At 42.5% G+C, this 288,358-nt stretch overlaps 1 protein-coding gene and 1 long non-coding RNA gene across 5 annotated transcripts; both read left to right on the top strand.

Annotated features, from left to right (window-relative positions):
• The first annotated feature begins 63,468 nt into the window (after window positions 1-63,468).
• On the top strand, window positions 63,469-190,520 carry kcnc2 (potassium voltage-gated channel subfamily C member 2). Of its 4 annotated transcripts, none has more exons than XM_033038185.1 (4): window positions 63,472-64,716; window positions 183,998-184,928; window positions 187,855-188,019; window positions 188,793-190,519. In XM_033038185.1, the coding sequence occupies exons 1-4, from the start codon at window positions 64,174-64,176 to the stop codon at window positions 188,927-188,929; spliced, it is 1,776 nt and encodes a 591-aa protein (XP_032894076.1). In that variant the 5' UTR covers window positions 63,472-64,173; the 3' UTR covers window positions 188,930-190,519. The 4 variants fall into 4 exon arrangements, with proteins under 4 accessions (XP_032894078.1, XP_032894079.1, XP_032894076.1 ...); XM_033038186.1 differs by having other exon boundaries at window positions 189,544-190,517; XM_033038187.1 differs by lacking the exon at window positions 187,855-188,019 and having other exon boundaries at window positions 63,469-64,716; window positions 188,793-190,520.
• A 79,239-nt stretch (window positions 190,521-269,759) lies between these two features.
• Window positions 269,760-281,481, top strand: LOC116984226. Its single transcript, XR_004414932.1, has 3 exons — window positions 269,760-269,772; window positions 277,906-277,911; window positions 281,370-281,481. It is a non-coding gene; the product is annotated as an uncharacterized LOC116984226 (long non-coding RNA).
• The last annotated feature ends 6,877 nt before the right edge of the window (window positions 281,482-288,358 follow it).

Raw genomic sequence — 288,358 nt, 5'->3', positions numbered from 1 at the left:
CGTTTCGGCCTCGTTTCTATTCAGTTCTTTGGCTTCGGCTTCTTTGCTTCGGCTTCTTGTCTGTCGACGCCGCGTCCGCACACGGAAACCCCCATGGTCACAGGGAGAATATGTAAACTCTGCACAAACAGCACCAGAAGGCAGGATTGAACCTGGATCACATGAGCTGTGAGGCAGTATCCCAGTTAACTCTGCCAATGTATTCTTAAAGGCATGTTGCCACTCCTGAATAGTGAATATCTCATTGAATATCATTGATCTACTGGATGGGTAAGGAAGGCAATGTTCATTGGGAATTCATGAAAACGCAGTCCATTCTACCCATTCTAGCTCATGGCTCATATAATTGCTGCCACAGCTGCCACACCCCAGAATAAATGTATCCTTCCTACAGCATGACATCATAGCCCAATCTGAGCCATGCCTGGGGAAATTTGTATTATAATATATTATAAATGCATTATAAACACACATTAGCAACCCCCATAAAATAATTCTGAAAGCTAATTATTCCTTGTGGCCACAAAAGAAATATAAATTATTAAATTAGTCTGGATTGAATACTCCTGCTGTTGATATTTGGTGAACATTAGAAGCCTGATGAGGCATAGACTTAGATAAATCTAATCAGGCAAAACCTTTGAAGAGACTTAAAATATATTAGAGGCTTCATTTGTTTATTTTTTTCAGGGTTACAGCTGCATGGTTTGTAACCAGTTATCACTAGTGCATCTATGGGTCTATATCACCAAGGGAGTTTCATAGCCAAAATGTCGGAGCTTAAAGTTTGTTGAATCAAAAATTGCTTGGTTTAAAAAAGAATGTGTAATGTCAAAAAAAATTCCCACGAACTGTCTTCTCAACTGACAATGTTCTTGGGAATTCATACATGCTGTGAATTTAAAGGAGTCGGCTCTCTAATTTAAAACCACATTTGCAAATCATTGAAACATGAATGTTAAGAAGCGTTAAGATGATCTGTTTGTGACAACAGGGATTAGACTACCACTGCTTGCAATAACAATGATCTTCACTACTCTCCAATTTTAAATTGAAGATTTGTAAATTTTTCTCACAGCTCCCCACTACCTCTTGATATATTGATCTATTATTTAAAACTTGCATTAGGAGATGCAGAGAATCCTTTTTTTAAATTGTGATTTTTATTTTCATGGAAATGTATTTTAACAATGAAAATTTTCAATGTTATAATAATTAGTTAATATCATGCAATCACACACCTTTGAGGAACAAGTGCAAAGGCTACTAATTCAACTACAGAATTGGCTGGCTGCATTCTATCAGTACAGCACTGCTAAGAAGATAAGGTTCAAGAACCTGACTGATGCCTAAGGTAGCTTACATATCAAAGTGCCTTAACATCTACTGATGAGAATATTAACCATTGAAGAGAGGGGCGGACATCACAATTTATCACAGTCTCTGCAATTGACAATTGTGGATAGGTTTTGAGAAAATGTTCTTGTTAAGCTTACCTCAACCCACCCCTATACGTTATTGAAAGGTACAGTGGCTTGCAAAAGTATTCATACCCCTTGAACTTTTCCACATTTTGTCACGTTACAACCACAAACGTAAATGTATTTTATTGGGATTTTATGTGATAGACCAACACAAAGTGGTGCATAATTGTGAAGGAAAATGATACATGGTTTTCAAATTTTTTTACAAGTAAAAAACTGAAAAGTGTGGCGTGCAAAAGTATTCAGCCCCCTTTACTCTGATACCCCTAAATAAAATCCAGTGTAACCAATTTCCTTCAGAAGTCACCTAATTAGTAAATAGAGTCCACTTGTGTGTAATCTAATCTCAGTATAAATACAGCTGTTCTGTGAAGGCCTCAGAGGTTTGTTAGAGAACATTAGTGAACAAACAGCATCATGAAGCCCAAGGAACACACCAGACAGGTCAGGGATAAAGTTGTGGAGAAGTTTAAAGCAGGGTTAGGTTATAAAAAAATATCTCAAGCTTTGAACATCTCACGGAGCACTGTTCAATCCATCATCCGAAAATGGAAAGAGTATGGCACAACTGCAAATCTACCAAGACATGGCCGTCCACCTAAACTGACAGGCCGGGCAAGGAGAGCATTGATCAGAGAAGCAGCCAAGAGGCCCATGGTAACTCTGGAGGAGCTGCAGAGATCCACAGCTCAGGTGGGAGAATCTGTCCACAGGACAACTATTAGTCGTGCACTCCACAAATCGGGCCTTTATGGAAGAGTGGCAAGAAGAAAGCCATTGTTTAAAAAAAGCCATAAGAAGTCCCGTTTGCAGTTTGCCATAAGCCATGTGGGGGACACAGCAAACATGTGGAGGAAGGTGCTCTGATCAGATGAGACCAAAATTGAAGTTTTTGGCCTAAATGCAAAACGCTATGTGTGGCGGAAAACTAACACTGCACATCACCCTGAACACACCATCCCCACTGTGAAACATGGTGGTGGCAGCATCATGCTGTGGGGATGCTTTTCTTCAGCAGGGACAGGGAAGCTGGTCAGAGTTGATGGGAAGATGGATGGAGCCAAATACAGGGCAATCTTGGAAGAAAACCTGTTAGAGTCTGCAAAAGACTTGAGACTGGGGCGGAGGTTCACCTTCCAGCAGGACAACGACCCTAAACATACAGCCAGAGCTACAATGGAATGGTTTAGATCAAAGGATATTCATGTGTTAGAATGGCCCAGACAAAGTCCAGACCTAAATCCAATTGAGAATCTCTGGCAAGAATTGAAAATTGCTGTTCACAGACGCTCTCCATCCAATCTGACTGAGCTTGAGCTATTTGGGCAAAATTTTCAGTCTCTAGATGTACAAATTAAACAGCTGTACGTCTTTTAACTGGCACACGTAAACATGAGCACATTTCGCACATTTTAGCCTCACTCCACTGGTTGCCTATTCAGTTTAGGATCCATTTTAAAATTCTTTTATTTGCTTTTAAATCCATAAATGGTCTTGCCCCGCCCTACCTATCTGAGCTTCTACACCCTTATACACCCGCCCGCTCTCTCAGGTCAGATAATCAGCTGCTCCTGAGTGGGCCTAAAACTAAGCGGAAGCTCAGAGGGGACCGTGCCTTTGCTGTGTCGGCACCCAAATTATGGAACGATCTGCCTCTCCACATTAAACAGGCCTCTTCTCTGTCTGTTTTTAAATCTCTTCTTAAAACCCATCTCTTCTCCGTGGCCTTTGATACCCAGTAAGATGTCGACTTTATTTGCTTGATTGGTTTCTTATTTTGATTGCTTATTGCATGGCTATTATTTTTACTCATGTTTTATGTCTTTTGATTTATTGTTGTATTTCATATGTGATTTATGCGCCTTATGTGAGCTGTTATGTTATGTTCTGTTATGTTGTCTGTTTATGATGTCTTGTTTTTTCTTCTGTACAGCACTTTAGTCAACATTGTAGCAATGTTACAAAATTTTGAGATTTTAAAAATCAAGTCTGTAATTTATCCCATCAGATAAAGCATAAAAATAAGTTTAATTTGACACCTAATTCACTTTCATATCTCAAGTATTTAAAAAGTTATGACCATTTTCATACTCGGAAATGAGCATCTTGTTCCCTATTGATTTTCTATGGACATAACAAAAAAGTTGTGATCGTGAACAGTCAAAAGCCCATAACTTTCTTAAAAATTAAGAGAACTGAATGAAATTTTCAGTTATCATAGATTGAAGCATTCTGAAACAAATATAAAATAATCTTACTTGGATGACCTGAAATTAAAGCATATAATTAGTTAGTTACCTAATTGTAGCTAATTTCAGACTTCAATACTAGATCTAAACATCTATCCATTTCTTAATAAATTATTAACATTTTTAAATAGCCTAAATGTCCAAATAATATTCACAAATAATTCACAATAAAACATGATTTTAAAATCTCATTTACATTAATTTATAGACCAAATGGAAGGAATTCAGTGTTCAATTGCTGTAAATAAATGCCCATTTAAATCAGCTTTCTAGTGGGTCCCTGTGGAACGCGCTGGTTTAGAACGTTCACATTGCGGTAGATTTGTGCCCCAAATGCCCAGAAAAATACTGCGCGATATAATTTGCCCAAAATGAGCTACTCGCAATATTAAACTTTGTATAACGGGATCTTTAGAAGCCCTTTTTAATGTAAAAATATACAACTTACCTTCTGCTATTTGCTTTATGAGACCCTGCAGTTGCTGGCGGTCGCGGGTTTAGAGATTGATTTTTAAACTACTATAACTATTATACGAGGCCTTTAAACCTAATAATAGCTTTTGTGACGGGGTCTTCCAGCGATTTTTCGTTAATAATTAACTAGGCTGAACATCTTCGATTTGAACAGCCTAGAGAAAATCGCGTTTTAAACCCGCCCCCTCTAAACGGCGCCAAAATCGCGCACACCCGCAACGGCAGATTTTCAAAGACGCTTCAGGTAGGCTTTGCAACATACCTAAACATTGGTTGTCTTAAAGTGCTTAACAAATAAAGTTGGATTGGATTGGATTTTGCACGCCACACTTTTCAGTTTTTTATTTGTAAAAAAATTTGAAAACCATGTATCATTTTCCTTCCACTTCACAATTATGCACCACTTTGTGTTGGTCTATCACATAAAATCCCAATAAAATACATTTACGTTTGTGGTTGTAACGTGACAAAATGTGGAAAAGTTCAAGGGGTATGAATACTTTTGCAAGCCACTGTATGGCTGACACTGTAGCAACCCGTTTGCTTCCTCAACAAATTGTCTTTTGAACAGAACTGTTATCAGTGGGTGCCAGTATTAATTAAATGCCTGGAGACCCCTCTCTTGCACAGGCAAGAGATGGTCCATGGTATAGAGAGACACAGGTCATCTTGATGATGGGTGGAATATGGCATTTGATGCTCAGTGCATGAGAGATGAATGTGATTATGTTTAAGAAATGGTGAAGAGCAAAATAAATGGCTTCAGCCTATCCAATGTGCTACTGGGTGAATTATCACCCAATATTCGATGCCAGTCTTGCAAGATGAGAATTCAGGGGGAACTGAGAAAGGAAATTAGAAAGATGCCAATGAGCTGGAGTTGGCATGCCTTTAACATACAGGTAACACAAACTCGCATTTTCAGATGATGTCACTGAGAACATGGAATAGTGGTTAATGGAGCCATGCCAAGATCTTTAGAGTGCAGAATGGAAAGAGGGGCCAATGGTGACAACCTTCCAGCTTTGCGTCTATCTTCAGGATTTGAATTTATCTTCTGGAAAGAATCAAATGGAGTCATGCAAAGATGGACATATTTGGCTGGAAAGTGGGGGAGAGATTGTAGGAAGATGGTGTCGTTGACTACATCGATGTTTGTCAATCAGCTGAGAAGAATGAGCAGAGCTAGCTTGCTATGGTGGCTGCCTCATCAATTGTTATTTACATTCTGGGCCTTTTTGATCTCCAGCAAGCTATGAAACCTGGGTGACGGGTTTCAAACATAGGTTGCTGGCAAACAAAGATGTGCCAATATTAGGGACACTTCAATGCATACAGGTGTGTCAGTATCAAAAGGGTAATAGGATGGGGATTGGATTTTTGACAGGAGTTCAAGAATGAAGATGGCGGATTGAAAGAAAACACTTGAGAGGAGGTCAATGCTAACAAACACAGTTAACATGAGGCCTGAGAGTTGAAGACAAGATAAGGGGATAATGATGGAGGGAACAAGGAATGAGTCCCATAGGCAAGCAGAGATCAGCTAGGGTTGAGGGGAGATTGGAGAGATATTACAAAGAGAGGTGCGTTCTGAGTATCAGCAGATGATGGTGGTGGTGGAAGCACTGTAATGGAGACGATGAGATCAAGAAACCAAAGGGAGATGTTGGAGATAGACTATCGACTGACATCTATTATAAAACCAGACTCCTACAGCTATCTAGACTACATTTCTTCTCACCCTGTCTCCTGCAGAGACTCTATTCCCTACTCCCAATTCCTCTGTCGCAATCTCCTGGTTGCTAAACATGTTAACCCCCTCCCATTGCCATACTGACCTTTCCGCACTGGGCCTCCCCTGCTGTCAGAGTGAGCTCCAACGCAAATTGGAGGAACAGCACCTCATATTTCACCCGGGCAGTACAACCCAGCAATATGAATATTGATTTCTCTTACTTCAAGTAACCCTTACTTTCCCTCTCTATCTCTGTCCCTCCCCCTCTCTCTCTGTCCCTCCACCTCTCTCTCTGTCCCTCCCCCTCTCTCTCTGTCCCTCCCCCTCTATCTCTGTCCCTCCCCCTCTCTATCTCTGTCCCTCCCCCTCTCTCTCTCTGTCCCTCCCCCTCTCTCTCTGTCCCTCCCCCTCTCTCTCTGTCCCTCCCCCTCTCTCTCTGTCCCTCCCCCTCTCTCTCTGTCCCTCCCCCTCTCTCTCTCTGTCCCTCCCCCTCTCTCTCTCTGTCCCTCCAACTAGTTTCACTGTCCTCCTGATTAATTTTACTGATTGGTCATTGTCACCTTCCCCTCAGATAACACTGAACCATTCTATATTTTTCCCTGGTCATCGTCTCCATTGCTCTGTCGTTTTCCTTACCCTTACCTACACCCTTCCATATCTCTAGCATCCCTCTCCCCTGGCTCTCAATCTGAAGAAGGGTCTCGACCCTAAACCTCACCCATTCCTTCTTTCCAGAGGTGTCCCTCTGAGTTTCTCCAGCATTTTGTGTCTATCTTCAGTGTAAACAAGCATCTGCATTTCCTTCCCACACATTGTTTTTGTTTATGTTGCCTCTACCCCAATATTTATAGTCACGAGAACATGTATTTCCTTGATGTACCATAAACAGATTAAACAGTTTAATGAACAGACTAGTTGATACACTAGGCACTTTGTTAGAGCTGACATCTCTTTAAAAGCAAAATGATTTGACAAAGCTCCTCAGACCTTCAAATCTGCTCATCACACAAGATGTAAATCCTTTGGATAACAGCAGTCAATTGGGACCCTTCAGAATGGCAGCATTAGTCAGAGTGCTCTTAAGGTCTGTCTAAGTGGACCAACCCATTTGTTTTTGTCAAGATGAAACTTTCAAGCTTAAAATCAGATTGGGAAGAAACTGAAAGGAATCATTAACTTGCTTCCACGGAAGGCTTCACAGAACTGAATTGCAAATTAACAGAGGGGAGCTTTAACAGTTAGTATGCTGACATCTGTGTGCATGATAGATGGGAACATTGTGAATGGAAGAATACCACCACCGTAAGTGCTGTTTTCAGTTGGCAAGTAAAAAATATATACCTGAACCTATTCAGAATTTAAAAATAAGATTAATTGATGCCAAATATTTCCGAGCAATGAATTTTCAAGCCTGAATCTAACGATTCATGGCACAATTCAAGCAGCACATAATTACTATGGTCAACATAACTTCATTAGTCAGTATTACCCAAGAGTCCAAAGCTTGCCTGCACTTAATTGCTTTTAAATTTTCTTGTCACACTGGTGCTATAGTTAAGCTACCCATTTAGATTGTTAATAATGGATTGAGAAAAGTAATTAAAATATATCTCCAATACTTCCATCAGCAGAAACATGCTAGTCTAAAGAATTTATCTCAAACACGATGGCTACTAATAATTAAAGATATATCCTCTCTGAGATACTGTACCTTTGAAAAACAGCGCTCAGAATATATATTCCCTTTGTCCCGATTGTCTTTGGTGGTGAAGGTGGCTTGCATGAATGACTGTAAATGTGCTAATTGATTTCTCGCTCAAAAAACGATTAACAAGGGCATTATCATATCTGTCAGAAACAGGAAACTACAAGCTTGATGCATGAGAAAAATCTAGCAGAGCTGATAAAATCTAGCATTCATTTTTTTTTGCTGTTAAATGTGAATAATTAGTTGTGAAATGGATGAGCTGTACAATTATTTACGTATCTTTGGTGTGTGATTTTATTTTTCATTAGAATAGGTAAACTGCTGAAATATACTTTTTTTTTACATGCCTTAAATTACCCAATGTCAAACATTTTTCTGTGTTATCTCTGACATTGTAAAATGCAAGTAAAACAGTTCAATCATCAACCCCCTCATTAAATAATTAATAGGAAATCAGGATTATTTATGTGCAAGTACTTTTGTGCGTTCATACATTCTAAATATCAGGTAACAGTAAAATGATAGCATCTTGCTTGAAACATTCTTTCCTCAATGATAAAATAGGCTGAAGTCAGCATGGTTTTGTGAAGGGGAGATCTTGCCCGACAAAGCCGTTGGAATTCTTTGAGGAAGTAAATAGCAGGATGGACAAAGGATAGTTGGTAGATGTTTTTTACCTAGATTTTCAGACAGCCACACATGAGGCTGCTAAAGAAAATGAGACCCCTTGGTATCAGAGAGAAGATACTCGCATGGACAACAGGTTGGCTGGATATCAGAAGGCGGAGAGTGGCAATAAAGGGGACTTTTTCTGGTTGGTCATAAGTTCATGTGATAGGAGTAGAATTAGGCTATTCGGCCCATCAAGTCTACTCTGCCATTCAATCATGGCTGATCTATCTCTCCCTCCTAACCCCATTCTCCTGCCTTCTCCCCATAACCTCTTTGCACCTGTACAAATCAAAAATCTATCTACCTGCCTTAAAAATATCCACTGACTTGGCCTCTACAGCCTTCTGTGGCAAAGAATTCCACAGATTCACCACACTCTGACTAATTGCATATTGGCTGCCAGTGACTGGTGGTGTTCCACAGGGGTCGATGCTGGGGCCGCTACTCTTCACATTGTATATCAACGATTTGGAAGTGCAGAGAGTCATAGATACATAGAATGAAACAGGCCCTTTGCCCCTACTTGCCCACACCAGCCAAAATGTCCCAGCTACACCAGTCCCACCTGCTGGCATATGGTCCATATCCCCTCAAATCAGTCCTATACATGCTTCTTTAATGTTGGGATAGTCACTGCCTCAACTACCTCCTCTGGCAGCTTGTTCCATACATCTACTGCCCTTTGTGTGATAAAGTTACCCATCTGATTCCTATTAAATCTTTTCCCCTTCACCTTATACCTATGTCCTTTGGTCCTCGATTCATCTATTCCTCTCATGATCATATACACCTCTATAAGTTCACCCCTCATCCTCCTGCTCTCCAAGGAGTAGTCCCAGCCTGCTCAACCTCTGCCTATAGCTCAGACATTGTCCTTTGCAATATCCTCGTAAAAGGGAATGGAAGCAAGAATTTATTTCTTGCTACAATTGCTGCAACTTTTACAGGCACTTTAATACAATGCAACAAGTGTACAATATGCAATAAAACAATAAATGATCAGCTTTTTCCCTAAATGATGTGAAAGCAAAAACAGTGTAAGACTTCACTGAAATCTTCCTATTTTTCCATGATATATAGGAGATAGCCAGTGACAGGAAAATAACAAATATGACAGCCTAGTTCAAGCAAGGGTGTGAGGACCTTTGTGGTTAGTTTAGCGTTGGCTATGGGTAAAGTATAGAAACAATACTCAGCAAAAATATGAAGCACTCAGAGAAGTTTGAGTAAAGCAAGGATTTGTAAAGGCAGCATAGTTTAGTTTAGTTTAGTTGAGATACAGACCCTTCAGCCCACCGTGTCCACACCGACCAGCGATCCCTGCACATTAACACTATACTACACACACTAGGGGCAATTTGCAATTACACCAAGTTAATTAACCTACAAACCTGTACGTCTTTGGAATGTGTGAAGAAACCAGAGATCTCGGAGAATGCCCATGTGGTCACGGGGAGAACGTGTAAACTATTTACAGAAAGCACCCGTAGTCAGGATTGAACCCAGATCTCTGGCGCTGCAAGTGCTGTAAGGCAGCAACTCTACCGCTGCGCCTGATTAATGAACCAAAATTGAATCTTTATGCTGCCATGACAGAGGAGAGTTTACTGAAGGGGATGCAGTGCACCAATACTATGAAAAAAAGGCTGCTTAAAAGAGGCTCAAGGAACAGAAAGGTCAGTGTCAACTTGGATAAAAATTTGGCTTAAGGGCAAATAAACAGTGAGTCATTGTTGTTGTTTTTCGGACAGGAGGGGGAAATATTTTCCATCCTCCAGTATTTTGAGCTTTCGTGTGATATACAGCAGTGGGAATGTTTGAGCCCCTGCACAATAACACTGTACAAAAAACAAAAAAAATCAATTACTCTATAATTATCATATTGATCCTGCAGTGTTTTTAGTCTTAACGCTCTCAGGTGTAGATTATTGTCCACGCTGTTTAGGAAATTATATTGTGGATGCATCATTAGCCTTTCGCGCATCACACTTGACTGCTGAGCATTATGGAATACAAGTAAAATAGGTTCCACTGTGGATTCACGATCAGCTCTGCCATATTTTTGTGCAGGTGGTGAAAATTAAATTTTAGCTGGGTAATTCCCACTCCCATGAATAGGAGCACAAAGTAACAATCCATAAAAAAATATTTTCACTAAAATCGAAGCAGCAAAAGAAAAATTAGAAAGAAAGATCTAAAAATGGAGAAATAGTAAAGTCATTCATTTATTTAAAAAGTAATTAAGGATGCAATTACTTTTTATATGCAGTTTAATCAGTGAACAAGACAGATATTCTACAGCATCTAGCTGGTATTCCAAAATAAAATGTACCTCAAAGGAAGCCCTTTGATCCTTCACCAGCTATTAATCATCCTATGCAATTAACTAACAACATGCTGTATATACAGATACAGCTTTGCATGGACATCTTAGAGCCTGCTGTAAGCCACAGTTTCCTATAGATGCAGATGGCAGAATCTGTGATGCACAAAATTATAATCATTAATGTTATTACAGGAAGAATACGGTAAGTACCAGATTTTGTACCATCATTACTGCACACTCCCACTTCCTGGGGAGTGGAAATCTGACCATGGTCCTTAGTTAACTAGTGCTAGAGTACTGGGTACGCAGAGAGTTCTTCTTTGCATTGGATTTCAGGAGTACAACAATCACGGTTTAATTGGTTTCCTTTAAGATTTTTCTAGCCTTGTATTTGAATGCAATTTGAATGCATACCTTTAGAAATATGAAGATTAATTTATGTAGTCAGAGGATGGGGAATCTGTGGAATTTATTGCCACAGAAGGCTATGGAAGCCAAGCCAGTGGATATTTTTCAGGTGGAGATTGATAGATTGATAGGGGTTATGGGGAGAAGGCAGGAGAATGGGGCTGAGAGGGAAAGATAGATCAGCCATGATTGAATGATGCAGTAGACGCGATGGGCCAAATGGCCTAATTCTGGTCCTATAACATATGAACTTATTAATTTTATCTTTAGTTATTGCTTTAAAAATTTAAATCATTTGTAGACAAATGTAAAGGTCTTACTCAGAGCAGAATATGTGCTTGTGCACTAAATAATTTCTGTCTCAGTCACTTTGATTCTGTACGGGTCCAGTGAATTCATTGACAGAATCTCAGCCCTATAGAATCATGTTGTATCTAAATCAATGTCACAGTCATTATCGCTGAAAAGCAGGTGAACTGACTATTCATTTTATTTCTTCTTCTAAGATCTTGCTGTGAAGAAATTGCTTACTGTATTTGTCCACATCATGATGGAGATAACATTTCACATGTAATTTAGCTGTGATGTATTTTGGTTATTAACACTCTATGTATTAGAAGTTTAATTCTTTTTTTTACTTCTGTGCAGTGAACACAATAACCAAATAAATGCAATTTATATGGCTGTTAAACAATATATGAAAATATTTTGAGAATAAATTATTTAAACAGGGCGGCATGGTGTAACGGCGGCACGGTGGTGCAGCTGTAGAGTAGCTGCATTACAGTGCCAGAAACCTGGTTCGATCCCGACTACGGGTGCTATCTGTACGGAGTTTGTATGTTATCCCCGTGACCACGTGGGTTTGCTCCAAGATCTTCAGTTTCCTCCCACTCTCCAAAGACGTACAGGTTTGTAGGTTAATTGATTTGGTATAAATGTAAAGTGTCCCAGGTGTGTACACGATAATGTTAATGTACGGGGATCACTGGTCGATGCGGACACGCAGGGCCAGCCTTAGGAGGTGCTGGGCCCAATTGGGATTTCCCCCCGTAAAATATATATAAATAAATTATTATGATTGAGTCACGTGTCGTGAGTAACATGACAATTCGGCGGAGAGTTCCTTTCACAGCGTGTGGGGAGTCTAGCCAGGGGTAAAGTTGCGGGGAAGGAAGGAGCATTGAGAAGGAGGGGGTCGGGTTCAAGCCAGTAACACTCACTCACCGCTGCCGCGGCGCTCCGGGCGCGGAGCCACCGCATTGTGGCAGGGGAGGGAAGCAGCCTCCATCGCCGGACAGCGGAACCGACTGCCATCTCAGCGGCTTCTGCCGGCCCGCTCACCTCTGGCAGTGCTCTCTGTCTGAACAGTGAGGGGACCAGCTCAAGAGCAAAGATCATAGAGCGGAGTGGGTCAGCGGGTGATGGATAACATCACAGCGGGCGGTGGAGCTTACTCCTGTGTCAGCGCGAACAAGGCATCAATTGAGGTTACGCGCAGCGACTCTGGAGAAAAGACCCTTCTTTAGACTGAACTGAACTCTCGTCGGTGAGAGTATTTGTGATTGTCTGAAGAAGGGTCTCGACCAGAACCGCAACCCTCTCCCCAGAGCCCCTGCCCGTCCCGCTGAGCCACCACAGACAGGGAGTTGAAGGTAGACACAGGGGGGTCAACCTTCAACTTCAGAGCCAAACAAAAAACACAGAGTGCTGGAGGAACTCAGCGGGTAAGGCAGCACCCGCGGAGGGAACATATCACTTATCAGGAGCCGCCACGGGCCAGGACTCTTCCCCCCCAACAGAAAGGAACTGCAGATGCAGCCATCACAGCAAAACGTCTAAGAATTAACTGTAGATGCTGGGAAATCGAAGGTAGACAAAAATGCTGGAGAAACTCAGCGGGAGCGGGTGTGAGGCAGCATCTATGGAGCCAAGGAAATAGCCAACGTTTCGAGCCGGGTCTAAAGAAGGGTTTCGACCCGAAACGTTGCATATTTCCTTCGTTCCATAGAGGAGGGGGGGGGGGGGGGATGCAGGGAGTCAGATAGACTGCGCAATGACAGGGGGGGGGGGGAATCCCAGTGTGAGAGTGAGTCACCACCTGCGTACAGCGTTCCCACATCCCTCTTCTCCACCAAGCAAGGCACACTCCTCTCTCCCCTCCGCCCTCTCCCCCCTTCCTCACCCCCCCTCTCTAAAGAAGGAGGCAAGGGGAGGGGGAGGGAGGTAGTGAGAGGTAGGGAGAGGGAGATCTAAAGGGTAACTGGTTTTGGTCTCCAATCACCTCACAAAGGGCAGCCAACAGTGGTGGTGAGGCAGAAGGGAGAACTCTCTCTCCCGCCTCCTTCTCTGCACCACCCCCCCCCCCCCTCTCTCTCCAACTCTCCCTCCTTCCTCTCTTTTCTCTCTAATATCCTCCTCTCTCTCCCCCCTATCTCTCTCTCTCTCCCCCCTTCCTCTCTCTTCTCTCTCCAATTCTCTCTCTCTCCACCCCCCCACTCCTCTCCCCCCAGCCACGTTTATAACGACAGTTCACTCCACGAGTGTGTGTGTGTGAGAGCCGAGCAGTGTTTCTCATTCTGACTGCTCCGTGAGCTGCTCGTATTGACAGTAATCGTATCCACCTCTTAACTGAAAACGAGTGGTTTTCAAACTGAAAATCCCCTCTGTCTCTCCACGCCCCCCACCCCCCTACACACAGAGAAACACACGCAGACACACACGCAGATAGAGAGAGAGACACACACAGAGACACAGAAACACAGACACACACAGCCACAGAGACACACACACACAGAAACACAGAGACATACACAGACACAGTCACACACATACACACACAGACAGCAATGTTAACACATACTCAAACCTCCAACCAGGTCTGCTGTTGTACGGCACCGAATGAGTTAACACAACCCACACCCACCCGCACTCACACACGGCCCGCCTGCCCGCTCCCGGCGTTTAGCGTTGAATACTCACGGCTGAGTTCGCTGCGGTGCTGGGGCTTGCTGTCCTGTAGACTCCCACCCCCCCGGGTCTGCTCCGGCGGCAGCGAGTTACACAATATAACGCATTTACTGAGGACTGCATTGTTTAACTACTTGCTAACTACTGCCTGTTTACAAGTGTTACAGCAGCAGTTAACACATCGTTTATTATCCGTGTTCGTTTTGTAAAAAAATCCGTATGCAAATGTTTTTTTCAAAAATCTTTATTTAACATAGCAAATTTGTATTTCCATATGAAATACGGAAAATTAACGCGGGGCCCCCATTGGGCGCGGGGCCCAATTTGGAAAAATCGGTCCAATCGGCCTAGGGCCGGCCCTGCGGACACGGTAAGTTGAAGGGCTTGTTTCTGCACTGCATCTCTAACCTAAATTAAACTAAACTAAACAGGGCGCATATAGGGAGTTGGAATAAAAATAAAAATAGAACATGCTCGAGATATTCAGAAGTAAGAAACAGACAAAAGGTCTACAATCTTAATATTTACAGGTAACTCTCATTTGATTCAGTACATTTGGAATCATGTGTACAGTGCTGGTCGCCACAATATAGGAAGGAGGGGTGCAGAAAAGGTTTACCAACATGCAGCTTGGATAAGAGGGTATTAGCAATGCAGAGGGGTTGGATAAACTTGGATTGTTTTCTTTGGAGCGTCGGAAACAGAGGCGAGACTTGATAGAAGTTCATAAAATTGTGAATTGTGATAGGGTGGACAGTTTGTATCATTTTCCCCAATGGAAACCATTTTGGTGGAAATGCCAAACACTAGAGGGCATAGTGTTAAGGTGAGAGGGGGAAAGTTTAAAGGAAGATGTTTGGGGCAGGTTTTATTTACACAGAGCATGGGAGGTGCCGGGAATAAGTTGCCAGTGTGGTGGTGGGGACATATATGATTGTGACATTTATGAGGCTTTTAGATAGACACATGGATATACAGGAAATGGAGGCATATGGATTGTGTATGCAGAAGAGATTCATTTAATTTGACTTCTGGTTTGGCACGGACATCATGGGCCCTGTTGCTGAGCTGTATAGTTCTATACAGGGACGACAGATGGCACAATGGGCTAAGTGTTCGGCTGGCAACCGGAAGGTAGCCGGTTCGAATCCCGCTTGGAGTGCATACTGTCGTTGTGTCCTTGGGCAAGACACTTCACCCACCTTTGCCTGTGTGTGAATGTGTGTGAATGTGTGTGAGTGATTGGTGGTGGTCGGAGGGGCCGTAGGCGCAGATTGGCAGCCACGCTTCCGTCAGTCTGCCCCAGGGCAGCTGTGGCTACAGAAGTAGCTTACCACCACCGAGTGTGACTGAGGAGTGAATGAATAATGCGATGTAAAGCGCCTTGAGTATTAGAAAGGCGCTATATAAATCCCATCCATTATTATTATGTAACCAAATTTCTCTCTCTTAGAATCACAGTCATAGAGTGATACCGTGTGGAAAGGGTCCTTCAGCCCAACTTGCTCACACCAGCCAACATGTCCCAACTACACTAGTCAAACTAGTTCAACCCTTCAGTTGAAACATTTCAATCACAATAACACTTTATTAGCCAAGTTTGTTTTGCAACATGTGAGGAATTTAATTTGCCAAGTTAGTCATACAAATAAAAAGCAACAGAACACACAAAATACATTTTAACATTAACATTGACCACAGTGACACCTCCACATTCCTCACTGTGATAGAAGGCGAAAAAAAGTTTAAATCCCTTCACTTTGCTCTCCCGCGGTCGGGAGCCTCGAGCCCTCCGTTGTCAGGACGATCTTGACTCCCGTCGCCAGCGCCGTTTGGGCCCTCCGTATCGGGGGCGAGCAGCTCCTGCATTGGGGGGGTGTCAGCTTCCCCCACACCGGCGATCGGACTCCGGGTCGGGGCTGGTCAAGCCTCTGCGTCATTGGAGCTTGCCGACTCGGCCTCTCCGAAGACTGCATGCGCTTGATGGTAAGTCCGTAGGCCGTGGTTGGAGCCATCCCAGGCAAGGGATCAGCTCCGATGTTAAGTCCACGCCTCGCGGTGGGGCTCAAGTCAGTCCGAGGAAGCCTCTAGCTCCATTGATGGTAGGCTGCAGAGATGCGACCCAGAAAAAAATCGCATCTCCGGCAAGGTAAGAAACTGAAAAAAAATTCCCCCAACCCCCCTCCCCCTCTCCCATATAAAACAGACCAGAGAACATTTACACAAATCTTTAACACACACTAAATTGTTTCTTTAAAGACGAAAATACAGGCAGACTTGGAGGGGCTACCAATCATGAGGTGCCCCTGATGAATAAATATTCAGCATTTTATGATATTTATTTCAGACTTCCAACATCTGGGGATTTTTGCTTTTCTAAAGATTGATTATACTTCTAATTAATAATACTTCTAATATCTCAGTTAACAAATATTTTACTGAGTTAGTCATCTCAGGAAGATGCAACCTATGTCACTAGGCTGCTGACTATGATGTCAAATGGGAACTAAAGAGCAATAATTATCCTCAGTGTTCCTGGGCTAGGAAGTGGAAATGGGAAAGTCATGATTATATTCTTGTTGGTGATTTTCCTTCTCCTGTAAACTGCGTTGAAATACGCATGATTGTGTCTCTCATGTGAGAACGGTAACAAGCTTGAAATTGAATTGAATTGGGAGATATAGCTTGTGAACAGGTTGTTCGGCCCACACAGGCCACACCGACTATTAGTCACCCGTTCATACTAGTTCTATGTTATCCCACTTTTGCATCCACTCCCTACTTACTAGGGGACATTTACAGAGGTCAATTAACCTACAAACCCACACGTCTTCTAGATGTAAAAGGAAACCGGAGCACCTGGAGGAAACCCATTGGGTCACAGGGAGAAAATGACTACTCCACACAGCCAGCACCTGAGGTCAGTTTCGATCCCGGGCCTCTGGCACTGTGAGGCAGCAGCTCTACTAGCTCACAGTTCATGAATTACCTACTTACACTCATTGTCACTCAGTCATAGGAAGAATAGCTACATGTGAGTCAAGAGTATTATTGCCATGTGTCCAGAAAAGAAGAAAAAAAAACATTCTTACGTGCAGTAGCACAACATGTATGCAAACATAATATACTCTGTAAACACCATAATTAATGCAAGAAAGGAGTTAAGTATATAAAAAAAACAATAATAGAGCAATGACAAAAACAATGCTCCCAAGTCTATGTAGTTCAGGACTTAATTGGAAGTTGCAATGTTGCAACCTGATGGTTGTTGGGAAGAAGCTGTTCCTGAACCTGGATGTTACAGTTTTCAGACTCCTGTACCTTCTTCCACAAGGCAGGAGTGAAATGAGAGTGTGGCCAGGGTGGTGTGGGTCCCTGATGATGCTGGCTGCCTTTTCACAGTGACTCCTGTAGATCCCTTCGACGGTGGGGAAGAGAACCACTTGTATGTGGACGCGTGTACATATATGTGAGTGTGTGTCCACAGAGTATTGCAATTGAAAGAAGCACATTTGAGCATTTGAGACAGAGGTCATATGAGACGGCTTGTCAAGTCAAAGTACATTTTGCAGCATTCTTTCTTATTCCTGGGGAGGCATCTTCATTGACAACTCTACTATTACCTCTTCATAGATCAATGAATTACAGAAAATTTACAACACACAATAAAGGCCAAACACCCCAAACACCCCCCTAGTGTCCGTACCGGTAAGAAAAATATTCCCTGTGAAATCTCATCTTCCAGTACCTTGCCCAGAGATCTGCAGGTTACATTTTTGCAAGTCCGCCTCCAGGTACAACACGTCTGCCCCTAAAGCTCTTTCAAATGGTGAATTCCAGATCCCAGCCCACTTTTGGGTTTTCTCATCCTCCCTTTAATCCTTCTACCAATTAATTCAAATCTCTGCCCTCTGGCATCTGAACACTCTGTTGAAAGAAATAGCCATTCCTATTTACTCTTTCTAGGCCCTCATAATTATATAAGTCTTTGCCCAGCCTCCTCTCTTCCAAGGAACACAACACCCCAGCTTTTCCAATCTTTCCTCATAATTGCAATTCTCCAGCTCTGCTCACCTTAAAGGCCTTGGGTATATCCTGGTGAACAGCATATCCTTCCTAGTTTAGTCTTCCATCTGAATCTCCAGACCACAGTGGACCTGCTCCCATCCTTCTCCTGTATATATAGACAATAGCATTTAAATAATCCATTTACATTTGTATGCAGGAGATGCTCATAAAATGGCAAAGATGAATTAAAATAGGTTTGGATTTAATAATTCTGAATTCAGTCTGTATTTAATGCGTGAGATGACTTTATAGTCTCTGCTGCCATCTCGAGGACAAAGATGTTGTAAACTTCTCTGCAAACCTTTCTCTGCAAGTCTTTCAAAGCCTCCAAGTTTTTCAATGAGCATTGTAAAATATTGAGTTGAGTTTAATTTATTGTCACATGTACCGAGGTTCAGTGAAAAGCTTTTGTTGTGTGCTAGCCAGTCAGGGGAAAGGCAATATATGATTACAGTTGAGCCTTCCACAGTAGACAGATACATGATAAAGGGAATAACGAGAGTAACATTTAATGCAAGATAAAGTCCTGTAAAGTCTGGAGTAAAGATAGTCCAAGGGTCCCAATGTAAATTCTAAGTAACTGGTTTTAGAACTGAAGTTCGAAGAAAAGAAATTGTTACTGTCATTAGCAGACCTCAAGCATGTTGCTAAAGCAAAATACTACTGATCCTTATAATCTGAAATAAAACAGCAACAGTGTGGAATGGGGAACAGAGTTAACATTCTTCACCGGGAAAACAGTATGTAATAATTATGTTTAAAAATAATTGCAGATGCTGGTTTAAACCAAAGATAGACACAAAAAGCTGGAGTAACTTGGCGGGACAGGCAGCATCTTGGGGAGAAGAAATGGGTAATGTTTCGAGTCGAGACCCCTCTTCAGACTTGAGTCTGAAACGTCACCCATTCCTGCTCTCCAGAGATGCTGTCTGAGTCGCTGAGTTACTCCAGCTTTTTGTGTCTATCTTCAGTTTAAATCAATATCTGCAGTTCCTTCCTCCACATCTGCAGGAATCTAGAGCAAAAAACAGAATAATTGAATTACTCAGCATGCAATTAGTATCAGGTCAAAACCCCACATCAGAACTGAGAGGGAACAGTATGTATACAGGGAACGGAGGGGGCTGGGATAGCAACTGGTAGATGGTAGGGTAGGAATGAAGGACAGATGGAATCAGGTAGGGGGAGCGTTGGGAAGGGTGAACATAGGAAGTAGGAGACGAGGCAGACTGTGAGTGTGTGTGGGTAGATGTGGATTATGTTGTGAACGTTGACATTTCCAGTTTCACGTAACCTATACTCCCAATGATCTCTCACACATTCACCTGCCATCTAGTTTTCCTCTCACTTTGTTCATCCCTCCCTCCCCTCTCCATGCCTTGCCCCATCTACCCATTATTGCCTCCCCCTCTCGTTCCATCTACCGTCCTCCATCTCCCCACTCCCACACGCCCCCAACCCCCTGCCCGCCCCCAAACTCCCGCAATGCTACACACTGACGATGTTTCCTGTTCTCTTTCAGTCCTGATACAGGGTCTTTACCCAAAACCGATACAAAATGCTGAAGTAACTTAGCATGTTTAAGAAGGAACTGCAGATGCTGGAACAATCGAAGGTAGACCAAAATGCTGGAGAAACTCAGCGGGTGAGGCAGCATCTATGCAGCGAAGGAATGGGTGATGTTTTGGGTCAAGACCCTTCTTCAAGAGTAACTCAGCAGGTCAGGCAGCATCACTTGTGGAAAGGAATAGGTGATGTTTTGGGTCGAGACCCGTCTTCAGATTGAGAGGCAGGGGAGAGGGAAACTGGAGATATGATGAGGTACAAAGAACAATTGAATGAAAGGTATGCAAAGGACAAATCAAAGCCTGCAATGATGATCAAGGAAATGTGGAGCCCACAATGGTCCATTGTTGGCTGTGGAAAAGGTGATAACGAGTGAAACTAATTAGTGAAGCTAAGCAGGACAGTAAGATGACTAGGGTGGGGAAGATGACGGACAGAGAGGGAATGCAAGGGTTACTTGAAGTTAGAAAAATCAATACTCATATTGCTGAGTTGTTAGCTGCCCAAGCAAAATACGAGGTGCTGTTTCTCCAAAGCGTATGGGAGATCGTGTAGGCCAAGGTGTACTGAGCGAAGGTGTTCAGCAAAACGATTGCCCAGCCTGTGCATGGTCTCGCTGATACATAGGAGTCCACACCTAAAACAGTGGATACAATAGATGAGGTTGGAGGAGGTGCAGTCCTTTCCTACACACTATTTACCCAAAACATCAGCTCATATCTTTGCCTTCCACAGGTGCTAATTGACTCGCTGAATTCTTCCAGCATTCTACTGATGAAAATTTAACGGTATTTCACTATTCAGACATGCTGCTGAGCCCAACGAGCATTTCACACATGTTCTTTTTGCCACTTATGGCATTAGTAATACTATCCTGTCCCATAAAGAAGTTAATGCTAGAAATGTTGATGGGGAGTGCAGGTCCTGTAAGACTAAATCGAGGATGTGAGAACATTATGACCTTGAAATAAATGTACCCTTCCAGGGAACCTTAACTACCGGATGATGAAAATGAACAAATTGTTCATAGTACAAAATGTTTCTTATGGTACAATTAAGCTGTCATATGAAAATATCAATTGTCTTTGAATGACAGGTTTAAAATACTGAATATTGAATATTAAAAACATGCACATTTCAGCTAGATCTAGGCATATCATCATTTATGTTCACATTTTCATTGTTAAGCACAAGAGAACAAAATGAGGCATTTGGTATCTAAATCTGTTTCATTATCAATTCAGTAGAAATCAGAAGATAAGGAATGATGTGTAATATTTTTAAATGTTGATGAAAATTGTTTCAGGAAATGTAGGATACGCATACACAATGAATGGTTTTCTCAAAAGTTGAAAAGATTGTAACACGTTATTACTGAGCATTGCCATATGCAATATAAGCTTGTTACTAATCGCACCGCAGCACAATGGTGCAGTGATGAAGTTGTTGCTTTACAGCACCAAACACCCGGGTTTGCTCCTGACCATGGGTGCTGTCTGTACAGAGTTTGTACATTCTCCCAGTGACCGCGTGGGTTTTCTCCAGATGCTCCAGTTTCCTTTCACATTCCAAAGACGTGCAGGTTTTTTAGGTTAATTTTCTTTTGTAAATTGTCCCTCGTGTGTCGTGACCCTGGTGTCCCTTGGTGTGGGCAAGTTGGGCCAAAGGAACTGTTGCCACGCCGTATGGCTCCATAAGATAGAACCAGTGTACGGGTGATCGTTGGTCGGCACGAACTCGGTGGGCCGAAGGGCTTGGTTCCACGTTATATGTCTAAACCAAACCAAACTTATTGAATCTATCGTGGTATAAAGCATAGGTGCATGACTGGCCTCCAGTCATGGATTATTCTGTGATTCTAAGTCTCAGTAGGTCCTTGGTGCAGTTGTTACGTGTATCGGAAGAGTTCACTCATAAAGTTAATACATGAATTAATTACCACCCATTAACTGGCTACTCTTAAGCAAGAAGGGAAAAAAATGGATATTAACTACTTTGATAACTTTGCTCATATCATTAGGGACTATTCTCTGCCAAGGAATTAATACTTGGCCAAAACCTTTTTTAAATATACTTCATCACTATTCCTTTGTAATTGGAATGTGATTTCTTTTCCAGTTTAGAAAATGATTCCTTCAATTATATGCAGCTAATTTTGATGAAGTATTACTATAAGAGAAATAAAACAAAATCCTTGAATTCATCTATATTATTGGGAATTAAATAATTGCATTAATCATGCAATATTCCAACAATTCCATCCAATAGATAATAAATCACTGAATATTAATATGAGGTGGTTCCTAATTTGGACCATGTAATATAATTTTGTTGAAATAACTAAATAATTCTGTCTAAATGTAGGTGCATAATGTATATCAGATGTTTAATTTCGTATTTTTTAGTTTCGAGATGCAGTGTGGAAACAGTCTCTTCGGCCCACCGACCACGATCCCCACACATTAACACTATCCTACACACACTAGGGACAATTTACACTTATACCAAGCCAATTAACCTACAAACCCGTACGTCTTTGTAGTGTGGGAGGAAACCGAAGATCTCGGAGAAAGCTACATGGTCACAAGGAGAAAATACAAACTCCCTACAGACAGCACCCGTAGTCGGGATCAAACCCGGGTCTCTGGCACGGCAAGCAATGTAAGGCAGCAACTCTACCGCTGCACCATGTTATGTTAGCTTGGTACCATAGTACATTTCCATAATTAACAATTTATTTTTTCTGTAAATTTTGAAGCATGATTATATAACATTGTACATTTTGGGGTCATTGTGGATATAAAGGAGCAGAGGTACAGTAACTTAGAAAATTTTGCTAATCTTGGTCTTCGTTCCCCAAATGATAAAGATACTGGTCTAGATTCCAGTAGATCAATTCCACTGCCTGAAATTGCTGGCCAACAACACCCTTCATATGAGCCTCATTCAGATACAAAAGCTGGACTGAGCTGACTCTCAGTATCCTCTTCTCCTCCCTTAATGGAACGCAAGGCCCTAGCTTCAGCTTTTTCAAAGGAGCAACGATCACATCAATTGTTTATTTCTGTGATATTTAAATGCTTTCTTAGGTTCTGTCATTCAGTTAATTATAAAGATTGGAACAGTGGTTAGTCAAGACACCAGGAACTGCAGATGTTGGAATCTTGAACAAAACACAAAGTCCTGGAGGACAACATCTTTAGACTTTAGGGGCACAGTGCGGAAACAGGCTCTTCGGCAAACCCGCGTCACACCTTTACATTAGGGACAATTTACAAAAGTCAATTAACCTACAAACCTGTACGTCTTTGGAGTGTGGGAGGAAACCAGAGCACCTGGAGAAAACCCACGTGGTCACAGGGAGTACGTACAAACTCCGTACAGGCAGCACCCTTAGTCAGGATCGATCCCGGGTCTCTGGCGCTGTATGGAAGCAACTCTACCGCTGTGCCACCGTGCAGCCCAGGAACCTTAGTACCGTTTTATTTTAACGGAAAATCAAATGACATGTTTAATTAAATAATAAAAATAGATTACCATAATATTTAGATAGTAAGTAGAAAAAGAAACATTTAAATCTTTGTACAAAAACAAAGCAAAGCTTTGCTGATGCTGAACAAATGATAGAAAAATATTAACTTGATGTGGAAGCAGTGAATGTTTCTGATCAATGAGCTTTTGTTGGGACTATAAAAGGTGCAGAGCTCCAGGCTGGTTCATGAGTGAAGCAGAAGTTCACTCCATATTGTTTAATGTATGATTTGACCATGCTTGTAGATTTAGGCTGCCATCAAGATGTAACTACAGTGTTCGCCTGAAGCAAGACTGCTTCAGACAGTGGTAGGGTTAGATTGTCAGGGGATTGATCTGTAGAGAACACCCATTAACTGCCTGATAGTCCTGACAGGCGGACAGTCGGTTTTGTCATCTGCACTTCCACAACATGGGACCAGTTCTGCAGTGTCATTCCTATTCATGGCAGGAAACCACAAAGCACTTCACAGCCACTGAAATACTTTATGACACACAGCCAAACAATCCCTTCAGCCAAGGTGCACACATAATAATCCCACCGACAATTGGTAACAACAAACACTCTGGAACTCTACACCATCAGCTTCCCCCAGGTGTCCTGCAGGCTGGGAGAAGTTGGATGCAAGGTGGGATCCACTGTTGGGGGTATCAAGTGCAACAAAAGCCCAGATGGGTTTGTTAGAGCAGAAAGGTGGCTTCTTCTTCAATTCCACCTTAAACAAACAAATTAAAACTTGCCTGCTGAGCTCCTCCAAACTGAACCAGCAACTAATATTGGGACCATTAACTACCCAAGTCAATGTAAATGTTAACCTTAGTGATGACTGTAATTTGTAGGATTTAGGACAGTATCAATCACTGAGCATTTTTCTATTTCTTTTCTACCTAGTTCCATTCCATTAATTGGTGCCATAAAATTGCATAGGATTCTTATCGTCATAGTCGAATGGAGATCTATCTGTTTCTACATCTGAAGCAAACCACAAATTAGGTCTCAGTGATACGGTAGTGACATGGGCAATATTTTCAACATGCTTGGCAGGCTAACATTTATCGCCAGTTTCTACTGACCCTGAGGAGTAGTGGCAGCCTCGACACCAGTCTGATTGTCATTTCACCCTTTTTGTTATTTTTAGTCTGTTTAAAATTTGTTTATGGAGGTGGGGGTGGGGGTGGGGGTGGGGGTGGGGGTGGGGAGGGGAAAGCCGTTTCTTAGTCACTTTCTGGTCGTGGGTACGTCTATTCTCTGAGTCGCATCTTGGCACCCCCCCCCCCCCCCCCGAGGCCTACCATCTGGATTGGCGCAGCCTTTCCTGCTGGAGACCGGCCAGAGCTTCCACAGCGGCGCAGCACTGATTTACCATCGCGGAGATGAGAGTGTTCTTACGTTCCGATGTCGGAGCTCCGATCATCCCGGCGAGAGGGCCTGAACATCGAGCCACCATAGCGGCGACTGCGGAGAGCTCAAAGGCCCCGACCACGGGTGAACAATTGAAGATGACTGAACTCTATTGCCTTCCGTCACAGTGGGAAACATTGATTCCGCTGTGTGGGGATGCTCATGTTAAATTCTATCGTGTGTTGTGTTCTTTCTATTTGTATGGCTGTATGGTCATTCAAATCTCGCTGTACCAATTGGTGCATGTGACAATAAATGTAACTTGAACTTGAACTAGTAACGAGACTTTTCCTTGAATCATTCCTCTCTTTACAGTAAAGAAGCTGCAGGCTAGGAAGCTCCAGGATTTAGAGCTAGCAATATTCTCCATTTGAGGTGAAGTAACGCTGAGGGGAACGGAGGCAATGGTGATCTAATAAACCTGTTCGACAACTGGGCCACCTACCTTGCTCTCCTATTTATTGACTATAGCACTGCCTTCAACACTATAATCCCATCCAAACTCATCTCCAAACTTTTGGACCTAAAAATCAGCTTTCCCCTCTACCACTGATCCTGAGCTTTCGGACGTACACACCATATTCAGTGAGGATGGGTGCAATACAAATGCCCAGCAATGATGCATTCTCAGTCCTCTACCGTACTCCCGGAAGCATGGTGGAGTACTTGCCTCAATAATCATCAACCGTGTGCAAGTGGATATGGTTGAGACATTCAAGTTCCCTGGCTTTAATATTACCAATGATCTGCTGCGGACCAACCACTTTCATGCGACTGCCAAGAAGGCACACCAACGCCTCTGCTTCCTGAGACCACTGAGGAAATTTGGAATGTCTTCAGTGACTCTTACAAACTTCTACAGATGCACCATAGAAAACATACCGTTAGGTTGCATCACAGCTTGGTTTGGGAACAGCTCTGCCCAAGACTGCAAGAAATTCTACAGAGTTGTAGATGTAGCCCAATCTATCACAAAGACCAAACTTCCCACCATTGACTCCATCTACACTTCACGCTGCCTCGGAAAAACAATCAATATAATCAAAGGTTTATTCCACCCCGGTCATTCCTTCTCCTTGCTCCTATCTGGCGGAAGGGACAGAAGCTTGGAACCTTCACCAGGCTCGGGAACAGCTCCTTCCCCTCTGTAATCAAATTTCTGAATGGTCCTTGCATAAGCTAGGGTACTATTCAATTCACTGGCACCCAATTGTTAACATGTGGACACACTATAGTACAGATGCGCTATAATGCTGATGACTATATACCGCATCATAATGAAGGGTCGGGCCCTTCTTCAGAATGGGTTTGAATAAGGATCCCGACCCAAAACATCACCTATCCATGTTTTCCAGAGATGCTGCCTGACCTGCTGAGTTACTCAAGCACTTTGTATATACTCGGTATATAGCAGCATCTGCAGTTCCTTTCTACACATCTTGATCATGAAGTCTGAGCAACCTTTAATCTAGAGCTTCTTACCAACGTGTAGAGAGAGCCATCTACTGCTCCGATATTGCATTGCAGATATTTGGCAGCCTACATTAAAACCTAGTTTGGCTGGGTCTTGTTCATGAGTATGCGTGGAGAATAAAAATAATAATAAAATGTCTGAAGAAGGGCCTCGACCCGAAACATCACTCATTCCTTCTCTCCAGAGATGTTGCCTGTCCTGCTGAGTTGCTACAGCTTTTTATGGCTATCTTCAGTTGAACCAGCATCTGCAGTTCCTTAGTGCACATTGCTCATCCTTGCCTTTCTCTTGTGTTCGCCCCCTGCATGGATTTCCATCATAGCAACCTTCCGCAATCTGGGAATCTGATGTGATCAAGCCACAGACTTAGCTACCACACCCTTCCTTCAAGACAGAACAGTCCGCAGACAAAGACAAGGTCCTATGTGATAGATCGTGAGTTCCTGCTCACGGATCATAGAGAATCACAGTCATGGTCAGACACAGCACCAGGTCCACCAAGACCATGCTGATCATCTACCACCCATTTACTAACTCCACACTAACCACACTTTATATTCTCCATGCATTCTCAACAACTGTGGAATTCTCTGCCTCAGAGGGCGGTGGAGGCAGGTTCTCTGGATGCTTTCAAGAGAGAGCTAGATAGGGCTCTTAAAAATAGCAGTGTCAGTGGATATGGGGAGAAGGCAGGAACGGGGTACTGATTGGGGATGATCAGCCATGATCACATTGAATGGCGGTGCTGGTTCGAAGGGCCGAATGGCCTACTCCTGCACCTATTGTCGATTGTCTATTAACTTCACCCAAATTCTAACACCCAACCTGCAGATCCACTAGTAGATTACAGTGATCAATTAACCTACCAATCTGCACATCATTAGGGTGTAGGAGGAAACTAGAGTGCCCAACGGAATATATTTAATAGATGATTTCTCTATCTGAATTAATTAAAGCATTGTGTAGGAAGGAACAGCAGATGCTGGTTTACAACAAAGGTAGACATGAAATTCTGGAATAACTTAGTGAGACAGATAGCACCTCTGGAGAGAACGAATGGGTGATGTTTCGGGTTGAGACCCTTCATTGGTCCGAAGAAGGGCCTTGACCCGAAATGTCACCCATTCCTACTCTCCAGAGATACTGTCTGTCCCGCTAAGTTACCCCAGCATTTTGTGTCTATCTAATTAAAACATTAATATTAGTTTACATTAAGGCATAAGAACAAACTATTTACCCACCCCTACTTTTCGATGCAGCAGTATTGCTACATTCCGTTACATTCAGTGATAGAGTGGGAGTCAGACATAGTCGCATCTGACCGTGAGCATATTCTGTACTATCAGATCTGGATGTAGAAGTGAGGAATGCTCTTACTCCTGGAGAAAGTATAGATAGGATAGACAGTCAGAACCTTTTCCCCAAGGTGGAAATATCAGACACGAGGCCATAGCTTTAAACTAAGAAGGACAAAGTTTAAAGGAGATGTGCAGGCAAGGTTTTTATACTGAGATTGGTGGGTGCCTGGAACATGCTGCCAGGGGTGGTGGTGGAGGCAGATGTGATAGTGCTGTTTAAGATACTTTTGGATAGGTACATGAATATGCAGTGAATGGAGGGATATGGACCATTTATTCTGCTGATACAGGTTATTTCATATTTCTTCTATAGTTTTCTTCCTTTTCTAACGTATTCATTGCCTTCAGCAGATTTTCACTTCCACTATTCCTTTGTTCACTTATGCCCCTGTCCCACTTAGGAAACCTTAACGGAAACCTCTGGAGGCTTTGCGCCCCACCCAAGGTTTCCATGCAGTTCCCGGAGGTTTTTGTCAGTCTCCCTAATGGTCGAAAGTGGTTTCCGCTTCTTCTATGTTCCGGCGATTATTTCAAAAAATTCAAAACCGGCCGCAACTAAAAATAGGTTGCCGTTTTAAAAATCGGTAATTTTTTAGTCGATGCCGGTTGCGATGCTAGTTGAAGGTGGTTGCCCGAGGTTGCAGGCGGTTGCCGGAGGTTGCAGGTAGTGGAAAGTAAGACCTTTGGGGCGCAAAGTCTCCAGACGTTTCCGTTCAGGTTTCCTAAGTGGGACAGGGGCATTACTGTCTGTTCCCCCAGCTTTTCACACTTTGCCAATTATACCTCCAGAGGGATATTAGCACATTGCCACTGAGTTAAGCAACAGTCTGCTTCTGTTCTTTGTTCCAATGCAAAAACCATCTGTCCAACCTATTTTCCTAAGTTTACAACGACTAACAAGTTCTTCAATGCGATTCATAAAATTCAAGTAAATTTGGCAATGATTGTGACTGGTAAAATAAACGTTATATCCTCCGGTCTCATGAACACCCTTTGGTAAATGCTTAATTTCACAGAGTGACTATTACTTCAGAGTGTGCCAAAGTGCTGCACACCCAATGAAGCATATTTGCAGTGATGTTCCTATTCCAATGTTTGGACTGCAAGTTCCCACAACCGGCCATGAGATAATAGTCAGAAAATATTTTTTGGTAATGATGATTGTATGATAAAGAGTGTCATAGAGCCATGAAGCCGTAGAGTCATATACAATACAATACAATACAATACAATACAATACAATACCATTTATTTGTGTCATTTGAACCTCATTGAGGTTCAAACGAAATTTGGTTTCTGCAGTCATACACACAAGAAAAAAAAAGACACAACACAATTTACACAAACATCCATCACAGTGAATCTCCTCCTCGCTGTGATGGAAGACAAAGTCTTATCTCTCCCCTGCTCTCCTCATTCTCCTCCCGATGTCAGAGTCAAAGCCGCCGCCGGCGGGCGATGGTAAGTGTCCCGTGGCCATTAAAGCCGCGCCGGGCGATGCAAGGCCACGCTCCGGGTCTTGGAGTTGGAGCCCCCGGCGGGCGCTAACAAGTCCCGCGGCCATTTAAAGCCGCGCTGGGCGATGATGTAAGGCCCCGCTCCAGGTAATTTTCAACCCCGCAACCCGAAGCCCCGAAAAGCGGTCTCCCACCAGGGACCCGCGGGCTCCCGGTGTCACCGTCCACCGGACCTGCAGCTGGAGCTTCCGAATCTCCAGGGTCGGGTCGCAGCCGCGCGCCACCACCGCTCCTCCCGCTCCGAACTCGGCCAGCTCCACGATGGTGAGTAGGTCTGCAGGCTCCACGACTGGAGCCCCAGGTCGTTCCGGTTGGAGGCCGCTCCACGGTGCTAGGCCCCAACGACAACGGAGACCCGACAGGGAAAAGGTCGGGTTCTCCGTGCAGGGAAAAGATTTTAAAAGTTTCCCCCACCCCCCGACCCCCACACACATACCCAGTTAAAAAAAAAGCACTTTAAACTACATTAAAACATTCAAACGCGACAAAAAAAAAAAAAAACGACAGCGGACTGCAGAGGCCGCTGCAACGCGAGTCGCGCCGCCCACCCATCACGTGGAAATAGGCCCTATGGCTCAACTTGTCCATGCCGACCAACATGCCCCACCTACACTAGTCCCACATGCCTGCATTTAGCCCACATCCCTCTCCTATCCATGTGCAAGGTGGTGAGGATGCTGGGAATAATTCATTTGCTCTTCCTTAAAATTGTGCTGTGTGTGGGGGATGTGGTTTGGAGGGCATGTGGCAGATAGCCCAAGGGAAGGATTAGTTGGGAATGACAATGTAATTGCTTGCTCTCGGTGGTAGGAAGAACCTGGTCATCAACTGCAAGGTGTTCTCAGTGTACCTGCATGTGATGCAGGTGTGGCCCATATTCCACTCTGACACAGTTGCAGTCGCCTAAGCCATCTTCATCTAGAGTCCCAAAATGGATTGCATCCATCAGGTTGTGATGATCAGGAGTACGCGATAAAAGGGGAAGGGGGGGGGGGGGGGGGGGAGAAACATATCCCTATTGTTCTCTTCATTATGTCCAACTTTGTGTACAGCTGCATCAAGCTGTGGTGAAAGTCTGAATGTGCCAAGTGTCACTGCTTGCTGAGGTTCTTCGACTCCTTAATGTTGCAACCAAGATTCCTGACCTGAATAGGCCATGAAACATTCCGTTCAACTAGACCTTGCCACGCCATCGGTGCTTCATGCTGCAAAACCTTTTTTGATCCCGTGTCCATCCGACAGTTTTCAGCATGGAATGAGTAGGAAGGAACTGCTGATGTTGGTTTAAACCGAAGATAGACACAAAAAGCTGGAGTAACTCTGCGGGACAGGCAGCATCCTCTGGGAAGAAGGAATGGGTGACGTTTCGGATCGAGACGTCTGAAGAAGGGTCTCGACCGGAAACGTCTCCCATTCCTCTCCAAAGATGCTGCCTGTCCCACTGAGTTACTCCAGCTTTTTGTGTCCATCTTCAGTTTTCAGCATGGAATGTACTAAAGACTCTGAGGAAGATATAGAATGTGGATCCTGTCGGCTGACTCTGACAAAGTCGTTTAGCAGAATACCTCATCACCAATACTCACAAATAAGCACTAAGACCTCACTTGACTGGTGGTGAGAGGGGGGGGGGGGGTCTCCCTGTTAGATCTTTCATGATAATTTCGGGCCTCATTCTTAGTGTCCATTTCCTTCTAGGTGGCTGTGGCACAATGTCTCTTCGTAGTGTGTGCATTTGCCAAGTACATCTGGAAAAGATGCCATGTTTCTTTGTTGAAGTTCATCCTGTGCAGCTGTGTAATAAAGGACATTGTGCTCTGAAGGCTGTTCCCTGGAACCTACACTGAGACCATCGTCAACTACTGCTGGAAGATCTGAAACTTATTGAAAGATGACCTTTGGTTTTCCTGAGTCAAGTGCAGGAGTTCATGCTGAGGGACACACCAAAGCTCTGTGCAGCCGCCCATAAAGCTCTACGGGGAAGGAGCAGAGTCGAAGGGCATGGCACCATTGAATAATGAGGGGCTGGGCCCTTTCGTGAAGCCTTCTACGTGCTTCCTGTGTGAATTGTTTAGGTGGCCAAGTGGAGCAGCAGTAATGTGGCTGCTTACAGCGCCAGCGACTTGGGTTCGATCCTGACTATGGGTACTGTCTGTACAGAGTTTGTACATTTTCCCTGTGACCACGTGGGTTTTCTCCAGATGCTCCAGTTTTCTCCCACATTCCAAAGACGTACAGGTTTGTAGGTTAATTTGCTTCGGTAAAATTATAAAATTGCCCCTAGTGTGAAGGATAGTGCTAGTGTATGGGGGTTGATACTTGGCATGGACTCAGTGGACTGAAGGGCCTGTTTCCGTGCTGTATCTCTAAGGACTAAAATCTAAAGAGGAAACATGAGTGATGATGACACATTGTAAGGGAATGTACTGAATTAACAGTATAATGAAATAGAGAAAGATGCGTCCCTTTACTATGTACTGTACAGATTATAAATAAAGTATATTTTTGGAAAAAATAAAGTATTTCTGTTCCATCTAACAATGCAGAGAAGACATTGACAATACTTCATCCAAAAATAACTTGTGGACCGAGTGCCAACCGTTCAGATTGTAACACTTTAATAATGGAGGGCTTTGTTGAAATAATTATGTACATTCTGTTCAGACAAGATAAGTACTCATCAGAACTGTGAAGATGATTTTTCATGTGATTCTGGCAAGTTGCTGTCAGGTGAGAAAATTTCTACGTAAGAAAACCAATTAAGCGCTTAAATAAATCAAGAATCTCCCGGAGGATCACGTACAAATGGGAAGAACAAAAATATCAATTAAAGACATAGCTTTAGTGAGAGGATTTCTTCTCCAAAAATAACCAAGATCGTTGTGTAGGAAAGAACTGCAGACGCTGGTTTAAACCGAAGATTGACACAAGATGCCGGAGTAACTCAGCGGGTCAGACAGCATCTCTGGAGAAAAGCAACTGGTGACGTTCAGACTGAAGAAGGGTCTCGACCCAAAACATCACCGCCCCCTTTTCTCCAGGGATGCTGTCTGACCCGCTGAGTTACTCCAGCTTTTTTGTGTCTATAACCTGTATCTTTGTTCTTCCACCAGCAAGTCTACTATATTTTGTACTTTATTTCAAATGCAGTGAAATAATATCTCGTGCACTGAGAATGTGTTTTTAACTTTGAATTCATTGTCATGACATTTGCTGCTGTGTTGTAAAGTAGAAGATGAAAAACTGCCAGAGTAAACACAAATTCCTGAGCAAGCATTGTTTGTCGCCAAGCCTTGCTAGCAGTGCAGACAGGTATATTAAAACATGCAAACCCATTTGCTGCACAGACAGCTGTTTTAGATCGCCAAAGTGAATGATAGTTATTATGACTTAGAAAGGTCAAATTCAATCATAAACTGCTAATGGCAGACTGAATATCAGCAGGCATGATCCATTTCAGTGCCCTTTCTCAAAACCTCCTGATCCTGAGTTTGATTCATTTGAAAAAGTTGCTGCCAATTTTAAATTTCTTTTCTTAAATTTGGAAATACTTTTTTGACATCATTAAAAAAAAGTTTCACTATTTTGTCATTTATTGACCAATTTTTTTCCCCATTTCCCATAATAGTAGAAATATTTTGAAATACCAAGAAATCCGTGAATAGATGTCATTATTAACTGCAATTTTAAAATGGCCTTTGTGTACAATGTACGTGAGCAAAAAAACCTCTTAAGGTCAGGCTATTCAATGTGAGACAACGAACAGCATGGGACATGGAAACAGGCCCTTCAGCCTAACTTGCCCACACTGACCAACATGTCCAATCTGCTCTAATACCACCTGCCTACTTTGGCCCATATCCTTCTAAACGTGTCCAATCTATATACCTGTTTAAATGTTTCTAAATCATAACGATATCACCTGCCTCAACTACCTCCTCGGGCAGCTCGTTTAATACACCTACCACTCATTGAGTGAAAAAGTTACCCCTCAGGTTCTTTTTAACTCGTTCACCCCTCACCTTGAACCTATGTATTCCTTGTTGACTTGTTGACATAAAACCCAAGCCCAATTTAATAGGGTGCAGTGACAGCATAGGCCATAAGGCCATAAGACATGGGAGCAGAATTAGGCCATTTAGCCCATTGAGTCTACTCTGCCATTCATTCTTGGCAGATCTATTTTTCCCGCTCAACCCCATTCTCCTGCCTTCTCCCCACAACCTTTGACACCCTTACTAATCAAGAATGTATCCATCTGCTTTAAAAATACCCAATGACTCCACATCCACAGCCATCTGTGACGATGAATTCCACCCTCAGACTAAAGAAGATCCTCCTTATCTTCATTTTGAAGGTATGTCCTTTTATTCTGAGGCTGTGCCCTCTACTTGTAGACTCTTCCATTACTGGAAATATCCTTTCCACTTCCACTCTATCCTTTCATTGTCTGGTTGGTTTCAATGAGATCCTCCCTCATCCTTCTAAACCCCAGTGAGTACAGACCCAGAGGCATCAAATTATCCTTGTATGTTAACCTAATCATCCCTGGGATCATTCTCGTAAACCGCCTTTGGACCCTCTATAAAGACAGCACATCCTATCTCAGATATGGGGCCTAAAACTGCATACAATAGTCCAAATGTGGCCTCACAGGCACCTGATAAAGTCCCAGCATTACATCCCTGATAAAGCTTCAACATTACAAACTAGCAGTGAAGTAATTGGCCCAACGATTCATATACTTGAATTCAAATCCCATCTTGGCCACTGGGGAATTTAACTTTAATTAATAATCTGGTAAAATAAATTAAAAAATAATAGTCTTTGTAAAGATGACTACTGAATGATCACTTAGGCATTAAAATGATTCCTCATTCAACACATATATGGTTATTAATATATTGCTGCAATTGGGAATTTGGTGTGAGCAGATTGGTTACTATATTCCAAAAATGATAACAATTTTTTTTTTCTTATCTAGGCAAACTATAAGTCAGCCTTGAACAGGGGAAGTACCATTTGACACCGTTTTAGCTCCCTGCACCTCTCAGAAAAATTGTTCGCTTTTAACAATGTTTGTAAGCTAGACAAACAAAATGTTTGAATTTGCGATACATAAGGTTAATTTGCCATTCATTTTCAGAACAGGTCACAGCCACTAGAGGGAGCGCTCTGTCAACTTGAGTTGCTCCTATTCCAGCAATTGATTTGATCTGCCTTCTGGAAGATCATTGCCCTCTCACAGTATTTGACCGTTCCAACTAATAGGACTTTGGCCAGGCCACATTTAGAGCACTGTACACAGTTCTGCTCACCGCATTACAGGAATGATGTGGAGCGTTTTGGGGAGGGTGCATGGACAAGGACGCACTACAATTTGCCAACTACCACCATAGGTCAATTTGGGATATGATCATGCTGGCCCTTCAAACTACACTGGATCACTTGGACAATAGGAACATATACGGCAGGCTGTGGTTCATCAATTACAGCTCAATGTTCAACACCATCAGCCACTCCAAATTTATCATCAAATTCAAAGCATTGGGTTTCTGCTCGTCCCTATATAATTGGGTCCTCGATGTCCTCATCAGTAGACGTCAGTCAGAAGGAATTGGCAACAACACTTCCTACTCAAAAACGATCAACACGGAGGCAATGCAAGGCTGTGTGCTCTGTCCCTTCCTTTATGCCCCTGTCCCACTTAGGAAACCTGAACGGAAACCTCTGGAGACTTTGCGCCCCACCCAAGGTTTCCGTGCGGTTCCCGGAGGTTTTTGTCAGTCTCCCTACCTGCTTCCACTACCTGCAACCTCCGGCAACCACCTGCAACCTCCGGGAACCGCACGGAAACCTTGGGTGGGGTGCAAAGTCTCCAGAGGTTTCCGTTCAGGTTTCCTAAGTGGGACAGAGGCTTTACTCTCTCTCTCTACCCTTGTCTGTGGAGCCAGACATACATCTGCAATACTATCTTTAACTTCACCAATGATACCATCGCTGTTAGATTATTGCTGAGGTGATCAGTTGTCTTGACAAACACATTTCATTGTACCGTTGACCCTGTGTTAACCTACATATGACAAATAAAACTGAAAACTTGAAACATGAAACTTGGGAAGAATAACGGGTAATGAAGTGTTGGGGTACTGCAAGAATGATAATCTGATTGAATGGTGCCAGAATATTAATCTTGCTCTCAACGTTAGCAAGACCAAGGAGCTGATGGTTGACTTCAGGAGGGGAAAGTCAGGGATCCAAGAGCCTTCATCGATAGGGTGGCGGTGGAGAGACTCAACAGCTTCAAGTTCCTGGGCATGCATATTGCTGAAGATCTGTCCTGGGCCCAACACATTGATGCAATCACAAAGGAAATGAATCTAACCCTCTTTGAAAAGTGAGGAGATTCGGTATGTCACCGAATACGCTACAAATTATTCTAATTTTTCAGATATCTATACAACATAAAGGGCCTGTCCCACTTTCACAACCTAATTCACGGCCTTTTTTACTCGTGGATATTTTTCATCAGGCTAGAAAAACGGCCCGACCTTCTTGATGCCACAAGTATCTACGACTAGCATCACGACCTACCTACGACCTACCTACGACCTCCTACGACTTTGTGAAGACCATGCTGCGAGTATGAGTCAAGGGCAAACTCGGCAGAGGTCGTGAATTAGGTCGTGAAAGTGGGACAGGCCCTTAACCGCAAGCCGTTCAGCCCATTGAGTCTAGGTCAGCTCACAGATGATTCCCATGAATTCCATTTTATATATTTATTTCCCCATAATCTATTCTCACTTCCATACCTGGGCATGTATGGGTAGTGTCAAAAAGGCAGCTAGTGTCACCAAAGATCCACATCACCTGGTTCACGCTCTCATCTCACTGCTACCATTGAGAAGAAGATACAGCAGCCTGAGAACCACAACCTTCAAATTTAAGAACAACTTTTTCCCGGCAACCATCAAGCTTTTGAACTGCCTATGAACCTTGACTTTATTGCAAAATGCACTTTAGTTTTCACCATCAAGATCAACTTACCTCGCATTACTGATTATTGATGTATTGTGCTATTGATTAGTCAATATTTATGTGTTTTGTTATTGCATTAATAGACCTTTTAAAGAACTAAAAATGTCATTATTCTGTTCCCAATGTATACGACAATTAAACACTCTTGACTCTTAACATTGAAATGAATGGACATCTTGGTTTGCTTCAGTGAGCAGATTCCCTGTAGGAATCCTATCCAATTTCCCCAAGTTCGTGCTCCACTGCAATCCAGGATCAGCTCCTGAATGACATCACTGGAAAAAAGCAAGCAACAATTTCATTTACAATTCCCACTTGGAGTTGTAACCCAGACTCTTGAACCACTCTATTTCCTCGCAGTTCCCAGGCAATGATTGGATAATATTGCAGCAGCATCAGTTTTTTTTAAGCTTTTCTCTCGACCTCAAGAAAAATGTGTGTAGTATCCCCTATTGCATGATGTTATCTTCTTGATGTAGTTTGAAGTCCTTTTGTAAAATATTAATCGGTAAAAATCATTCTGATGGAAATAACATATCGTGGTTGTTCTGGAACAGTATCAGTATTAAATGCAGATGATGTAGTGCCTCCTAGTGGACATGTTGGGTAATACACCTAATTTGTAACCTTGTGACCTTGGCATATGACCTTTGGCGGGATCGCAGTGCAGAGTCTTTTGACAGCATCATCGGTATGTGTTGCAATGTTTAACGTTTACTTATGTTTGGGATTCGTTATTTTAGATAGAATGTTTATTTACAGTGTTATTATGGTATGTTTGCAATAAGTGTATTTCTCATTTCTACGCCTTTTTGTATGTGTAGTTTCACACTTTCCCGATTCAATAACCTGTGGACAAAAGAGTTTGCATCTTCAGAGTCTTGATAAACGAAGGTGTTTAAGTCTCACTCAAGATATACACGGTCGTATTTTGAGGACAGCACAGTGGGAAACACTGACCAATATGTCTTCTGTAGTTTAGTTTAGTTTAGTATAGAGATACAGTGCGGAAACAGGCCCTTCAGCCCACCAGGTCCGCGCCGACCAGCGATCCCCGCACATTAACACTATCCTACACATACTAGGGACAATTTACTCATACACCAAGCCAATTAACCTACATACCTGTACGTCTTTGGAGTGTGGGAGGAAACCGAAGATCTCGGTGAAAACCCACACGGTCATGGGAAGAACGTACAAACTCCCTACAGACAGCACCAGTAGTCGGGATCAAATCCGGGTCTCCGGTGGTGGAAACGTAGTAAGGCAGCAACTCCACTGCTGTGCCACCATGCCGTCCAATTCTTTATACATTCTTTGAAAGAATGGTCTTGAAAGACTGGAATTAAAACCATCTAGTTATAAGCCTAGAAACTGCAACATTTTGTTTGGATTTAATACCACAGAGCCCTGAGGTTAGGATATCAAGCCTTTAACTGAGCCATTACACAAACCCCTTCTGCTTGTTTGAGATGGATATTTATTTATAACATTATATTGGCAAAAAAACTACTCTTTCAATTATTTGATTGTTCTATATGAGATGATGTTGTTTGGGAATGGATGCTGCAAAGAAAATAAGAATTGGAAATGGATTTCTACAAAAAAGTCATGGAATTTAATAATTTTGGAGAGCAATTACTTTTGCTTTGGGGATAAGGAAGTCTATTAACCTATAACACAAGACTACATTTCATCATTCAATGCATTCACACCAATGACCCATAATAAAAATAAATATCCATATACCCATCAAATAACACCAAGGATTATTTTAAGTTCATTGGGGACGGCTGATATTGTCTCACTACACATGACTAGTGTAGCTGGGACATATTGGCCTGTTTCCATGCTGTATCACTCTAAGACTCTAAGGCCTCAACAACTTCATATATGCATCAGCAAATCCAATTATCAATCAAGATTAAGTGCTCAGATTTTGGACTGGACCTAAATTGTTTCGGCAAACATTGCCAATTATGTGATTTGGCTCCACATAAACATTTTAAAAGTCTAGCATCAGCCATGTATTTTCTGTCAACCGAGAGCCATTCATTTGAAAGAGTTTCCTTGTCTTTTTTTAAAATAATTCAAAACATCGAGGAGACTGAATATTCAATTTCTCTTTATTTCAGTTGAGTAATGAATTTACTTAACTAAAATGTTACGTGATTCATTGAGACATCACAGCAAACAAAGGCAGAACCAGCTAAGTCCTTAGAAGTGACAATAGCGGGGAAATGAATGCAGATGATGAGAAAGAAAAGCAGATCATTTGCAGGGAATGGTTCTTCCATTACTCATTGTTTCTAGTGTTGATATTAAATTGAGCTTTAACAATTTGTTCATTGTGAAAAATTATAAAGTTTCAGGAACTTTGGCCTGGTTGATTAAGCACAAGAGATCATGCTTAAACTCTGGTGAAAATTGTTCTGAGAGCCTTTCTGGCATGGGTCAGTAATGAATGGCGGGTAACAGTTTAGATTGAGCGGGTAGTTTTCTACACAGTTTGAAGGCTGACAAAATGCAGGCACCCAAGTGACTATTAAATGAATGGTAATAGCTTGATGTTCAAAAGTTCTAATGAAAATCTGCAGTCCAATTCCCTGGCCCGATTTCCCATGAGGGTTTAATCTCTAGGCCCCAATACTACCAAATCATAGTAACAGCTATTATTTCAAATTTCCAACGAGTTTTGTTGATTGACTTCAGCAGATTTTATTTTCATAACTGCCCAGTAATTAGGATCCCTTTCCCCATAAAGGCTCCTCCTTTACAATGGAAATGTACAGATCCCTGTGTGCCAAAGATGCGGAGATATCCTTCTACACCGAAAAACCATGTCAACATTCATAACCCTTGAGTCTCCCAATCTATTATCTCAGATCCCAAAGGCATTCCCAACATCACTAAACACCAACAAAGGGCCTCTGACTCTGAAAGGCAGTAGCTCTACCAGTACGCCACCGTGCCGTCCGAAGGTGCAGATACATATTTGGTGAAGATACATCCCTTTCAGAAGAAGATAGAATCCCAGGACTTAATCCTGTAGATGAAGGATTCTATACTTCCAAGTAAAAATGGTGGGGGGAACATCCATGTAGTAATGTCCTTTATGGTCCTTATCCTACTTGATGGTAGAGGTCATTAGTTTGGGAGGTGTTTTTGACGGAACCTTGCTAGTAATGACAAAGTATTTTGTTGATACTATATTCTGTGTCTCACTGATGGAGGAATGTGTGACTAGAATGGGAAGTGGGTTACAAATCAAGTGGCCAGCTGGATTTGAATAAATTTTATGTTACAATTTGTTGTGCCCAATTTCAACAAATTAATTCACTTGAAATAGTTGTGCGAAAAGTTATTTAATGTGCCCAAGTTTTGGTTTATTTTAATTTTTTTAAATTCTGATGCAAAGTTATTAATCTAAGGTTCAACAGTTTGTAAAACTGTTATTTATTTTACAGTTGCGGAGGGCGGAGAACTGTGAGATTTCATTTTTGTTGATTTATCAGCAGTGTTGATGCATTATTGTTCATCTCAGGCATATTCTGCATCAGATCATTTATGAATACCATTTATTATCTTTAGTTCATAAGAAGTAAGACTTTATTTAAATAGCCCTTCTTGCTGTCTGCCAGAAAAGAGAATATGGAGGTCACAAACATTAGCAATGGCTAATCTCCATCCATCTCAATCTCAGTCTCAGTCTGACTCAAACAGATTTTCATCTATCTTGAATTTCATGAACCTCTCGGGCTCACTACCCCTCTCTCATCTCCCATACATTACGTGACCAGATTAGTAGACACCCTTAATCTTGAGATATTTTATGATGTTAAGTAAATTCAAGATATTATTCCCACATCGCTCTTCCCTTTTCAAAAAGCCTGTAATCATTTGATACAGTACTGGTTTGAAATGTCTTGGAAATTGTGACTAGAGCATAGAACATAGAACAGTACAGGTAGACAAAAATGCTGGAGAAACTCAGCGGGTGCGGCAGCATCTATGGAGCGAAGGAAATAGGCAAAGTTTCGGGCCGAATAGGAACCATTTCAGGAAATAGGCAACGTTTCGGGCCGAAACCCGGAAGGGTTTCGGCCCGAAACGTTGCCTATTTCCTTCGCTCCATAGATGCTGCCGCACCCGCTGAGTTTCCCCAGCATTTTTGTCTACCATTGATTTTCCAGCATCTGCAGTTCCTTCTTGAACATAGAACAGTACAGCACAGGAACAGGTCAGTCAGCCCACAATGTTTGTGCTGAACATGATGCCTAGTTGAACAGATCTCATCTGCCAGTACATGATCCATATCCCTCTATTCCCTGCATTCCCATGTGCCTATCCAAAAGCCTCTTACTGTAAATACTACTATCATATCTGCCTCTACCATCACTCCAGGAAATGTGTTCCAGGCCCCCAGGCCTGTTTAAAAAAAACTTGCCCCGCACATCTCCATTAAACTTTCCCCCTCACACCTGATAACCATGCCTTCTGGTGTTGGACATTTCCACCCTGGGAAAGAGGTTCTGACTCGTAACTTCAATTACCATTTGTAATTTGAATTTCAATTGGTTCCTTGAATGACTCAATGCCTGAATGGTACTTTCAATATAGATATGGTATCACCCAATGTTGCAGCATAAATATTTGAAATAAGAAGTAGGACCAGAGATAAAAGTGGAAGGTGCCATTAGCATCTTAATTCATATTGGGTGAAAAATATTGAAGTGTGCACAGATGAGTTCAGTTGCTGCTGCTCATATTAAATTAACTGAAGGATGGCATATGGCTTATCCAGTATCAAGTCTCTCAAATAAATCCCATGACCATTTCCCTCCTTATTTCCTGCAAACTGCTCTCTCTCTCATTTGTACATCAACTACATCTGCTTCACCTATCACCTACCTACAGCCGAGAGGTGATTTAATGTAGCCAATGAACCTCCAACCAGCTTATGTTTGGGACGTGGAAGGAATTAGCAGTACCCAGGGAAAACGCATGTCCTCGGCGTGAGGCTTCGTACACACTGCACTAGAGGTCAGGATCGAGCCAGGTTCACTGAAGCTGGGAAGCAGCAAACCAATCTGCTGCCTCACAATGCTGCTCCGTCTTATGTGCCTTTTGATTCAGAAAAAATGTCCTGGTTTCCTTATCGAATATTTAATTGATGAAAAAATATTGAGCTTCACAACATAGGTGGAATAGAATTAATGACTTGACCATTATATGACATGACCAATTTTGAATTTGTTAAAATCAAAGCAGTGAACATTATATTACAAAGGCAAGCAATCAATTCCAGGTAGTTATGTCAGTTCTCTCCTCGCTCCCCACACCCCCCTGGAATGCTGGTAGTTTTGGTAGTTGGTGGTGAATCTGTGGAATTCATTTGCCGCAGATGGTCGCAGGGGCCAAGTCAATGGATATTTTTAAGGCGGAGATTGACAGATTCTTGATTTGTACAGGTGTCAAGCCGGTAGTTTTGATCACATGACATTGAGGAACGGACAGGTTTTCAACCAGTGATTTTCACAACCACAACATTGTTGAAGTCTTCACAGCCAATGTTAGAAATCTTTGTGAGGTGTAGTTATTTGTGTGAAGAATGATCATGCAATAAGATATTGAGATAAATGGCCAATCCTTTTGATTTAATCTATGTTGCAAATTTCCTTCTAATTACGAATAGCATTAAATGGTTGAAACTAGATATCTACATAGACTTCTTGGTTTTATTGTACTTTTATTATTTATGTAGTTATTGGTGACAGAATTATTTTCTCCGATGTTTCTAATATCAACTGTCTACCCAAACAGTTATTAAGAAGTCTTCCGATGGCTCAGTAAAGGTATTGAGTGAAAGAAAAATCATAACAAAAAAGATCCCCTGCAAAATGTCAGTGTCAAAGAATGGTAAGTAGGACAATGGACGTTGCAATCCAGAAAGGAGATGAAAGGAAAGAGAAAAATGACAAAGACGATGGATGGAACTGTTGTTTGTCCTCCAGTTAACATAAAGCATGAGTTCCATTATATCCAGCAGTGAGTGAAAATCACCTTATTTGTTCCTGCTCTTTACAGTATTTAGCTGCTGCCATTATTAGCATTCTGCACTCAATGAACCTTTGTCCATCTGCTGTTAGTGCTTGGTCTCTATGCATTCCAATTGCAAGTACATAAAACACTCAGTTACTTCCCAGATGCTCCTCTATTATTATGAATGATCATGGGCCCATGAGTAGGCAGGGATGATACCATTTTTCAAGGAAATGTTTAGGGTTTACGCGAAGCAATTTGCTCTGGCGTTCAATAAATTACTGGCTGTGGCTAATGGAAATTACTTGCTAGGAATGCAGAGCTTGCTTCTCGAATATGTAGACAATGTGGCCCACATACTAGAACTGATTGAGCATGATCAATGGTGTTGGAAATGTCAACAGGGATAAGAGGTTGACATTGATTCATCTGTCTTGCCTATGGATTTGATGAAATGGGTGATAGCACCATTGGTGGTACATCTCCAGTATTTTAAGGTGCCTACAGTAATCTATCCTTGTCTCTAATGTATAGAGGATCATGAGTTCTTAAGCTTAGTGGTGAATAGTGAAAAAACAGGATAGAGTGAATTTGGAGAGCATATTTCAACTAGTGGGAGAGTCTAGGACCAGAGGTCATATCCTCAGAACAAAAATACGTACCTTTAGAATGGAGACGAGGAGGAATTTCTTTAATCAGAGGGTGGTGAATCTGTGGAATTCATATGCCACAGATGGTCGCAGAGGCCAAGTCAATGGATATTTTTAAGGCGGCGATTGACAGATTCTTGATTCGTCCAGTTGTCAAGTGTTATGGGGAGAAGGCAGAAGTGTGGGGTTGAGAGGGAAAGATAGATCAGGCAAGATTGAATGGTGGAGTAGACATGATGGGCCAAATGGCTAAATTCTGCTCCAACATATCAATGGTAGTTAATGCCAGTTGTGATGTTTTGGTTCAAACATTATCTTCATTTGTCCTAGGACTGTGAAAGTGCAGTTGATTTTGTCAACAATATTTGCCTTTATGGGATGATGGCTCTTGAGATATGGGACGAAACCCAGCAACATGGGTTCAATTCTGACCTCTGGTACCATCTAGGTGCAGTTTTCATGTTTTTCCTGTGACGGTGATGGGTTTTCTTGGGGTAGTTGGGTTTCTTCCCACATCCCAAAGATGTGTTGGTTAGTAGGTTAATTGGCCACTGTCATTTCCTAAGTGTATAAACTAGTGGGCCAATTTGGGTAGAGTTGATGAGATTGCCTGAGAATAAAAGGGAATTCATGCAGGACTAGTGTAAAGGAGTGCATGATGGGTCAGTGTGTATTTAATAAGTTCTTGCCTGTAAAAACCTATGACTTTACGACCCCAAATATCTTCCAAATATCTAGCCTAAGATCCAATTTCTTGCATGCTTCAGTGAAGAAAAAAGACAATGATTTGGAGCTCTGCCTCAAACTAAATGTATGGGCAATGCACCTTTGTCTATGGTACCTTGACAAATGAAGTTAGTGAGCTCTGTATTTGTGGAGTGGAGGCAATGAACATTGAGCACGTCCCTGCTTAGCCCGAGATTAAAACCACTACAACAGGGCGATTGATAGAAATAAGATAAAGAACTGAGATAACAGTTTGTTTAATGACATATCTTACTTGATCTTTAACTGCACTGTGGTTTATATTGTGACAGATCAGTTAATGAGGATTATGGTATGTTACCATGGAACAGAGATGGTGACCAATCTTTGGTGAAAACCAGGTTTGAAAAGAATCCTCCAAAATCCTCTAGCTAATGGTCTTAAAGACTTGGTGAGGTGAAAGAAGGCCTTATGCAGTGGTCAATGCTGTTCATTGTTGGTTCCTTAGATTTATTGGATGGTAACAATCATAGAAACATAGAAAATAGGTGCAGGAGTAGGCCATTTGGCCCTTCGAGCCTGCACCGCCATTCAATATGATCATGGCTGATCATCCAACTCAGTATCCTGTACCTGCCTTCTCTCCATACCCCCTGATCCCTTTAGCCACAAGGGCCACATCTAACTCCCTCTTAAATATAGCCAATGAACTGGCCTCAACTACCTTCTGCGGGAGAGAATTCCACAGATTCACCACTCTCTGTGTGAAAAAGGTTTTCCTCATCTCGGTCCTAAAAGATTTCCCCTTTATCCTTAAACTGTGACCCCTTGTTCTGGACTTCCCCAACATCGGGAACAATCTTCCTGCATCTAGCCTGTCCAACCCCTTAAGAATTTTGTACGTTTCTATAAGATCCCCCCTCAATCTTCTAAATTCTAGCGAGTACAAACCGAGTCTATCTAGTCTTTCTTCATATGAAAGTCCTGACATCCCAGGAATCAGTCTGGTGAACCTTCTCTGTACTCCCTCTATGGCAAGAATGCCTTTCCTCAGATTAGGAGACCAAAACTGTACGCAATACTCCAGGTGTGGTCTCACCAAGACCCTGTACAACTGCTGTAGAACCTCCCTGCTCCTATACTCAAATCCTTTTGCTATGAATGCTAACATACCATTCGCCTTCTTCACTGCCTGCTGCACCTGCATGCCTACTTTTAATGACTGGTGTACCATGACACCCAGGTCTCGTTACATCTCCCCCTTTCCTAATCGGCCACCATTCAGATAATAATCTACTTTCCTGTTTTTGCCACCAAAGTGGATAACCTCACATTTATCCACATTATACTGCATCTGCCATGCATTTGCCCACTCACCCAGCCTATCCAAGTCACCTTGCAGTCTCCTAGCATCCTCCTCACAGCTAACACTGCCCCCCAGCTTCGTGTCATCTGCAAACTTGGAGATGTTGCATTCAATTCCCTCGTCCAAATCATTAATATATATCGTAAATAGCTGGGGTCCCAGAACTGAGCCTTGTGGTACCCCACTAGTCACTGCCTGCCATTGTGAAAAGGACCCGTTTACTCTACTCTTTGCTTCCTGTCTGCCAGCCAGTTCTCTATCCACATCAATACTGAACCCCCAATACCGTATGCTTTAAGTTTGTATACTAATCTCTTATGTGGGACCTTGTCGAAAGCCTTCTGAAAGTCCAGATATAACACATCCACTGGTTCTCCCTTACCACTCTACTAGTTACATCCTCGAAAAATTCTATAAGATTCGTCAGACATGATTTACCCTTCATAAATCCATGCTGACTTTGTCCAATGATTTCAACACTTTCCAAATGTGCTGCTATCCCAACTTTAATAACTGATTCTAGCAGTTTCCCCACTACCGACGTTAGACTAACTGGTCTATAATTCCCCGTTTTCTCTCTCCCTCCCTTTTTAAAAAGTGGTGTTACATTAGCTACCCTCCAATCCTCAGAAACTACTCCCGAATCTAAAGAGTTTTGAAAAATTATCACTAATGCATCCACTATTTCTGGGGCTACTTCCTTAAGTACTCTAGGATGCAGCCTATCTGGCCCTGGTGATTTATCGGCCTTTAATCCATTCAATTTACCTAACACCATTCCCGGCTAACCTGGATTTCACTCAGTTCCTCCATCTCATTTGACCCCCGGTCCCCTGCTATTTCCGGCAGATTATTTATGTCTTCCTTAGTGAAGACAGAACCAAAGTAGTTAGTCAATTGGTCTGCCATGTCCTTGTTCCCCATGATCAATTCACCCGTTTCTGACTGCAAGGGACCTACATTTGTTTTAACTAATCTTTTTCTCTTCACATATCTATAAAAGCTTTTGCAGTCAGTTTTTATGTTCCCTCCCAGTTTTCTTTCATAATCTATTTTCCCTTTCCTAATTAAGCCCTTTGTCCTCCTCTGCTGGTCTCTGAATTTCTCCCAGTCCTCTGGTAGGCTGCTTTTTCTGACTAATTTGTACGCTTCATCTTTTGTTTTGATACTATCCCTGATTTCCCTTGTTATCCACGGATGCACTACCTTCCCTGATTTATTTTTTTGCCAAACTGGGATGAACAATTGTTGTAGTTCATCCATGCAGTCTTTAAATGCCTTCCATTGCATATCCACCGTCAACCCATTAAGAATCAATCGCCAGTCTATCTTGGCCAATTCACATCTCATACCCTCAAAGTGACCTTTCTTTAAGTTCGGGACCCTTGTTTCTGAATTAACGATGTCACTCTCCATCCTAATGAAGAACTCAACCATATTATGGTCACTCTTGCCCAAGGGGCCACGCACAACAAGACTGCTAACTAACCCTTCCTCATTACTCAATACGCTGTCTAGAATAGCCTGCTCTCTCGTTGGTTCCTCTACATGTTGGTTTAGAAAACTATCCCGCATACATTCCAAGAAATCCTCTTCCTCAGCACCCTTGCCAATTTGATTCACCCAATCTATATGTAGATTGAAGTCACCCATTATAACTGTTTTACCTTTGTTGCACGCATTTCTAATTTCCTGTTTGATGCCATCCCCAACTCCAATACTACTGTTAGGTGGTCTGTACACAACTCCCACTAGCGTTTTCTGCCCCTTAGTGTTTCGCAGCTCTACCCATATCGATTCCACATCCTCAAAGCTAATGTCCTTCCTTTCTATTGCGTTAATCTGCTCTCTAACCAGCAACGCTACCCCACCTCCTTTCCCTTTCTGTCTATCCCTCCTGAATATTGAATATCCCTGAATGTTGAGCTCCCAGCCTTGGTCACCCTGGAGCCATGTCTCCGTGATCCCAACTATATCATAGTCGTTAATAGCTATCTGCACATTCAACTCATCCACCTTATTACGAATGCTCCTTGCATTGAGACACAAAGCCTTCAGGCTTGTTTTTACAACACTCTTACCCCTTATACTATTATGCTGAAAAGTGGCCCTTTTTGATTTTTGCCCTGGATTTGCCAGCCTGCCACTTTTACTTTTCACCTTGCTACCTATTGCTTCTACCCTCATTTTACACCCCTCTGTCTCTACGCTCACACATTTAAGAAACCCTTTCCCTTTAACTCCATCCTCCACTATCCCATTCGACACCCCAATCCCCTTATTCAGTTTAAAACCACCCGTGTAGCAGTGGCAAACCTGCCTGCCAGAATGCTGGTCCCACACCTGTTAAGATGCAATCCGTCCCTTTTGTACAGTTCCCCCTTACCCTAAAACAGATCCCAGTGATCTAAGAATCTAAATCCCTGCCCCGTGCACCAGTTCCTCAGCCACACGTTCATGTCCACTATGTCTCTGGATGACCATAGATTGTGTTGTAGATGTGGGAAGAGTTCTTCATCTACAAGGTTGAAGTATTTTCTTGATGATCTTCCCCATGGCAGAGAGCAAGAATTCATCTCTGTAATTCTCATGACTGAATTTGACTCCTTGAAGTTAATCACAACTGCAGCATCTCTGTGAATCCCTTAACGCTCTTCACTTTCCAGATTAGGGAGATGAGGATCATTATGTACTTCTCCACCTTGTTGCAGTATTTGAGTAGGGATCTTGTGTAACTCAAGAGGCCAAAATATGTTCTCTTCAATCTCTTGCCAAGCTATAGTAATGCCAAGTTGATTCATATAATGTACTGTGAAAAGCCATTTGCACAAGACAGCCAAGGAAGCCACTGTTAGTTGCTGGTCGTCCTGCACTGTCTCTACCCACCGTCCACGGTTAAGGCCCCATACTATTGGCACACAGTTATTCAATATAATCATAGCTGGTATCCACAGGCCTCAATTCCTCTTCTGTGCAACCTCTGCATTGTCTTCAATTCCTCGATCTTTCAAAAATGTATCTACTTCCTCCTTTAAAGCCCCCAATAATCAGCCTCCACAAATCTCCAGACCAGTTCAATCCAGAGATTCACTGCGAGAAATAATTCCTTGGCAGCTCTATTTTCATACAACTACAGTCCCTCATTTGAGATTCTCCCACGAGTAGAAACTAGTGTATCCTATGTCTAGAAACTAGTGTATCCTATATCCAGTGGTCTATCATTGATCTTCCTTTGATCTTCCTCTTTAGTGTCAGTATTCCGCATCTGAGGAACTAATAATAGCTCCTCTCGGATTCCAATAATACTGGACTTCAGAGTTGAACAGGCACTGTGTGGAGACTTTGCAGTTTCTAGTGGTTTAGTTTCATCAGGTTGATTGCGGTGTTGACTGGGGTCAGTTTTCCATGAAGAATCTTCAACTAAGTCACTCTTGTCACAACACTTTTATTGCCACTGCCTCTTATGGGCCAGGTTGATGGAGATAACAATGGATTAGGCAGTAGTTGGCCCAGAAGTCATAGGCTCTCGTCATAGTGTGATCTATACGGACAACTTCTTTTCTCTCACTCATATGATAATATAGTCTACCAGGTGTTAATCCCTGGATTGGGGTGTTGCCTTAAAGCCACGTACTTGCCTCTCTGACAAGTCAATGCATTGATTATGACAGATAACACTATTACCCTCGCTATACTGATAATGCAGAGAAAAACTACCACAATGAAAACTTTAAGATGTCCTGCTCCAGTAAATGTGACAACTACGTCAAAGAATCAAGTCAAATTTCAGCAGAATAATTTGGAAGTGTATACATGGTGTTGATATGATTTAGGTAGGTTGACATATTAAATTAAAATGTATCAGTGAAATGAAATACACAAGGCTTCAAAGGTTCAACTACAAATAGAATAATTGATTGACCAAGGAAGTGAAAACGGATGTGAGCAAAACAGAAATTCTTCAGGTTGTTAGTTATATTTCCCTTACACTCATTTCAACCTTGATGTTTGTTGGACTTTGGCTCATTATCCTGAATTTCAAGAACAATCTTGAATTAAAATATATGGGTAAATTTCTATCAAGTAGAAGACAAAATTTCACTTAGAGATGAAAGATCAAATCTTTAGTTACAACTGGAATTTAATTTGAGGAATTGGTTCATTTTTTTGAAAAGTGCACCTGAGTTATTTTAGAGTATATTCTCCACATGCACGTCACGAATAGCCACGTCCTCCATTCATCGATATAACATTACATTCTGCTGGATGAGTGCTTAGTGAGCCAAGTACATCTAAGGAGGGAGTCACAGTCAAGAAAGAGACTTTTCTAATTGCTTTACTTTCAGACTTTAGAGATACGGAGTGGAAACAGGGCCTTCAGTCCACTGGGTCCGCATCGACCAACGAGCACCTCATACACTAACACTATCCTACACACTATGGTCAATTTTTACAATGTACCGAAGCTAATTAACCTACAAATTTGTAAGTCTTTGAAGTGTGGGAGGAAACCAGAGCACCCAGAGAAAACCAACGAGGTCAAGGGTAGAATGTACAAACTTCATACTGACAGCATCCATAGTCAGGATCGAACTCAGGTCTCTGGCGCTGTAAGGCAGAACTCTATCACTGCGCCACGGAGCCGCCTCTGGACAAATACAGTCTGAATTCTTATTTTAACCAATAATAACTGAAATAAACACTTCCTCAAATAATTCATCATTTTACACCAATGAAACCCCATTCTGGAAGTATTTTATCAATCCTGCATTTTGCATTAATGATATGGTTAATTAAAATGGGATATTAGGCTGTCAACTGTGCAGTTCTTGGCAGGTAAATAATACTTTAATCTTGTTGATGATGATGCTGGAGTAACTCAAGGCAAGCAGACCAATATTCATTAAAAATATGGTGATTTAGAATGTGCAGGGATTATTACTGCCTTTATTAATTGAGTTTTAATTTATCATGTATCCAAAAGTTGATACATTTTTATAGTTATTTTAAAATAACCAAAAAATGTTGAATAATAGTCACCGGAAACAAAACCCCACTCTGAACTGAACAAAAGGTAAAATGTGAAAGGTATCAGTCCTCCAACAAGTGCAGGTCCAGAACCTTCAAGAACTTCTCATATGTTAACCCAATCATCCGCGGAATCCCTCTCGTAAACTTCCTCTGGACCGTCTCCAAAGCCAACACGCCCTTCCTCAGATATGGTGCCCAAGACTGCTCACAATATTCCAAATGCGACCTCACCAGTGACCAGTGCCAGATAAAGCTTCAGAACTTGCAAACTCCACACTCCAAGGACTGAAACTAGGTCGCTAGAGGTATAACCAAATCCACCTAATGTGCAATGGTGGCATGCAGACTAAATATGCATGCAGTATAACAAAAAGGAAAATGTACCATTATGCTTCCAATTCCATTTACTTATTTAACTTAGATGTAATTCCCTCTATTTAAAGGTTATATTAAAACATTACCAGCTCTTGTTTGGGCACTGAAAGGATTATAGCTAGGTTCATATTCACAAGTTATTACATTTGATAAACCAACGCATTTGGGAAGAATGCCGATGACAATATTCTATGATATAGACATTGTTTACAGGGAAAAGCTGTGAAGCACTTATCTATTTACTGCCATTCCCGATGAAGGGTTTTACCATTTGCTGTCTCACATGATCCAATCCATATGAGTTTCATATCTTAAGACTGATCCAATTTCTGTGAACTTGTGCACAATTAACTAGAGAATTGCAAAAGGTTTCTGAATACCATGAGGTAAAAAGCTGCAAATGGAATACCAATACCACTGTGATAATACATCCCTATTGATTCAGGTGGTGCACCAATTCTATTATGCTGTTTGTTCTTTACTGTGCAGTGGACTGATGCTCACTGGGAATTAGATTTAAACTGACAAATTAATTTCATTCAATGCCTTCACAGCTGACAAGAAAAGGAAACTCATTCTATCAGTTAGGCCAAACTCAACATGTCTCAGAAGCAAAAAAACAGCTTCAACCAACTACATTATAAGGCAATTTAAAAAATAAAACGGAGTAACTAGTGTGGATCCATACCTACACGGGCTAAAAAAGATGCTCAATGTCACACATTTTATCCAAATGATTATTTGAACATGTGGTAAACTCTGCAGGCATAAAAATATAATGGATCATACCATATCTTCTGTTGTGTTTGAAATACCTGGCATTTTTACCCAACATTGAATGGATGTTTATCCAAACACTGGGAAGATAACAGAAATGCCACGTCATCCGCAACAATTTAAAATATATAGAATGGATTCAGAAATAGCTTGGAGATCAGTCAAACTGGATTTTCATTTTTTTTTTTAAACTGAAGGAACAGGACATGATTATGAGGTGTTGAATCACGATATTAGCAAACGATATAAAGAAACATGGAAAAATAAAATGTAGAAATAACCTATTAGATTTAGAAGAAAGAAAATAAAGATTCAAAGTAAAAGTTTAAATAATATTAAACGTGGCAGGTAGTTGTAATAGAATGACAGAGTCATTCACCTTGAGACAATGCATTTAATTTTATCAATGACTATCTATTTTTACATGCAAAACCATTTTCCTTTTGCGGTACCGAATAATCAGTGGAATGCACCACAGATCTGAACCAAGAGATTCCTGGCCATCTTGGCAAAACCGCGATTAATATTATGGGCAAACTTTCTTCAAGTCAAGTCAAGAGTTAAGAGAGTTTATTGTCATGTGTCCCAGATAGGACAATGAAATTCCCAATGTTATAAATTCAGTTATATAAAGAGTAAGAAAGAGGCAAGGGTGGATGTTGGACTGCTGGAAAATGATACAGGAGAAGTGATAATGGGGCATAAAGAAATGGCAGAGGAGTTGAATAACTTTTTTGCATCAGTTTTCACAGTGAGGACATCAGTAATGTGCCTGAAATTCAAGAGAGTCAAGGGGTGGAAGTTATCAGAGTGGCTATTACTAGGGAGAAGGTGCTTGTGAAACTGAAAGGGCTCAAGATGGATGTCACCTGGACAGGATGGACTGCATGCTAGGGTTCTGAAAGAGGTGGCTTTCGAGATTGTGGAGGCATTAATAGTGATATTTCAAGAATCACTAATCAGGAGTGGTTCCAGATGATTGGAAAATTACCAATATTACCCCGCTGTACAGGAATGGAGCAAAGCAAAATAGTGGGAACTATAGGCCAGTTAGTCTGACTTCAGTGGTTGGTAAAATTTTAGAGTCCATTATAAAGGATGAGGTTACGGAGTAATTAGTAGTTCGTGATAAAATAGGCTGAAGTCAAAATGGTTTTATGAAGGGGAGATTTTCCCTGATGAACCTGCTGGAATTCTTTGCAGAAGTAAATATTAGGACAGACAAACTAGAGTCAGTGGACCTTGTTTATCGAGATATTCAGAAAGCCTTTGATGTGGCTTGAGGCTGTGAAGCTGCTGAGGAGGATGAGAGTCCATGGGCAGATACTGGCATAGATCACTAGTCACTGGCAGGTTCGCTGGATGGCAGAAGGCAAAGAGTGGCAATAAAAATGGATTTTTCTGGTTGGCTGCCAGTGACTAGTGGAGTTCCGCAGGGGTCGGTGTTGGGGCCACTACTCTGGGGCAGCCATGGTTGCGCAGCAGTAGAGTTGCTGCCTTACAGCAAAAATGCAGCGCCAGAGACCCGGGTTCGATCTCGACTACAGGCGCTGTCTGCACGGAGTTTGTATATTCTCCCCATGACCTGCGAGGGTGTTCTCTGAGATCTTCGGTTTCCTCCCACATTCCAAAGATGTACAGGTTTGTAGGTTAATTGGCTTGGTGAATGTAAAAATTGTTCAGTATACATTTTTTCCAACTTCCAGCATAGCCCCTGGTGGAATCTTCGGAAGGTACAAGGTACAAGGTATTCTTCAAGTTGTATATTAATGATTTGGATGAGGGGATTGAAGGCTTTGTAGCCAAGTGTTTGGATTATATGAAAATAGGCGGAGGGGCAGGTAGTGCAGAGAAACCAGGCACTCTGCATTGCCTTATTTGGACAGGTTGGGAGAGTGGGCAGAGAAGTGGCAGATGGAATAGTGTAGAAAAGTGTGGAGTCATGCATTTTGGTAGTAGGAATAAAGACATAGACTATTTTCTAAATGGGGAGAGAATCCAGAAATCAGAGGTGCAAAGGAACTCGGGAGTGTTGGTGCAGGATTCCTACAAAGTTAATCTGCAAGTCAAATCGGTAATAAAGAAGGCAAATGCAATGCTAACAATTATTTCAAGAGGGCTAGAATACAAAAACTGGAATGAAATGCTGAGGCTCTATAAGGCACTGGTCAGGCCGCATTTGGAGTATTGTGAACAATTTGTGCACCATATCTGAGGAAGAATGTGCTGGCTCTGGAGAGGGTCAAGGGGAAGTTTACAAGAATGATCCCTGGAATGAGTGGTTTAGCATGATGAGCGTTTGACAGCACTGGAGTTGACAGTACTCGCTGGAGTTTAGAAAAATGAGGAGGGACATCATTGAAACATACAGAATAGTGAAAGGCCTCGATAGTGGATGTGGAGAGGATGTTTCCACTAGTGGGAGAGTCCAGGACTAGAGGTCGTAGCATCAGAATTAAAGGATGTTCTTTTAGGAAGGGGATGAGGAGCAATGTATTTGGTCAGAGGGTGCCGAATCTGTGGAATTCTTCACCACAGAAGGTTGTGGAGGCCAAGTCAATAGATATTTTTAAAGCAGAGATGGATAGATTCTTGATTAGTACGGGTGTCCGAGGTTATGGGGAGAAGACAGGAGAATGGAGTTAGGAGGAGGAGATAGATCAGCCATGATTGAATGGCAGAGAAAACTTAGGCCTAATGGCCTAATTCTGCTCCTCTCACTTATGACCTTATGACAATATTTTTGGTTGGAAAATGGAAAGGTCACCTCTTATCAATATTCCTATCCCAGGACTGATTGCCACAAAATTCTCTCCAGGAGAAGTCTAATTTTGAAAAGCATTAAATGTGCATGTGTGTGTCTATCAGTGGTCAATTTTATTCACCATGACTCTCTCAATTCTACTGGGTTAGACAAACCAGAATGTGCAGAATAGACTACAACCTGCATCCCATTCTATCACTTGCAGTTAGCTCTGCTCAGATCAAATTTCTCTCCATTCAATACCTTTTGCATTTCAACATCAAGTCCTTCCGAATCTAATTTATATTTATTATCTAATGGACTGGGCAGTGCAACGAAGCGTTTCAAACATACTAAAATTAAAACATACTTCAGTCAAGGTCAGATGAAAATGATGTAACGTGCCTAGATTCAGCTGAGATGGATGGCTATGAGGAGTTTGTGAGCTTGAAGAGTGATGAGAATTTCAGCAACAATTTCTGAAGCTGGAAGTGGCATTTTGAAGCTTTCTTTTTGGCACTTTGCCTGGCCTCATTGATACCACACTGTCACTGGCAAATGGTCATTTTACCCCAATCCCCCCCGAGAACTTATCAGGAGAAGATGTGTCATTCTCCATGGGAGAATGTTTCTAGCACTGCAGAGTAAGAATGAAATGAAGCATTAGGGCGACCCTCCCCACAAAAACCTGAAGGCCTCAATGAGGTGAGGTCCTTCAGAAGAGCACGCTTGATGAAAGATGCATTAAGGCACGTCTATTATTGTCACAGTCTGCCCTCTCCTCATTCTCATCCACTTCACCTCCCAGTACTTTTCCACCGGTCCCTCCTTCTCCTCACCTGCCTGCCTGCCACTCCCCTCTCATCAGCCCAACTCTCCTCACCTGTTGCACTCAGTTGCCTCTGATCACCAATTAACCCGGTATATAGACTCTCCTCACCGTTCACAAAGTGCCAGATTGTTCTCAGCATTCATGCAAGACTCTCCAGCGATTTCCCGACTTCCTGCCTGGCTTCGACTCTCCTTTCGTCTGTCCCTCGCTGGTTTGTTTGCATCGTGTGTTGGATCTCCTGGTGACCGGACCTTCCGCTACCCCGACTACGTCTCCTGCCTGCCCCTCTTCGGAACCCTCGCTCAATCCTGAGCCTCTGTGTGAGTACGGTGTACCCATTCCTGTGTTACTACTCTGTGTTACAGTATCGTAATAAAGTTCGTTACCAACTATATCGGCCTGATTCTGTGCTGCTATTGGGTCCAAGCTGTACCCGTTACAGTACAATTTGGCCAACAATGGACTCAGCGCACACAACGTCTCCGTCAAAGTCCGGACGCTGCGGGAGGTCTGCTGGGGTTGAGCCAGGGGAACCAGAGCGTCGCTGACTTCGCCATCAACTTTCGCACCAGGGCCCGTCAGAGTGATTGGAACGCCCCGGCCCAGTGTGACGCTTTCTTGCTGGTCTTGAATGACTATATCAAGGATGAGTTGGTGTCCCACGACCTTCCTTCTTCTCTGGATGGGCTTATCGAGCTAACGACCCGTCTGGACCGACGCATCCTGGCGAGACGTCGGGAGAGGCGACAGGGACAGGCGGACCGCCAGCTATCCACCCAAGCTCATTTTCCTCCGGAGACTGGACTACCCTCGTCGGGGCAACCGTCGAGGGAACCCGAACCCATGCAGGTGGGTCGCACCAGTCTCACCCCCGAGGAACGGGAACGTCGGCGTCGGGGGAACCTCTGTCTCTACTGTGGCCTGGCGGGTCATTACATCTCCAAGTGTCCAGTAAAAGGCCAGACTCACCAGTAGCGGAGGAATTACTGGTGAGTCGAACCTCTGAACTTTCCTCTGCCTGACGCCCTCTTTGTCATGCCCGTCTGCTGTTGTCTGATGGTTCTCACACCCTCGCCACCTTCATAGACTCTGGTTGTGACATTAATCTTATGGACAAGGAACTAGCCCGCCAGCTAGGCATCAGTTGTGTTCCCCTGCCTGAACCTGTTCCCGCCAACGCCCTCGACGGCCATCTCCTGGGGACTGTTTCTCACCAGACGGTCCCAGTGCGCAGGCTCCTGTCTGGTAATCACCATGAGACCATCCAGTTCCACATCCTGCAGTCTCCCCGTCTTCCCCTCATCCTGGGTTACCCCTGGCTTCGGCGACACAACCCCAACATCGACTGGAGGACGGGGGTCATCTTGGGTTGGAGCCCTTCCTGCCACCAAGTGTGCCTGAAGCAAGCCTCAGCTCCTCAACCGGCCACCTGCTCCAGTTCTGCTCCAGATCTGACGGGGGTCCCAGCCGAGTACCATGACTTTGGGGAGGTTTTTAGCAAGTCTAGGGCCACCTCCCTTCCTCCTCATCGGCCCTATGACTGCGCCATAGACCTCCTGCCTGGTTCCGCTCCTCCTAGGGGTCGCCTTTACTCCCTGTCCGCCCCTGAGAGAGGCGCCATGGAGAAATACATAAACGACTCCTTGGCTGCTGGTCTCATCCGTCCCTCCTCGTCTCCTGCTGGGGCTGGGTTCTTCTTCGTGGAGAAGAAGGACAAATCTCTGCATCCCTGCATAGATTACCGGGGGCTCAACGACATCACGGTGAAGAATCGCTACCCTCTCCCACTCATCTCCTCTTCTTTTGAGCTCCTGGAGGGGGCCACCATCTTTTCGAAGTTGGATCTACGCAACGCATCAAAGAGGGAGATGAGTGGAAGACCGCCTTCAACACTCCCACGGGACATTATGAATACCTGGTGATGCCCTTTGGCCTCACCAACGCCCCGGCCACCTTCCAGGCTTTGGTCAATGACGTTCTCAGAGACATGTTGAACAAGTACGTGTTTGTCTATATTGATGACATCCTCATCTTTTCACGGACCAAGGAGGAACACGTACACCACGTCCAGGCAGTTCTACATCGGCTCCTGGAGAACTCGCTCTTCGTTAAAGCTGAGAAGTGCGAGTTTCACTCCCCGTCAGTCTCCTTCCTAGGATATATCGTTGGCCAAGGGAACATCAAGATGGACCCCGCCAAGGTCTCTGCTGTCACCACCTGGCCTGTTCCTGACTCCCGCAAGCAGCTCCAAAGGTTCCTGGGGTTCGCCAATTTTTACCGACAGTTCATCCGTGGCTACAGTACTGTGGCCGCACCCCTCACGGCACTCACCTCCTCCAAGGTTCCGTTCCGGTGGTCTGCCGTGGCCGACGAAGCTTTTCAGACACTCAAGACACGGTTTACATCGGCCCCCATCCTCCAAGTTCCGGACTCAGAGAGACAGTTCGTGGTGGAGGTGGACGCCTCCGACGTGCGGGTGGGAGCTGTTCTGTCCCAGCGGGCTGCCGGGGACCAGAAGCTCCATCCATGCGCCTTCTTCTCCCGACGCCTGACCCCTGCTGAGAGGAATTATGACTTTGGCAACCGAGAACTGTTGGCGGTTAAGTTGGTGTTGGAGGAATGGCGTCACTGGCTGGAGGGAACCGAGCAGCCTTTCTTAGTTTGGACTGACCACAAGAACCTTGAATACCTCCAGTTAGCCAAGAGGCTCAACTCTCGTCAGGCCCGCTGGTCTCTCTTCCTCACCCGCTTCAACTTCTCCCTCTCCTACCGACCTGGGTCCTGCTACGTGAAGCCCGATGCCCTCTCTCGACAGTTCTTGGCGAAGGAGGAGCCTGCCTCTGGCCCCAACACCATCCTCCCGTCCTCGCACAGGGTTGCCTCCCTCACCTGCGAAGTGGAGGAGAAGGTCAAGGCAGCCTTGGAGAACCAGCCGGGACCCAGTGCATGCCCTCCTGATCGCCTGTTTGTGGTTTCTGCCCTGAGGTCCGACGTCCTTCAATGGGCCCACAGCTCTCGACTCACCTGTCATCCCGGCATTTAGCGGACCAAGGAGATGGTGCTACGGAGGTTCTGGTGGGCATCGCTGGAGGTGGACACTCGGGAGTTTGTCAACGCCTGTCCCGTTTGCAACCAGCACAAGGTCTCACACCAAGCTCCTGCGGGTCATCTGCTTCCACTGCCTGTACCCCATCGACCATGGTCCCACATCTCCCTGGACTTCGTTACCGGCCTGCCCCCATCCAGTGGTCACACCACCATTCTGACCGTGGTCGATAGATTTAGCAAGATGGCTCACTTCGTGCCCCTGCCCAAGCTTCCGTCAGCCAAGGAGACTGCCGAGCTCATTTTACTCCATGTCTTCAGGCTCCATGGTCTCCCTGTCGATGTGGTCTCCGACCAGGGACCCCAGTTTGCCTCTGTGTTCTGGAGGGAGTTCTGCACGCTTGTGGGGGCCACCGTGAGTCTGACGTCCGGATTTCATCCCCAGTCCAACGGCCAAACTGAAAGGAGGAATCAGGAGATGGAGACGGCGCTGCGGTGTATGGTGTCCAAGCATCCCTCCTCCTGGTCCCAGCAGTTGTTGTGGGTGGAGTATGCCCACAACACCCTGACAAGCTCAGCCACTGGGCTCTCCCCTTTCCAGTGTGCCTACGGGTTCCAGCCTCCACTGTTCCCGGCGCTGGAGAAAGGGGTTTCCTGCCTGTCCGTCCAGGCCTTCATTCGTCGCTGCCGCAGGACGTGGACCCAAGCCAGGGCGGCTCTTCTCCGCTCCGTGGACCGTTACGCCACGGCTGCCAACCGTCACCGCACCCAGGCCCCCACCTACCTCGCGGGCCAGAAGGTGTGGCTGTCGACCCGGGACCTTCCCTTGAGGGTGGAGTCCAAGAAGTTGGCACCCAAGTTCATCGGTCCCTTTGAGATCCAGAAGGTCATCAACCCAGCGGCTGTGAGGCTCAAATTGCCTCGTTCCATGCGGGTCCATCCTACGTTCCACGTGTCCAGAGTAAATCCAGTCCGGGAGAGCTCCCTGTTCCCCGCAGTCCCTCCTCCTCCACCTCCTCGTCTCATCGACGGAGGCCCCGCCTTTACGGTGCACCGCCTCCTGCGCTCCCGCCATCGTGGGAGGGGTCTCCAATACCTGGTCGATTGGGAGGGTTACGGTCCAGAGGAGAGGTCCTGGGTTCCTGCTCGACACATCCTGGACGCCTCCCTCATCAGGGAGTTTCACCGGCGTCATCCCGACCAGCCGTCCAAGTCCACCACTCCTAGAGGGGTCGCCGCCCCTGAGACTCTGTCCCCTCTTTCGTCTGAGGCGCCCAGTGACGACGAGACGGAGCTTTCCTCTGATGCTATGGAGGAGGATGCGGACATGGATGTCTCGGACGAATATTAGCCCTCCTCCGGTCCCCCTCCTCCCACCCAACCCTGCGTGGGATTGGGTTTATTTTCTTTATTGTTTTTTTTTTGTTTTGGGACATCAGGAGCCGTCCCTTGAGGGGGGGGTTCTGTCACAGTCTGCCCTCTCCTCATTCTCATCCACTTCACCTCCCAGTACTTTTTCACCGGTCCCTCCTTCTCCTCGCCTGCCTGCCTGCCACTCCCCTCTCATCAGCCCAACTCTCCTCACCTGTTGCACTCAGTTGCCTCTGATCACCAATTAACCCGGTATATAGACTCTCCTCACCGTTCACACAGTGCCAGATTGTTCTCAGCATTCATGCAAGACTCTCCAGCGATTTCCCGACTTCCTGCCTGGCTTCGACTCTCCTTTCGTCTGTCCCTCGCTGGTTTGTTTGCATCGTGTGTTGGATCTCCTGGTTACCGGACCTTCCGCTACCCCGACTACGTCTCCTGCCTGCCCCTCTTCGGAACCCTCGCTCAATCCTGAGCCTCTGTGTGAGTACGGTGTATCCATTCCTGTGTTACTACTCTGTGTTACAGTATCGTAATAAAGTTCGTTACCAACTATACCTGCCTGATTCTGTGCTGCTATTGGGTCCAAGCTATACCTGTTACAATTATCCATCTTGTGAAAACTTGCAGTGAGTATATTCTTCATATAATAAGGGATAGATACGAGTGGAACCAACAGCAGATAACCCCATTTTGTTGAACAATATTCCCCAGTCCTTCAACATTTCATTTAACAGTCATTGAGGATTATGCACTTAAATCTATTGTACGGGGTGAACTTCTGAGCTGAAATTATATCACTGAAACATAGAAAATAGGTGCAGGAGTAAGCCATTCAGCCCTTCGAGCCAGCACCACCATTTAATATGATCATGGCTGATCATCCAAAATCAGTACCCCATTCCTGCTTTCTCCCCATATACCTTGATTCCATTAGCCCTAAGAGTTATATTTAACTCTCTCTTGAAAACATCCAGTGAATTGGCCTTCACTACCTTCTGTGGCAGAGGATTCAACTGAGCAAAGGAATACACTCAATTGAATCACCAGTTTATTTAGTTTTATTATTGTCACATGTACTGTGGTACAGTGAAAAACTTTGTTTCGTATGGTAAGCAATCAGATCAGATAATACTATTTATAAACACAATCAAAGTCAAACTCAAGTACAATAGATAGAGCAAGGGGAAGATATAGAGAGCAGAATACAGTTACCAGCATTGTAGCTCATCTGTTCTATATACACGTAGAATGCAGTGAATTAATCGGGGAGAGACCCATTGTTGCCAGTGATTTGTTATCACTAAGTTAATACACTCTTTTCTGTTTAGCTTAAACCTCCACACATGCCAAAAATAGCAGGCAGGTGTTTTTCTTATATTGGGCTGTAATCATGTCCAAGGTGATTGCAAGTCAGCTTACCTATACAGCCAAGGTCACAACCTTTTCACAACCCTTTTGTGTCTTCTATGTATTATACAAGGGCTATCCTAAACATAAATCTTTCACAACTCATGTTCCATAGAAACATCATGCTACTGAGAAGTCTTCTGCTGACATAGTCTTGACTGCATCTTTGGACCTTGGAAAGGACCAGTATTTTGTTCTTTAGCTTCAGCCGTGCCTCAGTTAATTGCTGTTCTCGAGTTTGGGTCAGTAAACTGAGGATTCAAATCCCATTCCAGATATTTAAATTCAGATATCTGGAGAACAATTCAATGCTCAACGGAGGGGGAGCTGCACTGTCAGAGGTGCCTCCTTTTAGGGTTGTTCATGCTTAGAATTGTTCCAAAGGAAATGAGTGTCAGATGCATGATATTCAAAGTTCCCACCAACAAAAGATCAGTATGTGTTTCAATTTATAGGTTATTTTAGTGTATTTTAGTATATAAATCCAAGCCCTTTTCTTATCCCTGCTTTCTGTTGGATTGATGGTGTGTTGGTGCTGAAAAATAGGACAGATTGGAATGTGTCACTTTGCCTGCCCTGGTCCTATTGTGGCATTTTGCCTGCAGTCCAGGGGCTGGCGGTGGCAGTGCCATCTCTCTCCATGCCACTTGACCATTATACGCATCTCACTGCCACCCTCTGTTATGCAACAGTGAATGGCATGTCTTAGTTGACTTCCATCTGTAAAAGATAGTAGCTGTATTGTGTGGGGAACACGTCAAACATGATCGTTCTTTGTGCAGATATCTCCTGCGGATTTACTATTACAAGTGGCGATGAAACACATAACCTGAAAAAGTTTGTAAGGTTTCAAAATTCTCCTCTTTTCTTTCCCAAACCTTCCACCCATCACATCTATATACTTGCCAGTTCAAATACCTTAGGTTCTCTGCATTGTTCTAAACATGGCCTCTTATGCAATACCAAATTTAATTATACGCTGCAGGTGGGTGGATTGCATTGTCGTGCAGTGGATGCAATGAGGTAGAAGATGGTTGATTTCTGGATATATAGCATAAAATATGTTGGAGCTTGACCTCTCCATCTGCATATACATAAGCAACATCTGCCGGTTGTACACTGATAACATGGGTCACCATGACCATGAATCTGGAGTGCACATGATGGCCGGACATTTTTTAGGTTGTGTTGGAGTCATGACAGTGTTTCCAATCCAAAGCACCTTGGTTAATAAGTAATTCAAATCTGAATCTCCTCAAACATTCTGGTTAAGCCAGTCCTCGTGTCTTCGAGTGGCGAAGCCAAGAATCTCTGGACAGGTATTATTATCACAACAGGAACCAAGCAGTGCATAGACATTTTGCAGCTTGGTGAATGGGACTAATCCAGCTGTCAGTGAGAGATAAACTGAGTAGAGCTTTCTTTCTTGGGTCTTGAGTGCTTCAACATCATGAAAAATGGCACAAAAACATGGTGACTCTTGGATACTATCCTATGCACTTGTATTTAACTAAGATTGTGCCTTGGTATAGTAATACTTTTACTGAACTGTATGCAAAAAAAGGAATTTCACTGCTCCCCGATACATGTGACAATAAAATGCCGTTGAACCATTGATTTCTCTGCACCAAAATGAACAGTATGTCCACAAAGTTATTCAGGGTGAAAACTGGGAAGGGGGTGCAGGGACGGGTGTGGATGAGAGGGTTGTTACTGAAATAGTAAGTGTCCCAGCCTGATATTAATTGTGATTTTTTTTTTAAGTTGATCAGGTTATTGATCTTGACTTAAAATCTGATACCCAAAAAAATTGATGCATCACCCAACAGTAACAGGAGAAAACACTCAAAGCTGGAAATCAAAAATAAAAACAGAAAATGCTGAGAACATTGGCAGGGTAGATGGTATCTGGTAAAGGGAAACAGAGTAATAATTTCAGGTCAAAGCCCCTTCATCAGATTGCTGCCATTGCAGAAGCTGACTGGCCTGCTGAATATTTTCAGCTTTTTTATTCATGCATTTGTTCCTGCCTGGTGCATTTTACCATTGTATTTTGATTATGACATTCTGATTATCAGGTCGGACAGACAAAATAAAGGAATAAAGATAATCATCTACAATACATGAGCAATCCAAAGTTCGTCCCTGACTTTTTAGTGTTAGCATTATAGTAATGAGACTTTGTGACTTCACAACAGATTAGTAAATTCTACCTAGTCCTCATGCAGCAGACAGATTCTTCAAAGAAATCTCCAACATTATATGCTTGTGAAGTATGTTGGTGCTTTAAAATCGCACAAATTAACAATATCGTTAAGGCGAAAAAGAAACAGGGTGTCATCTCTGTCGCCAATAGTGGGAAATAGCTGCACAACTGCTAAAGCCATTGACCTAGATCCATGTGCACCAGTGTTGATTTTATTTTCTGCAAACGGGATTTTAGTGGGACTTAACCTGACGCCTAAAATTCTCACATCCCACTAGCTTGCACATTCTGCATTCATATTTAGAAACAACGCGCAAGGTTTCCTGTCTCCGTCCATCGTATGTTGGCAAGACTTAAGGATGGTTCTTAAGCTGCATTTAGTTTTTTTCCCCCCCAGTAGAACAGTGAAATGTGTTGTGAGAGGTGCTATTATTAAAAGCTGGCGGTACATAGTGTGAATTTCAATCATATTTTTTGTAACTGATGCTCCGTTGAACGAGCGGGCCCCTTCCGAAATTGCAGCCACCATCTGAAGTCTGGGATAATGAAATGCATTGTGCTAGGCGACGTCTGCACTGTAATACCAGCGCAGGCTGCTCCGAGTTGGCAACTGTACTCACCTGTAGCTAGAGGCCGCCTTGCCTCCATCTGTTGAACAGGCAGCTGAAGCTTGGAAACTATCGATGAATATGGGAGCGCAAAGTTTAACACAGACATTATTTTTAATGTACTAATATGCGCTAAGCTTATCCCCGGCATATATAGTTATTTGAATTCATGTTTTAGTAGAAACCTCCATTGAAGGATTGTATGTGTGAATTGGACGAGCTATATTCAATGATTGCAAATGCTAAATACACAGGACCTCACACAAACAACACACGCACCTCTGTCGGCAATCGAGAGATTTGGGGGGAGCGGGTGTCTCTCATCAATAGACAGCGATCTAAAAGGTGAGGGGAAGATTCAGGCGAATGTGTCGGAGGGGATAGAGGGGAAAAATCGTGCGGAACGGTCTCACTTCAACAAGTGGCCGGGTGTGAGTTCAGCTTTCACAATAGCCCGGATACCACCGGGACTTGAGCGTCTCTGCGCAGCCAATACCAGACCTGCAAAAAAAATGTCTGGTCTTCAATCTCTACCCGTGCTCTCATTCCCAGCGACCTTCAGAGACAACTTGTAAATAACAGGAAGGAGGAATGCTGGAAAATAACACCGAGGCATTACGTGATCGTCGGGTGCAGGGTGTTGCCTTTGTCGTCTATCCCTGCGAGGAAAACACGGTCACGTACTTTCAGAAAATAAGGCGATCACTTTCCTCCCTCTTTCACTCACAGAGGTCGATTGCATCCCCCGAGGAAGGAGGAAAGGAAACTGGTCAACACTGAACAGTGGTGTCGTTCCGTTTGACTTCACCTGCCCGCCTCGCTGGCTGCATGCGGCGAACGGGGACGGTACAGAAGGCGGCTCGGCGTTCAGCTTTGCCACCGCTTTGGCTCTGCTTTGCAACGGAAACACATTAACAGGGGAAAGCGACGGCAAGAACAACAACAACAACAAAAATCCCATCCACCTCCCCAGGAAAAAAAGACACAATTTACAGCTGCGGGTCTCTTTATCCGAGTCATGTCTGAACCGGAGAGATGGGCAAGATCGAAGGGAACGAGCGAATAGTTCTCAACGTAGGGGGAACTCGGCACGAAACTTACAGGAACACGTTGAAAACCCTCCCCGGGACCCGGCTAGCGCTGCTCGCCGACTCCGATGGGCAAAGCAACTCCGAATATGACCCCAAAGTGAACCAGTATTTTTTCGACAGGCACCCGGGGGTCTTCGCTTATGTTCTCAATTACTACCGCACGGGCAGGCTGCACTGCCCCGCCGATGTGTGCGGACCACTTTTCGAAGAGGAGCTGGCTTTCTGGGGCATCGACGAGACCGACGTGGAGCCTTGCTGCTGGATGACTTACAGGCAACACCGCGACGCCGAGGAAGCCCTTGACATCTTCGAAGCGCCCGATCTGCTGAGCGGGGAGATCCAAGAAGGCGAGGATGAATCGGAATTCAACAAGAGACTGGGGATTGAAGAGTCCGGCGGCGGCGGCGGTAAAGCCAACCGCTGGAAGAGATTGCGACCGAGGATATGGGCACTCTTTGAGGATCCATACTCCTCGAGAGCTGCGAGGGTAAGAAATCGCAGGGAGGAGGGGGGAAACAAGACTAAGCAAAATATCCAAGTTTGGGGAAGAGGGGGGGGGGGGGGGGGGGGGGGGGGGTGGGGAGATGTTTCCCCCCCCGTGCCATTCATTAATTTACTTATTATTTTTAATCTCGATGCTTTAAGAAATTACCCAAACCAGTTTAAGGGGTGTCTACATCCGAACGGGGCCACGCATTAACAGGGGGATTATCCATTTTCTTCAATGGAAAGTGTTACAGGTTGCACAGCTACCCGCGTCTCTAGTAATGTATTCATGTACAACACCAACGCTGGGAGTTTACACTTGCTCGTGGTATTGCGCCCCCCGCCTCAGTCGCGCAGTTTGATGGTATTCAGTCTGTTCCGTGATTTCATTTATATTTGTGCACGGGTTTTTGCTATTTCTGATTGGCCTTTGAGAAGGTGGTGCTTTTCTGCAGTCTGTGTTGTGAAGATATCTCCACCCTGCTGTCGGGTAGGGAATTCCAGGACTAAAGATCCAAGCGCCGTTGGGCGGTTGTAAAAGATTGCCAGGTCCCGATGGTGTGCGGGTTGCTGTGCCCATGCACTCGCGAATATACATTGGGGAAGTGGGGCTCGCCGAGTTGCTGCAGAAGGGGTGGTGAACATATAGGTTGTATAGACCTGCCCGGTATTAAATGTGTCATTTTTTCAATTGCCAGCTTCTGCAGTTCCCTCTTTCTATTCAGTGTTATACTTGTTAAGTGTTGTTGGAATTGTATACATCCAAGCACCATGAAAGATTCCCATCACACTCCTGACTTGTGCCTTGGTGAGGATGTAAAAAACTTTGTTGTGGTAGGACAGGAGCCTGCCGCTGATGGATAGCTAGCCTTTGACTAGCTTCTATAGCCGCAGGAGTTCTGTAGTTGGTCCAGTTACGTTAAAACAAAAATCAGCAATGACTTCGGTGGCTTTGGATGTCCAATGGGGAGAGAATGGGAGGGGGAGGCGCGGTGTCCTTAAACTTACACTAAATTGCGGCAGTCACAACCAGCTATTTTTGGAGACCTTTGCCGTGTATAACTGTTATAATCAGCATGCGCTGATATTTATTTGTCATAATAAGCACATATCAGTTATTTTTGATACCGATTATAGCTAACACACATTTATTTCGACGTCTTCTGCAAAGAAGATGGGCGGGTTCTACTCAATTCTTATGATGTATGGAAATGTTATGGCTAAAAAGCTAAAACACTGGCAATATAAATTTGGCGTGTTTTATTACCGAATGACAATGACCGCAAATATTCACATGAGATTCAGTGGCAGGCAAGTAACAGCGACAGGTGTGCCCACTCTTTTGATATTAAGCAAATCTTCGACTAAACGCCCCTTGTAAGTATTTCAATACCATCTTAACAAGTTATATTTCAAACTGAGCGCCAGTTGCAACTTGTTGCAATAGAACTTTTCAGAATAACTTTTTTTTTTAAAAGAGAGGCTGTGAGTTTATTTAAAATAGCAGACTTCTGTAATCCGCGCTTTCTACAAGATTGCATTAAAATACCACCGGTGGTCACGGATTCATTGGAAAAAAAATCATTTCAACCCGGACAGTACGCGTGCTATGTAATCTAGCAGCAACTTTAAACACTGGATATACATTCTAACAGCTCGAAAGTTTAGGAACTTCTAAAAGAATATAACATAAAATAAAGTTCGTACCCACAATACAATTAAAATTACATTGAATATGCAATATACGAAATAAATCACGAACTTCAAGTAACCCCGGCATTCCCTCTCTCTCCATCTCTCCCCCACCCAAGTCGCACCAGCTTCTCAATATCACCAAGCAAACAGCTAGCAATGGGCTGTTTCATTTATCATCGTTACTTGTTGACTTATCTTACATTAATTTGTTCTATATCTCTCTACATCACCGCCTGTCTACATCTCTCGTTTCCCTCACCCCTGATTCCAATCTGAAGAAGGATCTCGGCCCAAGACGTCACCTATCCCTTTTCTCCAGAGATGCTACCTGATCCGCTGAGTTACTCCAGCATTTTGTGTCTACCTTCAAAAATATTATCAAGATCATTCTCCTGGTTGCATGTTCTCAGACAGTTGATTGCACTTGTGTCCAAGAAGGAACTGCAGATGCTGGAAGATCGAAGGTACACAAAAATGCTGGAGAAACTCAGCGGGTGCAGCAGCATCTATGGAGCAAATGAAAAGGCAACCAGTTGATTGCACTTTCCGGGAAAGTCCCTTGTTTCTTGTGAAACACCTTGTTTTTGGTCACAATGATAAATGGATGATTAATGATGAATTCGTCGCTGGTAATCGTCAATACCGGATGAAATCGAATCGTGATTTTGTTTTTGCATCGTGTGGATGAAAGGCGACCCCGAAGGATATGATTGGAATGTTCCTTTAAGACGAATTTGTAAAAGGAAACTTTAGCATAGATTCTCCAGATATGCTGCATGTCCCGTCGAGTTACTCCAGCATTTGGTGTCTACCTAACATAGATAATGTTTACAAAACTGAAGAAAGGAGAATGAAAGCAACATGCGTGAAATGTAGCAGAATTGACATGGGGAGGCGAGTCAAGCAGTAAGGATCAATAGCTGCTGATTATAGGGGTTGGGAGGAGGACTGGTATTTTTGTTGGGAGTTATTGTGCGTGCTGTTCTAGTCAGTTCTGGCAGTAAACACATGCCCATGTCATGCAACAACATTTTCAACGAGTGGGTGGTAGAGGAGCTCCAGGGTGTATTTTAGCGGCCCCCGTTTCTCTGCACCTCCCGTGCGCTGTAAATGAGCCCCCGTTTACTGGGTTGAAGCCAACCTTGATGGCGCGAACGCGCTGTCATTTCAAGGGGTGCCCGTGCACGCGCGGCCACGCGCCTCATCTCGTGCACGCGCCTCTCCCTCGTGCACGTGCCCCTCTCGTGCACACGCACCGCTACTTGCGCACCTACAATCTTCCCCTCGTGCACGCGCAGCACACCCCCCGTCGTGCACACGCCGTCTTCCCCCTCGTGCACGCGCCTCGCTCGGCTGCACAGCTCCTGCTCAGGTTGTCATAGCGACCGCCATCGCCTTTGCACTGGAATCTGCTCACTTGGCTGGCTGGTCTTACCGGGCGAGTCAAAAACAATCTAAACGGGAGAAAACAAAACAAAAATATGACATGCATTGCTCAGATCCATTTTAGGAACTGTTTTCCAACTGTTTATTGCAAGCAAATCAAAGGGTTCCTTTCTTGCCACGAATGCTCTGGTTTATATCATGGTCCTCGCTCTGCTCCAGTGGTGGCGCACGATTTAATTTCAAAGTGTAAACTCCACTCCCATCTTATCATGTCTTCCGTCCTACGGTCCTGGCAAATGTAATCAACGAGTTGTACAGAGCATTTGAGCCCTTCCCATTCACTCACATGTCTTTAACCCACAGCTAAACAGATAATTGAAAACTATGCTGATTGAAACTAAAACTGATGATTTTAATCTTTCAGAGCAATCTGATTTTTCACTACCGCTATTATTGCATTGGATGTGGGTGTTTGCTGGTAGGAATTTATTGATCATACTCCAGACTAAAATGAATAGCTTGCTGATCCATTTCATAGACCAGTTAAGAGTATTAACTGGCAACTAGACTGGGTAAAGATAGCAGATTTTCTGCCCTGAAGGACGTTAGTGAAACTGCTAAGATTTTATGGCAATCCAGTTGTTTCATGGTCACTGATGCTTTATCCAATGCAGATTTGTTTATTTGGTTTAAATTCCCAAGCTGCTGGGTGGAATTCAAGTCCATATCACGACTCACAATGACCCATGCCCAGCTGAGCAGCAATAATCTATTTGAGGTAAATCTGTTAAGAGATAGATAGATGAAGTAACAGGGATTCAGTTAGAGTGATCAGTATGGACCACCCGCAACATGCTTAATCTCATTTAAGTAAATGAAACCCTGAAGCTGAAACAGACCAAACCTTTAATAGGATTTATGTAAGGGTAACGCACATACAATAAATGTAGTAGTGATTAATAAACTGGTCTCTATGTAAATACACAGGATTCTGTTTTGTATAATCTTCATTTATAATCACACATGTTTGGTCCATTTCTAATTTAGGTTGACCAGTTAGAAGGCCATTTCACGGTTTAACCTAGAGCTCACTCACATACCCATGCAATTTGCCAGATCAGAAGAAAATCAATTTTAATACAAGGATGTGGTTATTAACAAGAAAGTATCAACATTCATGAGGATTGGTTCCAATTTTAAAGACTGAAGCTTCATTTTATTGACATGTAATTTGTAAGTAAATAAATACTAAAGAATGTTTGGGTCAGGCAGCATCACTGGAGAACATGGATAGGTGATGTTTCGGGTCGGGACCCTTGTTCAATCCCGACCCAAAACTTCACCTATCCATGTTCTCCACAGAGATGCTGCCTGACCTGCTCAGTTCCTCCAGCACTTTGTCCATTTGTGTAAACCAGCACCCTCAGTTCCTGGTTTCTACCAACGTATGTTTGTTCTGTGAACGTGAATTAATTCAGACTTTTCTAGATTAGTTGTGACAAATGATTGTCAATGGAGTTTTAAATAATCCTAAATTTTAACTAATCTCTGATAACCATATCATCTATATTTTTTTTAAAAGCCATAGAAACCAACTGAAAGAAACAAGTGAGGTTGAATCATTTTAATATAGAGAGTCTGGTTCAAGCTACTGTATCAGTGTTGAATCCCAGTATTCAGTAATCCACGAGACCATCTGTGGGAATGCAAAACGCTAATTACATTTTCACATCTATTTGACGTAGGTGAGGTAAAGGTCATTTGGAGAAACGCATACTTTACGAGTCCACATTTACACTTTAAATTACGATGATATTCCAATATTATTGTTTTTCAAATGACAATATATTATCTGGTGTTATCAGTTTGGAAAGAACAGATGGTATTGTGAATAAAAACCTTTGTAGTAATGCTATTAAATCACTATAATCAATATTGTTCCCAGTTAAAATTAAAACATCTAATTCTTGCCAACTTATTTCTTTGTTCAACATGCATATGTGATGATAATGCCAATAAATATGACTGGCTTTGTAATCGAGACCCAGGCAATGATTTATGGCTCATCTACAGTTTTATTACCGGTAAAACAATTTATTGAGTGGAAAACAGTGCCCCTTGTTTCTCATCATATAGTGTCAATAATATGCTAGTACTGTTTTATCCGCTGTGTATGGATTGGTGGATGCTGGATAAGACTTGAGGTGAATTGTGCCAAAGTAGGTGGAAAATACAGAAAATTCAACAACAAAAGATTGGTATTCCACCTGGGGCCAAACTAGACCTCGTCCTGCAGGGGGCCCAGGATGTACCTGGCCAGCAATGATCTGTTTCACTGAAGTAAACTACATTAAATGTGGCAGTGCACACAAACAGAAGCCACTGCTCAGCAAAACGTGACTGCTGGAATGAAAGTTTCCTCTATTTGTTGGCTGAAAGAATCCCATATGAACTTAAATTGGCAAAATAACCCGGATTTGGAAAAACTAAGAAGCTCAGGTGGTATTTGTGGAAAGACAAACATTTCAGAACAGAGAAACACTGGAATTATTTTAAGCTGGGGAGGAGCAACAAACCGGAGCTTGTGAGAGAATGGAAACAGGAAGTAGGAGTAGGTTATTTGGCTATTTCAATCCAGAATAATCATCTAAATTCAGTATTCTGTTCCTGCTTTTTCCCCATATATCTTGAATCTTTTTGTCATTGGTACTATATTCAACTACTTCTTCAATATAATTAATAATTTGCCCGCAATACATTCTGTTGCTGTGAATTAGGTGATTCAATTTCCCCTTGCAACCATTCTAAATGGCCTACCTCATGTCCCTGTGATTCCTGGTTCTGGACATCCCGACTATTGAAAGTATTCTTCCTGAATCAGTCCTGTCAGGAATTCATGAAGTTCATTCTTCTGAACACTGAAGTGAAGATAAGCCCAAATGTCCAAACGTCTTCATAACACCAATGCTGTTGTCCCTATATTCAGTATGATGAACCTTTACTGCACCCCGTCCATAACAAGAACATTCTTCCTTGGGTAAAGAGACGAAATGAATGCAATACATAGGTGGAGTGTCAGGAGAGGCTAAATAACATAAAGTTCTTTTTTTTTTTCCTCATTTTGCAACTTAACACGCAGATTATTTTAAAACGCAAATACTCCAAACAACATGATGCAGTTGCTCTTTAGAAACATAGAAACATAGAAATTAGGTGCAGGAGTAGGCCATTCGGCCCTTCGAGCCTGCACCGCCATTCAATATGGCTGATCATCCAACTCAGTATCCCGTACCTGCCTTCTCTCCATACCCTCTGATCCCCTTAGCCACAAGGGCCACATCTAACTCCCTCTTAAATATAGCCAATGAACTGGCCTCGACTACCCTCTGTGGCAGAGAATTCCAGAGATTCACCACTCTGTGTGTGAAAAAGGTTCTTCTCATCTCGGTTTTAAAGGATTTCCCCCTTATCCTTAAGCTGTGACCCCTTGTCCTGGACTTCCCCAACATCGGGAGCAATCTTCCTGCATCTAGCCTGTCCAACCCCTTAAGAATTTTGTAAGTTTCTATAAGATCCCCTCTCAATCTCCTAAATTCTAGAGAGTATAAACCAAGTCTATCCAGTCTTTCTTCATAAGACAGTCCTGACATCCCAGGAATCAGTCTGGTGAACCTTCTCTGCACTCCAGGAGACCAAAACTGTACGCAATACTCCAGGTGTGGTCTCACCAAGACCCTGTACAACTGCAGTAGAACCTCCCTGCTCCTATACTCAAATCCTTTTGCTATGAAAGCTAACATACCATTCGCTTTCTTCACTGCCTGCTGCACCTGCATGCCCACTTTCAATGACTGGTGTACCATGACACCCAGGTCTCGCTGCATCTCCCCTTTTCCTAGTCGGCCACCATTTAGATAATAGTCTACTTTCCTGTTTTTGCCACCAAAATGGATAACCTCACATTTATCCACATTATACTGCATCTGCCAAACATTTGCCCACTCACCCAGCCTATCCAAGTCACCTTGCAGTCTCCTAGCATCCTCCTCACAGCTAACACTGCCCCCCAGCTTAGTGTCATCCGCAAACTTGGAGATATTGCCTTCAATTCCCTCATCCAGATCATTAATATATATTGTAAATAGCTGGGGTCCCAGCACTGAGCCTTGCGGTACCCCACTAGTCACTGCCTGCCATTGTGAAAAGGACCCGTTTACTCCTACTCTTTGCTTCCTGTTTGCCAGCCAGTTCTCTATCCACATCAATACTGAACCCCCAATGCCGTGTGCTTTAAGTTTGTATACTAATCTCTTATGTGGGACCTTGTCGAAAGCCTTCTGGAAGTCCAGATACACCACATCCACTGGTTCTCCCCTATCCACGCTACTAGTTACATCCTCGAAAAATTCTATAAGATTCGTCAGACATGATTTACCTTTTGTAAATCCATGCTGACTTTGTCCAATGATTTCACCACTTTCCAAATGTGCTGCTATCCCATCTTTAATAACTGACTCTAGCAGTTTCCCCACTACCGATGTTAGACTAACTGGTCTGTAATTCCCCGTTTTCTCTCTCCCTCCCTTCTTAAAAGTGGGGTTACGTTTGCTACCCGCCAATCCTCAGGAACTACTCCAGAATCTAAAGAGTTTTGAAAGATTATTACTAATGCATCCACTATTTCTGGAGCTACTTCCTTAAGTACTCTGGGATGCAGCCTATCTGGCCCTGGGGATTTATCGGCCTTTAATCCATTCAATTTACCCAACACCACTTCCCGGCTAACCTGGATTTCACTCAATTCCTCCAACTCCTTTGACCCGCGGTCCCCTGCTATTTCCGGCAGATTATTTATGTCTTCCTTAGTGAAGACGGAACCAAAGTAGTTATTCAATTGGTCCGCCATATCCTTGTTCCCCATGATCAACTCACCTGTTTCTGACTGCAAGGGACCTACATTTGTTTTAACTAATCTCTTTCTTTTCACATATCTATAAAAACTTTTGCAGTCAGTTTTTATGTTCCCTGCCAGTTTTCTTTCATAATCTATTTTTCCTTTCCTTTCCCTTTGTCCTCCTCTGCTGGTCTCTGAATTTCTCCCAGTCCTCCGGTATGCTGCTTTTTCTGGCTAATTTGTACGCATCATCCTTCGCTTTGATACTATCCCTGATTTCCCTTGTTATCCACGGATGCACTTTACCGAAGATCGACTGTATAAAACAGATCAGATGACATATGATGCAGGCCTTAACACTTAATGCTTAAGAAAGTAGGCCTTTTGGCCCATCAAGTCCACACCAACCATCACTCATTCACACTAGTGATATGTTATCCCACTTTTGCATCCACTCCCTACACATTTGGGGCAATTTTATAATGATCAATTAATCTTCAAACCTTGAGGAACTTGCTGAGACAAGCACCGCAACTACAAAACAACTCATCACTGAGAACCAACGCCTATCAAAGTTATTGTATCAAATAACTGAAAAATGTACAGACTTGGAGGGACGACAGAGGCGTCAGAATTTAAGAATCGTGGGCATCCAGGAAGGCAGAGAGGGGACTCGTGACCCCCGTGAATTTGCTGCAGAAGTACTGAAAACAATTTTGAACCTGGATCAGGCGCCATTACTTGCCCGAGCGCACAGAGTGGGTCGCCCAAAGGTGGGCGACCGACCAAGAATAATGATAGTAAAGGTCCAATATGACCATGTATTGGATGACATGATGAGGAAAATTGGTAAAAGCAGAAATCTTGTATATGAAGGAGACAAGATTAGCGTATTCAGAGATTACCCCGTGGAAGTTGCTAAGAAAAGAGCGTTGTTCACAGAAACAAGAAGAATACTGAAGAACATAAAGAATCTGAGATATGGACTGTTATACCCCGCAACACTGAGAGTCAGTTACGAGAAGAAGGAATACTTCTTCATCAAGCACACGGAAGCATTTGAATTTGCCAAGAACGTCGAGGACAAGATCGAAGATTGAAAAATATTCAACTCTTAACACCTACCCGGACACTGCTATCTCGCAGAGAAGATATGGAACTCTAAACTTTAAACTATTATATTTAAGAGTTGCCTAAAATTCGCAATAAGAATTGGGTATATTTCCTACAACGGATATATATAAAACTAACATCCTAGTACTAACCTCTAACCTCTAACAACTATTAATAATCAAGAATATTAACTAACACTAACTAATGATAACAAGATTATTTAGATTATTTAAGAATTAATTAAAAGTATGAAATATAAGTAAAGTATGATTCAGGTATTTTATAATGAGAAATGTCTGATGGCCCTTGCCCTGATGTTTTCGTTTTTGATTATTCTTTGATAAATGTTTAGATTATACAAAACTAATATCTCAATTTGAGACTACTAATTATACCATTAATGGAATATAATCAATATTTCTTTCCCCCCCACAAATTGTATGCATCGAATTGGAAACTTTCCTTTTAAGGAAAGCACGGAGCTAGTATTTTTATAAACCAAAAGCTACGGAAGTCCATAGATGCTTAGCCACATTAGGGTGGCTATCACTAACTGCACTAATTGTAGTTGTAGTTGCTTTTCTTTTTTACTTTCCACACTTTACTAACCCTATTAGCTATCACCTTTTTTTATCTTATATCACATTATATTTTGTATATGGAATGGAATTGCATATTTTATTTAAGGAGATGCGTTCGGATGGAAAACAGACGTGACCTAAAATTCATCTACCTGAAGTTCAAGTATAAGGTAGGGTTGAGTGTGCTGAATCATCTGCTCTACTACTTAATCACAAGATGCAAGACATGAATATAAAAATTGGGGGTGAGGGAATTAAATTCTGTAGTTGGAATGTTAAGGGAATTAATGAACCTATCAAGAGAGGCAAAGTGTTAGCACATTTAAAATCATTGAAAACAGATATAATATTTCTCCAGGAGACACATCTTAAAAAGGAAGCACAACATAGACTGAAAGCAAAATGGATTGCTAAAGCGTACCATTCTTCATTCTCACATAAATCAAGAGGTGTTGCAATATTAATTCGTAAAGGTATACCCTTTAAACATATATCAACGATAGAAGACATTGAAGGCAGATATATTATAATAATAGGGGAGTTATACTTAAAAAAGGTGACTCTCCTCAATGTGTATGGACCAAATTTTGATAGCCCTCTGTTTTTTAAGAGAATTCTTAACAATATCCCGGAAGGTACACAACAAAACTTAATAATTGGTGGAGATTTAAATTGTACATTGGATGCTTGTTTGGACAGATCATCAACTCAAAGAAAACTAAAATCTCGATCAAGTGAATTTTTAAATTCATACATTAATACCACTAATATTAAGGACGTTTGGAGAATTGAAAATCCATCGGGCCGAGAATATTCATTTTACTCACCAGTACATAAAACTTACTCAAGGATAGACTATTTTTTGGTAGATTCAAAACTTATCCCATTCACCTATAACTCACAATATCACAACATCATAATCTCAGACCATGCCCCATTAACATTTATGATCAAAGTAAACGGAATGGCAGAGACACAGTCACAATGGAGATTTAATCCCCAAATCTTAAAAGATAAGTCATGTAATGAATATCTAGTCAAACAGATTAAAATGTTTTTTGAGGCTAACGATAGCCCTGAAATCTCTGCCTCGCTTCTTTGGGAAACATTTAAAGCATTTGTACGAGGAGCATTAATTTCTTCCCAATCATTTTTTAATAAAGAGAATAGGGCCAAACAAAAGAAACTGGAAATGGAAATAAAGCAATTAGACACAGAAAATGCAGCAGCACCATCCACGATAAAACACAATAAAATTGCAGTATTGAAATATAAATTAAACAAGATTTATTCAGACCAAGTTATAAAACTTTATCAACATACAAAACAATTAAATTTTGAATTTGGTGACAAACCACAAAAACTATTAGCGCGTCAACTTCGCAAATTGGACGGGGAAAAAACAATATACAAAATTAGAACAGATAAGGGAGAAACATTAACATTGCCTAAAGATATTAATGATAGATTTCTACAATACTATCAAAAATTGTATTCATCTAAAATAACAGAACAATCAACGGGAATGGAAACATTTTTACAGAATTGTAAGTTTGCGGGTCTAGATCAGAAAGAGAGAGAATTGCTAGGGGCTGAAATTACGATAAAAGACATTGAAGAATCAATAAAGTCCTTAAAAAATGGAAAGTCGGCAGGACCCGATGGACTAAATTCGGAATTTTATAAAAAAATTTATGACTTGCTTTCCCCACGCCTACAGACAATGTACAAATATGCTTACACTCAACAGAAACTCCCAGAAACTCTAAATGAATCAACAATCATACTTATACCAAAAACGGACAAGGATCTTGAAGACCCGGGTTCATACAGAGCTATAGCCCTCTTAAATACTGATCAGAAAATATTAACTAAGATTCTATCTAATAGATTGAGCTTAGTGATCAGTAAATTAATACATCCTGACCAAACAGGGTTTATCCCCAAACGGTATTCATTTTTTAATCTGAGAAGATTATTTAATATTATATACTCCAATAGAATCCCCAACGCAGAGCTAGCAATTATCTCGTTAGATGCTGAAAAAGCATTTGACCAGGTAGAATGGCCATATTTATTTTCGGTGATGGAAAAATTTCAACTAGGAGAGAAGTACTGTACATGGGTTAAATTGTTATATTCTAACCCAACAGCTAGAATATTAACAAACAAAATGTTATCAACTAAATTTAATCTCTCTAGAGGCTGTAGACAAGGATGTTCACTATCCCCACTATTATTTGCTCTTGCAATTGAACCCCTAGCAGAAAGCGTTAGAAACCACCCAGGAATATTTGGATACAATACTAGAGACACAAGGAATAAAATCTCCTTATATGCAGATGATATACTAATATATATTACAAAATTAGAAACTAGTATTCCAAACCTATTAAATCTAATAACTCAATTTGGTCAGTTTTCGGGGTATAGAATCAATTGGAATAAAAGCGAAATCATGCCAATAACAAAATTTAATTTACATACAATACAACAATCCCCTTTTAAAATAGTTAAAGATAAATTTAAATACTTAGGAATCTGGGTAACTAAGACATATACCTCTTTATTTAAACTAAATTTCCCACCCTTACTGAATAAACTACATAAGAATATTCAATACTGGAAAACACTCCCCATTTCAATGCTTGGGAGAATTAATGCTATAAAAATGATTTTTTTACCGCAACTACTGTACCTACTTCAATTAATTCCGATATATATCCCAAAAACTTTTTTCAAAAAAGTCGACTCCATTGTTACAAGTTTTGTCTGGGATTATAAGAATCATAGAATAAGTAAAAAACACTTATGTAAATCAAAGATAAATGGAGGTCTGGCTTTGCCAAATTTCTTATTTTATTTTTGGGCAGTCCATATTAAAAACATGAATTTTTGGCTGGAAGAAATGGACCAACAACCAGATTGGCTAATGATGGAAAAGGAAGACTGTTTACCTTTTGAAATTGGACCGATCATATTTGCCCCCACAAAACAGCACAAAAAAACCTATAAAGAAAACCCCATAATACATAGTGGAATACGAATTTGGAAACAAATAAAAAAAGACTTAAAATTGAATAATATACCACTCTGCCTTCCCATTGTAAATAATCCTTTGTTCAAATCATCCTTTATGGACAAAGGTTTCACACAATGGAAAAATCATGGAATCAAAAATATAGGACATCTTTATGGGAAAGGTACTTTTCTTTCATTTCAAGAGTTACAACTGAATTATGGACTGCACTCAAATAATTTTTTCAGATACCTACAAATTAGAGATTATGTTAAATCTAATACACAAGTTTACAAGAATAGGGAATCAGAAATTCTTGATGAGTGTCTGAACAAGCATCCTAATACTGAAAAACTAATAGCTTATATTTATAACACCCTACTAAATAACGAGGTACCACCGACCGAACTACATAGATACAAATGGGAAATTGAAATAGGTCATCCTATCACGAAAGATATGTGGGACGAAAGTTTACAACAAATACATCAATGTTCATTAAATGCCAGACATATTTTAATACAATTCAAGGTCTTACATAGACTACACTTCTCTAAAATAAAACTAAATAGAATTTTCCCACAAATCTCTCCTATTTGTGATAAATGTCTACACTTAGAGGCTAATTTAACATACTTTTGCAAACTGTATAAAACTTAAACATTTCTGGACAGATATTTTTGAAATAACTTCAAAAGTTATTAATACAAAACTGGACCCAGACACAAAATTAATAATACTTGGAATATCAGAACAAAGCTTAACACTCACAACAAACCAAAGAAACTTCCTCAATTACAGTATAATAACCGGAAAAAAATTAATATTAAAATTTTGGAAAGGCCCTACAACCCCCACAATCAAAATGTGGATTACGGAAATGTCGGAGACCCTATACTTAGAGAGAATTAGACTTGTCTTAATGGACAAACAAGATCTTTTCCATAAAATTTGGGCTCCATTCATTAACTATCTGAAGGGATAGACTGGCACAGCACGAGGACCCAGCTGAAACTTGAACTCAGGAACAGATGAAAAACTATACTCTATACTTTATAACCTACGAACCTATCTCCATTGATGTATCACAGGTAACCCATTCCACCTCCCTTGTTTTTCTGTTGTGTTTTTTTTTTTGTTGCTTTCTTTTTTATTTGTAACTTTCTACCCTCTTTTTCTCGCTTTCTATAAAAAATAAAAATACTAGAAGCAGAAGTAATTGATAATGGAAAATTTTAATAATGTATGACTGATGTATATGAAAAGTATTTTTTCTACTATAATATGTAATTACATTGTATAATATGTCTACTTCTAATAAATAAATAAATAAATAAATAATCTTCAAACCTGCACATCTTTGGGATGAGCGAGGAAATCCACGTGGTCAGAGGGAGAACGTGCAAACTCCACACAGGCAGCATTTAAGGTCAGGATTGAACCTGAGTCTCAAGTACTGTGAGATAGCAACTTTACCAGCTGCACCACTAATATGTTTGATCAAAGGTCAATGACCTGAAATGTTAACTCTTTTTACCTTAACATATAAAGCCTGTACTGACAGCACCTGCAGCCAGGATCAAACCCGGGTCTCTGGCGCTGTAAGGCAGCAACTCTACCGCTGTGCCACCAAATGTGGCGTCATTTGATTAGGCAAAATGGTTTAAATAAGCAGCTTTGATTATATTTCTACAGTAGCTGAGGCAGGTAAAATGTATTTGTGCCAATTTAGATTCAGCAGTACCAAGATTAAAGGCAAAAGTTGTTTTTGAATAAGAGAGAAATTTAATGAGGAAATACAAGTTTGATGATGGAAGTGATTGCAAGTTTTAGTTAGCAGATAATGCATGAGATAAAATAAGCATGAAGTGAAGGCAAAACCATCAGCATTTTTAAAAACGTTTAAATTATACTTGACCAAGTGCAGACCAGCTGTTCCCTACCCGCAGCCCCCACGGGAGACGTGGTCCTCCAACTCAATCCGTTCCCGAACATAAGATTCCAGCACTCAGCAGTGCGCGCTGTTTTTAAGGGGGGGGGGGGGGGGGGGGGGAGGAGAAGGATTTTATTAAAAATGTGTACATAAACACGACGAAATTTAATCAGGAGTGGATACTTGGAATGAAAAGTGAAATCTCTACCGAAATCTGGACGTTTGTGGGTCTGGTGTTGGCATAGCAACGAATCAAAGGCTGGCACCCACAAGTCAGGCAGAAACAAACACACACACACAGTTTTAATATTATATAGATAGATTTCATTTCAGCTTCATCACTTTAAAATCAAACTGCGGTCTATTCCAATGATCTCATTGTAACTTTGAATTATACTTTTTTTTCTGAGATTAGTTTAAATAAAGCTAAATAGTTGTGTAAGATTCTGCAATGTAATTACTTTCCAAAGATTTCTATCAGTTGCTATTTATAAATTAGTTTTGATAATATAATATAATATAATTTTACATTACAATCATGGACAGTATTAATAATAACATATGCCACCAGTTTAAATCTATATTAATAAAAGTCTGATCTTGACCACTTCCTGTTGTTCTGTATATTGATTTTAGAAAATACGCTGCCACTTACGGCTGCGTTTTTTGGCCATCTTACTCAGAGTCCCCCTCCGCTGCGCAGGACAAGAGGATTTTTCCCATCGATGAAAAATAAAAAAGTTATCAGTGTTTAAAAAAAGTTGAAATTCTCTCTCTTGAAGGCCACGCCCCTTCCCGAGGGACTATAAAACCCGGAAGTGTTGAGTGCCTCAGTCAATCTCTGCAAGATGGGGGAGCAAGAGGGTCACATCTCTCAGTCTTAGCTGTGAATAACACTGAACACATGTCTGCTAAACTGTGAGTGGTTTTAGTGACCTGTCAGTGCCCTTAATGTGGTTTTAAATTGCTAAAGCTGTGTTGCCTTTGGTTTGGAAATGCTAAAGCTGTGTTGCCTTTGGTTTGGAAATGCTAAAGCTGTGTTGCCATTGGTTTGGAAATGCTAAAGCTGTGTTGCCTAATTAAAGTTGCCTTGCCTTCTATATAATTAAAAGTCTAATCTTGACCACTTCCTGTTTGTACTCTATATTGATTTTAGAAAAAACACTACCACGTACAGCTGTGATTTTTGGCCATCTTACTCAGATTCTCCCTGCGCTCATCAGGTGCCGATGATTTTTTCCCGTCGATGAAAAATAAAAGGGTTATTAGTGTTTAAAACATGTTGAGATTCTCTCTCCTGTCAATCATGCAATGAAGGCCACGCCCCTTCTGGTGGGAGGGGGAGGGGCTATAAACCCAGAAGACTCAGTCTCTGCAAGATGAAGGAGGGAGAGGTCATGACTGGTTGACATGGTATGAAACTGCACTTGAATTTGGTGGCCTTGCACCCTGCTTAAAGTGGTAAGAAACTGCACTTGAATTTGGTTGCCTTGCACCGTGCTTGAAATGGAATAGCCGTGAGTCAACTGCCAGCCCACCAGCCGTGAGTTAGTGAGCTGCCAGCACAACAGGCTTGAGTGACTGAGCCGCCAGCCCAAGAATCCATTTGACTCACAATGTCCATACTCCCCTCTGGAAACCAGTCCCTTCTACCCACAACACCCATACTAGCACTCCAGATCCCCATACACTAACGCTATCCTACACACTGGGGACAATTTACCAAAGCCAATTAACCTACAAACTTGTCTTCGCCATGTGGGAGAAAACCAGAGCACCCGAAGAAAATCCACTTGGTTACAGGGAGAAAAACAAACTCCTTACGGACAGCACCAGTAGTCAGGATTGAATCCCAGTCTCTGATGCTATAAGGCAGCAACTCTACCGCTGCGCCACCGTGCCATTCCGACATATAAGAGTTACACACTTATTCTTGCAGTTCTGAGGGTGGCATTAAGTTCCTCGGTTCCAGTGGCATAATTCGGTGCCAAATCCTCTGCAGGGAAAAGGGGACGAGTTGACAAGAAGCAATAAAGCTGATTAGGCACGTTGCCAGTTAGACCATTAGAGCCCATCAAACAATGTCAGTAGGTTGATATCTGATTATCACTACTTCCACTCCGGCTTGCTCAGTCGGTAAATTGAATCTTGCTATAAGGTACCAGGCTGAAGAACATAGACCAAATTTAAAAAAAAAGACTCAATCAAAAGTAAAAAGGAAAACTGCATTTCCACATTGCGAAACCCCTCCATGGTCCATTGATTACTTTGGAACTGTTGTCACAGTTTTGTATGCTGGTGAACCTGACAATTTGTACAGAGCAAGGTGTTGAACAACAGATTAATATTTTGATGAGGATGTGGGGTTGAATGTTGACCAGGATACCATATCAGTAGAGAACATGTCATTTAATCCTTTGAACAGTTACAATGGGATTCGGTTTAACATCCCATTCTAGTGCAGCACTTTAGTGCTGGAATGAATTGTCAAATTCAATCATGTCCTCTAGTTCTGGAATGCAACTTAAACTGACAATTTAAATAATCGAAAAACAGTGCTGGATAAGGTTGGACACAATGTTTTTCTCTTTAAAATGAGAGCTTTATTCTGTACTAGAATAAGTGGGTCCCAGGTTCGCACGGAAGGGCTGGTCCCCCGATGCAATATTCCACTTCTCCACCAATTCCAACATTGGTGGCCAGTGGGGTGGGGTGGGGTGGGGGGGGGGGGGGCAATCCAGTGGAAACAATCATTTTCAATCCATTTCATGTCAAGTCAATCCATTTCAAGGCAAGTCAAGTCAAGCACAGGGCAGGCAGGGCCAGCCAACAATACAACCCATTTGCTTTTGACATTGACATGACATGAAACTGTCATGAGCTGTTGACATTGTGTACTATTTGGATAGGTTTCAAAGCAGAACATCCCAAATCCATTTTAGGAAAATAAATGCAGAGGAGCATCAGTCTCCAAGTCAAATAATGTCGACACTTGAGGGAAGATATTAGTCTAGATCTGAGTAATATCCAGAACACGTGTCAGATATTTGCCAAATCTAACAAGAGCATAATCATTTTCCCCAGATATTCTCTGTGTCCCCACCAAGTGAAGGTTTTTATTGAACAGGAACACGGCAGACCTGCTAATTTAACATTAGAACTAAATCAGTGCTTCACCACAAGTATTATCTGTGTTGCATCACTGCTGACCACAATGCACAATTCAGAACCATGAAGGATTATTCTGAGTGAGTATAGTCCCAAATGCTTGACCCAGTACATTATGAAGTGATTTTCCTGAAAAGTACCGAAGGCAGTGGTTGCAATGCTTTTCAATAAAAACCTTCACTTGGTGGGGACACAGAGAATATCTGGGGGAAATGATTATGCTCTTGTTAGATTTGGCCAATATCTGACACGTGTTCTGGATATTATTCAGATCTAGACAGGTCTTCCTGTTGATTTTGCATTGTACTAATAGACTTACAAAGGTCAGCATGTGACGATCTCAGCTTGGTTGAGCGACATGAAAGTATGGATCTGAAGATGTTGAGCAGATTCCACTATTTTAACAGTGCTGCACCATTGCAATCTGGTCTTTGTGTAATCAGGAAAATTTTCACCAAAGAGCAAACAACACAGTGGTTTAGTTTGATTTAAGTTTTGGTGTTAGCAAAGATACTGCTAGTCCTGGAAGAGATCTTGAAACATTCTTGTCACAATGTTCACTGCTTCTGCCTTGGTCTGCCTTGGTCACATGGACCTTGCCCCTTTTTCTCATTTGCTCTGTTGACTGCTAAAGTATCCAATGGCATCTGAAAAGATAGTCAGAAAGTATTACTACTCAAATGTCACGTGGACTAGAATAGATCTTGAAAATAGCGTACATTCTTTGCTTCATTACTTTTAAATGGAATGGGTTGCTGGAGACATGACTAGAAAGGACATGAGTGCCTGTGACCTGACAACAGGATGCATTTGCTGAAATGGCTTCACTAACTGAATGTGAAAGCACTTCTAGGACAGATTAGAATTAAAGTTAAAGTATTTTCATAATTGTCTTTTTAACAGCAAAATTCCATTTTTACCAGGACTGAGTTTGTCCAATAAAATGATCCCATGAGCATAATCATTTTATAACCTCGTTTTAAAATTGACATTAAGTCATGGTCAGCTCCTTATTAACATTGTACTTATCAAAAGTAATCTCTGTCATATTAACTTCAGCAACTTAGATCTTTCTAAAAACTGTTCATAACATCAGTCCGAAGAAGGGTCTCGATCCGAAACGTCATAGAAACATAGAAACATAGAAATTAGGTGCAGGAGTAGGCCATTCGGCCCTTCGAGCCATTCCACTATTCCGCCATTCAATATGATCATGGCTGATCATCCAACTCAGTATCCCGTACCTGCCTTCTCTCCATACCCTCTGATCCCCTTAGCCACAAGGGCCACATCTAACTCCCTCTTAAATATAGCCAATGAATTGGCCTCGACTACCCTCTGTGGCAGAGAGTTCCAGAAATTCACCACTCTTAAGCTGTGACCCCTTGTCCTGGACTTCCCCAACATCGGGAGCAATCTTCCTGCATCTAGCCTGTCCAACCCCTTAAGAATTTTATAAGTTTGTATAAGATCACCTCTCAATCTCCTAAATTCTAGAGAGTATAAACCAAGTCTATCCAGTCTTTCTTCATAAGACAGTCCTGACATCCCAGGAATCAGTCTGGTGAACCTTCTCTGCACTCCCTCTATGGCAATAATGTCCTTCCTCATCTATTCCTTCCCTCCAGAGTGTTGCCTGAGTTACTCCAGCATTTTGTGTCTATTCACAATAATAGTTGTCTTTGCAAAATGAAATGATTGGCAAACTATTTTTCTCCTTTTTAACGTGTGCTGTGCAGATAACTGAATCTTATCAATTGCATTGGCACCACTTGTTCATGCCATTATCATGGCAACAGTTACCTACAAATTTTCTGAAAGTCATTCTTGATGAAACAATGAGAATAACCTTGGTGGAGATTCTCATCTGGTTTGTGCTTTGAATAATGTTCCAACGTCATTTTCTGATGATGAATGAAAATCGCCTCGTGTTATCCTCAGTGAATCATCTTACACTGCCAATAGTTTTCATCACCTAAATATGAATGACAAAATGTTAAAAAATAATAAAAGAAAGTAGGTAATTTGTGTTGAGATTAAAGCATCAATGAATTCATCTTTGGTGAATTTACATTAAAAGTTTACAGATGGTTCAATAAAAATATAATAAGCACTGGTCATAACTAGGAGATGCTGATATTAAACATGATATAACAACGGGTTAAGTTAAATATTGTAAAACATCTGTGGTTAATGAATGGCACAGTTCAGTTAATTGTATCATTATTTTTAATGCGCAGGTTGACAGATTCTTGATTAGTACGGGTGTCGGGAGTTATGGGGAGGAGGCAGGAGAATGGGGTTGAGAGGGAAAGATAGATCCTCCATGAATGAATAGCGGAGTAGACTTGACGTGTCAAATGGCCTAATTCTGCTCATACAACTTATGATTAATCAAGCATTGTCACAAATTGATCAGCGAGGTTTGGGCACGTCAATTTCAGGTCAAGCAGGAGTGGGAATCTCAAAAAGCAAGTCCATCGACAGGTTTAGGCAAGTCATTTTCAGGTCAGAGCAGAAGTGGCAGCTTTGACCAGCAAGCCTATTAACCGGTTTGAGAATCCAAATTGGCTAATTGAGTAGCTAATAAAAATAAGGCAAGTTGTACTGGATCAGCTTATTGGGAGAGGCTGTGCTGAGGGCAAGTGTGAGTCTTTGGCTCAGCAGTCTTCAGCTATGAGACTATCACAGAGGTGGATGGGAGGACAAGGTGTAGTCTTCTCTTGTGGGTGATGCTTGTGATTTTTTTTCCCTAGCTTAGTTGCAGTGGTGATGGTAGGTACAATGCTCCCCCCTGCAGGGTGTGGGAAGTTGGGGAAACTGCTAGACGGGGAGTGGAGGTGACCCCTGTGGCCATAACCCTTCAAAACAGGTACACCCTTTAGGATGCTGTCAGGGGGAGATGACATTGTGTTGAGCAACAGTACCAGCCAGGGCCGTGGCACCCAGCTTATCTCTGATGCACAGCAGGGAAGGGTAATGTCACGCAGAACCATAGTGATAGGTAACATTTTGGTTAAAGGTGCAGATGGAAGATTCTGCGGCAGCAGTTGAGACTCCTGGATGGTGTGTTGCCTCCTTGGTGCCAGCTCGGAGCAGCTGCATGACATTCTCAAGGGGGAGAGGGAGCAGCCGGAAGTTGTTGTGCATGTTGGCACCAACAACATAGGTATGAAAAAAAAGAGGTACTGCAAAATTGGGGTGGCACAGTGGCACCACAGTAAAGTGCTGCCTTACAGTGTCAGAGACCCAGGTTCGATTCTGACAATGGCTGCTGTTTGTATGTTCTCCCTGTGACTGTATGGGGCTTTCTGCAGATGCTCCAGTTTCCTCCCACACTCCAAAGACGTGCAGGTTTGTAGGTGAATTGGCTTCTGTAAAATAGTTTCTAGTGTATAGGTGATAGCTGGTTGGCGTGGACATGGGGCCCTGTTTCCACGCATTATCTAAATACTAAAATCAGTATGGAGAGTTGTGCAAAAGGATTTGAAGCAGGACCTCCAGTTTAATGATCTCTGGATTAATTCCAGTGCCAAGTGCTAGTGAGGGTAAGAACAGTATGACAGGTCAGATGAATGTGTGGCTGAGGAGTTAGTGCAGTGGGCAGGGGTTCAGGTTGCTGGACCATTGGGATCTCTTCTGGGGCAGTGATGACCTGTACAATAGGGATGGTGTGCACCTGAACTGGAGCAGAACCAATATCCTGGCAGGCAGGTTTGCCAGGACTGCACGGGTGGGTTTAAATTAGATTGGCAAGTGGGTGGGTGGAAATTATGGCCGATAAGCCAGGTAACTATAAACCTGTGAATCTAACATCAATCAGTGAAAGGGAATTACTGGATACAATCCTGAAGGATAAGATTAATCAACATTTGAGAAAGCAGGGATTAAATAAAAAAGCCAGCATGGGTTTGTTAATGGGTGATTTTGTCTTGTCCAATTTGATTGAATATTTTTGAAGTAATAAAATGTGTTGATGAGACTCCTCAATCCGATGCATTTATGTAGTTTACATGGATTCCCCTAAAACCATTGGCAAGCTGCCACAAGCTGGTCTGGAAGAATAGTCCATAGTATCCAAGACGTAAGAGAACTGGATACAGTAAACTGCAGATACTGGAATCTTGAGACAATCGCTCAGTGCTGGAGAAACTCAGCAGGCCCTTCTTCAGACTGATGAGATGCAAAATTGACTTGATGAAACAAGGTACAAGCTGATGGTGGATGTGTTTATGATTGGGCTACTCCTTCTATTCCTTAGCTTCTTACTGATATTTCTGAATCAAAAGATTGTTTGTACTATAATTGTAAAAAATATAGATTTTATAACATGTAGTTTATATCCACAATTATGTCATTTTCTGCAGAGTGAGGCCATCAGATATTTCTGCAAAGGGCTTTGAAGTATTTCTGAAAATTGCTATGTTATGCCATTGCAAATTCATGGTACTGCAAAAGGGTGGATCTATATAATGGATGTTTGCTGTCTATGAAAGAATAGGGTTATATTTTACCCATTATCTACTTTGGCCTAGATCACACTCAACCCAGTCCATGGGTCACAATTGCCATCAGCATTGATCAGGTGGTCACAGAAACAGCTCCTTAAGTACTGTTTGCATTGTTGCTTCCAAGCTCTGTCAATTAGATAGAGCAATGAGCAGTGCCTTGTCCAAAGGCAGCAGAAATAAGGCCCCATTTTTGTCCTCTACTGATGCTTGAACTCTTCAAAGGCTTTTTCAACTATCAAAAAAGTTTGGTGTGAGCTGGAACATGTTCAAATAATTAAAAACTTTCTTAAACTATTTATTTAAAACACTTTAAGCTGCTGTTAATTAATTCAACACATGGATACAGTGGAAAGTTGAAAAACACCAACATCTAAGCTAAACTAGCTGTTTATATGAAAATTGGACATGCATTCAAAGAAACGGAAAAAGACACAAAGTGCTGCAGTAATTCAACGGGTCTGGCAGCATCTCTGGCAAACATGCATAGGTGATAATTTGGATCAGGGCCCTTCTTTAGACTCTGAAGAAGGGCCCTGACCTGAAACATCACCAATCCATGTTTTTCAGAGATGCTCCCTGACCCGCTGAGTTAGTCCAGCACTTTGAATCTTTTTCTTTGCAAACCAACATCTGCAGTTCCTTATTTTCAAAGATACTGCATCTTCATAAGATCATGTGATAGGAGTAGAATTAGGCCATTCGGCATATTAAGTCCACTCTGCCATTCAATCATGGCTGATCTATCTCTCCCTCCTAACACCATTCTCCTGCCTTCTCCCTATAACCTCTGACAGCCGTTACAACCAAGAATGCAGCCAATCTTATTGCATTATCAGTCATAGCAGTGTTAAGCTGAAGGTCCAGATACAACATCTACTTGACCTTTCATCTCATTAGAACAGTAGAAAATAGAACAGGAACAGACCATTCAGCCCAACTGCAATGCCATTGTAAATTTCACATCTGCCTGTACATGATAGGTATCCCTCAATTCCCTGCCTGTACATGTTTATCTAAATGCCTCTTAAGCATTGCTATCATATCTATTTCCACCACCACTCCTGGGGCTCGCCATGTAAAAAGAAAATTGCCTCGGAAATCTCCTTCAAACCTTCGCCTCTCACTTTAAACCTGTGCCCTCTAGTATTTGACATTTCTCTCAGATCACCCCACAACCTCTGACACTGCAGAGAAAAGAATCCAATTTTATACAATCTCTCCTTAGAACTAATATTCTCCAATCCATGTAACATTCTGGTGAAACTCTTTTGTAGCCTCTTCAAAGCCTCCACATAATTCCTGTAATGAAGCAACCAGAACTGCACACAATACTCCAAATGTGGCCTCATCAAAGTTTTATAGAACTGCAGTATGGCTTGCCAACTTTTATACTTGGTGTCCTGAGCAATGAAGGCAGATATACTGTGCGCCTTCTTTCTACTTGTGTTGTTCGTATTCAGGGTGTTGCATCCCAAGATTTCTCTGAGCATCAATGCTCCTAAGGGTTCTGCCATTTAACACACACTTTCTCCTTCATTTGACCTCCTAAAGTGCAAAGCCTCGCACTTGTCCTGATTAAATCATCTACAATTTCTCTGCTCGCCTTTCCAACTGGCATATAATAATCACAACTGATAGGAGCAGAATTAGTCCATTCGGCTCATCATCTCTACTCCGCCATTCAATCATGGCTGATCTATCTCTCCCTCTTAACCCCATTCTCCTGCCTTCTCCCCATAACCTCTGACACCTGCTCATTAAGAATCTATCTATCTCTGCCTTCCACTGACTCGGCCACCACAGCCTTCTGTGGCAAAGAATTCCACAGATTCACCACCGTGTATAAGCATGCAGGTACACAGCAGGCAGTGAAGAAAGCTAATGGCATGTTGGGATCATTGCGAGAGGGTTTGAGTTTAGGAGCAAGTTCCTACTGCAGTTGTGCAGGGCCCTGGTTAGACCACACCTGGAGTATTGTGTGTAATTTCGGTCTCCTATTTTGAGGAAGGACATTATTGCTATTGAGGGAGTGCAGCATAGGTTCACCAGATTAATTTCCGGGATAGCAGGACTGACATATGATGAATGAATGGGTCGGCTGGGCTTGTATTCACTGGAATTTAGAAGGATGAGAGGATATCTTATAGAAACATTAAATTCTTAAAGGATTGGACATCAGGGTAGATGCAGGAAAATTGTTCCCGATGTTGGGGGAGTCCAGAACCAGGGGTCACAGTCTAACAATAAGGGGGGTAGGCCATTTAGGACTGAGATGAGGAAGAACTTCTTTACCCAGAGAGTTGTGAATCTTTGGAATTCGCTGCCACAGAAGGCAGTGGAGCCAAATTCACTGGATGTTTTCAAGAGAGAGTAAGATTTAACTCTTCGGGCGAAAGGAATCAAGGGATATGGAGAAAATCAGGAACGGGATAATACTGATTTTAGATGATCAGCCATGATCATATTGAATGGTGGTGCTGGCTCAAAGGGCCAAAAGGCCTACTCCTGCACCTATTTTTCTATGTTTCTATGTATCCTTTGGCAACCTTCCCCATTAACAACTCCACCAATTTTCATGTCATTTGTAAACATACTAAACAGACCACCTATTTTTTCATCCGCAATTAATATATAATCAGAAACAAGAGTGGCAGAACATCACTGGTCAGAGGCACCCAGTCAGAAAAATACTCTTCCACCACCACTCTCTGTCTGTTATGGCCAAGCCAATTCTGAATCCAACCGAGCAAGTCTCGATTGATAACACATGCCTTAATCTTCTGAATCAGCCTACCACTGGGAACATTTTTAAATGCTTTACTAAAGTTCTTGTAACCAACCATCAGCATTTACTGCCCTATTCTCACTGGTCATCTTTGTCATCTCCTTAAAAAAATGTAATCACATTTGCACGACATGACCTCTCCCACACAAAGCCATACTGACAATCCCTAGATAGTTCATTACAGAATGTGCCCAGTCTCAAGCAGCAGTCAAGGGACTGAGCCAGGCATGAGAGTCTGACTGCTAACATCTCTGTGACTAGTGCAGCAGGCTCTCTGTAGCTGGCTGGTGTTTCCCTCTGGGCCTTCCACAACTGTCAGCATGACATGCCCCAAAAAAAAGCTATTCCAGGTTACACTGCAGGCAAGGCCACTGGCCTTCTGTGCCATGAAATTCCATTATGCCTTCCTATGTCTTGCCTTTATATCAACATCTCCATTCTGATATAAATTGTCAGGCATTGCACACTGACTTGAATGGACTGCTTGAACTGCTGCTGATTAACACTATGCATGCTTAAACCAACACGAGCTACTAACAGGAAAACGGTTGCATCTGGAGAATAACATTGTGCTTTGTGAGATACAGGAGCTGACTTAAAAGTTATGATTGGCATGGAATATTTTGGTATTCAATTCCTGTCATCCTCTTTTTCCCTGAATTCTAAAATGGACTTTCATGAATTAGAAGTTTGTGCTATTGATATTCTCCATTAGATCATGAATATCTGACAAAAGCCAGTTTTAACCATTCTCAGCTTTTTTTAACCTGTTCACTGCCATGATTTTTTTAAACTATTGACCACCCTGTGTTGGGTTTTTTCTACGTCAAGGACGACTTGACTAAACCAAAACTAGGCCAAAACGAGTATACTTGGGGGTGGCACTGAGATGTAAGCACCCAAATACTCAGGGGTTGCCACTGAACAGGCTACATTTTACAAGGAATGCATTCTGAAGAAGGCATTTTAGAAGGCATTTTAATCATATGTAGATCGTTTACATCTGTGTTGTTTTAAGAACTATGCTTCCAATAATTTGCTTTATCTTCCTGGATCATTGCAATTTTTAATTGGTGAATAAATCTAAATGTAATAATTTTAGTTTGAGTGCTGTGTACAGACAATCTGATAACCTAAATCATGAAAATCTAGCTGACATCAATAACGATGGCATTCAAGATATCAAGGATTCTCTTTGGCTCTATTTGCTTACATCATTAAATTAATCGTCCAGTTGTCCAGTGAAGAGGAAGATCCATTAAACAATGGATTATAGCTGTATCAAAGCCAAATGATAGCTGTTATTTTTATGCTTTAACAAAATGAACTATCCAATAAATTGCAATAAAGTGGACAATGGAGGACAATAAAATTAAAGCCTTGACATTAATGGATTATCAGATAACTTTAGTCAGATTTTTGTCTGGAGTTTCGGCTGTGCTTCTGATGTATGGACAAATCAGAAATGTTATCATTACATTCTGGATGTTATTGTTATGATTAGGTAGTCTTGCAAAATAGAATGAATGTGAAAGGGCAAAATGTGACATCTGCCACTTAGGTTAACAGCTTCCTCTGTGCATAGTCTACTGCTATTGACACAGCCTCAACATGTCTATGGATCTAAATGGATGCAGGTCACTGAGTAGCTGTAAGCCAAGCCTGATGACAGTCTTCATATAATCCTTTTAACAAGAGTGTTTACATTAGATTGGAGGTTGAACCTTATATAGTAGTAATCTCAGCATTCTTGAGATAGAGTATAACTGGACAGTATGTCTATTATTGTGGGCTGGACTGATTACATACTGAGAGTTGATACTTGTGTTGTAATGGACTGCGGTGCTGAGAAATGGCTATGCTCGTCAGCTCTGATAATAGTTATCGACTTCTGCACTGTCACTGATAGATCTAACAGAGGATTTACACATTTTCTATATGGGCCAGAAATTAGATGTATCCTAGAGTGTCCTCCTTTGCAGCACAGCACAGCAGCAAGCTGGTAGTCCAGAAGTCAACTTCCATTGTATCATCTAATACCATCAGTTCCACCTGTTTTCTCACTCTCCGTGCATCATTCAGAGCAATCGATTTCAATTTCCTGAGATCATTGTAGTGATGTCCTTTTACTGAGAAAGGAGTAAGTGACACCCGATGCTGACTTCCTGGATAGGATTGGTATTTTCAGCCAATTCATTTGGGTAGGATGGGATGGAAAAGCAAAGTACATTAGAAAGAGGTTGTAAGCCAACACATTAAACAAAGCTGGAGACAAAAGAAGCTGCAGAGGCTGGAATCAAGAACAAAAAATAAACAGCTGGAAGAACTTGGTGGATGAAGCAGAAATGGTCAAGGTTTTGGGTCGAGACTCTGTACCACACTCTTGAACTCTGAGAAGTTTTGAAAAGTTTCATCCAATGGGTCCTCTACCAATGTAGGTAGCCCTTTAAAACCCTTGAGTTCAGGCCAATCGGTGCTTTCAATTTGTCAATAACCCTGTCGGTTGCCCAAATAATTTACTCTTCATGATTGGGATTTTTACACGTTCCTCCATGTTATTTGATATTGGGCCATCTGTTGTCCTGGGGATATTTCCAAGATAAAGACTGATGCAAAAAAAAAAATGATGTAACATGTGTCACTTATTTGTTTCCTGTTATTAATCAACAGCCTGTTTTTCAGAGATCATACTTGTACTCAAATGCCTTTGTCCTAATTATATATCCACAGAAACCTTAGTTTTGATGTGGCTTGCAAGTTTTCTCTTAAAATCAGTTTTCTTCGTTCTTATGTGCTTTTTAATAATTTACAGTTGGATCTTAAAATCTTCCCAATCCTTTGGCCATCAACCAGTCCTTGCCACTTGGTATTCCTTCCTCTGCATTTAACATTATCCTTGGCCTCCTCTGTTAACCACACAGTCTCTTTCTCATTTAGTACCCCTCCTTAAGTGCTCTAAGTGATTCTGCTTCTACCACTTGGGCAGTGTATTCCACGTACTCGTTGCTTTCTGGGTGAAAACTCAAATCCACTCTAACTGAAGCACTCCATCCAAGCCACATCCTGGTGAATCTGCATCCTCTCTAAAGCTAACATATCTTTCCTATAACGCGGTGACCAGAAATCACGCAATATTCCAACTGAAGGGATAATGTCTCATTGGTGTAAATGGATGGTTCAGGTCAGCACAGAGTTGCTGGATGAAGGGGCTGTTTACGTGGTGTACCTCTCTGTGACTGGCATTGTGTTATGTATAATTTGCCTACTAATGGGGTTGGTTTCCCCAAGTTTTAAAATCGGCATCCTGTGTCACAGCTGCCACTTTGACTTTCATGTTCATCGGATGTCGGACAACCCATGTTTCTTTTTATCATATTTTGAGGGTATAACATGGACTTTAGGGGGGCATAAGACAGGTAGTGCAGTTCAAACCTACAGCTATTTAGTCTGGGTTCAATTAGATTTCTGGAACTGTCTGTTTGGAGTTTGCTTGTTCTCCACATGACTGTGGGTTTTGCTGGGAATACTCCAGTTCCTCTTCCATAGATGTGTTGTATGACGGGTTAATTGGCCACTGCAAATTTCCCTAAAGAATAAGTAACTGATGGGAACATTCTGGATGGATGAAAGAAGATAAAGAGATATAAATGAGGGAATAGGATTTCTCTGAGAGCTGGCATAAACCTGATGTGCTAAATGCCTCCCATGTCATAAGGAAATATGTGAACCACTCACTGCAAGCAGTCTCTGATCTCTGGAAGCCATGGCATTTGAGTGGTTGGTACAATATGAGTTTGGTGGTGACTCCCAAGATATTGATAATATTGCTGTACAACGTCAGAAGAAATGGTTTTGTGACACGGTAGTTGAGGAATGTCATTACCTGACTATCATGTGGTCACATTTGATTTGCCACAATGAAGCCATAGAAAGGTGAATTTATGAACTCCTAGGACATCCTGGTTTTACAATATGATGGAAGTAATCCAGTGGCATTATAATGAGGTCTGTGAAACAGATTGATTTTTGTAGAGACAGATAGGTTTCACTCCTATTTCACCAGATCATAAACTCAAAATCCTAAATTCTTCAGTCTGAAGAAGGGTCTCAACCCGAAACGTCCCCATTCCTTCTCTCCAGCGATGCTGCCTGTCTTGCTGAGTTACTCCAGCATTTTGTGTCTATCTTTGGTTTAAACCAGCATCTGCAGTTCCTTCCTACACAGCTGGTGCTGTAAGATGTCTCGAGTACAGATCCTGCCACAAAGTTTGATTGACCTCTATTCATAGCAACACCATATAAATAAAAATTAACAGTATATGCTGTTTGTTACAGTGAGAAAGAGACTAAACTATTATTCATAATAGTTGGCCCATGACAGAGTACCCTTGTATAAAAACCATGGATATCTAAAATTTGACACAGGTGGTCTCCTTTAATAGAAGTCCTTTCTAATGGTTGCTTTTTTAAATTGCATTTACAAAATCTGTAATGAGACATATCATTGGAAAGGGGATATGTGGAAACCTCGTACATGACTAAACAGTGATGCCAAGCGTTTGTTGATTTGGCCTCTGAAAATAGTTAAAATGTAAAGGAATTGGGTATTTTAACCAACTAGGTATTATTTCCAGATGTCATTTAGTTCTACATCACAATCAATAATTTGCAGCATTATATAAAATATTTGATCTAGCAATGCAGTGCTTTTCCTTCTCAGACAGGAGAGAAATGTACAGAGAATACATTGTTATTTGTGGTTTAACTGACTTGGTTAGCACAGGTTAGTAGATAGTTGGCATGTTGCACAGTGGAGCTTTGGCTGATAAAAGACTGAATGCCAATGAAAGAGGGGTTTTTTGCAATGAACATTTGGAGGTGAGCTGAATTATAACGGGCACATTTGGAGATATTTCTCTGACTGGTTGTGGAGTCGGGTTGTTCTGCCAGCCTGTCTATTCTAGCACGTGTTCTGGAACACAAGGAGCAATCTTGCTCCAAAAGTGTGTGCTGCTTTCATATCCCCTTACTTCTCCTTATCCTCTTCTTCAGCCACTTTCCCAATGTCAACATGTGTCTACATCAATAAGTAATATCAGAGCCCCACAAAGCTCCTTTGCATAGAATTTCCTCTTGTAACCTGAGATAACCTTTTTAGGTTTAGTCTTGCTGTCTTCCTCCTACCATACGCATTAGCTGCACAATCCAATCATCATTTAAAATATGTCCACCAAATTATTTTGTGCTGTTGGCTGTTCTAATAAGCCAGGTCATATTTAAATTGACAGAATCAAGCAGATAATTTTATATTTGTGATCTATCCAATTCACCAGCGGCATTTGGTCCAAAAACACTCCCATTGCCTGGCCACTGAAAAGAAGTATTATTTTATAATAGTTTATAATGAATGTAAGATTTTTTTTAAAGAATTTAAAATAATTAATATTAATAGAGAGAATGTACCATATGAATCAATAGGGCAAAGTCAAGAAGCCCCTTGGCCCTGATACTCCAAATCCTTGTATTTTATGAGGTGGCTGTAAAAATAGTAAATGACTTGTGAACTTGCAGAGTTCCCTTGATTCTAGACAGTCTTCATAGATTGGAAAGTAGCCTGTTATTTGAAAAGTGAGCGAAAACAGGGTCTGTGGCCAGTTTGACTGAGATCATGAATAGGGAGAGTGCTTGTGGTTACTATTAGGCAAGTGGTAGCCGAATGCATGGAAAATGATGATATAATGAAGCAAAGTCAACACAGTTTAATGAGAAGAAAATCATTTTGTGAAATAAGTAAGCTTTTGTACATATAATGTGCAGAGATTTTTATTTGTTACATAGATTGGCAGATTTCTGGCCATTAAATTTGTTATCCATGGCTTGTGATCCCTAGCAAAGCAGTTCGGAGTTAAAAAATAATGATGGGACTGGAGTCTTGTACAACCTATGTAAGGTTAGAAGATGTTCTTTCCTGCGAGGCATTAGTAAGGATATTTACAATGAAATGATGGTTCAATAGTTACCATTACTGACACCATTTTTTGTTTTTGTTTGAGTTCTGTGTTTATTTAATTATTTATATTTAAATTAACCCGTTTCCTTGATGGTATTTAAATTTGTGTCTCTGGAACAATGATCTAGGTTGCTAGGCTAACAACTTAATTACAAAGTTGTTATATCCCTAATTCAGGGTTTTGGCAGAAGATGTAGTATATTTGGATTTTCAAAAAAGGATGTAACACGTTGCTGCCCACAAAGTTGTTGAATACCATTCCAGAGATTGGAAGTAAATATTTATAATACTGGGGCATTGTATTAAAGGTTAGTTAGCTGGTAAAATAGAATATAAATAAATGGGTCACTTTTGGGTTAACGAGTTATAACCAGTGAATGTCACAATGATTAGTATTTATAACTGCAGCTATTTACAGACTATATCAATGACTTGCATCACACAATTAAGTATGTATCTAAATGACTATGATACAACAATGTAAAGGAAATAATACTATGAGGAGACTATCAAGAGGGTATAAAAGGACACAATTGGTTAAGTGACTCACAAAGGAGAAAATGGAGTACCATATGGGGGAACATAGAATAGGAACAGGCCCTTTAGCCCACAATGTCTATGCCGAACATGATGCCAAGACCCACTCTTATCTGCCTGCCTCCATTCCCTGCATATCCATGTGGCTATCCAAAGCTCTCTTCAATACCCTTAACGTATCTGCCTTCAACATCCTCGGTTTCACATTCCAGGCACACATTATCTTCGGTGTGTATATGAAGTAAAAAATAAACAAAAATACCTGTCTCGCAATCTCCCTTAAACTTTTCCCCTTTGAGATGGGGAAAACATTCAGAATGTTTTCGATCTTTAGAAATTCTCCATTCTGTGAAGCTGAATATAACTAACCTTCATTTTTTAAGTACCTAATTTTGAAATTTTTTTGTAAGTATCCCTGCCCTATTTCTTCACTTAATCTGAGTTTTTTTTTCCCCATTTTAATGAGGCCTTTCTAAATCTTTTGTTGCATCAGCAATTTTTCTGGTCTCTATATTGCTCAAGTAAATTTGGCCATATTACAGTAACAAAAAATGAATGTCCCAAAGTATATGTCAATGTATGTTATGTAAGTGAGATTGCAGCTCAATGAAAGGGGTTTTGCTTATTTTACACAAAGCATTTGCCCTGCACTTGTGACATGTCACACCAATGATATCCCTGAATTAGCAGTAGCATCATAGCTCTGTCGATAATCCTTTATTCAATACATAATGATGATATAAATTAGAATTGAACACAGCAATCAATTAATCATTGTTTTTTTTTATTATGAGTCACTTCTTAGCATGGTATGATGCATACCCACCATGATGCTGATGTCATCCAACAATGACTCAAGTACAGACAAGGCTCAAGTGAACAAATTTGGCATGGAAACAAATTGCTCATAAATCATTTTTTTTTAAAGAATTTGAAGTAGGTCTGGGAAATGAACAATACAGCCTTACAACTTGCTGACATCCATGGCTGACTTTTTTTAAATTTCAATTTCAGATTCCTGTTTTACCCTCACAGCCCCTTTACAGTTTTTAGAGTTTAGAGATACAGTGGAAAAGGGTCCTTTGGCCCACCGAGTCCACCCCAAACCTGTACATTAGCACTCTCCTACACACCTAGAGATACTTTTATTGCAGAAGCCAATTACCCTGCAGACCTGTAGGTGGGAGGAAACCGGAGCACCTGGAGAAAACCCACGCGGTCACAGGGAGAATGTGTAAACTCCGTGCAGACAGACCCATAGTAGGGATTGAACCCGGGTCTCTGGCACTGTAATGCAGCAATTCTGGCACTGTGTCATTTTGCCACCCCTGATTCCCTTATTTAGTAACAATTAAAACTCTGATCTTGTATGTGGATGTGTTGTGTGTATTTATTTGTTTGTGTGTTGTCACATCTTCTCGAAAAGACGGCGCTAATGGTAACATTTTTACATATTCTGGTAGAGATTTACCCCCTGGAGTCTGAAATCGGCCGACCTGAAAATGTTGTGCTTTATTTCTTGAGTTATTAATGAAAATGTTCACAAATCTGATAAAACTGAAATCAAAACGCCTGTTTTTCGCTGATGACATCACAATGGATCTCCCCCCTTAGTCAAAAGTTGGCCCATTGACTGAAGACCAAAGATCATAGCTGAAGACTGCGGCGGCACAAGGCGCGGTCCTTTGGTCGACGCTCGCTCACCCGCTCGCACCAAGGCTCGGCTCAGGTCCTGTCATCAACTTGCAGAAGGAGATGATTCAATCCTGCCACATTATTCAATATAATCATGTCTGATTTGTCCCAGACCTCATCTTCTGTGCCTAAATATTCCCAATGATTTCACCTCCTCACCTTTCCAAGATAGAGAATTCCAGATATGTTCCATCCTCAGAGAAGAAGTTCTTATACATCTTACTTTTAAATTACCATCCTCTAATCTTGTCACTATGTCCTCTTGTTTGGAATTCTCCTACGAGTGGAAGCACATGTACAACCACCCTGTTGGGCACTTCGGGATCTTTTATGTTTCTTGCTCTTCTAAATTCTAAATAATTTATTTAGCCGCTCATGAAAGAACATTCTTTTCCTTCCAAGAATTAGCCTGGAGCTGTTCCAAGCCACCATATCATTTTTTTAAATAAGTGCACCAAAACAATGCACATTATTCCAGGTATAGCCTTACCAGCAAACTCACTCGTAACAATACCTATCTATTTCTATGGTACAATCCTCTTGCAATAAAGACCAATATGCTATTTTGATCACCTGACCACCAGCTTGCCATCAATTTGCAATTTCTATATAAGAACACCGGGATCCCTCAGTTCGCTCATCTGCAAGCATTCTCCATTTAAATAATAGTCTGCTTTAAGATTCCTCTTACCGAAATTCATGGCGTCATACTTGTAAACGCCATTGCCACGTTTTGCTATCTCTTCATCCTATCTATAATCTCATTGCAGAGCCCAAATATCCTCGTTGAAACCTGTCTACCCGCCTATTTTATTGTTATTAACATTCTTCGGCCTTTTAAAATGTTTTATTTATTTATATTTCAAAGTAGTTAACTTAATGTTGTTTTTACATTATAGCCAATCAGCTGTGTTCTTCTCCTGTCCCTGTCATTTTGTGGCCTTTTTATGTCCTTCTCAGAGTTTATTTGTTCAATTGGTCAGCAATACTTGGATACATGACACGCAGTCACTCATCTAAGTCATTGATTTAGTTTGTAAATAGCTGAGGTCCAAGCATTGATCCCAGTAGTCCCTGATTCATTACAGTCTGCCAACACAAAAGTGACTCTTCATTCCGACTGTCAGTTAACTAATCTTCAATTCATGCCAAGATCTTTGTCAGTTCAGCTTTGGACAGTAAGTCTTTAAGTATAAATTCATCAAAGCTTTTTGACAATCCAGGTTTAAATAATCTACTGTAAGTAAGTAAGTTTTATTTATATAGCACGTATTAAGTCAACTCGCATTGACACCAAACTGCTTTACATAAAATAGATAATATATCTTTCCATACAAATCATAGAAAAAGGTTAAAAAAATAAAGAAAATGGACACAACACATTATAGAGATTCAACACAAATGTGATATTGGTTTATCTAAATAGCAGAAGTTCTTAAGGATGTGCCAAGAATTTTCACCCAGGCATTCATTGAAAAAAAAAGTTTTTGTTTCAGCTTAATGGAATAGAAAAATGATTTATCTTTCACAGTGAAACCCACTTGACAATTGTTTTGGTGTTCTGCATTGCTCAAGAAATCTGACCATCTACTCTTTTGCCCTAATTAAAGTTAGGGTCAGCTTTTTTCACAATGAACAATTGAACACATAACTGTGGACGTATCGATTGTAATCATTTATTTTCTTTCCGCTAACTGGTTAGCACACAGACAAAGTTTTTCACTGTACTTCGGTGCGTGACAATAAACTAAACTCAAACCATGTTCCCAGCGCCCACACTAAATGATCATGTTAGCAACTCTACTTCTCCTAGGTACTACCATTTTCTTCAGATCTGCTTTTGTCATGTGGTATTGAAAACAAAGTTGTTAAACCCTCACAAGCTGCCTCCCTCAAATCCAAACTACTTTTCCTCTCCAATAAACTTAAATGCATTGCAGTCCAATGTAATCTCTCAAAACTGTTCTTGTTGTTCTTCCTGAGAACATTGAAAAAGACTGGCCTGCCCCAACAGCTGCTGACAACCTTCTACCGCTGCACCACAGAGAACATACTAACGTATGGCATCTCTGTGTGGTATCTCAGCTGCACGGAGGCGGAGAGGAGAGCTCTTTAGCGCGTCGTCCACAGAGCGCAGAAGATTATTGGGACACAGCTACCAGCCTTGGAGGGCATCTACCACACACGGTGCCTCAGGAAGGCTGTCAGCATCCATAAAGACTCCTCACACCCTTGTAATAGTCTGTTCGATCTCCTACCTTCTGGCAGATGTTACAAGGCCGTCTCCGCCCGCACCTCCAGACTCAGGAACAGCTTCATCCCCAGAGCTATAGCTGCTCTGAACCGGCCTTGCTGAGTGCCCCCCACCCCCATGGACTGTCTCCCTCAAATGGTCACGTCGCACATCGACCCGGCACAGACCTATTTGCACTTTAGACTGTTTTACTGTTCTTTTTTACAAATCATGTTTCCCGGGGTATCTAAATTTTATCTAAATTTTATTAGTTGTTTAAGTTATGACATCGGATGGAAGCTGCATACCAAATCTCGTTGCACCTATATGCAATGACAATAAAATATATTATTATTATTATTATTATTATTTAAACAACAGGCATCTTAATCAGAATTTCCATCCCCACCACAGGACCAAATATGGGTCTGAACAAAGTCACTAAGTGACATCCTTCGAGGTCATGATAATTTTAATCCATCTATCTGTTCTTCTCAACCCATCTGCAATCTTCATTGACCTCAACATCCTCCAAAGCTTCTAGAATGTTGTGCAGCATATTGGGATTGCATGCACTTGGCTCCATTCTTATCCATCCTATTGTGCACAGAACCTGCAATGGCTTATTTTTCCACTATTTTCCGCTACCCCATCGCCCTGCCATTCAATGATCTACCTTTGACCCCCACCTACTTCTTAATTACATGCTGCTCAGGCAATATCATGCAAAACAAAACAAAGTTACTCCTGCATTTTGTTTCTACCTGCGATTTAAACCAGCATCTACAGTTCTTTCTTACACAAAAACTGATATCAGTGTACATGTGCTAGCACACAACTTTCCATCACAACCCGGGACCATTTCATTACCTATAACTTATCAACTGCTTGCACTGAATGGGTAGGAATTTCCTCCAAGAACGTGACTTAATTCTATATCAGTTCAAAATGTTCAACTATGATACCTCCATGTTCTTGTTCCTTGATATCTTTGTGATCCCAGCTAGCCCTTTCTAAGTACTGTGCTTCTTGGATTCTAGTCTCTTGGTTAAACCAAATGTAATTACTCAACCACTGTGCCATGTTTTCAAACGCTATGGTCCCAAACTGTAGAACTACTTCCCAAAATCTTTCTACCTCCACATCTCTTTTCCCTTACGGCTATCCTTAAAGATAGCTTTTGATCAAGCTTTTGGGCATCTGTCCAATGTGGTTTGGCGTCATTAGCTTTTTGATATTGCGGATGTGAATTGTGATGATAAAGGTGTCAATCAAATGGAAATTGTTGTAATTTACAAGCTAGATGCAGCGTACAGAATAGCATATGTTTCAAGGGTTGTGCTACACACCCTTAAACTACTGCTTTCCATCCTGTAGAGGAATTGCAGCCAAAATTACCTTAACATGAATTAACTTACTTAATTACGTTTCTCCCATAACCTATCAATGCACCTGGTCATATTATTTTTACACCAACTTTCCACTACAGTTTATTTTTCAAGGCTGGTGTGAAGATTGTGAGTAGTTAAGTATAGTACAGGTGCACAACCTTTTATCCGAAGATCCAAATAACGAAAACCTCCGAATAGCAGCCATTTTTTTCGGTCCTTGAAGAAAGGTCCTTGAAAACGTTCACCGAGGGCGGCCCGCAGAGGTGACAGCGGAACCTCCGGTCGGTCCTCGAAGAAAGGGGAACTAAATCCCCATTCATAAAAGAGAAGGTGAGGGTATATTGCGCGGGAGGGTTAATAATTGACAATGTGCTGCTGCCTGCCCGCTGAGTTAAAAAGTTCCCACGGTAGACTCACGATACACAGTGTTTCGTGAGTCTTGCGTGGGAACTTTTTAACTCAGCGGGGCAGGCAGCAGCAGATTGTCGCTCCCTTCAGTATCACCCCACCTACACCCCTCTGCTTCCCGGCCATGTGTGTGACCCCTTCCCTCCCCTCTCCAGCTCCCCGCTCATTGCACCGGCGCGGGGGCTTTGCACTGTCTTCAAGTCGGCGATGCCAGCAGGACCAAAGATCTTATAACTCCGCTATAGGATCTTTGAGCAGAACCGTGCCAGTCACCGGAGACGTCAGGACCAACGGGACACCGACCCCCAGGCCCACCGCAAGCACAGAGATCCCAGAGACCCACAGCCAACAGCAGCCCAGCCCCGTTCCAACTCCAGAGGAAAACTGCAAACTGGCCGGAGACGTCAGGACCACCAGAAGCCGTTCCCCGAGCTGCGCCCCCTCATTGGGACACCGACCCCCAGGCCCACTGCAAGCACGGAGATCCCAGAGACCCACAGCCAACAGCAGCCCAGCCCAGCCCCGCTCCAACTACAGAGGAACCTGGGTTGCGGATGACGGGGCGCAGCTCGGGGCGTCGTAGGGGCCCATCGGGGAGCGGGTTCCTGTTGGTCCTGACGTCTCCGGCCACCTGCCATCCTCCGGGAACTGTACCGCCCTTGCAGGAGAGTGGGGTTGTTTGCAGTTGCAGAGGGAGGGGGCAAGGGCGGTACAGTTCACAGTCTCAGCTCCAGTCCAGGGGGGTGGCCGGAGACGTCAGGACCAACGGGACACCGACCCCCAGGCCCACTGCAAGCACGGAGATCCCAGAGACCCACAGCCAGCAGCAACTCCAGCCCCGCTCCAACTCCAGAGGAACACGTAGGGGCAGAAGCTGATGGTGTGCAAGGTACGTCTTGTTCTTGGGGTGGCGGATGAGGGGGCGCAGCTCGGGCAAACTGCCACTTGTCGCCGTAGCGGCCCATCGGGGAGCGGATTCCTCTAGAGTTGGAGGGGGAGGGGGGTATTGTGCTGTTTGATCGCCCCCCTGCTATCCCAGGGACAGGGAGACACAGCGGCTTTTTAGACTGGTGGGCAATCACTTCCAAAGTTCTGCCCACACAGTCAGTACACCTCTCCTACACTGCATTTCATACAGACATTTATCCTGCTAGAAAAAACTACATTGAAGACGCAAACTCGCGACCGAGTAACTGCCGGGATCAAGGCGCAAACTCGCGACCTTGCGGATATGAGCCGAGCACTCTACCACTGAGCCAGCCATTAAAATCTACGCTAAAAAATTTCCATTCCGAAGACCGACAAATTCTGAATTACGAAAAGTGTCTGGTCCCAAGGCTTTCGGATAAAAGGTTGTGCACCTGTAGTTGATGAATTGGTGAATTTTCTTTCAGTGGTTGATGAATTGGTGAAGTTGAAAATAGACCTGTGAAATTAAAGCATGTTGGTGGGAAGAGGTATTTGGAAAAAATGTCAATTGATGCAAACACAGTAAGATTAGAGGTATCTGAAATTTCAAGTTAGTATGGTTGCTTTAAAGTTACAAAGTAAATGATTAGCTGTGGAATATTTAAAAAAAAGTATAATTTTGCAATTTTCCACAGATTTTAATTATTTTAAATTTCTTTAAGATGATCCATTAGCATTCATACCTTCAGCAGTTTATTTAACTTGTAAAAGAAGCCGAGCATAAGTGCTTTTTAATCAGGCCACTATTTGGGAAAAGTCATCATAATAAATATAAAGTCTAGACTTTGCTTCTTCCCATTATCTATTGGGCAGCAAGCCAAATCCAGCATTCAGCATAAATATCTTTTCGCTCTTGCTTTGGGCACTTCTCAAATTAATAAAAAGCAATCTTGGTATTAAAAGATAAAATTCGGTCTCAGAACATGTTTGGGAAGTTGCAAGAACATTTGCTACTACATTATTCCATCTGTAGAGCCACAAATGGGGTTGAACTTGGACCTCATGGATTCAAGTTGTAAGTACGGAAACATAATGAGTCTTTTTGTTGGAAATATAGTCTGCAGCACTTTGGTTAAGATATCGCAGAAATGTTCCCGGTATCAATCTAAAACGGATGTTAGGCCATTAAAGTGTTTGTTTTTGTAAGTTTTGGAAAGTCATCTATTCTTTTAGCCTCACAGAGACTTTTGATGTTTGCCATAAATGGGAAACATTCTCCTGCGAAGCACTGCCAACCTCTGCTCATGCAATTGACTCTCTCATTCCTCATACTAAACACATTGTTCTTTTCAACATCCAACATTTAAATTCATGTTTAGATACAAATTTCAGATTTTGCTCCGAATATTTAATGTTTGCACCACTTTCTTTTAGTAACCTAATTTAGTTTAGAGAAACAGGCTCCACAGCCAACTGCGTCCACTCCGACCTGCGATCATCCGCTCATTAACTGCTTTACACATACTAGGGACAATTTACATTGATCCCAAGCCAATTAACCATCTAACCTGTTCACCTTTGGCGTGTAGGAGGAAATCGAAGATTTCTGAGAAAACCCACGCTGCCACGGGGAGAATATCCATTCTATTTATCTCACTTATGTCTGCTCTGGACCAATCTTTTGTTCATTTAATTGTCCCATCAGCATACATTTTTGCCTTGTAATATAAGTGACAAACAATATTGAAGAAGAATCTCAATGAGGAGTTGAATTGCCAAGGCAATTGACCAAGTGATGGGAATAGAACTAGTATAGAGGGGTCCTTGATGGTAGCCTAGACAGATTATGGCCTGAAAGGCTTAGTTTCTGTGCTGTATGATGTCTTAATGCCCCATTATTTAATCTCTTCAAGTCACCCTACTGCTGATCATTCCATTTGTCCACTCCCTCCCTTTAACCATTTTTTTGCTACTTAAAACATGTTTTATGGTAATGTTTCCTAGTTCTGTTGGTCTGCGATTCTAAAACATTACTGGCTTTTCTCTCTCCATAGCCTGCTGAGCATCCGTAGCATCAATTATTTTCATGTTAGTTTCCACAACAGCATTGCTTTCTATCACATTTCCTCTTTTGTTCTTCATCACAATTGTTTGTGCCACTACTAAGTATGAATCTCCAGTCTTTGGTATTATCCCCTCCTTGTCTATTAACGTTTGGGATTCTCTGTAATTTGAAAACAGGTGGAAAGATTTGGCACAATGTCACAGCTAGTAGTGCTGCTGTTTCACAGTGAACTGAGTTCAATCTTTCCCTTTGCAAATGCCAAGGTGGAGTTCACACATTTACCCTGTGACCATGTGGGTTTCCCCTGGGTTCTCCAGTTTCCTCACACATCCCAAAGATGTGGGTTGGTAGGTTAACTGTGAATTATCCCTAGTGCTGAACTACTATCTTCCTCATTGGTGACACCCCGGACTACCCCTGATCGGACTTCGCTGGTTTTACCTTGCACTAAATGCTATTCCCTTATCATGTACCTGTACACTGTCAATGGATCGATTGTAAGCATGTATTGTCTTTCCGCTGACTTGGTAGCATGTAACAAAATCTTTTCACCATACCTTGGTACACGTGACAATATACAAAATTGAACTGAACTGTGTTTTGGGGAATTGGATTTGATCAGATTGTGGGGGGGGACGGGAAATATCATCCTTCTATGTTGTAATATGAGTTAAAAGTTCACTGTGATATGTTGTATTTTGCCAGTTGAAGATCTAGTCTTTGTCACCCTTTGACCTTTGATCAAACTCCCGCTGAGTTACTCCAGCTTTTTGTGTCTATCTTTGTCCTCAACCAATACTTTGTTTCTTGTGTCAAGTCCTTTATGCAGTTGGTTTAAATGCCAAGCATTTCAGATTTTGCATTCGCACAGTCTGTTTAGCAATTTCCTTCCAAAGTAATAGAATGATAGCCAATTATTGCCTGTCTTTACAAATCCACACTGATTGCCCCTAATTAGCCCCTTAGTCGTTTCACTGTTACGATTGCCAGCTTGAATTATTTCAAGATAATAGCAGACTAGTGTCCAGAAGATGTAAATGTTAATTCCACACTCAGACTCTCCCAGTAGGCAAGGTGGGCTGATTTATAATCGGCATGGGTTTAGAAAGGGCATTTGATAAGTTTTGACATGGTATTTTTAAACTACATTTGGAAAAAACAATGACAAATCAGCTGGAAATAAAAAGGCTTGACTATGTGAATAGAAAGAAGGGTACTTGAGAATAATTGTCACATACTGGGTAAATCAAGGCCGAGTTCACTCTGTTCACTCCCTTTTCTCCCCTCTCCCATAAGACAAGGGGTACAGAAGTCAGGCAACTGAACCATCCTATCACCAACTAGATTATTGGAGACCTTCGGACTATCTTTAATCGGACTTTATTGAACATCTCTAAGTTTGTGGATGACCCAAAGCTGGGTGGCAGTGTGAGCTGCGAGGAGGATGCTATGAGGCTGCAGGGTGACTTGGATAGGTTGGGTAAGTGGGCAGATGCATGGCAAATGCAGTATAATGTAGATAAATGTGAGGTTATCCACTTTGGTGGTAAAAAAGGCAGATTATTATCTGAATGGTGTCAGATTAGGAAAAGGGGTGGTGCAACGAGACCTAGATGTCCTTGTACATCAGTCACTGAAAGTAAGCATGCAGGCACGTTAGGCAGGGAAGAAAGCTAATGGCATGTTGTCCTTCATAGCGAGAGGATTTGAGTATAGGAGTAAGGAAGTCCTACTGCAGTTGTTCAGGGCCCTGGTGAGACCACGCCTGGAGTATTGTGTGCAGTTTTGATCTCCTAATTTGAGGAAGGACATTCTTGCTATTGAGGGAGTGCAGTAGGTTAATTCGCTGGATGGCGGACTGACATATGATGAAAGAATGGATTGACTGGGCTTATATTTACTGGAATTTAGCAGGATGAGAGGGAATTTTATAGAAACATATAAAATTCTTAAGGGATTGGACAGAGTAGATGCAGGAAAAATGTTCCCCATGTAGGGGAAGTCCAGAACCAGGGGATACAGTTTAGGAATAAGGGTAGGCTATTTAGGACTGGGATGAGGACTGAGATCAGCCTAGATCATATTGAATGGTGGTGCTGGCTCGAAGGGCTGAATGGCCCACTCCTGCACCACATGTCTATGTTTCTATCTTTATCTTGCACTAAGCATTGTCCCCTTTGTCCTGTATCTGTATTTTGTCTTCTGGTTGATTGTAATCATTGTCTTTATGCTGACTGGATGGCGCACAACAGAAAAGCTTTTCACTGTACCTCGTTACACATGGCAATAATAAGAAACTAAACTAAATTGTGGCCTTGAGAGCTGAAGTTTCTCTTTTAAGGTTTTGACCCAATTCCTGGTGGTGTTATTTTGTTGAGTGAGGCGCTCAACTGAAACAATGTCATTACAATGGCCCTGTTTGAGGAGCTGACACATAAAGCAACATTTGAATGACATATAGCACCAGCAGAGAAAAATAACTCTTTAATAGTTGGTTTGTAGGTATTGCTCAGCATAAAGTGACTGTGGATTGTTTGCATAATCAGAATTAAATGCATTTCCAATTCATTCTCTATGAACAAGAAGCAAAGTGCTGGTGGAACTCAGCAGGCCAGGTAGCATCTAGTGAGAAAAATGAACATAACGCCATTTCAGTCGTGACCCTTCTTTAGTCTTCAGTCCATTCCCCACCACAGGAGCTGCCCAGCCTGCTGAGTTCCTCCAGCTTTTTGTTTTTTTGCACCAGATTCCAGCATCTGCATTCTCTTGTGAAGGCACTGAATTTACGAGTTGGTTTTTGAATATTTCTGGAGGAATTTTTCACTTAGCAATTGGATCATCCTGTTTTTCATTCTTAAACCTGTTCTCTCGGCCAGTAGATTTACTCGCAATATATAATGAAATAGTACACTTAAAATAGTGCTGTGATGGATGGCACACACAATCATGCATTAAAACGAGACTCCAGTAGTTCTCACTGACAGCTACATTAATACTTTACAAGTATTTTTGGCTACGATTATCATTGGAAAAAGCATCAGATCTTAATGTATCCCATGGCCCGGTGGCAACTACAGTACAATTAAGCCACATAAAAGGTTATTGTGAAGGAGAGGATGTGTATTGTCATTGTTATATGGTCTGATTGATTCCAAGACTAAGTCAGGCCCCGCACCACTGCAAGATATGGGAAGCTCAATGAGGAAGTGATTACGATTTATAGGCCTCATGTGAACTGTATCAAGAATTGGTAGTAAGTGTTGCAGCAACCACTGTTAAAGTTTCCATTATCTGAGCATTGAAAACATCAGTGCGCCATGTAGACATCAGTGTCAAAGTGGAAATAACTATTAACAGGTTCAGCAATCATGTGCTCCTCGGTTTTTTTTTCATGTGCATCCTGTAAAAGTTAACAGATTGGACCCAGAAGCTCCAGTGCATGCTTCCCATGCAGTGTGCAACTCCTGATGTCCTTGGGTGCATGGGTGCACACTGGAAAGCAACAGTCCTACCAGTGGAGAAATGGCTAGACCAAATTTCCCATTGAGTGTGGCATTGTGTGCTAGTGTGATCTAACACAATTTTTATTTTATTTTTTTTAAATTTATTTTTTATTAGTACAGTAAAATACAGTAATACGCATCACATATATCTTATTACATTTTGTTGTACCACTTCGTTTTTCGAGCTTTAAAAAAGGTAGAAATAAAAGAAGTAAGGAAAGTGAGCAAGAATCGTGAAGGTGCAGGAAAGTGTTGGGAGAAGAAAGCCCCTTAGGGAAGATGTTAGAGAAGGAAGTAAAGAAAGGAAATAAGACCCTAGGAAGAAAATCAAAAAAAAAGGAACAACAATCGCTCTATTGTAACACAAAACTCCGCAAAAAAGGATATACCAACCGTGTTTTTAAAAAAAATTTATTTTATCTAACACAATTTAAAATGTTTTTGTGTACTAATGCATAAATAACTGTGCTAATGGATCCAATTTCTACATAATCTCCCCTCAGGGACAGGAACAATTTGGAACGTACCCCACAAGTGGAATTGATACAGTACAGATTTTTTTTCCGAAAATCCAGCTGAAAAAAATCTGTTTAAGAATTTTGTTGAAAGTCAAGAATGTAAATGTATGTAAAACAGAGGGCGATTAACAATTGCATATTGTACAATATCAGACCTCTACTGCATTGGGCCTGATTATCTGACCCACTCCTGCTTCCAACGTTCTAGCCTCCATTTTGGTCACTCCTGGAATACCTGCCCTCCCTCTGGGCCACGCCTAAGCTTGCTTTTGGGCCTCTAAATCCCACACACTAGACCTGTGAACAAAGACAATCACATCACCTAACTGGAACACAGCAGCAAGGAACGCAAAATCAATTTAAACACAAACCACCAAGGTAAAATGGTTCTCAGACAATAGTGTAATGGCATGATTTAAATTGATTACAAATATATTACAAACATTTGTATCACCTTCGCTGTTTCCTCTTACCCGCCCAGGGTATACCTGCTAAACTTTGCTAATCTGATCAGTAAAAATAAATATTTGTTTTCTGTAACTTCCTCCATCTTACCTGTAACTTGGCTGAAGTCTTGAAGTTGTGCTTTGTTGATAAAACATTCTATGGAAAGCATGCTGTGATGCTAGTGTTTTTGATGAATTTGTTAAGTAGGAAGAGTAGGGACATTAGGAAGGGAAATATACTTTAAATATTAGCATTATTAACTCTGAGTAATACAGAGAATAAATAGATGCTCTAGAATCCATATTAAGGTCTAAGGTGCCTGGTGTTTGAAAAGGGGATGGGATCAGTATTTTGAATCGACTTTTATTGTAATGGCTTCTGTTTTCACAGAGATGTAATTAATGTAGAACCCAACCATGCTCTGATATCTGAGGCTGCAGAGGAGGAGAGTAATAGTAATGTGTAATCTAAACCATGGTGGTATCAATAGATTCTCACAGTCCAGCATGACATCTATTAATATCATTGCTCAAAATCTTGCACTTGCACATGATCGGTTTGCTGCAATTTAAATCCTATAATTTGTTTAAGATAAACTAATTGCTGCTTTGAGTATCCAATTAGCTCTGGAGATTTTAAAGTGCATTTTATTTTATTTCTGATTATATATTAAACAACACAATTAAAATTAAATTGATTACATTTTTCTTTAAAGTTTTGTTAATTTATGAATCCAACTGATTTGATCTCTATTTGTTATGCCGTAGGTCTTGTATTCAAAAAGCTGCAATGTATTTATGGAATTTCCCTGCTAATGCCATTATACTTTAATTTTATAATCGAGTTATTCTTATTGTCATAGTAACAGCCTGTCCATTCCCTCTGAGCGTCAAATTCCAGATAACAGACCACTGCATAATACTCATATTGTAATCTATCCACATTATATTCTATTTGGCTGTAATTCAGAAGAAACTTGTCAAATCAGAGCCTGTCCCATATATTGTGGGAGAAATGTAGTCCAGCTCTTGATGTGGCAGTACATGACAACCAAGGCATCACAGCACAATCCTTTTTTTGTTTTCCATTGTATAGTAACTGGTAGAAATGCATCTTGTCAGTTCGAAAGCCATGCATGTTATTTCTGCTGTTTGCTGCAATCTTTCACTGGTAATAGCCTATGAGTGGGGATGAATGGGCTCGTGTATAAACAGCTGACTTGAAGATGCATGGTCTCCTGATAAATCCTGTCATTACATTTGCCAAGATCGCATTGTTACTTTGCTTCATTTCTTGCCTGGGAGTCAACACATTGCCGGGCTGCATTGTGCTATGGGGGGGGGGGGGGGGGGGGGGGAGGGGGAGGTCGATGATGAAGAGAATGGAAATTGGCAGAAGACTCTTGGAGATTATTGGAGACAAAAGGTAAGGGATTGCTAGCTGGATTGGATCGCTGAACAGATACCTATCAGAACATGGGAGCATGCAAGTTCACTGATTGTGCCAGAGGTTAGAGAGAGGTTCGACAGTAGGATATTTTAGGTGCGATATTTTCCTATTTGCACCATGCTCTAGATGTGACCAGGAATAATCAATTTAGGGTAGGCTGTTTATCTCTTATACTTTTACACTGCAGGAGAAGGGCTCTGATATTAGAGAGGGGACCTCATTGAAACTTGCCGAATAGAGAAAAGCCTGGATAGAGTGGATGTGAAGAGGATTTTTCCACTAGTGGGAAGAAACTACCAGTCATAGCCTAAGAATTAAAGGACGTCCTTTTAGGAAGGAGATGAGGACGAATTTCTTTAGTCAGAAGGTGTTGAATCTGGAATTTGTTGCCACAGAGGCTGTAGAGGCTAAGTCAATTAATATTTTTTTAAGGCAGAGATAGATAGATTCTTGATTAGTACAGGTGTCAGGGGTTATAATAATAATAATAATCTTTATTGTCATTGTACAAGACAACGACATTTTGTTGGAGCAGTCCTCCAGCTGCACAGGAATATGAGTATAAAAATACGTTTAAAAAAGAACTATTAAAAAAATTAGACTATAAACATATAGGAGTATGGGCGGGTGTGTGAGAGAGAGGGGGGGAATCAGTGTGGGAGGGGGATAGAGTTCAGTAGTGTCACAGCTCTATGGTAGAAGCTGTTTTTTAGTCTTGTCGTGCGGGCGCTCAGTGTCCTGTATTGTCTTCCTGAGGGCAGGGGGGTGAAGAGGCAGTGTCCAGGGTGTGTGCTGTCTCTAATGATGCCCTTGACCCTCCGGATGCAGCGGGTCCGGTTATGGGGAGAATGGGGTTAGGAGAGAAAGATAGATCAGCCATGATTGAATGGCGAAGTAGACTTGATTTTCAATTTAAAAAAAAAAATGTATGTTATATTTTATTTTTTGTTTTCTGTTAACTTCACTTGCAATCCATCCAAGAACCTGTTTATGCATCTTCATCATCATCATCATCAGCAGCAGTGGTAGGGGCATCCCCTCCCTTGGTGTTTCACGTGTTTGCACAACAGCTTGATCATCCCCATTTGAAAGGAGCTCTTGAAGGGAAGTCCTGGTCAGAGAACCTCTGATCTTTAGTCTTTCAGAGACGACCGCAGGTGTGATTAGTTTGTAGTTGGGTACCTCTTTCAAGAGTTTATCATATGTGGCTTTGCCGAACAGGATCAGGTTGTTCAGCTTGTCTCTTACTTTTCCTTTTGGCCACTTCTTCTTCTTAGCCTTGCCTCCAGTCTTGTTCATTGGAGCTTTGTTCTTTTTGCATCCTTTACTCCCATCTTTCTTCTTGTCATCTTTAGGAGGCATGCTGCCGCTTCAAGATGTCAGAGCTAAAAAACTTGATGGGCTGATTGGCCTAATTCTGCTCCAGTCACTTATAAATGTACGCACATTACAGGTTTTTAAAAATCTAGCCCAAATACAATATTTCTATAAAAACTCTTTTCAACCATCAACCTGATTGAATCTACTTAGCATATCAGTTCTCTATTCAAAGTGTTGATTTAAATTTGTGTAGTCTATGAGTAGTCTTATATGTCATTCATTTTGAAGTTCTTGCACTCTCTTAGATTTCTTGGATAGGTTGTGTAATGACACTCAATGAGTAATCATCAGCAGCACTCAGGGATTCCGATCAACAACAGAATATCAATACCCGTCCTTCATTTAAGGGCTATTCAAAAGAGCATTTCACATTAAAAGCTCAATGCGCAAACCTAGCACAATCGACTAAGAGGTATAATTTAAAACGCATGTATGCAAAGCCAATAGAGGTTCAACGAAGTACAATTTTGACATGTGTTATGTCCCATTACAAATTTCCACTTGTATATTAATTTGAAGGTTTATATACCAGGCTTTTATCTATATTACTAAATCTCTGATCTTGACCGCTTTTGGCCCACTGTGCTGCGATTTCCGACAGAACGCCGCCACCTACGGCCGTCATTTTTGGCCACCTCGCTCAGAGCCCCTCTCCGCCTTATGGGTGCAGAGGATTTTTCCCATCGAATTAAAAATCAGAGAGATAATAATGTTTTTTAAAAATTCACCATTCCCTCTGCTGCCCCTGCGATTTCCGACAGAACGCCGCCACCTACGGCCGTCATTTTTGGCCTCCTCGCTCAGAGCCACTCTCCGCCTTATGGGTGCGGAGGATTTTTCCCATCGATTAAAAATCAGAGAGATAATAATGTTTTTTTTAATTCACCATTCCCCTCTGCTGGAGGGAGGGGGAGGGACTATAAAACCAGGAAGTGGTGTGCCTCACTTAGTCTCTGCAAGATGGATGAAGCCAAGGGTCATGTCTTTCTGAGCTCTGAATAACATTGAACAAATGTCTACACAACTGTGAGTACCCTTAATGTGGTTTGAAAATGAAAATATGGTTTGTTTGAAGTAAAAAGGCACTGCCTGCAAATAGTTGTTTGGGTGCTTTGGCTTGAAGTTGAAAGGCACTACTTACTGCAAATGGTGGCGGATGATTTGCTTGAAGTTGAAAGGCACTACTTACAGCACATGGTGGCTTGGGTTCTTTGGCTTGAAGTTGAAAGGCACCACTTACTGCAAATGGTGGCTTGGGTGCTTTGGCTTGAAGTTAAAAGGCACTACTTACTGCAAATGGTGGCTTGGGTGCTTTGGCTTGAAGTTGAAAGTCACTACTTACTGCAAATGGCGGCTTGGGTGCTTTGGCTTGAAGTTAAAAGGCACTACTGCAAATGCACTTACTTCCTATTTGCACTTAATATTGATTTAAGATAAAATGCTACCACTTACGGCTGTGATTTTTGGCCATCTTACTCAGTCCCCCCCTCCGCTGAGCAGGTGCAGAGAATTCTTCCCATCAATGAAAAATAAAAGTGTTATTAGTGTTTAACAAATGTTGAGAATCTCTCTCCTGTCAATCACACCCTGAAAGTCACACAAGTTGAAAGGCACTACTTACTGCAAATGGTGGCTTGGGTGCTCTGGCTTGAAGTTAAAAGTCACTACTTACTGCAAATGGTGGCTTGGGTGCTTTGCTTGAAGTTGAAAGGGACTACTTACTGCAAATGGTGGCTTGGGTGCTTTGGCTTGAGGTTGAAAGGCACTACTTACTGCAAATGGTGGCTTGGGAGCTTTGGTTGAAGTTGAAAGGCACTACTTACTGCAAATGGTGGCTTGGGAGCTTTGGCTTGAAGTTTAAAAAAATCACCATTCTATCTGCTGCACCTGCTGGAGGGAGGGGGAGGGACTATAAAACCAGGAATTGGTGTGCCTCAGTCTCTGCAAGATGGATGAAGCCAAGGGTCACGTCTCTATGAGCTCTGAATAACACTGAACAAATGTCTACACAACTGTGAGTACCCTTAATGTGGTTTGAAAATGAAAATATGGTTTGTTTGAAGTAAAAAGGCACTGCCTGAAAATGGTTGTTTGGGTGCTTGGCTTGAAGTTGAAAGGCACTATTTACTGTAACTGGTGGCTTGGGTGCTTTGACTTGAAGTTGAAAGGCACTTCTTACTGCAAATGGTGGCTTGGGTGCTTTGGTTGAAGTTGAAAGGCACTACTTACTGCAAATGGTGGCATGAAGTTGAAAGGCACTACTTACTGCAAATGGTGCCTTGGGTGCTTTAGCTTGAAGTTGAGAGGCACTACTTACTGCAAATGGTGGCTTGGGTGCTTTGTTTGAAATTGAAAGGCACTACTTACTGCAAATGGTGGCTTGGGTGCTTTGGCTTGAAGTTGGAATGCACTACTTACTGCAAATAGCGGCTTGGGTGTTTTGTTTTAAAGTTAAAAGGCACTACTGCAAATGCACTTACTTCCTGTTTGCACTGTATATTGATTTAAGATAAAATGCTACCACTTACGGCTGTGATTTTTGGCCATCTTACTCAGTCCCCCCTCCGCTGAGCAGGTGCAGAGAATTCTTCCCATCAATGAAAAATAAAAGTGTTATTAGTGTTTAAAAAATGTTGAGAATCTCTCTCCTGTCAATTACTCCCTGAAAGCCACACCTTTTCTGGTGGGAGGGGGAGGGGTTTTAAAACCCGGAAGTGTGGGTGTGGCTCAGTCTCTACATGATGGGGGAGGGAGAGGTCATGACTCTGTCTGAGCTGTGAATCAACTGAACACACTGAAAGTCTACTGAACTGTGAGTCTAGTGTTTTGTGTGGTTTTATGGTGGTTTCACCCTGCATGAAATGGTATGAAGCTGCATTTGAATTTGGTGGCCTTCGACCCCGCTTGAAGTGGAATGAAACTGCACTTGAATTTGGCGGCCTTGCATCCTGCTTGAAGTGGTATGAAATTGCACTGAATTTGGTGGCCTTGCAACCTGCTGAAAGTGGTTTGAAACTGCACTTGAATTTGGTGGCCATGGATCCAGCTTGAAGTGGTATGAAACTGCACTTGAATTCGGTGGCCTTGTACCCTTCTTGAAGTGGTTGGAAACTGCACTTGAATTCGGTGGCCTTGCACCATTCTCATAGTGGTAAGAAACTGCACTTGAATTTGGTGGCCTTGCACCCTGCTTGCAATGGTAGGAACATGGATTTGAATTTGGTGGCCTTGCACCCTGCTTGAAATGGAATTTCAAAGAATAGTCATGAGTCAACTGCCAGCCCACCAGCTGTGAGTTAGCTGCCAGCAGATCAGGCTTGAGGGACTGAGCTGCCACCCCAAGAACCCATACCAGCACTCCAGAAAGCCCCCCCCCCCACTGGCCACCAATATTGGAATTGGTGGAGAGGTGGAATATTGCGTTGCGGGTCCAGCCCTCCTGTGTGAACATGGGACCCAACGGGTCCCACTTAGTCTAGTGTATAATAAAGATAGCTTTAGAACTTCATAATTTAATTCATGCACATTGTAAATGCTAACAGGTAGTAAATCATGGATAGGCTACATGTAATATCCCAGTATTCACTGCACATTGAGCACACGTATAGTGGAAAACACTTCTAATATTTTTGCTCAGAGCTTGTCTACCATTTGTCTCATGACTACCTTTTTGATGCTTGCGTTTAGGCTTTGCTAGCTCTTTAGTTGGAATTAGTGCTTGCAGGTAATTTCCCTGAGGGTTAGCATGTTGACGCTAAATGAAGAAACTGAGGAGTAAGCCATTATAAAACATCTGACATGAACTTGTACATGCAAAAAGCATCATAGAAAAAAATATGTACATCTCCAACATGGCACACTGGGTGATATCACAAAGTCTTTCGCAAATAATGATTAGACCAGGAATAGAGACATTGGAAGGCAAATCTCCTAAATCTCCACAACTTGCTGGTACAGTCTTACCATTTCATGTAAATCTTTTGATACATTTATGGTATGTTTTAACCTGCAAGTGATGTGTATTATTCTTCTCCTTTATTTGGTTTGGCTAAGATTAGTAATAAACTCCAAATGAATTGCTCTCATCATTTGCAACTAAGTAAGCAAAATATTTTATGGATCATGTTTGCGATAAAGACTGTGTTCCCCCAATTATTGCAAGCAGAGACAAGAACTTGGAACAAAGAATTAGTAGAAGAGATGACATTGGAAATAAAGGCTGTACTATCCAAGTCCCAGTAAAACTGCTGTTGCTTTTAACAAAGTATAATGAATATTGCTTGCATAACACATGAGATGTGTTTTTTAATGAAATAAATGTTCATCATATTTGTAGACTCAAAGGACTGAAGATGCCGGTATACAAAAATGACACAGTGCTGGAGTAACTCAGCAGGACAGGCAGCATCTCTGGATAACATGGATAGGTGACATTTTGAGTTGGGCGATGTTTCTTCAGATTGAATGCAGCAGTGGCTAGCAAGCAAAAGACAGGTAGGGGCAGGACAAAGCCTGGCAAGAAATAGGTGGATACAGATGAAAGGGGTAATGATTGGTAGTTGGTTGAACAATGGCCAGAGATGAAAAGACAAAAGGTAATGAGATAAGATGACAAGGAGAAACGAGTCATGAAAAGTGAAGCCAGAGGAAATAATATAGTTGGAAGGGGAGGGGGGGAAAGTCATGTGATAACAGTAGAATTAGGCCTTTCTACTCTACTCTAATCATGGCTGATCTATCTCTCCTTCCTAACCCCATTCTCCTGCCTTCTCCCCATAACCTCTGACACCCATACTGATCAAAAATCTATCTATCTCTAAGTGAGCAATGGGAGCTCGTCCAGGTTGGGGCACCGGGAAGAGAGGGATAAAGAAAGGCATGGAGTTGCTTGAAGATTAGTTACCTAAAATTGTAGAATTCAATGTTCATACTGTTGGGTTATAAGCTACCCATATGAGATACTGTTGCTCCAGTTTGTGTGTTGTCTTAATTTGGCAATGGGGGAGATCCTGCCTCTAAAACAATGAAGATATGGTGATCTATATTAATTTAACTGGTACCAGAACTTGTATGTGGGAATGTTCTTTCTACCTTTGTTCTGCTCAGTGTCATGTACATTGGCTTAGGAAATATTGCCAAAACTACTGTGGCGTATAAATGTAGTACACCTTATAGAAAGGACGTGATACACTCGTGGTCTATCAACAATGCATTGGTTTCCACATAAAGTAAACTGGTCAGTAGCTTTACCTGCTAACATACTCTGGGAGTAAATTTTATGAGTCCTTTAATAGTCATTTTGATGGAGGATAATGGTTGGTGCAGACAGTGAGCAGTGTAATGAAGGGATTAATTGTCTGGCTTAGTTGAAATGCTGTATCTGGTTTTGCATTCAATTTTTATATTGGAGCTTGCAGATATAGGAGTGTCTTATTTTAGTCCATTTGTTTGAACAGTAGTAAATGCCACCTTCTTGAGTAGACCATGTCCAGTCCTTGTATGGGAGGCTGCAAGGATTAGCTTTTCTACAGCCATATTTACAATTGCAGGATCATTGCATTGTATGATGATAATGAAGCCCTTTTTTCATTATGCATTCTTCAAGGCATTGGTGAACATAGATTATGCCCATTATAATCCAGCAGTTCATGTGTTGGTCTTTTCCAAAGGATCCTCAATTTATTTGTGTTCTTGTTAATAAACCTCTTGTATTTCTACCAAGCAGTCTTCAGGAAAATCTATCTTGGAAATAGATCAGATGGTGTCGTCTGAAAACTTATCTTATCAATGTTGATAAATAATATTTTGTGTAGTTGATGGAAATTTCTTATAAACATTTTACTTGACTCATTATTCCACTTTGTTTTCCCTGGCCGTTTTGAATCCCAGAGTTTAAAGGAATGTGACTTCTTCAGGACATATATATTCAAGATTGCTTAGAGATAAAGAATATCTCCTTGCTAGAGTATTTATGATTGAGGTCAACTGTTTGGCTGTGGTTAGTCAAGACTGTAAATGATAAACGGTGACAATGATTACCGGTATATCATGAATTTGGACAGACTATCATTCTGCTACAACCAGAGAAATGTTACGTGCGTGTCAGATCACCTCTGTTGAAACGAGTAAAGTGAGGAGTCCTGTGGCAACAAAGGTAGGATCATGAGCCTCCTCATTTGTTGCTGTACCATGGGTGTTTCTTACAAAAAGCCTGGTTTGTGGGTTGACACATCACAATGCTGATTGCTTGAGTTGAATTGCTCTCAACATTGAGCTGGAGAACAGCCAAGTTTTAGTATCATAAGAAAAGAGATTTGTCCTGGATCATCCCGTGATAAGTATTTCAGTGCCTTGCCTTGCTCTACACTAATAGTGGGAGACGATATAAGAGGATTATCATAATTGGCCTGAGATATAAAATTAGTGCTTTGCAACTGCCTTCAAGAATGCAATCTGCCGAGACTATAGGCTTTCAGTCATCCTTAGATAAATGATGCTGATTGAAGAGAGGACCATGAATATTGCATGTGTTTCAAAATGAGGAGAAGGATAAAGGCATGTACATGGAAATATAGGAACTTGAGAATTCACAGGTGTTGGTGATTGCACCCTTGGGCCTGCTCTGATTATCCCCTTTAGCATCTTGTTCATAACTTCTCTCTGTATCTATTGATCCTTTTAGTATTAGCAAATATTTCTGTCTCTTTCTTGGCGATATTTAATGATTCAAAATGCACTTCCTTCTGTGGCAGAGAATTATCCTGGTCCACAGACTTGAAGGAGAACCAACATGACACGTTGTTCATTTAACAAAAAGAAAGCTTTTGTGAGGCATACAATTTTAAATCTTGATTCCTCAATTTTAAGTTGCCTGTTTAATGGCACCAAGCAGACCTCAGCAGATATCATGTGAGATCCAAAATTATGGAGGTGGTGTCCAGAGAGGCAATGACTGTTTGGGCATCATTGCCAATGTCTTTGCTGCTCCATGCATTGGTGCGTCAGATGCATTAAGGGCTGCGAGGAGAATAGAAATCTTTGTGGAACGAGCAGTAAAGCCACAATTTTCCTTTGCAGTCAATTTCACATTGATATTTCTAAAAACTGTTCATAACATCAGTCTGAAGAAGGGTCTCGACCCGAAACGTCACCCATTCCTTGTCTCCAGAGATGCCGCTTGTCCAGCTAAGTTACTCCAGCATTTTGTCTATTGCATTCTTATTTTTCCTTATATTAAAAGAAAATTTACTAACCAACCAACCATGTGTGCCTTCCAAGTTATTTATGTATAATGTAAAAGGTTGAGGCCCTAGTACTGATCCCAGTAGCACATCATTTATTGCATTTTGTCAAACTTCAACAGGCCAATTTATACCTGTTTCGTGATAGCCAGCTAATTTTCTGCCCACAACGATATGGCTGAATGAATGAAAACTTTATTGTCACATGTTACAAGTCACAGTGAAATTCTTTGCAGTGAAATAGTTGCCCAGGAAGGATGCTTACAAAGTAACAAATTCCCCGCACCGCGCACGTTCCCCCTTTGTGCTCCCCCCCCCCCCCCCCCCCCCCCTTCACAGAGGTTCCCCCCACACCGGATTCCCGGTGTCCATTGTTCTACCCTCCACCCCCCACCCCATGGCAGTCCCTCCACACCGGGTCCCTGTTGTTCTTCCCCCGCCCTCGCAGCGGTCCACCCCGCCGAGTCCTCCTTCATTCCCTTCCTCGGCAGCGACGTCCTTACTTCACATGTCCGTCTGTCGGTCGGTGCCATCATCAGCCGCCGCACCGACCTTTCCACAACGCTGCCGGGTCCTTTCTGGCGGTGGTGCTGACCCGGGCCCCAGCCGCGGGCCCCGTCGACCGCTCTGCCGACCCGCGAATCGAGGCTCCCCCGACCCGCGAGGCCCCGGCTGGGCTCCAACCTGGGCCATCCGGGAGGCATCAAGACCACGGCGCCTCGATAAAGGCCTCCGGCCACATTCCCAATCCACAGCCGAGGCCCGGTGGGAACCAATATGTCACCTCCTATATGCCTCTGGAAGTCTAAGTATAATAAATCCACATTATCTATAGCAAATGCTGCTACTTCATAGAACTTCAGTAAGTACTTTGCCCTCCCCCCCCCCCCCCCCCCCCCCCATCAGTCTGAAGAAGGGTCTCGACCGGAAATGCCGCCTATTCCTTCGCTCCATAGATGCTGCCTCACCAGCTGAGTTTGTCCAGCATTTTTGTTTACCTTCGATTTTTCCAACATCTGCATTTCTTTCTTAAACATAGAATGCATTAAGTTTATCAGGGAGGGTAACACTATCACAGCAATGTTGCCTGATTGTTTTGCAGCCAGTTATAATATTCAGGCCTTGCCACAGTCTGCAGACTGAATGATGTCTGAATGATTGTACAGGGATTTGAGTTTGTGCTGGTATTGTCTCTTGACATTCTTGATGGTTTTGCACAGATCATAGCGAGCTTTATTGTACTACTCAAGATTGTTTGACTTGTATGCAGCGGTCTTGGCCTTCACCTGGGAATGTAGCTCACGGTTCATCCATGATTTCTGTCTGCGGAGCAACCAAAAGGCCATCCAACTCCTTCTAAATGATACAACTTTTGAAAATTAATTAAACAAACAATGGGGTAATTAAAATAAGCAGGGCTGGGGTGCGTAATGGGCCTGTCCCACTTAGGCGACTTCATGGTCGCGAGGAGTTCCCGCATTCTGGGAACTAGTCACGGCCTCATTATGGTCGTCGCAAATTTTTCAACATGTTGAAAAAGTAGCGGCGACTAGAATGAAGCCGCCATGGAGAGTAGCGAGAATTCTCGTGCCGTAGGTGGGTCGTCAGGAGGTCAAAGGTTATCGTAGGTTGTAGCCGGTGCTGACTGGTGAATTTCATTGGCTCATTGGGGAAAAAAAGGTAAGCAGTAGTTTTCAGAACCAAGGATAAGAGACCGGTAATGTCAAATGTCCGCCGAGCTTCACAGCCGTGTATCTCTGGCTTATTAAACGTTGTCTCCACTACTTCTCTCCCCCCTTTTCCCCCCTCTTTTAAAGGACTTACCGTACACGGTGCTAGCCATCTTAATTACAGCTCAACCTTCCTGTTCATCGCGGTGTGTGTCTGTATCACCTTGTCTTTGCACCCTGTGCATTTTTTAGATAGCGCTCCCCCCGCTTGCCCTGTCCCAGCCTGCATAACGGGCTGGTGAAGGAAGCGATGTGTTTTTGTGTGTGTGCGTGTGTTCCACTCTGGCAGTCGCCATTCCAGTTGCCGTTATTTCAGGCGACTGTCGGCAACTTGACCGTCGCCAGCAGTCCGCTGAACAAAGCACCCAAGTGGGACAGACCCATGAAGTGAACCATAAATGACATCTACTTTACTGGTGAAGTCCGGTGACTCTTCATATTGATGGGGTCATATTAGATGCACCATCTCTGGCGAGGCCAGATATGAAGTGTATCTGGTACATCAACTCAATGTGTTATGGACTTGGTGGTGGGTCTGGGGTGAGAGGGAGGTCAGATGTGCCTCCAGCTCACCTCCCACTCATTCTACTCATTCATTCAGCAGCAAGCAGGTTGAGGTCCACAACCTTGTGTGCTGCTGCTCATTGGTGACTTTTGGCAAAACTACATCCAGTTGAGAAGCAAACTCAAGCCCGTTGTGTTTAGATTCACAAAAGATGTTGACGGCACACTGCATAATTGACATGTGTGCAGTATTAAAACTCATGGGACTAAAGGGACCATGGCAACAAAGATATAAAATTAGCTAAATAACAGAAGGAGAGAGCATTGGAGAATACTTGTTTATCAGACAGTAGCACTAAGATATGTTTCCCAGAAAGCAGTTTTGGGTGTGTTGGTCTTTTTGATCAAAATTATGCTCATGGCTAAGTCAATAATTTTAAAGTTTGCAGAAGCATGACTGTAATAAATCAGGGGCAAATAGTAGCAGGACGCAGACAGACTGGTGAAAAGGGCAGATATATATCGTCAGGTGAGGGGTGCAGATGTGGACAATCGGGTGAAGGGTGCAGATGGTGATGGTCTGAAAGTGTTCAGACTAGCGGCAGAGTTGCTGCCTTACAGCGCCAGAGACCCAGGTTTGATCCTGACTGTAGGTGCTTATCTGTACAGAATTTGTACATTCTCCCTGTGACCGGCATGGGTTTTCTCCCACACTCCAACGATGTACAGGTTTGTAGGTTAATTGGCTTGTTAAAATCGTAACTTGTCCCCAGTGTGTGTAGGATAGTGTTAATGTGCGGGGATCACTGGTCGGCATTGACTTGCTTGGCCGAAGGGCTTGTTTCCGCACTGTATCTCTAAACTAAACTTTTTAAAAGTGAAATGAGCATAATACAGAGGAGTTAAAATAATATATTTCTTTAGGAAGCTAATCATATAAAATCACACAGAATAAAGATGCTGCAAGAATAGAAACAGGTGGGGGTGTATGTTCATGGATCTTTCAAAGTGGCAGGAGAAGTAGACAAGGTTATTTAAAAGTGTAAATAAGGTCTTTAAACTAATAATAGAGCCTCAGAATACAAAGCCATTAACTTATCCCAAAGCTGTAAGCTCTGAGGTATTGTATGCACCTCGAATCATCACAATGTTAAAAAGATGTCAGGGTCTTATTGCGGAAGAGTTTGTTGTGAATGATGCCAGAATTAAGGGACCTCAGTTGTTCGAGGATAAAGGAGGAGTGATCTGTTCCTTGAATGGGAAATAAAATCAAGGTTTTCTTTGATGAAGATATTTAATATTATGAAGAGCCACAGATATGAATGGTCAAATGACCTGTGGCTCTTTCTGAATTGTATTATCACATATCATTCTATTTCACCTAAAAACTGTGAAAGATTTTGTTCAGCTTTTAAGTGAAGCTATTCAATTATTTCACGTTCCAATGATCAGATTAGACATAAATCATTGGAAAATTGGGGGATTTCTTCCGTTTTTCACACACCATTTTTTAAGAAATCATTTGTGGTGTTGAAGCAGGCAACTACAAATTAATTCATATAATGTCATGTAAGTAATATCATACTCTGATATTACTTTCCCTCCCCCACCCAAAACATTAAGAGAATATTGCAGAGACTTACTTTAATCTTTAATTTTAGATATTGAATCAACTTGCTATTCTCTAAGAAAGAGGGTCACCATTGAAATACAGATGGCATGTTGTCAACTCACTAGCTCTATAGCAAGCGTTGGTGCTATTCAGGAGGGTTTAAAATAATTTGACACGGGAGTGCATCCAAGTGCCTATAAAGAGGCAGATGGGAAGTTGTGGCAACTTATGTTGTCAAAGAGAGAAAGCTTTGTCGACAGAAACAGGCAAAGAGGGAGGGAAGACCGGTGGTTTAAACTGCATTGATTTCAGTGCAAGAAACTTAACTGGCAAGGCGGTCGATCTCAGGGTGTGGATTGTCCCAGGGGACAGGGATATTATAGCCATAACAGAAACATGACTGAGAGAAGGGCAGGAGTGGCAGCTCATTGTTCCCGGGTATAGATGCTGCAGATAGACACAAAATGCTGCAGTAACTCAGCGGGCCAGGCAGCATCTCTGGAGAGAAGGAATGGGTGATGTTTCGGTTGAAGACCCTTCTTCAGACTGATGACTGAAGAAGGGTCTCGAACCGAAACGTCACCCATTCCTTCTCTCCAGAGATGTTGCCTATCCCGCTGAGTTACTCCAGCACTTTGTGTCTATTTTCGGTTTAAACCAGCATCTGCAATTGCTTCCTATAGATGATGCAGGCATGATGCAGCAAGAGGAAGGGGATGTATTTGTATTTAGGTTAAACAGAATAAACATGGGGAATCATCCAGTGAGGTTAGGACTTGGGACCTAAAAGGGGGAGATTACTTTGGGGCTTTGTTAGAAGCCCCTTAATAGCCAGCAAGAATTGGATGAACAGATGAGCAGAGGGATTACAGATAGCTGTAAGAGTAATAGTGCGGCATTAGTGGGAGATTTTAACCTCTAGTATTCAGCATGTGTCGGTCAAATGGCTGAAGTGTCAGTGGGGGAGCACTTTCGATTGGTGACCATAATTCTTAAAGTTTTAAAATAGTAATGGAGGCTGTCCCACAAGTTAAGGTCCTAAAGGTGTAAGGCCAATCCAGGAAGCATTTGGCAGGGACTTGCAGAAGTCGGTTGGGTGACACTCTGGGCAGGTAAAGGGATGACCAGCATGGGGGAAGCTTTTAAAAGTGCAATAGTAAGAGTAGCATGTATCTGATAGGGTGAAGGGTTTAGAGAATCTTAGTTGACGATAGTTATTGAGGCTGCAGTCGTGAAAAAGAAGGGGGTAATATATCAGATTTAGGCAGGCAGGATCAAGTGAATTCCTTGATGAATATAAGAAGTTTAAGAAGATACCTATGAGGAAAATCAGGAGGACAAAATGAGGAAATGAGATGGACTTGGCAGGCAAGGTAAAGGAAATTCCCAAGATATTTACAAGATATATTAAGGGTAACCAGGGAGGCAATAACCCCCCTTAAAGATCAGCCTGATCATGTATGTATGGAACCACAGGGCATGGGTGTGATTTTTAATGAATATTTCTTCTCAGTTTTTACTGTGGGGAAAGATTATGGAAGCTAACAAATTGTGTCAAATAAGTTGTGATGTCTTGGCCATATACAAATTACCAATGAGGAGGTATTGGCACTCTTAAAGGATGTTAAGGTGGATAACTCCTCAGGGCCTAACCTGATGCATCCTGTGGGAAGAAACCACAGAAGCCCCTTTGCAGAGATATTTGCTTCATCTTTAGCCACAGGTTAAGTTCTGGAAGACTGGAGGGTGGCTAATGTTGCTGTCCTTCTTAATTATTATTTAAGAAAGGTATCAAGGAGAAGCCAGTAAGCCTGACATCAGTGGTGGGTGAGCTACTGGAGGGCAATTTGCGCGATAGGTTCTACCAGCATTTGGATAGACAAGGACTGATTAGGGATAGTCCACGTGACTTTGTGCATGTTTCTTTCAAATCTAATAGAGTTGTTTGAAGAGGTAATCAATACGTTTGATTATGGCAGGTTTGCGCACACTGCTTATATGGACCTGTACGGCATTTGCCTAGGTCCTGCATGGTAGACTTGTGTGGAAGGTTCAATCACGTGGGATTCAGGGAGAGCTAGCTAATTGGATACATAATTTGATTGATGTAAGGAAGTGGAGTTTGATGGTGGAAAGTTTGTTTTTCAGACTAGAGCCCTGTGCCTAGGGTGCGCCACAGAGATTGGTGCTGGGCCCATTGTTTGTCCTTTATTTAAATGAATTGGATGAAAATGTACATGGCATGGTTAGTAAGTTTGCAGATGATATAATAATAGCAGGAATGTAGATATTGAAGAAGATTGTCAAAAAGTTACAGCAGTATCTCAATCAGCTAGGTAAGTGGGCTGAGGAATGGAAATTCAGATAAGTGTGAGGTGTTGCATTTTGGAAAATCAGGAGTGAATGGTAGGACTTTCAGAAGTGAATGGTAGGACTCTGGAAAGTGTTGTAGAACAGAGGGACCTTGGAACACAAGTCCATACTTCCCTGTAAGTGGCAACGCAGTTTGACAGGATGGCGAGGAAGGCATTTGGCATGCTGACCTTCAAAGTTCAGAGTATTGAGTATAGAAGTTGGTTCATTATGATGCTATTATAAAATACACTGGTGAGATCACATTTGGAGTATTGTCTGCAGTTTTGGTCACCTGGCTGTAGAGTAAGACCTCATTAAGCTGGAAAGACTGCAAAGAAGTTTACAAGAATGTTGCCAGTACTCGAGAACTTGAGTTGTAGGGAAAGGTTCAGCAGGCGAGGACTTTATTCCTTGGAACATAGGAGGCTGAAGAATGACCTGATAGAGCTATAAAAAATGATGAGAGGCATAAATTAAGTGAATTAGCAGTCTTTTTTCCCAGGGAAGATGAATGAAAAAACTAGAGAGTATAGATTTAAGGTGAGTGGGCAGTGATTCGGCAATTTCTTCACACACAGAGTGGAATGAGCTGCCAGTGAAAATGGTTGAGGTAGGAATAATACAACATTAAAAAGACATTGGGTGCAATACATGGATTGGAAAGGTTTAGAGAGATATGGGCCGATGTGGGAAGATGGTAGACTTGGATAGGCATCCTGGTTGATATAGGCGAATCGGGCCAGAGTCCCCACATTCATGTTATACTACTCTGTGACTATTACTCTGCGACTCTATCCATGGTACGTGTTTCTTGGCCACTGCAAGTATCATTTCACTTTAGAAGTAGTGTTCAATGCACAAGGTATTGCTTTATTTGATGTGCTTTGGCGCTCTGCAGCTAATGCGCACACAGAGTAGACAGGTAATATTGCCCATTGGCATGTTTTGATTTAATGCCACAGTTTCCCTTTTGAAGCTTGGAGCTTGCAAATTATAATTGACCTTTTATAATTGATCATTGCTAGATAAGTGTTCAGTAGCAGAAAGGGCCCCTTTTAAACGCTGGTTCTATATTCAGCCACCATTAACTGAAATGGAGACTTTTTCTGTAGGAAAGAACTGCAGATGCTGGTTTAAATCGAAGGTAGACACAAAATGCTGGAGTAACTCAGCGGGTCAGGCAGCATCTTTTGAGAGAAGGAATGGGTGATGTTTCGGGTCGAGACCCTTCTTCAGTCTGAAGACCCCAGTCTGAAGAAGGGTCTCGACCCGAAACTTCACCCATTCCTTCTCTCCAGAGATGCTGCCTGACCCGCTGAGTTACTGCAGCATTTTTGTGTCTACCCTGGAGACTTTTTCTTTCAACTAATTCCCCTCGACTCCATCAGACTGAAGATAGGCCCTGACCTGAAACGTTGTCTGCCCGTTTCTCTTCACAGATGTTGCCTGATCTGATGAGTTCCTCAAGAGGTTTTTTTGTTGATCATTAAATTCTGGTCAATTACTGACTTATTTTCAGTAACTGTAGCTACAATTCAAAATACCAGACATAAAAGTGCTGATGTTTACCAGGGGGGTTCTACAGATAATGCTACATTAACCAATTATTGCCAAACATGGACCATTAGGCATGTAGCCTTATATGCCCTTGGAATATAGCACAGAATAGAGATTGCACAGGGAAAAGTTAATGGAAAGATGAGGGGAAAGAGGAAGGGGAGGATGCAAGATCAGAACATGGCGTTTTGCAGCAAATAGCCGTGTGGGAGATGTCTGCAGTTCAGATAGGAGACAGACTTTCTGCAATCTGCCAAGTTGTTCCATTCACAATTCATCTTCTCTTTATGAGATGCTGGCTGTCTTTAAATAGTGCAGAATACTAGGTCCATTGCAGCACTCACCATCATAGTCAGCTTTGGTTGCATTTTGTAATAATGCTAATCAGCAGTATAGTATAATTCTCACGTTGATAACATTCCATAGCATGTTCCCCATGCCGCTTTAAAGGGCCTACTGAATTTGGCTCATCCAAGTTGAGTTTAGTTTAGAGATACAGCATGGAAACAGGCCCTTCGGCCCACCGAGTCAGCACTGACCAGCGATTCCCCGCACACTAACACTATCACACACACTAGGGACAATTTACAATTATACCAAGCCAATTAACATACAAACCTGTACGTCCTTGGAGTGTGGGCGGAAACCGGAGATAACAAAGAAAACCTATGCAGGTCACAGGGAGAAGAGACAAACTCTGTACAGACAAACACCTATAGTCAGGATTGGACCTGGATCTCTAGCGCTGTAGTCTTTATCCCATAAATCCTTCAATGATGAGGGAATATAATTTTAACCTTCAGTGCACATGCAAGACATCCTCCTCTGTCTACTTCAGTTAACAATAGCATATTTTCTGTGCAGCCAAATATAATGGTTGGAGTGTCATGAAGTCTGAGTTTGTATGCAGAAACATTCACAAGAAATTATGGTCCAAAGTACCCACAATTTTGACTTGATAACAGAAGAACCAAGAAATGGATAGTGGTTTTATTGACACATTTTGTGAGAGTTAAAATGGAGACAAAGTATGATGTGTGGGAATACAAAGCTATAAAATAACTACCATTAAAGGTGATAAATAACTTTGATCTCAAACAGCATTTTGCACAATCACAAGTGGAGAACAAGTTCTGTTCCCACAGGTTGCTCATCAGGGTTCTCTCTCATGGGCTATTTTTAGTCTCATCTTGGTTTCTTAACTCATTTTAACCCAATAACCCAAAGTTATTGATGAGTACCATGGAGTTTTCATTACTTTGCAGTTATTCTTTATTTTTTAATTTTTCATGCAACACCTTAGATAGTGAATGACATCAGACTGTTGAAAGTATTGTCACATGAACAGTCCCTCTGAGTCCAAGTCAATGATCAAGCACTCATTTGCACTAATCCCCCACTAAATCCATTTTATTCCAACTCTGACCGTCACAATTTATCGTGGACAATTAACCCTCTGACCCTTATGTCTTTGTGATGTAAGTGAACAAGGTTGTCATTGGGTTGTAAGTGGAGAAGGGCAGAGGAAGATCGTTTAAGGTTACAACAGTATCAAAATTAATTGATAATTTGGGCAAAGAAATGGCAGATGGATTGAACTCAGACAACTGGGTTTTGGGAAATTAAATTTGGGGCATCTTGATTGACATGGACAAGGTGGACCAAGGGGTCTATTTCCATGTTGTATTACTCTGACTCTGTGACCTGGTCTACCTGCTGAGTACTGACGCTGAAAATATTTTGCATTAATTGTTTTAATTTCTTTTTAGGATTCTTGGTAAAATATATGGATTGTTTGACACACCAATTTAAAAAAAGCTTATGTTAGACACATCATTTCCCTTGATCAAATTACTTAGAGGTGTTTAATTGGTCTCGACCTTCCCTTTTCCAATTAATAACTAAAATTAACTAAAATCCTATTCTCGTGTCGTGTCTGTAGATGCAACTAAATCACAAATAGTGATAGACTCATGGGCTAATGTGAGGTCTTTATGCATTGATTCTTCAGGCAATCTGGTAAAGTTGATCCATGATTAGAAACCTACTTACTCTGTAGAGAATTATGTATATGACCCAAGCTGTTTACTTGATAAAGATTGACTTTATCTCTGCTTCTTTGAAGGAAGTAGTGGATGTTGTTATTCATGCCTTTTTTAATCAAAAATGCCCAGGATTTGAAGTCACAATGTTTGATTGGTTTTCACTTCCAGAGACAGTTACTGTAACTGCTTTGTTGAATACTAAATTCACAAAACTTCTATGGGTGATACAACTTCCACAGTGAAATACTGTACACAGAACAACTTTGACATCCCAATGTAGAAGTGTGCACCACTATTTTTTCACCTTTAGTCTTTTTGCACTGTCCTCATGCCACTGACTGATATATCTCCCAAACAAATGGGATTTGCCAGAGTTCTATGAGTGGGGAAAACCAATCTTTCTAGGAAGGTCTTTTAAGACATTCATTTCAGATTTATCAGTTAAAACAAACAACAACAAAAAATCCAAAATACATTTATATTTTGAAGGCATAATGGTACATGTGCATATTCAAGTCCTTCAAGTAATATTATCCACCTGCATTATTAGTGGAGTGCTAAGGTTAATGCTATTTTGATATTTAGCCAAATCCTGCTGTTGCTTCAAGGTCAACATCTATGTTGGCCCTGTCGCTGCGTTATATTCTTGCATTTGTGCAGCTCTTAATCCAACGCCAATATTGCCGCTTCAATTCTTCCACAAGGTGCTGCAAAAATGAAGCCCCCTGTGCACCGACTGTCTGAATTGTCTTGTGCTAGTTCACTGTATCTAAACATCGCTGTTAAGGCACCTTGATTACGGATTCCAATCACTGTAGTATGGGATAACGCTGTAGCTAATCTCCATAAGCTCCCAGAAGCAGCGTGTAGCTACCACAGTGATGTAGTACACACATTTGAACCCTCAAGAAATATTAAATGCTCACATTATGTCCAAATACTGTGCAGTTGATTCACAAAGGAACCCACCTACATTGCTTTTATTCCGACTAAAACCCCATTAGAAGTAACCTTTTAATATGGCAAGTAACAATTATAAAGGGGTACAACTATGTTTAAAATGTTAATTACCTAATTTGTTTATTTAAGTACAGCATTGATATTATTCATCACAATGAGTTTGTTTTGCCGGCAATTGGATTTGGGCCAAGTTAGTATTTTACATTAATTATTTGTGCAATGCAAATGTAGTCACTAAAAGGATCCATTACGGAGAGCTAGGTGTTAAAAGCAATATTATTATTAATTTCAACAGACACTGATTATGCCTAAATACAAGGATTATATGGAGATTTTATTTTTAAATATACTGGATATTAATTAAGTATAGAGATCAGGTAACTGTTATTTATCAGTTTCTGAAAGTAAAAGAACAAATGAACATCAGTGACAGTTTTGCATTGTGACCTTACAAAGCATAATTTATATCATATACTAGACCAAGTGGGACCCGTTGGGTCCCAGGTTCACACGGGAGGGCTGGCCCCGTAGTGCAGTATTCCACCTCTCCACTAATTCCAATATTGCTGGCCAGTAGGGGGGGGGAGGGGGGTGGTTCTGGAGTGCTAGTATGGGTGTTGTGGGCCGGACTGGTTTCCAGAGTGCTAGTATGGACATTGTGGGCCGAATGGATTATTGGGCTGGCAGCTCAGTCACTCAGGCCTGGTAGGCTGGCAGCTCAGTCACTCAGGCCTGGTGGTCTGGCAGCTCAGTCACTCAGGGCTGGTGGGATGGCAGCTCAGTCACTCAGGGCTAGTGGACTGGCAGCTTAGTCACTCAGGGCTGGTGGGCTGGCAGCTCAGTCACTCAGGGCTGGTGGGCTGGCAGCTTAATCAATCTGGGCTGGTGGGCTGGCAGCTCAGTTACTCAGGGCTGGTGGGCTGGCAGATTAGAAACTGCCAGAAATTCTGCCCAAAACAGGCGAGAGACTCTGTGTGAGAGAGAGAAGGGGGAGAGGGTGGAGAATAAATTTTAGACATTTTTCATATTTTTCTACAGATTACAGCAATGAAGGAGAAAAGTCTATCCTGGCCTGGATCTCACAGGAAGTCAATGAAGGGAGAGAGAAAAATAATGGGGTGAGGTTTAATATTTACAGGGGGAATACATACTGATGGGCCGAAGAGACTTAAAAAAACCGAAGTGAAATCTCAGTGAAAGGCACTTTTTGTGGACTTTTCCTGGGTCGGCACGGGCCTTTTGGGCCAAAATGCTCCTCCTGGGCTAAAACGGGCATTTTGGGAAAAAGGGACTCGTTTCTGGGCTAATAGGGGCCTTGTGTGCTGAATCAAGTGGTTTCAGGTAGGCCAAAGGTGGGCTGACAGTTCACTCACTCACGGCTGGTGGGCTGGCAGTTCACTCACGGCTGGTGGGCTGGCAGTTCACTCACGGCTGGTGGGCTGGCAGTTCACTCACGGCTGTTGGGCTGGCAGTTGATTGACTCACGGCTGGTGGGCTGGCAGTTGATTGACTCATGGCTGGTGGGCTGGCAGTTCACTCATGGCTATTCTTTGAAATTCCATTTCAAGCAGAGTGCAGGCCACCAAATTCATTTCATACCATTTCAAGTAGAGAGCAGGCCACCAAATTCATTTCATACCACTTCAAACAGAGTGCACGCCACCAAATTCAAATGCAATTTCATACCATTTCAAGCTGAGTGCAGGCCACCAAATTCAAATGCAATTTCATACCCTTTCAAGCAGAGTGCAGGCCACCAAATTCAAATGCAATTTCATACCATTTCAAGCAGAGTGCAGGCCACCAAATTCAAATGCAATTTCGTACCATTTGGGCTTTATACTCCTGATCCCCCGGAAGGGGCGTTACCTTCATGTTGATTGACAGGCGAGAGGACCAATCAGCTGATCTCAAGATTTTTTAAACATTCATAACTTTTTTATTTTTCTTCAATCGGAAAAATTCTCGGGGCTGCCTCAGCAGAGGAGGACTGTGAGTAAGATGGCCAAAAATTATAGCGACATACAGTAGTGTTTTTTCTAACATCAATATACAACGCAGACAGGAAGTGGTCAAGATAAGACTTTTAGTTATATAGATGATATAGAGGAAAACCGAGATAATCTATTATCTAACTAATTGGAAACACAGTCTGAAGAAGGGTCTCAACCCGAAATGTCACCCCTTCCTTCTCTCCAGAGATGCTGCCTGTACCGCTGAGTTACTCCAGCATTTTGTGTCTATCTTCGGTGTAAATCAGTATCTGCAGTGCCTTCCTACACAGATGATTTGGCCTCTGCCCTACCAGCTGATGGTTTCACAAGTTCCCTGCAAACTCACTGCGACCCAATTCCTGGGCTTCCATCTGACTCATCAGGTGCCTTGGTTCGCATGCTCCTTTCCTACCCACTGGATTCCTGGATTCCTTTCTCATTCACTGAGGCCTTGGTGGGCACATTTTCTCCAAACTGACCAGGGACCTATTTCCTGCACACTTTTAAACAGTTTGATCAGTTTCATCGGAAATGTATTTTAATAATTCACAACACCGCCACTGGGTGGCACGGTGGCGCAAAGGTAGAGTTACTGCCTTACAGCGCCAGAGACCCGGGTTTGATCCTGACTGAGTGCTTGTCTACACGGAGTTTGTACATTCTCCACGTGACCTGCAAGGGCTTTCTCTGATATCTGCAGTTTCCTCCCACACTCACAAAGATGTGTAGGTTAATTGGCTTGGTATAAATGTAAATGATCCCTATTTTGTGTAGGACAGTGTTAGTGTGCGGGGATTGCTGGTCGGTGCTGTTTTAGAGCTGTATCCCTAAACTAAACAAAATCTGAAAAATGGGAATTAAAAATTTGTTAGGATATTAAGAGTAACAACATCCAATAGTCTGAAATATCTGCTCACTGAACAACCAGAATATTGAGCATGTCAGATTATTGGTGTTTTACTCTATCTTCATTTTATCAAATTTCTTCCATTGCATCGTTGCAATGGTCAAATTTAACTTTGGAAAAAGCAATGAATAGATCAAAAGCAATGAAGGATTCAGACTGAGAGGAATCAGGAACTTTCACTTGCATCTGAAGCACCTCGGTGAACAACTTGCTCGTTAACATTTTCAAAACCCAAAACATTCGCCTGTCCATTCCCTCCACAGATGCCGCCTGACCCGTTGAGTTCTTTCAGTATTTTGTGCTTCATTCAAATTGGTCAATTGAAGGTGTATCTTAAATCACTTCTACATTTAACTGTCCATCCTCGGGTTCACTGAACTTCAAGAATGCATAACACATGCAAGGCAAGGAATCAGTGGCCATTGACAAAGCTGCAACAACCTTAGAAAGATACAGAGTGCTCCAGCAACTTAGCGGGTCAGGCAGCATTTCTGGAGAACATGCGCTGTGGTGGATGTTTATGTTAACTTTTATGTAGTTGTGTGCCTTGTTGCTTTTTTTCTGTTTGGCTGTATGGTAATTCACATAACATTGTACCTTAATTGGTACGTGACAATAAGACATTTGAAACCTTTGACAAGGTGGCATTTTGGGTCAGGCCCCTTTTGCAGACACATTGTGGTTAGGGGGGGCGGGGGGGAAGTAAGAAAGCTGGAAGAGAGGAGAGGCAAGACTTGTCAGTGATAGGCGGATACAGGCAATGATAGGAAGATGTGAATTGTGATTCCAAAGGAAGAAATGTAGGTGGAAGGGGAGGGGAAAAGGGAGAAATGTGTCAGTAAAGGTAGGGCACAAACAAGAGAGTTCGAGGGAAAAATAGGTGGGGGGGGGGGGGGGGGGGGGGGGGGGGGGAGAAAGGAGTTGTTTGTTGGTTAGTTACCTAAAGTTGGAGAATTCAAGCAACAATGGAGGTGGGGGGAGGGGGAATTTGTGACTTTGTAAGCACCCATGTGGGCGACTATTTGCATACCTTGGGTATGCAAGCAAAGATCTTCACTGTGACTTGTCAAAGGTTTCAAATGTCTTATTGTCACGTACCAATTAAGGTACAATGTTATGTGAATTACCATACAGCCAAACAGAAAAAAAGCAAGGCACACAACTACATAAAAGTTAACATAAACATGCACCACAGCGCATTCCCCACATTCTTCACTGTGATGGAAGGCAAAAAATCCGAACTTCTTCCTCTTTATTCTCCCACGGTCGGGGCAGTCAAATCATCCGTCAGGGCGCTCTAAGGTCCCACAGCCGGCGGTCGAAGCTCACACGTCGGGACGGTCGAGCTCCTGCGGCTTGAAGTTCCCGAAGTCGGTCTCCGACTAGAGACCACGAGCTCCGTGATGTTAAGTCCGCAAGCACCCATGGTTGGAGCTCCGAGGTCAATCCCTGGCAGAGGGATTGCAGGCTCCACGATGTTAAAGTCCCGCAGGCTCTCCGCGGTGGAGCTCTCAAAAGTCGGTCTCCAGCAAAGGCCGCCAACTCCTCGATGTTAGGCCGCAGTGCGGCCGGAGATACGATGTGGAAACAAATTGCATCTCCGTTGAGGTAAGAGATTAGAAAACGTTTCCCTCAACCCCCATCCCACCCCTCACATAAAACAAGCTAAAGAACACTAAAAACATACATTTAACATATACTATTAAAACACAAAGGAAGGGACAGACAGACTGTTGGCGAGGCAGCCATTGCTGGCGCCACCCGATGGAACATGTGATAGTAAAGCTTTCAATCAATCAATGTTCATGCTGGTTGGTTGTAAGCTACTCAAGAAGAATATGAGTCGCTGTTCCTCCAGTTTGTGTGTGGCCTCACTGGCAATGGCTACCTGAGAAATATTGATATTAATATTTACGTCAGAAAATTGTTGTAAATACTTTGAGTGGGTAAGGGTTTGTCTGAGCATTAATATCTGTGGATATTAATATCATTTTCCGACAGCCATAGCTGACATGGAGAGATGTGGCGGAATGGTGCAGTTTCCTGTACGTGCTGTGCATGGTATAAGATATGCAGCCAGAAGGTGACTTTCCTTGGCTTGTCTGCATGTGTCTGCATCCAGAGGCACAGGGTATCATATCAGTGTCAGTCATCAGCAGCCTCTGAGAGGAACTGATCCTTTCATAATTGGTGACTGCGTGGTGCTCGCCGCATCACTGCCGCCTTGAGCATTTTATGACCCTGAATCTTCCGTGGCTTTTCCAGGGATATATCAATGATCTCTCAGCTGGCAAAATAAAGAAAATATTATCCCTAGTAGAGTTTCCACTCTGTTGTCATGGTTTTTCAGTGCAATTCATCCAAAATTAATTTAACTGTGTAAAAGATCCAAGCACGTGTTGCATTCTGCACCTCTCAAATCCATGCACGGTTTTGCTCTGTTCCGCAAGACTGCTCAGAAAATAGCAGGTTTCCATCATTTATGTCAGTCTGCAGTTCTTTGAGGATCTTCTTAATATTATACTATCTTTAGGTGCAAAAGGATATTTTTAAAGCAGAGATAGATTCTTGATTGGTACGGTTGTCAGGGGTTGTGGGGAGAAGGCAGGAGAGTGGGGTTAAGGGGGAGAGATAGATCAGCCATGGGTGAATGGCAGAGTATACCTGATGGGTCGATTGACCTAATTCTGCTCCTATCACATGACATTATGAAAGGTACCAAAGGCACCCTTTAGGATCTTGGTGTCAGAGTTACTTGTTGGATGTGCTAAATGTACAATCGATTTATCAGAATTAAATTTCAAACGTAGGTTCCAACTCTTTCACATAACTGCAGACAACATTAGCAATTTAGTTTTGCAAAAAAAAAATCTTTATTAACTAATAAAACTAACAAAATTATTTTCCATGATATGTCATTTCCATAATTTAAAATTAAGTTACTCAAGCTGGCAAAGTGTACCCTTAATAAAATGACTCTTTGTAATTAAACCCTGTTTTGCTGAACTAATATAACTGTCGACACTTAAATATTATCTAAAAATTACATTTTTAAACTCTGCTTAATTAATTGCATTTTTCACAGAGTATACATTTGCAATTGTACACATGAGCTTGGTTAAAATATGAATCATCCAAGTCAGAAAGTTAGTTTTCAATTGAGCAAAGTTTCTCCAAAAATTGATACCAGTTGTTTATTTGTAAACTATTGTTAATTATTTTCTTAATTTCACTTTTATGTATAAAAGTGTTAAATTTTTGTGTGATTTATCTTAGTTTTATACCTTTTCTCAGCCATTGTTCTAGGACATTTCACTTTACCACTTCACTTTTGCAACAATGATTAGGCTTTCACAAGATATAAATGGAAAGCATCAACATTTGAAAATAGGATTCAAATGTTCAATTGTTTTACAAAATTCTATACCATGTAGTTTTTAGATATAACAACGGTGGTTATAAAATTACAATGTACATTACTGGGTCTTGGTTCTATGATTTAACTTGTGTTCTTCCCTGCAAGATTTGTTGTGTTGAGGAATTTGAGTACGTCTCAAGGAAGGAAGTTTCAAACAGTAGGTTTTCACTCCAAAAAGCAGAAAGGAGAAATTTCGCTGAGGGAGCAGGAATAGGCACTGGAAATAACAGTTTCAAAATACAGATTCATCTCTACTCTCCCCTCCAACCGAATGGTCTTTCTCAGCCACATATTTTTCGATAGTTGTCAACTTGTATGTAATCAAGCATTGTTGTAATCTCGACCCGAAACGTTGCTTATTCCTTAGCTCCATAGATGCTGCCTCACCCGCTGAGTTTCTCCAGCATTTTCATCTACCAAGCATTGTTGTAATATTGCTTTAATTGTTTTCTAAACTTTAATTGCTAAAAGATCTTACTTTGGTGCTGCTCGGCAACATTTAGTGCATTTTTTTTCCCTTCTCCTGCCAACTATTGATTTTCTCTTTAACATCGATTCTTATCTGTTCATGTAGCAGTAATAACATAATGGCAATCATAAATGATCATCTAATATCAGTGATTGTACAAGGTAATGCCCAAGAGAAGTTTCAAATCTGATCAAATTAAAGTATAGATGCGATCAATTGCATTCTTTGGTGCCTACATTGTGACTTTATGATTATGAATTCAATTGGGGGTGAAACCCTTTTTAATTAAAAACATAAAAAGACTAGAAATATGGGACTGGGCGATGGCATCTGAAAAGGAAAATCACAGTGTAATGCTTTTACTATGAACCATTTTCCAGGAGGGAACGTGAAGGCATAGTCACCATGACTTGAGGGTGATGACATGCTGATATGCCAATTGCTCTATCCTTCCACAAAGTGGAAGCCATAGGTTTATAAGATTTGGTGAATTGCTTAAGGGCACTGTGATTAGTACTGAAGTGTCCTGAAGCTCAGGTGCACTGAAGAGTTTGAAGAGTTAGGAGGGCTCTGTAAGCTCAAAATTGTGATTTCAAGCAGCAGCCAACATGCAGTATTTAGGCACTCAATGTATCAATCCTGATTTTAAAAATGGTCATTTAGTAAAAGATATGAGAAGAAAAATAATGACAGAAATGAGGTAAGTCAATACAGTAACTGGAAGCAGAGGTGCAAATATTGCGGATTCGTAGTTCTATGCAATGTCAAACTAACATTTCATTATATGTGGGCAAGGAGTGAAATTATAATGATGCCATCTTTTAGAAGCTGACCTATAGCTGATACCTGTATGACCATGGCAATGTGGGAATTCCATTTGATTGCAATTACTTTGAATTTCAGTGGTACAGAATATTGTCAACACTTACCGATTATAAGTGCCAATGTTTTTGTTTAAAATGAACCATGAACAACTTTGGAATTTCCATAGAAATGCTGAAGTCAGCTGTTCATTTTTTTTTTCTGTATTGAGGTCTCTATATGGACCATCACTGATGGGGGAATCCACACAGAGATCTCATGCAAGGTTGGACCTTGACTTGAGAGGGGAGCGGTTTAGGAGGGATCCCAGGGCAACCTCTTCACTCAGGGTAGTCCGTATCTGGAATGAGCTGTCGGAGGAAGCCATAAAAGCAGAAATTCCTTTATCACGTATTCTGTACACTGTGATTGGCTCGATTGTAATCATGTATTGTCATTTCGCTGACTGGTTAGCACACAACAAAAGCTTTTTACTGTACATATGACAATAAACTAAATTGAAGTGAACTGGACTAGTGTACCGTGGGTTGAAAGGTACACGTTTCCAAACATGAGAAAATTGCAAACAAATTGATAACTAGGAAAGCAAAGTCTGTGCAAGGTTAGTCTAAGATAAAATGAAGGAAAAACAGCTGGCCATTGAAAAATCTCAGATAGAGAAAGCATAGGTTCCTGATGTAATAAATGGTCAACCCCTTGAGAGATCTTGAATGATTTTATGCCCATTTGCCAAGTGACACAAAACCTGCAGATGTTACAGTGATTACAGACCGCAAATTTAATCTTGCTGGGCTGTAATCTTTGACACGGAGTTTAGCTTGTAGGGAATTATAAAGAGAAATAGAGCTAATTCTAAGATAAACCCATAGAATGTTTTTTTTTCCAAAACCTCAGACTGAACTGAAATTTTCTCAGTAACTGGGTAAGAATTACATGCAGTGTTTAAGCCCATAACACCATTGGTAGATTTCTGGTGCATGTTCAATGTTCTGGTAAAAATAAGCATGAAATCAGAATCTGATTATTTATTTCACGCAATACAATCCATGACAGACTTTTGTGAGGTGAATCTTGTTGTCAAGTCAAGTCTATTGTCATATGCACAAGTAATGATAATAATAATAATGGATGGGATTTATATAGCGCCTTTCTAGAATACTCAAGGCGCTTTACATCGCATAGTACATTGAAGTGCAATGAAAATCTGCAAAGAATGGAGTAAAAATGTACTTTCAATTGAAGGATTTACGTAATAGGATAGAGTGCTCCACAGTCCAGACAGTGGTTCAGACATACAGTAAGAGCTGCTCCAGCCACTTGCATTTAAGCTTGACCTCAAGTGCTCTCTGTGTGGAGTTTGCATGGTCTCTCTGTGACCATGTGGATTTTATTCAGTTGCTCCAGTTTCCTTCCAAAAATGTGTGGCTTGTAGTTATCTGACCATTTAAAATTGCTCATAGTACAGTATATAGGCGAGAGATATAATTTGAAGGTAGTTGATGGGAATGTGGGGAGAATAATATCGGATTAGTATAGACGGGTGTCTGATGGTTAGTGTGAACAGTGGGCTGGTGGGCCTGTTTGCACGCTCTGTGACTGTACCTCACATCACTAATGGAAGTTTTGGTAATGTAACAGATGTACAGTGTACAATTTACCTAGTGCAAATTGGACGAACAGCTCCTCATATTTTGCTTGGGCAGCTTACCTAGTTATCAATTTGTTTGCAATTTTCTCATGTTTGGAAACGTGTACCTTTCAACCCACGGTACACTAGTCCAGTTCACTTCAATTTAGTTTATTGTCATATGTACAGTAAAAAGCTTTTGTTGTGTGCTAACCAGTCAGCGAAATGACAATACATGATTACAATCGAGCCAATCACAGTGTACAGAATACGTGATAAAGGAATAACGTTTAGTGCAAGATAAGGCCAATGAAGTCTGATCAAAGATAGTCTGAGGGTCCCTGATGAGATGATGGTAGTTTAGGACTGCTGGGACAAGTGGGGAATTAGATGATTTTAATTGGCCCTGTCAATGGTTCCATAGTACAATTTAGCGAGGGCTCCCCTTTCCATGGGGATCCCAATAATAAGTTAAATTCATTGGTCGATTTAATTCAAGGGGTAGATATGGCTCAGTATAATTGGAACTTTTTTTTGCATTATGTTTTAAGTTTTAGTATTTGTAAATGTTGTGACTTTATAACTTAAGCACCCTTAATTTGCAGAAAACATGCTCAAATCTCCTTGTAGGACAATGTAAATCCTCAATCCCACAAAAGCTTTTGATAAACACTGGCTTTTCAATGAAAATTATATTATTTCAATATTTCAAGAGCTTGGCTTTACAGTGCCCTACATATTGTTTGGGACAAAGACCCATCATTTATTTATTTGCCTCTGTACTCGACAATTTGAGATTCGTAATAGAGAAAAAAAAATCACATGTGGTTAAAGTGCACATTGTCAGATATTAATAAAGTCCATTTTGATACCTTTTTGTTTCACCATGTAGAAATTACAGCAGTGTTTATACATGGTCCCCTCATTTCAGGGCACCATAATGTTTGGGACTCAGCAATGTCATGTAAATGAAAGTAATCATATTTACTATTTTGTTGTATATCCTTTGCAAGTAATGACTGCTTGAAGTCTGCGATTCATGGACATCACCAGTTGCTGGGTGTCTTCTCTGGTGATGCTATGCCAGGCCTCTATTACAGCCATCTTTAGCTTATGCTTGTTTAGTGGGCTAGTCCCCTTGAGTTTTCTCTTCAGCATATAAAAGGTATGCTCAATTGGGTTCAGATCGGGTGATTGATTTGGCCACTCAAGAATTGACCATTTTTTAGCTTTGAAAAACTACTTTGTTGCTTTAGCAGTATGTTTGAGATCATTGTCTTGCTGGCCAATGAGATTTGAGGCATTTGTTTGAATTTGAGCAGATAGGATGTGTCTATGCACTTCAGGATTCATTATGCTACTACCATCAGCAGTTGTATCATCATTGACGATAAGTGAGCCAGCAGGGGCAGAAATCGCTATCAAAACATGGGGGGGACACAAATTCTTGGTGGCAGCACACGCATACACACGCGAGGCTTCGGCCGTCGACCCTGTGGATGGTAACGTCGGGAGCTGACCTGGTTGGTGACCGACTCCAAACTCCAGCAACAGCAGCTTCATCCGCCCCGAATCGTGGGGCTTGAATCGGCCATTGCACGGGACCTTTCATCGCCCGGCGCGGAATCTTCCATCCCCTGGCGGGCGCTTCAACATCGGGAGCCTCGATCGCCTCCATGCAGCAATTTGACCGCGGGGTGATGGAAGATCCTGTGGCGATGAAAAGCCCCGCGAACGGGCCAATTCATGCTCCACTTAATGATCTTTGCTCCACCAGGACACCTCCTCCAATCATGACACTGAATCATTATCGAACCCGGGTCTCTGGTGCTGTAAGGCAACAATTCCACCGCTGCACCATTGCGCTGCCCTACTCACTAACTCCTGGTGTCTCTCTGGTCAGTCACTGAAACTAAACCAAAGTGTTTCTTTACTTAGAGTGTCATTAGAATGTGGCCTAAGCTTGTTCAGTAGGTATAAAGACCAATTCTCTTAAAAATAGCAGAGTCAAGGGATATGGGGAGAAAGCAGGAACGGGGTACTGATTGGGGATGATCAGCCATGATCACATTGAATGGCGGTGCTGGCTCGAAGGGCCAAATGGCCTGCTCCTGCACCTATTGTCTATTGTCTAATTGATTTGGCCGAGCGATTAAAAAAATGTCACGACGTCCACTGCATAAAAAAAGTGTTGATATTTAGTGTTTATTAACGTTACAATCATTAACACAGAAATAACATGTTCGCCAGGTCAAATTATGTTAAGTTATATTCCCAAATAATATTTTGGTTAATATTTCAGCATAGATGAAGTCCAATCCTAGCACAAACTTAATATCAGGAGCTAAAATCTATAAAGTATTTCTCAGTTTCAGTTTTTATTTGTATTCACCTAAAATGTTCTAAGAATCTGCCCACCCTTATTTGCTATCACATTACATATGGTTGTTATACAAGTAACTGTTCAGTCTAATATACTCAATATATACTTACGCCATTGTTTAATGATTCCATGTCAGCTTCTGCTGGTACTGCTTTCTTACTTTTGACATCAATTTGTACCTAATTTATAATAAACTAACATAATCAGATGTTAAGTACATGGTGTACGTAATGTAAGATCGATCAACTATTAGTTTAGCTTAGAGATACAGCACGGAAACAGGCCCTTCGGCCCACCGGGTCTGCACCGACCAGCGATCCCCGCACCTTCTACACCCACTAGGGACAATTGTTAACATTTACCAAGCCAATTAACCTGCAAACCTGTATGTCATGCAGGTCACGGGGAGAATGTACAAACTCCGTACAGACAGCACCCATAGTCGGCATCGAACCTGAGTCTCCAGTGCTGCATTTGCTGTAAGGCAGCAACTCTATCACTGTAAGGCAGCAACTCTACCACTATGCCACCGTGCTGCATCTCAGTGAGCCCAACCACATTTCAGTCAACAAAAGGCAATGCTGAGATTCCTTAAGTCTACAGTAATTTTACCTAATATCAGCTAATATTATCAGGGAAATGGGTTTCAATACTTTGTTGTTTGACATAAACAGGTCGCTATATTGACTTTCTTACCAATAATTTCAGGAGAGAAAAACCAGGCAGGCTTCCCAACCTGATTAAGCATGGTAACCTTGCATAATGCAAAGTGACAACATTTTGTTTTGAAATGTACCTGATGTTGTGATTTGTTTATGATGCTTGGCCAACTGCATGTCTTTTACACTCTTGAATTGGCAGTTGTTTGAGTTACAACCGCCTGGCAGTTAGTGAGGACAGAAATAACACGATCCTTTGTATGGTTAAGTAGCCTGCAAAGAATTGCATGGAAATGGTATGTAGAATGGAGGCAAATTGAAGGTTGAAAACTGAGGGAGGGAAAAAAAGGACCTTTGTAAGTTTGTTGCTGATATGAGAGACTTGAATCTTGCAATGGTCAACACAAGCTTTCCAGCAGCAAACATTATGAAACTCTTAACTCAGCGAAAGTTATGTCTTGAATCAAACAAAGTTATGCTTTGGAGCTTCAAGCTCTGATGAAACAAAGCTTAATATAAACAATGTAATGCCTCATCAATTGCCATAAAATCCCCAATGTACCAAAAATAATACATTGAAGCATTTTGGCTTGTATGATGGAAAATCAAGTAATGATTTTGTTGAAACCTGTTGGATTTCACAGTTAGACCTCATCGAAAGCTGATTTGTTCTTAGCACTCTGCAACAGTGTTAAACGTGACCTAATTGCTCACCCAAATTATTGCCGAACTGGCAGATCTGTGAGAATATTCAATGAGTTATGGGTCTGTCCCACTTAGGCGAATTTTTGGGTGACTTCAGGCGACTGCCGCAAAATTTTCAACATGTTGAAAATTTTTTGGCGACAGTGGCGGCAATTTTTGCTGTCGTAGGTTGACGTAGGTGTTGACGTAGGTGCTGTCGTAGGTTGTCGCCAGGTGTCGTAGATGAATTCCATTAAAACTAGTCTCTGGCAGTCACCTAAAGAGTCGCCTAAGTGGGACAGGCCCATATCCAACAAATCTTTGCCAGCTTCTAAGCCAGTGGTTAAATTGCTGTCAACACAACACACTAGGGCAGAGCTGGTAGGGGCCTGGGTTCCATTCTGACCGTGGGTGCTGTCTGTGTGGAAGTCGCACGTTCTCCCTGTGACTGCATTGATTTCCTCCGGTTGCTCTAGTTTCTTCCCACAATTTCCTCCCTTGGGGCTGCATGGTGGTGCAGCTGTTGAGTTGTTGCCTTACAGTGCCAGAGACCAGGATTCGATCCTGACTATGGGTGTTGTCTTTATGGAGTTTGTATATTCTCCTCGTGACCGGTTTGGGTTTTCTCTGGGTGGTCCAGTTTCCACCCACACTCCAAAGGCGTGCAGGTTTGTAGGACAATGGCTTGGTATAATTGTAAATTGTCCCTAGTGTGTGCAGTAGAGTGTAAGTGTGCGGAGATTGCTGTTGGTGAGGGCTCGGTGGGCTGAAGGGCCTGTTCCCTCGCTGTATCTCTAAACTAAAAATCCCAAAGATGTGCGGGTTTTAGGTTAATTGGCCTCTGTAAAATTGCCTCTGGTGTGTAGGGAATGGATGAGAAACTAGGATAACATATGTTGTAGGGGAAAGAATAATGATGGCTAATAACTGGTAAAACTAGTTACTAGTGGATTGTGCTAATGTGGTGCCACAGGGAACCACAGACAAAACCTAAAAGTAGAAAATTGTAGGAGTAAAATGGAAAGGCCACGTGGAGTTGGTGTTCTAAGTAACAGGAGATTTATTAGAACTGGTGTACACCAGGGGACCAGTAAAAGCTGATTTCCCGAGTGTGACTTTTGTACAGTTTTTATATTCTCAGATGACAAGATTACTCAGATACTTGATTAACAGTAAAATGAGGTCTTGATTACAGAATGGAGCTCAGAATGACTTAATTGGGTAACAAACAGAATAAGATGATTAGCCACAAGTCTACCTTCCTTGACAATAGATCCAATTTTCTGTTTCAACAATATGTGTGTGCTGTAACATAATCAATGAAGTTCCTGAAACTTGGGTGTCACCACTGCTGCATTCCATGTCTCCACATTTAGGCATTATCTGTGGTTCCCCATCATCACATTAGCACAATCCACATCCCTATTTACTAGTTATTTGCCCTCACTATTCTTTCCCCCTACAACACATAGAACTAATATGAATAGATGATCAGTGGTCGTCATGAACTTGGTGGGCCGAAGTAACTGTTTCCATGCTGCAACTTTAAAACTAAATTAAAACATTTAATGAGCTTAAACTCTACAATGGCTAACTTCTAATCTTCCTCCGTGCAGATATAGTGAAAGAGGAAACTGCCTTCATGTAACTTATAATCAACTTAAAAGTTCACCAACATTAATGTGAGAAAGAGGTCAGTTATTTAGCAATAATATGGAGGTAAAGTTGTGTAATAAGCATATTGGGACATCTTTGTTTGTTGAGGTATTTCAGCTGGAAGCATGAATTAGAGCTGAAAATGCTGGAGATACAAAGAAATACACAAGACAGAAGTACCAATGCCAAGATAAAAAAAATATATAATCTTGCTGCAACTGAAAAAGATAAATATAGATTATTGCTTGTATAGGAAGTTGCCCTTCAATCTTTTTGATAAAAGTATTCTCCAGAATCGCAATCTTTTCTTTGCTTTGAACTGCTGATAATCCTGCGGTGTATATTGAGTATTTGTTGCATTTATAACTGGTGCCTATACAAATACATGTACATTATATACATGGGGCGGCATGGTGGTGCAGCGGTGGAGTTGCTGCCTTACAACACTTACATCACCAGAGACCAGGGTTCGATCCTGGCTACCGGTGCTTGTCTGTACGGAGTTTGCACGTTCTCCCCATCACCTGCGTGGGTTTTTCCTGAGAACTTCGGTTTCCTCCCACACTCCAAAGACGTACAGATTTGTAGGTTAATTGGCTTAGTATAAATGTAAAAATTGTCCCGAGTGTAGGTTAGTGTTAATGTGCGGGGTTCGCTGGTCGGTGCGGGCTCGGTGGGCTGAAGAGCCTGTTTCCGCACAATATCTCTAAAACTAAAAAACTCAAAAAAGCTAAAACATGTACAAAATCTAAACATGAAAAGGCAGGTGAGTGCTCCTGCCCTAATGGGAACAGGAACCATCTCTCACTATCACTCCAGAGGCATTCCTGTCTTTAACTATGGTCTTTCACATGCATTGTTTGAATATCAGTCCTCCAGGTGGAAAGGGCAATTTACTCATGCATTGCTGACAACAGGCTGATTATGCCGAAAGTTGGTGGTTATATTAGTAAAACTATGACCCAAGTAATCTACTCAGTCTGATGCACTTTATTTTTCAACATTATTTGCCCCTAATTCGCATTGTATTCTGAAATTAGTTTACACATTTTAAGGCAACTTAATTTTATCTCGTGTCCCATATTTTCAGATGGCATGGAAGTAAACCACTCGGCCATCGAGTCTGCACCAGCTTTCCAGAGCATTTCCATCTGTATCTTTACTGCACTGATTTCCCAGCAACTTATTCTCTCTCGCATGTCCATCAGCAGTTTAGTTTAGTTTAGTGTCACGTCTACCGAGTTAACAGTAAAACACTTTTTTTGTTTTGTGCCATCCAGTCAAAAGCGGAGACTATACTTGATTACAACAGGGCTGCCAACTCTCACGCTTTGAGCGTGAGACTCACGCCCTCAACCAAACTCTCACGCCCTCACGCTCATCAGAAATTTCTCACGCTCAGTGGTGAGAAATTTTGTGATCAACGAAAATTTCAAAACTCGGATAAACTGCATGGTCCACGGGTGTTGGAGAGCAGGGGCTGCGGGAGGGATGGGAGCAGAACCAGCGGCGGGAGCAGATGCGGGGAGCCGGGACTCGCGAGTGTTTGCGGCGCTGTCGAGTGTTTGCTGCGCTGCGAGTCGCTCGCTGCAGCTCTGGCCGTGGAGCACTCCGGACAGTGCGAGTGCCCCGGGTCGCGGAGCCGTCGGAAGCGCCGTTGCCGCTGCCACGAGAGTCTCTGTACCGAAGGGACAGACTCTCAAAGGGAGGTGGAGAGAGAGAGAGAGGGGAAGGAGACAGGGAGACAGTGGGGGGAGAGAGAGAGGGGGGTGAGAGGAGAGAGAGGGGAGAGAGAGTGGGAGCGTGAATGGAGAGAGAGAAGAGGGAGAGGGCGGAGAGAGAGGTAGTGGAGAGGAGAGACGGGGAGCGTGAGGTGGGCGAGGGAGGGGAAAGAGAGAGGAAGCGATGAGATGGAGTTGAGATGGAGAGGGGGTGAGAACGAGGTAAGAGAGACTGGGATGAGAGGAAGAGAGAATGGGTAAGAGAGAGGGGGAAGAGAGAGGGTGGTACAGATGAGAGGGAGAGAGGGGGGAACGAGAGAGAGATGGGGGCGGCACAAGAGGAAGAGGAGATAGAGACAGAGGAAGAAAGATGAGAGGGGAGAGAGCGAGCCAGGGGGAGAGTGAGGTTAGGAGGGAGCAAATGGGCACGGATGATGAGCAGAGAGTGGAAGAGAGGAGAGGGGGAGGTGAGAAGCAAGACAGAGAGAGGGGAGTAGAGTGTGTAAGAGAGGGAGAGAGAGTGAGAGATAGAGAGGGAGGGAGAGGAAAGAGATGAGGGGGAGATGCGAGGGAGAGAGAGAAGAGAGGGAGAGAGAGAAAGAGGAGAGAGGGAGAGAGGGAGGCATAGAGAAGTTGGGGAAGAGGCGGGGCGATAGAGAGTTAGGGGAAAGAGAGGAGAGAGGGGGGGGAGAGTGAGGTGGGAGGGAGCGAGGGGGAAGGGAGAGAGAGGGAGAGAGAGAAGGGGGGAGAGAGAGGGGGGAGGGGGAGAGAGAAGAGAGAGGGAAGTGGAGAGGGGGAGGGGAGGGAGAGAGGAGAAGAGGGGGAGAGAGAGAGAGGGATGAGAGTGAGGTGGGAGGGAGAGAGAGAGGGGAGAGAAAGAGAGGTGGAGAGAGAGAGAGAGGGGAAGAGAGAGAGAAAGGGAGAGGGGGATAGAGAGGCAGGGCTGCCAACTCCCATGCATTGAGCGTGAGAATCACGCATTTCACCAAATTCTCACGCTGATCACAAATTTCTCTAGCTCTGTTGTGAGAAATTCTGTGATCAAAATTTCAAAACTCATATCAACTGCATGGGCCGCGGGTGTTGGAAGCGGAAGCAGCGGCGGGGACAGATGCGGACGGGGAGCGGGGCTGGAGAGTGTTTTGCGGGCTGGCGAGTCGCTCACTGCAGCTCCGGCCATGGAGCAGCCTCAGTGCAAGAGTCCCGGGCCGTCGGAGGCGTCGAAGCTTTGCGCCGCTGCCGTGAGAGTCTCGTGCCGAATTCGCCCAGGTGACTGGCATGGATCAGGCTGCGGCTCGGTGCGTCCTGGAGGACAACCAGTGGCTGCTGGAAGTAAGTACCAAGCACTGGTAGATACGGTGGAAGATAGTGGACTTCAAATGGGGGTGGTTGGTGAAAGCATCCTGCTTGCCTGCTAGATTTTCACTCACTGTAACTGCAGGAAAAATGTTCCCGATGTTGGGGGCATTCAGAACAATGGGTCACAGTTTAAGAATAAAGGGGGGGCCAGTTAGGACTGAGATGAGAACAATCTTTCTTCACGCAGAGAGTTGTGAATCTGTGGAATTCTCTGCCACAGAAGGCAGTGCAGGCCAATTCACTGGATGTTTTCAAGAGAGAGTTACATTTAGTTAACCATATAACCATATAACCATATAACAATTACAGCACGGAAACAGGCCATCTCGACCCCTCTAGTCCGTGCCGAACACATAATCTCCCCTAGTCCCATATACCTGCGCTCAGACCATAACCCTCCATTCCTTTCCCATCCATATAACTATCCAATTTATTTTTAAATGATAAAAACGAACCTGCCTCCACCACCTTCACTGGAAGCTCATTCCACACAGCTACCACTCTCTGAGTAAAGAAGTTCCCCCTCATGTTAACCCTAAACTTCAGTCCCTTAATTCTCAAGTCATGTCCCCTTGTTTGAATCTTCCCTACTCTCAGTGGGAAAAGCTTTTCCACGTCAACTCTGTCTATCCCTCTCATCATTTTAAAAGCCTCTATCAAGTCCCCCCTTAACCTTCTGCGCTCCAAAGAATAAAGCCCTACCTTGTTCAACCTTTCTCTGTAACTTAGTTGCTGAAACCCAGGCAACATTCTAGTAAATCTCCTCTGTACTCTCTCTATTTTGTTGACATCCTTCCTATAATTAGGCGACCAAAATTGTACACCATACTCCAGAATTGGCCTCACCAATGCCTTGTACAATTTTAACATTACATCCCAACTTCTATACTCAATGCTCTGATTTATAAAGGCCAGCACACCAAAAGCTTTCTTTACCACCCTATCTACATGAGATTCCACTTTCATGGAACTGTGCACAGTTATTCCCAGATCCCTCTGTTCACCTACATTCTTCAATTCCCTACCATTTACCATGTACGTCCTATTTTGATTTGTCCTGCCAAGATGTAGCACCTCACACTTATCAGCATTAAACTCCATCTGCCATCTTTCAGCCCACTCTTCCAACTGGCATAAATCTCTCTGTAGACTTTGAAACTCTACTTCATTACCCGCAACCCCACCTATCTTAGTATCATCTGCATACTTACTAATCCAATTTACCACACCATCGTCCAGATCATTGATGTACATGACAAACAACAGTGGACCCAACACAGATCCCTGTGGCACCCCACTCGTCACTGGCCTCCAACCTGACAAACAACCATCCACCATTACTCTCTGGCATCTCCCATTCAGCCACTGTTGAATCCATCTTGCTACTCCACCATTAATACCCAACCATTGAACCTTCTTAACCAACCTTCCATGAGGAACCTTGTCAAAGGCCTTACTGAGTTCTTGGGGCTAACGACATCAAGGGATATGGGGAAAAACAGGAAAGAGGTACTGATTTTAGATGAACAGCCATGATCATGTTGAATGGCAGTGCTGGCTCGAAGGGCCGATGGCCTATTCCTACACCTATTTTCTATGTTTCTATGCTTGAGTATATGGCAATAAAACTTGATCACTTGATTTTGAAGCATTCATGCATGGTGGAGGTATAATGTAGTCATAGAGTGATACAGTGTGAAAACAGGCCCTTCGGTGCAACTTGCCCACACCCGCCAACATGTCCCAGCTACGCCACCTGCTTTTGGTCCATACCTCCAAACCTTTCCTATCCATGTATTAGTCTAACTTTTTTTTAAATGTTGGGATGGTCCCTGCCTCAACTACCTCCTCTGGCAGCTTGTTCCATACACCCATCACCCTTTGTGTGGATAAAGTTACCCCTTAAAAAGTTACATCTTAAAAATACTTCATATAAAAAACATTGGAATCATACTTCTACAGTGCACTAAAACATGATTTTAATACATCAAATTTCAAAAAGTTCCTATCCTGGGAGGGAGGACACCCTTCTTCCACACCCTCTCCCCACTTGGTTGCTCCACTCCCTCACCGGGTACCCCCAAGGCCAGTGATCAGTGATCGCACAGCCTCCCCCTTTTCAAAAACGCTCCAATCCAATTTAAAGCATATATATTGCATTCAAGTGTAAGTTAAAAGACTCGCTACAGTATGCACCATATTGCACAATTTCAAGCTGAAAAATGCAAAAGTTCTGTACCAATGGGAGGGGGACACTCTCCCCCCTCCCCCCCCCCCCCCCCGGTCGCTATACTCCCTCGGGCTTGGTCTCTCGCAATTTCTCACTCCCAACTCTCACCCAATGTTGGCAGCCCTGTTACAATCAAGCCGTCCACAGTGCACAGATACAGCTTTCATTGCTTCTTCTACCAAACCAAGCAGGCAACTGTGCTACTTCTGGGTTAGGAAAAAAGAGAGTACTCAATTATCCCTCAAAAAACCCTGCATTGAACTTCCATTCATCTCCCCCATCTGTTTTGAAATTCCAAATTGCCTCCACCAACCCAACCAAATTCCACCCCACATCCACTTCCCACCACACCCTGACTGCTCAGCTTTAACTGGGGACCATTCCGTTCCTTGATCACTACTCTCCCTGTAATTCCTCCAGACCACTGTGATATCCACTGTGGCAAACCATGTGTGACCGAGCATTAGGACTGTGCAGGAGGCAGTCATTCCTGTACAGTCTAACTATTTCTCAGCCTTAAAATATAACCCACTGTTTGTTTCTAAGAGAGTACATGACTGCTTCACTTCCAGCTCACAAAATGTGATCTCGAATACTACAGATTTACAGACCTCCGCATAGTTGAGGAAATCCAATGTTTATCCCCACAGCTTGAAGTAATTAAACTAAAATGTCACAGTGCTGACTCTGTTGAAAATCTCCAACAGTTTTTAAGTTTATCGCCGTTGCCAGTGGGTGTAATTGTAGCAGTAATCTGCAAATTGTTTACTTTAATATTGTAAATAATTTAGACTTAATCTAATATCCAGAGGCATGAGTGGAAAATGTAATGTATGATATAATATCTGTAAGACTAATTGGACAAGAAAGATTGCGGTATTAGTGTACTGTAGTCTATCTGAAGAAGGGTTCCGACCCAAAATGTCATCAATTCCTTTTCTCCAGAGATCCACTGAGTTACTCCAGCATTTCGTGTCTATCTAAGACTGAGGTATTAGTTCTTTTGGAATAGGATATTCAGAGACTAAAGAACACAAAGAGGTTCCAGTAATGCCATGTCACCTTTGAAGATGGTGACCTTTTACAAGATCCTCTACCTCACTACAAACACCACTCTTCCACAGACCCCAAATCTCCAATATAGATGGCTTTTTACTCATAAGTATTTATTTCCAGGAACTTTATACCCATATACTCCCACCCAACCCTAAAATGATAACTCCACCCATACTTGGCATCCTCCCTGGAATGACCTGCATAATTAAAGTTAGGAACAGCACCCACAACCCCTGCACCAGAAAATGGTTAAGAATTAATAATGAATCTCCATGACAGAACAATGCCAGCATTCTCTGGGCGGCTCATTGAAAGGTAAAGCCGTTTCTAAGGTACCATACCTTCAGTTTCACTGAGAACCTTTTAATTAGCTGTCAAGGATCTACTAATTACACTATATATGATTTATTATATAAACCTATGCTATTTTTGTGTACTGTTAACACATTTACAAAAATTCCATCCCTCTGTTTTTGTGTACGCAGTTACATTCTTTCACTCAGTTGAGTTCCTTTTCATTAAAATGTAAAATCACACTGGGTATTTAACACTGCCATTGCCCAAGTTTATAACGCACCAACGAAATGTGATAGATCTCTTCTGGCGTAAACCAAAAGCACGATTGATCTACCTGAATTGGGGTTTCGATGTGTGCTATAAGCTCAGTAATCCTATCATTAACAACACTTTCCTTTATTTTAGCAGAGAGTCAAACATACACAGGCATGAATTTTGATGCTAATGCCCAGTTCTTTGCATCTAGCGGGGGGGGAAAGTGCATCTGCATGCAGTTTGGTGTGATGTGAATAATTGAGATGTGAGGACATAATGGTGGAGGTGAAGCTGACCCGCTTTAGACAGATCTGGCTGCTGATGGGAGGTGTGAAATGTAGATAGACACAAAATGCCAGAGTAACTCATGCAGCATTTCTGGATAGAGGAATGGGTGACGTTGTGTAGTCAGGTTTGGGAATTTGGATATATTTCCTCTCGACTACCTTGTAGAGTAGCTATTGAGATTAATTATTCCATTTGCCCACAGTCTCCTTACTTCCTCAGCTGAGATTAGTTAGCTCAACAGGCAGGAATAAAACGAGGTGCTATTGGTTGATATGGCTAAGTACTAAATTTAATCATGTATTTAGCTATGGAGCTATCGGAAGGAAAAGAAAATATAGGGCCAAAAAAAATCAGCCCTCAAGCTTGAGAGCGTGTATCGAAGGTTTATGAGCATGTTGCCAGGACTTGTGAGGCTGAGCTACAAGGAAAGGTTGGGCAAACTGACTCTGCTCCTTGCAATGCAGGAGTCTGAGGGGTGATCGGATCGAGTTGGATAACATCATGAGGGGAATGGATAGGGCAAATGCTCAAAGTATTAAAAACCAGAAGACATAGGTTGAGGTGAGAGGAGCAAGATAGGAATCCAAGGGGCAACTAGTTCACTCAGATGGTGGGTATATGGAATGAACTGCCAGAGGAGATAGTTGAGGCAGGTACTATAACAGCTTTTAAAAGACACTTGGACTAGTCCGAGGTTCAGAAGGATATGGGCCAAATGCAGACAAATGGCACTAGATTACATGGGGATAGCATAGATGGCCAGTATGGATGCAATCATAAAGAAAGTCCGTCAATACTTCTACTTCCTTGGAAGATTGAGGAGATTCAGCATGTTGACACATAGTCTCTTGAATCTCTGCAGGTAGAGAGCATATTGCATCTTTTTTCTTTTTAATTATTTTTATTAGAAGCAATTGTACAAAGATAAAACATTCGGCATCTAAAATTATACAATTATTGTACAGCTTCATTTTAAACCTTATAACCTGAAAATGAAAGAAAATAAGACAGAGAGAAGAAGAGAGGGAAAAGTGCGAAGTGAAAAGATAGCTCGAAAAAGCACATAGAAAAGACCCTAGACTACCAAAGTAGTGTGGCCAAAAAGAAAGTAGAGATAGAAGAAAAAAAAAAGAAAAAAGGAAAGTGAAGATGCACCTGCCCCTCGTATACCCCAAAGGCAGGACCTACACAGTGAATGGTAGGACTCTGGGGAGTGTTGTAGATCTAGGAGTGCAGGTTCCTTGAAGGTGGAGTCGCAGGTGGATAGGGTGGTCAAAAAGGCTTTTCATCAGGCAGAGTAGTGAGTATAGCAGTCGGAAGGTCATGTTGCAGTTGTATAAGACATTAGTGAGGCCGCATTTAGAGTAATGTGTTCAGTTCTTGGCACCTTGTGATAGGAAAGGTGTTGTCAAGCTGGAAAGGGTACGGAGAAGATTTACGAGGATGTTGCCAGGACTAGATGATCTGAGCTATAGGGAAAGGTTGAGTAGGCTGAGACTCATATTCGTTGGGGCGCAGGTGGATGAGGGGTGATCTTATAGAAGTGTATAAAATGATGAGAGGAATAGATGGGTATATACACAGTCTCTTGCCCAGAGTAGATGAATCGAGGACCAGAAAACATAGGTTTAAGGTGAAGGGTAAAAAATTTAATAGGAATCTGAGGGGTAACCTTTTCACGCAAAGGGTGGTGGGTGTATGGAACATGCTGCCAGAGGAGGTAGTTGAGGCTGGGACCATCCCAACATTTAAGAAACAGTTAGACAGGTACATGTATAGGACAGGTTTGGATGGATATGGACCAAACATGGGCAGGTGGGACTAGTGCAGCTGGGACATGTTGACCAGTGTGGGCAAATTGGGCCAAAGGGCCTGTTTCCCTGCTGCATCAATCTACTGAACACCACAAACTCCAACTGCGAATAGATTGCACGAGAGACTTTGGGCTTTGTTTTGCTTTTGCACAATATTGGTTTTATTTTATATATTGAACTTTTTATGTTTTATTAAATTATCTAATGAATACTTTGTTTACAAAGATGTGGTGCTGTTGCTAGTAAGAATGTCATCGTTCTGTTTCGGTACATATGACAATAAGACACTTGTCACCCTCTTCACTCTTGACGAAGTGGGCCGAAGAGCCCGTTTTCGTGCTGTGTGACTCTATGACTGCGACTCTAAAGATTGTGGTACAGGGGGTAGCCAGGCAGTGATTTTGGTGCGATGGAAGATCTTTCCCAATGTATTAATTGTACTTTACTATGTGGGAACCATTTAGTCTCCTACAAACTACAGCTAGGCTTATTACCAGGTAACATCTCAGTTGTGCTGACAGCTAGCACTGCAAATGATAATGGAAAGCCTGTTGTGATATGCAATGGATGAAACAATTTGGCAATGATACATCTTGACACTGAAACTGAGATGCTTCTCTGCAAACCTTTGCCATCCACTACATTTTCAAGTGGCCGTTGATTAGAAGCTACTTTCCATAAGTAGACTCATTTAATTATAACACCTTGATAAGATTAATTTTTGATTATATTACTGATTAGCTGTTAAATAGCTCTTGACTTAATTAAGCAATTGTAATATTTAAATTACCATTTAATATTGCTTCAGATTTACTGACACTTCAGTCAGCTGCTTCTAATTTCATTTCAAACCCTTAAGAGACTTGCACCCTGCTCCTTGCTAACCACTTTAGAAGTTTGTGTTATTAAACTGTGTGTGATCCAATGCACTTCATTAAATATTTTATTCTTTGATCTTACTAAAATGAATTGCCTTGAAATGGCCAAAAAATACAAAATCACAATAGGCACTTGATAGATTACATCTCACACTCAATGGTCAGTTCTGGGAAGGGAGTTAATGCAGTAAATGCAATTTTCAGTGTTTTAAACTGGAAGCAGGCAGTCTAAGGGTGGACAAAAATGCTGGAGAGACTCAGCGGGTGAGGCAGCATCTACGGAGCGAAGGAAATAGGCAACGTTTCGGGCCGAAACCTTTCTTCAGACTGATGTGAGGGTGGGGGGGGCGGGAAGAAGAACAGAAGAGGAGGAGCCAGATGGCTGAGGGAGAGCTGAGAAGGGGAGGAGACAGTAAGGACTAGCTGAAATTAGAGACGTCAATGTTCATACCGCTGGGGTACAAACTGCCCAAGCGAAATATGAGCTGCTGCTCCTCCAATTTCCGATGGTCCTCACTCTGGCCATGGAGGAGGCCCAGGACAGAAAGGTCAGATTCAGAATGGGAGAAGAGTTGAAGTGCTGAGCCACCATGAGATCAGGTTGAGGGTGTCTAATGGTGGAGATATTTTCAATTTTAGCATCATAATCAACCTCAACCTTCCCTCCCACCTGCTCATACAATTAGTAAACAAATGCTTAAATATCTACAAGTTTGCCAATCAATCAAACAATTGATAAAGGGTAAGGAGTTAATGTAGAAGGTGGCACTGAGGTAAAATATTAGACGTGATCTTATTGAGTGGCAGAACATGCTCAAGGGACTGATCGTTTACTCCTTTTATTTCTTATGTTTTTTATGAAGTAGGACATTAATGTGCATAACAGAAACAAAGTCAATAGATTGCAAGAGAAAGCTGCCAAGATTGGTGTGATGCAGGGTCATGAATCACACAGCCATTGTCATTCTGTATCTCGCCCCTTCAGGAGAATTAGCTGAACTCACCATGTATATCCATATATCATCTTGAATGAGTGGGAGTATAACAGTTATGGACGCATATAAAATGTAAGCTGTGCATTCAGTCTCGACCATCTGTAACCAAGGAAGATAGACACAAGAAGCTGGAGTAACTCGGCGGGTCAGACAACATCACTGGAGAAAAGGAATAGGTGAGGTTTTGGGTCGAGAGCCTTCAGATTGAGAGTCGGGAAAGGGAAACAAGGAAAATAGGCGGTGATATAGAAAGATATACATATGAGTTAACCAGGGCATTGAGGAGGGAACGGTCTCTACAGGTGGAAAGGGGTGGAGATGGGAAGATGTGACTAGTGGTGGGATCCCTTTGTAAAAAAATTAATGAAATGAGTTTGAATGTTTTACTCTTGAACAATCGAGAGTTTTTCTTTTCAGTACAACATTGTTTTATTTTTTTTCTCGTAGCTGTTGTGTTTTTGGAAAGAATATGACTTGCACGGGTACATGTCACCTCATATCTTGTCAGTTCATGGCCTTTAACACCTTTTTCATCAAACTAGACATGGGCTGTTTTGGAAAGAGCTAATGGCATCTGTATTTAAAACAACGCTATTGTTATGTTTGCCATTTTGTGGTTATGCCGATGAAATTGTTGAAAGGAAATAATAGGGACAAGAGTAATAATAATTCTTTTTAAACGTTTTATTTGCTCAGGAGAAGTGCAAGTTGCTGGGAATGTTTACTCCTGGACTCGGGAAGGAGGTAGATGTGAATTACATTAGTGGGGTCGAGAGTCACATACAGGCCGGATCTAGCGAGCACAAAAATATTCTGTGCCAAAGGACAGTGTTCGAGTCACTTGCTGTAGGGTACTTTGTTCAACTATAGAATAGAATAGATTAGAATCTTTATTTGCCACGCGACCAGGGTTGGTGGTATTTGGGTTCGGTACATGATGGTACACTGCTTTAGTCACATTAACACTAATAACAACACAGATCACAGTAATAAAGTGCATCCATACCACATCACAAATCTCACCAACAATACATAGTGCAAAAGAACAGACAAAGACCATAGACAAGACACTATATACATCAAAAGTCCTTAGTATTGTCTGTTATTGGAGGGAATTGAGTGTTCTTATTGCTGAGGGGAAGAAACTGTTTTTAAAGCGGGTGGATTTTGTGGCAAGTGACCTGAGGCGCCTCCCTGAAGAGAGAGACTGGAAAAGGTGGTTTGCTGGATGGGAGGGGTCCGAGATGATCTTTATTGCCCGTTTTGAGGTACGTTGGAGGTAAATGGAATGGATTGAGGGGAGGGGGGAGTTGATGATCCTGGAGGCCTTGGAGACAATGCGCTGTAATCTGTGTAGTTAGTGACTGTCAGTGTTTCCGTACCAGACTGTGATTGAGGAGGTGATGATGCTTTCAATGATGGATTGATAAAAACGGACCAGGAGGTGTTTGTGGACTCTGAACTTTTTGAGCTGTCTGAGGAAGTATAGGCGTTGTTGTCCTTTCTTGATGATGTGGTCTGCGTTGATGTGCCATTTTAGATTATTGCAGATATAGGTGCCCAGAAACTTAAATGAGTTCGTGGAGGTTATGGGATGGGAGTTGACATGGACCGGGGGTTTGGGGTTTTGTTTGTGTCTGAAATCTATGATGATTTCTAAGGTTTTTGAAGTATTAAGCTGGAGGTTGTTGTCTGCGCACCATTTGACTGCGCTGTCCACTGTTTGATGGTATTGTGATTTTTTTGTTGTCTGAGATGAGGCCAATTATTGTTGTGTCGTCTGCATATTTGAAAATTTTGACTGAGCTGCATTGGGATGTGAGGTTGTTGGTGTAAAGTGAGAAGAGCTGAGGTGACAGAACGCACCCTTGAGGGGCTCATGTGTTGAGAGTCAGAGGGCTGGAGAGTTTTTCACCCACCTTGACTCTTTGCTGAATGTTTGTCAGAAAGTGCAGGATCCAATGGCACATGGCTGGGTGAATGCTCATGTCCAACAGTTTATTGTAGAGTTATTTGGGTGTATGGTGTTAAAGGCCGAGCTAAAGTCTATAAACAGGATGCGTGCATAAGTGTTCGGTGATTCCAGATGATGTAGGGAGTAGTGAAGAGCTAAGTTGATAGCATCCTCAACATTGTATGCAAATTGGAAAGGATCCATGATGGGGGCAGTGTGTGTTTTCAGATGGGTGAGGACTATGTGCTCAAAGGCCTTCATGGCAACTGATGTTAGTGCAACAGGTCTAAAATCGTTCAGACAGCTCACCTTGCAGGACTTGGGCACAGGGATGATGATGGATGATTTAAAACACTGCGGGACGCTACATTGGCTGAGGGAAGTGTTAAAGATGGAGGTGAACACAGGAGCCAGCTGAGCTGCACAGTGGTCGAGAGCAGCGGGGCTGAAGTCGTCTGGCCCTGCCACTTTTCTTTTATTAAGATTTTTGAAGGCCGCCCTAACTACCTCCTCAGAGATGGTGAATATATGTGGTGGTCCAGTCAGTAACGATTATGCTTTACCACATATTTAGCCAAGACTGCCAAACAGTCACTGATGTGCTTCATAACCGTAGGCAGCAGAAGGACAGTATCTCCTAATACCACTGGAGCAAATAGTACTTGTCATTATAGAGTCATTGTATACCCACATGCAGGGGTGCATCCTTTGACTTCCAGGCTGCAGTTTGCATTATCATGCATCATCTCCTTATCCCATCAGCAACCTCACCCTATCCTTGCCAGCTCCCTGTAAAACACAAGAAGTGCAAACTGACCAGGAAATGGAGGTGAGAATGAGAAACCCCTGCAGTGTGACATTAGACCAGCAACTGGGCATGGGTGGCTTACAGCCCACTCACCAGAGGCTGCAATGGTTAAATCCAAATATCTTGGGTTTTGATCTACAAAAGGCCAATGGTATTTAGAAAGGCGCTATATAAATCCCATCCATTATTATTATTATTAATGGTTATGCACTGAGAAAGCATTTACTGGCGAAGATCAACTTAAAACAGGGGTTTATGCAGAACTCACCCTTTGAAGTGGAATTGTTTAATTATGTCTGTTCTATTGGGCAGTCATGACTTCCATCCACAATGCAATGTATAACCGTTGAAGTTACTGATTGCTTTGTTGAGCTGACATGTTCTCATGCTAAGTTAACACATAAGTTCAGTGCCGAGCCTCCCTCTCCTTTACCGCTGCAAAAATCATCCTCACGCTGATGTCCTAGGCCTGGGTGTCATGAGCTATCTCACCATTGATCTTTACTTCACTAAGGTCAGCACAAGCGAGTTCACAAGCACAATGTTCTGTTCCAATGAGATCTCAGTTAATAAATTGTGCTTTGCGGCCCATGCATACGAACATTATTTCAAAATGCAAGCGATCTTTTCTATCATGTTTTGTTTATCAGCATTGGTATTTGTTGCATCTCTACCAGGAATGATGATTACTGGCATCGGGAGCCTTGTTGTTAGCAGATGCCTCGATATCTAGTAGCTACCTTTGCTGCAAAATGGTACAACCTTGGAAAGACAAAGATCAAGATTCCTACATTAGGATCGTGGAGTCTAATGGCATGGAAATGGACCTTTCATCTCACGATGTCTATGCTGAAATAATATGCTACTTTACCCAAGTGCAAAAAAAAAAAAATGCTTGATGAGCTCAGTGGATCATGCAGCATCTGTGAAGGAAATGGACAATCTAAAGAAGGGTCCCAATCTGTCCATTCCCTCCACAGATGCTGCCTGACTTGCTGAGTTCCTCCAGCACTTTGTTTGTTTTCTTACCATTGCAGCTTTTGCAGTTTCTTGTGTCTCCATCTATCCAAATCTCACTTTCCTGCAACTGACCCACACCCTTCTCTGCTTCAGTGACAGAACTGCTTGTTTAGATGTTTCTAAAGTGTTGTGTGCCTCTGACTCCAGTGTTAATTTGCCTGATTTTCAAGCTGTTGTCATAGACTTCTATGCACAAAGCATTGCCTTCTAGGCAGTCAAATCACAGCCACTAGATCTCTCCAATTTCATATTTTTGGAAAGGAAAATAAAATGGTTAACTGCATTTGAACAGGGAGTCTCATTGTCTCCTGTTTGCGATGATGCATAGACATATTTCAGTTTAGTTTCGTTTTTTTTTAGAGATACAGCATGGAAACAGGCCCTTCAGCCCACTGCCACCGCGCCGACCAGTGATCCCAACACACTAACACTACCCTACACACACTAGGGACAATTTACAATTATACCAAGCCAATTAACCTACAAACCTGCACGTCTTTGGAGTGTGGGAGGAAACCGGAGCATCCGGAGAAAACCGGCTCAGGTCACAGGGAGAATGTACAAACTCCATACAGACAAGCACCTGTAATCAGGATCGAACCCAGGTCTCTGGTGCTATAAGTCAGCATTTCTACTGCTGCGCCACCGTGCCACCCAAAATCGTAAATATCGCCAGGACTTTCCCAGATAAATTCTGATGGATAAACGTGCCTGTCTGCAGTAATCTTGGCCGGCATAAGCAACAGGTCGCAGTGTAGATGCCCTTCTTGAATTTCAAACAATTTTTTATAATATTATCTATATTATCTATCTATATATTCCTAAAACTCTCATCTTGACCCCTTACTGTCTGCGTTGTAATAGTACAAAAGTTATGAAGGTTTTGAAGGTTCCCCCTCCCCCACAGCCCCCCCCCCAACTTCACCCCTCCCCCCTTATCCTACCCCCCTCTCACACACCCCCCTCCCCCACATTCCCCCTCCCCCACATTCCCCCTCCCCCACATCCCCCCCTCCCCCACCTCCAACATGATCACACCACCAGTCACATCTTCCCATCTCCACCCCTTTCCATCTTCCACAGAGACTACTCCCTCTATAACTGCTTGGTTCACTCATCCCTTCCCCCTCAAACCACCCCCTCCCCGGATACTTTCTCCTGCAACCGCAGAAGATGTATGATGATACCCCAGCTGTTTGTTTCTTTCATTATTCCTTGTTTCATTGTAGAAGCATGTGGTCAGGCAGCACCTTTTGGGGAGAAAATCAGAGTTAATGTTTCAATTCGATGGCATTTCATCCGAGCTAATGAATTCAGATCCTTGCGAAGTGGACTTATTTCTTGTTCTGCTTAAGTATGTTTATTTTTTAGTCTGATATTAAAAAAGCAAATACATTTTAAATAGAAATTCCCAGTTGAAAATTCAGTAAAAAGGTAGTGTTAAAATGTCGGTCATTGATAACTGAATTATTTTGTCAGTTATTTGAAAATCTGTCTTTTTTTGCACGTGTTTAGTACTAGGAGCTATCTCATAATAGCTTTCATCTGTAGATGGTTTATACAGTATATAGCTCTATACAATGCTGGTTGCCTGGTCATGTAAGGACAGTAGGTGGAGACTAAATACAGAATGAATAATGCATTTCCAGACGTAGTATAATTTGTACCAATTTGTACTATCATTACAAATTTTCAATCAAAAAACAATATAGTCTTTATAAATATATAATGACATTTTCATCATTTATCACAGCCTTGGGGAAAAAACAATTTTTAATAAAATGTTCCATCTACATACTTATAAATAACCGTTATGAAAAGCAATAGTGCATTAACGATTGAGTACTTATCATAAACTTGTCCAGTAAAGTTTTACGACTGTTGCAATCTTACATAACCTTTTTGGTACACATGATCCAATATAGATAGCAAAAAACAAACTGCTGGAGAAACTCAACAAGTCGGGTAGCATCCATGGAGGGAAATGACTTTTTGTTTAGCAATACAGAGCAGAACTAGGCCCTTTGGCCCACGGAGTATGCACCGACCAGTGATCCCCGTACATTAACACTACCCTACACACACTAGGGACAATTTACACTTATACCAAGCCAATTAGCCGACGAACCTGTACGAGGTCTTTGGAGTGTGGGAGGAAACCAAAGATCTTGGAGAAAACCCATGCGGTCACGGGGGAAACGTACAAACTCTGTGCAGACAACACCCGTAGTCAGGATTGAACCTAGGTCTCTGGTGCTGAAAGTAATGGAAGGCAGCGACTCTGCCGCTGCGCCACCGTGCCTGAGACGTGCTTAGATCCTCCCAACAGTATTCTGCTTTGCCCAAGATTCTAGTGTTTCTTGTGTACGAAAATATATACCTCAGTTCCTGGCGATGTTGTTTGCAGGATATTACTGGTATATTTCTAATATTCATAATTTGAAAATTATACTTGTAAAAACCTCAAAATTGCTTAAAATTATGAAAATTTTGAAGTAGGCTAAAATATAATTATATTGAATAGTTAAAAGGATTAGTTAAAATGACTTTTTTTTTAAAGGACAACAGAGACAAATAGGAAATTATAGGGTGATGTGCGTGCATCAGTGAGAGGGAAATTATTGGACAAGATTCTTCGGGACAGGAATTACTTGCGTTTGTCCTGTGGTTATTAGGGTTAGTCGACATGGCTTTATGCAATGGAGGTTTTGTCCAACAAATTTGATTCATTTTAGACAATGTAACAAAGATAATTAATCAGGTTAGGGCAGAGGATGGTGTCCACATGAATTTTAGTAAAGCATTTGACAAGTTTGCTCATGATAGATTGGTCCAGAAGATTAAGTCATGAGAGTCATAATGGGTTTAAATTGGATCCAAATATTGGCTTGGTCATAGAAGACAGAGGTCAATGATAAACAGGTACTTTCCTGACTGGAGATTTTGATGAAAATGTAGGAGATCTGATTAGTATGTTTGTGGATGACACAAAATTTGACGAGAATTGTGGACCTCATCTGGATACTTTGGCAGAGAAAATGTTGGCGGTTTAATCTGGACAGATATGAGGTGACGTAATTTGGAAGGTCAAATGCAAGAAGAAAGTATACAGTAAATGGCAGAAACCTTGGAACATTGATATACAGAGGGATCTTGAGTTGCCTGTCCATAGCACCCTGAAATAGGCAGCATAGGTGAATAGAGTGCTTATCTTCATCAGTTGGAACAATGAGTACCAAAGTTGGGAAGTCATTTTTCAGCCGTAGAAAAATTTGGCTGGGTCACATTTTGGGTATTATGTGCAATTCTGGTTTCCACACTACAGGTATTAGAAATATGCGAAGGCTTTGAAGAGGATGCAGAAGGGGTTCAACAGGATAGTGCCTGGATTGGAATTAGTAGTATATATATTTTATTTCGAACATGTAAAACAAAAAAGTTAAAAACAAAGCAAAATAACAATAAAATGGAATGAACAATAAACCTATACATAACTCATTGAGTAAGTTCTCATAAACATCACAAATTAAATCTTACATGTTCGAAAAGTAGGAGGAAGTATACACTTATTTATTCCTACCCTTTCTCCGCTACTCATCAATTAATTCACAAACTTTATCTCATCTACACACACACACACACACGCACGCACACATGCACGCACACATATATACACACACACACACACACACACACACACACACACACACACACACACACACACACACATACACACACACACACACATATATATATATATATATATATATATACACACACACAAAAAAAATAATATATATATATATACACAAATATATACATACATATATCCATACATAAACCACATACATCTATATTTCAATATATATTACTAAAACTCTCATCTTGTTTGTTTGTATGCATGCGTACATACGTGTGCATGATATCCCAAACTCCCGACAAAACGGTACACAATAGCACTACCATTTTTGGCCCACCTTACTCACCATTCTCCTATGATGTAAATGAAACAAGTTTTGTTCAGATTTATGGTATATTTTACAAGTTATTGACATTTTAATCTTTACAAAAATCACTTTTCAAACCACTTTTCCACTTTCCCTGCCCGTCAGTCGCATTACAATGATGTCACAATGGGGTCCCGAGTCTCATTCACATTAAAAATCGTGATTTAAAAGAAAAACTTTCTTCCATTTTCATTAACAGCTAACATTGTGATTAGGTTATTTTAAAGAAAAAAACGTGATTTTCATTGAGAATTTCATTGTTTTTTTAAATCACGATTTTCATTCTGGTGTCACAACGGGAACCCGTCAGCCGCGCCTGCGCAGTTGGCTATGGGTCAGTGGTAGAATATTGCCTTGGGGGTTGGGCCCAATGGGTCCGCATCTGGTCTAGTACATACATATATACACACATATGCACGCACACAAACATACATATATCCAGTTTATAAACATTTATCCAAATATTACACTGTGTCACTAAACTAAAATTTAACTGTCATCAGAGCCCTTCCTCATTCTTATACCTCTGGAAAATAATTTTTTTGCACTTCTTCTTAAACTGAGTAATATTTGTGCTTTGCTTGACGCCCACATCCAAATCATTCCACAATTTCACCCCACAGATTGAAATACACATATTCTTCATAGTTGTACGAACACAAAGTTTCTTTAAATTAAACTTTCCTCTCAAATTATAACCACCCTCCCTGATAAAGAACATTTTTTGTATATTATCTGGTAGTAAATTATTTCTTGCTTTATAAATTATTCGTGCTGTATTAAACTCTACTAGTTCCATAAACTTCACGGCATTTAACTTTAAAAACAGAGAGTTGGTGTCTTCACAAAATCCTACACTATTAACTATCCTCGTGGCCCTTTTTTGCATTATGCATAATGGATGTAGGGTGCTTTTGTAAGTGTTACCACATCCCTCCACACAGTAGTTTAGATATGGCAGTACAAGTGAACAATAAACAATGTACAGCGCTTTGTGATTCAGAATGTGCCTTGTTCTTCCCAGGACTGCAATGCTCCTTGCCAGCTTTTCTCGCACATGTTTTATATGAAGTTTCTAGCAGATTTTGTAGTTTAATATCACACCTAGAAATTTATTTTCATATACTCTTTCTATATCAACACCATCTATCCTCACTTTTACCTGAGTGTTTATTTTACAATTTCCAAACAACATAATCTTTGTTTTGTTCAAATTTAATGATGATTTGTTTATGTCAAATCACCTTTTTAATTTTCTAATTTCTGATGTGATCACCTCCAAAAGCTACTATAAATTCTCTCAAGAACAAAAGATATTAGTATCGACCGCAAATAATGCAAATTTCAATATTTTTGATACTCCACATATATCATTTATATACAGAACAAACAATTTTGGTCCTAATACTGATCCCTGAATTTATTAGCTGTGAGAAGAGGTTGAACAAACTTGAGCGTCGGGGCCTGAGGGGTACGCTGATCGAAATCAGCACTGGGGAGGTTGGGTCCCGAGAGATGAGGAGGCAGGGACATTGAGTATAATTTTGTCGTGGATTGAACGGCATCAGCATTACAGAGGTTGCATGTGGTCGTGAGGGATCACCTACAAAACTAACTATTTGGCAGAGGATCCACACACTTGATATCATGGCTGAGGTCCATTTAAGTCCCTTGATAGCTGTCTTCCCTTGCTATAATGTGACCTGTATCTATATGGGTGGTCGGCAGCATTTACAGGTCATTCAGATACTCAGAGTATTGTGCAATGATATCTTCCATTTGGTGTCAACAAATACATCCAGATACTCTCAGGTCCATAAGTACATCATTTACATGGAAGGTAGACAAAAATTCTGGAGAAACTCAGCGGGTGAGGCAGCATCTATGGAGCGAAAGAAAAAGGTGACGTTTCAGGTCAAGACCCTTCTTCAGAAGACGTCGCCTATTTCCTTCGCTCCATAGATGCTGCCTCACCCGCTGCGTTTTTCCAGCATTTGTGTCTACCTTTGATTTTTCAGCATCTGCAGTTCCTTCTTAATCATTTACATGGAAGGTATAGATCAAAATCATCAACTACAATCAGCGATCATTGCTTTTCTAAATTAAATTCATTTGTGTAGCACATAGAATGGATGGACAATGCAGGAGAATTTCTAATCCATTATGTTATTAAGGCAAAGTACCCTACTTCAAAGTATAATGTTATGATATTATTTAAACAATGTTTTAAACATAATGTAATCAGTACAGATGTAGAGAGACACGGAGGATGACATCTATTGAAAGAGATTTGTAGAAGAACAAACAAAAGTTGAACACTCAAATGGTAAATCATTTGGTAACACTTTTCATTCAGTCTTGGGTGCCTGAAACAGTAATTTGCAAGACACAAGTAATGCACAATAATATTTAATGAACAAGCTGTTGAATTGCCCTGGTTAATTCATGGATTATTTACACGAATGCTCATCAAGGTAAACACTAGGAAGATCAATTCCAACTCTTGACATATTGTTTGGAACACAGCTTCTCATCACACCGAACATCCTGGTTCATCAGAAGGACATGCACAAGTGAGATGGCATCAAGCCCAATCCAAGTGCAGTTGCCTGTTAGATCTTATCATCATCCAAGCAAGTGACTACAAAGATTGTGGTATCACCTTTTCCATAACTGGCTTCGAAGTATGTGGGACTGATCACCTGATTCACTCTGTTACCTCCATCAATCTAGCCCCAAAGAATCAAAACTGCCACAAGAAGATCAATATTGAAGCTTTCAAGGACACACTAAGACAGCTCTTCTTCGATAGCGGTCCACAACATCCAAACAACATACTATTCTATGTTAACTGCTTGTGGGCAGCTCTGAAGATTGCCATAATTGGCAGCTATGAAAAGCCTTTTGATTTATGTACCAAGAACAACCATGATAAAAATGACAAGGAGATCAAGGAGGTAATCAACTGCAAATGTAAGGTGTTCCTGGATGGCAAGAGCTACCTTCATTCAAGGGAAGAGGCACATGACCTCAGAGATGCAACAGCAAACTCATGATCTAAAGAACAGATGATGGATGGAGAGAACACAGGAGACTTGGCAATTCTTTGATAGCCACGCTATGCATGGGTTCCTCAGCAATGCCAAGACTGTCTATGCCCCAAATGCCTAATGCCCCAAACTTTTGAAAGCCAAGAACTTGGGATGAACACTTCAAAGAGAGACAGACAGGCAATATCTACAAGATGGAACACAAAGATCTTCTCATTCCTTAATGTGAACATTTAAGGGCCTGTCCCATTTATGTGTCCTTGGCACGCAAATAACGTGACCTCATGGTCGCGTGGAGGTGCACGGGCATCGTATGGCCGAGCGGGGCCGGTCCCACTGAGAAACGCGGAGGGTATGTAGTTGTGCGCGACATCGCGCGGGGCTCCGAAATTTTTGTACCAAACAAAATCTTCGCGTAACTGATGGCCAAAGTGGGACAGGCTCAAGACCCTGGCGCGACGCAATGTCTCACCTGCAACAGCAGCAGAAGCAGGCAAATGATCGCCGAGCTTGGCCTGGGGCTCACGGTCGTTGCGGTCCAGATCTGCCTCCACTCTACTCCCAGAGCGGGGCCAAGAAAATTGAAGATGGACACAAAATGCTGGAGTAACTCAGCGGGACCGGCAGCATCTCTGGAGAGAAGCAATGGGTGATGTTTTGGGTCGAGACCCTTCTTTTCAGACTGAAGAAGAGTCTCGACACGAAACATCACCCATTGCTTCTCTCCAGAGACGCTGCCGATCCCGCTGAGTTCCTCCAGCTTTGTGTCCTTCTTCAAAAGAAGTCACACACTCTAGACAGTTGTGCGTACATATGAAATCGCGCCCGACCTTCGCAGGACCGTCGCGGCTCAACGCGACCACGAGGTCACGTAATTTGCATACCAAGGACACGTAAGTGGGACAGGCCCTTTACACCATGCCACTGCAGCCTGTCCAGGCCTGTTTTGCTGCCTCTCCCGACATGCCCAAAATAACAAGGTCTTGGAAGCAGATTCCATCCCAGTGAAATCCTACAAAACATGACAAAGAGCAAATCAACATTATAATTCGCTCTCAGGGCAACATTCCCCAGCATTGAGGCCTTAGTTTACTCTCAGTTGGTAATATTGGGCTGGTTTCACACCCGACACCAGACTCCCAGGGCAGACACTCTATTTCGAGCTCTCTTGTGGGAGAAGATTATCAGAGAAATCAAGGTAAAGATTCAAAGATGTACACAAAGCTTCCTTAAACAAATGCAACAGGCCCACTGACTCTTGAGAACCTCCAGTCCAAGACCACTCAAAGTAGAGATGGAGCATTTGGGATGGTTTTGAGTAACGTGAGGCCATGGATTTTGGAGTCTACAGACTTCCCATGTAAGTGCCTGACAAACTACCCATTAGCTCTTCCAGTCGACTACCCCTCGATCTGTGAAGAATCTGTATTTTTCCATGTTGACCTCATCAGCCATCTTAGAATCCACAAAATTGGGAGATAGCAAGCAGGTCTTTGTGATTTTGGGGGACTGCTAAAGATCACCAAAAGCAATTAATTGGAGATAGACATAAAAGAGCTGGAGTAACTCAGCAGGACAGCCAGCATCTCTATTCGGGTTGAGACCAATCTTCAGGCACTTCCTTCCCACGCAATTAATTGGAGATTCTTTAGTGCAGAAGAATATAGAGCAAAGCTCCCTTCAATTAAAAGCAATTTCAAAGCTATTGGCAACTTTAATTATGCTATTCAGACACCTCTTATGGTTAATTTTTCATTTGTTGTGTGGACTTTCCACTGGGAAAAGCATTTTTGGACCTTGCGTGTGATGTACACATGGGTTAACTGAAGAAAATAGTCCCATTTGTTTTTATTTAACGTTTAATAGCAACAGGAACTTAATTAATGTGAATGAATCTCAGTGACACATGAAAATTCCATGGGGAAATCTCCTATTTGTACTCTGTGACTATGGAGGAAACACAAGAAATGAATGCAAATGCAGATCCTTGAAAAATAATACAAACAATATCAACAGCATTTACACCATTTTCAAGGGTTGCTGAGATTCCTGCAATAAAATTACAATAGGCAAATCGGAGAGTTTAGTTTAGTTTAGAGATATACTGCGGAAACAGGCCCTTCAGCTCACCGAGTCTGTACCGACCAGCGATCCCTGCACATTAACACTATCTTACACACACTAGGCAAAAATTTACATTTACACCAAGCCATTTAACCTACAAGCCTGTACGTCTTTGGAGTGTGGGAGGAAACCGAAGTTCTCGGAGAAGCCCCACGCAGTCAGGGGGAGAACATACAAACTCCGTACGGACAGCACCCCTGGTCAGGATTGAACCAGCGTCTCTGGTGCTGTGAGGCAGCTGCGCCACCATTTGTCGCATTTGTGTTGCATTTCATACTGATGAGCAGTTGTAATCTGTTCACTTTAATCAGGCACTTTAATGAGCTGAGTAAACATCTGCTTAACTTATCCTTCCAAAACATCCAGTCCATCAAAAAATATTGATTTTGTTCCAGTCATTGTTTTCAATTCAAATGGTATTCTAAATGGAACACTGCAAATCAGTCGTAAGTGCTGCTAAGAAGGAAGCTATCATTAGGATTCTTTGTACTTAAGCATTTAAAACTAGTTAGGCATAATTAGCTGCCTTTTCAAATTGTCATTATCCATTTGTTTCTTATATTGTACAGGCTAACCATGCATCAAAGAAAGCAATAAAAAGCTGGAAATAAATTGGCCAGGATAATCTAACTGAACCGAACGTTGAGGGAGTTTGCAGTACCAATGTACAATGGCTTTGGAAGACCGAATTTGATCATTAAAATAATTTGATCATGATAAAGAGAGTCCAGTATAACAAATCTCTACCATTAGGATGGCTACGATCTTAAGGCTATTTTGGGTTCCCTTGTTAGGCTGCATATCCATCTGCTTTATCTGAATGCCACTGATGCAAGCTTCCATAGGGGACCAGCGAGGACCTTAAACAGGCATTGGATTCTGTTTGAAGAAGGGTTTCGACCCAAAACGTCACCCATTCCTTCTATCCAGAGATGCTGCCTGTCCCTCTGAGTTACTCCAGCATTTTGTGCATTGGATTCCCTATTTGCTTCAGTAGGTGTTGAATATTGTTAACAATGTCACTCTGGTTTACTGGCCACCCAGATAACATGCAGGAATTTAAACTTGACTGCTTTTAGGCCAAACCATTAATCATACATACATTAATCACAGAGATGCATACATGTGCTGAATGATTAAGAGTCCCCTGCCCTTGATCACACCTCATCACTTGTGTTTAGAGACACCATATTGAAGACTTATACCCCTGTCCCACTTAGGAAACCTGAACGGAAACCTCTGGAGACTTTGCGCCCCACCCAAGGTTTCCGTGTGGTTCCTGGAGGTTGCAGGTTGTTGCCGGAGGTTGCAGGTAGTGGAAGCAGGTAGGGAGACTGACAAAAACCTCAGGGAACCTCCGGGAACCGCACGGAAACCTTGGGTGGGGCGCAAAGTCTCCAGAGGTTTCCTAAGTGGGACAGGGGCATTAGATGGCCACTTAATGCCTGGAAAACAAATAAAGGTTGGTCCAAATGTCTTTAACAGAGCTATTAACATTCAGACCTGCTAAAGTGCTGGTCATATCACTGAATACAGCTTCTCATCCAACCAATGGTTCTTCAAGTTATATCCGGCAACGCCCAATGGTCCTATTAAATCTGCTTTTATGTTGTTAATTTGCTCTATCTCTAGCTCATTACAGCTTTCACATTGTAAAATATTTGACAGGCTCCATGGATGCAAATTCCTGATGTTCTGCGTAAAGTCATTTAATTATTCTTTCGTGTTGATTTGTTGAAAATCCTTGCGTCTCTTTTCCCTCATTTGTTCCTTCTGGAATATTTATGTCCAAGCCCATCTCATCAGGCTTTTCCTTCCAGCGATGTGGCTAGTTACAGTATTGTCCCACTGAGAATTTCCCAGATGGCACATCTGACTCCACAAACTGATAGACAGCAGATTTCTAATTTCCTTTTTGTTGCTTTTCTCATTTAATCAATGACTTATTATTGTACTTCCATTACAAGGTTTCAAAGGTGCCATGATTTTGATAATGCTTGGTCTAAACTATATATAATTTTGGGGGGTTTTTCTGGTGCGGGATTCTAATAAAGTCTGAAAACATAATACTAAAGGGCCTGTCCCACTTAGGTGACTCTTTAGGCGACTGCCAGGGACTAGTTTTAATGGAATTCACCTACGACACCTGGCGACAACCTACGACAGCAAGAATTGTTGTCACTGTCACCGAAAACTTTTCAACATGTTGCGGCAGTCGCCTGTAGTCACCCAAAAATATCTACTCAGAGTTGTGGTGAAAGAGACTTCAAAATAGATCAGAAATTGTTTGAAGGAATATCTTCTAAGTGATAGCATTAAGACTGTGGAACTAGAGAGGGGAGTATTCCTACTGCTTATGGTTTAAATCAATGATGTGGAAATTAGTGGAAATTGGTTTGCAAAGTAGCATTTCCGTGGCAACAGCTGTATCATTAAAGACAAAAATCCTCAACTTTCAGCATTTCAACGAATCATGGCAAAACTCAAAGTGCTGGAGCAAATCAATGGGTCAGACAGCATGTGGAGGAAATGGACAGATGACGTTTCCAGTCGGGACCTTTTTTCGGACGTCTGTCCATTCCCTCCACAGATGCTGCTTGACCCATTGAATTCCTCCAGAACTTTGTGTTTTGCTTAAGATTACAACATATGCAGTTTCTTGTCTCCAGTAATCATGGCACATCAGAAGGATGTTTATTCTCCTAGTATTGACCAACACATTTCTGTCACTTGAGTGCTGAATATAACCATTCATTGTAGAGCAGCATCAGTATGGCAAACAAACTGTGGAATTGTGTGGTCAGTGTTGGGTGCAAGTCAGAAGAAGTTATAGAATCACAGAGTCATACTGCAGGGACACTGACCCATCGGTCCAGTGCCGATTAAGGTCATAGGGAATAGGAGTAGAATTAGGCCATTCGGCCCATCAGTTCTACTCCGCCATTCAATCATGGCTGATCTATCTCTCCCTCCAAACCCCATTCTCCTGCCTTCTCCCCATGACCTCTGACACCCATACTAATCAAGAATTGGGATTGGGCATCTAATTAAGATGCCCCATCTAAGCTAGTCTCATTTGCCCCCAATATGGCCTCTATCTCTCTAATCCTTTCCTATCCATATAAATCCCTTCCTATCCATGTAGTTCTGCTGATAGTGATAGTCATAGTCAGACAGCTATCCCCTTTAGTTTTTGATACTGTCATACCATGGGGAAAAACACGTTCTGAATATCTTCATAGCGGAACGTACACTGTCCGGGCATACACTGGCCCTATCCAATAACTCTACCTCTGCTACATTGACGACTGCATCGGTGCTGCCCCCTGCACCCATGCAGAACTCACTGACTTCATCAACTTCTCGACAAATTTCCATCCTGCACTCAAATTCACTTGGACCATCTCCGACATCTCCCTACCGTATCTTGATCTCACTATCTTCATCACAGGAGACAGACTATTGACCGACATCTACTACAAACCTACTGACTCCCATAGCTATCTAGACTACACCTCTGACCACAATGGTTCCAGTAATGACTCTATCCCCTACTCCCAATTCCTCTGTCTATGCCGCTTCTGCGCCCAGGATGAGGTTTTCCGTACTAGATCATCGGAGATGTCCTCATTCTTTAATGAAACGTGGGTTCCCGTCTTCCTTTATAGATGAGGCTCTCACTAGGGTCTCCTCGATATCCCTCAGCTCCGCTCTTGCTTCCCCTCTCCCCATTTGCAACAAGGACAGAGCCCCCCTTGTCCTCACCTTCCACCCCATCAGCCGTCGCATACAGCATATAATCCTCCAGCACTTTTGCCAACTCCAATGGAATCCCACTACTGGCCACGTCTTCCCATCTCCACCCCTTTCTGCTTTCCACAGAGAGTTCCCTCCCCAACTCCCTGGTCAATTCGTCCGTTTCCTCCCAAACCACCCCCTCCCCAGGTACTTTTCCCTGCAACCACAGGAGATGTTACACTGTCCCTTTACCTCCCCCCCTCGACTCCATCCAAGGACCCCAACAGTCTTTTCAGGTGAGGCAGAGGTTCACGTACCTTCTCCAACCCCATCTCCTAGATGCGCTGTTCCAGTTGTCAACTTCTGTACATCGGCAAGACCAAGCGCAGGATCGGCGATCATTCCGCTGAACACCTCCGCTCAGTCCGCCTTAACCTACCTGATCTCCCGAGGCACTTAAAGGAGCACTTTAGCTCCCCTTCCCATTCCCAATCTGCCCTTTCTGTCCTGGGCCTCATCCATTGTGAGAATGAGGCCCAGCGCAAATTCGAGGAACAGTACCTCATGTTTCGCTTGGGTAGCTTACACCCCAACAGTATGAACATTGACTTCTCTAACTTCAAATAGCCCTTGCTTTCCCTCTCTCTTCATCTCCCTTCTCAGTTCTCCCACTGTCTCCGACTACATTCTATCTCTGTCCCGCCCACTCCCCTGACATCAGTCTGAAGAAGGGTCTCGACCCGAAACGTCACACAATCCTTCTCTGCAGAGATGTCCGCTGAGTTGCTCCAGCATTTTGTGTCTACTTTCTGAATATCTTCCCTGTCTATGCCTCATAATATTATATCCCTTCATTAGATCACCCCTCGGCCTCCTCAGCTCCATGGAAGAGAAGCCAAGTCTATCCAATCCCTTCCCATGTCTGAAATCCTCCAATCTAGGCCTCATCCTGGTGATCTTCCTCTGCAATCTTTCTGACCACATTCTTAACAGGTCCATCCCCATTTCATTCTGGTTATTTTGTTTGTGTCATGGTCGAATTCCAGAGGGATGTTTTTTGATATACGTCATTGGAGGAATCACCCGGGAATGGAGAAACCTAAGATCCAGACATCAGACTTGGCTCAGTGGTAGCTCTCATGGTTGCGGCTCAGAAGGTTCAGAGACCTGAGTATATAATCTAGCCTGATATTCTAAAAGAGGGCAATGTTCACTGTCTGAAATGGTAGCTTCGATAAACAATCTGGGGAGATAATACTAAAAACACCTTGGTGGTAGAGTAGCTTTGTCCTTAGCTTCCAAAATATGTTTTCATTAATCACAGCAGCACCAAACTTTGCGAGCAGAAGGCTGGTTCTATGGATAATGTCAAACAATCTGAAAAGAGGTGCAACTGCAGCCTGTTACTGACTGCACAATGAGGCTCTATAAATCACCATCCACATGCTGTCTGTGCTTTCCTCCCAAGGTGACTTCTCTCTGTGAGGCAGTGAATGCAACAATGGACCGCAAATTGTGATGTGGCGCATCTGCTCCCTGAAGTAATCCAGAGGCTGAGGTTCAGGGCTGATGCAATCTTTACCTGAACTGCTCACGCGTATCTAATGGCCACGATTTAGGAAGGACGTTCAGCAGCAGGCTTGGACTTGAGCAGAAATGGGAACAGCAAAAAACATAAATTTAGGCCCAGGTTCAAATAACAGTGACAGAGAGAGAAAAAAATCAAAGTCAAAAGTTTGTTGCCTAGGAGTGTAGGAAGGAACTGCAGACACTGGTTTAAACTGAAGGTAGACACAAAATGCTGAATAACCTCAGCGGGTCAGGCAGCATCTCTGGAGAAAAGGAATAGTTGATGTTTTGGGTTGAGACCTGTCTTCAGACTGAGAATCAGGGGAGAGGGAAATGAGAGATATAGACGGTGATATAAAGAGATATAGAACAAATGAATGAAAGATATGCAAACAAGTAACAATGATAAAGGAAACAGCCATTGTTAGCTGTCTACTAGGTGAACACAGACAATAAGACTCAACGAGATGACTTTGAAGCAGGTACAATCACTAGGGTAGGGATGGTATGGAAAGAGGGAATGCAAGGGTACTTGCAATCTTTCTGTAAATATTTATCTTTAATCTAATTTGCCTTCCAGTAATAAAAGGTTAAACAATGGGCATCAGATGAACCTCTCTGCTGGTTAGAATTATACCCAGCATATAGAAAGATGGTTGTGGTGGTTGGAGGTCCATCATCTCAGTCACAGGAGGACATCTCCTCAAGAGTCCCTCAGGAGAGTGTCCGAGGCCCAACCATGTTCAACTGGTTCATCAATGAGCTTATTTTAGTTTAGTCGTATGATCAGAAGTAACGGTGTTTGCTGATGTTTGCATATTGTTCAGCATTATTTGCAGCTCCTCAGATAATGAAGCAATCAACAATCAGATGCAGCAAGATCTGAACAATATCCAGGCCTGGGTTGATGGTGTGGCAAGTAAAATGCATGCTGCACAACTGTCAGGCAATGATGTTACCCAACAAGTGGAAACTATTTATCACTCCCTGACATTCCATGGCATTACCATCATGGAATCCCTCGGCAACAATGCACCATGACTCTTCAGACAACAAGACGTACTAAACTCATGACCTCTACCAGCTTGGACAAGAACAGCCACAGTTTGGGAACACCACCTCCTGGAAACTGCCCTCTATGCTGTGTGCATTGGAAATATATCGCTGTTCCTTCACCAAAGCTCATTCCAAATCCTGGTCCTCTTTCAAAGAGCATTGTAGGTGTGCCCACTCCTCAAGTACAGCAATGGTTCAAGAAGGGAGCTCATCAATAGCTTCTGAAAAGCACTTGTATGTGCAATTAAACATTGTCTCAGCGTGTGAAACCCACATCCCTTGAATAAATGTTTAAAACGTATATAGCAACTATAGGCATAAACATATAGCCATTGTGGGACAGCTCATTGGCGCATCTGATAGAACTGCCGTCTCACAGGGCCAGAGACCCGAGTTCGATCCTGACCTTGGGTGCGGTCTGTATGGAGTTTGCTCATCCTCCCTGTGACCGCATGGGTTTTGTCAGAATGTTCCGGTTTCCTTACACATTCCAAAGTAATATGGGTTTTCTTGTTAATTGTCTTCTGTAAACAATATATAACATTCTTCATGTTGGGAGTGGATGAGAAAGTGGGATAGCATAGAACTAGTGTGAATATGTGATCGATGGGCGGCGTGGATTCGACGGGCCGAACGGCCTGTTTCATTGCTGTATCTCTAAAAATATATATATTGAACACTGTAATTAGACAATTGAACAATGCTAAAATGATTCAATTGAATACTGCATCAGGCATGAGTAACAGGCAGAATATTGAGAGAATTATGATTAGATAGTGGAGTGCTGGGAGTTTTTCTGTGTGTGGAATACAAAGAGGCAGATGGGGTGATGAGTTGTTGAATATTACAGTTTTTATTTCTTTTGAGTTAGAGCCAAATTGCATTAGAGTAAAAATAACAGCGAAAGTAAGATGCAAACTGGATTCTAAAAGAGGGAGTAGAGATTTTTTTTTAGATCATGAATATGCAGATGAGACCTGTTGTTTGTAGTTCATGCCACCTGTGAGCCTCTCCCCCTTGGAGCCACCCCTGCCCCTTCTGGCAGCTCCCTTACCGTGACTTAATCACCCGGCTGCACGATGACTATCTTCTCCCCCTCTGGTTCCTTCTGACCAATAATGTAGTACTGCTGTTTAGCTCAATCCCTCAACATTTTAAATATTTCACATACTGGGTAGCTACAAATGCTCATGCCTCCCAATGAGTCCAGCTATCATCTGGTACCTCTTCTGCACCCCTTTTCTTCACTTCTTCTTCACTGCTCCCACATCTCCATGTAACTCTTCCAAATTGGCTGTGGCAGCATCTTTCCCTGGACTAGCAATCTCCGTCATTTCCTATCCTTCTGCTGCTCTTTTAGTGCTGAGATCTGCCTACTCATTCCCTCACTGCTCCTTATTTTCCCGTTTCTCGTATGCCTTTGTTTATCACTGCAACCTCTGCAAGCAACTGCATTGACACCAACAATTCTTATTTGTACCAAAATTCCTGTTTGTATCCAGTCCACACCCCAGGGAACAGCTGACAAAGTAACCCATACATACCATCCTGTCTCCAATCCCTCACGACTGAGGGACTGTGGCTATGTTTGAGTTAGAGTTTAGTTTATTGTCACGTGTACCGAGGTACAGTGAAAAGCTTTAGTTGCGTGCTAACCAGTCAGCGGAAAGACAATATATGATTACAATCGAGCCATTCACAGTCTACAGATACATAATAAAGGGAATAACGTGAATAATATTTAGTGCAAGATAAAGTCCTGTAAATTTCGATCAAATGTCTCCTATGAGGTAGATAGTAGCTCAGGACTGCTGTCTGGTTGTTGGCAGGATGAATCAGTTGCTTGATAACTCTACGTGCACTCTATTAGATGTGTGTGTTAACTGTCCCTGACTTGTCCATGTTATGACTACAACAAGATAGTACCCTCATTGTTCGTATAGATCCAGAGATACACAGGGAAGTCCATTTCCCCTATTTCAAATATCTGTGACTTACCTCTCTGTGCATTGGTAAGGGTAGGTCAGTTATCGATACTGTTGCCCCTGTGTCCACCGACATTCCTGCCCCCATCCCTTGTAAAGCTCTTGTGTACGTCCATGGGTGACCTGCACTGCAATGGGGCTGTCGACAGCTGTTTGTCTGATCTGGATGCTGCCCTCACTAGTTCTAGGAGCACGTATTAAAACCAGAGTGAATGTACTCTGTGATCTCTTCCGTCTTTGTCATGGACCTCATGAACCTGCTGTTTTCCCTTTTTTACTCTATTACCCCTCCTGGGTCTTATTTCAGAGATATTCTTAACAGACACACAAACACATTCACAAACATGTTTATTACAATACAGTCTCCGGACAGAGTCTACGCTTCCTTCTGAAGTTCTGAACAGGCAATAATTACCATTTTGCAAAAAGTCTGTCTCACAAACGAACCCTAACACTGTCTGGTCCCTTTCACTTGCACACAGACAGGCACATTTTGATATATATCTCTTCAGTTCCTCACAGTGTTTTTGACACGTTGTGATCTCGCGGTTGCTGAGCAGAACAGATCTGAGGATGGGATGCTACACTTAAAAATACTCACCCACTTAAAATGTTTAGATCGATGGCTACATCATGAGTCGTGAACATATCCCGGATGAGTCTCCAAATGTTGTGACGTGTGAATGAAACCACTCAGACGCTGAAACTAATTGATATAAAAATCTCCATCCATCATGAGAAACAGACATTCTCTTGGAGAGCCTCTTAAGTACTCCAAACTCAAAGTGTGTCGAATTTTAATATATTTTTTTAAAACAAAGACAATAATAAACAATTAATTAGAGTTTGAATTACCTACCTCGTTCTGTTTCTGTTCTTATGATATGAGTGGGAGAGTCTAGGACCTGATTGATTGATGAACTTATGAATACCTCAGGTAACGGTGCAGAATTACACATTTACAATGAGAGTGCACTGTAGCTGACAAGGTACCTCTGAATTTCCAAACACATTTGCTGGGACTAAGTAATGCATATGGATTATCTACCAGCTTCTGAGGATAGAACCCACACTCCCAAAATATGTCTCTTTTGTTTCAGTGTTGAGGGATGGCTCCCTGGATATACGGGCAGCAGAATAGTGAAAGGCTGGAGAGAGTGGATGTGGAGAGGATGTTTCCCCTAGTGGGAGAGTCTAGGACCTGGGGGCACAGATTTAGAATAAAAGGACATATCTTTAGAAAGGAGGAATTTCTTTCGTCAGAGGGTGGTGAATCTGTGGGATTCATTGCCGCAGATGGCTGTGGAGGCCGTGTTTGTTTGTTTTTTAAAGTGTACAGTAGATTGAAAGTTTCTTGATTAGTCACGGTGTCAAAGGTTGTGGGGAGAAGGTAGGAGAATGCGGTTGAGAGGGAAAGATAGATCAGCCATGTTTGAATGGCAGAGCAAACTTGATGGGCCGAATGGCATAATTCTGTTCTTATGACATGAACTTATGAAGATTAAATGACCAGATAAACAGTGAATTGAATGGAAGGGATATGTAACTAAATGTTAATACTTGAGATTGACCACTTAATTACTTTCCTGATCTCATCGCGGAGGTTTCATTGAGACCAATTTGCATGTACATTTATATATTGTCCTTAATGGTATTGATCATGATGTCCCAGACTGATGACTGATATGTTCAAGTATCATTGAACGTATCCTTGCAAGTTAACATGTGAATGGGTAGTTTTGCCATTTTGAAGATTGGTTCCTATTTTAATAAATGTCTCCTATCCACATAATTCTATAACTCCAGAGTATTCCCCAACGAGCATTGGCATCATAAATACAGGAGACCCCTGCATAACAGAATTTTGCCCTTCTAAAATTCACAAATCACTGCCCAAAAATCTGAGATAGGGAATTAAAACTTGCTCTCACAGAATTTATATGAAAAATAAATAAACAATATTCAGTCTTTTTCAACTCTGGTTTCTTGAGACATGCGCAGATGACATCGCTCATGTTGCAGAAAATTAAAATATGAACCACTTTTTTTAGCAATGCAACTCTCCCCCCTCAGGTAACATAGAGGCTTGCCAGTACAGGTATATACACAACGTGAGAATATTATGCTAAAATGCTTGGTCTGCCACAACTAATGGAGTATGTCCAACTCTGGTTCGTACACTTTAGATATTGGGCAGAGGAGATTTAGCAGACTGATTTAAGAGACGGGTTATCAACTGGGAGAATAAGAGGCTGCATATGTTGTTATCTGGAGGAAAGAAACTAACTGCAGAAGGAACTCTAGGCGAGGCAGCATCTGTGTAGGCAAAGAGTTAGTCAATATTTCAGTTCTAGACCCTGAAGCAGGATTGAATGGGAAGAAGGAAGATTGCTAGCATCTAGCAGAGTGAAGTGGAGTGGTATAGAGACTGGAAGGTGATATGTGGAATTAGATTAGATTAGATTAGATTCCTTTATTTCGTTGCCTGCAGTCATACATATAATAATAAATAACAAAACACACAATAAACACAAATTAACATCCACAAACAGATAGAGAGAGGATTATGGAATGATGGAACAAGTAGGGGGGGGTGGAGAGGGATGGAAAACGTGCGCACCAGGGAAGAAACCTAGGAGGACGGGTGGGTGGAATGGGTGGAGCACATCAGGGTTACCTGAAATTTGGAAAATTCAATGTTTTTACCATTGGGTTGCAAACTACTATATGTTCTTCCAATTTGTATTTGGCCTCTCCGTAGCAATGGAGAAGGCCGAGAACAGACTGGTCAGTGTGGGAGTCAGAAGAAGAGGAGCATTAGGTAGGGTTTGGTCTCTATGCCAAGAGGGGAGATTTGATAGAAGTGTGCAAGATAGTCACAAACAAAACATGTTTTCACTTGCTGATGTTACACCCACAACAGAACTAAGATTTATGATTCTGGTGAAGAACTTTAGGGCACATTTGAAGAGGAACCTTCTGTTTCAGTGAATGGTGAGGACCTGCAACTAGCTGCCCCTGTGGTGAGTGGAAGCATTAATTCCAGAAAAAAATAGATTTATATTAGGGGGAATGGAATGTGGAAGATAAGGGGACAGAGCAGGGAATATGACTGTCTGGTATGCTCTGTGATGAGCTGAGGTGTATTCTATAAACTAAATGTTTTTCTCCTTGACATACTTCCTTTGAAAGCCATAGTAAGCAAAGGTGGAGATAGGAACATTACTGTCCTTATTGGCCAGAGCTGTGTCTCCCCCATTTTATTCAACCTCTTCTGGCATGGAGGCCTTTTCTGGACCTTTCTTCTCCTGCACATGGTGATGCTCAATGCCACAACTTAGACTTAGACTTAGTTTATCCCACACTGTTGAGTGCATTGGGCAGCAAGTTTTCACCATTCTGTCCAGTTATGTGTGACGTCTTCCACCCTCGTTTTGCTTTCGTCCCGGTCTTCCAAATCCTTCTGGAATGTTCGCCTCCATGTGAGTTTTGGTCGGCCTCTTTTCCTTCTTCCGTTAGGTTGCCATGTTATTGTTATCTTAGGTTCACGTTCTGGTGACATTCTGACTACATGTCCTGCAAATTTCATCCTGCATACCTCTATGTCCTGGCTGAGAGGATTTGTTGCAGTTTCACGGTGGATCTCCTCGTTTGTGATGTGGTCTCTGTAGCTGGTCTTCAGGATCTTCCTCAAGCAGCGTTGTTGGAATGCATCCAATTTATTTTTCATCTTCACATTGATTTTCCATGTCTCACTGGCACAGAGGGCTGTAGGGAGGACTGTGGACTGGAAGAGCTTTACTTTTAGCATCTTGGGTATCCCGCATTCGTCTGAACTGATGCAGCTTTGCCAATTCGGGTACAACTAGGACACCGGTATTTCAGACCCCAATCTACATCTCAACCTTCCCAAATTTCTCACATCATTGTTACATCCCTTGAGCTCAGTAAGTTCTCCTTTGGGTCAGATCCCAACCAATCTAAAAATAATTGAGTAGGAAGGAATTGCAGATGCTGGTTTAAACCAAAGATGGACACAAAATGCTGGAGTAACTCAGCGGGTCAGGCAGCATCTCTGGAGAGAAGGAATGGGTGATGTTTCGGGTCGAGACCCTTCTCTAGAGATGCTGCCTGTCCTGTTGAGTTACACCAGCATTTTGTGTCTATCTAAAAATATATTCGAGCGTCTCTACAGAGTGCCCCCTTACTTGTGCACGGTTCGTACTTTGCATTGTTTGCATTCTTGCAGAACAGTTTAGCTGGGCAGGCATGGAAACAGTGTCATGTATGGATTGATGGTCCCTCCCCCACCACTGCAGACACATTAGATGAACCATATGATTCATGTTAGCATAATACACCTGCTTAATCATGTTTCAATTGCAAATTCTAATCAAGCTTGCACCTAAATCGGAAACTGTAAAAAACTGGATGAAGCAGTATGATTCGATCCATTTTCAAGGATAGTAGTTTTAACATTATTCTCTCAAAAATTTCATCTCATGGATTTTAGTAAGACATTTAATAAAGGCTGATCCAGTAGGCTAAGGTGCATGGGATCCGCAGTGACTTGGTCGTTTGGATTTAGAACAGGCTTACTCATGGAGAGTTGTGGTGAATAGGTGGTATTCGGCTGGAGGACAGTGATTGTTCACTGGGGAAGACCTGTATGTTGCAGGTTTTCTAATGGATGGCTGTAATAATCAATATGTGTACAAGAGGTGGCACTGTTTATTTGGCAAATACATGTCCATTAATTTAAGCCACCCTTCTCATTGTTCTGTTCACCGCTGTTAGATCAGCCCTGAGATTAGTGAGGGATGTTCTTGGGTATTATGCATTATTATTTTTAACCCACTGAAGGTTTAACATGAATATTGCGTAATGGTGGAGCAGGCAGCATTGCTACATCACAGGGTTAGCGCTGACCATCTGAGTCACAAGGAACTCAACTTTCAGATCCATTGATTCTCATCCCTTGTCCCAAAAGATGTTTGGAGGCACAGAACAGGAGGTTGTTTCATCGATGATGGGAAATTGGCAACAGGTGGAATGAATGGGGTGCTGTACCGAGCTAGGTCATGTGCTATATGCATGTACTCAGGTATGTCACCACCTACACGCAGGCTAGTGAGAGAGTGATATTCACAAGTGTAGACAACCAGAGGAGGGCAGTTGAGCGGACAGTTTCAGCTACATTGCATATGTTGAACTGAGTTATGTTTGTACATTTACAAGTTTCAAAAAGGAATTGCTGTAAATAAATGGTAGGTACACAAAAAAGCTGGAGAAACTCAACGGGTGCAGCAGCATCTATGGAGCGAAGGAAATAGGCAACGTTTCGGGCCGAAACCCTTCTTCAGACGAAGGGTGAAGTGTTCTTCTGAAGAAGGGTTTTGGCCCGAAACGTTGCCTATTTCCTTCGCTCCATAGATGCTGCTGCACCCACTGAGTTTCTCCAGCTTTTTTGTGTACCTTCGATTTTCCAGCATCTGCAGTTCCTTCTTAAACAACATGCTGTAAATAAATGTATGAGTTAATGGTGAGTACTTTGAGTTGTCCCAATTTTACCTGCGCAAATTAGAAGAAAACATGTTTGAACTGTATGCAATTTATCAATCTTTTTACTTTGGCTTTAGATATTCACGGTTAGCAGTTTAGCAAGAAGCTTAACATCAGTTTGCCAGCAACAGTTTTATTCGCAGCGTGTTTACATACTAGTAGCAATATAACTGATCTCTGGTGGGACCATGGTGAATATGGTTCCCCAGGCCACCATTTTGAGGAATATTGCCGTAAATAAGTTAAGTTTTTTTACATGATGACAATCTTAGAATACTTTGTTCCTTTAAATAAACTTGTCGATATTTCCTTTGCAGCTCTCAGGAACACCAGTTATCATTTAATCAGAGTGCATTTTTGCAATTTCTGGTGGCTGCAGCATGAAGACATTTGAATGTACATTTTAAGAAACATGTGATTTGTGTGCTATGATTTTAAATGTAATTTAGATTACAAAAAAGGTAGTGATACTGTGAAAAATGAAATGCAAAATAATAATGCAGTTTGTGCACGCTGGGTTGCAAAATTAACCTCCGATTGAAAACAATTGTGGGGCGGTCACGGTGGCGCAGTGGTAGAGTTACTGCATTACAGCAAATGCAGCGCCGGAGACTCGGGTTCGGTCCCGATTACGGGTGTACGGAGTTTATACGTTCTCCCCCTGACCTGCGTGGGTTTTCTCTGAGATCTTCGGTTTCTTCCCACACCCCAAAGATGAACAGGTTTGTTGGTTAATTTGCTTGATAAACGGAAAATTTGTCCCTAGTGTTAGGATAGTGTTAATATGTGGGGATCGCTGGTCGGCGCGGACCCGGTGGGCCGAAGGGCCTGTTTCCGTTCTGTATCAGTATTGCATTATAGCTTTGATAAAGGGAACACACCAATGTATTGTATGTGGCTGTGGAGTCTGAAGAAGGGTCTCGACCCGAAACGTCACCCATTCCTTCTATCCAGAGATGCTGCCTGTCCTGCTGAGTTACTCGAGCATTTTGTGTGTACACCAATGTATTATTTGTTATTGATACAATGCAGGGCAGGGACAAGTTGCAAAGTACTTGTGGCTGCATCAAACTGTGGATACTTTCCAACTATTGCAAAGCATTTTCTTTTTGGATTTTTAAAATGCTGTTATATACAGAGTTAATCAACCCTGATTAACAATTGAAAAATATTGTCTGCTAATAGTATATTTGTAACGCACCAAATCACTTGAAACTCTGTTGTTTCCAATGTAAATAATTGGATGTTTACTTTCTCTTTCAGTTTATTGCCTTTGCGTCGTTGTTTTTCATCCTCGTCTCTATCACTACCTTCTGCCTCGAGACACATGAGGCATTTAACAAAATTGTTAACAAAACAGTAAACGTAAAAAATGGGAATTCATCTAAATCAATCCATCACCTTGAGATCGAGACAGACCCCGCACTGACGTATGTGGAAGGAGTATGTGTGGTATGGTTTACTATTGAATTTTTAGTCCGAGTTATGTTCTGCCCTGACAAACTTGGATTCATCAAAAATCTTCTAAATATTATTGACCTTGTGGCAATTTTACCCTTTTACTTGGAGGTGGGACTCAGCGGACTCCCGTCGAAGGCTGCAAAAGATGCACTGGGCTTCCTCAGGGTGGTAAGGTTCGTCAGAATTCTGCGAATCTTTAAGCTGACTCGTCACTTTGTGGGACTAAGGGTGCTTGGACACACTCTACGTGCCAGCACTAATGAATTTCTGCTCTTGATCGTTTTCTTGGCTCTGGGAGTGTTGATATTTGCTACTATGATTTACTACGCTGAGCGAATGGGAGCGAACCCAAATGATCTCACCGCCAGTAACCACACCAAGTTCAAAAACATCCCTATCGGATTCTGGTGGGCAGTCGTCACCATGACGACACTTGGATACGGAGACATGTACCCTGTGACATGGTCGGGAATGCTGGTGGGAGCTCTCTGCGCCCTTGCAGGTGTCCTCACCATCGCAATGCCTGTGCCTGTCATTGTCAATAATTTTGGAATGTACTATTCACTGGCCATGGCAAAACAGAAAATTCCGAGAAAGAGAAAGAAGCACATCTCACAAGTTCCTCAAGGCGGGTCTCCTACGTACTGCAAAACAGATCTGACTGCACCTTGCAACAGTACTCAGAGCGACGTATGTCCTTTTGGCAAGGATAAGTTGGAGTGCAACAGAACAGGTAAGGCACACCTGTAGTGAATGGAAAATACATAACCTGCTAAACTCTGGAATGAGACTAGTCTGCGCACTGCATCAGAACATTGACATCTGTGTACATCTGGCAAATTAAAAAGTTATACTTTCTAACTTTTTAACTTCAATCATGAGCAAGTTAAGGTATGAGTCTGTGCAATGGGAATGCATTCATGTAAAATGAAGGAACTTAATTTCAGCCCAATGGAAATTCTCAGTGAAAATGCACAAGCAATAAGCGATATCTATTTAGCCAGTTAGATCTTTTAAGCAAATATTATAGATTTTATGGGACTGGGCCGAATGCCACCTTTGTGTCCCATCAGATGCTCATATTCTCAAAAGGAACGAGTCAAAGACATTATCAAAAGGGGAAAGGAGAGATGCTGCGATTACCTTTATCATGCTTGAGAAAGAGAGATCCAGCAAAGCTAGAAGGCTTCAAATGTCACTTTAGTGTACAAAATGATGCAGTTTTAACCTTGTTTAATATAAAGAAACCACTTCAATATCCATTGGATGGTTTCAGTACTCAGGACCAATGGTCAAAGCACCCTGGGCTCATTTATACCTAACATTGTGAGATACAGTCCCATGAGATCATGGTGCTTTTACTTAAGTGGGGCGGCATCTGCCTTTCCTGTATCTTCTCTGCAGCTCACGGACCAGCTTTGACAATCCTGATCCATCATTCCACCAACGTCTTGATTAATTGAGGCAGAAAGTGGAGATGACCCATGTTTTAACTTGCACTAGGATACATAGCTAACTTTTTAAAAGATTTTCTTGTCATTAAAAAAAATCAGCTTCATTGATTCTTCAAAGCAACTCACTCTCCAAATTTTGATTGGTACATGTGTCAGAGCCTTCACATGACCTAACTATGTTTTAACTAATACCATGACCCTGTCTATGCAAACAAATTCAACTAGTAAACTATCATGGGCACTTGTTAAAGTACCCAATACTTACACAGGAAATGCTGGCAATTAAATCTTTTTCTGTTTAGCCTCAGAGGTATCTAGATGGATCTGGAGTACTTTCTGTCGCATCAACGGTGACAGTGCACACAAGGGATGCACATTGTATCTGTCTGATTTTAGTATTAACGGACAAGCTGAAAGTTAAGCTAGAGGAGCAACATGGTGGCGTAACTGTAGAGATGCTGCCTTAAAGCGCCAGAGATCTGGGTTTGGTACTGACTACAAGTGCTTGTCTGTACGGAGAATGTACGTTCTCCCATGACCTGCATGGGTTTGTCCGGGATCTCCAGTTTCCTCCCACACTCCAAAGACGTACAGGTCTGTAGGTTCATTGGCTTGGTAAAATTGTAAATTGTCCCGTGCATGTGTAGATTAATCTTAATGTGCGGGGATCGCTGGTCGGCGCGGACTCGATGGGCAGAAGGGCCTGTTTCCGCGCTGCATCTCTAAACTGAAAAACTAAACAGCCAATGGGACCCAATATAAAAGAAGATTGAATTTATTGGCTAGTGACTTGCATTGTAACCCATCCCAGAGTCTGAAAACCCGTAAGGATGTTTACTGCTTGAAAACAATGATCAACATTTGTGAAGCTTTATTATTCAAAATAGCAACATCGGTATCTATTCAGCAATGCATAATATGCAAGTGGTGGGTAGTTGGATGAAAATTTATCTTGGGATATGAAGTGTTAGCGTTGAATAGTAAAGATTGCACTTGGATACTTTTCCACCATTTTGTCCCTGTCAAGAGGAACTTATGTGAAGATTTTAGAGTAAGTTATCTTCTTTAGGATAGATTTATCATCAGAATGTAAAAACTTAAAGGGATATCCGCTGGGAAGATTGCTTGTGCATTTTAACTTGTCTGACGTTCCCTTTGTATAAGTAAATGAGTTTTATCAATGTTTTTTGACATGCCCTCTATTGATATGAACCTGAGGAAGAAAATCAGCTTCTGGTTCAAGGTGAAATAAAGAGCAAGGATCGTGAATCCATGTGAAGTTTGGGTGAATGTATCACTGGTTCGTCTTCCTCAAAGGAATCATGCTCACATTTGATTTAAAGTCCAATTAACAACTAAATGAAACATACTAACAACACATACATGACTGAAATAATTCCACAGCACACATTTCTCTAGAACCTTGGTTAATGCATAATATTACCTCATTCTATTTATTTGAAAGTCTTAACAACAAAATGTCACCTTTTAATGTTTTAACTGGGTGCTTCTACGTCTAATCTTTAATGCCACTTTTTAATGTCATCTTAAAATGTACTTTCTAGGGAATTCGCTAAAAGCTAGACATTAAGGTTAGTGTTGAATGGATCTTTGTTTGCTACATACAATCCCAACTTTTAGTACAAAATGAAGCAAGTTTTAGGATTTATCCAGAGATGCTGCCTGACCTGCTGAGTTACTCCAGCACTTTGTGCCATTTTTGTAAACCAGCATCTGCAATTCCTTGTTTTTACATTTAGGAATTTGCTTTCTGATTTACAAATATTGCTGTTTCCTGATGGACAGTGTTACTCTTTTTGCTCATGATGTACTCTCATATTTGAAAAGGAATGGTCTCGATAATAATAATGTGCAGCATTTGCAACACTAGTACATGGTGGTATATTTGCTTTTGACTTTATTGAGTTATGCTGTTTGTGGATGTGCATGTCTGTGCGATAATTGTCGACCATGTCGGGGATACTTCTTCCTATTGAGTGCCTGGTTTCCGTGCCTAATGTGCTTGGCATTTCCACTGCCATGTCCCGCCGGTGCGCTTATTGATAAGAAAGAAATATTTAAAAACAGGAAACATCATCTCCAAACTTGCATGCGTCTGTCATGAATTCGGACTGTAGACTGTTGTTTTGAATTAGTGGTGCATGTTCAGAGAAAAATAAATAAATAGAATGGTGATGTGAACAGTGTTGTCAGGTGAAGAGAGTGCAGGAAGTATCCAGCCATTATCACCTGAAGACAGGCTTCCAATCAGACGGTCTAGCTCCAGGGACAAAAGCAGAAGAGAGGATACGTGTTTATTGCTGACTACCGGTGACTATGCATGCACAACAGATGGAGGGATCAGGAAAGGTACGCAATTCTCCTTAGAAAACTAACACTGAGCTCTGAAACTCACTACATAAGCTAATTGAGATAACAGTGCATTTTCCATGTCATACTTTTCCATGCAATCATCATTCTTGTAATTCTAGTGTGCATTTGTTAAGTCTGTGTTTGTGTGTGTTTCACATTTAGATCACTCTTCCATGTATAAACCCATCAATGCTCCAGTCAGTTACCACAGATATAGTTGAAAAGTTCACTATTGGTATTTGACCTGTAATCTGTATTCTGTGACATGATCTCTTGAAATAGCACAGAGTATCCAAAACACATTATATGTATCATATTTACCTTTGCATCAGTTTACTTTTTGAAAGATGTCAACTGTAAATTTGATGGTTTTATACAATGGCATAATTCAAAGTTATTACATTAAATTAATAAATTGTTGTCTGTTTCTGTATGTGTTTCTATGTTTGCCTGGTGGACAGGATTAACTACATTATGCTAAAAATTAGTACTAATAGATAGAGCCCTTATAACAGAGGAAAAAAATGTAATCTCCTTGTAATCTGTGTAAAACACCAGTCCCATTTTTTCCTCTGCACTATTTTAGCAGATTCATTGATGCATTTGACACAGAAAGGACTACAAACTCTAGGTCACTCTTAAAGTAACAGATTTTAACCAAGCCATCTTGTAGTAAAGAAAATCATGTTTGATTGCATTGAATGTTGTAATGTTGTTTACATGGCTATTAACTGATGCAAACTGATATCTGTGCATTTTTTTTGTAAAAGGATATGAAAAGTCCAGAAGCCTAAACAACATAGCTGGCTTGGCTGGTAATGCTCTAAGACTGTCTCCAATAGCTTCACCCTACAGTTCACCTTATCCCCTGAGACGATCTCGATCTCCCATCCCATCTATACTGTAAACAAGCTTAGAGTAATTTATTCGAGTTACCTTCTATTGCATTACAATATAATTGAGACAACAGCTTTAAGTATAGCCCTACCAGTAATATTTAAAGCCTGCATGATATAACTGTAAATATAAAAAAATATTGCATTAGTTGAAGTTTCTGACCTTTGCATTTAATCTTAGCAAAGTAATGCGTCTTGCTTATATGTTAATTTGATTGCATTACCATTGCAAACTAAGGGCATTTAGAAGATCTGCTTAGCCACTGTGTTCAATAAGTGTTTTTCAGGGAGATTTACTGAATACAAATATGTGCTTCCAAATGATATCACTGCATTGGAACTTCATTTCTGTGACTTTACTCCATTTCGAAGATGTCTTGACTTCTGTCTGAGTTCACGCAATGTGACTTGGGTTAAATCATTTGCATGGAACATTCTGTCTCATCTTCTGCAAGCAATGTGCACTTTCTGGGACGCGGATGGCTCTCGATATTTGTGTGTATTGCACTATTTGCTGAACAAACCATTGGCCAACTGTTCTGCATGTTGGAATTTGTTACTGTTCTATAGAGAAGATGAGTAATGAAGTGTGTAGAACTGAGTGTTTCCGATTGTTTACATGCAGATAACTGCAAAGATGTAAGCAGAGCCAAGCGCTTATTCTTAATGGCTTCAGGAAGGCACAAACATGAAAAGAGGTAACATATCCATCATCTGGGTTAACGCTTTCAATCCAACAAGAAATGCCTAGCTGGTTTAACGGGAAACCATAATGGACCTCCATATTCATGTCAATTATTAACATATATATATGTACCTGTTAACTAGATGAGTTACTAAATGTGTATATAGTTCTATTCCTATAAGCATGATCCGCATGATAAATTCTTGTAAAATATGTATCAATGGAAATATACATTTCTGATATTTAGAGATGTACATTGTTAAGTTTTGTTAACATAATCAGCAAAGATATTTATTTTAAAGATTTCAGCAATGGATGCATTACTATATTGGGTGCTGCTGTTACTGGCTGCAGTGTTAAACTAGTATCAAGGATTGCAGATTTTTTGAATCGGTAAAGGGATTTTAGCCATAATGATTTTCTGGATGAATGCTGCATTTGAAGTGGTGTTAAGCATAGCTTATCTCAGAGAGACATTGGAAAGATTTCAATGGAGTTGAAATATCATTTTACAAATGTAAGTGTCTGGATTCAGTTATCCATGAAGTGAATATGTGGCAAGTGAACGAGCTAATTATAAATGTTGTCTATACATGGTATGGGGTGCTTCAGCTGATTACCGAGGCAGGATCTAGTTATGCTGAAATCAGACATTATTGAAACTGTATATAAAACATGTATATCATTGATGAGAACAATGTTTTTTTTTCTGTATTAACCCTGTTCCCTGCAATAAGTCTACACTTTAGTGCTTTAGACATGTACAATCACGCAATTACAGGAAACACTGCTGGAATTAAATTTAAAAAGTCATTGGCATTTAATCATATCCATCTTGAATTATTTTCTGCTATTTTTGTGAAGTCGTTAATATAAAATATTTTTGTGCGATTTTGTTACAATCTATTGTTATTGTTCAATATTTTATGTTTGTGAACATATGAACATATTAAACATTTATTTTTTAATTTACTGTATGTTTTTGTGGTCTGTGATGTACATGATATGGACAGTCGACAGATCTTTCAACTACGTGTACGAATTCCATGGTATTGTTAAAGGTAAACTGATGGATAACATTATGTGCTTTCTCTTCCACTTTTAATCACAATAAATTACTATGCAAGATACTATTTCGAACAGGAAGGACAATAAGTGTTTGGTACTTTGTAGCAGCCGGGGTGACATTTGCCTTAGGAAGAACAAGTTTGTAAATGATGCTCTTTTTTGTTAACAACACCACAATAATTTGAATAGCGTATAAACTTCAGAGGCTTAGTACCATATTTAGGTACCATGAGGTCTAAATGGGGTATATATGAAATGCTGTAAGAGTATCATCAGGTTAGAAGAAATATATATCATTTTTCTTCAGCTTGCAACAGTGTCTAAAATAGAAATTGGTTTTGTCACACCTTAAGATAAAGTGATACAGAAGTGATATCACAGCAAATTAATTGATGCTGTCAATATTGCCATCACTGTAACTGGATAAATGATTTCAATTGGTTAGTCTAGGCTAGCTTGTTAATTGATGGCAGCATAGTTGCTGAAAGATTGTTTTCCTGGTACCTTGATTTTCTCCACCATGATTGAAAGTAAGATAGGCACCTGATTTATACAGTCAAGGTACATAGATGCATAGACAATAGGTGCAGGAGTAGGCCTTTCGGCCCTTCGAGCCAGCACCACCATTCAATGTGATCATGACTGATCATCCACAATCATATCCCGTTCCTGCCTTCTCCACATATCCCTCCATTCCGCTAGCCCGAAGAGCTCTATCTAAAGGGCCTGTCCCACGAGCATGCGACTGCATGTGGCAAGCGCGACCTAACGTGGTCGCGTGAGCTGTACGGCCTCGCGGGGCCAGTCCCACTTCGATCGCCGGAGCCGTATGGAGTTGTGCGGGGCTGGTCCCGACATCGCGCGGGGCTCCGAAAAACTGACACTGTCCAAAAATTCCGCGTGGCAAGGGCATGCCGGCCCGCAGCCGCATTGAGGCCGTACGCACCGCCTCGACAGGCATACGCAGCGTCTCGACGCCGTATGCAGCCTCTTGACGGCATACGCAGCCTCTTGACGGCATACGCAGCATCTTGATGGCGTACGCCTAGCACGAACTTCCCGCGGGCTTCGCTCGAACTTCACGTCAACTCGTACGGGATCACTCGACCTCCGCGCGGCCCCCACTTCTGGTTTGGTCGCGCTCGCCACATGCAGTCGCATGCTCGTGGGACAGGCCCTTAACTCTCTTTTGAATGCATGCAGTGAATCGGCCTCCACTGCCCTCTGAGCCAGGGAATTCTACAAATTCACAACTCTCTGGGTGAAAAGGGTTATCCTTATCTCAGTTCTAAATGGCCTACCCTTTATTCTTAAACTGTGGCTCCTGGTTCTGGACTCCCAGAACTGTTACCTTCATATGTGGAGCAACATAGGTTCACTGTAATGTGGGGAATATAGAACAGGTTGAACAATGTAGTACAAACTACATACTGTTGGAGGAACTCACCAAATCAGGTAGCATCTGTGGTGGGAAATGGTCCAATGACATTTTGGGTTGAGACCCTTCTCCAGTCTGAATAAAAACATAATTTGTCCCTCCACAGATTCTGCCTGACCTGCTGAGTTCTTCCAGCCATTTTTTTTTTGCTCATGATTCCAGCATCTGCAGTCGCTTATGTCTTCATTTGACTAAACAATGCAGTGCATGATCCAAGCATGAACGTTCCATTTTCATAATATAAATACAGCAGCTTTGGAGAGGGTGCAAGTTTTAGTAATTGATATTAATATAATACAGACTATGTTGGGAACACCCTCAAAACTAACTGATTCTGCGTTCTGTACTATCTTGGCCTTCCTCCCCTCCATAAGTTATATGTAGCAGAAGAATGCAGACCAAGAATTTGTTTAAGGAGATAGCAAACAATTCCAGTCTTCCCTCCCACCTTCCAAAAGTTAAAGCAGGGCAGACAGTTTAGTAAATTAGCCGACAGTTCGATCTTAATATGGCTATAAGATTGGCTAAAACTAGTTTGACACAGAACCACACATCACAGGCCTTTCAACCACTGCATCCACATTACACAAATCCCATTCTATTCTTCCCATATTACCATCAACTCCCTTAGAATCTACCATAGTCAAGAGACAAGAGTGTTTTATTGGCATTTGTCCCAGATAGAACAATGACATTCTTACTTGCAGCAACGCAACAGAATATGTAAACGTAGTACACTGTAAACAATATAATAAATGAGAAAAAATGTTAAGTGTGTGTATATACACATATATACAGATCATTTATATATAAATATATATAGAGATCCAATCCAATCCAACTTTATTTGTTAAGCACTTTAAGACAACCAATGTTGACCAAAGTGCTGTACAGAAGAAAAAACAAGACATCATAAACAGACAACATAACAGAACATAACATAACAGCTCACATAAGGCGCATAAATCACATATGAAATACAACAATAAATCAAAAGACATAAAACATGAGTAAAAATAATAGCCATGCAATAAGCAAACAAAATAAGAAACCAATCAAGCAAATAAAGTCGACATCTTACTGTGTATCAAAGGCCACGGAGAAGAGATGTGTTTTAAGAAGAGATTTAAAAACAGACAGAGAAGAGGCCTGTTTAATGTGGAGAGGCAGATCGTTCCATAATTTGGGTGCCGACACAGCAAAGGCACGGTCCCCTCTGAGCTTCCGCTTAGTTTTAGGCCCACTCAGGAGCAGCTGATTATCTGACCTGAGAGAGCGGGCGGGTGTATAAGGGTGTAGAAGCTCAGATAGGTAGGGCGGGGCAAGACCATTTATGGATTTAAAAGCAAATAAAAGAATTTTAAAATGTATCCTAAACTGAATAGGCAACCAGTGGAGTGAGGCTAAAATGTGCGAAATGTGCTCATGTTTACGTGTGCCAGTTAAAAGACGTACAGCTGCATTCTGTACCATCTGGAGACGGGCGATGGAGGACCCACTAACCCCCACATACAGTGCATTGCAGTAATCCAGCCGAGTGGTAACAAAGGCGTGGATTACCGTCTCAAAGTGCTGCCTTGACAGAATTGGCTTTATTTTGGCCAGCTGCCTCAAATGGAAAAAGCTTGATTTAACAACAGCCTTGATCTGACTGTCAAATTTAAGCTCAGGGTCCAATTTAACCCCTAGGTTTGTGATGATTGGTTTGATATACTGGGCCAGGGAGCCCAGATCTACAGGGGGGGCCCCAGTGGTGCCACCAAAAACCATTACTTCCATCTTTTTATCATTAAATTTTAAAAGGTTTGTGTATATACACACACACACACACACACACACACACAAAACACATAGATACACATAAAAAAACAAATATACAATAATAGTACAATAATAATAATAATAATAATAATAATAATAATAATAATAATAAATAATAATAATAATAATATAATAAGGTCTCTGTAGTTCAGAACTTATTTGAGTTGTAGGTAAACAAAAAATGTTGGAGAAACTCAGCGGGTGAGGCAGCATCTATGGAGCGAAGGAATAGGTGACATTTCGGGTCGAGGCCCTTCTTCAGAATTTGAAGTTGTAGTGTTTACGAGCCTAATGGCTGTAATCTCGACTATAGGAAGAAGAAAAACTGGGAACCCAGAGGAAACCTATAAAGTTACAGAGTGAACATGCAAACACCACACAGTCCGCACCCGAGGTGAGGATTGAACCTGGGTTGCTGGAGTTCTTGGGAAACCGGTCGACTAGCTGCGCCACTGCACCGCCCAAATCCAGATTAATATCTACTCTACACCGAACCCAAAAGTCAATAACAATCCTTGTCAATGAAAATTTAAAAAACACTGCAGATATGCTGTAAAATTAAAAAAAACACAGAAAATGTTAGATACACTCAGGAGGTCAGACAACAACTGTGGAATGAGAAACACTTTCAGGTTTGTGCCCTTCATCAGTTCTGACACAGACAGTCTCTAACCTGCCGAGTGTTTCCTGCAATTTCCATTTTAATTTCAACCCCTCCTTGTTAAATAAATACCAAGGGATGAAACTATATCCTCAACATTTGCACTATATGTGCAAACGTACCGGCAGCTCCATTGCAGTATGCTTTTAAAGTTAAGCTCCAAATCAATGCAGCTAAATTTCTGAAATAAAACGAGTTCAGTCATTATGATATATGTGTGAGTAAACATGGATCTATTTCTATCCTGAAAAAAATTACTAAAGTTCTCTCTCCGTTGTTTTCCTTGGGTCTGAAATCAATGTTGTCCATTGAATTTAAAGAAAAGTGATATTTGGACAGGTAAGCAGAAGTGTGGTCAAAAGGATAGATTTGAAGGAGCATCTTAAAGCAGAATGGTTGAAGGGCTTGGTTAGATGATAGCACAGTATGCTAAAGTAACTGGGGATAAGCCTAAGATTTAATAACCGTCATGTGTCCTATTTAAACAATGATCATAAGATGCTATTCACTCATGGAATTTTGCAAGCAAATCATTTGATGCTGTTTTTAATCTGTAAATGGTTAAGTGTAAATATGCATAGATTGTAAAACATATCCATACATATAAATTTAAATATATGTTTATAGACATCTACCACACATCAATGTCAAAATTATATACCGGTTGAATATCCCTATTTTTCCTCTTTTAAGATGCTTTTTAAGATCTAGCTCAGCATATAGTGCGCTGGCAGTGTACATTTGCTGTGTTAAACCTACTTTGTAATTGGAAGATGATATAAATGTTTTGAATTAATATGGGTCTTAGAAGAGAAATCCGAACAATAACATTAGATTTTAATTGATATGGGACACCTTGGGGGAAAGTAACGAGGTAGAATTAGTTTGTGATGCAAGGCTGTGGAGAGAGAATGGAGCAATGCTATTCATTTGCAATTATGGAATATCATAAATAGGAATAGGAGTTGAACATATACCAACCAAATCTTGTTCAACTATTTAATAAACTCAGTTTGATCTGATCTTGGGACTGAACTTCCAGCTTAAACCCATGAACCCCTGATTTCCCTTTTAGTCCATAATCCAAGTCAATCTTGAAAATATTCAATAATTCTTACAGGTCTGGAGAGAGTGGCTTGGTGGAACTGGTTTTACATTGACATGGACCTGTGAGAGCCTAGTGGGATTAGTTTAAGATTGTTATAAGGGAGGTTTAGGGTGGGATTCATAAAGGAATATGGTGGAGGTTCAGTTGGAGGCATTAATTTGGGGTTGATCAGTGGTGTGTAGAGAATTCAAACGTTACTGCATTTTGAGGAACTTTTTAAACAGACCCATATTATACATAGGCTTTTGCCTCAATGGGTGTGAAAATAATTATTGAAAGAGGTTGTGTGTGTGGGGGTGGGTGGATGGAGGACTGTGCTCTCACTTTGGGATTGATGCTGTGCCATGGGGGAGAGAATAGAGAGTGGAGCAATACCTTTGGTGCAGGATTATTTAGGACTAGGAGAAAATGGTAGTAGGAGGAGATATAGTAGTGATACATTGAGATTGGTACAGGACCCCGAGCAGTGCTCTCTATACTGTCCATAACATAGTTTGAAGATAACATTGCTCTATGAGAAAAGAGTCAGCCAGTAGATCTAAGTTTGGTTTGAATGGTAACAAATTGACATCATGGACAAAGGCGCCCCTTCTATTGTCTGGAGAAAGTCTCAGTAGATTAATACTTGTGATCATCTGCATGTCAACACTGTAATGGCATGTTTGTCTTTCCAATTTTCTGCTCTGGAAGGAAAGAAGAGCAGAGATAACTGACTTAGTACAAAGACTATTTGTATTTTTGTGTCCATTGTGATATGATGTGCTATATGTACACATCATATAAAATTGTGGTCACCTGGTCTGGTTCCTATCTTCCCATAATAGATGGAGTAATGTGCCTTGTACCATATCAATTGTCAAGATGGTTTGAGGGTAACTTCTCTGTCTTGTCCATTCGCTACTGGTGGGAATATCTACACATAATATTTATTTCAACAATAAATGTATCAGTTATCCCGTAATTCAGTGGAAGGTTTATGTAACCACAGCACCATTTTCCACACGGTTCATGCATTTCCCAGTCCCCTTAATCTTAAAACAAAATCATCCTCACCTGGTTTGAGCTTTAACAGAGGTTTACATTTAAAATAATTTAAACTTTATGTTCATCGAAATGGACACCCCCTGCTGTATAATAATGAATCTTAGAAAGTGAAATTGGGACAGTGTCTGAGATATTCAGACTTGGAAATACTTCCCTCCTTACATTCTATGGCTGTAGAATCTTAGAGATTTATGTTCGATCATTGATACCATCTGATTCCATGATGTTGGATGTTGCTTGTGAGCAAAAGCAGCTCAGCTCCCCTCCAAGTCATTAAGTTCTGGGTTCAAGTCCCGTTCCTTAAGTGAGCACAATAATTTAAATCAGACTTTACTGGATTTTATCTTGCACTAAACGTTATTCCTTTTATCATGTATCTGTACATGGAGGGTTCCCTGATTGTATTCATGTATAGTCTTTCCGTAGTCTGATTAGCACACAACAAAAGCTTTTCACTGTACATCGGTATATGTGATAATAAACAAAACTAAACCAGCTTGATGGGCCAGTTGTGAGAACATGTGCAGTGCTGTCTTTCCAATAAGATGTTTATCTGAGGTCCCATTTGTTCATTCATGTTTAAAAAAATCCCCTGGCACTGTTTTGAAAAGCAGGGGAGTTATCCCTGGTGTCTTGGCTCATATGTATTCCTCATTCTGCTTTTCTAAAACAACATGCTTATCTTGTACATACTCTTCGAGGGAGTGGTGGCGTGCTAATTGACTGCCATGTTCCCAGCTAATTAGCTGCCAATACTTTATTGGCTCAAAAATGCTTTGTGACCATCCTGAAAAGGATGTGAAAGGCACCACATAAATGCAAACCTTTTATAACTGCACAAGTTTTTGATTTTGTCAGATTAATATGCAGAACAGCACCAGTAATTTATTTATCAGTTAATTAAAATTGTAACAAATGGGGTATATGTCCTTTGCTATTTGTCAGTTGGAGTGATATAGAACTTTACCTTTGATGAAAGTCTACAAAATCAACTGTTCTATTATTGGTGAAACTAATAGTGAGAAACATCAGTTCAGATAAAAAGGAACACAGTATTCCTTACACAAGAGGGAATTAAGATATAAGTACCACGTGAAACTCAATGAACCATTTTGATTCATGGTTTCTTTCATTATGTTATGATAATGAAATATTTAAGGAAAACATCGTATTTTCTTGCAAATATTGAGTTCTGGGTTTATTTCATTCATTTTAGTAGCAGGAGTGTTGTGCGCTGATGAACACATGATTTATTTCTGCCACTGATTCACCAGTGGAGTTTAATGCTTTGGAATTCCTTGTTTGTGTGATCAGCACATAGGTTGTAGGTGTCCTTAGCTACTAAGAAGTAGGAGCTGGAACATACTGGGAAGTCATCCATTGGAGCCAAATGGCAATGAAAGCAAAGGTAAAGAATATCCCCATTCTAAGAAGTCAACTGCTGGGAGTTTTCCTCATTCATGAGATCCATTTCCAAGTATTGAATATCTGCCTCTTACTAATGTAATAAGTTTCTTCGAAACACTGAAAATAAAATTATTAATTTTGGGTGGTTCCTCTGGAAAAAAAACATGAAAGTGTGAAACTGAACAAAAGGGCCTTTTTGCATCTATAATATTTAGTATTTCGTCAAGGTTATAATGCATGTCTGATGGAGCCTCAGTGGAAACAGGCATTTTAATGATGGGAGGTGATGTCAGTTGGACAACCTAGTTAGATCAGCCTTTATCGTGGGAATTTTCACTCCATCAATATGATTAAGGACATGCTTGAAAGCATGTTTTGTGGTTTATTTGTGAGTTTCTTTGTGTTTTCAGTGAACTGGCGAAAAGGATAGTGTGCTGTGAATTCTGGTGCAATATGAGCAGAGAGTTAATGGAAACTTAATAGAAGGGTTCAAGATTACTCAAGGGTTTAAAATTATTTCCAAGAGCAGAAATGTCTGTAATGTGAGCAGATGATTTAAAGTAATTGGCTAAAGAATTAGGCTACTAAAAGGAAAACGAAATCTGTAAAATTGTGTCTGAAAGGTTTAACACAAATAAAATTAATAATATCTTTCAGGAAAGAATTGGGTAAATACTGCAGGAGGGGAAAAGGAAGGTAAAAAGCAGGATTAATTAAATTTATGTTAGGCACGAGCCAGATCAGGCATGATGCACTAAAAGGTTTCTGATGCATTATTGTTCTGTGAGTCTATACTCTGATAGCTCCTATAAATGGTGACAAAAGGTTTCCGTATGGAATCTGCTATATTTATGTTTCCCGCAGGGAGAAGAGGAGTGGAGATGTGCAATACAGGTAAGATAGTGCAAGAAGAAAACAGCATCTAAACGCCATGGTTTTCCAAATCACGCGTACTACTGATGGTGGATTTTCCTGGATTAATCTGAAATGCTGTGTCAGAATTGGTTAAGTTTGCCAGTGGAAGCAGCGAGATATGCTGGAAGAAGCCTGCTACCGACCAATGCCAGGGGATTTGCACTACCACTGACAGGCAATGTTAATAGTTCCTTTTTTCTTTTTTTTTGGTTCTGCCCCTGAACAAAATAGATGATCTGCAGTGTAGCTAATGTGATGTCCAGTGATCTATGAACAAACATCATGCATTTATCATCTGTCTTTTTTCCTGCTGATGGGTAATACAAATGGATCATGTTTACCCCATGTTGTCTCTCCTGTATTTCCAATATGATGGTGCAGTCAATGTAAATCAAAATGTTCTTGCTACTTTTTTAAGGATATTTTTGTTTATCGTCATCCATGAATTCTATCAACGACTGGACTACCTCCCATATAATTTTCATCCTCTGATATGTGCTTAAATGTGCTATTAATTGTTAACATGTGAGAGATATGCAGTGTACAATAGTTGCTGTACCTGCTGTCCAAGGGCAGTGGGCATTCATGGAACAAACTCCCCGGCGTAAAATGTTCGGAGCTGACAACAGCTGTCTCCATGAAACATCTTCCATCACAGCTCTTTGTACCATATCACATTGTAATCAGTGCACATGTTGTGTGTTCGCCTCTGTGGGATTGTAAGGAAGCGGAGGCAAGGTATGAGAATGTCGTCGCAAGAACTTGCGTTTTATAGGGTGCCTTTTAATATTGGTAGGATTTTCCAAATAGCTTCACTGTTAATGAACTGCAAATGAAACATAGACCCTGCTACATATTGACAAATGTGGCAGCCAATTAGTTAATTGCAAGCGCCCGCATTCCAAGTAATAGGAGTCATGTAAGATTTACTCATCTCATAATTCTTGAGCACAAAGGTATATTCAATGCCCACCATAAATCACCTGGGAACAAGATGGTGTCTGGATTATATATTGGAAAAATCCAAATAATATTGGGTGATCCAACAGATGGCAGATATAGGAATCTTGAGGAACTCAATGGGCCAGGCAGTATCTGTAATTAGGGTATGGACAGATGACGTTTCAGGTTGGGACCCTTCTTCAGACTAATGGAATAGAGAAGACAAAGCTGGTAGAAAGAGGTGAGGGTGGGGCAAATGCTGGTAAGTGATGGGTGGATGCAGGTGGAAGAGTTGATGAGTCGGGTGGAGGAGAAACTAATGGAGACAATAACCTAGGGTGGAGGGAATAAGTAGAGAAGAGAAAAGGGTACATATGGTAGAATCTGATAAGAGAGGGAGGTGGGAAGTGAAATTGGAACCGAAGGGAGTGATGGTGAGAAGATTTGAATGCAGAGGGAGAAAATTGGAAGACCCAGAGTAGCAAGGGGTGGGTGATGAGCAAATGTATAGGAGGAGGAGAGGAGAGGAACAGGGTGATAGGGACAGCAGGGGTGAAAAGAAAGGTGTGCATGTTAGGGGAGCTGAGTTGTTGAGATTGAGGAGTGGGGCTACATAAAGTTGAAGAATTCAATGTTCATGCCATTGGGTTGTTGAGTGTTCTTCCAGTTTGCAAGTGGCTTCACTCTGGCAGTGGAGGAGGTGGAAGGCAGAATGGTTGGTACAAGAATGGGAAGGGGAAGGGGAATTGAAATGGTTTGTAACCAGGAGCACTGGCTGTTCCTGGTGGACAGAGCACAAGTATTCAGTGAAGCAGTGATCTAGTCTATTCTTGTTCTCTCAGACATGATTGGGCATTAGTTTCTAGAATGTGACCAGTACTAATGTCAATATGAATTTTTCATTGTTCTTGAAAACACACTGCAAACATGAAAAAGAGAATTTCACAGTCTTTCTTACATGTGCCAAACCTTTGAATTGTAAGCTATAAGCTTTGCCCTATAAGTAGCCATGGCCAGCAATAATACAATATCCAATATGTGCCTTAGCATGGCACAGCTGCAAATGCCCAACTGTTTTCCAATAGATCTTAGTGCCACACATGTACACCGTAACCTAAGCAAAGTAACCATGTATACCCGCATCTGCTGATCCTTCTTACACATATATAGATTTACTTTGATAGTGACAGGCTGACATTCCTCTAATGTTGCCATGCTATGTTGCACTCAAATAGCAATGGCCACAGGTGCCGCGTCCTCTGTTCATAGTTGTTTCTCTACACAGTAGAGCAGGCTGGTGCAGCGCATAAATCAAATTACCTCATATCCATAACCAGCTGTCATATTATTTACCTATATAAAATTGTTAATTAAATGAATGTGGAATCAGAATATGCACTAGATTTGATTCCCTATCAGCAGCACTTTAATCCTGTTAACCAAATAATTTGCTGACCTAATCAATGGAGCTATTAATGCCAGGTCAATAGCTAGGAGTTCACCACTTTGTTGATGGTAGAATCACTCTGGCTTTGCCACTTTATCCGATTGGTCCTGTAGGATTCCTGCCTTTCTTCTACCAGCTCCACACATGGACTTGATAATTATCCTAATATCCCGATGAATGTTTTTGCACCGTCATTACTGTCTATCGATTCCTGGTCGAGAATGCTGGTACACGTCAAGTGATGTTGATGTTCAACCATTTCACCCTGAACCAGATCAGAACCCTTGTACATTTCTACCACTTTGAAGGAGGGAAGCATCTGGACCTAATAAATGGAGACACAACACTTTAGCATCCATATCACTTGCCATGAACAAGTTAACAATGGTTTCTTCTAGTCTATTGCAATTTCCTTCCTGAGACCCTGCCAGTTTCCTCCCTCAGTTCCACCACCACCTTCTCAAAGCCTGGAAATTCCATCTGCCACAGTTACAACCTGCAGTAAAAATTGTTTTGATCTGATTATTCACAATATTTAGATAGAGAGAGAGAGAGATATATATATATAGAGAAAGAGTAATTTTCCAATGTTAGATTTTTTAAATGTGTTTCCCAATTATTTCAAGCCTGAGTAATTTGAATCTCTGGATCTAGTTCTCTAGCACAACAATTAGAGGATGTTGTGGTGGATTCTGGAAATATTCAGCATGATGTAACTGACTCAGGGTGTTTTCCCAACCAAGTGGGCCTTTTGCCCACCGAAGTTGCACATTGGAAATATGGGTGATATTGCATACTGATATTACATCATGTGTTGCCAATGGGCAGGCCTTTCATCATAAATTCACAAATATTTCTTCAAATGCTAATTTAAGATGAGGCTGGAGTCTCCACAGGTCATCGTTCTGCGGCCCAAGTCCTCACATTGACGGCAAATGACATTTATATCAAAGTGTCAGCCAGGAAACGGTTCCTGGTCAAAAGGTTATACGTTCAAAGTGACACCAGAGACTTTAGCAGACAACTGGGCACCTCACTGTCCAGTGCAATGAGAAACAGCTACATTTTGGATAGCAATAAAGAAACAGTAAGCCATTTAGACCCTCATACCTTCTACACCATTCAATAAAAGCATGGATGATCGTTTACCTCAACGTCACCTTCCTGTGCTAACCCCATGCCCTGATATCTAATGAGATATCTAATGAGATGCTAAAGCAAGACTGCATTTGCGTTCTCAGGTGCTAAAAGAAGCTCATGAAGTTATATGAAGAAAATCAGCAGTAACCCCCACTCCCTCACTCATTATATCCTTCAATCGTGAACTGAAAGCTGATTATTTGACCCGGTTACATACTGTAACTGTTTCTGCATCTTGCTGTGCACAATTGGCAACCATGTGTGCTACTTAGCAACGCAAACAAATCTCACTGGTGATAAAGCTAATTGGAATGCCTAAAAGCTGCTTTCTAAATGTAATTTTTAATTATATGTGGAACCTTGAAAGTTGTGAAACCTCCCAAGGTGTTTCACATTTGCAAAACAGAGCAATGTAGTGCTTGAATCAAACAGATGTGCTTCTACAGCACACGTATACACTTCCTCAGTACATCCTCATCATTCTATGATTACTTGATCGAGACCTGCAACTTTACAAGTTAATTTACCCAGGAATTCAATGGGACCAAGAGAGAAGAAGGTTTTAGATGTAGGATTTTGTTCTTGCACCCAAGAAGGTCCTTTCAGCCTTTCCATTCTCCTTGTAGCACCAGTCATGAAGACCTAGAACAAGGGGACCTTTCACGATGATCCCATTCTCACTTCAAGCCTTCAACATTAATGGCCTCAGATTCATAGATTCTCACAGCTAGAATTCTATTTTGTAATTTTCTGCATTTACCCACTCTGTAATCAGAAGGTCCTTCTTGTACTGTAACTGGTCTTTCCTTGAAGTTGGTTTACTAAACTTGAAAAATCCAAATTAGAATGCCTTCCACCATTGACTCTGCCAGGATCTGTGGGCTCAGCAAATTATCCTGGCTCAATCAGACAGAAATTAAGTGGCCTAACCTCTGTGAAGGGTTGTTCAAGCCATTCTGATGCAAATGTGTGTCCATTTGACCACCTCCTGTAAAGAAGTCAATGAGGAATTATAGCTCCCCACATCCTTAGCCCGGGCATCCAGGGCTAGCATCTACATGTCCACTACTGCAGTAACCAACCTTACTGCTATGAAGAGCAAATGGAAATTCTTGACACGAAGGGCACTTACCTCTCCTGCTGACCCTGTAGTATTAACTTTGCAAAACCTAGGCAGTGATTCCACCCTCCATTGCCCAACAGGAAATAGTGGGGATGCAGTGTTACGAGGAAGCAGCCAGTTCTGGAAGGTTTCATCAGATTTTCATTGTATTTGCAGTGGAAGTCCTGAACTCCAGTCTCCCATACTGACCTTAAAAAAGCTGAAATATAAATGCATGTTTTAAATGATATTTGGAACCTTGAAAGTTGTAAAGCCTCATAAGTTGACACACTGCAAAATCAGAATAACAAGACAGCGCTACCTCAGACCAACTCAGCTCAGATGAGCTTCCACATCATAGCTATTATGTTAAGGACCCAAAGTGCTGGAGTAATTCAGCGGGCGAGGCAGCATCTCTGGAGAATATGAATAGGTGATGTTTCGGTTTAGGACTCTTCTTCAGACTGGAGTCAGTCTGAAGAAGGATCCCAACTGGAATCAGTCTGAAGGAGGGTCCCAACCCTTAACGTCACCTATTCGTGTACACCAGAGATGCAAAGCCTGACCCGTTGAGTTACTTTGTGCAAACAAGCATTTTCAGTTCCTTGTTTGTACAAATATTAAGTTCTCCACCACATCTTTGCCATTCAACAATCTGATTCAGAAACCCGTTCTTCAGTTTCTTGCCCTTTAAGGCAACAAATTAATTATTGTTGAAAGTTCTCTGAATAATTTAATGAGCCAAATTATTTAGCTCTGGACTTTCTTGTGGTTCAGCTAATCTGAGGCTTCTGATCTCTGAGATTAGCCAGTATATCAGATCTTTCATTCCACCACTAGACTCACTGCTGAGTTCAGGAGCAGATTGCGGATCATGACTGATGTAAGTAACATGATCGCAATTAAAAAGATTATTGCAGAATTATTTGTTTATATTTCTTTATTTACTATATTACTATTCATCATTAATTTCAAGATAAAGATCTTGAAACACCTCAGTGTTTTAACTATTTAAGATGAACTATTTTTAAGGATCTTACATTATAACACCTTTGACACTAGCAGGCTCTTTATAAGGCTATCGGAGCAACCTTGAGGCAGGACAACACTTGTACATTTCACGCAATGACGTATGTTTAGAAGCAGAAGTGAGCCACGGCCACTTTTTAAATACAATTGTGGCAGATCTGAAAGTAACGTCAACTTTGTAATGCTATGGACCCTAGGCATCTTTCAACCCTTTGCTAGCCAAGATTCAATCCGTCACCACCTTAAAAACATCTAAAAGTCTTCTATTCCTTTCCCGTGAGCTGACCTTTTCTCCTTCACTCTCCATGTTGCCTTGATTGAACACTGACAATGTTTGCTGGAATCTAACGCCTCCAGTGAATCAGAGTTTGACATTTGAATACATCCTTTATCTTTTCTTGAAGGGTTCATTTATCTTTTTCAGAGGACTTCATCAACGTAAACCAAATCTTATCTTGGTCTTCAACTTGGATATCAAGCATGGCTTCACCATTCCATTTCTGATTCTATGGGCTCAAAAAGACTTCATTCTTTTCCGAAGATTTTTAGCTCCTTCTGTTCTATAGAGGAATGAACTAGTCTTGAAGTTACTTCTCAGCTTAATGACGAGGAGCTTGCTGGCTGAAATCCCAACTTTCATCTTTCACTTCATAAATTCAACTGGTCCAAAACTCCACTGCTCATATCCTGCTGCACACTAAATTTTAAGACTGCCTGGAGGGTGGTGCAAAAGCTAACACCAAAGTAATAGATATACAGGAGACTTTGCTTTTTATCAATTTCTTTTCTTTTCTGGTAAAATCCTCATGCATATACTTAATTTATGGGTGGCAGAGTGGTGCAGCGGTAGAGTTGCTGCTTTACAGTGCCAGAGACCCGGCAATGTTGACTATGCGTGCTGTCCGTATAGCATCTGTGTATTTTCCCTGTGACTGCTTGAGTTTTCACTGGGGACTCCGGTTTCCTCCCACATTCTAAAGACATGCAGGTTTGCAGGTTAAGCGGCCTTTTCACGGGGCGAGTTGACGCAAGATGTCACCAGAGTGAAGAGGTCGTGGTCCAGCACGAGTCTCGCACGATATAACGGCAGTAGATAAAGAGTTCCCACGGTACTCGGCATTTCTGCTATTTGTGCGAGTGAACTTGTCCGTTTCCCGAGCTTTCCCGTTAAATCTTGAATGAACATCGTGAACTACACGTGACACAAATGATGTAACTTTTTTTTTCACACACTATATATATCCTCCCTTGGTTGAATTGGCTCATTTGGAGACATATTTTACTGTGTATGTGGGAGACACAGATGGACTGAGCACAGTACCTCGGTCTTACTGTGTGTGGGAGAGGGGGAGAAAGAGACGTACACTCACAGAGGCAGAGTCTCTCAGCCTGTGTAAGAGGGAGGGAGAGAGAGAGAGAGGCACACACAAGGTGGATGTGAAATCTCACCTGCCTGTTTCCGTGACAGACACCCGCCGTCAGTAAATGAAGACACCCCCATCTGTCTCCCCCTCCTCTCCCTCGACTCCCCCACCTTTCTCTCCCAACTCCAGTCCCGTCCCGACCCCCTGGGAAACTGAATAGAGCAACAGTCAACTGCTGCCTGTGCGCTGATATGACAATAAAGGCTACTTTACTTTACTGAGTTAAAGAGTTCCCACAGTAGACTGTAAAACTGGGACCCTGGTTCTGGACTCCCCCAACACCGGAACCCTTCTTCAGACAGCCTAATTGGAATTGAGTCTGAAGATGTGTCTCGTCCCGAAACATCAGCTTTTTTTCTCCAGAGATGCTGCTTGACTCGCTGAGTTACTCCAGCTTTTTGTGTCTGTCTTCGGTTTAAACCAGCATGTGCAGTTCACTCCTTACACGGGTCTCTGTACAACATTGATTGGTAGCGTTCCGGACCCCTGGACCCGAGGACTCCGACCTGTATCTCTCAAAGAAGTACATGTGAAAAATTTCTCACGGACCATAAAAATGCGTAACCTTTCAGTAAAGTCCTTTTATAGTCCCTTTTAAAGATTATAGTTATTTTCTTGAATCTCATTAACATAACTCATGAATAAGTTGATGTCCATATGCGGATGCAAATCTTTATTTTTATTTATTTTTTAAATTCAATCCCACATAAGATAATTTTTACTCACCTCTGTCCAGCTTCCGGGTTCACCGTTCGCAGGAGTTCCCACGGTACCCGCAAGAGTTATTACGGATATCGCACTGGCCACTACGTTCATATAATGTTGCAATACTCAACCACAAGTGTACAAGTCACTCTTGGAGAAATTCAAACTTTCTTGAATTTTCTCCCGAGTGACCAAGTTACACGATGACCTGCCGTTAGCGCTACGGTGGTCCACGGTGGTCCACGAATGCCGCACTGTTATCGCACGAGGTTCCCACGATGTTGAACTCTGGTTAACTCTTGCGTCAAGTTGCCCCGTGAAAAAGCCGCATTAATTGGCTCCTGTAAATTATCCCTAGAGCTAGTTGATGGGTGATCGCTGGCCGGCGCAGATTTGGTGGGCCGCAGGGCCTGTTACCATGCTGTGCCTCTAAACTGAACTAAACAAAACTAAATTAGGGTCCTATTGCTCAAAAAGAAATCGGAGGCTATTATTATGACCTAAAACAAAAACAGAAAATGGAAGAAGCATTCAAAGGGAAACAGAGTTAAGGTTTCAGGTTGAAAATAAAACTTTAATTCCATCTCTTTATCCACAGATTTGGCTGAGTGTTTCCAACATTTCCATTTCTATTTCAGATTTGCAGCATCCGCAGTTTCTCGATTTTTATTTATCTTTATTCAAGCACACTGGGCAGAGCATCATCTATGGATACCTTGTTCAGTCGAGCAGCATGGTATTGAGGGCATCAGAATTATTCTTAAAAAGAAGCATTTCTGTGAACCAGAGGTGGTCTGACTGTTGCGAAATTCATATGTCTTTAATGCAAGGTGGCTATTCAGCCCTTCAACATTATGGCCTGACTGTTGCAAAATGTATATTTCTTTAATGCAAGGTGGCTATTCAGCCCATCAACACTATGCCTGCTGTCAGAGGATACACATTAATATTGTTCTCCACTTATTTCTTTTTAACCTATATTCCCACAACTGCCCATTTAAACCCCATGGATTCTCCTGTGATTCACAAGGAGTAATTTAGAGTAATCAACCTAGTAACCATCATATTAATCATATCCTGATCTAAAGCCAGCATATCCTTTGGATATCGGTGGACTGCAGTGCACTCATTGAATGCCCATACACAGGGAGAACAAGCAAACTCCACTCAGACAGCCCTGGGAGTCGGAGTCAAATGTGGGTCATTGGAGCTCTGAGATAGCCACACTATATACACTACTGCTGTGCCATCCAACTAGTTTAGTTTAGAGATACAGCGTAGAAACAGGCCCTTCGGCCCACCAAGTCCACACCGACCAACGATCCCCACACATTAACACTATCCTACACACACTAAGGACAATTTACACTTATACCAAACCAATTTACCAACATACCTGTACGTCGTATGTGGGAAGAAATCAAAGATCTCCGAGAAAACCCGCGGGGAGAATGTACAAACTCCGCATAGACAGCACCCAGAGTCAGGATCAAACCCAGGTCACTGGTGCTGCAAGCACTGTAAGGCATCAACTCTACCGATCCACCACCGTGCCACCCTACTTCTGCCCTGCTCTGTGAATGCTAACGATTCTCCTTTGCATTTACCTGGGTAGAAACAGTGGATGATGAACCCAGACAGGAATTTCAGTCAGCAACATTCATGAGAATCTTTCAATGAAATTGGCCTTTCTCTCCAGAGCACAATGGCTATTTTTGCTCATTTCAGTTGTAAAAGAACAATATAACCAATTGCTTTCACTATACTTTACATCACATTTTTTTATTTCCGTTTTGCGGTTTGATTTTCACTCTAAATCACTATCTGAAGATTACCTTGAAATATTTTTTGGAACTAATGGTGCAGTAAAATGTTCGACGCTTTTGTTTTACTGCAAATTCAAAACTTTATAGATGGATTTTTCTTGTAGGAAGCATAATTCCACAACTGGGTGCCAAGATTTGACGATATGTGGTCTGACTTGCAACCTGGAAAGCTCACAGTTATCATTCACAATCTATTTTCTTGTCTTTTAGTTTAGAGATACAGCGCGGAAACAGGCTCTTCGGCCCACCGAGTCCACGCCGACCAGCGATCCCCGCACACTAACACTATCTAGGGACAACTCAATAACTCACAAACTAGATTGAGGATTCCACACACACTAGGGACAATTTATATTTAGTGGAAGTCAATTAGCCTACAAACCTGTACTTCTTTGTAGTGTGGGAGGAAAATAAAGATCTTGGAGAAATCCATGCAGGTTACGGGGAGAACATACAAACTCCGTGCAGACAGCACCCGTAGTCAGGATCGAACCCGGGTCTCAGGCAACAATTCAACCGCACTGCTGTTCCATGTTCTCGCCTCACACTGCACATATTTTCTATGTTTCTACTTAGATAGAGCTTGAGGGGCTAGTGGAGTCAAGGGATATGGGGAGAAGGCAGGCACGTGTTATTGATAGGGGACGATCAGCCATGGTCACAATGAATGGCGGTGCTGGCTCGAAGGGCCGAATGGCCTCCTCCTGCATCTATTTTCTATGTTTCTATATGTAGTGTAAGTGTATTCCGCTTGTGAAAGAAAAAATATATTATTTATCCTTCCGTTAAGCTCGCTGGCTTTTCATTTTGCTCATTCCCTCCAACAGATTAAATTAAACCAAACGTCAGCTGGGAGTAGACACATTTTCTAACTCTCAGCCAACTTCACTCTGGTTTCACTGATCAATTGATGGTGCATGCAATTGATAACATCAGTTTGGGATTATCAATCTACGTACAACAAGTTTTAAATTGGCCAAGTATTGATGTGTCTGATTAACATTTGTGTGAAAAATTAGTCCTTCCACTTAATTGAGTGAGGAATTGTGTATGTTCTATTGTGATCCAGGCATGCAGATTATGATTTTAAAGTGATAATGTAAAGTGATATCCCCCTCCTCGGATATTATAATTCCATAATCCAACAAATCTCTCCCGAGCAAAAAAACTGGTCACGATCATATAGCAATGTTCATTAAATTGTTTATGGTGGTTACCAATGCCATACAAATACTAAACTGTTATTCACCCAAGGTGATTATGAATGCAGCTTGTCTCTGTGGTTATTGAGAAGTCTGTTCCCAGGTGATCAATCCTATCAGCACTTCCCTTACAAACTGCTGGTCTGTTCTGAACCTTTAATCTTTAAAAATACAAACATTTCATTAATACAGCCCTTCTCCCCCCCTTTGATTGTACTTTCTTTACCTTAACCTGGCTTGTTTACTGTAAATCTATGAAACAATTCCTTTCTATTCTCATGTCAATGAATTAGTCTGTTGCCCTTTCAAGAGAATATTGTTTGATATTTTGACTGTCATCATGTAAAGGTTTACTGGTGAAAAGTTTTGGGCTTAGAAGTGTTTTAAAATGATGGTATATGAATTTTAGCAGCAATTATTTGGGCATTGCCATTTCCAAATGGTTTGGAGACTGTAGGAAGAAACTGCACGTGCTGGTTTAAACTGAAGAAAGACACAAATGCGAGAGTAACTCAGTGGGACAGGCAGCATCTCTGGACAAAAGGAATGGGTGACTTTCTGTGTCGATTCATTCTTCAGTCTCAAGAAGGGTCTCGACCCGAAACGTCACCCATTCCTTCTCTCCAGAGATGCTGTCTGTCCCGCTGAGTTACTCCAGCATTTTGTGTCTATCTTTGGTGACCGTATCCGGATTTAGTGGAACTGAAGAAGACAAAATGTGCTGGAGTACTCAACGGGTCGGGCAGCATCCCTGGAGAACATGGGTAGTTGACATTTTGGGCCGGGGCCCTTCTTCAGATGCCTGGAGATTTCTGAAGGGTCCCAATCCAAAACATAGCCTATCCATGCTATCCAGGGATGCTGCCTGGCCCGCTGAGTTACTCCAGCATTTTGTGTCTTCTTTTGTAAACCAGCATCTGCAGTTCCTTGTTTCTACTTAGTGGAACTGAGGTTGTTACTTCTTTGTGGGTCTTCGAGGCAGTCAGACCACAAGAGCTGAGAGAAGCTAAGTGGACAGTTCACTTTAAACAAACACATGTCATGGTGTGTGCTTTTATTTCCATGGGTTGGTGGGAAGCCCATTCTGTCTGTGTCTCTGTGTGAGTAGTTCTTCCAGCATTTCCTTCAATTCACAGCCAACTTTAGAAGTTCATCTAAAAACCTTTATTTTTTTCCTGGCACACTTGGATATGAAGCTTGGTCAATATTTCTGAGCGAAGACCATTAGACCGGCCTTATGGCCATAGTACTGCTCGAGATCTTTTAAGTTGATGTATTTTGAGTTAAATACATTCAGGCTGCATTTCTGGCTGCAGAGTGTGTAAATAAAATACACGCTCAAAAAAGTGTGGTAAAATGTCACAAAAAAGCAGTGTGTGAAATCTACACTTCACAGCTGTTACTTCATGACTAATTAAGGAAGCTCACGATATAATGAAGAATTGATTGATGGTTATTAAATATGGAAATTAATCAATTAGAATAAAGTGGCAGGTAATTTCATAAAAATGTTGACTTTAGCACGTTGAGAATTACATAACAATATCCATACGAAATGTGTGATATGAGATAATTCCTTGTAAATACAGATGCTTAAAGAAGTGAAGTTCAAAATTGGAGAAAGTTATTGAGGATTTCATTATCTGGAGCCTTTGCAGAATCTTATTGTGGAGCACAGAGCTTCCTAATCAACAGAGTGGTTTAAAACTGTAGAAAATTTATGTGAATGAAATGACATTCAGATGGTCCACCCCAATGGCACATTATCTCTTTCTATAACCTCAACATTAAGGCCAAACATTCACACTGTAAGCCAGTTGGCTTTGCAAGACAAAAGTATGATCATTAACTTGTTTTATATGGATGATTAATACAGCTCAGCTGAAGATATGTTTAATTGTGTGAGTGAGTGAGTGAGTGAGTGAGTGAGTGAGTGAGTGAGTGAGTGAGTGAGTGAATGATTGCGAGTAAGTTTGAGTGAGTGTGTGTGAGTGAGTGGGAGTGTGTAAGTGTGAGTGAGTGAGTGTGTGTAAGTAAGTGTGAGTGAAAGTAAGTGTGAGTGAGTGAGTGAGTTTGAGTGAGTGTGTGTGAATGAGTGAGAGGGAGTGAGTGAGTGGTGAGTGAGTGAGCGAGTGTTTGAGTGAGTGTGAGTGGGTGAGTGTGAATAATTGAGACTGAGTGTGAGTGAGTGAGTGAGTGAGTGAGTGAGTGAGTGAGTGAGTGAGTGAGTGAGAGTGAGTGAGTGTGTGATTGAGAGTGCAGGCCACCACATTCAATTTCACAGCATTTCAAGCAGAGTGCAGGCCACCACATTCAATTTCACAGCATTTTAAACAGAGTGCAGTCCACCACATTCAATTTCACAGCATTTCAAGCAGAGTGCAGGCCACCACATTCAATTTCACAGCATTTCAAACAGAGTGCAGTCCACCACATTCAATTTCACAGCATTTCAAGCAGAGTGCATGCCACCAAATTGCGAAACAACTCATTGCATTGTCATTAAGGGCTAACAAATAATTTATTTCAAGTACATTGCAGACTCACAGTTCAGTTAATTCACAGCTTAGAAATCACAGCTGTGGACTGCCTCGCGATCACACGTCCAGGAATCTGGGGTTTTATAGTCCTGCCTCTCCCCCCCCCCCCCCCCCCCCCCCCCCCCCGCAGGGAGGGGCGTTACCTTCATTGTTGTGATTGACAAGCGAGAGGACCAATCAGCTGATCTCAAGATTTTTATTTTTATTTTTCATTGATCGGAAAAATCCTCGGGGCTGCCTCAGCGGAGGACTGTGAATAAGATGGCCAAATTCATAGCGATATAGGGTAGCGCTTTTTCTAAAATCAATATACAGCGCAGAACGGAAGTGATCAAGATGAGACTTTTAGTTATATAGATAGCAAAGAAGGCAATAATCTTTGAACAGTCCTTTTCCAATTTAAAATACTCAATGAATCATCACAATTTACTTTAAGATTCTTATAAGGGAGTTTATTTGCAGCTCTTCTTCAACTAGAGACAATCATTGTTTGGTCTATTCTCCATTACAGTCCTTTCAGAGCTCAAGACTTCAGCCTTAACTTTCTCTTAACTTTACACAGTTGATTAAAGCGGCAGGGTGGGCAACTTACTCCCTCTTACAGACCCACTCTCCTGTGGTAACTTTCACATCCTTGCGTATCAAGAATATATCTACCTCTGCCTCAACGATATTCAAATACTTAACCTCCATCATACTTTGAGGAAGATGCCCAAAGACTTAGGTCTGAGAAACAATAAAATCATCTAATCTCTGCCTTAAAGGGCATCCATGTATTTTTGAACAGACCTAAATTCTAGATTATTCCGCAACATGAAACAGCTTCTCCACACCCACCATGTCAACATTCCATAGAATTTGATCATTACATATCAAGTATGCTCCCACTCCTCGCTAATCAATGCAGGTTTAGCTCGTCCAATTTTACCTCATTAGACAAGTGGCGCCTTGTAGATACTCATCTAATAAATCTCTCTGAAGAAGACTCTGACCTAAAACAATGTTTGTCCATTTTCTTCCCCAGATGCTGCTTAACCTGCTGAGCTCCTCCAGCAATTATTTATTTTGCACAAGCCTAGTAAACGTCAGAAATTCATCTACTGCCCAATGACCATCCTTCCATAAATAAGGGGGACACACACTGAGATCCAGATGTTGTTTCAACAGTGTTCTTTTTAACTGAAACATAGCCAAACATTTACATTCAATTCCCCCCTTGAATCAATATGATATTATATTAGCTTTCCCTGTCTGCTCGCATTTTGCAAACCATGCTCTATGGTACCCAGACCTGTCTGCATCTAAGAGCTCTATGATCTCTCACTATGTTTCATCTTTCCTGCCATAATGGACAATTTCATATTTTCTCCCATTTTACTTAATTTGCCAGATCCATGGCCACCTATCTTGCCATATTCACAATGTATTTATCGACCAGTTTTGGAGTCAAAACCAAATTTAGTAACCAAAGTCTTTGTCAAAGTTATTTATATAAATTGTAAGACCAGTGCTCCCAGCACCAATGTCTGTCCATAACTTGTTTCCTCTTTCAAGAGTGTTTTATTGTCATATGTCCCAGATAGAACAATGAAATTCTTACTTGCTGCAGCACAACAGAATATGTAAACATAGTACACTGTAAACAATATGATAAACGAGAGAGCTTACCTGAAAAATACCTATTTATACCTAGTGTCTGTTTCCTGTTAACCTATCTTTCATCCATACCAATAGGTTGCTGTGTCAAAAATCTAAAGTATTTAATTGTCATATGCACCATAATGGAACTATGAAATTCTGAAGCAGGTTCCTGACCCGAAATGTTACCTAACCATATTATCTAGAGATGTTCCCTGACCTGCTGAGTTACTCCAGCACTTTGTATCTTATAGTGAAACTCTTACTTGTTGCAGTTTGCATCGCCGTAATACAAAGACACAACAAATAAATATACAATAAACAATAATGATCAGTAATACTAGGACACCAAGCCTGTATTAGTACATATGGAAATACTTAGTCTTATGTAATGTCCACTGTAATTCATCGCTGAAGTTGTTTCGTAGTTAGGGTTGTACAGTGTGGTTCAAAGCCTGATGAGTGATGGGGCAAAGCTGTTCTTGAACATGGAGGTAACAGTTCTCCGGGTCCAGTACCTTCTTCCCAACAATAGCATCGAGATGAGAGCATTGCGTGGTCTTTGATCATATTAGCCTCAAGAAGCTCCTACACCATGGGATTTTATTCTCTGCAATAATCTATGGTGAAATTAATCTTCAGCTACCAACTGGTTCATCACTACTCGATTTCCTCAGACAGTTGCTTTATTTCTACAAGTGTTTTCTACTGATGCAAAAGTCTCCCCGCTGTGGCCTGACAGGTGCTGTAGAACTCTTGACTGGTTTCAAGATTTCAACACAAACAGTAGCTCTGGGCATGGTAGGTTCCCTTCGAAACAAAGCAATCCTGGAACAATCAAAGGAGGGCTCACTGAGCTAGACACACTGCTGGAAATGGGATCAGGCGAATGTGGAGAAAGACTTTTAGCACAAAATCATTGCCATCCAGTCTGTTCAGGGAGCAGTTCTTTGGCCTGAGTCCCAGTGAGGAACATGTGTGAGGCACTTTCTCTTTAATAAGCTCTTCCCTGGTGAAATCTTCTTGTTGGCGGCAGACACAACTGCAACCTCATATCGGGGCAAAAGCTGCATTATCGGCAGCTAGCAAGGTGATTCCACATTCGTGTATCTGTTCACATTTGGATTTAAGGATCTTTGTAACACCCAAGTAATAGGGATCGTGCAAGTAAATGGTTCCTTCTTCCAAGGGAGCTAACAACATTTTATTTGCAGGAGGGTTTGCAGATGAACATATGGTGCAGTCTGCCTTTGACTGAATGAGTATCTCTTTTATAGGAACCGAATGTTAAGGGATTCCTTTCCTCAGCAGAAATAGAGACATAGGCATTAAGTGTACACGTTAACACTCTGACAGCAGCTACCATGCCAGAATATTGATGGCACCACTGTGCCAGTTGCAGAAGACACACCATGGTAAAACCAAAGAGTGGCAAGAGCCATTTGCAAATTGAATAGGGAATTATTCCAGATCAAACCTCTACATATGACAGCAGCATGTATAGTGTGAAAATTATGCTGCCACAGGCAGAAAACAGAGTGCAGTAATTTGGAGGAAGGGCAATAGGATCAAGTAACTTGTGCAAATGTTCTCTGTGCGGTCTGTTCACAGAGAAGTCATCCATTTGAGACACCAGTACCTCAAACACCAATTCCCCATTTACCAGCATCACACATCTCCACGGGCCCTTGTGACCACTCAGATGCAATGCAAAAATAAACAAAATCATGGCTTTGTGCATGCCGCAGTAAACCAGTAATATTGTGAGTCCCCTGAGAGCTTGTCTGCCATTTGTCTTTGCTCAATTTACTACTCCGATATAATTCTCTTTCAAAGATCGTGGAAGATTGCTGCCTCTCGGTGGCGGAGTTTCCAGGTGATCTTGAAGGATGGACTTGCACCCCTGGAGATAGAAGGCATCTTACCATCTTTAGCAATGGGAGGCACGAGTCTGGGTTGGTGTGCTGAGGTTGGCCCAAGGGTAGGAATGTGGTGCGGGATAAAGGTAGAAAGTGTTAGGCCCACAAAGTGTGATGCCCAGAATGTGCATCATCTGCAACCCGAGTCAAAAAAGAGTGGTTTTGATGTGAAATGGAGGAAAAGAGGTGAGGAAATGACTTTGTTTGATGGGTTCAATCCTCTGCGTCATTCCATCATGCCTTCCTCTGTCAACTCTGGAATCCAGGTTCATTCCATCCCCTCCTGTGGAGAGAAAACCATAAAAATCACTTGTGTGTGAAGTGCTTAGTTCCTGATTGAATAGCTAGCAGAAGTGAGATGTGGGCGTGACGAGTTCAGTTGTGAAGGTGCAGAATGAAAGCAAGGTGCAAATCCTGATTTATAGAAATGATTAGTAGATGAGTGATCTCGATGAGCTACATTGTACAACATCTGAGATTCTTGGTGGAGGCGGAAATAACACATTGGAAACATTTAAGAAGGAACTGCCGATGCTGGAAAAATCGAAGGCAGACAAAAATGCTGGAGAAACTCAGCAGGTGAGGCAGCATCTATGGAGCGAAGGAATAGGTGACGTTTCGGGTCGAGACCATTCTTCAGAAAGAAGGGTCTCAACCCAAAACATCACCTATTCCTTAGCTCCATAGATGCTGCCTCGCCCGCTGAGTTTCACCAATATTTTTGTCTACATTGGAAGCATTTAATTACTGAATGTCACCATGTAAGAAACTAATATACTTTTACAGCACAGCTTAAAGGATCTCATTGCTGCATCCCTGGCAATAGCTTGCAGGGCTATCAGTTCCCCCTCTCCCACCCTGGCCATTCCCTCTTCTCCCCTCTCCCATCGGGCAAGAGGTACAGTAGTGTGAAAACGCACGCCTCCAGATTTAGCGACAGTTTCTTCCCAGCTGTTATCAGGAAACAGAACCATCCTACCGCAACTACCTCATTGGTGACCCTCGGACTATCTTTGATTCGACTTTACTGGCTTTATCTTGCACTAAACGTTATTCCCTTATGTATCGGTACACTGTCAATTGATCGATTGTAATCATGTATTGTCTTTCCGCTGACTGGTTTGCACGCAACAAAACTTTTCACTGTACCTCCATACACGTGACAATAAACTAAACTGAAACTAATTATAGTTGGAGGGGCAAGTGACTCACATCTAGATACCTTAAGGTCTTACCAACATGCCAGGGTTGTGATGAAATGCTGTCCATGCATCTGGACCCGCTTTGCCAATAGCAATGAACAGACTCTACACCATCCAGGACAAAGCAGCCTGTGTCATTGGCATCCCCTCAAACATAGAGTCAACCACCGAGAACACTAATGCAATTACCAAGAAAGCACATCAGCGCCTCTACTTCCTGAGAAGATAACGGAGAGTCGGTTTGTCAAGGAGGACTCTCTCTAACTTCGACAGGTGCACAGTAGAGAGCATGCTGACTGGTTGCATCGTGGCTTGGTTTGGCAATTTGAGCGCCCTGGAGAGGAAAAGACTACAAAAAGTAGTAAACACTGTTCAGTCCATCATCGGCTCTGACTTCCCTTCCATCGAGGGGATCTATCGCACTCGCTGCCTCAAAAAAGTTGGCAGTATCATCAAAGACCCACAACATCCTGGCCACACACTCACCTCCCTGCTGCCTTCAGGTAGAAGGTACAGGAGCCTGAAGACTGCAACGACCAGGTTCAGGAATAGCTACTTCCCCACAGCCATCAGGCTATTAAACCTGGCTCGGACAAAACTCTGATCATTAATAACCTATTATCTGTTATTTGCACTTCATCAGTTTTATTCATGTGTGTATATATTTATATAATGGTATATGGACACACTGATCTGTTTTGTAGTAAATGCCTACTATGTTCTGTGTGCTGAAGCAAAGCAAGAATTTCATTGTCCGATCAGGGACACATGACAATAAACTCACTTGAACTTGAACTCATACAGTGTGGAAACAGGCCCATCAGCGAACGTACTCACGCTGACCAACATGTCCTGCCTACACTAGGCCCACCTGCCTGCATTTGGCCCATATCCCTCTAAACCTATTATATCCATTTACCTGTCTAAATGGTTCTTAAATATTGCGATAGTTGTATTTGAGCATTTATTCCCTGCATCGTTAATGCACTGTGATCATTGTGTGCACCATCAACAAAATGCACTTCCCATTGACTGTGACCATAACCACAAACCCTCCCCCAAATTACCCCTACAACCAGAAAATAGTAGAAATAACTCTGGAGAATGTCAAAGATCTTTTTACAAAAACTTACTAAAATTGAAATTGTTTATTATCTCAACCAGCCAGATAATGAGTGGTTTGATCCAGGCTACGGGTGTTGTCTGTGCGGAGTTTGTACATTCCCCCTGTGGCCACGTGGGGTTTCCCCAGGTGTTTGGTTTCCTATCACACTCTAAAGACGTACAGGTTTGGAGGTTAATTTGGCTTCAGTAAAAATTGTAAATCGTCCCTAGTGTGTAGGATAGTGCTAGGATACAGCGGTTGCTGGTTGGCGCGGGCTCGGTGGGCCGAAGGGCCTGTTTCTATGCTATATCTCCAAACTAAACTAAACACTTGTCCTCCATCAATGTGCTACACCTATTGAATTAAATTGAACCAAATTTTGGAAGTGAAGTGCCACACCATGAAACAATATTGTGCGATTAGTGCTTCCAAACAAGCGCACATTTCCACCCCTTTGACTTCTCCCAGCACATTCCGAACAGGTTTAATATTCCCCCCCAACTGTGTCATTTAGACACACTGGATCTTCTGTGTTCTTTGATCTTCCAGTGATAAAAGACCATTTCATGTTCATGTGGAACAATAGGGTAGCTGATGTGGACAATTATAATTGGTGCAATTGAACTTAATAATTCATGGATGTTATTTTTGTGTTTTCCACTCAAAACATAAAGCCAGGAGAAGAAGTCTGAATGCATTCAGCTGCCTGCTGGCCGAGTTGTTTCAAATCAAAAGCAATAAAATTATTTTGACAAGGCCCTGCTTTCTAACTTGGAAAATGCTGTAAATGAAACCGAATGGATGTTACCCAAATGATACTAATTTATAAAACCAAATGAATATTTACAACTTTCCTTCTTTCAGAACCACAACTGTTCTCTTTGTAGTTTTTTGCTACACAAATATTTATATAAAATGCTTTTCAGTACATGGAACATATCAATCCCAGTATGGCAAATTTAAGGGGAAGCATTAATATCATGCATAAATTTCCAAATATAGGTCCAATGCACATCGTTTTTGTACTACAGGTGCACAACCTTTTATCCGAAAGCCTTGGGACCAGACACTTTTCGTAATTCGGAATTTGTCGGCCTTCGGAATGGAATTTTTTTAGCGTAGATTTTAATGGCTGGCTCAGTGGTAGAGTGCTCGGCTCATATCCGCAAGATCGCGAGTTTGCGCCTTGATCCCGGCAGTTCCTCGGTCGCGAATTTGAGTCTTCAATGTAGTTTTTTCTTGCAGAATAAATGTCTGTATGAAATGCAGTGTGTTGAATGAATTCCTGAATTTGTAAATGTGACCGCAGCATTGAATCACCTCTCGCACTCATGTCACCCTAGCGGGGCTACATGCCCTTAGGCGGCCAAAGGCGACATTTTCACACTCTTATATCCGTGTGCAGCAGAGGCGACGTGCGTTTGGCGCCAAACGTGAGCTTTGGTGTGCAGACGACATCCTGGAAAAAATGTCCGGTTTCTTCCAGGTAGGCGATATACCCTCCCGGGCAATATACCCTCCACTTCTCTTTTATGAAGGGGATTTAGTTCCTCTTTCTTCCAGGACCGACCGGAGGTTCCGCTGTCACCTCTGCGGGCCGCCCTCGGTGAACGTCCTGTCTCCCTGTCCCTGGGATAGTAGGGGGCGATCAAACAGCACAATACCCCCCTCCCCCTCCAACTCCAGAGGAATCCGCTCCCCGATGGGCCGCTACGGCTACAAGTGGCAGTTCGCCCACAGCCCGAGCTGCGCGACCCCAAGAACAAGACGTACCTTGCACACCATCAGCTTCTGCCCATACGGGGAGCGTGTTCCTCGAGTTGGAGCGGGATTGGGCTGGAGTTGCTGATCTGGGATCTCCATGCTTGCAGTGGGCCTGGGGGTTGGTGTCCCGATGAGGGGGCACAGCTCGGGCTGTGGGCGAACTGCCACTTGTCGCCGTAGCGGCCCATCGGGGAGCGGTTTCTGGTGGTCCTGACGTCTCCGGCCAGTTTGCAGTTTTCCTCTGGAGTTGGAACGGGGCTGGGCTGCTGCTGGCTGTGGGTCTCTGGGATCTCCGTGCTTGCAGTGGGCCTGGGGGTCGGTGTCCCGTTGGTCCTGACGTCTCCAGTGACTGGCATCGCCGACGTGAAGACAGTGCAAAGCCCCCGCGCCGGTGCAATGGGCGGGGAGCTGGAGAGGGGAGGGAAGGGGTCACACACATGGCCGGGAAGCAGAGGGGTGTAGGTGGGGTGAATTTGAAGGGAGCGACAATCTGCTGCTGCCTGCCCGCTGAGTTAAAAAGTTCCCACGCAAGACTCACGATACACTGTGTATCGTGAGCCTACCGTGGGAACTTTTTAACTCAGCGGGCAGGCAGCAGCATATTGTCAATTATTAACCCTCCCGCGCAATATACCCTCACCTTCTCTTTTATGAATGGGGATTTAGTTCCCCTTTCTTCGAGGACCGACCGGAGGTTCCGCTGTCACCTCTGCGGGCCGCCCTCGGTGAACGTTTTCAAGGACCTTTCTTCAAGGACCGAAAAAATGTCCGCTATTCGGAGGTTTTCGTTATTTGGATCTTCGGATAAAAGGTTGTGCACCTGTATGATTATTTATCAATTCAACACATGGAAGAAGATACAATATTGTGCTGCTCTGAATTAAGATTGATTGCATTTGGTTTCAGGTTGAGCTAAGCAAGGTAGAGATCAGATTAACATGCATTTAGAATATTACTGGACTAAGTGGGATCAGTTGGGTCCCATGTTCACACGGTAAGGCTGGTCCCCCAACGCAATTTTCCACCTCTCCACCAATTCCAATATTGGTGGCCAGTGTGGGGGGGGGGGGGTGACTTTCTGGAACGCTAGTATGGGTGTTGTGAGCTGACGGGACTGGTTTCAAGAGGGCTAGTATGGACATTGTGGGCAGTTGACTCACAGCTATTCCTTGAAATTCCGGTTCCAACCACTTCAAGCAGGTTGCAGGGCCACCAAACTCAAATGCAGTTTCCTGCCTTTTCAAACAGGGTGCAAGGCCACCAAACTCAAGTGCAGTTTCCTACCACTTCAAGTAGGGCGCAAGGCCACCAAATTCAAGTGAAATTTCATGCCACATCAAGCAGGGTGCAAGGCCACCAGACTCAAGTGCAGTTTCATACCACTTCAAGCAGGGTGCAGGTCACCAAATTCAAGTGCTGTTTCATACCACTTCAAGCAGGGTGCAAGGCCAACAAATTCAAGTGCAGTTTTATACCATTTAAGCAGGGTGCAATGCCACCAAATTCAAGTGCAGTTTCATACCCTTTCAAGCAGGGTGCAAGGCCACCAAATTCAAATGCAGTTTCATATCCTTTCAAGCAGGGTGCAAGGCCACCAAATTCAAATGCAGTTTCATACCATTTCATGCAGGGTGCAAGGCCACCAAATTCAAATGCAGTTTCATACCATTTCAAGCAGGGTGAAACCACGATAAAACCACGATAAAACCACAAAAAACACCACAAAAAGAACCGCATAAAAACCACACTCACAGCTCAGTAGACATTCAGTGTGTTCAGTTGATTCACAGCTCAGACAGAGAGTCGTGACCTCTCCTTGCCCATCTTGCAGAGACTGAGCCACGCCCCCACTTCCTGGTTTTATAGTCCCTCCCCCCTCCCACCGGAAGGGGCATGGCCTTCATCCCGTGATTAACAGGAGAGAGAATTTCAACATTTTTTAAACACTAATAACTCTTATTTTTCATCGATGGGAAAAATCCTCTGCACCCGATGAGCGGAGGGGGACTCTGAGTAAGATGGCCAAAAATCACCGCTGTAAGTGATAAGAGTTTTTTCTAAAATCAATATACAGTCCAAACAGGAAGTGGTCAAGTTTACGTTTAATCATTTGCCTTTTCAAAGCCACCACATTTGCCTTTTCAAACCAACCACCACCATTTGCCTTGCCTCTTCAAACCAACCACCACCATTTGCCTTGCTTTTTCAAACCAACCACCACCATTTGCTTTGCTTTTTCAAACCAATCACCACCATTTGCTTTTTCAAACCAACCACATTTTCATTGTTAAACCACATTAAGGGCACTCACAGGTCAGTAAAAACCACACTCACAGTTTAGTCGACATGTGTTCAGTTGATTCACAGCTCAGACAAATATTGTATAAATAATGTTTGCCAAATCATAGACAATTTATGACATAAACAGAGACCATTCAATCCATTGCTTCTCTGCTGTTTATAAAAAGTCTCACCGGCATAATCCCACCTTCCAGCATTAGTTCAGTGACTGCAGTTTATGGCTCGTGACCTCTCGCTCCCCCATCTTGCAGCGACTGAGGCACGTCCACACTTCCGAGTTTTATAGACCCTCCCACTGGAAGGGGCATGGCCTTCATGGTGTGATTGACAGGAGAGAGAATCTCAACATTGTTTAAACATTAATAAGTCTTTTATATTTCATTGATGGGAAAATCCTCTTGTCCTGCGCAGCGGAGGGGAACTCTGAGTAAGATGGCCAAAAATCACAGCCGTAAGTGGTAGCAATTTTTCAAAAATCAATATGCAGTGTAAACAGGAAGTGGTCAAGATTTGAGTTTTAATTATAGAGATTACATGAACACTGAGCTGCGACTCTTCAGAATTGTCTGCAGAAATATTGTATAAATAATGATTGCCAAATCATAGACAATTTATGACATAAACAGAGGCCATTCAATCCATTGTTTCTCTGCTGTTTATAAATATCTCACCGGTATAATCCCACCTTCCAGCATCAGTTCAGTGACTGCAGTTTATGGCTCGTCAAGTAGAGTCATTGAGTCATAGAGTGATACAGTGTGGAAACAGGCCCTTCGGCCCAACTTGGCCACACAATCATGTCCCAGCCACACTAGTCCCACCTGCCCGCATTTGGTCCATATCCCTCCAGACCTGTCCTATCTATGTGACTAGTACATAATTAATACAATCCACAAAATAAGAGGTAATATGTTGACAGTGTGAGAAATATGAAGATGTTAGGACCTTAAAAATGTATTGAGCGTATAAATCAGCATAAAGTAACTGAGCTGAATGGCTAAATTAATATCATGCGTTCTTTGTAATGCAGATCCTGCTGTTAATCATCTGCATGAACATATTCTTCCAAGAAAGTTTAAAGTGTTAATCGTACATTGTCATAGTTATTTGTGGGTGCTTCTGTTGCCATGGCAACAGCGGAGATAATTGAGGGATGAGTCAGAGGAACACACGGCTGTCCCACTAGGTCAGAAAGGGCTGCACCATCAATCCCCTATTGTTGGAAAGTGAGGAAAGAACAGAGGGAGAAATCGAGTAGGATTAGCTCCGAGTGAAAATAATGGGGGGGAAATAACAAGAGGGTTTAATTGTGGAATAAACCAAGTCTTTGCCATGGAAAATGTTCATTGGGAAAATTAACTCAATCACTTGAGAAAGGGTTGTTTTGATTACTGGCCAGAATTTCCTGAAATATTTTTTAATCTATAACAGCCCCGATGGACATAATGCAACATCTATGAAATGCAGACACAATTTTTTTAGCCATCGTTGCAAATCAAATAGAAGATGCAGTTCAGGGGATAGTCTGGTTACCTTGGAAGTAGGAACTGAAGACCTACCTGAACATGGAGTAGTCTGCACTCAAGTCTTACACCAGCCTCCACAAGTGAACCAAGAGCATTTTGAACAACAAAGATCATTAACTGTTGAATGTGTAGAGAACTATGTAATCAGACTAATCACAAAATAAATCCTCACATTTAGCACCGAATCTTGCACCATGCATTTATCCAGTCAGTTCACCCGACCCATCACACATCAGGGTGCTGTACAAACAAATGCTTGGCCCTTAGTCAACATCAGCTATTCTCTCTGTTTTGTTCAAGAAGGAACTGCAGATGCTGGAAGATCGAAGGTACACAAAATTATTCTTTTTTTTTATTTACCTATTTTTTTTAATAGGTACACTATTCTCTCTGTTCTTCCCATCCCACTTCATTCTGTCCCCTTGAATGTGGTGTAAACGTCAGCTGTAGGCGTGAAGTCTCGGGATGCAGTGTGAAGAGTCCTCCTCCTGACCCATGTTAAAAACAATGCGAGGCTTAACCCAACCTATTAACCTCATGGCCCTAGTCAACGATTTCAACCCTTCTCCAACTAAGTCATTGATTTTCAAGGGTCCCTACACTTTCAGACTTGCCTGAGGGTAACACAGAGGTCATGCAGCCTAAAGCAATGCTCTGGTGGGTGTTCAAGAAGGAACTGCAGATGCTGGAAGATCGAAGGTACACAAAATTGCTGGAGAAACTCAGCGGGTGCAGCAGCATCTATGGAGCGAAGGAAATAGGCGACGTTTCGGGCCGAAACCCTTCTTCAGACTGATGGGGGGTGGGGGGGGGAGAAGGAAGGAAAAGGGGAGGAGGAGGAGCCCGAGGGCGGGCGGATGGGAGGGTGGGAGGAGACAGCTAGAGGGTTGAGGAAGGGGAGGAAACAGCAAGGACTAGCAAAATTGGGAGAATTCAATGTTAATGCCAACCGGACGCAAGGTCCCCAGACGGAATATGAGGTGCTGTTCCTCCAATTTCCGCTGTTGCTCACTCTGGCAATGGAGGAGACCCAGGACAGAGAGGTCGGATTGGGAATGGGAGGGGGAGTTGAAGTGCTGAGCCACCGGGAGGTCAGGTTGGTTATTGCGGACTGAGCGGAGGTATTCGGCGAAACGATCGCCCAACCTCCGCTTAGTCTCCCCGATGTAAATCAGCTGACATCTAGAGCAGCGGATGCAGTAGATGAGGTTGGAGGAGATACAGGTGAACCTTTGTCGCACCTGGAACGACTGCTTGGGTCCTTGAATGGAGTCGAGGGGGGAGGTGAAGGGACAGGTGTTGCATTTCTTGCGGTTACAACGGAAAGTGCCCGGGGAGGGGGTGGTGCAGGAGGGAAGGGAAGAATTGACGAGGGAGTTGCAGAGGGAGCGGTCTTTGCGGAAGAGCCTGGTGGGTGAACCTGGCTCTTATTCTGCCTTCTTCCAGTAAATAAAACCTGAATTTCTGGCCTATCATCCGTTTTCAATGCATAAATTATAATCTGTTTTGCTTTCCACACTCTCTTTTTCTTTGCCTACCCATCTTAGCTATTTATCAATGTTGATAAATGTTCATCTTTGAGCAGTTATTCCATATTCCTCTGTATCAAAAAGCATTTCCTACCCTCTGCCATACCATTCATATTTAATCTTATATTCACATCTCTTTATTTTGGACTTTACAAAAAGTGGATACAGAGTATTCATGTCTGCCATTGCTTCATATTTAAATCATCTTGAACTAAAGAATTATTCTCCCGGAAAATTAAATAGTGCTATATCGGGAACTTTATACTTGAGATGGATCCTTGGAACCAAAGGTCTCATCCACCTCCCCCTGTTTCTACACCTCCTTCCCCTGCTGTTTCCAACCCTTCAAGATCTCCACACTAAGCAGCATGCAGCCTGGGACCCTTTCTGAAGATTATTGCAGGGTTGCATCCAGTGTGTAGGTGAGTAGCAGAACCTGGGAGGAGTTGATAGGAATGTGGGGAGACTGGAATGGGATTATTGTAGGATTAAATGGGTGCTTAATGGTTTGCATGGACATGGCAAACTGAAGGGAAGAAGGGTCTCGTCCCGAAACGTCACCTATTCCTTCGCTCCATCGATGCTGCCACACCCGCTAAGTTTCTCCAGCATTTTTGTCGGCCTGTGTGACTCTATGACTCCTTATCAAGTGCAATTGGTAAACATGTTATTCTATACCACTGACATACAATACAATACAATACCATTTATTGTCATTTGAACCTCAAATGAAGGTCAAACAAAATTTGGTTTCTGCAGTCATACAACAAGTAAAGAACCAAGACACACACCAACACAATTTACACAAACATCCATCACAGTGAATCTCCTCCTCACTGCGATGGAAGGCAAAGTCTTGTCTATCCCCCGCTCTCCATTCTTCACCCGATTCAAATCCCCCGGCGGGTGATGCAAGGCCGCGCCGGGCGATGCAAGTCCGCGCCGGGGGATGCAAGGCCACGCTCCGGGACTTGAAGTTGGAGCTCCCGGTGGGCGCTAGCAAGTCCCGCGGCCGTTAAAGTGATGCAAGGCCCCGCTCCAGGTCATTTTCAACCCCACAATTCGGGCAGGATCCTGCCGTTGCGGGAGCTCAGAAAAGCGGTCTCCCACCAGGGACCCGCGAGCTTTCAATGTCACCGTCCACGTGGCCTGCGGCTGGAGCCTCCGAAGCTCTGAAGTCGGGCCGCAGCCACGCGCCACCACAGCTCTCTATGCTCCGAAGCCGGCCAGCCCCACGATGGTAAGTCCGCAGGCTCCGCAACTGGAGCCCCCAGGTCATTCCGGTTGGAGGCCACTCCATGGTGCTGGACCCCAACGACAACGGAGACCAGACAGGGAAAAGGTCGGGTCCCCCATACAGGGAAGAGATGTAAAAGTTTCCCCCACCCCGCCCCCCACACATACACAGTTAAGAACAGTTTTTAAAAAACACTACAAACTATACACTCAACGGGACAAAAAAAAGACAGACGGACTGCTGAGGCCGCTGCAATGTCGGTCGTAACGCCCACTTGCGCTCACACAGACCCATCATACTCCAGTAGAAGGATGGAAGGTTGGTGCATAAAACCACTAGTTAGAGAAATCAACACCGGCATTAGATCTGCAACCCGTTCTTTCATTCCCTTCTAAAGTTAACATATTCATTACCCATTAGAAAAAAAAACAAGTTTAGAGGAATGATTTGTTGTCGTTGAACTTGGATGATGAAATCGCCCGTGCCTTTGACTCCTGTGCATTCACTCGTAGTCCAAAGACCTTCACCAAAACTGGTCATGGATCTGTTCAACAAAGAGTATGACAGTCTGCACACCACAGATTGTTAATTTTCATTCTGCCCACATGAATGTAATGTGAACATTGTTTTAGGTTAGCTCATAATTCATTCTAAATATAGATGGAACAACCAGACTGATAACAAGCCATGTTGTCACATGCCTTGATTAATTGTGGTGAGGGGAAAAAATGACTTGCAACACCTCACCTGCTCATTTTGTGATTTGTCAGATGATGGTTTGATAGCTACAATACTCATACTGCTTTCAAACAATTAATAATCTTGCTTGCATGCACAATGGGACTGATGATATTAGACTTCTTGCACTCCACATGTTTTTCAATTTTAAAGGAATGACCAAGCTGGTTTATACAAATGCTATATCGATTGCACATTATATGTGGGATGTGGAAACTCACGAGCTTGCAGCTTGTGCACAGGCAAACATGGGATTATGAAATAATTTTGGATGTAATTAGATATTGCAATAATGTGGAGGAAATGACAAGAAAATAATTGAAGGCGGCACAGTGGCGCAGCGGTAGAGTTGCTGCCTTACAGCGCTTGCAGCACTTGAGATCCGGGTCCGATCCCAACTACAGCTGATGACTGCACGGAGTTTGGATGTTCTCCCCGTGACCGCATGGGGTTTCTCAGAGATCTTTGGTTTCCTCCCACACTCCAAAGACCTACAGGTCTGTAGGTTAATTGGCTTGGTATAAGTGTAAATTGTCCCTAAAGTGTAGGATAGTAGTAACGTGCGGGGATCGCTGGTCGGTGCGAACTCAGTGGGCTGCAGGACCTGTTTCCGCACTGTATCTCTAAACTAAACTAAAGTCATTTTTATCATCACATTAGAGAGAGCAGTCTTAATAATACTCGGCATAGCCTGTTTGAAAATGGATGCACAATTGGGTTAATATAATAAATAGTTGAACGATAGAGAGAGGAATCAATAATGGCCATTTAGATGAGGAATAATAAGCACACAGGAAGCTGGGCAGTAAATTGTCATGAAGATGATTGAAGAACATATTGGGTCTCAGCAGGACATACCTGATCCCCTTCCAATTAATTTTATACATGATGTATGTGGGAAAATTCTATCAAATCAGTAGCTAGGCTTCAAGATGAATACTGAATTAAATATGAATAATAAAAGTACACCTGAGCAATGGCAAAGAGGAGCTAGGAACACAAATTTAAAAAAATACTCGATGGAGATTTTCAATGGGCAGTAGCTGTGTTCAGCTGACAGTGATTAATTCAAAAGCTTTTGAAGCAAATGTAAAATTGTTCTGCGACTGATAAATGATTAATATAAATGGCTGTAACACATTAATAAAATATTGTGAATTGCTTAACAGTTGTGCAGCTGTTTTATTTATTTTAAATGAATTTTTGTCCACTTTGGAGCTGGAATTGTTATTGGTCACAAACCCTTCCTGGTTCCCGACCCCCCCCCACCCCCCCCCCACCATCCCCACATCATCAACCCTTGGAAACAACAAAAATAAATTTAGGTTTATCATCAATCAAGTAACTCTAAGACTTTTGCCTCCATCACAGTGAGGAGGTGTTTGGTGAACTCACTGTGGTGGATGTTAATTTGTGTTTATTGTGTGTTGTTATTATTACATGTATGGCTGCAGGCAACAGCATTTCGTTCAGACCGAAAGGTCTGAATGACAATAAAGGAAATCTAATCTAAATCTAATCTAATCTAATCTAATCATCTAATCTAATTTTATTTGGGAGTAAAGAAATGACAGCACTTGGAGGAGGTAGTTTCATTTCATTTTTGGTTATGGTTGGACCCCTCCTCCACCGACACTTTTCAAACCTAATCTATTTTTGTTTATTTAAATGTTTGAAATGTTTGAGCACAGATTTTAAAGTGTGAAGAAGGGTCCCAAATCAAAACGTCACCCATTCTTTTTCTCCAGAGATGCTGCTTGTCCCGCTGAGTTACTCCAGCACTTTGTGTCTTTCTTTGGTACATACCAGTATCTGCAGTTCTTGGTTTCCACAGATTCCACCATACGCCTTGTCCTTTAAACATTTAAATGTTTAAACTCTAGAAGTGACCTCTATCCCTGAGTGCCCACTGACGCGTGGATCCATTCTCAGACACCATTTCAGTATTTCATGAGGGCGGGTTGCAAATTGATCTACAAATATTTAGTGGGTCGCTACAGCAGGTTTTGAGGCTGCTGAGTTTAGATTCCATCCTCCAGTTATCTCCAACAGTCAATCTATGTCTGAAGAAGGGTCTCGACCCGAAACGTCACCCATTCCTTCTCTCCAGAGATGCTGCCTGTCCCGCTGAGTTACTCCAGTTTTTTGAGTCCATCTATGTCCCTGGATTTGAATCTTAGTTCCCAAATACAGGTAAATTGATGGCACATCAGGGATTAAATTACCAATATTCTGAAAAGGAGTATAGTAAAAGAAAAGAAGGGTTTTGGCCCGAAACATTGCCTATTTCCTTCGCTCCATAGATGCTGTCGCACCTGCCGAGTTTCACCAGCACTTTTGTCTACCTTCTGAAAAGGAAGCTGATTCATATCAAACTGCACAACTCCAGATTTAACTGAGGTAGTGAGCAACTCACAGGAAGCTATTTGATTATTTCTGTTTACAATGAAACTGCCTGCATTTGTTTAAGTTTCAGCAAACACTTCAATTAAAAGGAGAAGAATGGGTCTGAGTCCATTGGGGAAATGCCTATGTACCATTATTCATGAAGAGCAAGAATGCATCCCCAAGCACCTATCTTTACACCCACATCTATCCACACCTCCAATCCCACAAATCAGACCATTATTACCAATCCAGTCTGACGAAGGGTCCTGACTTGAAACATAACCTATCCACATCCTCCAGAGGTTCAGTATGACCTGCTGAGTTACTCCAGCATTTTGATTCCAGCATCTGCAGTTTCTTGTGTCTCCATCATCCAACCCGCCATAGTCACCCAGCCCCTGAAAATGTCTGCTCTCCTTGGTTTCTCTTTGGTTTCATCTGTGAAGTAGGTTTTTTTCTCAAAACTAATTTAATTTATTCCTTTACTTCTTCAAGCAAAACTTTCTTACAATACAGCATTGTGCATGGATCTGACGGTTATCACAGGTATATATGAGCACTTATCTTATCCATGGGACCTCAACACCATTTGTAATCTCTTGAAATTGCAAAGCCGCAGAGGTCTTATAATTAACTGGTAGATTAATTCACAACTGTAATTCTTCTCTAGTGTAGGAGAATCAATGGGGAGTTTGTGGGCATGTGAATGAAAATAGTTTGAAGGAGAACTGAGCGGAGGATTGGGATTGATTGTTCTTGTAGCTGGCAGAGGCTCAATGGATAGAATGGCCTCCTTTATTAGAAGAAAATATGAGAAGGCAACCATGGAAGTAAAAACAATGGGATCGGAGGTGGTCATGGGTGTGAGAGCGAGTCCCAAGTGACCTTCCTTGACTGAGACCCTTTCTGTGAGTGACTTCACATTGCTGCAAGGATGGGTGGATCAGTAAGGCAGGGAATGCAATGTGTGGCACTGGTTACACACAGGCTGCAGTTAGTGATGGAGCTTCAAGTATCCTGAGCACTGGAGCCTGAGACTGACGGTTGCTATGTGCAAGAGTGGAAACACTGTCACTGAGTTTCATTGCTGAGCTCCAAGGTTGTTTCCGATTGTTGAATGAAGGACACATGTTGCATCAAAAAGCTCCAATTGGTTTTATAAATGGAGGAATCTACAATGTGCGCCGTGTGAATTCACTGTTTGCAAGGTCCGTGCCAGGCAGATGTACAGTGCCCTAGTAAATTCCCTGCTGTTGCCTTGAAATAATGGTTCCCCTGAGTGAAATGATGGTTTATGCAAAAATATCAGATGAAAAAGGAATATGCATGACTTGGAATTATTTTTAATGGTATTGGAATTATTTTTATTAATCTCGACATTATGCTTATTAGTCTTGGAATTATCTCCTCTGTAAGATAATATTTTTTCATAAAATTATTATAAATTATGTCAATAGTTATGGTTTGTGGTTTACGTTCTGTCTGTTAAGCCTGTGCCCCTAAACATTACTGGACCAGACAGTATTTCCGTCTGTTAATGTAAGCATTCTGTTAATGTTTCCGTCAGAATAAATCAGGAAAGATCATTGATAGAGTGGCGTAAAATGAGATACTTGGTTTAATTTATTAATTTATTAATTTATACAACAACTTGGTTTTAGATATGGTAATTAAATATTGCAATTACCTTTAATCCTCAGGGTTTCACTTAAGCATATAAAAGCATATGTGATCCTAATCAAAAAAACATTTTAAAATTATTTTAGAAAATGTGAATTGCATAAACCAAAACTATTGCTGCATATTGCTGAATATTCCATTCATTTAGATCACTTTTGCGTGTACAAGAGCCATTATGTGAAGATCAACTTTAATTTTCCTGTCTAGCATCTGACTCTACATCAGATGTTGAAAATAACCTCCATGTTTTGATTCTTTTGTACAGGGGAGGGGAACCTGCGGGGCTTAAGGCCACATGCGGCTTTCTAGGCCATTAAGTGTGGCCTTTTGAATGAATCCAAATTTTGTTGAACAAATCCTTTTATTTTTATTAATATGTTTTTGTTCGTCTTTTATTATTTTTATTTTTATCTTAAAATGAACGTATTTAAAATACTAAAGAGCAAAAGAAGATTCAACAAAATTAGCATTTTTTAGCATTCAAATTAGCATTTCACCTAGAATGATGTCTCCAAGGCTCCTAATGAACTACACGTGGAATTGATTGAGCTCTCAGAAGATGACATTTTAAAGTCCTTATTTGTCGCGAAGAAAGATCCGATTGAAATATGGAAAAATTCAATAGAATACCCACGTCTTCGGCAACATGCACGAAAAATTGTTTCTTGCTCTTCAACCACTTATTGCTGTGAATCTACGTTCTCCTACCTAACCCAAATCAAGACGCCCTTAAGGTCACAAATGACACACCCATTAGAAGATCAGCTGAAACTGCGTACCTCCATGTTGCAACCAAATATTCAAATGCTTTCCCACAAAAAGCAGTCACAACAAAGTCATTAAAAGGTTAGTTAACTTTAGAATTTTAAAAAAAATTTCATTTTCTTGGTTAGTACATAGATTTTTACAAAATAATGTACATTTTGAAGTATATCTAATTGAAGTTTCTTGGATGCTGCCTTATTAGATTACAGCTAACAATGCGGCATTCCAACATGAAAAGGTTCCCCACCCCTGCTTTAGAATCAAATGGTTCATCAATGACCCACTTTATGAGTCATTTGTTTCACATTTAGAAATAAGCTGATGAATCATTTTTATCACATTAGAAAGGTTGATGTAACATCATTCAATTGAAGAGAAATCAGAATTCATGTCTTCAAATATATATATTTCTGCCAGGAACTATTATGTACACTTTAAGCTGACAAGTGGAATCTCTTTTATTTTTAATGCCACATTGATAATACTGATCATAAAGGCTCACTTTAACAACAATTGTAAATAGGATGTTATTATCACAACAACTGTGCACAGACAGAGAAATGTCCTACTGTGCTGAATAACTGAATAAGCTGCATTTCCTCAAATAATTGCACAACTGGCCGTATATATTACATCCTTGATGTTGTTCCTTTGCACTGAAAACAATGGGAAACATTTTTGTCCTCATCGTCCAAACAAGATTGCTTGTCCGTGAAGAAAGCTGTCTGATTTATTTTACATCTCGTTCAAAAAAGGATGAAAATCATGCAACCTCTGCCAGATACAAGTGACACGTTTTTCCTGATCAATTCCCAGGGAGCAAAGGTAAAGATTTTCACCAACATCTCAGACATATGAATTTGAAGCTTGTTTTATAAAATATTTTATTTTAGAAATATCATTTATGACATTGATATATATATATAGTTGCAATATATTAGTCATAGAGGCATAGAGTCATACAGCGTGGAAACAGCCCCTACGGCCCAACTTACCCACACTGACCAACATGTCCCATTGTAGCGGGGATCCGCAGGAGTCCAGCCAGAAACTAGTCGGACACGAGTTGTGTGCACTATACGTGTTTATTCTCTCCAATACAGCTCCCTACTCCTCACAAGACACGGGCATTGCCCGGCCTTAAATACCAACTCAGGTAACGACCCCGAGACTAGCGCCTCCCACACCAAGATGCCGTCCTCTAGAGCCGATGGTTCGTTGTGCCCTTGGGTTGCCACCAGGAGCCACCAGGAGCCACCACATGCCCCCCCACCCCACCCCCCCCCAGAATCAGATGCACCGAACCGGAAGGGACGCTGAACGAGGCGGCCCGAACGTGTAGATACAATCCAACGCCCCGGGGGCTTGCTCTGTTCGGAAGAATCTCCGGGAGCCCAGGACGGTGGACACCCACGATGGGGCAGCTGAGCCACAGACCAGCCAAGTGTCACAGGAGAGGAGGATGGCTAAGCAGGACACAGGCGATCCAAGGAGAAGAATGTGGTGTTTTTGCCACCAGCGCTGGGGTTCAGCAGCCCGCCAATGCCACCAGCCATGTTCGTTTCCGGGAAACAACAGCGCCGGCCATCGAGAGTCACCGCGGTGGCTGGCAAGATCCATCGACTGTACGTCTGGGACTGGCGCACAGGGCTCAGGTTCCTGGTGGACACCTGGGCGGAAGTCAGTGTATTTCACCCATCTGGACTCGACCTTTGTGCTGGTAAGAGGGGCCCCCTGTTAACTGCCGTGAATGGCAGTTCAATCCACACATATGGCGTCCGCACAGTTCCTGTCATTTTCGGCAAAATGTCATTTCAATTGACCATTCATCATCGCGGACGTGGCCCAGATTGCTGGGCGCAGATTTCTTGCGGGAACAGTCGCTCCTTGTGGACGTGAGGGGCCAATGTCTCGTCCATGCAGCAACTTTTGAGAAGATCTCCTTGCGCTCTACTGTGCTGGTCAGCACCCCGTAGCGACGGTGGACAATGTCTACACCCAGGTACTGGCTGAGTTCCCGGACATTGTCACCCCCAAGTTTGGCTCGGCCAGCCTGAGGCACGGTGTCATGCACCATATTCTGACATCGGGTCCACCGCTCCACGCCCGTGCCCGTAGGCTCGCTCCTGACAAGCTCCTCATAGCAAAGGCAGAGTTTCGGAGTATGGAAGCCATGGTCATCGTTCGATGCTCCAACAGCCCATGGGCTTCCCCGCTGCACATGGTGCCAAAGGTGTCCAGTGGCTGGAGGCCGTGTAGGGACTATCGCAGTCTTAACGAGGCCATGACTGCTGACCGTTACCCTATTCCCAACATACTGGACTTCTCAGCCCTTCTGGCCGGGGCTAGGTTCTTCACCAAGATTGACCAGTCCGGGGGTATCACCAGATCCCCGTGCGACCAGAGGATGTCCCTAAGACAGCAATTATCACCCCGTTCGGGTTGTTCGAGTTCCAGCGGATGCCCTTTGGCCTTAAGAAACCGCACAGGCCTTTCAGCACCTGATGGACACCATGGTGCGCGGGCTCAACTTCCTGTTTGTCTATTTAGACGACATCCTCGTGGCAAGTTGCGCGCGAGAGGAACATTACGCTCCACCTGCGTCTACTTTTCCAATGCCTCAGTGACTATGGCCTCGTAGTTAACCCTGGCAAGTGCCAATTCGGCTTTCGGGCCATCAACTTTCTGGGGCATCGGGTGACACGGCATGGAAAAGAGCCTCTGCCGGACAGGGTTGAGGCAATCCGCCAGTTCCCATGGCATGCTATGTTACGTGGCCTCCGTGAGTTCGTAGGGATGGTCACATTTTACCACCGGTTCGTTCCGGTGGCTGCCAAACTTTTGCGGCCACTTTTCCAGTTGCTGACGGGCAAGCAACAGGAGATACAGTGGGACACTGTCGCCACGGCAGCGTTTGAAGGAGTGAAGGAGGCCCTGGCTCGGGTGACTATGCTTGTGCATCCGTCGGCCGACAACCCCACAGCCCTTACCATGGATTCCTCGGACTCTGCGGTCGGCGGCGTTTAGGAACAGTCGGTTAACGGCCGTTGGCGGCCTCTCGCTTTCTTTAGCCGTCACCTGAGCACTACAGCGCTTTCGACCGGGAGTTGCTCGCCTTACATCTCGCAGTGTGCAGTGGATGAATGCATTTTATTTTCAAATTTCCCTTCCAGGATTACATTCCTGGGCGTCGGGGTCACCAGTGTAGCGGGGACTCGCAGAAGTCCAGCAAGAAACTAGTCGGACTCGAGTTGTGTGCACTAGATGTGTTTATTCTCTCCAATACAGCTCCCTACTCCTCGCAGGACACGGGAGTTGCCCGGCCTTCAATACCAACTCAGGTACCGACCCCGTGATTAGCGCCTCCCACACCAAGACGCCGCCCTTTAGAGTTGATGGTTCGTTGTGCCCTTGGGTTGCCACCAGGTGCCGCCACACCAACTACATTAGTTTCACTTGCCTACATTTGGCCCATATCCCTCTAAACCTGTCCTATTCATGTATCTGTCTAGTTACTTCTTAACCATTCCCATAGTCCCTACCTCAGATACCTCCTCATTCCATACACCCACCACCCTTTGCATGAAAATGTTACCCCTCAGATTCATAGAAACATAGAAACATAGAAATTAGGTGCAGGAGTAGGCCATTCGGCCCTTCGAGCCTGCACCGCCATTCAATATGATCATGGCTGATCATCCAACTCAGTATCCCGTACCTGCCTTCTCTCCATACCCTCTGATCCCCTTAGCCACAAGGGCCACATCTAACTCCCTCTTAAATATAGCCAATGAACTGGCCTCGACTACCCTCTGTGGCAGGGAGTTCCAGAGATTCACCACTCTCTGTGTGAAAAAAATACTTCTCATCTCGGTTTTAAAGGATTTCCCCCTTATCCTTAAGCTGTGACCCCTTGTCCTGGACTTCCCCAACATCGGGAGCAATCTTCCTGCATCTAGCCTGTCCAACCCCTTAAGAATTTTGTAAGTTTCTATAAGATCCCCTCTCAATCTCCTAAATTCTAGAGAGTATAAACCAAGTCTATCCAGTCTTTCTTCATAAGACAGTCCTGACATCCCAGGAATCAGTCTGGTGAACCTTCTCTGCACTCCCTCTATGGCAATAATGTCCTTCCTCAGATTTGGAGACCAAAACTGTACGCAATACTCCAGGTGTGGTCTCACCAAGACCCTGTACAACTGCAGTAGAACCTCCCTGCTCCTATACTCAAATCCTTTTGCTATGAAAGCTAACATACCATTCGCTTTCTTCACTGCCTGCTGCACCTGCATGCCCACTTTCAATGACTGGTGTACCATGACACCCAGGTCTCGCTGCATCTCCCCTTTTCCTAGTCGGCCACCATTTAGATAATAGTCTGCTTTCCTGTTTTTGCCACCAAAATGGATAACCTCACATTTATCCACATTATACTGCATCTGCCAAACATTTGCCCACTCACCCAGCCTACCCTATTCCTGTAAATGTTTTCTCCCTTCACCTTAAACCTGTGCCCTCAGGCTCTCGATTCCCCCACTCTGGATAAGATGCACTCAGGAGTGGATCCATCCAATCTATTCCTTTCATGATTTTACACACCTCTATAAGATCATCCCTCATCTTCCTGCACTGAGGGGATATTGATATTTTCATTAAATTGCTTTGCAGGTGCTGATAGCTTCTAAATAGGAACATACCATTCAAGTTTTGCTATCTCACTTCTTTTGCATGATCCTTGGTATATTGTGATATTGGATTCATCTGACAAACACCAAAAGTTGCTTGGCTGGAAAAGACACAGGGTGATGAGAAAACCAGAAAAGTATCTACAATAATAGCATCTGATGATTTGTAAAATGCAATGATCTACATTTCAGAGGATGAAGTGAGACTTGGTAGAAGACCCATTCAGAATGGCAGGCAGTGACTAGTGGGGTACCGCAAGGCTCGATGCTGGGACCGCAGCTATTTACAACATACATCAATGATTTGGATGCAGGGATTCAAAGCAACATTAGCAAATTTGCAGATGACACAAAGCTGGGTGGCAGTGTGAACTGTGAGGAGGATGCTATGAGAATGCAGGGTGAATTGGACAGGTTGGGGGAGTGGGCAGATGCATGGCAGATGAAGTTTAATGTGGATAAATGTGAAGTTATCCACTTTGGTATCAAAAACAGGAAGGCAGATTACTATCTAAATGGCGTCAAGTTGGGAAAAGGGGAAGTACAACGGGATTGGGGGTCCTTGTTCATCAGTCAATGAAAGTAAGCATGCAGGTACAGCAGGCAGTGAAGTAAGCGAATGGCATGTTGGCCTTTTTAACAAGAGGAGTCGAGTATAGGAGTGAAGAGGTCCTTCTGCAGTTGTACAGGCCCTAATGAGACCATACCTGGATTACTGTGTGCAGTTTTGGTCCCCTAATTTGAGGAAGGACATTCTTGCTATTGAGGGAGTGCAGCGTAGGTTTACAAGGTTAATTCCCGGGATGGTGGGATTGCCATATGCTGAGAGAATGGAGCAGCTGGACTTGTACACTCTGGAGTTTATAAGGACGAGAGGGGATCTTATTGAAACATATAAGATTGTTGATGGTTTGGACATGCTGGAGGCAGAAAACATGTTCCCGATGTTGGGGGAGTCCAGAACCAGGGACCACAGTTTAAGAATAAGGGGTAAGCCATTTAGAATAGAGATGAGGAAACACTTTTTCTCACAGAGATTTTTGAGTCTGTGGAATTCTCTGCCTCAGAGGGTGGTGGAGGCCGGTTCTCTGGATACTTTCAAGAGAGAGCTAGATAGGGCTCTTAAAGATAGCGGAGTCAGGGGATATAGGGAGAAGGCAGGAACGGGGTACTGATTGGAGATGATCAGCCATGATCACATTGAATGGCAGTGCTGGCTCGAAGGGCCAAATGGCCTACTCCTGCACCTATTGCCTATTGTCTATTGTCTATATATAAAATTATGAGAGACATAGACAGGGTAGACAGTCAGAATGTTTTTCCCAGGGTGGTAATGTTCAATACCAGAGAGCATAGCTATAAGGTAAGAGAGGGAAAATTTAATGGAGAATGCAGGGTAAGTTTTTTACAGAGGGTGGTGGGGACCTGGAAAGCATTGCCAGGGGTGGCGGTGGAGGCAGATACAATAGGATAGTATTATTTTAGAGGCTTCTAGATAGGCACGTGGAAGTGTGGGAATAGAGGGATCATGTACAGGCAGGTGAGATCAGTTTAACTTGGCATCATGTTCGCCACAAGCATTGTGGGCTGAAGGGCCCGTTCCTGTGCTGCACTATGTTCTATGTGATTCAAGAGTAGGGTTTAATTAACTCAGCACCATGCCATGGATTTGTGAGAAAGAAACCAAATGTAAACCAAAAGTAAAAGATAAAACCAGTAGGAGGAAGATCATTCTATGGACTACTTAGAGATTTGTCTGAGCCCTACTTAAATGATAAAGCAATTATATACTTATATTTTGAAGCCTCACTATGTTGGGCATAACCAGGCCATGCAAAGAGTGGACAGAGGGTGGGCAAACAGATTTAATGCCTGCAAGCTATTTTGTACAATATTAACTGATTATTTTTGTATTCACCATCTGGATAATAATCTAGGTAAGCAGGTTGCTTGTCAATGAGAGAGAGAACTTGGCACTGGAAAAACGGGGCCACAATGGATTAACTTTCAGGCAGGTAAGAAGTACAGATGATTTGAACCTCAGATGCAAGTTGATGAAGTTAGGAAAAGGATTAGTCAAATGGCCGGTTTTGGTTAAATGTTATCTCCTAAAAATTGGTAACTTAAGATCGCACCAGACATTAAATGTCTGTATGATGTTATGATGTATCTGGTGCAGCAGTGTACTCCGCTTCAAACCTTCTGCCTTTCTCCAGAGATACTGCCTGACCCGCTGAGTTACTCCTGCATTTTGTGTCTATCAAACCTACTCAATTTGGGATTAGAAGGAGGTGTGACAATGGGTAAGGTGATCAATCTACTTGTTAAAAATGGATTGTCATTTAATTATTATAACAATGCTGCCTTCCAACAATTTATGATCTCATTGCAGTACTGTTTTCACAGGCCTAGACCACATTGGCAAGAAGGACTGATTCCAGAATACAAAGCCTTCAGATGGTGCATTCATTTCAGGCCCAGAATGGCAGCAAGTACTCGAAACATCACCTATTCCTTTTCTCCAGAGATGCTGCCTGACCCACTGAGTTACTTCAGCTTTTTGTATCTACCTTATGTAAACTTTCATGTCCTCAGAACATGCCCCATGACTGGTCAACCCTCATGATTAGGACCCCAACATTAAACATATGCGTTCTCCCCCAAAATATCTCTGGAATAAATATAGGAGCTCACAGAAAAAGACGAAGTTCAACAGAGTCCATGCAGTTCAAAACCTAACAACCTTCGAGGTCAGTTCCTCTGGGTTTTGTAACATTATGACAATGCCTGCTTTCCAATCTGACCTCTTTTCTGAGCTTAGGGACCGTAATTTAATGACTTTTTATAGGTGGTGTAGAATCGATTAAAGGGGCACCTCAAGACACAAAGAAGGTGCTTAAAGTTGACAAATTAAAAGGTGAAAAAACGATTGCAGGTTTTACAAAAATATATTGTTGCCGTATTGAACCTTTGAAGCAGCCATATAGACCTCAATGATCTTATTCAGCCGTAAGATTTTGGAATAGGGCCAAATATCTCCACTGTGATTTCAGCAAAAGAAAGTCCACAAATAACATATACTTACCTTGCAAAATTGCTATGTTGCACTGTTCTCTTAAACTGTAGGGTAAGCAATTGAAACAAATAAAAATCAATGCCTAACTGGATTAAAGATTAAAGAAATTATTAATGTATGGCAAATAAAGCATCAGAAATTAGTTTACTGATTTTGCAAATCCCAATCAACAGCCCCATTTTTAGTAAATTACTGGCATACAATATAAAATTTCATACTTAAAATATAATTGCAACTTGAATTATTATTTTAACTGCTTCCCTCTTATTTATGACTGTTTAGTTTGTGAAAGCATTTTATAGACGACTAAATCACTTTTCTGTGAAAATATTATAACAGCTGGTCTCATTCTTTATTTTTTATTCATAATACGAAAGATTGTTTAAATACCATTAAGGGAGAAAAGTGGAAGTTTTCACAGACACAGACACAGGAGAGATATCTCTTTGAAACTCCTTGAGTACCTCAGTGAGGGACCTGAATTGTTGGACTCTTGAGGAAGTTTGCTGTATCTTTATGTTGAAGCAGATGACTGTTTAGAAGGCTGGTGTATTTCAGATAGCAGCACCAAACAAGATAATGCCACATAGAACATAGAACAGTACAGCACATGAATGGGCCCTTCAGCCCACAGTGCTTGTGCAGAACATGAAGCCTAACTGAACTAAGCTGCCTATCAGTGATCCATATTCCTCCATTCTCTGGAAGTCCATGGGCCAAGCTAAAAGCTTCCTAAACGCCACCATTCTTATCTGCTTCCACCACCACCCCTGCAAATGCGTTCCAGGCCCCAACACCTGTGTGAAAAAAGACTTGTCCAGCACATCTCCATTATATTTTCCCCCCTCTTACCTTATAGCTGTGGCCTCTACTGCAATTTTTCACCTTGGGACAAAAGTTCTGTGTCTATCTGTCATATAATTTTATATACTTGATAGAAGTATATAGTCCCCCCTCAACCTCTGATGTTTCAGAGAAAACAAACTAAGTCTATCCAACCAGTCCCTGTAGCTGAAAACCTCTAATCCAGGCAACATTCTGGTAAACCTCATTTGCACCATCTCCAAAGCTTCCACGCCTTTCCTGTATTGGAGTGACCAGAACTGCATGCATACCCCAAGTGCGGTCGCCAAAGTCATGTAGACCTGCGGACTCTATGCCCCCAGCAAAGAAGACAAGCATACCATATGCCACTCTATCTACTTTTTCTGCCACCTTTAGTGAACTATGAACTTAGACTCTCTGCAAACCTCTGTACATCAATGCTGTTAGGTGTCTTGCCATTATACTATCTCCTTTCATTCAACCTCCCAAAGTGCAACACTTCACACTTGCTCGGGTTAAACTGCCATTTTTCTGCCCATTTCTGCAACTGATCTATATCCCACTGGTTCTTCTGACAGCCTTCCTCAATGACTAGAACTCCTCCAATGTTGGTTTTGTCAGCAACGTACTCACCAAACCATCTGCGTTTATGTCTAGGTCATTTATATATATTACAAACAGCAGATGTCCCAGCACAGATTCCGGCAGAATTCCACTGGTCACAAGCCACCAGCCAGAATATTTACCTTCCACCACAACCTTCTGACTTCCATGAATAAGCCAGGTCCAAATCTATATGGCCAAGTCATCGTGAATCCTGTACATCATAATGTTATGGATCAGCCTACCATGAGGGGCCTTATCAACGCCTTACTAAAATCCATGTATACAACATCCATCACCCTACCTTCATCAATCTCCTTCATCACCTCCTAAACAAACTCAATCAAGTTAGTGAGACACAACCTACCACGTACAAAGCTGTGCTGGCCATCCCTACTTGGCTCATTCTCTTCTAAATGGGAGTAAATCCTAGGTACACAAAAAAGCTTGAGAAACTCATCTATGGAGAGAAGGAAATAGGCAACGTTTCAGGCCAAAACCCTTCTTCAGTAAATCCTAACTTGAAGAATTCTCTCCAGTAGTTTCCCTACCACTGACTTGAGGCTCACTGGCCTATTGTTCCATGGATTCTCTCTATTTCCTTTCATAAATATGAGAACAACACCGTCCACTCTCCAGTCCTCCTGGGCCTTGCCTGTAGCCAGAGAAGAAAGAAATATGCTCATCAAGGCCCCTGCGATCTCCCCCTTGCCCCTCTCAATAACCTAGAATAGATCCCATCAGGCCCTGGGGACTTATCCACCTTAATCCACCTCAAGAGTCTCAGCATCGCCTCTGTCTTGATCTTAAATTGCATTCTATATATTTGTGTTTTCTACACCAATATCGCTGTCCTCCAAGTCCTCCTCCTTGGTGAAAATTGATGCAGAGTATTTGTTTAATACCTCACCTACATCTTCTATGTCCATGCATAGATTCCCTCTATCTTTGAGTGGTCCTACCTTCTCCCTGGTCACCCTCTTATTTTTAACATATGTATAAACATATTTGGGATTTTTATAAATCCGTCATGCAAATGACATTTCATGGCTCCGTCTGGCCCTTTTCATTGCCTACTTGAGCTCTTTCCTACTCACTTTATATTAGCTCTGCTTGATATCCCAACGTCACAAAATCCTTGGTCATCCACGGTTTCCTTAGCTTGCCATCCTTCACCCTCCTCCTTACTGGAACATGCCAAACCTACAATTTGATCAGCTGTCGGAAATCAGAAATAAAGTGGAAAGACAGAAATAGTCAGCATGTCAAAAATCCTTTTGCCAAATATTACCAGCAGCTGATTTCAGATACAGAATTTTGTGATGAAAGAATATATGATTTCAGTGAATGTAAATAAAGTGTAGTTTGTGGTACAAGGAATAAAATAATTTTGGTGATCATCTTTTCAGAAGTATGGTGCTTTATTTGTCGCAGGTACAGAGACATTCGTTTATGTATACAGTTCTGTACGCATCACTATACATAAGCACTCAGATACATATTAGATAGGCATCTCAGATGCAGTGCAAGTTTTATCAGTAGTTCACTGAGACAGTATACAGAGTCAGCAGCTTGGCACCATTTTAACTAAGCATCCCATTCAGTTTTGGACCATTTTATTAGTTGCGTTCGACTTGTAAGAAATAATATTTTATTTTTTAATTGCTGCTAATTGAACTTGAATGCACCAGTGAAGGCTTTCATTTCTCTTCAACCATTCTGGCTTATCCATTATTTAATATATAGCCTATTTTCCTGGTGTCGATTATTGGGTTTTTTAATAATGCTGTTTAAAAATGCATCTCAAGAGTATTGGGAGTACAAGGGAACAATCAGAGTTGAAATACGATGAGCTAGAGAATGGGTGGCGTTATTTTGTACATGTTTAAATGACACTGAAACAAGGGAGGAATCACATTGCTTTGGCCAATTTTAAGTCTGCTCCACACTCAGCATGGTCAGAATAAAATGACACATTATTTTCATCAGCTCATGCTTGGGTATAATGGAGGGGTGGGGGGAGCAATTCCATTTTACTTTAATAAAACAGCAAATAAAAATATTGTTATATCTTTTGTTATCCTTGAGTTGTGGTTGTCCCATTATGGGGAGGATGTGGAGGCTTCAAAAGGGTGCAGAGGATGTTTACCAGAATAATGCCTAGATTAGAGGGCATTAACTACAGGGAGAGGTTGGACAGACCTGGATTGTTCTCGCCAGAGGGTAGGGGGAGACCTGATAGAGGTATATGAAATTATGAGAGGCATTGACAGGGTAGACAGTCATAATCTTTGGGTCAGGTTCAAATGAAATATCAGAGGGCATAGCTTTCAGGTAAGAGGGACAAAGTTTAAAGAATATGTGCAGGGTAAGTTTTATTAGTGATGAGTGACTGGAACGTGCTGCTGGCGATAGTTTAGTTTAGTTTAGTTTAGTTTAGTTTAGTGCAGTTTAGAGATACAGCGCGGAAACAGGCCCTTCGGCCCACTGAGTTTACACCAACCAGCGATCCCTGTACGGTACACTATCCTCTCCACTAGGAACAATTTACAATTTTTTACACCAAAGCCAATTAACCTACAAACCCAAAGCCAATTAACCTACACAGGGAGAATGTGCAAACTCTGTGCAGTCAGTACCCTTAGTCAGGATTGAACCCATGTCTCTGGCGCTGTATAGCAGCAACTCAACCACTGCATCACCAGTGGCATTTAAGAGACTTTTGGATAGGCATATGAATGCAGAGAAACTGAGGGAAATGGATTATGTGCCGACAGCTAAGAGTTGGGCTTGTCATTATGTTCAATACAGACATTGTGGGCTGAAGTGCCTTTTCTTGTGCACTACGTTCTATGTTCCATGTTCATTACCATGAAAACAGTACTAATTTAATTAATTACTTCTTTGTGGGCTGTTATATCTGGAGTAGCATAAATTTATAGGGTTATTCAGTTGTTATCATCTTCAAATCCTGTACTGCTCATTACATTCTTCAGCCTAGAGTCAATGGCTTCTCAAAAAAGGTATAGAGACACATATTATTCATATGGTGACAGCAGTGAATTAACAAACAGAAGAAATCAGGCTCACTGTGTTATTTTTCATGTCAGTGAGTTTACTTTTTCAAAAGTATTTTTCACCTTGCATTGAACTATGAAGCCCCTCAGGATATTTTCCTTTTTTAAGGATGCTGAATAAATGTAAATTATTAACGTCATTCACATTTTGTTGTATTTGTACATTTTTCACACGATGGAGATCGGAGCAAAAATAATAAGACTTGCTTTGCCAACTTCAGCATGTCCAAACAACACAGGAAATAAGGGTGGCTGCACAGTTGCACAGCAGTAGAGCTGCTGCCTCACACGCCAGAGGCCTAAGTTTGATCCTGACTATGGGTGCTGTTTGTGTGGAGTTTGTATTTCTCCCTGTGACCATGTAGATTCTCTCCGGGTGCTCCGTTTCCTCCCACATTCCAACGTCGTGCAGGTTTGTAGGTTAATTGGTTCCTGTAAATTGCCCCTAATGTGTAGGATGCAAAACTGGGATAATATAGAACTAGTGGACAGGTGAACATTGGTCAGCTTGGACTTGTTGGGCCCAAAGGCCTGTTCCCCTGTTGTATCTCTAAACTAAACTAAACTAAACCAAAGAGCATGAGGTGGCTAAATGCCCAACTCATACCTACTCTCCACCCAATATGGTGGATGATCTATATCCATTACCCCTTTCATGAACAATATTTATGCAAGGAATGATCGCAATGAAACTTTACTGCATGCATATCAGGCAAGTATATCTTTGGTAGGTAATGCTAAAACTCATTGGAGATGTGTTTGAGATGTATTCTCACCTTACCTTTATATAATTGTAGCAAAATCCCTTGCTGTTTTATTTCAGACCCATTGCATTAACAGTTAACATACCATTTGTCATCCAAAGCTTATCATGCAAACTTGCTGTGGTTCACATCTGAGGGCACCCTTTGAGAAAACACTCACTTGATCCCATTCGTCCTAGTTTGCATATCGGTAACATGCTACGAGCTCTCTGAAATGAGTCAACAAATTCTCATTGGTTTTCCAGATTGCTCCTAGAAGGATGAGTGGAAGACCTGCAGAAGGAGGCGATATTGTTCCTGTACCGACAGCCACGTCCGAGTGGGAGAGAGATAAATGGGAGATTCGGGGAAGGAACATTGTCCCCATCACCCGTTCGACTTCAAGCAATGACTTCACCAGAGCAGCAGAGATGAATGGATGTGTTTCATGGCTCACTCTCAACAACTACCTACAGCCACCACAAACTTTAAGGAACCCACTATGCCAAGAACTTTCCACCTTGACAGCGAAAACTACACGGGACCTCTGGGAGATAATGATTGCCATCGGCAGAAAGTTTTGACTACACCATTGCAGCTTCCTAAGATTCATTGGCACAATGAACTCAGCAAAGTTATATCTGAGACTGTTGATCATCTGTAAAGATTTGGTGAATAAACGTGGGAACATTCAGAAGTTATGAGACTCTCAGGATTTGCCTTTTTCTGTTGTGCATGATTAAATTTGTCTTATCAGGAACTATGTCATGTAGTCTTCAAAAGACAATGGTGCCTATGAGTGGCAAGGTGATTAATGGGACCCAAAGGAGAAGTGGTAGACAACTTGTTGCAAGCTCCACAAAATGTCAATGGCTTTTGCACAATAGATCTTCTGTTGCCCTGACACTGATGGCAGCCTGCCCCTCAATCATTCTGTTTATCCCAGCATAGGTCAGGCAGCATTTATGGATAGAATGGACAGGCGACGTGTTGGATGGGGACCCTTCTTCACACTGTGTCAGCCCGAAATGTACTAACCCAAAATGTCACCTATCCATTCCCTCCACAGATGCTGCCTGGCCCGCTGAGTTTATTCCGGCACCTTGTGTTTTACTCAAGATTCCAGCATGTTTACAGGGGTTTGGTTGACACATCTGGATTACTGCAAGCAGTTCTGGTCACCACAGGGCAGGAAGGATATGAAGCCTTTTGAAAGGGTGCAGAGGAGGTTTACCAGAATGATGCCTGAATTAGGAATATCAACTACAAGGCGGGGTTGGACAGACTTGAATGAATGAATGAATGAATGAATGAATGAATGAATGAATGAATGAATGAATGAATGAATGAATGAATGAATGAATGAATGAATGCTTTATAGTCAGATGTGACAAGGCACAGTGAAATTATTTGCTTACATATCCAAGGTAGGCAAAAGCTGCCACATGAGAGTGCTGATAAAGTTACAAAGGTCCCCCTTTGTTCTCCCCCTCCCCAACTTGGAATGTTTTCTCTGGAAGACCAACAGTAGACCTGATAGAAGTATATAACATTATGAGAGGCATAGATAGGATAGACAGTCAGAACCGTTATCCCAGGATGGAAAGATCAAATACGAGAGGTAGTAGCTTTAAAATTAGTGCTGGTAAAGTTTAAACAAGACGTGCACGCAGAGGTTGGTGAGTTCTTGGAATGTGCTCCCGAGGGGGTGATGGTGGAAGCAGATAGGCTAGTGGCAGTTAAGAGACTATTGGGTAGACATATAGATATACTGAGTATGGAGGGATATGGATTATATGCAGGCAGATAAGAGTTTGTTTTGACATCGTGTTCAGCACGGACATTGTGGGCTGAAATGCCTGTTCTTATACTCTACTGTTCTTTGTTCTATGTTCTATCTGCAGTTCCTTGCGTCTCTACGCCGATTGCAGTTTAGTTTAGAGATACAGAACGGAAACAGGCCCTTCGGTCCACCAGGTCCGTCCCAACCAGCGATCTCCACGCATTAACACTATCCTACACACTAGGGATAATTTGCACATACACCAAGCCAATTAACCTACATACCTGTACATCTTTGGAGTGTGGGAGAAAACCAACGCAGTCACGGGGAGAACGTACAAACTCCGTTCAGACAGTACCCATATTCGGGATCGAACCTGGGTCTCCGGCGCTGCAAGTGCTGTAAGGCAGCAACTCTACCGCGGTGCAATCGTACCGGCCCGTTTATTATTAAAGTGGGTTACTGAAGCCAGATTGCTGTGAGTCAAATGTCACAACTGGCATCCATTACATGGATGTTGCTTAATTGGGAATAATGGTCCTTGAGGGACAGCTACTTTTCTGATGCTGGCAAAAACACAGAGGTCAGACTCAAGTGCAGGCTGCGTTTGAGTTCCATCCAAACTTAATACACTTCTTTGGTTACCATGCGATAAATGGCCAATCCATTAAGTTGCTCCACTTTAAGGAACGTTTGCAGTGAATGATTTCTTCAGTTGCTTGGTTCTGATGTGCAGCCAGCCCCCTCAGAGGATGTGCCTGAATGTCGCTGTGTGAGAGAACACAAGACCGGGGATCTTGACCAAAGTGTTTTTGAATTCATGAGTTTCATTCTTCTTTTACCTTGAAGAAAATCTGCTCAGGTGGTTCTTAACTTTCGGGAAATGTGATAAAACAGATTGTATCATGACATAAACCAATTTAAATAAAGAATTAAATCTCTGCTAGTATTTTATTCAAATGGCACTATTGTTGTCATAATTGCTCAGTAAATAAACCTGCAAAAACTGGAACTAATAACATACCTGAACATTTATTTACTCACTTTTCAGCAGAACAAAGCATTGCAATTGCTTTGCTGATTATTCCCCAGCTTTGGTAATATAGTAGGATTATTTACATCCACATGAGAAAACAAAGAGGGCAATAGAGCGGTGGTACTACAGCACAGTGGTAGAGTTGTTGCCTTATAGCGCCAGAGACATGGGTTTGATCCAGACTACGGGTGGTGTCTGTACAGAGTTTGTATGTTCTCTCTGTGACTGCCTAGGTTTCCTCCAGGTGCTCCGGTTTCCTCCCACATTCCAAAGGCGTGCAGGTTTGTTGGTTAATCGGCCTCTGTATATTGTCCCTTGTGTATATTTATAACTAGTGTAGGTATGTCACCATACATCCCTTCGTTAGCACCTCTTCCACAGCCATTGTGGGCTGCTCCTTTCCTTGGTCATCGGTGCCGGCTCTAATTTGTTTTGAACCCTTTGGTACATCTGGTTTTCCTCTCCCCTGACTCTCAGTCCGAAGAAGAATCTCAACCCGAAACATCACCTAATCCTTTTCTCCACAGATGCTGCCTGACCCGTCAAGTTTCTCCAGCATTTTGTGTCTACCTATGGGTGATCATTGGTCAGCGCAGGCTTGGTGGACTGAAGGGTCTGTTTCCACACTCTATCTGTAAAACTAAAACTAAACTTCAATTTGCTGAGTATGATGCAAGGGTTTCTCACCGAACGGCTTTGACAGCCGGTGCAAGCCCTTCTCCAGGTTCACTCACATTCACAGGCATGCATTAACACTTGGAAACCGCTAATAAAAGATAAAAATATTAAATTTCCATTACATTTATATCACAAAAATATATTTCTGCACAAAAAAAATTATGAAAACATTAACTGAATTAACTAAAACTACTTTAAAGAAACTATCTACCTGTTTCCTCCCTACCATTTCTACATTCATTAAGGACAGGCTGTGGGGATTATTCCAGGTTTAACCTGAAGTAGAAGGCAACTTTCTGAGGAGCACAAGACTCTTCAGTATGAAGAAGGATCTAGACCCAAAATGTTTTAGGTTGTAGTTTTGGAGATATAGCATGGAACAGACCCTTCGGCCCATCGAGTCTGCGCCACCATCTATCACCCATACACTAATTCTAAGTTGTCTCTGTTTCGCATCGTACACACCCGGGGTGATTTACAGAAGCCATTCAACCTTCAAGCCTGCACATCTTTGGAGTGCGGGAGGAAACTGGAGCTGCCGGAGAAAACCCATGCGGTCACAGGGAGAACGTACAAACAGACAGCCCCCGTAGTCAGGATCGAACCCTGGTTTCTGGCGCTGTAACGAGCTGCCCAAGGACGTAGTTGAGGCAGGTACTATCGCAACGTTTAAGAAACATTTGGACAGGCACATGGATAGGACAGGTTTACAGGGATTTGGGCCAAACGCAGGCAGGCAGGACGTGAAGATGGGACATGTTGGTCAGTGTGGGCATGTTGGGCTGAAGGGCCTGTTTCCACGCTGTATGACGATGACTAAGAGCATGACATAGAATGAAACCGGTTGTATGAACAGGACAAAAATAAAACACTTCTTGGAAATCTTTCCCAAGATAATATACAAAACAAGATCCACATACTTTGCTTATATAATTTCATCGGGACCTTATGTTTTAACAGTCAGTTAATTAATAATAAATGTCAGAATACCATCCAAGGGGCTAGAAGTGAGTATAAATAGTATCAGAAATTATCAATGGGAACAACTCTGACCCCACCTCCCATCAGTCTGAAGAAGGGTTTCGGCCCGAAACGTCGCCTATTTCCTTCGCTCCATAGATGCTGCTGCACCCGCTGAGTTTCCCCAGCAATTGTGTGTACCTTCGATATTCCAGCATCTGCAGTTCCTTTTGAAAACTCTGACAGCAAGATTCAAAAGCATGTCTGATTGGGTGGAGTTGCTACTAGCTCTACACTATTCTTTAATCATCTTTTTGGTATAAAGCTCCTATTGGCATGGTACTTTTCAATGGGCACTGTGCTACAGGTTTCTCAGCATGATTGCAATGGAAATTAATGTCACCTTTTGAAATATCTTTCCCAAAATAACATGCAAAGCAGAATTAGAAGATCCACTAACATTGCTTATATATTTTCATCAGGCTTTTCATAAGGTGGCACATGTGAGGCTGCTAAATAATGATTCAATGATTCAATGATTCAACTTTATTGTCACATGTACTTTGGTGCTGTGAAATGCTTTGTTTTGTGTACAACCCGGTAAAATCATGTAGCGGACCTCACCTTGGTGGTACACAAGTGTTGCCAAGTTTCGGCGCCGACACAGTGGCAAAAGTTCAATGTAAATTCCTATTTACTGCCTGCCGCCCGACTTGGTTTGGGACCAGGATAGAGTTTATTATTAGTTTAGTTAAGAGATACAACTTTATAACAGGCTCTTCGGCCCACCGGTTCCATGCCAAACAGCGATCCCCGCATATTAACACTATCCTACACACACTCGGGACAATTTGACACACCCACCAACAGACAACAGACAATAGGTGCAGGAGTAGGCCATTCGGCCCTTTGAGCCAGCACCGCCATTCGATGTGATCATGGCTGATCATTTCCAATCAGTACCCCGTTCCTGCCTTCTCCCCCTAGCCCCTGACTCCACTATCTTTAAGAGCTCCATCTAGCTCTCTCTTGAAAGTATCCAGAGAACCGGCCTCCACCACCCTCTGAGGCAGAGAATTCCACAGACTCACAACTCTCTGTGAGAAAAAATGTTTCCTCATCTCCGTTCTAAATGGCTTAACCCTTAACTGTGGCCCCTGGTTCTGGATTCCCCCAACATCGGGAACATGTTTCCTGCCTCTAGCGTGTCCAAACCCTTAATAATCTTATATGTTTCAATAAGATACCCTCTCATCCTTCTAAACTCCAGAGTATACAAGCCCAGCTGCTCCATTCTCTTAGCATATGACAGTCCTGCCATCTGGGGAATTAACCTTGTAAACCTACGCTGCACTCCCTCAATAGCAAGAATGCCCTTCCTCAAATTAGGGGCCCAAAACTGCACACAATACTCCAGGTGTGGTCTCACTAGGGCCCTGTACAACTGCAGAAGGACCTCTTTGCTCCTCTACTCGATTCCTCTTGTTATAAAGGCAAACATGCCATTCGCTTTCTTCTCTGCCTGCTGTACCTGCATGATTACTTTCATTGACGTCATTTCATTCATGCCCATATCCCATTGTACTTCCCCTTTTCCCAACTTGACACCATTTAATTAGTAATCTGCCTTCTTGTTTTTGCTACCTAAGTGGATAACCTCACATTTATCCACATTAAACTGCATCTGCCATGCATCTGCCCACACATCCAACCTGTCCAAGTCACCCTGCATTCTCATAGCATCCTCCTCAGTTCACACTGCCACCCAGCTTTGTGTTACAGGTGCACAACCTTTTATCCGAAAGCCTTGGGACCAGACACTTTTCGTAATTCAGAATTTGTCGGTCTTCGGAATGGAATTTTTTTAGCGTAGTTTTAATCGCTGGCTCAGTGGTAGAGTGCTCGGCTCATATCCGCAAGGTCGCGAGTTTGCGCCTTGATCCAGGCAGTTACTCGGTCGCGAGTTTGAGTCTTCAATGTAGTTTTTTCTTGCAGAATAAATGTTTGTATGAAATGCAGTGTAGGAGAGGTGTACTGACTGTGGGCAGAACTTTGGAAGTGATTGCCCACCAGTCTAAAAAGCCGCTGTGTCTCCCTGTCCCTGGGATAGCAGGGGGCGATCAAACAGCACAATACCCCCCTCCAACTCCAGAGGAATCCGCTCCCCGATGGGCCGCTACGGCGACAAGTGGCAGTTTGCCCACAGCCCGAGCTGCGCCCCCTCATCCGCCACCCCAAGAACAAGACGTACCTTGCACACCATCAGCTTCTGCCCCTACGTGTTCCTCTGGAGTTGGAGTGGGGCTGGGCTGCTGTTGGCTGTGGGTCTCTGGGATCTCCGTGCTTGCAGTGGGCCTGGGGGTCGGTGGGCGGCGGTGGGAGCTGTGAAGCCTGTGGACCTACGGACCTACCTCCGTGGAGCTAGCCAGCTTCGGAGCGTGGAGAGCTGCGGGGGCGAGCTGCTGCGACCCGACTTCGGTGGATGGTGACACCGGGAGCTCGCGGGTCCCCGGTGGGAGACTGCTTTGCGAGGCACCGGCAGCGGCGACTTCTCCCGCCCGAATTACGGGGTTGAGAGTGACCTGGAGAGGGGCCTTACAACGCCCGGCTCGGCTGTAAATTGCCGCGGACTTGCTAGCGCCCGCCGGGGGCTCCAACATCAAGACCGGGGCAGGGCTCTACATCTCCCGGCGTGGCTTTGAGTGGCCGCTCCCCGATGTGCCCCTACGACGCCCCGAGCTGCGCCCCGTCATCCGCAACCCAGGTTCCTCTGTAGTTGGAGTGGGACTGGGCTGGGCTGCTGCTGGCTGTGGGTCTCTGGGATGTCCGTGCTTGCGGTGGGCCTGGTGGTCGGTGTCCAATTGGTCCTGACGTCTCCGGTGACTGGCACGGTCCTGCTGACAGTGCAAAGCCCCCGCGCCGGTGCAATGGGCGGGGAGCTGGAGAGGGGAAGGAAGGGGTCACACACGTGGCCGGGAAGCAGAGGGGCGTAGGTGGGGTGAAACTGAAGGGAGCGACAATCTGCACTGTGTATCGTGAATATACCGTGGGAACTTTTTAACTCAGCGGGCAGGCAGCAGCATATTGTCAATTATTAACCCTCCCGCGCAATATACCCTCATCTTCTCTTTTATGAATGGGGATTTAGTTCCCCTTTCTTCGAGGACCGACCGGAGGTTCCGCTGTCACCTCTGCGGGCCGCCCTCGGTGAACGTTTTCAAGGACCTTTCTTCAAGGACCGAAAAAATGGCCGCTATTCGGAGGTTTTCGTTATTTGGATCTTCGGATAAAAGGTTGTGCACCTGTATCTGCAAATTTGCTCATGTTACTTTGAATCCCTTCATCTAAATCATTGTTGTATGTTGTAAATAGCTGCGGTCCCAGCACCGAGCCTTGCGGTACCCCACGAGTCACTGCCTGCCATTCTGAAAGGGACCTGTTAATCCCTACTCTTTGTTTCCTGTCTGCAAACCAATTTTCTATCTGTGTCAGCACTCTACCCCCAATACCATGTGCCCTAATATTGTCCACTAATTTCCTATGTTGGACCATATCAAATGCTCTCTGAAAGTCCAGGTACACTACATCCACTGACCTAGTTACATCCTCAAATAATTCCTGATGATTAATCAAGCATGATTTCACCTTCGTAAATCCATGCTGACTCGGACCGATCCTGTTACTGCTATTCAAATGTGCCGCTATTTCATCTTTTATAATTGACTCCAGCATCTTCCCCACCACCGATGTCAGGCTAACTGGTCCATAATTCTCTGTTTTCTCTCTCCCGCATTTCTTAAAAAGTGGGATAACATTAGCTACCCTCCAATCCACAGGAACTGATCCTTAATCTATAGAACGTTGGAAAATTATCACCAATGCTTCCACGATTTCTAGAGCCACTTCCTTAAGTACCCTTGGATGCAGACCATCAGGCCTTGGGGATTTTTCAGCCTTCAGACCCATCAGTCAACCCAACACCATTTCTGCCTAATGTGGATTTCCTTCAGATCCTCCATCACCCAGATCTTCTGGCCACTAGTACATCAGGAAGATTGTTTGTGTCCTCCTTAGTGAAGATGGATCCAAAGTACCTGTTCAACTCATCTGCTATTTCCTTGTTCCCCATAATAAATTCACCTTTTTCAGTCTTCAAAAGTCCAACTTTGGACTTAACTAATTTTTTCCTCTTCACATACCTAAAGAAGCTTTTACTATCCTTCTTTATATTCTTGGCTAGCTTACCTTCGTGGTACCCGGACGTGGCGTTGAAGGACGAGAAGCCGAAGCAAAGAAGTGGAAGCCAAATAACTGAATGGAAATGAAGACGAAAAGCCAAATAACCGAAAGCGTACGAGGCCAAAAAGCCAACTAACTGAAAGGGCGGGAAGCCTAAAAGCAAACTCACCGAAAGACCGCTATGCCGAAACGCCAACTCACCGAAAGGCCGCTTTGCAGAAAAGTCAAATATCGGACATGACGTCACCGGGGGTGGGGGGGGGGGTGGGAACTTGTCAGCGATTGGTCCGGACCCCCTCGTCCATCACATCACTGGCCGATGGAGAAGGGAGGGTGGGGGTCATTTTCCCACACAAGCCATAGGTGACTGGGCATTCTGACCCCGAGCACCAAGTTGTAAGCGGCCGAAGGATCGCATTCCTCGGGACAGCCCCCACTCTCCCACGACCACGACCGCCCTCCGCCTCGTCTCCCCCGAGCGGCCGCACTGTGATGGGCTGTGTGTCAGCAGTGCCGGGTGGAGCATTATATGTTAATGATCTAGATGATGGAATTAATGCCTTGGTGGCCAAGTTGGTGGATGATATGAAGATAGGTGGAGGGGCAGATAGTGTCGAGGAAGCAGGGAGTCTGCAGAAGGACTAGCACAGGTTGGGAGAAGGGGCAAAAGTGTAGCAAATGGAACACACCACAGAATAGTGTACGGTCATGCACTTTAGTAGAAGGAATAAAGACATAGAGTACATTCTAAATGGGAAGAGGATTCAGAAATTGTAGGTGCAAAGAACTTGGGATTGCTGGTGCAGGATTCAGAAAAGGTTAGTTTACCTGTTGAGTAGGCTGTAAAGAAGCTAAATGCAATGCTAGCATTAATTTTGAAGGGACTAGAATATGAACACAAGGATGTGATGCTGAGGTTTTATAAGGTGCTGGTAAGGCCACATTTGGACTATTGTGAGCAGTTTTGGACCACAGATTTGAGGAGGGCAGTGCTGGAGTTGGAAGGGATCTGGAGGTGGTTAATGAGAAGGACCCTGTTGATGATTGGATTAACATATGAGGAGTGTTTGATGGCACTGGGCCTGTACACTTTGCAGTTTAGAAGGATGAGGGGGTGGGGGGGGGGGGGGGGGGGGGACTCAATGAAACCTAATGAATAATAAAAGGCCTACATAGAGTGAACATGGAAAGAGTGTTTCCAGTAATGGGAGTGCCCAAAACCAATAGCACAGCCTCAGAATAAAAGCATACACCTTTGGAATGAAGATGAGAGGGGATTCCTTTCGCCAGAAGTTGTGAATCTGTGGAATTTGTTGCTACAAATGGCTGTGGGGGTGCAAGACATTAGATATTTTGAGAGCGGAGATTGATAGGTTTTAGCTTAGTAAGGACATCAAGTGTGATGGGGAGAAAGCATGAGAATGGTATTGAGAAGAAAAAATGGATGAGCCAGGATTGAATGGCGGAGTAAACTCGATGGGATGAATGGCCTAATTCTGCTCCTACGTCTTGCAGTCTTAATATCTTATGGTCTTGTTTATGTACTTCTGAGTATGTGCTTTTTGTACAAAAGGATAGCAGAACAATTATATAAAATGTATGAATTTCTATTCAGGACTTCTATAAAATCAGTTCATGAAATTATACAGACACATGTGATGTGGAATATGATGCTATGCAATTTTATTTAATAAGGATGCGGATTTCAACAATCTGGTTAATAATAATATTATCTTAGTTTATATAACGTGAAAAAAACAATCAGACAATTTGCCAAGTCTATTTATAGCATCAGACTGACTGGCATTGCACAGTGTGTGCAGTCATTTTGATTTATAGCTCCTCGATATGGAAAGCATGCCCCCATATTTGACGCACAATATATCCAGCATGAAGTGAGTCCAAGAGAGCTGTCAAGGATGAAAAATCACATTTCAGGACACAGACCAAGCAGGTTAATCTCCCCCATGATGACATATAATCATATTTCAACAACCCCAGTGCGAACACTTTTAGCTCTTGTAACTAAGTCCTGCAGATATTTCCAAATGTTATTGTTTTACATTGAAACATAAAAATAGGTGCAGGCATAGGCCATTCGGCCCTTCGAGCCAGCACCACCATTCAATATGATCAAGGTCGATCATCCTAAATCAGTACCCCATTGCTGCTTTCTCCCCATGTCCCTTGATTCCGTTAACCCAAAGAGCTATATCTAACTCTCTATTGAATATATCCAGTGAATTAGCCTCCACTGCCTTCTGTGGCAGAGAATTCCACAGATTCACAACTCTCTGTGTGAAAAGGCTTTTCTTCATCTCAGTCCGAAATGGCCTACCTCTTATTCTTAAACTGTGATCCTGGTTCTGGACTTTTCCAACATCGGGAACACTTTTCCTCCATCTAGCCTGTTCAATCCCCTAAGAATTTTATATGTTTCTATAAGATCCCCTCTCATCTTTCTAAATTCCAGTGAATACAAGCCCAGTCGATCCATTCTTTCATCATATGTCAGTCCTGCCATCCCGGGAATTAACCTGGAGAACCTACGCTGCACTCTCTCAATGGCAGATTTTAACTAAATTGTCCAACTTAACGTAACATCATTTACATTGTACTACTGCTGGAGGGAATATATGCAAAATCCTTCCCCGTCTGTGAATGTTAGAAGCGTTCAACATTTTAACTTGGAATAACCCACGTTACATTTTGTCTTGCTATTGCTGAAATAGTTTAGTGTTGTCTTCTTTCTGAATATTTAAAACAAACAAAACATTAACTTGTCATCTGTGGTGCTGTTCTTTTTTAAGTGTTGCAAATTGAAAGCAGCTCAATGATCTATTTAGCAACCATGTATATGACGAATTAATTGTAAATCATCATAATGCACCTGGGTGACATCAAGAAATAACTTTTGTCACGGTTTAAGAGAATTGGGCAAAATGACAGGAGAATAATTAAATATATATTGGAGAAGGTCAGTACATCTTGCAAAGTTAACATCTATTAACAAAATACTTCCTAGCTAGATTTTCATACCTGTATTCTTGATTTTCAAAATGGAAGCAAAAGGCTCCATAAAGAAAAGTGAATCATGAGTTATGAATATTCAAGTAAAGAATCAACTGATCACCAGTTAAACAGGCATAAACGTTAAAAACCCATACTTGGGGACAAGATATGGAAGATGCTGGAACCTGGAGCAACAAACAAGCTACTGGAGAAAGACACAAAATGCTGGAATAACTCAGCGGGACTGGCAGCATCTCTGGAAAGAAGGAATGGGTGACATTTCTTGTCAAGACCCTTCTTCAGATTGAGAACTCAGCAGATCAGGCAGCGAGGGATGAGAAACCTGCATGTCTTTGGACGGTGGGAGGTAACCAGAGCGCCCGCAGAAAACCCATGGGGTCATGGGAAGATTGTGCAAACTCCATATAGACAGCAACCGTAGTCAGGATCAAATCCAGGTCACCGGTGCTGTATGGCAGCAACTCTTCCACTGTGCCACTGTCCTACTGAAGAAGAGGGCCGAGCTTTAAGTCCCAGAGGACTATAATGCAATATAAGACTGAATTTGTACTGTGGTTCCAGCCAGACTGCAAACTGTAAGAGGAAAATGTTGCAATCTGATAGAGTGGAGATTCAGCTTCTCTGCAGCTGCCCTAAGGCTGCCCATTAACAAATAATTTCTATATTTTACTAACTTGCAAATGGAATCTGGATAGTCTGGATAGGAAGGTTTGACATATCTGGAGCTATACAACATCAGCACTTCAATCACGCTAGCTTAGATACGGTGGAGCAAGCTTTGGAGCTCTTAAGAATTCAATGTTAATCATGAATTCAGCAGAAAAACAAGGGCTTTCTATTAGCAGTAGCTGTCTGCCTGCGTCTTGCCTCCAGTTCAGTTTCTCTGTTCACATCACTGCATCTCAGCCCTGTTTACAGTGTGATCATTACCCGGCTACGTTTCATCCGATCAAAGTGATCGGCTCATCGCCTATTCACGCCAATACCCAGTACTAACCGTGAAAGCAGCAATTAATTGAGGTTCTTCTGTCCATAATCCAAACACGTCCAAAATTCAATGGTGTGAGTTGTGAATAATGTAGTCTTGCACACAATCTTCAATGTGACTGCCTTTCTTAATCTCAATTACTCTTATAGGCAGTAGAGGCAAATAATTTGCAATAAATAAGATAAAAAAAGACCGAAAATATTTATACAACATCCATCCATATGTACATCACTAAATTGCATAAAATAGCATTTAAAAATCAGATCAGGTGCAAAAGTACCATTGTTAAAGATTAATAGAGACTGGTACCTAATCATGTTTTCACTTTGAACAGGGTAATAGATAGAAAAAGCCTCAAAAACAGACCCATCTGCTCACCAGGTGCACAACAATCACAAACTGCACATTTTAACATGAATCCTCTCCTATCCAATGTTATTCCTCAAACATTTCCATCAATTCCACCCAGAATCTGCCTCTTGCCTACACAGTGACCAATTAATATACCAGTTTGCAACTTCTTGGAATGTAGGAGGATCCCAGAGCAGAAAGAGGATAGCTATGCAGTCACGGGGAGAATGTGAAACCTCCTCACAGACAGTGCTGGAGGCCAGGATCAAGCCTGGGGCAGTGGAGCTGCGACACACTACTCAGTTCCAGGAAATTTGGATCAGGAATCTTGCACTCTAACTCCTAATGTATTTTAGCATATTTATTTCGTAATCTAAACAACATTATAGCCAAATTGTGAACGAGAATGAAAATGAGTTTTGTGCAAGACTCCTCCCATACATTAGCTGGGCGAGATATTTAATGCATGGGGAGATAGTGGTGTTAGTAGAATAGTAGTTAGCAGAGAAATATCAGGTGATAATTTATGAGGCAAAAACAAATAAGGATCTGTCAAATTTCCCACCACAGAAATAAATTAACAAGTAGTAATTACATTGGACCCAGGAATCTTCAACACTTTTGGTTCCGAAAATAAATGTAATTCTTGATATATGGAGTGCTGAAAGTTTCATTAACTGCATTTGGCCTCTATATCAATCTGAGGGTGGTTTCTAAACATGGGAATTGTGAGGTGTGGGGTGTGTTAATGTGTGGGCGAAAGTTGAGACAACGGCCCGCAATCTGTGATCGCTACTGAACTGAAGCGATACATGTTGACTTCTGTTTTCCGCTCCTCCATGCTGCACAGAAGCAGACACACATGAGGTGCACACAGTTTGATGCAGTGCTTGTTTTGTGACGGTATGCGCCAGTACTGCCATTTTTAAAAGTTAAATGTCATTGTTTCGTTTTTCGGCCACCTAACAGTATGTTTATTAATCATGCGAATCGGCACTTTTGTTGTCTACATAAGGAGCACTGGTTTGATGTAAAGGGAAAGGCATAACCAGTGGGAATGTTGCTGGTGAAGGTGGCGGCTTGGAATTTATCATTCAACATTGAACATAGAACAGTACAACATAGCGGCAGGGTGGCACAGCGGGTGGAGCTGCTGCCTTACAGCACCAGAGACCCGCGTTCAATCCTGACTACGGGTGCTGTCTGTATGGAGTTTGCTGCCTTTAAACCCTGATATGGACAATATAACCATTGCCCTCACCTCTGCCTTCCTTACAACCATCTCACTCTGACCTAAACTCCCTTACTCATGTCCATTTCCATTGTGTCCCCTCCTTCCTGAATCATTCTCAACCTTCGACCTCTACATCCCACCATCCCATCCAACGCCTTCTTGTCCCACTTCTATCCCCTTCGCTTGTACATTTCCAACCTGTCCCTTCCTCCTGTCTCACTCTCACATATTCCCCTCACTCCAGCCCACCTGAAGTCAAGAGAGAGTTAGATTTAGCTCTGAGGGTTAACGCAATCAATGGATAAGGTGAAAAAGCAGGAACAGTGTACTGATTCTGGATGATCAGCCATGATCATATTGAATGGCAGTGCTGGCTCAAAGGGCTGAATGGCCTACTCCTGCACTGACATTCTATGTTTCTAAGTTTTCCTCCAGTCCCACTTCTTTGTTTACCAGCACATCCCACTGCAGCGTGTAGTTACAGCTCTGTGTTCCTCTTTTGAAATTGCTGTCAAACACATTGTGTTCTCGTTTTTACCTAGTCTGATCAATTAGAAAGCTTCCGAGCAACCTAGAAGCTCTCTGGTGAAACCTTCCAGAGGAGGTTTACAGGAATGATCCCAGGAATGAGTAGGTTAACCTACGATGAGCATTTGTCGGCACTTGGCCTGAACTCGCTGGAGTTTAGAAGAATGAGGGGGGACCTCATTGAAACGTACAGAATAGCGAAAGGCTTGGATAGAGTGGGTATGGAGAGGATGGTTCCACTAGCGAGAGAGTCTAGGACAAGGTTGTAGCCTCAGAATTAAAGGACGTTCTTTTAGGAAGGAGATGAGGAGAAATGTATTTAGTCACGCGTGGTGAATCTGTGGAATTCTTTGCCGCATAAAGCTGTGGAGGCCAAGTCAGTGGATATATTTAAGGCAGAGATTGATAGATTCTTGATTAGTACAGGTGTCAGAGGTTATGGGGAGAAGGTAGGAGAATGGGGTTAGGAGGGAGTTTGAATGGCATACTTGATGGGCCGAATGACCTAATTCTACTCCTATCCCTTATGACCGTATGATCTTTTTGCCAGGGAAACTGAGGCATCAATTTTGAAGAGTTTTTTTTAAAATTCAAGTGGAAAACTCACATGTGGTTGTAAACCCCTGAACTGAGGTTTGGTCTCACCTTAGTTTCACCGGTCAAGTTCCTGAATGCTGGAAAATCTGCACAGGTGCCAGTACATTTAAAGGATTGAAATTCAACTTAAGACCTCATCCTAAGGATGATAGTTGGTGTGATAAATACCCACTTGCCTGCTCTTAATTTCCTCAGATTAGGAGAACTCTCACTTCAGCATTATAGGCATACAAATACACTCCCACTGAAAGTAAATCTGTGCTGCAGAACAGATTGCGGTGGCATTGTGAGTTAATTTATTTTAACCTGTCAGTCTTGAGTCCAAAATCCTGAATTGTCTACTGTTTATTGATTCTTTGTAATTAAACTATGCTTGTTTGCAACTTGCAGAATAACAATAAGATTTCCATTTAAAACACGAGTTGAAACTATCAGGCTATGCACATTTAAAAAAAAATCTATTAATTTATTTTTATTTATTTATTTTTTTATTAGAAGTAAGTACAATAATGTGGTCCCACAGTACCTAATACTTGTTGACATATTACATTTCATATACAACTTCTTATTTTTAATTTAATAATAAAACAGGAGTAAGGAAGAAAAGAATAGAAAAGGAGAGATTGACATAGAGTGGTGCGTGAAATAGTAAGATAGCCCGAAAGTAGAAAGAAGAAAGAGGAAGAAGTAGAAAGAGAAAGAGAAAGAGACGAAGTAGAGAAAAAACAAAGAAAAAGGAGATTGAAAGTGATATAGCTATTTAATGTTCCTGGCCACCCGTCACCTGATTCTGAAACATTTTATTTCTATGGATGTTTTAGAAAAATAGAAACATAGAAAATAGGTGCAGGAGTAGGCCATTCGTCCCTTCGAGCCTGCACCGCCATTCAATATGATCATGGCTGATCATCCAACTCAGTATCCTGTACCTGCCTTCTCTCTATACCCCCTGATCCCTTTAGCCACAAGGGCCACATCTAACTCCCTCTTAAAAATAGCCAATGAACTGGCCTTAACTACCTTCTGCGGCAGAGAATTCCAGAGATTCACCACTCGCTGTGTGAAAAATGTTTTCCTCATCTCGGTCCTAAAAGATTTCCCCCTTATCCTTAAACTGTGACCCCTTGTTCTGGACTTCCCCAACATCGGGAACAATCTTCTTGCATCTAGCCTGTACAACCCCTTAAGAATTTTGTAAGTTTCTATAAGATCCCCCCTCAATCTTCTAAATTCTAGCGAGTACAAGCCGAGTCTATCCAGTCTTTCTTCATATGAAAGTCCTGACATCCCAGGAATCAGTCTGGTGAACCTTCTCTGTACTCCCTCTATGGCAAGAATGTCTTTCCTCAGATTAGGAGACCAAAACTGTACGCAATACTCCAGGTGTGGTCTCACCAAGACCCTGTACAACTGCAGTAGAACCTCCCTGCTCCTATACTCAAATCCTTGCACCATATGCTTGTAAGAAGTCGATAAAAGAAGACCAAATCACTAAGAATTGGTCTACTTTACCTGCTAGGAGGAGTCGCATTTCTTCAAGATATGCCATTTCCGACATATTTGAAATACACATTTTGAGCGTTGGTGTTGACACATTTTTCCAAAATTAAAGTATGAGTTTTATGAATCTATCTTATGAACATCTTATGAATTATGTGAGGTAAGGGAAACAAGTAGAGTAGCTATGGAAACTATGAGGATCAAAGAAGAGGAAGTACTGACACTTTTGAGAAATATAAAAGTGGATAAGTCTCCAGGTCCGGACAGGATAATCCCTAGGACATTGAGGGAAGTTAGTGTAGAAATAGAAACGGGAATAGTGGGAATTAGAAACGGGAATAGTGCCGGAGGATTGGCGTACTGCGCATGTTGTTCCATTGTTTAAAAAGGGGTCTAAGAGTAAACCTAGCAATTATAGACCTGTTAGTTTGACGTCAGTGGTGGGCAAATTAATGGAAAGAATACTTAGAGATAATATATATAAGCATCTGGATAAACAGGGTCTGATTAGGAACAGTCAACATGGATTTGTGCCTGGAAGGTCATGTTTAACTAATCTTCTTGAATTTTTTGAAGATGTTACTCGGGAAATTGATGAGGGTAAAGCAGTGGATGTTGTATATATGGACTTCAGTAAGGCCTTTGACAAGGTTCCTCATGGAAGGTTGGTTAAGAAGGTTCAATGGTTGGGTATTAATGGTGGAGTAGCAAGATGGATTCAACAGTGGCTGAATGGGAGATGCCAGAGAGTAATGGTGGATGGTTGTTTGTCAGGTTGGAGGCCAGTGACGAGTGGGGTGCCACAGAGATCTGTGTTGGGTCCACTGTTGTTTGTCATGTACATCAATGATCTGGACGATGGTGTGGTAAATTGGATTAGTAAGTATGCAGATGATACTAAGATAGGTGGGGTTGCGGGTAATGAAGTAGAGTTTCAAAGTCTACAGAGAGATTTATGCCAGTTGGAAGAGTGGGCTGAAAGATGGCAGATGGAGTTTAATGCTGATAAGTGTGAGGTGCTACATCTTGGCAGGACAAATCAAAATAGGACGTACATGGTAAATGGTAGGGCATTGAAGAATGTAGGTGAACAGAGGGATCTGGGAATAACTGTGCACAGTTCCCTGAAAGTGGAATCTCATGTAGATAGGGTGGTAAAGAAAGCTTTTGGTGTGCTGGCCTTTATAAATCAGAGCATTGAGTATAGAAGTTGGGATGTAATGTTAAAATTGTACAAGGCATTGGTGAGGCCAATTCTGGAGTATGGTGTACAATTTTGGGCGCCTAATTATAGGAAGGATGTCAACAAAATAGAGAGAGTACAGAGGAGATTTACTAGAATGTTGCCTGGGTTTCAGCAACTAAGTTACAGAGAAAGGTTGAACAAGTTAGGGCTTTATTCTTTGGAGCGCAGAAGGTTAAGGGGGGACTTGATAGAGGTTTTTAAAATGATGAGAGGGATAGACAGAGTTGACGTGGAAAAGCTTTTCCCACTGAGAGTAGGGAAGATTCAAACAAGGGGACATGACTTGAGAATTAAGGGACTGAAGTTTAGGGGTAACATGAGGGGGAACTTCTTTACTCAGAGAGTGGTAGCTGTGTGGAATGAGCTTCCAGTGAAGGTGGTGGAGGCAGGTTCGTTTTTATCATTTAAAAATAAATTGGATAGTTATATGGATGGGAAAGGAATGGAGGGTTATGGTCTGAGCGCAGGTATATGGGACTAGGGGAGATTATGTGTTCGGCACGGACTAGAAGGGTCGAGATGGCCTGTTTCCGTGCTGTAATTGTTATATGGTTATATGGTTATATGAATTGTATGAATCTAACATTAGGTTAGATTATAGAGACTTGTAGTGGCTTTGGGGTTGTGTCCGCCAGATTTAATGTGTACTGTACTTATAAAATTGTTTGATATAATCTCAATTTAATTTCGAAAGGCCAAGTTTTGCCATTGAAATTTCAACACTAAAAATAGACAGTTTGTATCAATGTTTTTTTTTTAATTTATTATTATCTCGTATGCACTGTGCTTTGAAATTATTTTTGCATTTCTCTCACATACACGAGTCGCCATATTTTGGCACCATTTCTAAAAGTCCAAAGTCCGGTCCACATGCTTGATTTACTGGAGTGGGTTCCGATCCAGGTAAGGACCAGACTGCTGCAGATCCTCCTCCGTCACCCTCGACTGGCTCGGCCTGGGAACCGAAGTGCCCCTCCTCGCCCAACCACCTCTGATCAAATTAGTGTTAGGCGCTTAGAAATCCTAAACCTAACATTAATTGCCTCCCGCAAAAGACAAATTTCTGGAGGAAATCAGCGGGTCAGGCAGCATCTGTGGAGAGAATGGAAAGGCAACATTTTGGGTCGGGACCCTTCTTCAGACTTCAGAACCAAAATGCCACTTGCCCATTTCCTCCACAGAGAGTCTGAAGAAGGATCCCAACCGTAAACAACACCTGTCTAATCCCTCTGCCTGACCCAGGGAGTTCCTCCAATACTTTTTCTCAAGATTGAAACATCTGCAGTTCCTTGTGTCTCCAGTTGATCTCCAGTTAACTGCCTCCCTCCTACCCATTCCAGGTTTACTATATCAGATTTCTCTAACTTCTAACGCTTGCATCCCCTCTCTCTCCATCCCTCCCCCATCTTAGTTGTTGTACATGTTTCGCTGTCGTCAAGTTGAGTTTCACTGTCTGTATATCTCGTTATCACTGCCAACAATGGACCATTATGGTCTCCACTGTTCCTTGATCATTGTTACTTTTTTGCCTATCTTTCATTCATTTGTTCTATATCCCTCCATATCACCATCTATAGCACTCATTTCCCTTTCCCCCGACTCTCAGTCTGAAGAAGGGTCTCGACCAGAAACTTCACTTGTTCCTTTTCTCCCGAGATGCTGCCTGACCTGCTGAGTTACTCCAGCTTTTTGCTTCTATCCAGGTTTATCAGAGTTGGGACAAGGAGGATTCAGTTGATATCATTCTACAGAATGAGTTAGGAATAGTTAAAATATTTTAATCAAGTTGGCACCTTTGGATTTCACATTTTACATGTTTAATTACAGTCAACCATATTTCCCAAGGGTTGGCTACACTTCCATCTGAAAGGAAGCACAGACTGCTCTGGATTGTTTAATGGCCCAAGGGTGAAGGCTTTTGGACCAGAATGAGAAAGGTTACTTGCCCCCAACCCATCCCACCTCGCTCACCACAGCCACTCCATGCTTCCGTTCCAGGTGAATCCTCATGGACCTAATACCCCTGTGTCATCCTCCCACAACTGAAAACCTTTCCTGCTAATCAACCTTTACAGATGGGGGAGATTGTCAAGGAGAAAAAATGCACCAACAACTCTTCAGTTATGTTGCATATTTCCTGCTTAAAAATCAATTTCCTTTGCGTATACCGCCTTCCTGTGTCAATATTCAGGTCCAGGAGATCTTGCATGGACAATGTTAGAATAACTGAGCAGCAGTGTGATGCCTATGCATAGTGTCCTTTGCTACTGGCTCATGCAGTTTACTTTCACAAGAGGATGATAGCAAGGACGATAGGCAGTTTTCATTTGCATGCTCTTCTGCAGAGCTTCCAAAAGGAGATTTTTCACATTTGTTTTTTTTCTCAGAAAGTTTCACAGTGAGTACTGAGAACTTCCAACCAGCCAATTGCAATAATGGCCTGACTCCCTGTAGTTCTTCCCCATGCCCAGGAAAGGCGACTAAATATCAATGGGAGAGTTAGCTCCACTAAACGGCTGTGAGACTGCACTATCAGGTTTATTCACACAACCCCAGTTTTATTGACACAATAAACCAGTGGTACAATCACGAAAGAAAATTAACCTCTGGGGCTTGACATTGGTGCATTAAACCCTTGTCCATTACCATTTTAAATGGATTCCTTAATGTAAGATGTGGAGTGAATTGTGAACTATAAGATAAACTTGGTTGGTGAGACAATCTGCATGACTCTCATTCCACATTAAGCTTTGTGCTTGAAAAGAAAAAAATGAACCTTGCAGATCTTTCTCCACTACCCTTGTCTCAAACAATAAGCATTCTTTTCATTATCAGGGGACGCCGACGGTGTAAACATATTCTTCTCATATTTGTCATTGTTTAAACATTTCACAGTAATATCATGTGATCTTGGGTCACACGGGTCATTAGATTCTCCGCCAATTTTTGTTTCCGTCCTCCTGTAGTTCCTGAAATTTAGCCTGGTCCCTTTGTCTCTTTTCTGGTTAATGACCTGCAGCACTGGGAAGATGACCTCTGTTTCCATGTTCACTCTTCCGGTCAGCTTCAGTAACTGGAAAATTCTCCTCTCTCTTCAGCTGTTTGTTTAAACTTTGCGCGTTCCAGGGTTCAACACATGAAATGTTTTTGTTTATATAAACTGACTGATGATTTAAATAATTTGAAATTGTAAAAGAAGAATTATTCCTGAGTGATTGATTGCTGTCCAATTGTCTTATTTAAGCTGGCTTCTACATTGGAGTTATTTCTCAGTTAAAACAAAACACTTCATGAAAAGTTCAATTAGTATTACAAATGGTTTAATATTACATATGCTAAATATTGCCAGGAATAATGACAATGTTAACTGGAATAGCTGGAACATGGGTGCAAAATTGACTTTGGAACCATTAAGCATCAGACAGATGGTTAACACAGATCTAATACAGAATTCCAATATTCCTTCACATCATTATTTCAGCAAGATTACGAGCCATTTTCATGATCAAAAGCAGTTGGTTTAATTTTGTGATTGATGGGTGTTTTCATGTGAAGCTTCTTTTTTATGCCATGTGCTTTCTTGATTGATTCATATTTTAATGCTTTTAAATCAACTCGGTGTGTTGCCTGATAGATGCTCATGCACAAGACGAGGTTAGCATCAACAAATAAAAAATGCAACTGGAATGTCAGAAGCATTTGTTAATGAATGCAGTCCCTCTCTGACACCAGAGACCGATTAGATGGAGCCAGTAATGCCTGGGCGAGGGGAGAGGAGAGGAGAGGAGAGGAGAGGAGAGGAGAGGAAAGGTGAGGAGAGGAGAGGAGAGGAGAGGAGAGGAGAGGAGAGGAGAGGAGAGGAGAGGAGAGGAGAGGAGAGGAGAGGAGAGGAGAGGAGAGGAGAGGAGAGGAGAGGAGAGGAGAGGAGAGGAGAGGAGAGGAGAGGAGAGGAGAGGAGAGGAGAGGAGAGGAGAGGAGAGGAGAGGAGAGGAGAGGAGAGGATAGGAAAGGTGAAGGGAGGGGAGGAAAGAAGGAGAGAGGAGAGGAGAGGAGAGAAGAGGAAAGGTGAGGAGAGGGGAGGAGAGGAGAGGAGAGCGGAGAGGAGAGGAGAGAAAGGGAGGGGAGAAGAGAGGAGGGGAGAGGAGACGAGAGGAAGGGAGGGGAGAAGAGAGGGGAGAAGAGAGGAGAGGAGAGCAGGAGAGGAGAGGAGGGGAGAAGAGAGGGGGGGAGAAGAGAAGAGATGAGAGAGGAGGGGAGAGGAGAGGAGAGGAAGGGAGGGGAAAAGAGAGGAGGGGAGAAGAGAGGAGATGAGAGGTTGGGAGAGGAGGGAGGAGAGTCTGGGAGGCACCATAGGAAACAAAGGATGGGTGAGGAGAGCGACTTGGTGTCCATGTAAGGAGATGGCTGGAGGCCAGCAACAGACTGGAACTCAGTCTGAAGAAGGGTCTCAACTCGAAACATCACCCATTTCGTCTTTCCAGAGATGCTGCCTGTCCCGTTGAGTTACTCCAGCATTTAGTGTCTATCTTCGGTTTAAACCAGCATCTGCAGTTCTTTCCTACACAACAGACTGGGATTTGCCTGGTACAGGTACAGGCACCGCTCATAAGAATGAGAATGTGGACTTTGAAAATTGGTGCCTAAACATGGTGCATGGCTCAGTACACTTCCTGAACACTTGCTAATCAAGGATCAGTAGTATGGTGATACCCTACTGGACTGTTTGTCAGGAAAGGATTTTTTCTGAATTAACAATTAACAATTTTTCTGTATTTTCAATTAACAATAAAAACACTATTGACTATTGATTATTGAAATTGCACCCCTTCATCTTAATCATAAGAACATTAAGAGTAGACAGTAGCCATTGAAACCTCCAGCCGGCCCTGACATTCAATGGCTGATCAGCTCAACTTTTCCAATGTTTGGTTCGAATCTCTTGATATACTTGCTCATGGAAGCTGATTTGCCTCAGTCTTGAAATCTCAAATTGTTCCTTTATCTCAAGTCTCTTGGAGATTCAACTATTTAAAATTCAACTGTTAAAATAACATTTATTTATTATGGCCTGGTTCTAATTTTATGTTTGACTCATATATTTCTATTTCCTAATTCTTGATTTCTACCTTAAACTGGAACAAACGTCTGCATACCCACCCTCTTGAAGTATTTTGAATGTTTTTTTAATTAAATCATGACATACAGAGGCATTTAAGAGGCTTTAAATAGGCAAATGGATATACAGTGGATGACGGATATGAATCATGTCCAAGCAAATGAGATTAGTTTATCTTAACATCATGTTCCACACAGACATTGTGGACTGAAGGGCCCGTTCCTGAGCTGTATTGTTCTACCAAAGATGGACACAATAAGCTGGAGAAACTCTGCGGGACAGGCAGCATCTCTGGAGAGAAAAAATGGTTTCAGGAAGAGACCCTTCTTCAGGCTGATGTCAAGGGAGAGGGAGACATACTGTAGATAAGGAAGCATAAGGTGTGAAAATAGGACAAAGGGAATGCGGATCAAGGAAAATGTAGAATATATCATTGTTAGCTGGGAGAAGATAACAAAGCAAACAGAGATAAAATGTAGTCGGACACAGTAAGATTGGTCGGAGAACTGGGAAGGGGGTGGGATCGTGAGAGAGGAAAAGCAAGGGTTACTTGAAGTTTGAGAAGTCAATGTTCATCCAGCTGGGGTGTAAGCTGCCCAAGAGAAATATGAAGTGCTGTTCCTCCAATTTGCTCTGGGCCTCACTCTGACAATGGAGAAGGCCCAGGACAGAAAGGTCAGTGTGGGAATGGGAGTTAAAGTGTTTGGCAAATGGGAGAACAGATCTTGCCTGGTGGTGTGGCAAGTTTGAAAATCATCCCTTGTGTGTTGAATAGAAAGATCAGGAATGCAGCAAAAACCAAGGAGTGTGGTCCCAGTGGGAGAGGCATCTCTCGAGCACTAGGATAAGAATTACACAATCTAGATGTCGGCCATGCTCGAGGAAAGCAGCAGTCTGAGTTAAAAGATTAAATTAGCAGCTCACACTCCAACACAAAAGATGATTATCAGAGACTATTACCTGTGTTCATTGGTCTGGAAAGGAACTTTACAGAGAAACAAAAACTGCTTTTGAAACATCAGACACATAGCTATTTCATTAAGGTTACTCGTGTTTAGATTATAGTGGACTGACAGCATTTCAATGGTAAAATTTGACAATTTAAAAGACATAATGTTCCAAAAGAGCTGTTCTTTGTCTAATATCATTCAATTGTACTCCCATTTAAAAGCCAGTTTAGCTTTTTGTGTTCTTCTTTCTTTGGTAAGACTTGGAGTGGGAGATTGTAACCTTCACGTGGTCCACCTTTTTTCTACGAATGTAATCAACCAGGCGTGCACAAACAGAAGATCAAACAGAACAAGTTGTCTTACAACTTTAGGCTGTGCACGCCATACACAAGAGGAAGAAGAAGAAGAAGGTAAGACTTGAACTCCAACCTTCTGGCTAAGAGATGATAGGGCTACCAATCCATACAGGATTACTTTCTTCCAAATTATACACACCCAATCAAAATAGTCATGGCTTGTTTTCACTTTTGTTATTGCAAACACAGGGGCTATTTTGACTCCACAAATAAGCAATGGCACTACGACCAGATTACTTGCCTTTCAGTGAAGTTGCCAAGAACTCCTGAAATAACTCCCCTGCTTCTAGAGTTTTGAGCTTGAGCTTATTTGAGTCAGCAGACAGAGATTTTGGTTAGCATTTCATACGAAGACAGCATCTTTGACAAAGTGTCACTTCCTCAAATCTTCACCAGGATACCAGTACAAGATCGAGTGGAAGATAGAAACAAAATGCTGGAGTAACTCAGCGGGACAGGCAACATCTCTGGAGAGAAGGAATGGGTGACGTTTTGGGTCGAGATGTGAAACGTCACCCATTCTTTCCATCCAGAGATGCTGTCTGGTCCGCTGAGTTACTCCAGCATTTTGTGTCGATCTTCGGTGTAAACTAACATCTGTAGTTCCTTCCAATTCAAGATAGAGTGGGATTTGAATTCACAATTTCCTGATATGGAGTGAGATTGCTACCAGCTGAACTACAGCCCATACAGGTAGTTTAGTTTAGTTTAGTTTATTGTTACGTGTGCCGTGGTGCAGTGAAAAGTGTTTGTTGCATGTTAACCAGTCAGTGGAATGACAATACGTGATTACAATCGAGCCATCCACAGTGTACAGAATCATGAATAATTTTTAGTGCAAGATAAAATCCAGGAAAGTCTGATCAAAGATAGCCTGAGGTTCTCCAATGAGGCAGATAGTGACTCTGGACTGCTCTCTGGTTAATGCAGAAACGCACAAAGTGCTGGAGTAACTCAGCAGGTCTGACAGTATTTATGGAAAAGATTTTGGGTCGAGACCTTTCCTCCGACTGATGCTGCCTGTCCCACTGAGTTACTCCAGCATTTTGTGTCTATCTTCTCTGCAAACCATTATCTGAAGTTCTTTCCTGTACCCCCAATCTTCATTACTCCCCAGTAATTTTGACTCCACCCTGAGATATTCCCCTCCCAAGATGTTGCCGCCCCTCCCATGATATTCAACTCCCCGTCTCATAGAGTTATACAGTGTGGAAACAGGCCCTTCGGCCCAACTTTCCCATGCCGGCTAACATGCCCCACCTGCCCGCATTTGGCCAATATCCCTATAAACCTATGCTATCCATGTACCTGTTTAATTGTTTCTTAAACATTGCAATAGTATCCCTCAAAACTACCTGGCAGTTCATTCCATGCACCCCCCACCCTTTGTGAGAAAAAGTTACCTCTCGGATTCCTATTAAATCTTTCCCCCTTCACCTTAAACTTGCAGTATCATTGTCTGTTGCACTGATATGTTGCTGGCTCAACATCAATCTAACTGTCTGCAGACAGGAAACCTCCTGAAATGAATTATGAACAGCAAAACCTGTAGGCCTCGACTACAGAGTGCCTAGCAATAAAATCCGCTCCCCATATCCCACTCCCGCCACTCCCCTCCTGCCCGTTCAGCTGCTGTTACTGTCAGCAACAATGTGGCTCTTTTCCGATCTGCCTAGACTGCATCCAAGCAAAGTCCCCAGCTAACAATGATCCCCAGCCACCTTTTCCTTGATCTTCGTTCTCTTTGATGTCTTGTTTTCACACCTTACCCTTCAATATCTCTGTGACTCCCTCTCCCCTGACTCTCAGTCTGAGGAAAGGTCTCGACCCGAAACATCACATATTACTTCTCTCCAGAGATGCTGTCTGCCCCGCTGACTCCAGCATTTTGTGTCTATCTTCGGTGTAAACCACCATCTGCAGTTCCTTCCTACACACACACACAAAGTCTCCAAACCCGTTAAATGTTTATTGCTCGAATTCAGGCTTCCTGAACTCCGCCTTATTGTTTCAGAATTATTCTGAAACTTCTCAATAATGTCCATGAAACATTATTCTTTCCAAAATGTCATGTTGATCTTTTAGACGTTGAGCGTTTATTCACAGGAAATGGCCTTGTCTTTTGTAAGTGACACAGCCATTGTTCTGATAAAAACTAATTTCCTTTTCAACACCATTCATCCTGCAGTTCTTTTGAATCTCTGTTGCCTCCCTGGTTTCCCAGATGATTTAATTTCAGGCAAGTTTATTGTTGTACGTTATGGGATTTAAAATATATAATACTAAGTTTGGATAAATTCCTTTTTAAGGTCCACATCCATCTAGAGAAGTTTTTATTTGTTATGCCTAGACCTTAACTCATTGATGTGGAGCAGGGAGAGATGCCACAATGTAAAGGTACACAATGTTACAAGTACGAGGTTAAGAGCGGCACAGTGGCACAGCAGTAGAGTTGCTGCCTTACAGCACCAGAGACCCGGGTTCGATCCTGACTATGGGTGCTGACTGTACAGAGTTTGTACATTCTCCCCGTGACCTGCGTGGGTTTTCTCTAGGATCTCCAGTTTCCTCCCACATTCCAAAGATTTGCAGGTTAATTAGCTTGGTAAAAAAGTCCCTAGTGTGTGTAGGATAGTGTTAGTGAGCAGGGATCACTGGTCGGCACGAACTCGGTTGGCTGAAGGGCCTGTTTCCGTGCTATATCTTTACACTAAACTAAACTGCTGTCCCACTGAGACCTTATATCCCACTCCCGCCACTGTTGTACTTCCGGTGGCGCTGGTGCCAGCTGCCTCCACCTACAGCCCGGTATCTTTTTGTTTTTTTGTTTATTTAGTTATGTAAAAGTGTGTTTTTTTGTGGTTTTTTTGTGTTCTGATGTGGGGGAAGAGGGTACGGTGCGGGGGATACCGTCCTTCAGCCGCTTCCTGGTGAAGACGGAACTTTTATTCGAGTCGCGTCCTCGCCCCCCCCCCCCCACCACCAGCGGCCTACCTACTGGATTGGCGTGGACTTTCCTGCGACCAGAGCTCCAGCAGCGGCGGGACAGCGCTGTAACATCGCGAGGCTGGCGATGCCTTACCGGGGGTCGCCGTCTGGAGCCCGGAGTGCTGGACCTGCGGCACCGACATCATGGAGCTGCGGTTTGCGGAGCTCCCAACGCGGGCGGAGCTGATGGACAGCGCGGGGTCTTGCGACTCTGCCCAGCTCGGACTGCGGACTCGGGAGCTGCGGACTCGGGAGCTGCGGACTCGGGAGCTGCGGGAGGCGGCTGATCAGGAGGTCCGGGCCGCTGAGGAGGAGGATGTTCACCGTCGGGGTTTGGCGTCGGCGTTCCACCAGCCCGGCGTGAGGGCCTGAACATCGGGCCACCCGGGGCGGCGACTGCGGGTGCTAGGAAGGCCTCGACCACGAGTGAACATCTGGGAAGAACGGAGTGGAGGCTGGCTGGACTATGGTGCCTTCCTCACCTTGGTGCCACTGTGTTATGTTGTGTCGTGGACTTTCAGTGTTTGTGCTTTTTTTTAAATTCTATTTTATTTTTAATATGTTTTATTATTTATTATTATTTATTTATTTTTATTTTTATGATACTGCCTGTAAGGGAAATTCATTTCGTTGTCTCTAACTGAGACAATGACAATAAATTTGAATACAATACAATACAATATGGTGCAGTGAGACATCTTCTACTCAAATTTGTTTTAAAATTTAGTTTAGTTTAGGGATACATCGCGAAAGCAGGCCCTTCGGCCCACGGAGTCCGTACAGCCCAGCGATCCCAGCACGTGAATCCTATCTTATGCACACTAGGAACAATTTACACTTATATCAACCCAATTAACCTACAAATCTGTACGTCTTTGGAGTGTGGAAGGAAACCGAAGATTTCGGAAAAAAATCCCACGTGATCACGGGGAGAACGCACAAACTTCGTACAGGCACAACCCGTAGTTGGGATCGAACCTGGGTCTCCAGCGCTGCAAGGGCTGCAAGGCAGCAATTCTACTGCTGCACCACTGTGCCGCCATCATGCTGCCATGCTGTGCCTCAATGTTAACTTTCGGTGATTCATGTTTACTCTTTTTTGAATTTTCTCCTACCATGAGAACCTCACATTTATTCACATTATATTCCACCTGCCGCATACTTAGCTCTTCACTTGGCCTTTTTATATCCACTTGAAGCTTATTTGTATCCCTTTCAGAACCCACCCTGGTACCCAACTTTGTCTCATCAGCAAAGATATATTACACTTGGTCTCCATGTTCAATGTGAAGTTGAAGATTGTGAACAGCCAGGATACCAGCGACAGTCTGGCTGAACCTCATGTTACAAAACACCAACTTTAAAATGGCCTCTCCATTCCTGTTTTCTGTCCTTTAATCAATTTTCAATCCACACCAATCTCATCTACTCTAATTCTATTTAATACTCTTCCATGGCACCTCAACAAAGGCCTTTAAAAAAAGCCGAATATACCACATCTACTTGCACTCCCTTATCTACTCTGCTCGTGTCTACACCATGCAAAATGGGTAGGTTGTTGTAGAGGAGCATAAGACCATGTTTTTGAGGAGTGGGTGAGAGTAATTTTGTGCAGACACTCTGTGGATTGAAGGAAGGGATAGCAATGATGGTGAGTAAGGGGTCCTGCAACTGAAGAGGCCAGGAATACTGAAGGAGGATCCCGACCCAAAACATCACTTATCCATGTCCTCCAGAGATATTGCTTGACCCACTGAGTTACTCCGGCACTTTGTGTCAATTTAGATTAGTGGAAAGGATGGGTGAGAGAAGCAGTATTGTGGAGAGCGGATAGAGATTAGAAATCAGGAGCAATGAGGCTGAAAATCATCCTTTGAGGAGTCCAAGTGAATTGGTCCTATTCTTCACAACTCACGAAGCAATAGTTGTTTACTGACTGCCACCTTTCTTTAGAAAAACCTTGGAAAATCACTGAATGAGATGCTGATTTGCATATGTGAATTAGATGTATCACGTGTCATGGCAGGTAGCCGATGTGGAGATGTCAAGCAGAAGAGAAACCTTTAAAATAGCGATGAATAAATACATATAAGTTGTAAGCAACCTGCACTCCAACCACTCCCATCTATCCTGGTAGGCCGGGGCTTTCAGGTAGTTTTAAGGCCTTATTTCATCAAAGTCCTAATGGGTGGTCATTTTATTCAGAGTCTCTTGCTTCAACCGTTAGCAGATTCATTTCCAAATTAAATTTGAAGAAGGATCCAAACCCGAAACGTCATCAATCCATTTTCTCCATTTTTACCTGAACCGCTGAGTTACTCTAGCACTTTGTGTCTATCATTTGCATATTAGATGGATGTCAGTTCAAGTTCTCAGGTCGAGGCTGAATCATAAAAAAATTAGATGGACAACTTGGATATGCTGTCTTTGGATGAGTTTATAAAACAAAGCGGCCTTTATAGATTAGTTTAGTTTAAAGATACAGTGTGGAAGCATTGACCAACAATCACCCCATACTCTAGTTCTATCCTGCACTCTTGGGATACTTTACAGAAGCCAATTAACCTACAAACCAGCACTACTTTGGAATGTGGGAGGAAACCAGTGCACCCAGAGAAAACCCACACGGTCAAAGGCAGGACATGCAAACTAGGTACAGACAGCACCCGTAGTCTGGATCAAACCCGTGTCTCTGGCGCTATAAGGCAACAACTCTACCACTGTGCTGCTGTACCACCGCTCTATTGCCCTCTTTGTTCACTCATGTGGATATAAATAATCCTACTCTATTACCAAGGCTGGGGAATAATCAGCAAAGCAATTGCAATGCTTTGTTCTGCTGAAAAGTGAGTAAATAAATGTTCAGGTATGTTATTAATTCCAGTTTTTGCAGGTTTATTTACTGAGCAATTATGTCAACAATAGTGCCATTTGAATAAAATACTAGCAGAGATTTAATTCTTTATTTAAATTGGTTTATGTTGTGACACAACCTGTTTTATCACATTTCCAGAAAGCTAAGAACCACCTGAGCAGCTTTTTCTTCAAGTTAAAAGAAGAATGAAACTCATGAATTCAAAAACCCTTTGGTCAAGATCCCCGGTCTTGTGTTCTCTCACACAGCGACATTCAGGCACATCCTCTGAGGGAGCTGGCTGCACATCCAGGCCCGTACGTAGCTTTTCAAAAAGGGGGGTGGCATGACAGGATTACAAAAAACTTAATGTGAAATAATGTGCGCGCTGCGCACATCACGTGCGCGAAGCGTGAAGTCCCTCGATGCCAGGGTTTTTAGATGCTCTCTGATGCATTCTGAGCCTTATTTTGGAGCAATTTTGCACCAAATTTATGACCAATATTTCAGAAATTAGCAGGAACCTGAAAGGTAGCTTTTTCACACAAATGGTGCTGGGTGTATGTAACGAGCTGCCAGAGGAGGTAGTTAAGGCGGGGACTATCCTACTGTTTAAGAGACATTTGGACACGTACATAGATAGGACAGATTTAGATCGATATGGGCCAGACGCGTGTGAATGGGACTAGTGTAGATGGGACATGTCAGTCGGTGTGGGCAAGTTGGGCTGAAGGGCCTGTTTCAACACTGCATCATTCTATGACTAAAAAGTGAAGAAGAAAAATGCATGTAGATAAGTAGAGCAGATTTGAAAGAGGAGTGAAATGTAAAGGCAGAGGGAGGTTTATGGGTGGAAAGGAACATAGGAAAGGAGGGGGGAGAGTGGGCTTGGGCAGATGAGTGAAGGGAAAATAGTCACAAAGTGCTGGAGTAACTCAGTGGGTCAGGCAGCATCTGTGGAGAATATGAATAGGCGACGTTTCACAGAGTGCTGGAGTAACTCAGCGAGTCAGGCAGCATCTGTGGAGAACATGGATAGGTGACATGTCACAGAGTGCTGGAGTAACTCAGTGGGTCAGGCAGCATCTCTGGAGAAATGGTATAGATTATATTTTGGGTCAAGACCGTTCTTCAGTAATATTCATGATGTGATATGCATAGACATTCCTGAATGTTACCCAAACTATCGTGAGCTACTTTGTTACGGTACTTGCCCTCTCCTATAACATCTCTGCTTCCTTGGGTGATGCAGGACAGGACACAAGCTTTGGGACACGGTGTGAAGCTGTTGCTGTCTGTCCCAACCTGGTAAAAACCTGGATGGAGTAGATTTGGGGAGGATGTTTCCACTAGTGGGAGAGTCTAGGACCAGTGGCCACAGCCTCAGAATTAAAAGACATTCCTTTAGGAAGGAGATGAGCAGGAATTTCTTAAGTCAGAGGGTGGTGAACTGTGGAATTCATTGCCACAGACAGCTGTGGAGCTCAAGTCAATGGACATTTTTCAGGAGGAGATTGATAGATTCTTGATTGATACGGGTGTCAGAGGTAATGGGGAGAAGGCAGGAGAATGGGTTTGAGGGGGAAAGATAGAGTCATAGAGTGATACAGTGTGGAAACAGGCCCTTCGGCCCAGCATGCCCCATCTGCACTAGTCCCACCTGCCCACGTTTGATCCATATCCCTCCGAACCTGTCCTATCCATGTACCTGTCTAACTGTTTCATAAATGTTGCGATAGTGCCCGCCTCAACTACCTCCTCTGGCAGATTGTTCCATACACCTACCACCCTTTGTGCGAAAAACATACCCCACAGATTCCTATTAAATCTTTTCCCCTTCACCTTAAACTTATGTTCTCTGCTCCTCGATTCACTTACTCTGGGCAAAAGACTCAACCATATCTATTCAAATCATGATTTTATACCTATTAGATCATCCCTCATCCTCCTGTGCTCCATGAAATAGTCCCAGCCTACTCAACCTTTCCCTATAGCTCTGGCTCTCTAGTCCTGGCAACATCCTCATAAATCTTCACTATACCCTTTCCAGTTTGATGACATCTTTCCTATAACATGGTGCCCAGAACTGAACACAATACTCTGAATGCGGCTCCACCAACTTCTTATGCAACTACAACATGACCTCCCAACTTCTATACTCAGCCTGGCCCGCTGAGTTACTCCAGCACTCTGTGAAACGTCACAGAACAGGGCAAGATTAGCAAGTTTGCTGATGATTCAGAAGTGAGTGGTTTTGCAGATAGTGAAGATGGTTGTGAAAGATTGCAGCAGGATCTGGATCAATTAGCCAGGTGGGCAGAGGAATGATTGATGGTTGCATGGTTCCTTGAAGGTTGTGTCGCAGATATATCAGGTGGTCAAAAGGTATTTTGGCACTTTGGCCCTCATCAGTCAGAGTATTGAGTATAGAAGTTGGGAGGTCATGTTGCAGTTGTATAAGACTTTGGTGAGACCGCATTTAGAATATTGTGTTCAGTTCTGGGCACCATGTTATAGGAAAGATGTCAAACTGAAAAGAGTACAGAGATCCCATCCTGGATCAGTCCAATCAGGGTTGTGTCATCCGCAAACTTGAGAAGCTTGACAGAGGTGTCTGTGGAGGTGCAGTCATTGGTGTGGCGAGAGTAGAGGAGAGGGGAGAGTACGCATCTTGCGGTGCTCCTATGCTGAGCGTTTGCGGGTCTGAGATATGCTTTCCTGCCTCACATGCTGCTTCCTGTCTGTCAGAAAGCTGGTGATCCACCAACAGAGGGGTTCAGGCACAGTCAACTCAGAAAGTTTGGAGCGTAGTAGCTCTGGCACAATGGTGTTGAATGCAGAGTTAAAATCAATAAAACAAAATCCACGCATAGGATCCCTGGCGGTCTAGGTGCTGGAGGATGAAGTACAGGCCCAGGTTGACTGCATCATCCACAGATCTATTGGCCCAATATGCAAAATGCAGAGGGTCCAGCAGAGGGATTGTGATATATTTCAGCTTGTCCAGCACAAGCCTTTCAACAGTCTCCATGACTACAGAGGTCAGTGCGACAGGCCTGTAGTCATTAAGACCAGTAAACCTTATCTTTTTGGGTACAAGGATAATAGTGGAGACTTTGAAGCAGGGAAGGACTGGTTAAAAATGAGTAATTGGGTGTGAAGTGGTGATTGGAGTGGGATGGGTGTAGAAGGGCCCAGTCTTTGCAGACTGAGGTCAGGTGTGAAGTGTTTGGTGGGGTGGGAAAAGGTCCACTTTTTTCATACTGGAGTCTTGCCTTAAGTAGGTGTGAAGTGGTGAATGGGAAGGAGAGGGTGCAGGGTCCATTCTTTGCAGACTGGGGTCTGGCTGTGTTTGTTGGGGAGGGGATTTCAGGGTTACGTTTCTGATTTTCAAACCTGGGGGGCTGAAGGTGGCGTGGGCCCAGCGGGGGTGGCGTGGGCCCAGCGGAGGTCAGCGGGGATGGCATGGGCCCAGCGGGGGTGGCGTGGGCCCAGCGGGGGTGGCATGAGCCCAGTGGGGGTGGCAGGGGTGGTGTGGGCCCAGCGGGGGTGGCATGAGCCCAGTGGGGGTGGCAGGGGTGGTGTGGGCCCAGCGGGGGTGGCATGAGCCCAGTGGGGGTGGCAGGGGTGGTGTGGGCCAAGCGGCGGTGGCGTGGGCCCAGCGGGGGTCAGCGGGGGTGGTGTGGGGGGAAGATGGCTTGGGCCCTGGCGGCGGGGGGAGGCGAGGGGAGCGGGCTCCGCCGCAGCAGTGTCTGGTGTTGGGGTTACAGCCGTTGGGTTCAGATTCAGCCACTCTTGCCCGGCGATGGGAGAACAGAGAACTGGCCGTTTCCAAAGTGGAAACGTTGATTTTTAAAATGGCCATTTATCACGTGGTAACCGAAGAAGTGTATTAAGTTTGAATGGAACTCAAACGCAGCCTGCACTTGGGTCTGACCTCTGTGTTTTTGCCAGCATCTGACAAGTAGCTGACCCTCATGCACAACCATGTAATGGATGCTAGTGGTGACATTTGATTCACAGCAATCTGGCTTCAATAACCCAGTTTAATAATAGGCGTGGAGACGCAAGGAACTGCAGATATAACATACTGTAGAACAAAGAACTATACGGTATCGGAACAGGCGTGTCGGCCCACAATGTCTGTGCTGAACATGATGCCAAAACCAACTCTTATCTGGCTGCATATAATCCATATCCCTCCATTCGCAGTATATCTATATGTCTATCCAATAGTCTCTTAAATGCCACTAACCTATCTGCCTCCACCACCACTCCTGGCAGCGCGTTCCAAGAACTTACCACCCTCTGTCTAAAATACTTGCTCTGCACATCTTCTTTAAACATTGCTCCACTTTCTTAAAGCTATAATCTCTAGCATTTGATATTTCCCCTGAGAAAAAGGTTCTGAGTGTCATTTCTATCTATGCATCTCATAACATTATATACTTCTGTTGGGTCTCCGTTCTACTGCCCAACCCCTCCTTGTAGCTATACTCTTAATCCAGGCATCATTCTGGTAAACCTCCTCTGCTTCCTTTGAAAAGGCTTCATATTCTTCCTGCACTGTGATGACCAGAACTGCATGCAGTAATCCAGATGTGTCTTAAACAAAGCCCTGTAAACATGCTGGAATCTTGAGTAAAACACAAGGTGCTGGATTAACTCAGTGGGTCAGGCAGCATCTGTGGCGGGAATGGATAGGTGACATATTGGGTTGGGACATTTCATAGAAACATAGAAACATTGAAAATAGCTGCAGGAGTAGGCCATTCAGCCCATTGAGCCAGCACCACCATTCAATATGATTATGACTGATTATCCAAAATCAGAACCCCGTTCCTGCTTTCATCCCTTGATTCCATTAGCCCTAAAAGCTTTATCTAACTCTCTCTTGAATGCACCCAGTGAATTGGCCTCCACTGCCTTCTGTGGCTGAAGATTCCACAGACTCACAACTTTCCTCATCTCAGACCTAAATGACCTACCCTTTATTCTTAAACTGTGACCCCTGGTTCTGGATTCCCCCAACATCGGGAACAATTTTCCTGCATCTAGCCTGTGCAATCCCTTAAGAATGTTATATGTTTCTCATCCTCTCATCCTTCTAAATTGAATTGAATTGAATTGAATTGAATTGAATTTCCTTTATTGTCATTCAGACCTTTCAGTCTGAACGAAATTTCGTGCCTGCAGTCATACATACAATAATACAATAATAGACAACAGAACAGACAGTAAACACAAATTAACATCCACCACAGTGAGTCCACCAAGCACCTCCTCACTGTGATGGAGGCAAAAATCTTAGGGCTGCAGTCTCTTCCCTCCTCTTCTCCCTCTGCGCTGAGGCGATACTCCACCGGGCGATGGTAAATCAGTCCCGCGGCTCACCGAGCTCCGCGAACGGGCCGGTTCAAACACCGCGGCCCGGGGTGGTCGAAGCTGCCGCCCTCCAGTCCAGCGGACGCAGCTGTTGACGACGTCGTCCACTGGCCCGCGGCCAAACCCCGGACTCAGGCCGCCGCTGCCAGAACGCCGTCTCAGCCACCGGAGCACCGTTCCAGTGACTATAAGCCCAGTCGATCCATTCTTTCATCATATGTCAATCCCGCCATCCAGGGAATTAACCTGGTGAACCTAAGCTGCACTCCCCCAATAGCAAGAATATCCTTCCTCAAATGAGAAGACTTCTTCTACTTCTTGCAGCACAGCCTAAATTGTAGGTCAACTTCTTTTATTTGATCTATTTGTTTGTGCACGTTGGGTTTGATTGCATTAGTCGAAACAGGGTGGACCACGTGAAGGTTGCAATCTTCCACCCCAAATTAGGAGACCAAAACTGCACACAATACTCCAGGTGTGGTCTCACCTGGGCCCTGTACAACTGCATTAGATCTCCTTGCTTCCATACTCAAATCCTCTCGCTATGAAGGCCAATTAGCTTTCTGCACTGCCTGCTGTACCTGCACTCTTATTTTTCAGTGACTGATGTACAAGGACACCCAGGTCTCATTGCACTATTCCTTCAGGCTGAAGAAGAGTCCCCATCCAACACATCATCTGTCCATTCCACCCCCAGATGCTGCCCGACCTGCTGATTTACTCCAGCATTTTGTGCTTATGAGGTGTGGTCACGAAGAACAAAATGAGAATATTTCACTGCAAAGTTAACCATTCTTATTGAACCAATGATTATACACAGTGTATAAGGCTAGCAAAACAATTTGAGTTTCATTGCAGAGAAAAGCAATACAATTAGAATAGCCCTGTTATCGATTTCCGACCACCCCCATTAATGTTCAAAAATAATATTTAGCTGTTTAGTTTAGAGATTCAGCATGGAAACAGGCCCATCAGCCCATCAAGTCTGTGCCAACCAGTGCTCCTCGCACACTAACACTATCCCATACATTGGGCACAATTTACAATTCTACTGCAGCCAATTAGCCGACGAATTTCCTTGGAGTGTGGGAGGTCTTGGAGAAAACCCATGAAGGTCACGGGGAGAACGTACAAACTCTGTACAGACAGCACCCGTAGTCAGGATCGAACCCGAGTCTCTGGCGCTGTAAGGCAGCAACTCTACCACTGCGCCACCGTGCCACATACAAATCCTGACAATTATGGATAGGTTAGGTAGCAACATGCTTCATGAATAGTAAAATGCATACAATTTGTTCATACACAACTGATTATTAATTGACTGACCACACAGAAGTGTCATCACAACTAATCTTGAATGATCATGAAAATCTTCAGCTAGTTCCATTTACAACCTTTATGGACACTTGTTAACAACTGATTCTTTGAATCTCCTAACAGTTTTACCCATTGTCAATTAAAACACCTTCCCAAAGCAATAAATAGATGAAGAAACCATTTAAGTACATATATCAAAGTCACAGATGAATAAAGAAAATATGGAAACACCAGGCACTATTAACATTGTGGACCCAGTCAAGGTAACAGTCTGGTGAGACAATATCAATTCTCCTATGATGGATGTTAAACATTTTGCATTAAAATTTATAAGAGTGACGTTATAATCACAGGACTAATTTTTCTCAAATGAAAGGCGAAACTCATTGAACGAATGGCACCTTGCACTGATATGATATGGAGAGATGATTAAATTGAAATATGAATAAATTAGATTCTCATTTCCTTTGAGTTAGTTAAAAAAATATTCTGAAAATTGAGATAGATGAGCAGGCAAAACTGATTATTTTGCACTTAAACCAATGCATATTTCAATGAGATCACAACTTTGATGGAACTGGAAAAGGTTCCATTTTACCAGCTGTGCATAATTGTGCTAATTGGTTTCTAGTGCTTCCAGGAAGTTAAATAAAAAGGAATATTCTGGTTTAATCAATCCACTGTTAATATCCGTGTCCTCAATTGCTAAAGCCATATGATTGTGAATTTCTTACATGCCTCTCTCCCCCTCCTTCCTCCTTTTTGATCACCAAGATTGTGATTATCTATCGTAATATCTTTTTCCGTAGCATGGTATCTAATTTTGTTACTTAACATTCTGTGAAATATTCTGGAATAATCCAAAATTTGATAGACCTGTATGCTTCGACTTTAGATTTACTTTTAACTTCAGAGATACAGCGCAGAAACAGGCCCTTTGGCCTATCGAGTTTGCGCTGACCAATGATCCCACCCCTCCCCCCCGTACACTAGCACCATCCTACCATCCTACAGATTAGTGACATTTTACGCTTTACAGAAGCCAATTAACCTACAAATCTGTACATCTTTGGAGTGTAGGAGAAAACCAGCACCCAGGGAAAACCCATGCATTAACATGATGATCGTACAAACTCCGTAGAGACAGCACCTATAGTCAGGATTGAACCCATGGCTCCAAGGCAGCAACTCCACCGCTGCACCACAGTGCCGCCAATGCTCCATCATATGTTGTTGATTCTGGAAAAATTGCTCAAGAATTTAACCCCTTGATGTTCTCCTGATACCTAACTTTAGACTTTTTCTCGTCGAACGCTGAGTTTGTGCCCAGTCCAGATGAGATTCTGGCTAATGGTAACACCCAGAATGTTAAATGCGGGGAACTTATTCATGACAATGACAATAAGTATTAACCGCTGATGATTAGACTTTTTTGCTGCAGCCATTGCCTGGCACTGTAGTGATGCCAACTTTACTTGTCACTTATCAGATCATGCCTGAAAATTGTCTACTTCTTGCTACACACAGGAATGAATTGCCTTACTTGTTGAAGAGTATAATTATAAACAAATATCCCTTATGATGAAAAGAAGGGGAATGGTGAATCAATTGAAGATAGTTGGACCCAGGACTCTGCCTTAATGAACTCCTGCTGCGGTGTCTTGGGGCTGGGATGAATAGCAACTCTCATTGTGTGAATGGGAGGGACCGAAGGAGTGTGGGTGAACAGAGAAACCTAGGGGTACAAGTTCACCGTTCCCTGTCAGTGGTGACACTAATGAATGGAATGATGAAGAAGGCATATGGTATACTTGCCTTCATCTGATAGGACATGGAATATAAAATTGCAATGTTACGTTATAACTTTACAAACTTTGCTTTTTGTTGTGTGTGGTCCTGGTCACTACACTCTAGCTAGGAAGGAAGTGATTGCATTGGAGAAGGTGCAGGCAATATCCATCAGGAGGGTTTTATAAGGAAACTAGACCAAGTGCAGACCCGTTGGGTCTGTTTCCCCAACGGCGTTTGCGGGGGGGGGGGGGGGGGGGGGGGGAGGCGGGCTGCAGCATCACACTCACATTAACCACCCCCCAAACACACCGGTGGGGGGAGGGGGGGGTGAGAAGAGGGGAGGGAGGGGAGGGAGGGGAGGGGAGAGGAGGAAACGGGACAGATTTGGGAGTGAAAGGAGAGCGGGGTAGGGGGTGAGAGAGGGAGATGGGGAGAGAGATGTGGGGGAGGGGGGATGGGGAGGGAGGGGAGGAGGGAGGGAGAGGGGTGGGGGGAGAGAGGGGAAAGAGTGGGGAGGGAGAGTGGAGGGGGAAGGGGAGAGCTGGAAGAGTGGGGAGGGAGGAGGAGAGGGGTAGGGGGAGTGATGGAAGAGGGACAGAGGGGTAGAAGGGGGCGGGTGGAGAGAGGGAAGGGGTGAGGTAGAGAGGGAAGGGGGGTGGGGAGAGAGGGATGGGTGGGAGAGGGAGAGGGGTGCGGAGAGGGAAACATAGAAACATAGAAATTAAGTGCAGGAGTAGGCCATTCGGCCCTTCGAGCCTGCACCACCATTCAATATGATCATGGCTGATCATCCAACTCAGTATCCTGTACCTGCCTTCTCTCCATACCCCCTGATCCCTTTAGCCACAAGGACCACATCTAACTCCCTCTTAAATATAGCCAATGAACTGGCCTCAACTACCTTCTGTGGCAGAGAATTCCAGAGATTCACCACTCTCTGTGTGAAAAATGTTTTTCTCATCACTGTCCTAAAGGATTTCCCCCTTATCTTTAAACTGTGACCCCTTGTTCTGGACTTCCCCAACATCTGGAACAATCTTCCTGCATCTAGCCTGTCCAACCTCTTAAGAATTTTGTACGTTTCTATAAGATCCGCCCTCAATCTTCTAAATTCTAGCGTGTACAAGCCGAGTCTATCCTGTCGTTCTTCATATGAAAGTCCTGACATCCCAGGAATCAGTCTGGTGAACCTTCTCTGTACTCCCTCTATGGCAACAATATCTTTGAGCATTGGGCATTGTGACATCACACGATGGAACGTTCACCAGGTGCTGGGGCTCCTGCAAAGTCATATGTAAATGGATCCATTCCGATTGGACATCTGTGAGCATTGGGCATTGTGATATCACACAATGGAACGTTCACCATGGGCTGGGGCTGGGGCTGCTTCTATGGGTGAGAACCAGTTTATTTTTGAAATATTGGGGGGGGGGGGGGAGAAGGATTTGATTAAAAATGTGTACTTAAACACGACGAAATGTAATGAAGAGCGGATACTTAGAAAGAAAAGTGAAATCTCTACCGAAATGGAAAAGATCTCGGCGATTCTGCGTCTGGTTTCGGCGTAGCAAGGAATCAAAGGAAGAAAGGCGGCCGGCAGCCGGACGGATGGACGCCGGACATCGGCAGGCACACAGTTTTATATAATAACTAGACCAAGTGCAGACCCGTTGGATCGGTATCCCGAACGGCGTTTGCGGTGGGGGGGGTTGGGGGCTGCGGCATCACACTCACATTAACCACCCCCCAAACACACAGGTGGGGGGAGGGGGGGGTGAGAAGAGGGGAGGGAGGGAAGAGGAGGAAGACGAAACGGGACAGATTTGGGAGGGAAAGGAGAGCGGAGTAGGGGGTGAGAGAGGGGGATGGGGAGAGAGATGTGGGGGAGGGGGGAATGGGGAGGGAGGGGAGGAGGGAGGGAGGGGGGAGGGGTGGGGGGAGAGAGGGGAAAGAGTGGAAAGAGTGGGGAGGGAGAGTGGAGGGGTAAGGGGGGAGAGGTGGAAGAGTGGGGAGGGAGGAGGAGAGGGGTAGGGGGAGTGATGGAAGAGGGACAGAGGGGTTGGAGGAAGGGGGCGGGTGGAGAGAGGGAAGGGGGTGGGGTAGAGAGGGAAGGGGGGTGGGGAGAGAGGGATGGGTGGGAGAGGGAGAGGGGTGAGGAGAGGGAAACTTAGAGACATAGAAATTAAGTGCAGGAGTAGGCCATTCGGCCCTTCGAGGCTGCACAACCATTCAATATGATCATGGCTGATCATCCAACTCAGTATCCTGTACCTGCCTTCTCTCCATACGCCCTGATCCCTTTAGCCACAAGGGCCACATCTAACTCCCTCTTAAATATAGCCAATGAACTGGCCACAACTACCTTCTGTGCCAGTGAATTCCAGAGATTCACCACTCTCTGTGTGAAAAATGTTTTTCTCATCCCGGTCATAAAAGATTTACCCCTTATCCTTAAACTCTGACCCCTTGTTCTGGACTTCCCCAACATCTGGAACAATCTTCCTGCATCTAGCCTGTCCAACCCCTTAAGAATTTTGTAAGTTTCTATAAAATACCCCCTCAATCTTCTAAAATCTAGCGAGTACAAGCCGAGTCTATCTAGTCTTTATTCATATGAAAGTCCTGACATCCCAGTAATCAGTCTGGTGAACCTTCTCTGTACTCCCTCTATGGCAAGAATGTCTTTGAGCAATGGGCATTGTGACGTCACACGATGGAACGTTCACCAGGGGCTGGGGCTGGGGCTGCTTCTATGGGTGAGAAGCCAGCTTTTTTTTAAATATTGGGGGAGGGGGGGGGGGAGAAGGATTTGATTAAAAATGTGTACATAAACACGACAAAATGTAATAATTCTATCCAGTCTTTATTCATATGAAAGTACTGACATCCCAGGAATCAGTCTGGTGAACCTTCTCTGTACTCCCTCTATTGCAAGAATGTCTTTGAGCATTGGGCATTGTGACATCACACGATGGAACGTTCACCAGGGGCTGGGGCTCCTGCAAAGGCAAATGTAAATGGATCCATTCCGATTGGACATATGTGAACATTGGGCATTGTGACATCACACAATGGACCGTTCACCAGGTGCTGGGGCTCCTGCATAGGCATATGTAAATGGATCCATTCCGATTGGACATCTGTGAGCATCGGGCATTGTGACATCACACGATGGAACGTTCACCAGGGGCTGGGGCTGGGGCTGCTTCTATGGGTGAGAAGCCAGTTTATTTTTGAAATATTGGGGGGGGGCGGGGGGTGAAGGATTTGATTAAGAATGTGTGCATAAACACGACGAAATGTAATCAGGAGTGGATACTTTGAAAGAAAAGTGAAATCTCTACCGAAATGGAAAAGATCTCGGCGATTCTGCGTCTGGTTTCGGAGTTGCAAGGAATCAAAGGAAGAAAGGCGGCCGGCAGCCGGACGGATGGACGCCGGACGGCGGCAGGCACATCATTTTAATATATGATAGATAGATAGATAGATAGATAGATAGATAGATAGATAGATAGATAGATAGATAGATAGATAGATAGATAGATAGATAGATAGATAGATAGATAGATAGATAGATAGATAGATAGAAGATAGATAGATAGATAGATATTGGAAAGATTCATAGAATCATACAGCATGGAAACTGATCCTTCAGCCCAACTTGTCCACGCTGACCAACTTGTACACTTGTCCCACCTGCCTGCGTTGGGCTTGTATCCTTCTAAATCATTCCTATCCATTCACCTGTCCAAAAGTATTTTAAATCTTGAGATAGTATTTGCCTCAACTACCTCCTCTGGCAGCTTGTACCACATACCCACTATCTATTGGCCTCTGGTTTTTGATTGCCCTACTCTTTGGTTAAAGACCCTGTACATTTATCCTATCTATTCCCCTCATGATCTTATACACCTCGATAAGATCACCCCTCATCCCTGATGCGTTCAAGGAATACATTTCCAGCCTGAACCTCTCCTCATAGCAGGCCCTCGAATTCTGACAATATCCTCATGTCACCTCTGCACCCTTTCCAGCTTACAGTGCATAGAGTGGATTTGTTTTCCCTAGAATGAAGGAGTCAGATGGAGGCCCTGATAGTGCTAAATAAAATGATGGGATGCATAAAGAGTGGATAATAAGATCTTCTTCCCATTGCGTGGCTGTGCACAGTGGCGGACTGGGTCTAAAAATATTGGTTGCCAGGA

This window comes from Amblyraja radiata, chromosome 19 (assembly GCF_010909765.2).
Source record: "Amblyraja radiata isolate CabotCenter1 chromosome 19, sAmbRad1.1.pri, whole genome shotgun sequence".
Classification (NCBI taxonomy): domain Eukaryota; kingdom Metazoa; phylum Chordata; class Chondrichthyes; order Rajiformes; family Rajidae; genus Amblyraja; species Amblyraja radiata.
The sequence above is the reverse complement of the archived record's forward strand: the minus strand, read 5'-3'. Positions and strand labels throughout refer to the sequence as shown.

Excerpts from the sequence above, each read along its gene's own strand:
- kcnc2 (XM_033038185.1), top strand. The coding sequence starts at position 64,174 with ATGGGCAAGATCGAAGGGAACGAGCGAATAGTTCTCAACGTAGGGGGA. Across the intron at positions 184,929-187,854 it reads GTTGGAGTGCAACAGAACAG|TGTTGTCAGGTGAAGAGAGT; the intron begins GTAAGGCACACC and ends TGATGTGAACAG. Across the intron at positions 188,020-188,792 it reads AGATGGAGGGATCAGGAAAG|GATATGAAAAGTCCAGAAGC; the intron begins GTACGCAATTCT and ends TTTTTGTAAAAG.